Consider the following 288,358-nt stretch of genomic DNA (forward strand, 5'->3'; position numbering starts at 1 on the left):
CTTAATCTTTATCATTGACTCTTGCATGGCCCTGTAAGAAGTCAACTGCTGTTTGTTTAACTTTGTTTCATCTTTTCTCTACCAAGTAAACACTTCTTGGTTAAACTGCATTTTGTGTGGAGCCTTATCTATTACCATTTGGACAGGTGGTCAGTACAAGGTAATAACATTTAATTGTATCTTTATTACTGTATGATATCATTGTGGTTTCCAACTGTCAGTGGGTTCCACAATAGTTGTGTTGTCCAGTTGTGCCAAGGGAGGGTCCGAGCCAAACTTCTGTGGTTGATCGGCAGAGCGCAGACCCAAAATCTAAACCAGCAGCTCCTTCTGGGGTAGTGCTACACATAGAGAGTTCACAGCTGCTATTTAGGGATTTTTAGAGAACTGGGACATGGGTTAGGGGATAGAGATGAGCTGGGTTCTGTCCAGACCAATCTTCAGGACATTCCCCACCCTGCAGCTGGGGCTCATGACATCACCGATCTAATATTGCCACATGTCATTTGTGTATGTCCAACTGTGGGTAGAGCAATGCCCCAGTCACAGTTGATTGGGCTGGCTGGGATGCAAGCATGTGGCAGCTTCCAATGAGGTGTGCTTAGACATGTGTGGTTTGTTTCGTTCCGAATTTAAATTCAAACAAATTTGTATCTGAATTTCTGAATTACAATAGTAACATATTTAAACAGATCTGAAATAACAAATCAATATTTCGGACTAAATCCGAATTGAATTTGAATAGTTTTTGAATCGAATTTGAATTTTTGAAGATAATAAAATAGAATAGAAAATAAAGGAATAAAATTGAAAATAAAAGAATAGATTAGAAAACCAAAAGAATAGAATAAAAAACTAACTAGAATAAAAAATAGAATAGAATAAAATAGAAAGAATATAACTATCTTCGGAAATTTGAATTTCAAACAGAATAAATTTCAATTAGAATCGAATAGCAAAAAAAAATAATAGTGTAGACTTTAAAGAACACGATAGAATATAAAGAATATAAGCATTTCCAGCAATTCAAATGAAATACATTTGAATTTGAATAGAATAGAAAATAATAGATTAGACTAGAATAGAAAATAAATGAATAGAATTGACTAGAATAGAAAAGAAAATTAAAAAAAATAGGAAAAACAATTGAATACAAAGAATGTAACCATATTCCAAAATTTGAATAGACTAAATTCGAATAGAAAAGAAAATAATAAAATAGAAAAAACAATAGAATACAAAGAATATAACCATATTCCAAAATTTGAATAGAATAAATTTGAATAGAAAAGAATAGTATAGAATAGAAAATAATAGAATAGAAAAGAAAATAATAGAACAAATATAACCATCTGTAGTAATTGGAAAAAAATAGATTAGACTAGAATAGAAAATAAACAAATAGAATTGACTAGAATAGAAAAGAAAAAAAGAAAATAGAAAAAACAATAGAATACAAAGAATATAAGCATATTCTAAAATTTGAATAGAATAAATTTGAATTCAAATATAAAAGAATAGCATATTACATAAAATAATAGAAACAATATAACCATCTTCCAAAATTTGTAGAAAAGAATAGAATAGAACATAAAATAATAGAAACAACATAACCATCTTCCAAAATTTGAATAAAATCAATTTGAATAGAAAAGAATAGGATAGAATAGAAAAGAATAGGATAGAATAGAAAAGAATAGAATAGGATATGATAGAAAATTAAATAATAGAATAGAATAAACAATAGAAAAGAATACAACAGAAATTATATAACCGTTTTCCAAAATTCAAATTTCACATAAAATAAATTTGAATCGAATAGAAAAGAATAAAACATAATAGAAACAAATAAAATTGAAAATAAAAGTATAGAATAGAAAAAACAATAGAATAAATGGAATAGAAATTATATAACCTTCTTCCAAATTTTGATACAGAATGGAATTCAATTTGAAAGGAATCTGAAAGGAATTTGGTTTGAATGCAATTCGAATGGAATTTGGAAAATTTGAATAGGTTCGAATGTGAATAAACAAAACAAATTCCAAAAACAAATGAAACAAATAAAACTAAACAAATTTATGTAAACAACTTAAAGAAACAATGCTATTTTTTTCGTTCTGCACATGTCTAGGTCTGCTGAACTGGATTCAGACTGAACCCAGCTCATTCCTGTAACGCCTTGTACACACGGTCGGAATTTCCGATGGAAAAAGTCAGACAGAGTTTTTTCATTGGATATTCCGACCGTGTGTGTGCCCCATCAGAGTTTTTCCATTGGAAACTCCGACGGACTTAGAAAGGGAACATGTTTTCCATCGGAAATTGGACGGTCGGAATTTGGTGTGACAATGGGGTAGATTCAAGGAGCAATTGTGCCTGTGTAACCATAGGTTACACAGCGCAATTGCTTACTTGCCCCGGCGTAACGAGTGCTCCTGATTCAGGAACCTCGTTACGCCGACTGCAGCCTAAGATCTGCGCGGCCTAGGTGGCGTTCCCGTTGTGCTCAGTGTATAGTATGCAAATTGCATACTAACACCGATTCACAACATTGCGCGAGCCCTGCGTACGCAATTTACGTCGTTTACGTACGGCGGTTTTCGCGCAAGGCTGCCCCTGCTATTAGCAGGGGCAGTCCATGTTACATATACCCGTCGTTCCGACGAAATTTTAATTTTACGTAGTTTGCGTAAGTGAATCGTGAATGGCGCTGGACGCCATTCACGTTCACTTTGAAGCAAATGACGTCCTTGCGACGTCATTTGCCGCAATGCAGGTCGGGAAAGTTTCCCGACGGAGCATGCGCTCTACGATCGGCGCGGGAACGCGCCTAATTTAAATGATTCCCATTCATTTAAATTGCGTGCTCTTGCGCCGGGCATTTTGCCGGCGCGCCCGCGCAATTTCCGGAGCTTCTGCCCCGTGAATCAAGGGCAGCAGAGCAAGTTTGCGGGGGCGCAGGGCAAGAACGTTGCCCTGCGCCTCCGTAAATAATGCACAATTCTACCTGAATCCGGGCCAATGTGTATGCAAGACAGCTTGAGCGGAATTCGAAGTTTATCCCAACGGAAATTCCGATCCTGTGTACAGGGCATTAGAGAGCAACAAAGAGCTTACAACAGCCTCAATATACAAGTGCTCTTAAATGGGATAGTAAGCGGAATGGCAATGGGTCACTTCCTTATTTTGCCATAATGATTGGATCCCTGGAAATATTGCTCACCCAGCATTTGTTTAAAATACCTTTTTAAATCCTCCTCTGTGAGCTTGGTGTCGTTATTTACCAGTGAATTCCTGTTGGTAATCTCTTTCCTTTTCTACGGCTGCCCCTCTTTCTCTGTAGCTCAGGATTTCTTGATGTAGTCAGTGGGATACAGAAAAAGAAGCTGCAGAAACATGGAAATTGGGGGGAGGAAAATCCTGGCAGAAATTCATGAAGGAAGAACTGAATAAATAAAAAAATACATTACATTTTATAAAATTGCTATAGAAAATTGACTGCTTACTGTATTAGCAGTCTTCAGAAATACTCTCCTATTGTTAAACTGTTTACTCCAGCTGTCAGATAGTCCTTTATTTTCTTCTGTTTCCCATTCAGTTCCTCATTCAAGGCTTGTTTTCTTTTATCCTGAATATTGGAGGGGGCGTAGGAACATGTCACTTGCACAGTTTAGACTCTTTATCACACTTTGTTTCATAAAAAACATGAAGCGGAAGCACAGCTACCTGAATGTTCACATCTAATTAGCGCTTCTAATTAGTATCACAATGTTTAAAGCCCAAATTACAAAACACTACCCCTGCAGTGGGTCTCAGCCACAATGATGGGGTTAAATGGAGAATACACAAAACTTCTCTTGATGGGCACCCAAACGTAGCCACTTCAATACAGGGCACATATACACCTTCCTGCACATTTTGAATGACAATTGCGCAGTCATGCGACGCTGTACCCAAATAACATTTTTATCATTTTTTTTCCTACAAAAAGAGCCTTCTTTTGGTGGTACAGGCATACCCCGCTTTAAGTACATTCACTTTACATACACTTGCAAGTAAGGACATAGGCCCAGATTCACAGCGGAGATACGACGGAGTATCTCAGATACTCCGTCGTATCTCTCAGAGTATCTATGCGACTGATTCATAGAATCAGTTACGCATAGATAGCCCTTAGATCCGACAGGTGTAATTGTTTTACACTGTCGGATCTTAGGATGCAATACCGCGGCCGCCGCTGGGGGGAGTTTGCGTCGTAAACCAGCGTCGGGTATGCAAATTAGAAGTTACGGCGATCCACAACGGTTTTTCGCGTTCGCTACGTCGCTGCTAGTCTAGTTTCCCGTCGCAAAGTTAGTCGTCGTTTTTGGTGCCTTAACTTTACACAGCACACATATGTGCTGTATAAAGTATGGCCGTCGTTCCCGCGTCAAAATTTTAAAATGTTTCCTTCTTGCGTACGACGTCCGGGAATACAGAAGTACGCTATGCACGTCGCCGTTCGAAAAAAAGACGTCACTTCGCGCAAAGCACGGCGGGAAATTCAAAAGGGAGCATGCGCAGTAGGTCCGGCGCGGGAGCGCGGCTTATTTAAATAGCACATGCCCCTTTGAATTACGCCGGCTTACGCCGGAGGCCGCCGGCGTAGGTTTTCATTGCAAGTGCTTTGTGAATCAGGCACTTGCGATGAAAACTTGCGGCGGTGTAACGTATCTACGATACGTTACGCCGCCGCACTTCTACATAAATCTGGCCCATAGCCGTGAGTGTATGTAAAGTGCCTTACAAGTACTGAACAGACATTTTGCAGCCGCAGTAGAAGGAGCTAAAGCTCCGAGAGCATAGCCCGCCCTGTTCCAGTGTGCCCCTGACACCCCCACTACAGCCCCTGAGACCTCAATTACAGCTCCTGACACCCCCACTACAGCCCCTGACACCCCACTACACCCTAGAAGTGAAAAAAGGTATTGTTTCACTTTAAGTACATTTTCATTTTACATACATGCTCTGGTCCCATTGTGTACTTAAAAGTGAGGTATGCCTGTATTTGATCACCACTGGCGTTTTTTATTTTCTGTTACAGAACATTGTAAAAAAAAAGTAAATTTTCTCCTTCACTAATGGGCACTGATGAAGCAGCACTGACGGACAATGATGAGGCAGTACTGATTGGCACTGATGAGGTGGCACTGATGATGAGGCACTTATATGCAGCACTGATAGGCACTGATAGGTAGCACTGATAAGCAACACTCATGGCACTGATAAGTTGCACTGATATACAGAACTGATAGGCACAAATAGGCAGTGCTAATGGGCACTGATAGGCAATGGTGGGCACTGATAAATGGCACTGATCAAAAGGCACTGGCAGGCATCATTAATGGGCACAGAGTGCCATCCCTAATGGGAAATGATTGACGTTCCTGGTGGGCTCTAGTGGGCTTACCTGGTGGTCATGTGTGGGCATCCCTAGTGGCCATGGGAGGGCATTCCTGGTGGTCCTGGGTGGGTATCCTCAGGGGGGCTGCACTGATAATCAATCAGCGCAGATCCCCCCTGTCACGAGAGCAGCCGATCGTCTCTCCTCTACTCGTGTCTGTCAGTGCACAGCTTTTCCTGATTGGACACAGCTGATTACATGGTAAAGAGCCTACGTTAGAGGCTCTTTATCTCAATCGGAGATGCGGTGAGTGAGACTGACACACCACAACACTAATTGCCATGCTGCGTGCCCCCGCGGGCAGGTGTGCGATCGCGGCTTATCCTGCTGGATGTCATATGATGCCCAGTCAGGATAACAGAACCGCTTTCTGGCCATCATTTTGCTATATGGCAGGCAGGAAGTGGTTAAACCATAGAAATAAGCAAAGAAGCACCAGGGCAAAATTCAATAAAAGAGTCAAAGGTGATTGTAATTGTCGCAGGGGACACAACGCACGATTGCGGGCACGAGTGCCAGAACGGGAATGTGTGTGTGTAAGCACACAAATCCTCACCCTGTCAGGAGAGAAGAGACAGATTGTCTGTTCCTACTAAGTAGTTAGTCCTATCCCCACATACAGTTAGAAACACACAGGAGGGAACACATTTAACCCCTTGATCGCCCCTTAGTGTCAACCCCTTCCCTACCAGTGACATTTACACATCAGTGTATTTTTATAGAACTGATCGCTGTATAAATGTCAATTGTCCCAAAAATGTGTAAAAAGTGTCCGATCTGTCTGCCGCAATGTCGCAGTCCCGCTAAAAATCGCAGATCGCCGCCATTACTAGTAAAAATAAAATAAATAATAAAAATGCCATCAATCTTTTCCCTAATTTGTAGACGCTATAACTTTTTGCGCAAACCAATCAATATACGCTTATTGCAATTTTTTTACCAAAAATATGAAGAAGAATATATATCGGCCTAAACTGATGAAGACATTTTTTTTGACATTTTTTGAGAGATGATCAAATACCATCAAAAGAAAGGACATCAATTTTGTTTGGGTACAGCATTGCATGAGCAATTGTCAATTAAAGCAGCGCAGTGCTGTATTGCAAAAAATGGCCTGGTCATCGAGGGGGAAATTCTTCGGTCCTTAACCTCCCTGGCGGTATGATTATGTCAGATTTTAGGTGCTGAAAGCAGGACCAGTATTTTGCAAGGAAATTTGACATTTACATTGTAGGCATGTAATTCTTAGGAATAACTCACTTAACCACTTAAGGACCGCCTCCTGCAGATATACGTCAGCAGAATGGCACGGCTGGGCACAAGCACGTACCTGTACGTCCTATTTACGTGCCCAGCCGTGGGTCGCGGGCGCGGCTGGGCGCTTAAAGAGGACTGACAGGTACATGCTCCATTACCGAAGACTGAAGAACGGGGAGAGCTGTGTGTAAACACAGCTTCCCCGTTCTTCACTGTGGCACTGTCATCGATCGTGTGTTCCCTGATATAGGGAAACACGATCAATGATGTCACACGTCCAGCCCCGCCCCCCTACAGTTAGAAACACAGATGAGGTCACACTTAACCCCGTCAGTGCCCCCTAGTGGTTAACTCCCGATGTGCAATTGTCATTTTCACAGTAAACAATGCATTTTTAATGCATTTTTTGCTGTGAAAATGACAATGGTCCCAAAAATGTGTCAAAATTGTCCGATGTGTCTGCCATAATGTCACAGTCATGATCGCCGCCATTATTAGTAATAAAAAAAAAATAATAAAAATGCAATAAAACTATCCCCTATTTTGTAAACACTATAAATTTGGCGCAAACCAATCGATAAACGCTTATTGCGATTTTTTTACCAAAAATAGGTAAAAGAATACGTATCGGCCTAAAGTGAGGAAAAACATGTTTTATATATTTTTGGGGGATATTTATTATAGCAAAAAGTAAAAAAATATTGCATTTTTTTCAATATTGTCGCTATATTTTTGTTTATAGCGCAAAAAATAAAAACCGCAGAGGTGATCAAATACCACCAAAAGAAAGATCTATTTGTGGAAAAAAAGGACGCCAATTTTGTTTGGGAGCCACATTGCACGACCACGCAATTGTCAGTTAAAGCGACACAGTGCCAAATCGCAAAAACTGGCCAGGTCCTTTACCTGCCTAAAGGTCCGGGCAGTGGCATCTTAAGAGCATTATAGGCCCCCGGGCAATACAGTGCACTGGGGCCCTGTCTACACAATCGTGCAGGACAATTTACTGACAAAAATCATGAAATTTACTGGCAGAACCGCATTTATTTTACTGGCACTGCAAAAAAATGTACCTAAAATTACAGTTTTACAAATTTCTTCATTGACATGAAGGTTAGGTTACTATAACCCAGCCTTTTCAGAGTTTCCTCTTACATCAGAGTCTGCAGGATTCCCCCTTACAGTGAAAGGGAACTCTTATGTAAAGGGGAACGCTGCAGATCATGATGTAAGGGGGAACTCTGATGTGGAGGGGGGCTCTGGTGACCAGAGACTACCTTATATCAGAGTTCACTGCTTTCTCTTTACACCAGAGTTCCCACTTACATCAGGGTCCTTGCACTGTGAGGGGGAATCCTGCAGACTCTGATGTAAAGGGGAACACCAGGAACTCTGATGTGTGGGGCACTCTGGTGACCAGAGACCACCTTCCGTAGAGTAAATACACTAAGGTAAGGGGGGGTCACTAATATTTTTGTATTCACTCCCCCCTTACATCAGCAACCACCTGCCCCTTAGACTGGCCTGGCGCTATTACTGACCTCCTCTCAGGTGCAACATGCACGGCTCAGTCAGATGGCTCCAGCTTGGCTGCTCTGGTTTTATCCTACTGTCTCCTCATGTCTGACTTCTCCCGTGACCCCCATCCCGGAGGCGCTCCCACTCTTGACTCCTCTTCAGACTCTTCCTCAGAGACTGTAGTACAGTTCTACAGTTCTGACCCACTGCTCTCCACCATTTTTTACTGGGGTTGCTGGGCAGCCGATGGGGGCCCCCCAGGCAAGTGGGGCCCCCGGGCAACTGCCCAGCGTGCCCAATGGAAAAGACAGCCCTGGGTCCGGGTCTTAAGTGGTTAAATCTGTCCAAACAAGAGTCTAGTAGACATCTCAGGTATGAAAAAGTTTGAAAAACAAAATCATAAATTATAATATAATAAAAAATTATAAATAATTATAACAAATAATAATATAATTATAATAAAAATTATTCAATAATGTAATCAACTCAACATCACTGAAATTTTCTCAGTTGCAGAATTGTCGCTGTCATTACTTTTATTTTTTATGACGAATTTCCCCACAAATCGCTATCGCTCAATTCTGCAAGTGATTATAATTTATTATCGCTGTTTTCTAGCTGCTCTAAAGGCACTTTTGACATAAAGGGACACTTTTGGTTGCTATGGACAATCTACAGTTTGCAGGCAGAAAGAACTATTTTTATTATATAAAGTACATGTAGGGCACTGGGCAGACCACTAGGGACAAAGGGGGTGTGTATTTTTTACATACAGTACTATAATCTATAAGATTACAGTATACTGTATGTAAAGTTTTTATTCACTTTTTTGAATTTGGTGCCGTTCTCCGCCCCCATGAGTTGTAATGTCGCAAGGAACGGAGATCGGCGGCACACGGGCACTGTGTGAATCAAGCGAGGACGCCGCTCGCTCACACAGCGGGGAGGCATCGCAGGATCCAGGGACAAGGTAAGTAACTTGTGCCTGTGGATGCTGCGAGGCGATCCCGAGTCTGGCTCGGGGATACCGCTTTTGGTATTGAAATATTACCCCGAGCCAAACTCGGGAATACCGCCAGGGGGGTTAATGCATAGGATGCATTAAGGTGAAAAAACATTTACCTTTACAACACCTTTAAGGGATAAGGTAATTTTAAAAAAATAAAAAGATTTGCAGGTAAAATAAATGTGCATTTCTTATTTTTTGTTGCAGAAGCCTGTAAAGCATTGCACCAGTGATCAGCAGATGGCTGGTGCCATGAAGATCTCCTTCATACCTGTCAGTGTATAGTCTTGCTCATACCCCGTACAAAGAAGACTCAATTAACTACCACAGCAATCACTGCGCCAAGGTAGTTCATTGAAAACTGCTGTAAAGGCTGCCGGACTTTGTCGTTTTCCATTTACAGAGTACTGTGAATAAATGACACGGCCGGGTAGTCCTGAATGGCTGCGTGCTTTTTGAATTCCCTGGTCTGCTGTCACAGTGGTGATCGGGGGAGTGGGTGCCATTGCATTCATAAGGGGAATGTATCCTTTAATTGAACAAGCTGAAATGAGAAGCTGATTGGCTACCATGCACAGCTGCACCAGGTTTTGCACTTTTGCACCAGGTTTTAGTAAATCAACCCAGTGGGCTAGATTCAGATAGGTTAGCGGATCTTTCTGATTTACGTTACGCCGCCGCTATTTTTTGAAGCAAGTACTTTATTCAGAAAGCACTTGCCTCTAAAGTTGCGGCAGCGTATCGTAATTCCCCCGGCGGAATTCAAATTCCGCGGCTAGGGGGAGTGTACTATTTAAATCAGACGCGTCCCCGCGCCGATCGAACAGCGCATGCGCCGTCCGCAAATTTTCCCAGCGTGCATTGCTCCAAATGACGTCGCAAGGACATCATTGATCTCGACGTTAACGTAAATTATGTCCGGCCGTATTCACGAACGACTTCCGCAAACAACGTAAAAAATTCAAAACTCGGCGCGGGAACGACGGCCATACTTAACATAGGATATGCCGCACTTACCCCTGCTATAGCAGGGGTAACTTTCCGCCGGAAAAAGCCGAACGCAAAAGACGTAAAAAAAAAGCGCCGGGCGGTCGTTTGTTTCTGAATCGGCGTAAATGCTCATTTGCATATTCGACGCGTAAAAGATATGGAAGCGCCACCTAGCGGCCGGCCTGGAATTGCAGCCAAAGATCCGACGGTCTAAGTCACTTACACCTGTTGGATCCTAGGCATATCTATGCGTAACCTGATTCTATGAATCAGGCGCATAGATACGACGGCCGGACTCAGAGATACAACGGTGTATCAGGAGATACGCCGTCGTATCTTCTTTCTGAATCCGGCCCAGTGTCTCTTTTCACCCCCAAACCAGTAACAGTGTCCAAAAATGTGATAGTCAGAAAATTAGATGCATAATTTGTGCCTAGGCTGTGAAAAAAAGTCTCATGCATGTGGTATCACAATACTCAGGAGGAGTAGTAGAAGAGATTGTAATTTTAAGTATGCCTATGCTGTGTGTTAGAAATATCAAATTAATTAATAACTTTGTTTAAAACGATACATTTTCATTTTCTTTCCTGCTTTTTCCAAAAACTTGCAGCAAAAAAAAATACATTTTCAAAAGGCTTGTGCCTTTCAGAAAATACCTTGGGGTGTTTGCTTTCCAAAATGTGGTAATTTTGCAGGTGTTTCTCCTGTCTTGGCACTTCAGGGACAAAAGAAATATGATAGGTAGTAAGGAAATTAGATGCCTAATTTATGCTCCTTGATAGCCCAAAGGATATGCTCTATGGATTTTAGGCTCCTCTATGAATCTAGGCTGTGAAAAAGTCATACACATGTGGTATGCCCACACTCGGGAGGGGTAGCAAAATATGTATTGGGATGTAATTGTAAGTATGCTTATGCTGTGTGTGAGAAAAAAACTTGTTAAAATTATAACTTTGTGGGAAACTAAAATGATTTAATTGCTTAATTTTCCAAAAAAACTATGACGAAGAAAAAGGACAACTTCAAAAAATGCAGCATGCCTCTTACTAAATACCCTGGACTTTGTACTTTCCAAAAAGGGTTCATTTGGGGGGTATTTGTACTGTTCTGGTATTTTATGCCAATTAAGGGCCTCAAGAAATTACATTGGTCGTCAGTACAGTGATTGTAAAGCTACATTTTTTATTTATTTTTTAAATAACAAACATGTCATACTTACCTCCACTGTGCAGTTCATGTTACACACAGTGGCCCCGATCATCCTCTTCTGAGGTCCCTCATCGTCTCTCGTGGCTCCTCCCCGCATCGTATAACCCCCTAGAATAAGAGTTCTCTTGGGGGGTTACCCCCAAGTCCTGCAAAGGCCAACTAAAGGATGAACCCCATGGACTAAGACTGGGATGAAATTAAAGTTCATGCACGTATAAAGGCAGGCGCCCCAATACTTTTGGTAATATAGTGTGTGTATATAACCTATTTCAAAGTATAAATTATTTTACAAAATTAAACAGAAATAAAAGCAATATATATATATATATATATATATATATATATATATATATATATATATATATACATACAGTATATATATATATATATATATATATATATATATATATATATACACACACATACATATACATTAAAACCTTGGTTTGAGAGTGTTTTGCAAGACAAGCAGAATTTTTTAATAATTTTTAACTTGATATACAAGCAATGTCTTGATATAAGAGTAGTGTCATGTCACAACAGAGTATAAAAGAGAAGAGAGGTGCCTCTAAGTGTACCAATATGGTTGATGAAGTTACAACATTTAGAAAACCCACATGGTTGATGATTAATACAGGCACATCTAAGGATACAGGCATCCGAGGTAAAGCTGGCCACATAAACCATCCTCTTCACTGCCATTAACATCATCTCTTCCACTCTGCGCTCCACGAGTGCTTCAAGCCTTGCTTTCAGATTGCTCTACTGCAGGGTAGTCTTTACACTCACGATTGCAGACTGACAGCGGAGAGACAGCGTTGCAGAAGATGGTCTATGTGGACAGCTTTACTCCAGATGCCTGTATACTTAGATGTGCCATGTGAATTGCGAAATGTTGTACTTTCATTAAATTTAAAGTGGAGGTTCACCCTAAAAAAATTATCTACCATCCCATCCAGCATACTTGCGTCAGCTACAGTATGCTTTTTTTTCCCGCTGTACTTAACGTTTAATCGTTGATTTTCTTTTCCTCTTCAACGGGGGAATAGGCGTTCCTATGAAGGGGCGTAGATGATTGACGTGCGGCTACTGGACTCGGCTATATACAGGCGCCTGCGCAGTCAGCTTCTAGTCTGTGCGCAGGCGCCGTATAGCGCCGTGAAGAGCCGAGTCCTAGTCTGGCTATTTTCGGAAAGCGTGACGCGCTGTAGCCGCACGTCAATCATCCCTTCATAGGAACGCCTATTCCCCCGCGGGAAGAAGAAAATAAAATCAAAGATTAAACGGTAAGTACAGCGAAAAAATAAAAAACATACTGTAGCCGACGCAAGTATGCTGGATGGGATGGTAGATCATTTTTTTAGGGTGAACCTCCACTTTAACCATATTGCTACACTTAGGCCCCGTACTCACGACCAAACATGTCTGCTGAAACTGGTCCGCGGACCAGTTTCAGCGGACATGTTCGTTCGTGTGTAGGCAGTAACGTACAGAATTCCAGCAAACAATCGTCGGCCAGACCGTTTTCCAACGAACAACTGTTTCCTGGTCTTGCTTTAAAACAGTCTGCTGGAATCGTGTCCGTCAGACATGTTCGGTCGTCTGTACACAAAAGCAGCGTACAAAAACCCCGCGCATGCTCAGTCCAAATGAGGAGACGGGAGCGCTCGTTCAGGTAAAACTCGCGTTTGTTTGGGATATGGCACATTCGTCATTAGAAACCTTTTATTCTAGCAAGAGAACAATGTCTTAAAAAGGCGCACTAAACCACATTTTCAAGCCTCGTTTTATTAATTCTTCTCTTGCTAGAATAACCCAGTTCTCTTGCTGATGCAATTTCAATAGAGTTGTCCCATACTGAAATGTCACATTTCTTGCTTGTGATGTAATCCTTTAATAATGTTTTCTATGCCAGACGTGTGTTTTGGTTGGTGGTCCTCCATAATTTATAGTAGTCATTTTTGTAAAGGAATGTGCATATATTTTTTTTTTTTTGTTGTTTCTAGTTATGTCACCATTTAAAATATTTTTTTTTTACATGTTTTTTTCAATTTTTTTTTTTATTTTTTTTTTTTGGTGTTTCATTAGAGAATATTAAACCATGTTGGCACACCAAATGTCCCCCCCCCCCCAAGGAGTGTGTCCTTTGTAAATTACCCATTGTATATTTATTAAAGGTTTGCTGCCTAATAATCCCCACAGTATAACAAACAATAGACATGTTTTCAAATGAAAGCAAAAAGCCTTTTATTCAGGCAAATGTCATCACAAAAAATAAAAAGAACGGCAGCACTAGAATAGATAGCAAACTATATGCAAACTTGCATTTCCAACATGGTGAAGGATAAACTTCCAAGCCTCAGGAGCCAAACACAAAAATATGAAGCAGCAGCACACAAACAAAGGAACCCAAACTGTGGTAGTACAAACAAGATGTCCTTTATGTGGAAGGAAATGGAAGGCAGAAAATCAACGTTTCCTCCTCTTTCCAGCCTTCCCTCCAGGCAGCCTTCCAGCGGATCGAACACGGGGTCTTGCAGGTGGGGTTGATGTGGCAGCAGGAGGATGGTGTTCCGCAAGCCGGGCCGGGTCACATAGCCCAGTGTCTGGGGTCAGCAGGCCCCTCTGCATCCACCAAAGGACCTGGTTCATCAGGGCCTTTGCCAGTCTTCTCTGGTCCTCCTCCCCTTCATTTAAATCATGGGCCAATGAGGCACTGAAGGCCTCTGTGGGGTTGAGGGGGGCCCTCATGATGGCGCTTGCCTCCTGGATCATGCGGAGGCTTGCCTCCTCCACAGGCCTCAACTGCCTCCTTCGGCCTGATGGCCTCACCTGGGGGGGAGAAGACTGGCTGGTGGTGGTTCTCCTGGCCGGGTGGACCTGCTGCAGGCCACTGGGCCCAGCCTCCTCCTGGCTGCCACTGACCCCGGCCTCCTCCTGGCTGCCACTGACCCCGGCCTCCTCCTGGCTGCCACTGACCCCGGCCTCCTCCTGGCTGCCACTGACCCCGGCCTCCTCCTGGCTGACAGACACCTGAGGATCTGCCACCTCCTGGCTGATCTCTTCTTCCTGTGTGGAAAAAAAAGGACATTTTTTACAATTTCGCTTAATAAAACCACACTCATTTTCATGTTTTTCGTTTTGTATTTTCTGTTCATTATTACTTGAATACACTCTACTTCTGACCCCTGCAGTTGTCATCTCTGACACCTATTTGTCTGAACACCTTTTTTTTTGCTTTTTCCCAGCTTGGTTTTTTTTTTACAATATCTAATCATTAATCCACCAAGAATTATTTACGCCAGAAATATAGAGGAAACTACTATACCTCCTCATCGAAGGGTGGCAGATCTGCATCTCTGTCAGCCAGGCCCTCTTCCTCCGACTCTGCAGGGCTGTGGTCATCTGGGGAAGGTCCGCTGGAAGGTAGCATGGAGGAAAGGTTGGAAGAAAGACTGGACATCGTTTTCCTGCCTTCCATTTCGTCCCGCAAAAAAGCCATCTGTTTATAATACCACAGTTTGGGTTCCTTTGCTTGTCTTGCTGCTGCTCCCGATTTTTTGCTTTTATTAGCTTTGTATGCTCTCCTGTATGTGCTTCTGAGGTTGGCAAGTTTATCCTTCACCATGTTGGCAGTGCATCCTGGCACCCAAGTTTGCATATAATTTGCTAGCTCTTCTAGTGCTGCCGCTCGTACCTCTTTATTGCAATATAAAGAGTGCTTGGAATTCCACAGGATGGGCGTCTCCTGATATTTTTGGAGTAAGGCCTCTATAGATTCCTTGCTTTGTAGGAGGTCCATTGTAATTTTTCAAAAATTATATTTCTTTTTGAGTCTAGATTACAAAAACATAAACCACAGAAAAATAAATATTCCAAAGGATCAGCGTTGACCTTGATCTAATATGTGTCTTCAAATTTATTACCTATATCTAATTACAAACACAGTCTCTCTTGTTTAAACAATGATTGGCAGCTCGGCCGCATTGCTTGTACCAAACATTGATTTGCTAGATGCAGAGCCATTGTTCACATTGCAGTAAATATTTTAAATATATAAAAATAAACAATGCTTACAAATGACAGTTTTCATCTAGGCACTCTTTCATGTGTAGATCTCCTGCCCCTGACAATGGATGACATAAAAGACACTTCCTAATGACCTCTGTACAACCAACACTTGAACAATACTTTGCCTGATCTGAATACACCATTCAAAAACTTGTCAATGAGGTACAGCATTGTTCACATCTCTATTTTGTGAGGTGTCCAAAAGCATTTGGAAACCAAAATAACATTGTGGTACCCCATAGACAGAATAGCTTAAAAAGGGTGCAACCAACAGCCCAAACCCCCATCCCATGTGTCTACATTTTCAAGGCCTCTGCTGATCACATTTTTAATTTCCTTACCTTCCTGTCTCTCGCTCCTCGTTTCTCACGCTCGCCTAATTACCGCGTAAGATGCGTAATCACGGCGTAAACCTTTTAAACACTCCGCGTATTTATTAAACCCCGCCCTCGTCACCTTTGCGAGGCCCCTAATCAATGAGTTTAGGAAATATGGCGTTAACTGTGTATGTTCTGGATGCGCTCGAAGATTCTCCGCGTAACCGACGTAAACACGTTGTTTGCATTCTCTACACTCCGCGTATGTATTAAACGCCGCCCTCTTCTCCGCCCATGGCGTAAGAATTCATCTTTTCCACGCCCATAATCTCTGTGGGAAAGGAAAGATGGCGATGTCACACGAGCGGGCACGATGCTCTCATGCCACAAGTGAAGGGACAGAGGCAGGGACGTCCCGATCAAGGCAAAGAAGATATAAAGCCACTAATATGCGGTTCCAGGAAATGGTGGAGTTAGTTTACATCATGCGAAAGAAGGACTATGATGGTGAATTAGGGCCATACAAGACCCCTAACCGCCGAAAGGCACATATTATGGACAAGGTGGCGAGGAGAATGCAGAGGATGTTTGGGATCACCAGGTCCAAGGAACAGCTGAGGAAACGATGGTCAGACTTAAAATTGAGGGAGCCACATAAGATGAAGAAAATACTTAAAATTCTGCGTAAAAGTAAGTAAATATATATTGGGGTTGGGGGGGGGGGGGGTGATTGTCTGCAATAATGTGTTGCCATGTATATTTCACCATCTGCCTCCTTGGCCTGCTTGTAATTTTAAAGACATGTTGTCATTTATTTTTTAGGACATAAATAACTACATATTTACAAATAGTGTTCTTAGTAAACAACGTAACATCACATAGTTTCTCAGAAAGGCTCGGTTATTCCAGGAACAACACACCTGGACATGGCTCACTGGCCAAAAACTTTGTTTGTAAACATTGTGTAAAAGCTAGTTCTAGAAAAAAAAAGTATGAGAATGGGAAAGGCAAACAGGATTCATTCTAAAAACAGTGGTAATAAAGCAGATGTTTTCACATCTGCAATGCAGAGCACCTGTGTCTCCCCAAATCAAAAATGGGTTTTGGTAGGGTCTCCCAGAAATACAGTTTAGGGGGGACATCCATGTGTGTCACTTTGCTAAAAAGGGGCAGGATCAGAGCTTGCCATATAGAAGTAATTGCAAAATGTAGGTTTGGTGAAAGATAAAAGTAACTAAATGAAAGCATCTTCTAAGCAATGTGTGCGATTTATGCTCTCCAATATCTGTGTGCTGATGAGTCTACATTTTTTTTGGTTTATTTCAGGGGAAAGAAGTCGCCAGCATTTGGAGGAGGCAGAGAGGGCCAGACAAGGCCAAAATCTGCCATCTCAACATGTGGAGGAGGAGGAGGATGTGGAAGGAGAAGAGGATGTGGAAGGAGAAGAGGATGTGGAAGGAGAAGAGGATGTGGAAGGAGAAGAGGATGTGGAAGGAGAGGAGGATGTGGAAGGAGAGGAGGAAGGAAGAAAGGAGGAAGGAAGAGAGGAGGAAGAAGTAATTTTGGACTTAGAAGTTATAGCAGATGAAGGGCAAGTGGCGGAAGAACAATTTGGCGAATTGAAAGAAGGTGGATTGATGGATGAAGGAGGAGTCCAAGATGATGGGGAAGTGGTGGAAGAAGGAGGAGTTATAGAAGATGATGGGGAGGTGGTGGAAGAAGGAGGAGTGATAGAAGATGTCGAAGAGGTGGAAAGGAGAAGCCCATCAGGTCAGTGTCACCCTAGCTTGCTTCAAAAAAACATATGTAGATAGGCCTCATCGAAAAATAATGTTGTAAATGCCATTTTTTTTATTTTTTTTAGGGGAGGAGGATGGTGTGCCAATATTTTCACGTGCAAGTGCTGCTATAATTATTCAGCAGGTAATGGAGTGCAGCACTGAAATGCACAATATGCGTGAAAGGATGTTTCTCATGGAACAGAATGTAACAAATGTCCTTTTGGAATGCAGCACGGAAATGGACAATATGCGGCAAAGAATGATGGTGATCGAATCTAATTTTAAAAACATTATTGACATGATGGGCCGTGTCAAAGACTGAAACACCCCCCGCCCATCCCCCGCCCCCACAAACATTTTTACAGTTTGAATAATGAATACGCCAAAATTTGAAGATACACACACAGTGTGCCAACATGTGCTATCTGCCATCACAGAATATCTAATGTCTGTGCTTTGTGGGTCCAACCCCCTCCTCCATCCTCAAGTAGTTGAGAGGAAGGGTTTGCTCCCACAGAACACAGACATTGATCACCCATGATGTCAGATAGCACATGTGGCCATTTGTCTGTTGAACCAATGACATTTGGCGAGTTTGCACTGAATGTGTGTATCTTCCAATTTTGGCGTGTTCCAGTGTGAAAGCACACCATGACTGACTGCTGTTGTGAGTTTTTATATTTTTGGAATTGGATTTTGTTACTTTTTGACCATGTTGAACATTTTGGGATACTATAAAGTTTAGACCATAAAGAATAAACAACGCCAAAAAATTTAAAATATATATATATAGAATTATAAATCTCTCTAATCACTGAATTTAGTGAAGTAGAGATTTGACTCCAAAATCTCACCGAAAAATTTACTTTTAGAAAAACACACCAAAAACAAAAAAAATGGTCAAAAAATTATTGTTTTTTGTGCATAAAAAATATGCCCAAAAAAAAAAAATAAGGCGGTAAACACCCCACCAAAAATAATCTATATATATATATATATATATGTAAACAATAAATCTAACTATATTTGCTAAAAAAAAAAGTGAACTTGTTAATAAATGTATAATCTGCATAATATTTTTGGTTGAATTACCTGAAAAAAAAAAAAAATTCTAAAAAAATTTTGTAGACTCCTAAGTACAAAAGCAGGGAGTAATGAAAAAACTATAAAATAATTTTTGGGGTCATGAACAAGCAAAAATTAAAATACTTGACCTCAAAATTTACAAATGGAGTTGCTTCTTATTTCTAGACTCAATACCCTGTTTGTAGATGAGTGAATACTGTGCAAAATGTGGTTAGTTACTAAAAGTGGAGAAATCAATTATGCATTACAATTGAAGAAGTTAGTTAGAGAACCAGGAAGACAGAAAAAGAGAAAAAGCATTAATGACAAACAACTGTATAAAGTCCAATGGTCTAATTATTTATTATTTTTTAGAATATTCCTTTCTTTGGGGGCCGAATTAGAAAGAAATATGATCTGGCATAGCAATGGCCCCCCGACCCATGAAGTACTCAACATATTTGTCGCGTACCTCACAAGCTGATTGGGGGGCCAAGCCAGCGCGACCAGTGTCCAGCCCGGGAAGGGGATCTGAGGGTAGTCTTGCCTCAGAACCGATGTCGGGTAGGTACGTCTGGGAGTGCCTGCGTAAAAAGTTGTGCAAAATGCAGCAGGCAAATACAACGGTGTCCAATTTATATTCCGCCAGATGTATCGATGTCCTGAACAGGCGGAACCGGTTGGTGAGTATCCCAAAGGCATTCTCGACTACCCTCCGAGCCCTGCCCAACCGAAAATTAAACACACTCCTCTCTGAGGTGAGGGTCCTCTGGGGAAAAGGCCGCATGAGGTGAGGACCAAGCCCGAAAGCCTCGTCCGCTAGGAACACAAACGGAAGTCCTTCCACATTATCTTCATCTGGTGGCAATGCCAGACCACCAGCTTGGAGACGATCATAGAAATCAGTCCGTGCGAACACTCCCCCATCAGACATCCGGCCGTTCTTCCCCACGTCCACATATAGAAACTCATACTGTGCCGATACCACCGCCATCAACACAATACTATGATAACCCTTGTAATTATAATAGTAGGACCCCGAGCGGGGTGGGGGCACAATGCGGACGTGTTTCCCATCTATTGCTCCACCGCAGTTTGGAAAATCCCACCGCTGGGCAAATTGGGAAGCCACAGACTGCCATTCCTGTGGTGTGGAGGGTAGCTGTGGGGACAAACAAAAATAGAGATTTAGTACTTTGTAACAAAAACATCCTACAAGCATCCTTGTGACAGTTCACAGTATTAAAATTGCATTAGAAAAATGTGCATGGAGAATTTGGGAAATGAAATATATAGGGCCACTTCATTAAGAGACTCCACAGCCCTCTGATGGGGACAATAAAAGTTTGAAGGGGGGGGGGGGGACACAAAAAACAAAAAGTCCTGTTTGAAAAAATGGCAAGGTGGGTTTGTCCCTAGGATAGCATGCTGGACAGGTTAATATTGGGTAAGGGACAAATATGCAGGTAGGCCAAGAATAAAACATGTAAAGCTTATATCAACATGCATAGGGAGAAAAGGTAACGTTAGTTAAACACACAGCATATCTGGGAAATTAAAAATAAAGTTAGTTAGCAACATTATTACAGCCAGGAAACTTACCTTAATATACTCCTCATGCATAACTTTGATGATGGCAGCACACGTGTCCGGTATGATGACCCCAAGCGCCTGCGGAGAGATGCCTGTCGAGAACTTGAGGTCCTGCAGGCTCCTCCCAGTCGCCAGGTACCGCAACGTGGCAATAAGCCTCTGCTCGGCCGTGATGGCTTGGCGCATCACAGTGTCCTGCCTCGTGATATAGGGGGACAGAAGTTCCAGCAGACTGTTGAATACGGGGTCCGTCATGCGGAGAAAATTCCTAAAGTCATTAGGATTATTCTCCTGGAGTTCCCTAAGCAGAGGCATATGTGAGAACTGGTCACGCTGGCGCAACCAATTCTTGGTCCAGAAACGCCTCCGCCCCCTGTTTCTGGCCAAAGTACTGGACAAATGAACATATCCAGCAGCCATCCCATAAACAGCACCAACTCGCGAAAATTGACGCTGCTGCTCCATCATGGCTTCAAACCGGCCGGCTGGTCAGTCAAGAACACACTGAAACAGAAAGCACTCGCAAATCCAGCACTACCTGCGACAAACGCGTGACAAACAGATACGAGCGCACAGGATGCAACTGCTAAAGCAGAAACAACCTGCTTGCCTATAGCCGAATGACAACTACGTTACCGCAAGCACACGCACTGAACCCGTGAATACACGCTGTCAAAGCCTGGAGACCGAGAAGCGCGAATCAGCTCTAACCAAACCTTCACTAACACGAGCAAACCCGTAACTAGCAAAAGAGGAACAGAGGGCGGCGCCATTAACTTTGGTCTTCCCCTTTATAGTGACGTCGTACGTAGTTTACGTGCACGCGTTCCGGTACGACGGGAATTTGGTCCGCTGGTGTGTACACGCCAGCGGAACAAAACACAAATCAGCCTTGTACGCCGGAAACTGTCGGGCAGACAGTTTCCAGCGCACAGATCCGGTCGTGAGTACAAGGCCTTAGAGGTGCCTCTCTCCTCTTTTATACTCTGTAGCTCCTGCTGGATTTTGGTTCTAATCCCCTTATGGAGGCTTCTGTTTATGGATGGACATTTTATGGTTACACAAAATTCACATTGCTATAATCTTTTTTATATGGACTATGGACGATAAAGTGAAGGACCTATGAATAAATGGTTGTGGAACGAATCATCTGAGTTTCCATTATTTCTTATGGGGAAATTTGCTTTGATATAAGAGTGCTTTGGATTACAAGCATGTTTCCGGAATGAATTATGCTCGCAATCCAAGGTTTTACTGTATATATATATATGTAGTCAGAGTCTTCAAGTGGAAATGCGATACTCCTAAGAACCAAGGCCTGAGGTGTGCCTTGTCCTAGCTAGGCAGTATGCCTGAAAAGAGGGCATACCCTGAATGTAAGAAAGTATTATAAGTATGTATGAAGGCTGGGGGAAACGGGTGGGTGGGAACCCAGAAATGCCGACAACACCAGCCCCAACAGAGGAGGAGGATTAAATAGCCTTCGGCCAGCCTTACACACACATATATATATAGATTTATATATATATATATATATATATATATATATATATATATATATATAGATATATAGATATATATATATATATATATATAGATAGATAGATAGATAGCTATATATCTATCTACATATATATCTATCTATATATCTATATCCTTATATCTATCTATATCGCGATAGATAGATAGATAGATAGATAGATAGATAGATAGATAGATAGATAGATAGATAGATAGATAGATAGATAGATAGATAGATAGATATCTAGCTATCCATCTATGTATCTATATACATATATATAGAAAAATATATATAGATATTTATATATCTATATATATAGATATATATCTATCTCTCTCTATCCATATATATTATATGCAGGGGTCAAGTCCTGGGGAAAAAAGTGTGGGAACTCCCACCCAAGATCCACTTCCCCACCAAAAAAAAAAGATACGCTCATATGCATAATTACTAAACCGCATGTTTTTTTTTTTTTGATCCACTGTACCTTAGTAATCCTTTGTTACTGTCCACTTCCTGTATATGGATTCACCGGGTAGTGTGCGGGTATTCCATTACTTCCTCGATGCTGTAATGTCTCCTGGGAGCTTTTGTCATTGTTCCCAGGAGACATTGCGGAGGTCTGCCGCGAGTTATCGCGGGATTTAGAAAGAACTTCTTTCTGGCTCCCAGGAGACATTGCGGCATCGAGGAAGTGACTGAATACGCGCACACTACCCGATGAATCCATATACAGGAAGCGGCCAGGGATTACTAGGGTTCGCCTGCCCCTGACAGTGACTCGAGCTGGGCATCGCCGCTTAGTGAAGGATTGGCTCGGGCGGCTCGGCTGCTCTAGTCCTGCAAAGGGAACTGCGTTCCTGCTGTGAAAAAAGTGCAGGGACTCCGTTCCCACGCGTTCCCGCAGGACTTGAACCCTGATTATATGTATATATATATATATATATATATATATATATATATATATATATATATGTGTGTGTGTCTGTGTGTGGTGTGTGTAGGTTTGTCTATTTAACACACTGTGTAAATTGATGGTGCTATTTAAGTACCCGAAATAAACAAATGTATAAATAAATAAATATATACCTATATATATATATATATATATATATAGATAGATATATATATATAGCTATATATATATATATATATATATATATATATATATATATATATATATATATATATATATATATATATATATATATATATATATATATATATATATATATATATATATATATATATATATATATATATATATATATATATATATATATATATTTTTGTATATATATATATATATATATATATATATATACATTTTTATATATATATAAATAGATATATATTTATATATGTATTTATTTATTTTAACTGCACCAGCTCAGCCCCATGCATTGTTGCCTCTATGTAAGTGCCGACTGTGGAATATGATGAAGAGTAATTAATAATTCGTGTGGTCCAGTATACTCCCCTCTGCTCCCTATACCCATATTAGAGGGAAGGTATATTAACATGGGTGCATTTTGTTTGTTAATTAGCGGATATTGACGTGTCATAAGCAGCCTCCCCATGATAAATAATCCATGAGCCGGATTAATATTCATGAGGTGGTGGATGGTGTGTAGTGATGTGCGGTGATGCGGAGGTAGACAGGCGGAGTGTAGACAAGGAGTACAGCGATGTCAGCTACTTAGAGGAGAGGAGAGGAGAGGAGAGGAGAGGAGGACGCTGCTCATAGCCTGGCTGTCCGCTCACACTGCTGTGCCTGTGTAGTGTAGAGGAGTCGGAGTGACTGATGAACAGCAGCAGTCCAGTCGGGAGGGTGATCCCCTATCACAGCATCTTCTGCTCACACAACAGGGAATCCGGCGCCTTGTACCTTTCCTCCAGCTTACAATGGGTTGCAATCTGTGTACTTTTCAGAAGCGAGAGGAGCATTACAAACTGCTGTATGAAGTTTCCCAGGTGAGTGCCTGCTCTATAGATGGACACAGCTCAGCAGGGTGCTGAACAAGGTGCTGAACAAGGTGCTGAGGATCGCACATGGAAAGCCACAGTGCACTTGTGTTAGATTTGCTTTGTGAGCGGCAGGCTTATTTACTAAGTCAAGTAGCCATGTGCAAAGTGTTGTTATCCATAGCAGCCAATCAAACTGTATATTTTATTGTCATCCGCTACTCCTGATGGGCTTCTGTACTTGTGCATTGCTTTTTATATTCTAGATTGCTGTTTATTATATGTATTTTTGGTGTTTGTAGCTTTGCCGGATAATGTGACAAATGAATGAATTCTAAATGTTGCCTTCGAAGTTGTACAATGAATGCCTAGAATTGTTGTCATATGTTTTTGCTGCTAAGCAGAATTGTGTGGATTTTCATAAAATTGGAGCAGATAGAGAGGAATTTATCAAAACTGGAGCAGATGGGAATGTATAAAAACTGGATCAGATAGAAGGGAATGTATAAAAACTGGATCAGATAGAAGGGAATGTATAACAACTGGATCAGATTGATGGGAATGTATAAAAACTGGAGCAGATAGAAGCAAATTTATCAAAACTGGAGCAGATAGATGGGAATTTATCAAAACTGGAGCAGATAGATGGGAATTTATCAAAACTGGAGCAGATAGAAGGGAATTTATCAAAACTGGAGCAGATTGATGGGAATTTTTCAAAACTGGAGCAGATAGAAGGGAATTTATCAAAACTGGAGCAGATAGAAGGGAATTTATCAAAACTGGAGCAGATTGATGGGAATTTATCAAAACTGGAGCAGATTGATGGGAATTTATCAAAACTGGGGCAGATAGAAGGGAATTTATCAAAACTGGAGCAGATTGATGGGAATTTATCAAAACGGGAGCAGATAGAAAGGGACTTTATCAAAACTGGAGCAGATTAATGGGAATTTATCAAAACTGGAGCAGATTGATGGGAATTTATCAAAACTGGAGCAGATAGATGGGAATTTATCAAAACGGTAGCAGATAGAAGGGACTTTATCAAAACTGGAGCAGATTGATGGGAATTTATCAAAACTGGAGCAGATTGATGGGAATTTATCAAAACTGGAGCAGCCAGAATCAGCAGCAACCAGTCAGCTTCCAGATTCTAATCCAAAGCTAAACTGAACAAGCTGAAGCTTTAAATCTATTGGTTGCTATGCACAGCTGCTCCAGATTCCAATGGGGCGATTTATGAAAAATGTAGCAGTTGTGCATGGCAACCAATGAGGTTCTATCTTTCATTTGCAAAGATTAACTGAACAAGCTGAAGTTAGAAGCCTATTGGCTCCAGGTCCTATGGAGGAAATGTATTAAAACTGGAGCAGTTGTGCATGGCGACCAATATAATTTTCAAAGCTTACCTGAACAAGCTAATTGAGTGCTATGCACAGCTGCTCCAGATTATATATATATATATATATATATATATATATATATATATATATATATATATATATATATATATATATATATATATATATATATATATATATATATATAAAACTGGAGCAGTTGTGCATGGTGACTAGTAAGGTTCCAACTTTTATTTTCAAAGCATGACTGCGCAAGCTGATGCTATGCACAGCTGCTCCAAACTTTATGGGGGAATTTATTACAATTAGAGCAGCTGTCCATGGCAACCAATAAGGTTCTATCTTTCATTTGCAAAGTTTAAGTCAACAAGCTAAAGCTAGAAGCTGATTGGTTACCATCCACAGCTGCTTCATATCCTAGCTGCTCCAGTTTTGATAAACTCCCCACAATGTGGTGCAGCTGTGCATAGTAACCAATCAGCTTCCAGCTTCAACTTGTTCAGTTTTGGAAATGAAAGCTAGAAGCTGATTGGTTACCAGGCGCTGTCTTAGTAAATTCCCCTTAATGTATGTATTATTGTATATTCCAAGAATGGAAAGTGACAGTGAGCAGTGGATGTAATAACTAATCAGTAACAAGCCTGCTGTCCTTTCTCTGGTGCGTTGTAAATTGTGTATGCTTGTTAGCATGAGCGTCGGAGCCAGGGATTGTGCCTTTTTAAGCTCTGGTTGTTCTTGTATTAGATTGTTCAGTCCATGACAAATTGTTGCTGACAGCAACTGAGCTCCAGCACTTTAAGCAGTATTGGTGATGGCACACTGCACTGAGAAGCGTTGGTGGTCTTATTGGCACAGAAGCAGCTAGGTGGGAAGCACACAGGCAGCAAACTGGCTTTCTGATGCCATTCATTTCACAGCGGGCTAATGAAAGAGTGGACTGGCTACCTGGAGTGGCCTTAATGTATATTAGCATGGTAATCAGTTCAAAATCTCATTACCCTCTTTCCTAAATGATCTGGAGTATTAATTAAATATAAAAACGGCACTATGTCATTGTTGAAAGGTAATGCCAGATTAACATTATTAATGACTGCTGGGGGCAAAGTTGAAGGGTCACCACACACGTTACAATCTGACCTAACAATCTTTGTGCAAGCTTTACTAAAATATGGAATATAAAGAACTTCCTAGCCAATCAGGCAGATAGCCATAGTTGTTAAATAAGATCGGACAATCGGATCTTAATGTGTATGGTCAGATTTAGTTTAATGTTGACCCAGTTGGTTTAGAAACCAAAAAAGGTAATTCATACGTATGCAGCTTGATGTAGGAGCGATAATTTCCCTCTACATTTAAAACTTGATATACCTCTTGCCCAGGGTTTCTCAACCAGGGTTCCGTGGTTCCTCCAGAAGTTGTTAGGGGTTCCTTGAATAGTGACCGGTTTTGGCCTCTCAGATAAGTTTCCAGTGACACCATTGGTCTTTTTAGCTATCTGTAAGGGGGTTCCTCTTTTCAATGACAAGTGTAATGCCCTGTACACACGATCGGTTTGTCTGATGAAAACGAACCGATGGATTTTTTCATCCGATATCCGATGAAGCTGACTTTCATCAGTCTTGCCTACACACCATCGGTTGAAAATCCGATCGTGTCCAACGCGGTGACGTAAAACACTACGACGTGCAGAGAAAAATGAAGTTCAATGCTTCCGAGCATGCGTCGACTTGATTCTGAGCATGCATGGATTTTTGACCGATGGATTTCCCCACAGACGAATTTAAAACAGGTTCTATTTTTTTTTCACCGATGGGGAAAAAACTGATGGGGCCCACACACGATCGGTTCGTCCGATGAAAACGGTCCATTGGTCTGTTTTCATCAGACAAACCGATCGTGTGTACAGAGCATAAGGAGCAGGGCCGGCCCTACCATTGGACCCAATGGTACCATTGTACCAGGTAGCACTTTCAGGGGGGCGGCAAATTGCCGCCCGCCCGCCATCCCATTGCGCCAGCTCCGCTCTCCACTCCACTCTGGGGCTAATTGCCGCCCGACCGTTCCTCCTGTTCTGCTCTCTGCTCCTCTGTGGGGCTCATTGCATGAATAGAGCCATAACAGGTCCTTTTTATACTCCTATATACATGTATAGAGCCATGATAGGTCCACTTTAGTTATCATGATATAAAATAATGGATGTGGGGGCATTTTGGTGGGTGTAATTTGTTTTGGGGGGGGGAGGGGGGCAGCATTTCATTCTTGGTACCAGGTAGCGCAATGTCTTGGGCCGGCACTGATTAGGAGCATTCTTTCCACTGACTATCACACTAATGTATCAGGAGTATTAGATATGGTCACTTTTAGCAGGGGTTCCCTGAGACCAGAAAGTTATTTCAAGGGTTCCTCCATGCTGAAAAGGTTGAGAAAGCTGCTCTAGTCTGTGCAAAGAACCTGTCTAATGTTTGTCTGTGTCTCTAGTCTTTCTGTATTTTATATATTACAGGTATCTATATAGCTCTGACAATATGCACAGCGCTTTACATGTACATTCACATCAAGGAGCTTACAATCTAAGATCCCTATCTCACATAGAGTAGGGTCAATTTAACACAGGATCCAAACAACTTACTGTCACGTCATGCTCTCCTTGTACTTGCGCGGGAGGCAACCCACGCAAGCACAGGGAGGGCATGCAAACGCCATGCAGATAGTGTCCTGACTTTGAGTCAACCCAGGGACCCCAGCACTGCAAGGCTGAAGTGCTAACCACTAAGCCACTGTATTATTATATATAATTTTATTATATTGTTTAGCATGATTAGATAAGGTTTGGCCATATGGGTGATGCTGTAGAACTGAGCTCAAGATCCGTTAAAAAAAAGGCATTCAATAATTAATTGGCTCCTGTCTAAATGGCAGTAGTATGCATGTGAGGAAGGGACCTTAGATTGTAAGCTTCTTGAGAGCAGGAACCGATGTGATGTAAAGCACTGCTTAAAATGTTGGCACTATATAATACCCATTCAGAAAACTTTAGACTTTATTGATCCCAAAGGGAGATGATTATTTATTTTTTTGTTTCATACATTTTTATTGAGTAAACATGAGAAATATTAGCATATAACATCCATTGTAACATTAGAACAATAGGATATTCTTGGATTGAGTAATGAAAGGCATTTTACATCTAGGAAATGTGATCTTGGTATGAGTAAAATGTAGTTTTTGTACATTTCAAAGTTTTACACATCATTTGTATTGTCATACTATAGGTGGAGGGTGTGATTCTCACGTTATTTTATTGCTTAGTCTATAGTAGAATGATTATAGAATGTTCCAATTTACAACTGTTTGAGTTGTATACGAAAATAATATTGAAATTAAAGAGGAAAATTAAGGGGGAAAAAGGGGGGGGGGTGTTGGGGTAGGTAAAGGGTGGGGTGCTGATGGCATCATTTTATATTTACCTTTTTGAGATTATTAAATAAATTAATTAAATAAAAAAATTCTTCTGCAACTATCCTTTGATCTTTCTAGGGGCCAGTTCACACCACTTGCAGTCCAGTTTTATTTTTTTTTTCGGCCTCAAAAACGCATGGAAAGTAGGTTAAATGATTTTTAATGACATATAGGTAGATTCAGTAAGAGTTAGGCCGGCTTATCAGTAGATAAGCCGACCTAACTCAGAATCTACGCCGACTTATGTTTGAGCGTATGCTCAAACAGAGATATGCGTAAACATATGTAAGATAAGACGGCTTGCGCCGTCCTATCTTAGGTTGCAATTTTTCGGATGCCGCTAGGTGGCGCTTCCATTGCGGTCAGCGTAGAATATGTAAATTAGTTGATACGCCGATTCACGAACGTACGCCCGGCCGCCGCAGTCGATTTACGTTGTTTCCGTAAGGCATTAGCAGGCCTAAAGTTATTCCATTTATTAGGTGGAATAACAATGTTGAAGTATAGCCGCCGTTCCCGCCGCGAGATTCTAATTTTTTACGTCGTTTGCGTAAGTCGTCCACGAATCGGGATTTACGTCGTTTACGTCCACGTCTAAATCAATAGGCCCGTGCGGCGTACTTAGCCGCAATGCACACTGTGAAATGTAGGCGCCTGGCGCATGCGCAGTAAAAAAAGCCTCATTACCATAAAACACGCCCCCCTCCAACACATTTGAATTAGGCGCCCTTACGCCCGCCGCATTTACGCTACGCCGCCCTAAGTAAGGAGGCAAGTACTTTGAGAATACAGTACTTGCCTCTCTTACTTAAGGCGGCGTAGTGTAAACACGCTAGGCTACGCCGCCTTAGATTTGCGCGCCCCTACCTGAATCTACCTAATAGTTCACACCAGTGCTTGCAGTTCCAGTGCGTTCCAGAAAAAAAAGTAGAACATGCATTTTTTTTTGCACTGGAAACGCTGTGAAACGCATAAAAAACACATTGGAACCCACATGTCTTTATTTAAGGTTAAGAAAAAAGAGGTGGGGGGGGGGGGATGCACTGGACTGCATCAAAAACGCACCGGACGCATGAAAAACGTGCATGCATCTGGAACGCATCCGGACTGCATTTCTATGGTGTGAACTGGCCCTATATCCTACAAACTGAACATGTTAAAAGTTGCGTTAGGCCCCGTACACACGACCGAGTTTCTCGGCAGAATTCAGCCAGAAACTCGATCGGAGCCGTATTCTGCCGAGAAACCCGGCCGTGTGTACACTTTCAGCCAAGGAAACCGGCGAGGATCTCGTCGGGCCAAATAGAGAACATGTTCTCTATTTCCTCGTTAGTCAACAGGGAAACTTGGCTCGCCAAGATCCTCGGCGGCTTCACAAGGAACACGACGAGCAAAACGTTGTGTTTTGCTCGTCGAGTTTCTCGGCCGTGTGTACGGGGCCTATTTCCTCTTTAGTCAACGGGGAAACTTGGCTCGCCGAGATCCTCAGCGGCTTCACAAGTAACTCGACGAGCAAAACGATGTGTTTTGCTCGTCAAGTTTCTCGGCCGTGTGTACGGGGCCTGAGTCAGGCGCGTTGATCAGGCTGGGTAAGAACCTTTGGCAATTAGTTTTAGAATAGGCAGGTTTGATTAGCGAGACAGTTGGACTGGTGTCACTTGTCTAGGTGTAGAGAAATTGCTCCAAGCAATACAGGTATTGGTGAGTGACATTTAAATATGGCTCATTAGAACACTGTTATATTCCTCCTGAAAAGTAATCGCTGTAACCAGGATGAGATGGTGCTTCACCTTTCCTCTGCTGTATTTCTGATCAGGTTTAATCCCTTGAAAAATGTGAGCAATTTTCTCCTGTAATATGCACTCTGCCTCCAGTCCCAGCTGACTGTATTGTTGGTTTAATGTCACTGATAAGGGATCAAAGGGGAGCAGTAATGTGCGTGTGACACCTTCCACTCTACTATGTCTTTTTATAGCCAAGATCTTTTTGCTTTGGATGTTCAGACAACATAGGGCAATGCATTCCTGCTGGGCGCAGGAAGGGGTTAACGTCAAGCACCTGTCAGTGGGAAACCCTTACCGTGATCTAAACCCAAAACAACAGTTAGTAACCAAATCAGATGAAGGAAAATGAATTAGCCTGCTCAAACACTAGTACTTGACTGGATCAAATCCTTTTAATTTTACGGTCCCCTAATTCAGAGCTTGCAGCCTCCTTTGAACCGTTTTAATGCTGCTGATTTAAAGGGCACACATCATCACATCCTCAGTCTAAGGAGGACTATCATTTGTCATTTCCTTGTAGGTGGGTACAGCAAAGCAGAACTGCAATTTAAAGCTCATTATTATATGTTGGTTTTAAAAATAGTAAGCTTACATTAAATATTTGTAAAAATAAAAATAGACATTATTTACAAATAAAAAATTACATAAAAAAAATTTAAATAAAACACGTAACTCAGTAATTAACTAAAAAAAAGAGAGAAAACCCATATAACATAAATAAAGCATATAACATTGTATTTATATTAAAAATAGTAAATAAACCATGTAACATTGTATCTACTCAGCTAGTATCAAGCAAAGTGTAACATATATTAAAGCGGATGTGCCAGTATAAAAAAATATTAAAAGCCAGCAGCTACAAATACTGCAGCTGCTGACTTTTAATATTAGGACACTTACCTGTGCTGGAGTCCAGCGCCGTCCGCAGCAGAGGACGAGCGATCGCTCGTCTCTCTGCTGCTCCCCCCGCCATCCTCAGTGAGGGAACCAGGAAGTGAAGCGCTCCGGCTTCACTACCCGGTTCCCTACGGCGCATGCGCGAGTCGCGCTGCGCCCGCCGATTGGCTCACACGCTGTGTGCTGGGTGCCGAGTATTCCCAGCACACAACGGGCGACAGACGGGAAGTCAGAAAAACCCGTATTTTGCCCCGTCGCGTGTGGCCGGAAGTGGGTGCAAATACCTGTCTTTAGACAGGTATCTGCACCCCCCTCCCCCCTGAAAGGTGTCAAATGTGACACCGGAGGGGGGGGCGGGTGCCGATCAGCGTGAGTTCCACTTTAGGGTGGAGCTCCGCTTTAAGCAGATATTTCAGGCTAAGGCCCCTTTCACACTGGGGCGGGAGGTGCGCTGGCGGTTATAGCGCCGCCATTTTTAGCGCCGCTATACCATCGGCAGTATTGGGCCGATAGCAGTGCGGTTTTAACCCCCGCTAGCGGTCGAAAAAGGGTTAACACCGCTGGCAATGTGCCTCTGCAGAGGCGCATTGCCGGCGGTATAGCCGCGGTTTCCCATTGCTTTCAATGGGAAGGAGTGGTGGAGGAGTGGTAAACACACCGCTCCTCTTACTGCTCCAAAGATGCTGCTAGCAGGACTTTTGGAGCGGTCCTGCTAGCGCACCGCTCCAGTGGGAAAGCCCTCAGGCTTTAACATTGGAGAAACAGCAGCCACTGTTTAGGGTCGGTTTGCAGGCGCTATTTTTAGCGCAATAGCGCCTGCAAACCGCCCCAGTGTGAAAGGGGTCTAAGGCTCCATGCACACTGGCTTAAAGAGGAAGTAAACCCTCATGGGTTTTACTTCCTCTTTGTTCCCTGCAAAGTAAAAGCATAATTAGCTAGTATGCATGGCATACTAACCCATTATGTGCCACTTACCTGCAGAAGAAGCTTCCGATGTCAGCACTGTCCCCACTGTCTAATCGTGTCCATCTTCAATCCCTCTTTCTTTCGGGGCCGTGAACTCCGGCTCTGTTATTGGCTGAAGTCGCGTGACGTCACAAGCATGCGATTGGGAGCCGATGGTCATGGCACAGGCACTATAGAAATGACAAGGATCGTGCCCTTTCTTTAGTGCGCATGCGCCGATAATATTGGCGCCGGCATATATGGTGAATATCTTTTAAGCCGTAGGGAAAAGTGGTTGTACAACCACTTTAAAAAAATTGCTGCTTCTAGAGCAGTTTTATGTTTTTTCTGTAGAAGCAGCTCAATGTTATCCTAAGTGTCCATGCACATGAGGCATATTTTAAGCTCAAAGTTTAGAGGCAGGAAAAAAATCCTCTCCTTGATTGAGTTTGTGATTGGAGCTTCCTGGCATAAAAACCCGCAAAACTCTCCTAAACTCACCTAAATTGTGAACAAAAACACTCTATATTAGCATTGTTTCGGCCAAGGTAACTGATGTTTTTTTTTTAAGTCCAGTGGACGTGGAGCCTGACCCCTTTCACAATGGGGCCACATTAGCGATAAGCACTGCTCATTTTAGCGGCGCTTTAGCGCTGTTTAAGCAGCGTTTTTTGGGGGTTAAAAACTTCCTTGTCATGGCGCTTCATTCGTTCCAATGTGCAAAGCATTTTGGGAGCGCTATATACAGCGCTCCCAAACCACCCCAAAGATGCTGCTTACAGGACTTTTCGTAACGTCCTGCACGCGCACCGCTCCAGTGTGAAAAGTCACACTTGAATGAATGGGAGGAGATTTTTCAGGCACTTGGCAGAGGCCATTTCAAGCGCCTGAAAACCACCCCAGTGTGAAAGGGGTCTAAGGCTGATGACACACAGGCAATTCTGCCACTAGCAACAAATCACCAGTGGCAGGACCATAGAAGGGCTGCCTGTGTGTCTATATGAAATCATTGCCACACACAGCTAGCAATGGGAGTGACATCTTTCTGCCTCCGCTACAGAGGGAGAGAATTCATAGGAACAAAACTGGCAGCCTCTTAGTGATCCTGCCACTGTCAATTGTGAAGGATTGGCAGTGGCAAGATCACTAGTGGCAGAGGCACCTAGGAGTGATGATACATGGGCGATTTTCTCACAGCGACCCCCCCCCCCTTTTCGTTACAACAATTTGCCGCTAAGAAAACAATAATTACTTTCTAAGGGATCACTAACAGTAAAATTTTGAAAGCAATTTGTGGCTCTGTTGCTCGATGATCAAAATTCATCAGCATTTGGGCTTGGCCACAAAATTGCTCTTGATATTCACTCTCAATGCTTTTCTATGAAATGTTGCAGAAATCGCTATGCGCAGCTACAAATCACTGCAGAAAAGTGATTTGTAGCAGAGAACAAACCAAAGCTGTTGAAAAGTGACAGCAACCCTAAGCCATTAAATCACTAGCTACAAAACACTGTTAAATGGACACTAAACTATAAATATATATATATATATATATATATATCTTCAAGTATGGATTCTTAACTCAAAAAAAGTACCATCAATTGCTCTCAGCATTCTACAACTTTCCAAATTCCTAGTTTTGCTGCTGTGATTTGACTTTACCATGGCTCCAATCTATGTAGTAACATAGCCACACTCACTTCCTCCTGAGGTGGGCTATGGACTATAGCAGTGGTCTCCAAACTGTGGCCCAGAGACTGGATGTGGCCCATTGCTTGCCATTATTTGGCCCTTCGAGCACTATTCCACCAACTGACACCAATGGTGGGGCACCATTCCCCCCACTGATACTATCAATGGGGCACTATTTCTGCCTTTAAAACCAACGATGGGGCACTGATGCCGGAACATTTCCTACACCCTCTAGACACAGTCTGGCCTGCCTAAAGCCTTAAGTATAGTAAATTGACCATTTGCTTAGAAAGTTTGGAGACCCCTGGACTACAGGATCTATAGGCTACATTCACACTGGCGATTTAGGCTGGTACTGGCAGGAAAAAGACATTCCTGCTGTGGCTCTGAGTGCAGAAGGCCATAGCTATTTGCGACTCTCTGCGATTACTTGCTGGAGTGCTGCACAGTTTGTCTGTGCCCAGCAGTGAAAAGCTGTAGCCGCTAGCGACCTGTCATTATAATGAACATTATAATGATTATAAGAGCCTCTGATTCCTCCCGGTACAAATCACACCAGCCTAAATCGCCAGTGTGAAAGTAGCTTTAGTGTGTATAGTGCACATGACTAGAACTAACGTGCAATGCTCGTACCAAACAAAGAGAAGTGAGGAGGCAAAAGAAGAAATTCTGGAGGTCACAGAGGATGTTATAAACAGACAGAAAACACAGTAAGGCCGCGTACACACGATTGGTTAAACCGATGAGAACGGTCTGATGGACCATTTTCATTGGTCAAAACCGATCGTGTGTGGGCGCCATCAGTTATTTATCCATCGGTTAAAAAAAGCCAACTTGTTTTAAATTTAACCGATTGGATTCCTAACCAATAGAAAAAAAGCGATCTTTAGTAGGCACGACCATCGGTTAAAAATCCACGCATGCTCAGAATCAAGTCGACGCATGCTTGGAAGCATTGAACTTCATTTTTTTCAGCATGTCGTTGTGTTTTACGTCACCGTGTTCTGACATGATCGATTTTTTAACCAATGGTGTGTAGGCATAAATCCATCAGACCGTTTCCATCGGATAGACCGATCTTGTGTACATGGCATTAGACTAGGTTCACACTTATGCGGTTCAGGAAATGCCACAATTTGTGAACGTTTCCTGCACCGCATTCAAATCGCACTGCGACTGTGATTCGCTGCCGGTGTCATTCATAGTGTGAACCGAGGCCTAAAGCGACACTAAAGGTTGTTTTTTAAAAAAAAAAATAACAAACATGTCATACTTACCTCCACTGTGCAGCTCGTTTTGCACAGAGTGGCCCCGAACGCCATTTTCTAGAGTCCTTCGACGGCTCTCTCGGCTCCTCCCCGGATCAGATAACCCCCTCTTGGGAGCACTCTCCCAATGGGGTTACCTTGTGGGCGCGCTCCCAAGGTCAGCATTTGGCGTCCATAGCCGCCGAACGCGGGACTCTGCCCCCACCCCCCGGTGCCTGCGTCATGGTATTTGATTGACAGCAGTGGGAGCCAATGGCTGTGCTGCTATCAATCTATCCAATCAAGAGCTGAGAACCCTGGGCAAAGATGCAGCGCGTCATCATCGTGGGACGTTTCAGGGCTCAGATAGGTAAAACGGGGGGCCGGGGGGCCGGTAATTGTCAGATGTTTTTTCTCCTTAATGCATAGGATGCCTTAAGTTGAAAAAACAGGAGGGTTTACAACCCCTTTAAACAATTTCATAAAAAAATAGAAAAGTAGGGGTTATATTTAGAGAATAAGGGTATGCTGTAGCTTTGTGTCACTTTAATCGATGTCATTAGCGATTCTTTGCGAAAACATTGCCCCTGTGTCATCAGCCTTAAGGAAAGGCTGCCTATCATTCTTCTTCCTTGGAACACTAACTTCAGGGCGATCACTAGCCTTGGTCCAGGGTCAGATCTGTGCAAAGAATAGCTTTCTTCTGGGGAATTCATAAAACCACTTAAAGTAGATGTATCATCCACAGCAATATATCTTATTCATGGGTCAAAAAAGCAGCTTTGTCTTTGTGGCCTTATGAAATGTAAAAATAAAAACTGTAGAGGATTTTGGATGTGTGAAGAACAGAAGGTGATCTTCTGGAGTATGGTACACATAGCAGCAATCAGGCTATCCTCCAGTGCTGGAAGCAGACAGATGCTCATTTATGAGTTTGCATCCTCCTTTGTGCTCAGCTGTAGAAAAGACACGTTAAGAAGGGAATCGGTAGGTATGAGTCAGTTGTAGAAATGGCACAGGTAATTATATCTTTATTGAATAAAAAAAAAAAACACTTCTGGAAGGGAGGCAAAGAAAACAAAGCGTGATGTTATTTAATTACAAATCATGAAAAGAACTGTCATTATATAGAAAACTTAAAAGCATTGTATGTTACAATTACGTTGTCTTTACACATGGATTCATTTTCTCCCTGTGTTTACTATATTTGCCATAATGAGGGTCAAACTAGTATCTTTTCTTCCTCTTTCAAGCTTTTATTATACCCAACCGAGGCTGAAGGTATTGGCAGCGCTGGTGACCCGTGCTTTGTTCCTCCAGGACAGCATTTCACATCAGTCAGTCTCTTTATTTAGAAGCACAGCTGGATCTGCTAGAGCAGCCTGGAATAAGACTGGAAGATTACAGGAGTCACGCTAGTGAAGAGATACCTTCTAGGGCTAAAAGACCTTCTGTGAGATTGTGATGGGGCAATGCAAAGATGGATTCTGTATACCATAGTAAAATAATTACACACTGCGAGAAAACATATTAAAGTGTTTTCGGGGCATGTCAAAATACACTTTGATTTTACCAACGGCAAAATCATAAAAGAAAGACTTTAGACAGTGAGAGTTAAACCTGGGAGCTATTTACATAGTGATCAATGGATGGATGTTATACATATCTGTACAGATTATATGCGCCCTGTGCAATTACAAAGACATTATTTATTTAAAATCTAATTTTGGCTGAAAACAATCTTGAACATGTGCACTATAAAAATAAATTGGTGTGTGCCATGTATATAGGCATTTTATAAAGCTCTTAGGGCTCATTTACTCATACAGTTGGGGTGCTGTAAAAAATAACTGGTTGAGTCACAGTTTTACTGCCCCTTGACAACTGAGGCCCCGTACACAGGGCCGAGAAACTCGACGAGCAAAACACATAGTTTTGCTCGTCGAGTTCCTTGTGAAGCCGCCGAGGATCTCGGCGAGCCAAGTTTTCCCATTGACTAGCGAGGAAATAGAGAACATGTTCTCTATTTGGCCCGACGAGATCCTCGTCGGTTTCCTCGGCCGAAAGTGTACACACGGCCGGGTTTCTCGGCAGAATACTGCTCCGATCGAGTTTCTGGCTGAATTCTGCCGAGAAACTCGGTCGTGTGTACGGGGCCTCACTTTAGCTTAACATGGTGGCCAGAGAGGATGACACACATTCCGCAAAATTTATGCTACATAGTTGCGGTGCTGTCCTGCATGCATTTAAGGGTTTAAGGAAATTAAAGTAGGCGATGAGGAGTGCCATATCGCCTACCAGTAGCCTATCTAATGCCCTCTGTAAAGCAATCATCCATGAATTGCTTGTCAGAATGGTGAAAATGACACTCTAATATAGTGTAGAATTACCCCCATATGAGCCACTGGATAAGATGGGTCCTCTGTTCTTTGCCTCAAACTTGTCAATAACCTCTGACCTTCTGACACACCAGGTTAAGTGTACAGACATGCAATATCACAGGAAATCACTGAAAGTCAAATTTTGTACCCAGTAGTTGTGCTTTATCAAAGAAAAAAGGGAGCATATCAGATAGTTAATTAAACGTAATATATTGTCGCCCATTATGGTTGGTAAGTAGGCAAGCATAAAATGTATTAACAAATGAACACATTTTAACATATAAAGTGATTACCACTAAAGACTAATCATAAGATAACATTTGGCATCCAGATTAGCACAAACAGTAGCAAGGCCACCTCAAGTGCAGCAGTGGGCTGTAAGTAAAGTTTAATCTACGAGTGCTGGAACTATACTGCCAGAGCACATATATGGCAGCAATGCTAGTCCTAGATTGACTGGGTATGCAGCGTCCAAAAGAAAAGGAGTATGGTAGCAGAGGGGGCAAGGGATTAAAGGGGGCTAGCAGAATAATTATTAAGAGTGGGGCTTTGAGATGTTCTTCTGCCGGCTGTCATTGGGGCTCTTTAAGAGCCTTGTGCACTTAATTACAGTCCCAGTTAACCTACATGTAGTAGAGGTACAGTATTGGGATGGTATAATCTCAGCATAGGTGCAAGGTAGATCTGTTTCAGATGTGGTTAAGGTTCAGTATAATGTGGAATAGAGTTGTTAAAGGTGCAAGCTAGGTTTGCAATAAGTGCGCTATAGAGTACAGAATGGGTGCGGTATGGATTTGGTACAATTAGTGCCTTCTCTCAGTGGCTCAGTCCCTGCTAACAGTATCAGCAATAGGTGAATAGTCCTCTCACCAGTCCCTGGGAAGCTGCGACCTTTCACTTTAGAAGGGGGACTCCCTCAGTATCTCCCCAAAAGCCTCTGGTGATCACTAGTGGGAGGCAGAGGGGTCTCCAGTCTCCCTACAGCAGCAGTGCAAGTGTTGTGATGTGACCAGTGCTGCACTGCCCAAGTGTGTCCTTACTCCCAATCTCATGCTCGGATCTCCGCTGGTATGGTCTTCCACTGGCTGGTGAATTTTTTTTCTTCCTACTGCACAGTGCCTATGGGGATCTGTTGTATAGAGAGTCGATTTTTCCCATTTTATGGCTGCTGTTTCAAACTACAACTCCCAGGATTCTCAGCACCCTGTATAGAAGTCTATGGGCTTGTTTGACTTTAGCTCTCACCCTGCTGGCTGCTGAGGATGATGGTGCAGCATAACATCAGTATCTCAGTAGAGGATGGTGCAGCATAACATCAGTATCTCAGTAGAGGGAGAGAAGTGTTTCCATATTGCAGTAACCCAGCACCTGGCTACAAAAGTAAGCTCTAAATGTCCAGCACTAAAACATATGCTTGCAGCTACTGAGCTACAGTACAGTTCTCACAGCAGGTCACTCGATCAGCAACCCGTCCATTCAGTAAACGTCTTGCATTCTTTTCACTGGATGAAGGATGTGCGGGTCAATGTCATGATATCTCCTACTCCAATCACTTATGACCTTGCATTCTGTGAAAGGAACGCAAAATGCTTACTAAATGGAAGAAGTTACAAGCGAATAAACCACTGTGAGAACTTTACTCCAGCCAAAAAAAAATGGTCTCAGCACCAAGCATTTGGTGCTTACTATAATGTACGGGGTGAATGAAAGTAAGAGTTTTACAGAACACTGCAGCCTATACACATTGCATACACTTCATTAGGGCTCATTTAACTAATCAGCCATAACATTATGACCACTGACAGGTAAAGTGAATAACACCGATTATCTCATTACAATGGCATTCAAAAGTGGAATATAATAGGCAGCAAGTGAACATGTTGTCCCTGAGCTTAACGTGTTGAATGCAGAAGAAAATAAGCAAGCATAAGGATTTGAGCACCTTTCACTAGGGAAGGAAAACCGGTGAACGGGCAACATGGTCATGGGCAGACAAAGCTTATTGATGCACATGAGGCCTCGTACACACGGCCAAGTTTCTCGGCAAAAACCAGCAAGAAGCTTGCCAGCTGCAGGTCAGTCAAGATGTCCATACTGACCAATATCCACAGCCAAAAGCACCTACACTGGACCACAGGAGCAATGGAAGAAGGTGACCTGGTCTGATGAATTCAAGAAAGGCTTCAGGAACACAAGTTTGAAGTGTTGACCTGGCTTCCAAATTCTGCAGATCTCAATTCACTGGAGCAACTGTGTGATGTGCTGGTCCTATTCATGAATGCTCCACCTCACAAATTACAGGACTTGCAGGAGATCTGCTACTGATGGCTTGGTGCCAAATACCACAGAATATCTTCTGAGGTCTAGTGGAGTTCATGCCTCTATGGGTTATGGTGGATGGTCATAATGTTATGGCTGATCTGTGTATTTTTACAGTGCACATGTCCAAATATTGTTTTTGGCCAGAGTTAAGCTTTTAAAGTTGTGTGTGCGCGTGTATATAAGGTAATTCCAACTCCAGCCAAAAATGTTTTGTTATTTCATTTTTGATATAAGAGGGAAATGTTATATTCTTTGCTAGGTTTTTTGCTATCTGTGGTTTATTGAGGAGACTTCATTTCAGGACAGAAAGTGATGAAACGTCTCTCCAACAGGGAAACAGACATGAACACATTTTTAGTAGAGTAAGAAGGGTTATTATTTCTGATAATGTTTTTATTGCTGTCTGTGACTTGCTGTCCCTTGACGCCCATACTTTCTATTTCTTGTACAAGTGTCACAGGGACAAGAAGTGAGAAGAAATTTCCCCAGATGAAGTCACAGACAAAAAGTTTAATACTCTCCTACTCTATCCTAAGCTAAAAATAAAAGACTTGAGTTGGGCTTTACATTTCTAGTCCTGTTCTTCAGACCCATTACTGCTATTAATGCAAATACTTAAGTATAATCATTGAATTGCCAATGGTAGCACCTTTTTTCAAATTACAGGCAGTCCCCTACTTACAAACGACTCCTACTTACAAACCTAGGGAGACAACAGGAAGTGAGAGAAAATCTACCCCTAGGAAGGGAAATTCTCTTCTGTGAGGCCGCGTACACACCATCGGTCCAAACCGATGAAAACGGACCGAAGTTCTGTTTCATCGGTCTAAACCGACGGTGTGTTTTTTCAGCACGTCGTGTGTTTTACGTCACCGCGTTCTGACCCGATCGGTTTTTGAACTGATGGTGTGTAGGCACATCAGAACATCAGTCTGCTTCAGCGGTGAACCGATGAAAATGGTCCGTCGGACCATTCTCATCGGATGGACCGGTCGTGTGTACGCGGCCTAAGAGTTAATATGGGAAAAAGGTGTCTCCACTGATGCTTTATCACCAATCCTTGTTTCCACAACATTTTCAAAATCCAATTGTCATTGGGACATAAAGTGAGGTGAAATCTTCTGAACAGAGGCACAGACAGCAAAACACATGTTACAGGGGTGATAACCCTTCCCTATGCTATCCAAAAAGCTTAGAAATTGATTTTTTGGCTGGAGCTACACTTTATCTGTTCCAACTTACAAACAGATTCCACTTAAGAACAAGCCCACAGTCCCTATCTTGTTTGTAACCCGGAGACCACCTATACCAGTACACATATTAGTTTTACTACCATATAACAACTATGGCTGCTTTCACGGGAAATTTCTATCAGAGTTTTAATTACAAGTTTAAAGTTCTCCTGGCAACCTGCAGCCCTCACTACTTTGCTGTCCTCTTCTATTCAAATTTGGCTCAAGTCCCATTAACCTCAGTGGAGGATCCCATAATATTCATACTTGTAGACAGGGAGGGGGGGGGGGGTGGCCTTAGCCAGGTGAGATACAGGATGGGGATTGCTGATACCTGGAATTTATTTTCTGGACAAGAACATTTTTCAAATTTTTAAGGTAACTTCTGAAACAAGGGGCCTCCAAACCTTTCATTATGAGGGCCATATAATTTATTTTAGAAATAGTCATGGGTCAAAAATAAAATCAATTTTTAAATCAATGAACAAAATATTTATCAATGAATAAACATGCTCCTAGAAAATCATTCATATTACAACTCCTCCAATCACATCAGAAGTCCAAAAGAGTATAGAAGCATCTGTGAAAGTCTTTATTTCCTACAGAGAGATAACAGGTAAAAACAGCTTACATGTCTTGGTGAGTAGCCGAATCATAAGGTTTAATTGAAACTATGATTAAGGCTACTGGCCGAAACACGTAAACTGTTTTACCTGTTACAACTCTGTAGCAAATAAAGATTTTCATGGATTATTTGATTTGCTGGCTCCCTATACTTGTTTATACTTGATGTGAGTGACTAAGAGGACACTTGGAGCCCGAGAACCGACATTGCAGACTCTTGATTTGATCACACTGAATCCCTAATGTGAATATTGCTTCTTTCTCATTTATGTGGATTGCATGAGTAGTCCCCCCCTTCATACCAGTAGCTTCCCCATCACATCAGAGCCCCTCTTAACATCAGAGTCCCCCGTTCACGTCAGAAGTCCCCTTCCCCACACATTAAGGTCCCCATCAGAGTTAACCCCCTACATCAGAGTCCCCATCAATGTCCCCCTAACATCAGGATCCCTATCGGAAAGCGTAGACCTGATCTGAATCCCCAGTCTGTGCACCAAGTAAGCATGTGCCACTGACCCTGGCTAAGGGTCAAATAAAATCTCTAACTGGCCTATGGGCTGTAGTTTAGGGACCCTGTACTAGAACAACCTATTCTTGCAAGAAAAGAACTTATGGAAATATAGGTGATATTCAGTATATGAACTATATGTTGAGTTATTAGGATCTGCATTTTCAACTTTGTAATGCTCCCAGCAAAATCCTGCCTCTGCTACTAGGGAGGACATCACCAGAGGACATTTATGGGCTGAAACTGAAAGAGTGTTTCTGTTATATTTTGCCTTCTCTCGTTATCCTTTATTTATACAGTGAAAACAGAAATGATGTGCAGTAGCTCATGACAACCATCAGAAAACAGCTTAGAAGGGCACACTTATGAAAGGGGATTTTGATTAGTTGCTATGGGTCGCTGATCACCAAGTGCTAGGTGATTAGATGAGCCCAATAATAGTATTTTATAGCATGTGACTGCATCATTTTATGAGCTTTATCTGCCAAAACAAAAAAAAGCGTGCCAGTCATTAGTCAGTTAATTTTTTTCTGTGTTGATTAAAGCGCCACTTCTTTTGGCATGATGGTTAGGCTGGCATAGACTGTAAAGGTCTGTGAAAGGAAGAAATATCACCCAGGCAGGAAAGCTCAACCATAATCCAACTGCCAGGATTCAAACCTCACTGCCAGGCTAGGTTTATCATCCAAGCCGTATACACTGTATGTGGTCTGTCTGGGTACTTCATAAAAAGTTGCATTATCTGAAATATGAGGGAGAACTGAAGGGGGTTATGGATGCGTGCAGCCTTTAATTGGATACATTAATTAGCAAATGATTACTGATGAGGAGAACATTTCTTGGCAGGTAATGTTTTGATTAGAAGGGTTCACCTTGGGCTTTTAACAAAGGTAATTGTAGAGAGCAATCACCAGTTGTATGTAATTTATTTCTTTTTGTAATATGTTTTCTCTGTTTTCTGCTGGGAATGGTGCAGAATATACACTCAAAGCTTTGTTTATTTCCATGTCTGTCTGGGTGTAATGTTTAGTAGTATGAACTGCATGTATAAGCTGATGTGCTTGCTACAGGCTCAGATGTTTCCTTAAATATTATACTATTATTATATTATACAATGCATTTATTATAGGTTGTGATGGATAGAAATTTTTATATTCGCTTGCTGTAATTCAATGTAATACATCTCCTATCCCCAATCTGCCAACACAGCAGGGAGCTCCTATGTCTCATAGTAAGACAAATTTCACCCTGACCATCCTCAGTCTTCTTAAAGATTATAGTACAATATAATTTTATCCTGATAGATATCCCATTATATTATATACCTGTCTTTGCCCCAGTATAGTGTTCACCCTCCCCTATACTTTCTTAATTGGCAATCATACACATGTAGCTGGATTCAGGTAGTTGAGCCTAACGTTAGGCAGGCATAGCGTATCGCATACACGCTACGCCGCCGTAAGTTAGAGAGGCAAGTGCTGTATTCACAAAGCACTTGCGTCCTAAGTTATGGTGGCGTAGCATAAATGTGCTGGCCTATGCGCACCTTATTCAAATTGTGAAGAGGTGGACGTGTTTTATGCAAATGAATCATGACCCGACGTGATTGACGTTTTTTTTTATGAACGGCGCATGCGCCGTCCATGGACATATCCCAGTGCGCATGCTCCAAATTACGCCGCAAAGACTTATTGGTTTCGACGTGAACGTAAATTACGCCCAGCCCCATTCACGGACAACTTACGCAAACAATGTAAAAATTATAAAATTTGACGCGGGTCCGACGTCCATACTTAACATTGGCTGCGCCATCTTTTTGGTGGAATATCTTTAGGCCTGAAAACGGCTTTGTGAATAGGCGTATCTCGCTATTTTACATATTCTAGGCGTAAATCAGCGTACACGCCCCTAGCGGCCAGCGTAAATATGCAGTTAAGATACGACGGCGTAGGATACTTATGCCGGTTGTATCTTAGCAACATTTAAGCGTATCTCAGTTTGAGCATACGCTTAATGTTACGACGGCGCGGATTCAGAGTTACGACGGCGTATCTACTGATACGCCTGTCGTAAGTTTCCTGAATCTGGCTATTGGTCATGTTTGGGTCCACATGCCTTAACATGTTTTTTTTCTATAATGTAACTTCAACTCATTGGAATGAAGAACATTACATTAGTCCACTGTAAAACAATGTACACATACCTATTTCCCATAAGTAAAGTGCTGTCTATTCAAAACTGACTTATAATATTTAAGTTTTCTAATTATAAACTTGCTAAATAACGAATTATATGTTTACATTGTGTGATCTCTTCCTCGTTCGTTACTAGACACATAATTCCAAAAATAGAAAACTTTTATGGCTTTGATGGACGTTGGTGAATAGTGAATGGATGAATAGGAGGAGCTTGTGAAATAAGATTGCATCAGGATCTGGCCTGCGAGGTTGGGGTTGATTTACTTTGGGAAGTATGATGCTGATCTTTTCTCCAGTGGTATGACATGCCTCCTGCCTTGTCACAACTAACCTTCTTCAATCAGTGACACTCAAGCTTGTTTCTGATTGACACTGTAAAATAGCAGGGGCATATCAGGCTGCTGGAGAAAGACCGCTATACCAACTGAGTGCAACAGCCTTTATCATCAACCTGCTGTAGGGAAGACACTTGAAAACTTTTTTGTTTGTCTGATTCCCTTTAGTTAACCCTACAATAGGCTTTTAATTAAAATAAAATGTATTTTAAGTTATTTATAAGAATATATGTAAGTCACAGACCTACAGTATTATTTTAAAGGTTTGAAAAGGAACGCATATATTTACCTGCCAAAAGATCTGTAATTCTGTTTAGCCACTTTTGTGATTTATGCTTCCCTTACTATTCACAGCCACTGTTTTATATCATTTTTGGATAGGGGGGCCTTCTGTCAGGGCAGCCCAGGGCAATTTCCCCTTTTACCCCTTATAAATCTGGCCCTGCCTACCACATCATCCTATAGCAAGGTGCATTAGCACTGAAGGTCGGTTCACACCAGAATGCAGTGCGGGAAAGTTGCATTCAGTGCCCGTTTCCTGCGCTCCATTAAAATGTACTACCTTTGTGATCCGCATGTGCGTGCCAATGTAATGTTCATGACACCCCAAACACAAATCACACAAACGAGTGCGTTTATTTTCACCAAATCCCAGTGTAGCATGTACTATGCAATTTGGTGCAGTGTGTTTTTAAAAGTAGAACATGCATACTTTTTCTGCTTTCTGGTGCGATTAGCTGCTCATTCAAATGAGTGGGCCGCAAAATCTCACCGGACAGGAATGCGCAGGAATCCCAAGTAAATGCGCAAGTATGCAAGTGCAGTATGCAATGTGCTTTTAAATGGTAAATCTCTCAAGAACTCATAAATGTGAAAACATTGGGAAAGCACTTCAACATGGCTATGTAAGGGGCAATATGCTGTCATTGTAGGTGCTTTAAAAAAAAATTTGTATGTACACTGAATAATGTTTTACATGTATTTTTCAAACATTTTTTTTTTATTTTAACCCACCCTTTCTTAACCACTTGCTTACTGGGCACCTAAACCCCCTTCCTGCCCAGACCAATTTTCAGCTTTCAGCACTCTCACACTTGGAATGACAATTGCGCGGTCATGCAAGGCTGCACCCAAATGACATTTTTTTAATTTTTTCCACACAAATAGAGCTTTCTTTTGGTGCTATTTAATCACTGATTTTTTTTCTTTTTTTTTTGCTAAAAAAACAAAAAAAGACCGAAAATGTTGGAAAAACGTTCATAGTTTGTTATAACAAATTTAAAACAGGTAATTTTTTCTCCTTCATTGATGTGCGCTGATGAGGCTGCACTGATGGGCACTGATAGGCTGCACTGATAGGCACTGATAAGGCGGCACTGATGGACACTGATAGGTGGCACTGATGGGCACTGATGGTTGGCACTAATGGGCAGCACTGAAGGGCACTGATAGGTGGCACTGATGATCACTGATGGGTGGCACTGATGGGCACTGGCAGGTGACACTAATAGACAGCACTGATGATGAGGCACTGATGGGCATTAATTTGGCAGCACTGGTGGGTATTGATAGGTTGCACAGTTGGACAAAGGTAGGTGACACTGTGGGCACTGATAGGCGGTACTGTGGGCACTGGTGGGTACTGATAGGTGACATTGGCAGGTGGCTTTGGTGGGCACAGATGAGGCAGCCACGGCTCTCTCTGTGAGGGACTGATGTTCCTCTGACAGAAGCCAGTAACTGCCTTTTTTTCCCTCAAGCTTTAAAAAAAAATATTACTGATCTTCTGTTTACATCACGTGATCAGCTGTCATTGACTAACAGCTGATCACTTGATAGGGGCCTGGAGGTGGTTAACTTACATTGTTTGGATAAATACATATGGACAATTGTCAATTTTATGTGAACACGCAAAGTGTACGTGAATACAGAGAACATACAAACAATGCTGTTAAACTGGCGTTCACTGGCTAGTATTTGTACAACTATTTGAACATTCGTATGAAAATTCTTGTTGACTTGAATGTTATTCAAATGTACTTCAAAAAAAGTTTTCTTTTAACATTCAATTTTAGAGTGAATGGACTTTCCAAAACAAAAACCATGTTCACCATTACAAATATGTTCGGTTGAGAAATTTTCTTTCCTGTTTTTGAAATATTCCTGTCACTGCGATCAAAAATGTACATCAGTTTGACGCCACTAAGGCCTCGTACACACGATAGGTTAAACAGAGGACAACGATCTGATGGACCGTTTTCATCATGGGTTATTTAACCATCGGTTAAAAAAAGCCAACTTGCTTTAAATTTAACCGATGGATTCCTAACCGATGGGAAAAAAATGATCGTTAGTAGGCACAACCATCGGTTAAAAATCCACGCATGCTCAGAATCAAGTCGACGCATGCTTGGAAGCATTGAACTTCGTTTTTTTCAGCACGTCGTTGTGTTTTACGTCACCGCGTTCTGACACGAACGTTTTTTTAACCGATGGTGTGTAGGCACAACTGACCATCAGTCAGCTTCATAGGTTAACCGATGACAACGGTCCATCAGACCGTTCTCATCGGATGGACTGATCGTGTGTACGCGACTTAACAATTACAAAATAAATGGATGTTCTTGAATGAAATTTTTTGGAATGAAATTCCATTAGTCTATGGTCAGTTTTACTATTCCATTACTCACTCAGAAAAAGTTACCCTATATACCCTTTAAGGAAATAGGAACAATATATTTGAAGTCATGTTTTCGAGGACTGATCTTTAAGGAAATTCGATTTTTGAGATCCATCTGCTATTTGTGACTGTTTTAGGATCCATCTGCTGTTAGTGGTCAGAAAGAATTGCTGTCCTAGTGTAACTTTAAAAGGCATAAGCCATTTTGTTTTAGTACAAGATCAATATTTACTACATATGTAATAACTAAACATTACCGGGGAAAGGTCATAAACCGTTTCATGTACAGTATGTACTGATTTTCGGATCATGAGTATTGCTTGGCTTGTGACAAATAATAGAAACCTACAAAACATAAGTTTAAAAAAAAAACATAAATGTGATACTATTTAATGGAGTGTGATGTAGGGATGGTCCTCTGCACAGGAATATTGAGTGCTTTATGTAACTACCACTATATCCATGTGCTGAATAATAGATGTTTCTGTAGAACACATAAAATCCAATGTTACAGTTAAAAAAAGAAGAAGCTTTTTAAACAGGAATTGATAAAGCACTATAATGGTGGATATTGGATGCACAACTGGCGGTGGGTAAAAATACTAGCTCTCAGCCATAATTGGAAGAAGTGATTTTAAAAGGCCATAGAAAGCTGTAATTGTGTCTATTAAATTTGTGTGGCATATGGTTTTAAAGTCTGCTCTGCTTTTCCACAATTGGCGCGTCCTTGTAGGTCTAAAACACGGAGAGTCTACAATGTATGTATTGCATGGAGAGCCTAATAACAGTCAGTTTCAAATGTCAGTTATTCTTTTTGGGTTAGGAAATAAGAATAAGATTAGGAATCGGGCTGCAATGGGCAATGGAAACAAAACCGTTCAGACATCTGAATTTATTTTTTATTTTTAACTAAAATCTATTCACGCAACATTTGTCAGCTGTGGTTTATTTGCTTTTACAACTCATATGTAGTTGGCCTAGATACAGTATTATTGGTCTTATTAGTTTAGTTATTATTTGACCTTTATTTTTTTCTGTTTGTCCTGCTTTTTTTACATAAGTACAGCAAATCTTTATATTTTTCATAGACGAGATGAGCAGATGGTTTCATTGTCACCCATTGTTATATATCCAAAAAGTTTCAAGCTGTTCCCAAAAAAAGGTCAGTCTGAAAGTTCACATTTCACATCTTTGCCAGTTGATAGAATTTTTTTTTTTAAGGATTCAAACCTTAGTCATTTAGAAGTTGTGCTTTGGTAAACCTTTGGTCATTTTGTGCTTATGGTTAGAAATAGTGTGTTTTGTATTGGAATAGAAAATAAAGTAACATGTTCGTGAGAAAAGAAAACTTGAAATATGTTACTGGAAGTTGGTGTACTTCCATCCAGCGAGTGTATATTTTGGACTGTCCTCAGAGCATTTCCAGCCTCAGATGTATCCAGACTGTAAGGGGTTGATTTACTAAAGACAAATTGACTGTTTACTTTGCAAGGGAATTGGTCCCAGGGCTTAGTGGTTATGTTGAAGTACACCTACTATGTACAGTATATCACAAAAGTGAGTACACCCCTCAGTATTTTGTAAATATTTTATTACCGTATATACTCAGGTATAAGCCGAGGTACCTAATTTTACCCCAAAAAACTGGGAAAACCTATTGACTCACATATAGGCCTAGGATGATAATGCAGCAGCCACTGTAAGTGGAAAAGAGGCTCAACAATGCCCATTTCCACACCTCACTGAGCCCATTGCAGCCTCACTGTGCCCAACCTCACTGTGCCCAGGGCCATCTTAATGCAAGTTCACTCCTGGGCAGTGCCCAGGGGCCCCAGGTACATGGGGGGGCCCACAATAATCTTCATTACATCATACTTGCCAACTGTCCCGGATTTGCTGGGAGAGTCATGCTTTTTACTAAACTGTCCCGATAGGGTCGTGTCCCGGGAAGCATCCCAGAACCTATACTGTGCGCTCCTGATACCAGTGTTGTGCCCTTCTGACCCCACCCCCTGTACTGTGCCCTTATGCATGCCCCCATGTACTATGCCCTTTGTGTTGGCTAGTCTTTGATTCATGGAATGTTTTTCTTTTGTAAAATCGCTTTTATTGAAAGTACCAATGAATATATGTTTAATTTTATCAACTATTTATACTTTATTTCTTGAAAATATGTGTGCAAATTGGGTAAAGCTGGTAAAGTGCATTACTTTGCCCAGGGGCCCATGCGGCTATTAAGACGGCCCTGACTGTGCCCATTCCAACCTCACTATAAAGGGGAAGTTCGATTCCACTGGCGACACCCTTGGGGCTGCTTTTGCTAATCTCATGTTACTGCATGTTAGTAAAAGTTTGGTGACAGACGATTCGTGCTTTTTAGTCTGTTACAGCGTGACGAATGTGCTATCTCCATTATGAACACTACTTTTACCGAAGGTGCGCTCCCGTCTCATACTTTATTCTGAGCATGTGCGCATTTCTAAGCATACACACGAACGTGTTTCTCGTCGTAAACCAGCCCGACGAGAAAAACGATGAGGAAATTGAGACTCCCGATGGAACATGTTCTCTTTTTTTCTCGTCGAGATCCACGACAGTTTTCTCGACGAAAAACATACACACGCCCGTTTTCCTCGGCAAAAAAGCTCTGCCAGCATTTTTCTTGATGGATTTTGTCGAGGAAAACGGTTGTGTGTACGAGGCCTCACTGTTACCTATTCAAAACATTACATACTTACCACATTGAAACGTTTTATACTCATCCTTGAAGTGAGCAGGAATTTTAGCAGGTGGTGGTGTGTTATTTTTCACATATTGTTTTATGGAATCTGTGGTTTGAGTACACCGTTGAACACCGTTTTCATATGTGGGTGTGACTTACGTATACGTTCGCTTCTGTGTGCGAGCACACAAAATGTTATTGTTAATTTTACTTACTTTTTTTTATTTTGACACTTTAAAAGAAAAATGTGATCACTTTTATTCCAATTACAAGGAATGTAAACATCCCTTCTAATAGGAATATGACATGACAGGACCTCTTTATAGTGAGATATGGGGTCAATAAGACCCCACATCTCACCACTAGGCTGGGAAGCCTAAAATACAATAAAAATGTAAAAAACGATCACCGCCTTCCCAGCCGAAGTGGCACAATTTTTTTGAATGCAGAGGCCGGGCGTGATGTCATAACATCGCACCCAGACTCGAATGATCAAAGAGACTCTGGCAACCATCTGGTCCACCGGAAATCTCTATGGTAGGAATCCGGGGCAGGCGGATCTGTTCTCCGACTCACCGATCGCATCGGTGAGTCGTTAGAAGCACCAGAGGGCGGCGGGAGTGGGGACATCCCCTCTCACCACCTGTAAGAATGATCAAGCGGGCAGGCATCATTCAGATATACCACCACAAAGTGATTAATATTGAGATTTCTTCCGATATTTAGGGAGCAGGAGCACATTCTTGTGGAGTTTGGGATCCCCAGTGTTCTCAGGATTCCATGTGATGTCACCTTTCCCTAGGTAAATGTGCCAGGATATATAGTGAAGATTTTTTCATTTCTTTCTTTCAGTTGTTTCTCTTTTTTTTTGCTTTAGTGCAGCGTTTTCTTGTTTGAGGATGGGGACTAGCTGATAAGCAAATAGGCATTTTTGTGCAAGGTCCTTTTTAATGTTGTGTTAACTTCAAAAGGAAAAAAACCACAGTGTAACCTTTCTCCAATCCATCTGTTGAGATTGCTTCTCTGTATGATGGCATTCTAGATCTTGACTTGATCCATTGCTTTCACTTGCGTCTATCTGTAATTATACAGTGTGCTTTATGCATGCTGTCAGCCACAGGGAAATAAATAGTATGAACATTACTGAATGGTGTTTTCACATAGCTTGTAATGCAGATAGAGTTCTGTTTTCTAAATATTATTTGAGTTTTGCGGCTGAACCCTCCAGTGCTGATATTCACCTCATCAAGATGTTTTCTGTCCCGTGACTGGTAGTTTCAAATGTACTCATCCATCTTCTTGTCCCATTACATTTTGTTTGAATGATGCTCTATACCCATTAAAATTGATGGAAAAGAACAAAGGGAAGAAAAATGTGTCCTTCAATTGATTGTGTCTTTCAGGGAGCAAATGAGGCTACTGAGGGAAAGAAAAAAAAAAGTGAGATTATTTTTGGTGTTCCTATTACTGTCTTGTTAAGATCTCCTATGAACTGATTGCAATTACAGACATTTTACATAAATCAGGAGAAATCAATATGTGGACATATGTGCTTCATATGCAGAATAAATGTACCTACAGTATGTGTATGTGTACCCGTCTGTGCATTGTTTTTTTTTCACAGTAATGTACAAACTTAAGGGAAAAAGGGGGAAGTGGGACTTTATATGAAGTACATGGTTGCAAAATAATAAGTTGGTAAAAAATTATATTTATTGGTACATAAAATATACATATATAATCCTTACATAGGTCTGCCTCAAGGTATATTTGTACATAATGCAATATCTAAGTTTGTACATTAAATAAAAAAGAAAAGTTTGGGACTTTATATGAGGCCTAGTCATATGCCTCCATCCCTGTCAATATGAACAAAAGGGAAAAAGGGGAAAGTGGGACTTTATATGAAGTATGTGGTTGCAAAATAATAAGTTAGTAAAAAAAAAATATTTAGGTACATATAATATATATATATATATATATATATATGTATATATAATCCTTACATAGGTCTGCATCAAGGTACATTTGTACATAATAGTGATAATATTAAATAAAATAAAATTCATACACATATTACAAAATGATACCTAGGTGACCTGTATTCTCTCTAATTCCTGACATTGTTGTTGGATTAAAATCATAAAATTATAAATTGCATGATTGTATGGAATTCATGTAAAAATCCTGGAACACATGATACATGTAGAAGAGTTCCATAAAACACCTGTAAAAAGTATGATAATATTGAACACGGCATCTGATAGTTTCGATGCGTTTTGTGGCTTATAGCCACTCTTAAGAAGCAAGCATGTGGTAGGTATAAAATGTATCGGTCTGCTTTTGGTAAGGTGCTAAGAGTTGTATGCCCACTGAAAGGAATAATTTCTGGGAACTGAGGTAGTGTGTATAAAATAAATGTTATACTTACCACGTGCTTTCTCTTGAAGAGTAGCTACAAGCCACTAAACGTGTTGGTATATCAGATACCATGTTCAATATTATCATACTTTTTACAGGTGTTTTATGGAACTTTTCTACATGTATCATGTGTTCCAGAATATTTACATGAATTCCATACAATCATGCAATTTATAATTGTATCATCTTTATCCAACAACAATGTCAGGAATTAGAGAGAATACAGGTCACCTAGATATTATTTTGTAATATTTGCATGAATTGTATTTTATTTAATACTATTACTATTATGTACAAATGTACCATGATGCAGATCTATGTAAGGATTAGATAGATAGATAGATAGATAGATAGATAGATAGATAGATAGATAGATAGATAGATAGATAGATAGATAGATAGATAGATTATATTATATTTTATATTTTATGTACCAAAAAATATTATTTTTTACCAACTTATTATTTTGCAAACACGTTCATCATATATAGTCCCACTTTCCCATTTTTTTTTCTTTTTGTTCATATTGACAGGGATGGAGGCAAATGACCAGGACATTGCCTCATATAAAGTCCCAAACTTTATTTTTTTTATTTAATGTACAATCTTAGATATTGCATTATATACCATGGGTTCTCATTTATACTTGTTCATGTTTCTGCTTTATTTCATATATATATAGCTATATATATATATATAGATATATAGCTATATATATATATATATATATATATATATATATATATATATATATAGATAGATAGATAGATAGATAGATAGATAGATAGATAGCTATATCTATATATAGATTTAGATCTATATATAGATATAGCTATAGATATATAGTTATATAGATGTATATTACACACATATTCTGTAGCTACTCACAAAATACAAAATACTACTGGGCCATGGGCAATTGGTGGTCAGTGACAGTAGAAAAAAGTCCCCCCTACCTTCAGTTATTGGTGGTTAGCAGCAGAAAACCTCCCCCCAAGCATTGGTGGCCAGTGGTATTCAAAATAATTCCTCTTCTCCCTGCACTGAAAATAGTACTACCCCTGCCCCCACCACCCAGCCTTAGTGGTCAGTGGTATTAAAAACAGTTGCTCCAACACTGGTTGTCAGTGGTAATAAAAAAATAATAACCCACCCTGCTCAGAGGACACTTACCTTGGTGAACAGTAGCAGTAAACATATGTACCCCCCCCCCCCATATCTAGAATTAGTGGCCACAGTGGCAAACATTGTTCCCCCTGAACTGTTGATCAGTGGCAGTAAAAAGAGTACCCCCCCCCCCAGCGTCTGTGGTCAGTGGTAACTTAATAGTACATCATACTTGGCTCCAGAATACAGCCCAGATCCACAGGATCTTAGAATTAAATTTCAATCTTTGGACAGTCCAGTGGAATATGGGGTGGTTGGGGGTGTATGTGTATATACAGCATATGTATAGACACACAGTAAAGTTAGTTGAGGTCATCAATGCTTCATGTACTTACAAGCTCTCACCTATAGTTGTAAAAGACCAACACTAAACAAGAGCAAACATGCCTTACTAAGTGTGTCAACCATTCGTCTAGAGGCAGACCACCTGTTTTCAGAAGCCCCTTAGGCCCCATTCACACCTGAGCGTTTTGTAGCTCAAAGCTCTAAATTGCTCAGGGAGAAAAATGTAATTATTATCTGTGCTGGTGGTTCACATCTCCACTCCAAAATGCCTGAAGCTAAAAAACGTTTTGAATCTACTTTTGTGGCTTAATTCAGGCAGATTGGCGCATTTTTCAAGCAGCTGAAAGCAAAAACACATAGAAACAAATTATGTAAGATTATAGTTTTTCTCCATTGGCTAATACACAAGTGCCAAAGCTCCAAAACACCTGCAAACCACTGTACAAAAACATGCATGTAAACACGTGACAAAAAGCCTGAAAGAAATATGCAAAAACGCAAACTCAAATGTAACTGCAGTCTATTAGAAGCTGAATTTTCTAACTCATGAAGAAAATACTAGTTCCAGAGAACTTACTTCACTCATAGTGAAGCTAACCAAGCTTAGCTTCATTGATATGTAACTGACAGGTGCCCCATTAGCTGGAGAATGCCTCTTTCCATCAAATGCCTTAGAGAAGTCGTTGAACTTTGTGCCAAGGGCCTTTGTACCTATCTGTAGTTTTGGTAGGCATCATGTGAGCAGTAGGTCAATTTAATTATATTTCATGCTTTAAGTGCTGTTCACACCATCTGCACTTGTTGGAGCATGCTTTAGCACATGTTGTAAAATGTGTATTTCCATGAATTTTCAGACACATTGCATTACAATTTAGAAGGATCCTATTCAATTGACCTAAATGAAGGTTGGCACATTAAAAATACAACCCACTGTTTTTTTTTTATCATACCCCAGTACAGCCTATGTGTCACGATCAGGCATCAGGCTTGAGGACCAGTTGCTCTAGCAGTTGCAGAACTACCACAGACCAGCGGGAAAAGTGCATAGGCAGTCACCCTGGCAGATGACGCAGGCTCACCTGAGGTGCGGAGTCTAAGTACTATCCGGTGTTCACCAGAGCTCCTGATGGTGGAGATGGATTTAGCTGCGTGCTAGTACCAGTATCAGGTTTTCCCCACAAGGATGTGAGCAAGCTGGTGTCTAGGAGCCGATGAGCAGATATGGATCAAATGGCAGTGTGGTCAATAAACAAGCCAAAAGGTCGGTAACGAGTAGTTGCAGATTGGGATCAGGCAGCAGAGTGGTCAAGGAACAAGCCAAGGGTCAATCACAAGTGGTAGCAAAATACAGACGGCAGCAGGGAAGACAAGAGCAAGGCACTAGCTAAAAAGGCACAATAACCTGGCAAAGAGGAAGTGCTGAGACAAATAGGAAGTTCATGGTAGGAGCACGGAGTTCAAGGTTCAACAGCAATCAAGACCCAAGGTTGGGTTGTCCAATGGATCAGATAGGATTGTCCAATAGATCAGGCAGGGCACTGCCCAGCATCCCAGATAGCTCAGTGGGGAGAGTCAACACTGGGCAAAGAAGAGGTTTCAGGTTCAAGCCCAGGTCCTGACACTATGGGAGAGGATAGTTCCTGCTCAAAAATAATAGTTGTATTTTTAACAATAGTCCTAAATAATATAAAATCACTGTACATCCAGCTACCTATCAAATGGTATAATTTGTTAAAAAAAAAAGGTGGCCATATGCAATTTTGTAAATTGCATAACTGTTACAGCTAAAGTAAAGTTCTCTGGGTGATATTATCTCTTCTTAGGGCTACTATACTCTCTTTTAGAACACACTATTCACAAAAACACAAGTTTTTCCTGAATATATTAAAAATGACTGAAATCACACATATAATTTCCCCTGTGTAGCACACTCTAGTCTAGAGTACCAGCCCTCGACCTTCAGGTCATGATCTGTCTTGAGGCCGTAGTGAGACCAGCAACCCTCTATATTTATTGTCTCAGGGGACATGACCTTTAATGAAAAAAGTGAAATTATCTGGATGTTATATTGTATATTTCTTGGACGTGTTTGCGCTGTATTACCTTGCTACGTATAAGCCATGATGTTGTATATTCCTGCTGCAATTTCTCATAATAAAACAACAAAACCTTTTTGTGCTGTGTGGACATGGTTTGATGAACATAGTTTATTGATAAGAGTACTGTGAACTAGTGACCTAGAAAGTCTTAATCTCCTTTCCTTGATGTAGTATCTAATATAAGAAACCATCATTTTCTTACAGTACACATAACAGTAAAATGACAAAAAGGAGCGTAAACACAAAAAGAACATTAAGTAAGGCAAAATAATATGTTGGGAGTCATATATATGCTCTGTGCTTTTGTTTATCATTTTACAATTTAAGAGAGGAAAAAAGCAAAAAAGGTGTGTGTGTCTATATATATATATATATATATATATGTCTATATATATATATATATATATATATATATATATATATATATATATATATAATATATATATATATAAAATATAAAATATATATATATATATATATGTCTTTATATATTTGTGTGTATATACATATATAAAACCAACAGTATTGGGGTGCCTGCCTTTACACACACATTAACTTTAATAGCATCCTAGCCTTAGTCCATAGGGTTCAATATTGAGTTGGCCCACCCTCTACAGCACAAGTGTCAAACTGGCAGCCCTGCAGCGAAACTACAAGTGCCAGCATGCCTCTGCCTGTGGGAGTCATACTTGTAACTGTCAGCCTTGCAATGCCTCATGGGACTTGTAGTTCCGTAACAGCTGGAGGGCCACCAGTTTGTCACAACTGCTCTACAACTATAACAGTTTCAACTCTTCTGGGAAGGCTGTCCACAAGGTTTAGGAATGTGTCTATGGGAATGTCAGACCATTCTTTCAGACGTGCATTTGTAAGGTCAGGCACTGATGTGGACGAGAAGGCCTGGTTCCCAGTCTCTGTCATCCAAAAGGTGTTCTATCGGGTTCAGGTTAGGACTCTGTGCATGCCAGTCAAGTTCTTCTAACCCAAACTCACTCATCCATGTCTTTATGGACCTTGCTTTATGAACTGGTGCACAGTCATGTTGGAACAGGAAGGGGCCATCCCCAAACTGTTCCCACAAAGTTGAGAGCATGAAATTGTCCAAAATGTCTTGGTATGCTGACGCCTTAAGAGTTCCCTTCACTGTGAACTAAGGAGCCAAGCCCAACTCCTGAAAAACAATCCCACATCATAATCCCTCTTCCACCAAATGATTTGGATCAGTGCACAAAGCAAGGTTCATAAAGACATGTTTAGGGTGGAGGAACTTGACTGGCCTGCAGAGAGTCCTGACCTCAACCCGATAGAACACCTTTGGGATGAATTTGAGTGGAGACTGCGAACCAGGCCTTCTTGTCCATATCAGTGCCTGACCTCACAAATGCGCTTCTATAAGAAAGGCCAATCAATCCTATAGACACACTCCTAAATCTTGTGGACAGTCTCCCCAGAAGAGTTGAACCTGTTATAGCTGCAAAGGGTGGGCCAACTTAATATTTAACCCTACAGACTAAAGCCTCATACACACAATCGGACTTCCAACTGACTTTTCTGTGGGTTTTGCTCCGAAGGGCATTGTCCGTGAACTTGGTATGCATACACGCAGTCAAACTTTTTCAGCTAACAAACATGAACGTAGTGACGTAATAGACTCACTACGTGTTTTTTCTGCTCTTTACCGCCACCCTTTGGGCAACTTCTGCTATTGTTGTCTGACCTTTAGCATTGGTTCTGAGCATGCATGTTTGTACTTTGGACTTTAGTCCGATGGACTTGTGTACACATGATAAGATTAGCCGATGTAGGACTTTTGTTGCCGGAAAGTTTGTCTGTTCACACAGCGAACATTTGTCCGATGAAAAAGCTTTGTCCGATGGAGCGTACACACGTCGGATTGTCTGCAAAAACAGGTCCGTCGGAGGTTTGTTGTCAAAAAGTCCTATCGTGTGTGCGGTACTTTAGACTGGGATGCCATTAAAGTTCATATGTGTGTAAATGCAGGTGTCCCAATACTTTTGGGAATATAGTATATATACAATACATACATACATATATACATATACACGCACACATACATGCACATGCCCAGGCACAGGCACAAACACACATTTGTTAACATTGTGGTCCTGGAGCCCTGGACACTGTTAACCCTGCTTACAGTTTGCATGTAGTCCATCCACTTACCAGGTTTGTCCTGCCAGACCCTAAATATGCAGGGATCTCCTAACATACCCACTTAATGGGTTGGATGCACTCAGAACCTCATTTAAATATGCAGGGACTGCTCACCCATACCCTTGATCCCTGCAATTAATGTTTTTTTTGTTTGTATTACTGTGCAGGAGCAGTAACAGCAGGAAAGATTGATGCTAGACCAGTGTTTCTCAACTCCAGTCCTCAAGGCGCCCCAACAGGTCATGTTTTCAGGCTTTCCATTATTTTGCACAGGTGATTTGATCAGTTTCACTGCCTAGGTAATTACCACAGCCGTTTCATCTGAGGGAAATCCTGAAAACATGACCTGTTGGGGCGCCTTGAGGACTGGAGTTGAGAAACACTGTGCTAGACAGTCCGTCATAAAGCTTGACTGTCCTGGAAAATCCATCCAGAACAGTTGGCATATACTGTATATATAGATATACGTAGGGTTTATGTACAATCTTAGTCGTTGTAGTCATGGAATCTGAGCAAAGCACATACATCTGCAGTGTTTAATTATCTCTCTCCAAAGCTCTAAGTGTGGTTTCTCTCTGATGCTTCCTTCCTCTGTTATCAGAATGAATTACTTCTGAGAAGGCTTCCTTACACATAAGATACAGCTATGAGTAAGTACTGATTGATAGTGCGAAACGTCAGCTGTATGCCCCTGTCTTTGCTGTGATGTGTGGTGTTTGAATACTTTTACCAATAAAAGGCAACCGAGAAGGTTTTTCCAGAGTGCGGCTGTCCAAACATTTCTTTCTACATAAGATACATTTGTGTCGGGAGGAAGGAGCTCAGAACAGGAGCTTGGCCATTGAGAAAACAGTTATTCTGTTATGTGAAGGGAGGGGGGTGTTCCTTTCCGCCAATGAGTTCTCACATACTGTTACTGCAGTCTCTCTGCCCCCTCCTCTGTGCTCCTGACAGGCAAGTGTCGCGCTCACGTCCTGTACGTCCAGGACGTGAGCTCGGGAGGAGCCGAGACTGCCTGACTATACACGAGTGTACTGCGCTCGGTATATGTCGGCGCAGTATTCAAACTCGGCGCGGGAAAGCGGGTATCGGCGTATATCGCGCACCCACGATTTTCAGGGCAAAAAAGTGCGCGGTATACGCCGATAAATACGGTATGTAGGAGGATTCGTTTCATCTCTGCGTATCATCTGAGGCTGTTCACTTCACTGGGTATATGTGAGGGTTTACAACCACTTTAAAGCTAAACCAAAGTTGTGCTGTGACAAACATCGAACAAGTGTTTTTTTTTTTTCTATTGCAGAAGAGGCATGCAGATTCTGTTCTGCAGTAAAATGCACCAACCTGCCTTTTTGCGTTCTTCTGCCACAATGTAAATGCTTACAATGCCAGCACTGTCCTCAGAGTGCTGGCAAGGGATGGGTACTGTTGAGGGAAAGGTGGGTACTGATCGCTTTAATTCCGCTTTAAGCAGGACTATTATTCTTATGCAAATATTCCCACTTATCAAATGGTTTTGGACAATAAATAAATATTTTGTTTTCTTTTTGGCAGCATTTATTTGTTCATAATAGCCAAGAAATCAAATAATGCATCAACATATTGCTACATTCTCCAACAATCTTATGGAGTGGCAAATGGTTGTTAATACATTCATTAAAAAGGCTTTGTGTAATTTAATAAGTAGATATAAAAATTAAGTCTGCTACACTTCCCCTAATGTAGGCAACTGATTAATTCCAGAGTATGAAAAAAGAGTGCCCTTCATCACCTATGCTTAAAATGTGCATTCAGTTCTCATTAAAGGAACATTAGTTTTAGAAAAATGAAACTTATAGAACAATTACAGCGTGCTGCTTGTGGAGAGGCCATTTCCATATCCACCCACTCTCCATAATTACCTTTGTCTCTAGTTATATGATATGTAGAAGGCCTTTTCTGTGTGTGACATCAAGAAGTTGTAAATGACTTGCACTTGAGTGATGGCATGCGTGTGATTTTTTAGTTCTGCTTCATTACCCGTTTATGAATGAGTGGTAATCTGCTCCTGTTTATACATCTCTTGTCACAGAAACATACACATAGGCCAAGTTGGGCATGTTCTCTAAAGCAGTTCCCCACGCGTTTGTTGTGCTTTGATGAATAGTTTATGCGCTTTTCGGAAAAATATTTTTTACATCTATGAATTTGCATTAGCGTTGGTTAATTATGCATTTAGTGTTGTGTCTAAAGATACAGCACGGTCTCATGGTATCAGTCTCTACAGGATGCGTAGGAAGTGTACTTATCTTTGAAAATAAAAGAAAACCTCAGAATGTGACTTTTTAGTAAAATCACAAATACTGTAACTGTTCTTGTTTCCCCTAAGTAAAATTCTAATAGTTCTCCAGTTCATGTATTTTCAGTAGGTACGTATTCTTATTTACAATTTTATAATTTAGGAAAATTATTTTCAGGAAGCAAAATTTAGATATTAATACCCACGTTAATAAATATTATTTTGATTTTATTTGATGTAATCATTAATTTACACATTCATTTATTCCCCTTTAGAAGCTGCATATAACAGTCCGAAAAGCTCCTGAGATAATGTCAGTTATAGAATAAGTCACCTAGAGATGGTATTGTATACAGTCAGCCATTAATCGGGAATCAGTTGGGGGGGCGGGGGCATTTACCGTATATACTCAAGTATAAACCAACCCGAGTATAAGCCGAGGTACCTAATTTTACCACAAAAAAATGGGGAAACTTATTGACTTGAGCCTAGGGTGAGAAATGCAGCAGCTACTGTAAGCGGAAAAGAGGGTCAACAATGCCCATTTGTAGCTTCACTTTGCCCTATGCAACTCACTGTGCCCAACCTCACTGTGTCCATTGCAACCTCACTGTGCCCAACCTCACTGTGCCCGTTGCAACCTCACTGTGCCCAACCTCACTGTGCCCATTGCAACCTCACTGTGCCCAACATCACTGTGCCCATTGCAACCTCACTGTGCCCAACCTCACTGTGCCCATCCTCACTGTGCTCATTGCAGTCTCACTGTGCCCGAGTCGGTGTACCTGAAATTATTGACAGGCTGCAGGCTTCTATTTATTGTTTAAAAGTCGCGGTCTCCTCCTGGTCCCGTTTCTCAGACACAGTTACGCCTATCATGGATGTTTTCTCATCCTCAGACTCAGCAGACACTGTGTTCAGTATTCCGCCAATCACGCACGGATGTCCTCTTGTCCGAAGATGAAAGGACACCCGTGATTGGCGAGACACTGAACACGGTGTCTGCTGGGAAACTGAGTCCGAGGATGAGAGAACGTCCATGATAGGCCGAACTGTGTCTGCTGAGAAACGCCTATCAAGGGACCAGGAGGAGACCGCGATTTTTAAACAATAGACGCCCGAAAGCCTGTCAATAATTTTAGGTACACTGACTTGAGTATAAGCTGAGGGGGGGATTTTCAGCCTTAAAAAAAGGGCTGAAAAACTCGGCTTATACTCGAGTGTATACGGTACTAAAACTGGAGCGTACAAAATCTGGTGCAGCTCTGCATAGAAACCAATCAGCTTCCAGGTATTTTTTGTCAAATCTTAAAGCTTCATGCACACTGGAGCTCATAAACAGCTGTTTTTTGAAGTTTGGGTGTTTTTTTTAAAAGCCCATAAACTCCCCTCTATGTCATCCTATGTGTCCATGCACACATGGAAGTTTTTGGTAGTTTATCAGCAGTGGAGTTTATGGGCTGTTTTCTGAACGCATTCAGGAGTCGTTTTTCTGACCAAAAAAAAAACGGCAAGCACTCGTAAACGCTCATAAATGCTGATAAACGTAGATAAACGCCAAAAACATGGCTCATCAGCATTTTTTAACATTTTTGATCAATTGAAAATAAAAATAAATAAAATCCTGCTAAAAACCGCTAACGCAGAAAAATGCTAATAAACGCTATTGAAAAAACATTAAAAAACGTTGAAAGACTCACTGCAAAGCTACTGGCGTTTTTATAACATTATTTTAGCGCCCAGTGTGCATGGAGCCTAATTAAACAAGCTGAAGTTAGAAGCTTATTGGCCACCATGCACAGCTGCACCAGGTTGTAAGTGCACCAATTTTAGTAAATCTCCCCCAGAGTCTGCATATGTCATGAGCACAAATGACTACTACATTTACCTACTAATATAAGTAACACTAAGAATGATATCATCATTATAATAAAATTATTTCTTATGTAAGACAAACTTATTTCTAGGATCTTTTCATTGTAACACAAAAATACAAATGTAGCATGTAACTTCTTTTTGTAGTGTACAAAAGATTTAGCCACACAAAATGCTGGCCTTTCTTCATGCTTCCGTAGTAGTCACAGCAAGAAACCCAAAGTGTATACACACATTCATTATTAAAATATTTCTCCCTAATATTTCTGCCCCAACATAATCCTATTGAATATATTATATTACAATTTTAAACTATGCTCAAAAATAAATGAATGCATCTATTACCTAGAATGAAACCCTACATTGTATTACTGTTAGCCAAAAAATATGACCATTCCTGCTGGCTTGTCCTCTCTGTGAAGATTCTCTTTCATCCAAGTCATGTCTAGTAGTAGTTAGTCGCATTTAAAAAGAAAATGTAATCTTTATTTTTATTATACATAGAATACATGTTAGGACCGAGTTCACCTGCTGGTGGCACTGTGGTGCTCTGGGTGTAAAGCTGCAGTTTTAGGCCCAGATTCACGTAGATTCGCCTATCTTCAGGCGGGCGTAGCGCATCTCAGATACACTACGCCGCCGTAACTTAGAGCGGCAGGTCCCGTATTCTCAAAGAACTTGCGTCTAATTCAAATGTGGAAGTGGGGGGCGTGTTTTATGGAAATTAATGTGGACCCCACGTTATTGACGCTTTTAACGAACGGCGCATGCGCCGTCCGTGGACGTATCCCAGTGCGCATGCTCCAAATTACGCCACAAAGACTCAATGCTTTCGACTTGAACGTAACTTACGCATAGCCCCATTCACGGACGACGTAAAACGTGAAAAATTTGACGCTGTTCCGACGTCCATACCTAACATTGGTAGCCTTATCTACGCCTCATAGAGCAGGGGTAACTTTACGCCCAAAAAAGCCTTACGTAAACGGTGTAAAAAAAATGTGTCAGGCGCACGTACGTTTGATGTTTGGCGTATCTAGCTCATTACCATATTCGACGCGTAAATCGACGGAAGCGCCACCTAGCGGCCAGCGTAAATATGCAACTTAGATACGACGGCGTAAGAGACTTACGCCGGTCGGATCTAAGACAAATCTATGCTTAATTGATTCTAAGAATCAGGCGCATAGATATGACGCCTCACACTCAGAGTTACAACGGCGTATCTAGAGATACGCCGGCGTAACTCCTTTGAGAATCTGGGCCTTAGTGTCCATAAGCAGGTGTCTCCCAGCAGCCAGCAGGTTCCAGCCATCAGCTTCACCTGGCCACATCTGCTGGAGATTTTTTAGGCCCCTATCACACTGGGGCGGGAGGTGCATTGGCGGTAAAGCACCGCTATATTTCGCAGCGATATATGGCCACTAGCGGGGGGGTTTTACCCCCCGCTAGAACCTCAGAAGGGGCTAAAAACTGCCGCAAAGCGCCTCTGCAGAGGCGCATTGCCGGCGGTATAGCCACGGTGTCCCATTGATTTTAATGGGCAGGAACGGTGGAGGAGCGGTATACACACCGCTCCTTCACCACTCCAAAGATGCGGATAGCAGGACTCTCCAGTGTGTGGCCTTTAGGCTTTCACACTGGAGACACAGCAGCGGCTGTTTTGCAGGCGCTATTTTTAGCGCAATAGCGCCTGTGAAATGGGTCTTAAGTTCCACTTTTGCTACTGCTCCTTGCCTCAGTGTTTTGGCTTCTCCTGCTTGTACCCTGTTTGTTGTGCTGCTGCCTGACTCCGTTGCCAATTACTCATGCTCTTGCTCTTGCCCTGCATCCAGTATCCTGCTGCCTTGTTCCCATCCCAGTTTTGTTTCCCCCTTCCCATCTGCTCCCTGCTCTCCCCTGCCTTATGTGTTTCTCTCTTGTACATTTGTACTGTATATATATTGTTACGTGTGGTAAGGATTACTGGTTAGGCATTTTGTTATTTAGTTTTGCTTTTCAAGCGTTCTCATGCTTATTGTTTGCCGGTGTGTGATTATCTTTCATTCACTATAAATAAATCTGATTTTGAAGCTATACATACATGGTCTGGTCCCAGTTTCTTTGTGTAGCTACATTTATCTTATTATCCCAGCTGCTGATTCCTGACAATACAGTAGAAAACATGGTCATATAAGACAGTATAGACTTATAGCAGTGGTCTCCAAACTGATATACTAATCAACATAGACTATTTTAATTTCCCTATGCTGCAAGCTTTAGTAAATAGATAGGAAGGTATATTAGATTTACTAGTTTTAAACAGTTTTTCATTTCTTCCGTTACTTCCTGCTTTCCAGGCATAGGCAAATGATGTCATAATCTCAGAAATCTTCAGGAGGGGAGGAGGGGCTTTCTCAGATAAGCACACCCTCCTATTTTCATGCCTGAGCTAGGGGCAGATGGAGTCCAGGAAGTAAATGATACATTTATTTTAAAAAAATGGAAAAATCATTACGGAGAGCGTTTCAAGAGTGTTTGGTAAAATTATTTCATACTTTTTGTGTAAGTACACTTTTCCACTACTACTAGGCCTTATGCACACTGGGTGTTTTTAGAGCTGCGCTTTGGATTTTTTTTTTAACTGCCTCTAAACTCCCCTGCATTTTATCCTATGTGTTCATGCACACATAGACTTTTATCAGCATTTTTTGGCAGGAGAGTTTAGTAGCAGGGAAAAAAAACTCTCTGCCAGAGCATTCTGGAGCAGCAGCGTTTTGACAGAAAAAACATTGGCAGCTCCTAAACTCTACTAAATTCTTCTAAAATCTGCTAAACACTGGTGTCCATGCTTAGCAGTTTATTTTTTTATAGATTTTTTTAAGCGGAGGCCGCCGTTGTCCCTAACAACCAGTGATTAGCTGGTTGCTAGGGAGTGGGCCGTTAATCTGGCTGCTGTATCCTCAACAATAGGTTCCCCGCTGACAGCTGAATGTAAAAAAAAAAAAAAAAGCATTGTGGTGGTACCCCCCAATCCATACCAGGTTGTCTGAGTCTGGTATGGATTCTAGGGGAACCCCATGCCAAAATGCCTGCACGTTCTGAAGCATCAGTGTTTTTGCAGAAAAAATGCTGACAGCTCTTAAACTCTACTAAACTCTGCTAAACACTATCTAGTGTTTTTTGTTCTCTCAGAAGATTGTTTGCCCCCCCAAATCCATACCAGACCCTCAGGTTTGGTATGGATTTTGAGAGGAACCCCAAAACCAAAATGTAAAACAATGACATGGGGCCCCCCTGCAAAATCTATACCAGATTCTTATCTGAGTATGCAGCCTGGCAGGCCAGGACAGGGGTGGGATGAGTGAGCACCCCACTTTCTGAACCATACACATGATCTCAACCTGGGGGGGTGCTTTGGGTCGGGGGGGGGGGGCTACATAGTAAGTGTTAAAAAAAAGTAAATAAAAACACCACACACGTTTTTGAAAAATCCTTTGTTAATTTTTTTTTGTCAATCACAACGCTTGCCACCACAGCCAACCCGAAAGAAGAAAGAAAAAAAAAACCTCCAGTTGGAAGGCTCCAACTGTCTGCCAGCTCCACCATCTGACAGCTCTTAAATCAGTATAGGGGCAAGCCCCACCCAGTGATGTTGCTGGGTGTCACCTTGTGATATCACTGACTCAGTGTGCCCTCAGTGCCTGGTATGGATTGGGGGGGACCCCCATGTCATTTTTTTCCACATTTTTGCATTTCCGGCATTGTTTTTGTTTTTCATTCAGCTGTCCGTGGGGAACCCTGCTGACAGCTGATGACTCATCCGTTGTTCAGGATATTAGGAAAATTAGGAAAGCTGGTGGCCCTGCTTCCTAATACTAAAGCTACTAAACATAACTTACACACTGCTAAACACTGGCGAAAAAAGCAAAAACATTAGCGCTTTTTCTCCAGCATAGTTTTTAGCTTTACAGTGTGACAAATGTAATCACCTTCTAACAGGAAGTCAGATTACAGCAGCAGCAGCAATAAAACATTGACATTTGGAGATTTGGATTAGGTTGAGAGTAAAATAAGGCACTTTTTTTTAGATGAGAATGAATACATATTTAAATTGTTTTTTTTTTTAAACAAGAGTTTAGAGTCACTCTAATTAACAAGAATTTCTATAAATTAAAAAAACATTAAATGGTTGATACACATATAATGGTTAGTATCCAAGGTAACCAGGATTTATTTATTAGAAATAATTGCATGATCGGTTTGTTTACTTCTGTTCTAATTACTGTACAGTTTACTCATTGATACCTGTTTTTTCCATAGCTGTATCACCTTGATGTACAACTTAAATATAACCTAGAAATTGAACTTACTGTAATATTACCTCTGTTAGAAGGCAGATGGAAAATGAATCTCTTAGTGCAGTCTGCACAACAACGTGTCTCTAGAGGAGAGGGGAATATACTGGTTTGTGTTAAGAAGTATGAAGGATCCCTCGTGTCTGCCTAGATTCCCGGCTCTGTTTGTTCCTTACCAACATTGTCAACATTATTTTCAATCTTTCGTGTTCCGCTGTGAGTTCCGCGAGAATGCTGATTTACAAGCATTATAAAGAGTTTGAAAAATAAAAAAAGTCCTTTAGGGCTTTGACAAAGTTGTCATAAGAGTAAATAGTTGGTGAGGTGACAAGGAAATAAGACTTGCAATGTTCCTGAGAGCATTTTAGTCCTGACTGAGATTACTCTACTAAATGTAGGAGTTTGCAGCAGCAGAACGGAAAGAGACAGATCACATAATGAGGACAAAGAATCAGGCTTTCCACAAAAGGATTGTGAAGACAAGAGAGGATGGTTGCATCTTGGCAGGTCATTCCCACTGCACCCTGCTACGACTGATAAGCATGTGCTTGACAGTGGCTGATACTGATGTTAGCACACCTCTCTGCTCACTGCAAAGGCATGAGGGTTTGGGAATGGATTGATAAGAAACACAATGAATAAATAAATAACAAAGCCCACTCAGTGAATTTAGTCATTTGCATTGCATTACTAAATAACTATGCTCCCACTGGCACAGTCACATCTGATTGGAAACCGTAAATTTAAAGGGCCAAAATGATTTATCGAGTGCATTGCAAATCGTGTAAAAAGGTGTTAAGTGCCAAATTGAATATTTCAGGGTCCTACAACTAGCATGTATTGTTCTACACATTTTATTACAAAATAAATCAATGTATTAAAGTGCTGTACCTTATCTTCTGCTCAGTATAGATTACTTATTACAAAGTCTAGTCAGTGTGTGTATATGTATATTTGTGTATAATATATATATATATATATATATATATATATATATATATATATATATATATATATATATATATATATATATATATATATATATATATATATACGGTATATAGAAAGAGAGAGAGAAAGACAATATATATATATATATATATATATATATATATATATATACAATTTGCAAAAGGCTCGTATTGGCATACTATCCAATGCACCTGCTTGGGTGCTCCATGCTGAGACATAGTATGTCTTGAGAACAACCCTGCTTATTGGTGTAATATTTTGGAAAATCACAACCTGTCTTTCTTTATCTTTCTCTCTCTCTATCTTTTTATACTGTGTATACCAGGGGTGCCCAACCTTTTGAAGGGTAAGGGCCACTCAAGCGACTTAGTAACCAGTCACGAGGCCACAATGAGCGAAGTGGGTGGATGACAGGTCCGTGTCCACTTTGCATACAGTACCTGCCGCCGATATTGTGTCAATCTCGCCTCTGCTAGCGGCGAGATTGACACCCGCGAGCCCCGTCGCGGGAGCCAGCGCCAAGCTATTTTGCTCCTCCTGCTCGCCGCCCCCAATGGATTCCTATGAATGAGCGGCATCTCGTGGGGGTGGAGAACGTGAGAAGCACAGCCTTGCATCGCCGGTTTCCAGCGCGATCCCATCGTGCTGGAAACGCAAAATCGGCGGCACCTACTGTATACAGAGTGGACACAGACACAGCCCACTCTACTCTATGGGCCCTCTGATCTGATCAAATAGAAGGGGACGGATCCACTTCTGTTTTTTTAGCAGATCTGATTGGAGGTACTCGGGTGTAAATGGACACAAGTCTGCTTACATCTGCCGCTCCATAGAGGTGAATGGAGGGTCCAATTGGGTCAGACCAATTATGTGAAAGGGGCCCAAGGCTGCTTTTACACTGAAAATCTGTGGTTTACCCATGCCACAGGTGCAGCGCAGTGCACCCGTGGTTTTCCTGCGAGTTAGCTGCACTTTGACATAGAATTCTATTATATCCTGCAGGTGTGGTGCACTTTCTGAAAGTGCCCCAACCTGCAGATAAAATCGGAAGTCTGTGGCTCACTGCAAGTAACCCGCAGGTGCACCTGCGGATCAGTTTAAAACAGCCCAGTAACCACTGCAGAACAGATATGCCCATATATACACTGTGATTTTAGTAATAAACTTACCATTGATAACAGTTTTCCATTCAGGTATCACCAGGGATGCCATTAACCACATAAGGCCCGAAAGAATTTTCCCCTTTAATGACCAGGCCATTTTTTGCTATACGGCTTTCTTTTGATCACCTCTGCGGTTTTTATTTTTTGCGCTATAAACAAAAAAAGAGCGAAAATGTATTTTTTAAAACGATATTTTTTACTTTTTGCTATAATAAATATATTTATAAAAAATGTATTTCCTCAGTTTAGGCCGATATGTATTCTTCTACATATTTTTGGTAAAAGAAATCGCAATAAGCGGATATCGATTGGTTTGCGCAAAAGTTATAGCAGCTACAAAATAGGGGAAAGATTTATGGCATTTTTATTATTAATACATTTTTTACTAGTAATGGTGGTGACGAGCAATTTTTAGCAGGGCTGCGACATTGTGGTGGACAGATTGGACACTTTTGACATATTTTTGGGACCATTGTTTAGAGCTAAAAATAGTCACTGATTAATGTAAAAATGTCATTGGCAGAGAAGGGGTTAACACTATGATCAAGGGGTTAAATGTGTGTGCTAGGGAGTATTTCTAACTGTGGGGGGATGGGACTGCCTGGAGGAGGAGACTGACCACTATTACTAATCAGTAGGAACAACCAATCTGTCTCCTCTCTCCTGAAAAACGAATATCTGTCTGTTTACATTGACAGATTTTCGTTCTGTCAATCTCAAGAGCAATCGCAGGTGCCCGGTGGACATCGCGGCTGCCGGGCACGCACATCAGCTCCGTCGTTGTGCCGCAGGTGCGAGCCCCCTAGAGCTCTTAAAGTGCCTAACTGAGGGCAATTTGCGCAGGGGAGCCAACCTGCCGCTTTATAACTGCGGCAGTTAGTCCTTAAGTGGTTAAAGTTAATGTGTGTGTAAAGGCAGGTGTCCCAATACTTTTGGTAATATAGTGAGTGTGTGTGTGTATATATATATATATATATATATATATATATATATATTCATGTTTACATAATAATAATTTGTCCTCTTTACATGCTATTGTACACTAATGTCTTTTGCCGCCATCATTAAAATGTATATGATTGTCAATTGTTTTTTTTCTACACATTTTGCCCTTCAGCAACTTTGCTTGCCCTTGCTTCTTTATGTTGAACATAATTTCTATTTTATTCTTTCCCTGCTATGCCAAGGGAGTTTATAATCTTCCTATAAGTTAGGTTTATTAGGAGGATATAGATAGTGTGCTTATGTACCATTTGGGTCGATGTGCATGTATTTTGGAACATTAACAAGTTATTTTAAAATCCTAGAGAGACTAGTTTTCTTTCTGCCAACATCTGTTACATGAGAAAGTAAAAACACGGATGGGAAATAAGTTATTTTACAGCAACATTTTCCTTTTTAAAAAGATCATTTGTAGGGTAATCTGCAGAACATATTTTTTAGATGTTGCATTTCTCTGTCAAACAGAGAAAATAAAATGTTTAAGACAATAACATCTTCAAGCTTCACCAGAGATGAGAAATCACTGAGGTACGTAGGGATTTGTATTGTTAGTAATGGTTATTGTTAGGATGGCAGTTTAGTTATTTACTTCTTATGCCGCGTACACACGATCGAGCCTTTGCCCGGCCAAAAGCACATTGGAATTTCGATGGAATTGCATCGGAGTAAAAAAGAACATGTTCTATATTTAAACTCCGATGGAATTCATCGGAATTTCCGATTCAATTTCTCCGATGGGGCATACACACAGTCAGAATTTCCGATGGAAAAAGTGAGTCTGACTTTTTCCATCAGAAATTCTGATTGTGTGTATGGGGCTTAAGTGTAGAGGAAGTCCTTTAAACCTAGTATCCAAGCTTTTAATGTCAGGGACCATTACCATTACCATTTTTATTAAATTAAACAGAATTGCCTTGTTAAACAATATGCTTATTGGTCAGCACAGTGGCTAGATTAAGATTTTTTTTGTCTTCTTCTTCTTCTTCTTCTTCTTCTTCTTCTTCTTCTTCTTCTTCTTGTGAACTATATAATTAGTTGATCGGAATTGGGTAGTACATTTTTGTAGGTTTCGATTTAGAGCTAATGAGGAAACAAGGATCCTGGTAACCCTGCTAATTATGGGCAGCACAGTGGTGTAGGTTAGCACATCCGCCTAGCAGCACTAAGGTCATCGTTTCGAATCCCAACCCACGACACTATCTGCCTGGAGTTTGCATGTTCTCCCTGTGCCTGCATGGGGTTCCTCCCTCTCTCCAGAGACATGCTGGTAGGCTTATTGACTTCTGTCTAAATTGGCTCTAAAATGTGTATGTATGAATGTAAGGGACAGATGTGAATGTGCAATATATATGTAAAGCGCTGCGTAAATTGACAGTGTTATATAGTACCTGTAATAAATAGTAAAACAATCAAATGCAATTTACTTGTATAACAGAAATGCCAAGTAAAGAGCAGCCCCTTATTTTTTGACCAGCGTATAATGCAGCAGATCCATACATCCTCAAAGCTCTGTATTCCTGAAGTTAGAAAACTAGTGTTTTCTGCATATTACAGTAAATTATGTATGTGTGCTCTTTCTTCAGTACTAAAAATTATATTCTTATCCATATTGATGTAGCTAAGCAAGCCAGAGGGCAGTAGACCAAAGGACACACAGTGGTAATACTTAGCTAGCAGTAGTTGCATACATTTAACTGGATTTGATCTCTAATCTTGAAGACTTTTGCAGCTTAAATATGCTGCTTCTTCAGTCCAAGTTATAGCATTATACCCCAGCATTTAGAGCCACACAGGTAATGCAAACTCAATTATCCAGTCACTGTTGAATGTGTCAGGGCAGATGGTGAATTCCCAAGAACAGGAATGGCATACATCCCCTGATTTCGAGGGGCTGTCCCTGATTTGGAGCAATGTCCCTCTGTCCCTCATTCCTCCTCATTTGTCCCTCATTTTGGTCTGATCTATACAGCTTTATATAAAATACACTTTTTATCTATCAAAAAGTATTTCCCAGTGCTAAACCTTTCATCTGATGTCTAAATTGCTGCATTTGTAAATTCCAAAAGCCAATATAAAGGAATAGTAGTGGTAAAAAAAAAGCACTTGTGGGTATAACCAATCTTATTTTTTTGTACAATTCTCCTTTAAGGGGGCGTGGCAAGGGGTGTGTCCTATGCCTGCATACTTTTGCTGATAGGTGTCCCTCATTCCAATCTCAGAAAGTTGGGAGGTAAGAGAAAGGGAGGTGTGAAAGTCTGTGAAAACATCCTGTTCTAATTGCACTAATCTTCCTAAATAGTTGTGGGGTCTTTAATACTACCTGTCACCCATATTTAACATAATTGTAACATCTCTACTCCAGAGATATGACAGCAGCTCACAACTTAAAACAATTTAAATTGAAGGATTAACACATGTATACTTCCTGGCACCAAACATTGGATTGTGAAATCTTTGTGCCAAAAAGAGACTCTATTGGTTGCTTGAACTTATTTAACTTATTTATTTAGTAAGTTTAAGCTCTGTGCCAACACTACCAGAGCTTATACAATACCCTAACTTCCAGGAGAAAGGGTACAAATCCATCCTGTATAATCCAGCATTTAGGGTTTAAGTGACCTATAACTAGGTTCAGTCATTGTCAGGTGGAGTGGTAAGACACATCTAGGCTTTAGAAGGCAAATCTGCATTTGCATAGCTACTTCTGTAGGTTCTGGCTTTGCTGTTGGAGTTTTTTTTTTTCTTAAAACAGAGTTACATTTTGTAAGCTAAAGATGCTTGTTATTAGTGGTAAGACCATTTACTTTTTTTTTATAGACTCTAAAGGCAAAATAACAATGCTAGTGTCCCTCACATCGGGTGATAAGATGGGATAAGTAGTGATCTTCACTTTTTTATGTTGGGGGATGTATGGTAAAAACCTGTGACAGCAGAGTGGGGTCATGAGGCTTTGCAATGAGACCTTGCAGTAGTTTCATAATTTTCAGGGGAACCCCTTAATAAACTGAAGGGATTGGGCACAATAGAAGGGGGGCTGCACTCCGAAACTCGGATTGCTTCTACTGTACTGATGATGAGGCTAAACAGCAGGGACACTGTCTGGGCATTTTGCCAGGATGGGGGTGTTTCAACACCCCTGACCCCCCCCTCCTTACCTATGCCCCTGTCCTATCCATTGACTGACCCACTTCAAAATTATAGTTTTTTTTAGAAACAGGAAATAGGTAATTGAATACACCTCCTATAAAGAATGACATAAACACTTTAAAAACAAGTAAATAACATTATACGGCTTCTGTATGAGAGTGAAAATAAAGTAAGTACTTTATAAAAAGGCTCCTTTCTTCAGCAAGTATGTACCTAAAAATAGGTTATATGGCATTAGATAAGATTTCATGGATAAAGATAAATATATTGAATGGTACTGTGTTCTGACGTAGGGTAGGTAATGTTGAATAGGACAGAGAAAAGAGCAGAACATAGAATATGTGAAAAAAGTTGGGGAGGATAAGACCTTCATCCTTTATCTATTCCACCTAAAACCTGTTTTCACATCTATAAATCTGTATGACTAATTTCCGTTAATTTCTTTGGTTACTCACAGAGACATGTTGGTCTGTGTGGAGCTTAACATGAGTAAGATTAATTTATACTGACCTTTAAATTCTTTTTAGGCTTTCTATTATTGCTTTATTTTGGATCTTCATGCTAGATGTAACACATAACAGGCTTTTCTGGCTTTTCTACAAAGAAATAAAAGTAGTCAACATGAAAAGCCCATCAATAAATGGCAAACACGGTCCTGGAAACATCCCAGCTGCACTACAATCACTTAGACTACTTTTATCTAAATGTGTGTTTAGATGATCCATTGGAAATAGATTAAGAATTATTTTGTCTACTTCTGTGAACTATATAATTAGTTGATCGGATTGGGTAGTATATTTTTGTAGGTTTAGATTTAGAGCTAATGAGGAAACAAGGATTCTGGTAGCCCTGCTAATTATGGGTGGCACAGTGGTGTAGGTCAGCACTTTCGCCTAGCAGCAAAAGGGTCGCTGGTTCGAATCCCAACCAAGACACTAGCTGCCTGGAGTTTGCATGTCCTCCCTGTGTCTGCGTGGGTTTCCTCCTACACTCAAAAGACATGCTGATAGGTTAATTGAACCCGGTCTAAATTGGCCCTGGTATGTGTATGAATGTGAGTTAGGGACCTTAGATGTTAGCTCCTTGAGGGTAGGGACTGATGTGAATGTACAATGTATATGTAAAGCGTGGCGTAAATTGATGGCACTATATAAATACCTGAATAAATAAATAAATTATTATGTAAATAGAACTGCCTGGTATACAAGATGAATAAAAAGTAGTTGTAACCCTTAAGCCAAAGCTAAATGTTCCTGTTTGACCATAGTGTACCTTTATCTATGGATTGTCAGACAGCACAGCCAGCCTGATGACCTGATATTTTCTCTACTGCTATTAAAGTGGATCTCCCCCTTTGTGTTTTTTTTTATCCCCTTACCCTTTTCACTGGGTTAGCATGAATGAACCTGCTCACACACCCAACAAATCCATTTTTGTTCTCTGGTAATTCACCACTGCCCACCTAGTTCCTCTCCTCCATGTTTCTTCCTTTTGTGATCAGGTATCCAGCTGTCTCTTCTGGGTTCTTGCAGCTGATCTCCTTCCATGTGTATTATGGAAGTTGATGACACCTGGGATATGTGATGTGCAAATATACAAGAAGGCTTCAGATGGAGAGACATATATTTCACTTATTTTTTGGAGTAAATGTTATACTTTTCCTATGTTTTCCTCCCAGCCTTTGATGGAGAGGAAGCAACAGACTGAAGAGGTAATCGGGCTGCTCTGTCTGCTTCCTAGTCCTGTAAGGATGTTCCTTGTCCGCACATGCCCCATTACTGCCACTTCATCTTCTATTGTGAAGTTCAAGTTGAATACCATTGCTACTACTTTTTCCTGGATGTATAGTGATACCTTGGTTCACGAACACTTCTGTTAACAAACAACTCACAAATAGAAGACTTCACAAAAATCTTTGGTACGCAAACCCTGCTTTAGTTCAGGAACACAAGCCATGGCCATTTTAGTGTCTCTGACATTATATTGAGAAGCTTTCTGATGTGCTTTTTAGCACATACTGTACAGTACTGTACTGTACATCCCTGTGCACACTTGTTGTAAAACTTTTTTGTGTGCTTTTTATCACATACTGTACTGTACTGTACCGTACATCCAGTATGGCTCCAAACAAAATTCAGAGCAAGCAGATATTCGGGAGCTGATTACAGTCATGTATAACAGACATAAATGTAAACAAAATATAAACATACAATAGTCAAATATGAGTGCTCACATACAAACAATAGGAGACACCAAGCATTTTGTCCAAATTGTCAGATCCAGGTCCACCCAGCAATTAGGGGCAACACACCAGAAGTACTATAGCTGTTAGAGGAGCCCAGAAGGGCAGCCCATCACCTAACAACCATAATTATGGATAAAAAAGTATATATGTTTCTCATAATAGGTATAACATGCAGAAATATATCCATTCAGTACTAAAGAGAAAGAGGAAGGGGGCATCATTGCATATAGTCATGAGGGCGCCAAGGACTCACTTGAATGAATAAAGTTGGTTGAAAATGGCTGATTCAGGGAAGGTAACAATAATATTTTTCCCATCTGTGTAATATGAAAAGACATATATAGTAGAACGATTCTGGTGGAAAAGAGAATCACCATTTTTTTGCTTAGACTAAAAATCACCATTCTTGTGGCGTAACATCATCTTTCACATTATACAAAAAAAAATGGGCAAACTTTACTTTTAGCTTTACTTTAGTTTCTTTTTTATTATTATTAAATCCCCCCCCCCCCCCAAAAAAAACTCTGCGCAAATACCGTGTGACATAAAATACTGAAACAACCACCATTTTATTCTCTAGGGTCTCTGCGAAAAGTGTCAGAAAAAGGTTTAGTCTTTAAGTGGTTAAACAGATCTTATTTACAGACCAAAGTTCTTCCCTTTGATCTAAAAGAGGCAAACATTACATTGTTTATAGTTATCTCAGTGCTGAGAAATGTTGTGAAACTTTGCAGGCTACCATTTTTTTTTTTGACAGCTGTGAGCAGAGAACTGTCTGCACTGAATCGAGGAAATGCTGTTTTAAGATGGAGGGGGGTTGAATCAAGATTGTTTTTTTTTTTTTTCGATTAATTGTGCAGCTCTAATATATAGTAAATATATAGTAACTCATCAGGCTCCAAAAATATATATATAACTTTCCCTGGATCTTTATTAAGTTGATATTGGAAATAAAGTCTTAACATTTGCAATGCTATTTACCTTTCCAAAACAGCTTGCTTGGATTTTTTTAGAGCTTTTTAATAAAACTGAAAATGAGACTGTATTATTTGGGCCAGATCCTAAACAGATGTGCATTGTTCACCTACTGTCAGGGCCATTTGTTCCTCTCCCAATGTCAATCCCGCTGCCCCAGTCCATATGTTTTTTTGCAGGATCTTTGCTGCTTATTGCTAAAACTTGGGAACACTGAGAAAATAATTTTTTAAACTAATATTAGTGTTTGCGTTTAAGAATCTCATCTTCTGTATGTATCTTTCATCTTGTATTTCCTATGTTCTGAACATCTGCTGTATTGTTATGGTAAGCTGTCACTGTGTTATGACCATGTTGTACAAAAAGAAATTGACAAATACAGCACTTTAATGGCTTCAAACTACCTGTTAATCATCATGGCAGAGGAACCTGCCTTGCAGTCTGAGGCTCCAATTAAGCATCTGCCTGAGCTGGGAACAGGCCCTCTAATTGGAGAGAAGCAATCTCCCAGCAGGTTGCACAAGGTTGATTCGCTTATGCCTTTACTTATATTTTGTTATTTCTGTTGTGGTATTATTTACAGTTTGTCACTGCTATTATTATTTCAATTGATTGTCTATTTCCAGCACTGTCTAATTGTTTTAAATGAGAATTAATGCCCAGTTATAACTGACAACCCTATTCTGTTTCACTGGCACATGTTTAACAAAAAAGCACTCAGCAGTGCTGCATTTGGCCTCTTCGTGACTCTTATTTTGGTCGTCTAGCCAGTCCTTATTTTTGTCAGCTGTCCCAGCCATTGCCATGTTAAACTCTCATGAACAGTCATGAAACAGAGTGAAAGGGTAATGAGGCGTTAAAATTAATCTACATTCTGCCTGATTATATGTGTAATTACCAAAAGATGGTGCTAAAGACACCTCCTTTGACATCTGCATTGTCATCCCACAATGACTTTGCAACATATGGCAGCAAATTCCTCTTGCCCCGGCTATTAAAGTCTTTAAAAATGAGTTGGCATTAACAATGGAGGCCTGACCTTTAATTCATCACAGTGCCTTTTAATTGATTTCAGTCTTATTACATAACCATTTTTTCATAAACATTTTAGTCAGGTTTATACAAGCAGAAAATGTGATATTATTGTATATCCCCCAAAACAGAACAATTCATTTAATTTCATGCCTTTGCTTTCTGCTCTTATTTTATGGACATTCTCAAGATTTTCAGGGTAATTGTAGTCTTTCCCATTTTCCGGTACAATGATATTGTCATGAGTTATCCTGTGTTCTTCTAATGTCTGGGTTAATTACTTTTCTGGGGGTGTAATCTATTATGGCATACAAAACTATAACACTCATCATTTTCCTTATTTTTGAAATAAAAATTGCTGGTTTTCCACCATAGCAATCCATCAGATTCTAGCTTTTGTTCCGGTGAAGGTTTGACAAAGAGTTGGCTGCTCTAAGCATCACAGACTGTTCTAAATTTTTAATCATTATTTAATAGCCTATTCATTCTTAGCCACATTCATAAGTTTAAAGATCACAACTACTGAATATGTTAAAGCAGAACAGTGATAGCGGGAGTGTTTTTGTGGAAATAATAACTTTTTTGGTCACACCAAGGTGATTCTCTGCTACACCTTTTTTTTAGGGTATGAGTACTAAAGAACTGTACTGCCAGATTGTGCCTGTCAGGAGACTATTATATTTAGGCATATCAAAAGATATGCAAATTGTAAAGAAATAGGGTTTTAAGATATGCTGTAACAAGCTACATGACTGTTTTCGGGAAACTGGACACAAGGGAGCACTATTCAAGTAACCCAGTGTGCAGTTTTTACATTTCTAATTAGCCACCATAAGGCCATGTCTATAGCCCCCTGGAGAACACTTATAAAAGCATTAATCTGAATATGTGATTTTATCACATTTACAGTCAAAAGATAAGCATATCACTGACATATAAGATTAAACATATAACTTATTATGCCTACATAAAATCACAAAAAAGGTATTTTTTTTTTGGCCTAATATAATTTTTTTATGAAGGGCAAACAATTTGATGTACAAATAGATCAACCTGTTATTCTCCTATTAAATTCTTGATTCTTGTATTGTGATATTAACTCCGGATATCTTTAGTCACTGTATATCAGCAATATGGGTCTGTACCATTTTCAATGGGTGAAATGCATAATAGTGTGTGTAGAATAGACATGTGCACACTGAAATATTTCATTTCGGAAATTTATTTAGTTACTCCCGAAATTGTTTTTTATTTATTTTGTTTTTCGTTAAAAAATGCATTCGTCCGAAAATCAGAATTAACCACTTGACCACCGGGCCTATTTTGGCACTTCTCTCCTTCATGTAAAAATCTCAATTTTTGTTGCTAGGAAATTAATCAGAACCCCCAAACATTATATATATATTTTTTTTAGCATACATCCTAGGGAATAAAATGAAAGTCATTGAAACTTTTTTTCTCGCACGGTATTTGCGCAATAATTTTTTAAACACTTTTTTTGGGGAAAAAAACGGTTTCATGAATTAAAAAATAGCAAAACAGTAAAGTTAGCCCAATTTTTGTTGTATTATGTGAAAGATGATGTTACGCCGAGTAAATAGATACCTAACATGTCATGCTTTAAAATTGCGCACACTCATGGAATGGCGCCAAACTTCGGTACTTCAAAATCTCCATAGGCGACGCTTAATTTTTTTTACAGGTTACTATTTTCGAGTTACAGAGGAGGTCTAGTGCTAGAATTGTTGCACACGCTCTAACGCACGCGACGATACCTCACATGTGGGGTTTGATCAGCGTTTACATATGTGGGCGGGACGTGCATGCGTGTTCGCTTCTGCGCACGAGCTACCGGGCATAGGGGGCGTTTAAAAAAAAATATATTTTTATTTTACTTATTTTTTTTATTTTTACACTTTTATTTTTTAGTTTTATTTTTTTGATCACTTTTATTCCTATTACAAGGAATGTAAACATCCCTTGTTATAGGAATCAGTGTGACAGGTCCTCTTTATGGAGAGATGTGGGGTCAATAAAATGGTTCTTCAGCGAGAGCCGGCCGAACCCCCGATGGCACGGGAGAGCCCGGAGAAGCACCGCATGGCGGCGAGAGGGGGGGCGTCCCCTCCCGCTGCCTATAAGAACGATCAAGCAGCGGAACCGCCACTTTGATCATTCTTATGGTGCAGAGAATCGGCGGCTGAAGACGGCGATATCTGAATGATGCCTGTAGCTGCAGGCATCATTCAGATATCACCGCACAAAGACTAAACGTATATTCTCGTACTGCGGTGGGCAAGTGGTTAATTAAGGTCGAATCTGTCATTGAAGGCTTATGGTGTCCGTTGAATGTTCTAGGAAGAATGTTCCGCCTACAAGCTATAGAAGAATTCTAATGTTGTATGAAACTAGTAATAATTATATTTATAAATTATTATTATTACTAGTCAACTAACATTCAAATTCTTCTATAGCCTATGGGCCAAGCATTTGACCGTAAATGTACGACTGCAGCGTCGTACAGTTTAGCTGCTTGTCGAATGTGACAGATTTGACGTTTGTATGTTTTTCTCTGCTTCGACAAATCTACATCGTTCATGTCAAATGGTCTACACCAGTGATGGGGAACCTTAGCCCTCCAGATGTTTTGGAACTACATTTCCCATGATCCTCTTGCACTCTGCAGTGTAGTTGAGCATCATGGGAAATGTAGTTCCAAAACATCTGGAGGGCCGAGGTTCCCCATCACTGGTCTACACCAACACTGTCTCTATAATGTCGAATCTTTCCTCTCTATGTAGAATAATCTTGGACTACTAGAGTTAAGGTTAGGCACATTCGACCGCTGATTCGATAGACACAGATTGCTATTGTCAGCGTCATGTCGAATCTCCTATCTAATTCGAACTGTTGCAGCAACGAAAATGAAAATAAAGATTTTATTTCATGTTGGATCTTTTGGATTCTGCACGTTCATTTTCGTTTGTTAAAACGATAACGAAAATACCTGAATTTTTGACGAAAATGCATTTGAACGAAAATGAATGCACATGTCTAGTGTAGAACTGGAATACTGTTTCCTTCATATATAAGTAGGTGAAGCTGTGAAAAGCTAGTACTGTTTCTAATCCTGAGCTAAAAGTGTATGATCAGGCATTACCCCAAATTATCCCCAATCCTCTCTCTCCCGCTTGGGGGCACGTCTGTCACAAACTATGGTGAACGGGAGTGAACCACAACTGCGGTTAAGAAAAGATTTCAATGCACCTCTCTATGTCATGTGAAATTTCAGTACTGGACTCCAGGCGTCACTCCAATCTAAGAACAGGAGTTTGGGGGTTCACTATCATCATCTCTCTCACATATGGGAATGCGTTGAGCTACTAAGGGAGGAGGTATTACATCATGCCTCCAACTCCTAGCGTTGAAAGTTTACAATGAACGTGAAGATTCCAATGCACTTGTCTATGTAAGTGATTATCAGTACCGGACCCCAGGCGTCACTCCAATCTGAGAACAGGAGTTTGGGGGTTCTCTACATCATAACACTTTAAATGAAGCAATGCATTAGGCCACTAAGGGAACAGGTATAAAATACCTTCAACCCTTAGCATAAAAAAGTTAAAGCGAACATGTTCAATATTTTAGTGCAGAAGCCCGTATACTTTTAACAACACAAGTCAAGCACGTAGCATATGAGAATACTGTATGCAAGTAGTATTTGCGTTGGAGAGGCAAGTATAACTCAGTTGGTTTGAGAGTGTATATCCCTTTAAAATATTGCAGAGTTGTCAGCTGAAGGCATACTAAGTAAACTTAAACGGCAGCATACTATTAATTACACCAGATCCAAATACAGCACTTTGTAAAGGGTATAATAATTGAGTAATTCTAGAACAGTATTAGTACTTATCCCTTTGTAGGGATGAGTGTCTCCAGAAGGCTACTAACAGTGCTGGGAATCTGTAGTGCAGGGTCTCCTGAAGGAAGATCTGTTTAGGGTTTCCCAGCAATGGCAATCTGCATTAGCTTCATTAAGGCAGGCATCCAGAGTGGCATGGTTTGTAGGCTTAGGGATTGATGGTCCCATAGTGATGTAGCCACGGCTGACAATAATAGAACAGTGTGCAGTCTGCACGCTGTTCTGTTTATAGGTACGAGGCAGGTGTAGTGCATAAGGCACTGATTCGACTGGCGCTTCCGCGTTCCATGCTGGAACGCACGCGGCGCCGGGCGATGATGTCATCATGTGGTCACCGTATGCGTTCCAGCGTAGAACTCAATACGGCGACGAGCGCCGTTTACAACATCAGAGCATATACATTTTATTTCCTGAAGCAAGAAACAGCTATTTTATTCCTTGTGAGTCTGTGGCATCATCACCAGGCTTGCATGGGCAGCTGGCAGAAGCATTGGAGTAGAGATAGCTGGTGTTGTGTAATCCAAAAAGGAAGGTCAACAGTGCTGTTTGTGATTTCAATACAGAAAAGGCATTCTGTTGTCAGTTATGGAAGTTATGTGCGCATTTAACATTTTTGCTAGACCAACTGAGTTTTTTTTTTATCTGTACAGCATTTTTTAAGGAATGAAAACACAGAGACATGTTTTTTTTTTTTTTTTTCCTGAGGTACAATTTAGTACATTTCACTGAACTAGAAGGGGGATTTATACAGGGAAAATAACAGGGAAAATAACCACTACATGCACATGCCACTTACATTACAGTACATTACAGTATCAGAAAATGGTGTCCGTTTTGCAGTGTCCATGGGTGGGCATGCATTTCCTTATAAACCTACAGTACTTTGCTAATTCAGTGCTGTCCTATATTCCTTCTGAGAATAGCACCATGATTTGCACTTGACTGGGACAACATTAGAAAGTGGTACATTTTTTACAGTATTGAATATACAATAATGCATGTATAAAAAAAACAATTCCTTGCACATTTCTTGTCAACATTTGCAGGTTCATTGCTTTTTTTTATATATATAATTCTTTATTTATACTGCCTAGCAGAGTACTTACAGTTCTTACCTATCCAAAGTCTGCCATACATGGATCGAAATTTTTGTCTGGTTCAATAGGGACTGACCAAATTTCAATCCATGTATGGGTAGGGAGGTTACACAAAAGTTGATTTAGCAATCAAATTCTTTACAACTGCTCTGTGTGATTTTCCCTGCTCGATCATCAATCCTGCAATACTGGTCAGTGTATTCTGACGGTGGGGAAGTCTCCACCAGTGCCGGGATAAGGTCATCCAGGGCAAAGATGACAAACTGCGCCCCCCCTCCTATGGGATTTATTATGCAGGAAAGGTAAAGAGAGAGGTGTAGATGGGGGTGAAGCTAAGATGAGCAGGACCAAGTGAGAGTAACAGGGAAGAAGGTAAGGTGTCCTGGAAAGGTAAGCAAGCTAAAGGCAGGCGTGCAGCTTGCTGGAGGGGGAGTGTTTGATATAAAAGATAAGGCAGAGTTGAATGGAAGGGAAGAGTTGGGCAATCAGTACATTGTGCGGTAAATATAAGGCACAGTCACCTCTGTCATTTAGGCAGGAGCAGCGGCCAAAGCTCCCAGTGTGCCCCCCCTCACCACAGATTAAGGCAGAGCCCAGGGCAAGTATCCCTACTGCCCACCCCTTCTCCTAGCTCTGATCTCCCCTACTGTCAGAATACAATAGCTCAGTTGGAAAGATGACACCATATTCTAAAAACTGACCTGATTCCCCCATCCACACACTCAATGTGGATGGGGGAATCAGGTCAGTTTTTAGAATATGGTGTCATCTTTCCATCTATATCCTGCTCTGCCTTTTGTATTATCTTCACCTTTAGCAACTGTTTAGTTTTGCATACTAAAATACGTTTTTGTGTTTTAATGGGTTATGATCCAATGACAGAGCAGAGGCAACCAACAAAATGAAATAAAAAATCACTAGAATTTACACATACAGTACCCTAAATAGGATGTTTGCAAGATTGCAATACATGCCATGTGTAGCCTAGTGGTAATGTTCCCAGTTTTAAGACTGAAGAACAGATTTTTCAAACTGAACATGTGCATAAGCAACTTATATTAATGATCCCATCAATTTAAAAGATTATAGTTTCTTAGTTGTGTAACATCCTAGTAACAGCAACCTCTTTCCTCAGCAAGGGAGCTTTTCTTTTCCTAAATTACCTTTCATTAATCTGGTGTCCAGTGATGAATTGTAACGCAATTACCAGAAGCCCTTCCCACGCCTCTTACAGTACATTGTTTAGTGCTTTTTGAGGAGATGTTTGGAGCTATCTTTTACATGGAAGTGATTGTTTAATTGCAGATTAAAGATTAATGCAAATCTAATGATTCCATAAGGGCACTTCAGACAATAGCATCCTGCATCACATTGCATGCATTCATTTTTCAATCCGGCCATAAATTTGGCTGGCAATGAAATAGTAAGTAGCTGTGATTGCAGCACTGGTCTCTGAAGGCACTGTCTGCAATGAAAATAAATGAACAGGCTCTCACACAAAGAATGCTTCATTGTGGTCATTAGAGGCTAGATGTGCACTAGGTGAAATTGACTACTGGAAACCTTGTCACATGTCTGTTAACTTGCCAGCTGAGTGAATTACAGTAAATGGAAAAGGCTGAAAACAAATATAGCCCACTCGTAATTCCATTCATTAGAGTTTTCTCTTTGTTATGCCATTGTTTTTATTTATTTTAAAGAACACATTCTAGCTATTGAACATTAGCTTACTGAAACGCCTAAATTCATTCATTTCATTTTATTGTGTTCTATGCACTATAAATGTAGATGAAAAGTAATTTGAAAGGGTGTTTGCCATTAGGTACCACATTTAAAAATTATTTTAAAAATGGGCACATTTTTGGCAACTGTTTTATAACAATTGTGCTGGCTGTGATTAAAACCTAGGAGTTCCAAAACATTATATATATATATATATATATATATATATATATATATATATATATATATATATATATATATATATATATATATATATATATATACATATACACACACACACTTACCGACCACTTTATTAGGTACACCTTGCTAGTACCAGGTTGGACACCCTTTTGCCTTCAAAGCTGCCTTAATTCTTTGTGGCATAGATTCAACAAGGTGTTGGAATCATTCCTCAGAATTTGGTTCATATTAAATTATAGCATAATGCAGTTGCTGCAGATTTGTCAGCTGCACTTCCATGATGTGAATCTCCAATTTTACCACTTCCCAAAGGTGCTCTGTTGGCTTGAGATCTGGTGACTGTGGAGGCCTTTGGAGTACAGAGAGAGAACTCATTGTCATGTTCAAGAAACCAGTGGTGAGATGATTTGATGTTTGTGACCTGGTTCATTATCCTGCTGGAAGTAGCCAACAGAAGATGGGTACACTGTAGTCATAAAAGGATGGACATGATCAGCAACAATACTCAGGTAGGCAGTGGCATTTAAACGATGCTCAATTGGTACTAAGGGGCTCAAAGTGTGCCAAGAAAATATTCCCCACACCATTGCACCACCACCAGCCTGAACCATTAATACAAGGCAGGGTGGATCCATGCTTTTTATGTTGTTTACTCTGAATTCTGACCCTACAATCTGAATGTCGCAGCTGAAATCGAGACTTATCAGACCAGGTACCATTTCCCCAATCTTCTATTGTCCAATTTTGGGTAGCCTGTGCAAATTGTAGCCTCGGTTTCCTGTTCTTAGCTGACAGGAGTGACACCCAGTGTGGTCTTCTGCTGACGTAAACCATCTGCTTCAAGGTTTGATATGTTGTGCGTTCAGAGATGGTATTCTGCATACCTTGGTTGTAATGAGTGGTTATTTGAGTTAGTATTTCTCTTCTATCATTTCAATCACTCTGCCCATTCTCTGCTATCCTCTGACATCAACCAATCATTTTCGCCCACACAACTGTTGCTCACTGGATATTTTCTCTTTTTCTGACCATTCTCTGTAAACCATAGAGATGATGTGCGTATATTTATCATAACTAATTGTAACTAATATAGTTTATGCAAACACATAATGCACTTGTAAGAGCCGGTTCACACTGGGGCGACTTGGGATCCGACTTGAAGTCGCCTCAAGTCGTCCCAAGTCGCGCTGTCGAGAAAAACAATGCAAGTGAATGGGAGTGGTTTTAATACACACGACTCGAGTCGCTCCGACTTCAAAAGAAGTTCCTGTACTACTTCAATCCGACTTGTAGGCGATTTGTACCCATTGATTTCAATGGAAGTCTGATCCAAGTCTGATCCAAGTCTTATCTGAAGCAACTTTCCAGGAAGATAACATATATTTCTCAGGCAAACCTCTCCCTCCCCTAGAGCTGATTGTTGTTTGATTGGCCACTGGAAAGTCTCCTGTCCTGGAGACGACTTCAAGTCGTGTTGTAAATCGCCCCAGATCGCCCTGTGGTTCATACTCAAGTCATGTCGGAGTCGCCTCTGAAAGTCGCGCTGGAAGTCGTGTCGCCCTAGTGTGAACCGACTCTAAAAGGAATGTTTGCCTTGTTGGTATAAATGACTATTTGTTGTGGATCCATTGCTGTAATCTCCTAGTGTTCCTGTTTAATAATAAATGAGTGTAATGTAATCATGTAGCTTGCGATAGGTATTGGCTTTGATAAGTATGTGGGTACAGCTCCTACCCAGATGTGACAACATCCTTAAATTCATTTGAGAAAGTGAGACAGAAAATTGTAAGATAAAACAACTTTATTTAGCAGTGACAACTCACTGAAATAACGTTGATTAGTGCAAAACAGATCAACAATTAAACAATTAAAGATGAAATCACAGTACTGACATTACAGCATCAGCAGATGTGCTAAATAAATTCACTTTAACCCTTTCTAGATAAGCTGATTCCCATATGAGTTTTGAACATTTCTTTATGTGAGTTATCAAGTCTGCATTGGGGTCCTGTACAATTGCACAATAATAAATCCTTTCTCAAGGTGTTAAAGTAGCAACATACATAAGACACTTCACACTGAAAAAGCAACAGGTGTCCTGTCCCTTTAGGATACTCAACTCTAAAGAAAGTGTCTTCTCAGTCAGCTCATTTTATCCAGCAGATATTATTGCAGTAACTCTCTGTGATTATCCTCTGAATTTGGCGGCAAGTTTCCCCTGTACCTGTACCTGTATGAAAAAAGAGAAATGTCATAAATCTGATAGACAGACAATAGTGTGACACGCTTATTGTTTCTGTGGAGACCATGTGGCACTTACAATGTAGAAGTCATTTGTTTCAAAGTACTCTAAGGCAGACAGGAAAATTGTGTGGAATCAGTTCAAGCTTCCCTGCACTGTCTTATAGGCATGTGCAAACAGCAATCTGACCAAATTAAAAAAGTAATTCAGCAGGATGTTCCTCTTATTTCTTTATTTATTTTCCAATATGGCACTTCCTCAGTCTATCTTTCCTAGACTGCCCTGCAGTACCATCTTCCCTCTGTGGTTACTCTCTCTGGAGCTTGGCACGTGTCTCTCTTTTAGTAGCTGTCCTGTACAGGTAAAATGTGGTGGCCATATTGTTTAACTAGATTGATGGTGAGCTAGGAGCAGATTGGCCTCTAATAGTATATATACGGTCTGTGATGATAAATAACATTTGCGGCACCGCACTGATTCCCAAAAGTAGTTTCTGTACTACTTTTGGCGAATTTGGGGTGTGATTTCAATAGAAATATGTGCAGAATCCCACACAGATGTTTCTGAAATCGCCCCTGAAATCGGGACTGACATGCAGGAATGAAATCGTGCGAGTTCAACTGAACGTGCATGATTTCATTCCCGCTGTCAGTGTGAACCTGAGCGGAAGGGCAGAAATACAAATCCTTTGACAGGTAAAACAGTTCTCTTATATGTATTTAGCTGTTTGCTTGGAGTTCAGCTTTAGCTGTATGGAAAATATGCATTTTATCCAACACTCAGCCCCACTCTCCACAAAAGAAAACCTGTTTAAGTGCTAGTTCACACCAGATGCAGTTCCGTTCAGTTCTGTGTGCTTTTTTTCTGCACAAAATGCATGCACAGTGTTTTTTGCATGTTTTCCAATGCCTATAGTTCACACCATGCAGTCAGTTTACAGTCAGTTTCTTCACCGGAAACTGACTGCATGGTGTGAACTAGATCCATTGGAATACATGGAAAACACTGTGGATGCATTTTTAGTGCAGAAAAAAAAACGCACGGAACTGAACGGAACTGTATCTGGTCTGAACTAGCACTTAAACCCATTTGAATTATTAGAAAAAAAAAGAGGTCTAAAGAAACCTTTGCAAATACAACACATATAAGGGAAAATCACACTCCAATGTCAAGATGCCTATATAAAGTGTGGTCCGTGCTCTAATCAATAACAACACCCACAGTTACATGGCACAAAGATGCAGGGGAAAGCACCTATTGAAATACACAGGGGTTGATTTATTGAAGAGAGTGAAAATTCTAGTGCAGCTCTGCATATAAACCAATCAGCTTCCAGGTTTTTTGTCAAAGTTTTATTGAACAAGCTGAAGTTAGAAGCTGATTGGCTATCTGGTTGCACCAGATTTTGCACTCTCCAGTTTTATTCAACCAGAGAGGGGTATTTAATGTATAGAATATGTTATATGCAGTGATGTAATGGGGTTATGTGAGGCTGGTGGATGCAGGTTTTATTTATTAGTAAAAGTAAAGATAAAAGTACTCCATAGACTGTTTATTGTACCACATTGGAGCACCTTACATGGTCTTGGTTGCTCTTTACTAGGGATGAGCTTCGTGTTCGAGTCGAACGTACGTTCGACTCAAACATCGTATGTCCAATCGTTCGTCGAAATACGAACAAAACGGGTCATTCGCGCCAAATTCGAGTGACGTGCCACGGCCCATAATTCACTGCAGCATTGCGCACTGATGATTGGCCAAGCATACACTATGACCCGCATGCTTGGCCAGTCACAGCGCCATCAGTACAGAGAGCCGTAATTATGGCTCAGAGCTTTAGTACACGCCCCACACTATAAAAGGCCGCCTGCAGGGCGGCCTCGTGTAGTGTGTTGCGGCGCTAGTTATAGATCAGTCAGAGAAAGAGAGAGTGTTTTTTTTTTCTAGCTAGATAGAGCAGGCAGTGTGTAGAGGATATACAAACATCCCAGGTGTTGTACATATATTTATACACTGTATAGTTTAGCTAGATCAGTTCTTGCTAATTTGTCAGGCAGTTGATTGTGCTAGCTGCAGTGTTCTCACGTGTTGTATTGCCCGTGTGCTCTTTAGTTTGCACCTAAAGCTACTTGGTGTGTACTTCACTTGTGCTATGTAGTTTGCACCTAAAGTTACTAGGTGTGTACTGCACGTGTGCTCTGTCGTTTTCACCTAAACCTACTTGGTGTTTACTGCACTTGTGCTCTATAGTTTGCACCTAAACCTACTTGGTGTATACTGCAAGTGTGCTCTGTCGTTTGCACCTAAACTACTTGGTGTGTACTGCACTTGTGCTCTGTATTTTGCACCTAAAGATTCAAGAGCAGTGATTTTAATGATGCTTAAATTAAAAAAAAAATGAAAAATTCCTTTAAATAGTGTACCTGCTGGGTGTCTATAGTATGCCTGTGAAAACGTCTTTGAGAACCCGGGTCTTGCCCGAGGGAACATGTATCAATGGAAAAAAAGGAGTCCTGAAGTAGATACCAATGATACCAATGATACCAATGATGAAAAAAACGACCGTTCTTTTTTTTATTTAAGCATCATTAAAATCACTGCTCCTGAAAAAAACGACAGTTTTTAAAACTTTTTTCCATTGATTCCATTGATGTTCCCTGGGGCAAGACCCGGGTTCTCAAAGACGTTTTACGACCATAACTTGCATATTAGGCTTTAAAATGAGCACTTTTGAATTCGAACGTTCGAGTCCCATAGACGTCAATGGGGTTCTAAATGTTTGCGCGAAGGTCCGTTCGAAGGTTCTGGTGCGAACCGAACGGGGGGGTGTTCGGCTTATCCCTACTCTTTACCCAGTTGACTTGACTGAAAATGCTATGAATAGCATCTGAAGTTTGTGTTTTGAATAAACCTAAACATTAGGATATCAAAGTGCAGACATATTTGAATGACAGCGTGAAAGGACACACTTTCTTCCCGCTATCAGAGAAGATACAGACCTGGATGTGTTTTCAGTTAGAATGAAGCAATCAATAAGTGAGCAGGCACTTCTGGATTTCTTATCAGAAATCCCAGATTGCTTTGCAAACACAGTATCATGGATATGCACTAAAGTGCATGTTTATTTGTACAATAAGGAATGGATACAAATAATACAAACGTATATAAAATACTAGTTCATAGGCCTAAAAATATTGTAAAAAAAACTAAAGCAAAGGTACTTGTTTTTCAAAAAAGCAAACAAAATAATATAAATGTATTTTTTGTTTTGTTTTAAATAGACTACAATGAAATTAGAATGCTTGTTAATTTGTATTGTTGTATGTGCCCCGGTAAGGAGATTCACCCTATATTTGTCCTGTTTACTATTACCCTTAAAGTGATTGTAAAGTCTTGTTTTTTTTCTTTTTTAAATAACAAGCATGTTATACTTACCTCCTCTGTGCAGTTGGTTTTGCACAGAGCAGCTCCTCTTCTTAGGTCCCTCTTTGCTGCTATTAGCCCCTCCCACCTGTTGAGTGCCCCCCGCAGCAAGCAGCTTGCAATGGGGGGCGCTCGAGCCGAGCTGCAGCTCTGTGCGTCCATTCTGACATGGAGCTGCAGTTTGACCCCGCCAATCAGGACGAGAGTCTCGGACAGCTGAGGGAATCTTGGATATCGATGGAGAGAGATGGGACTCAGTTAAGTATTAGGGGGTGCTGCGGAGGCTGCTATATACAGAAAGATTTTTTTTTATCTTAATGCATAGAATGCATTAAAGAGGAAGTAAACCCTGATGGGTGTTACTTCCTCTTTGTTTCCCTGTAAAGGTAAAGCATTGCATAGTAGCCAATTATGTGACACTTACCTGCAGGAGAAGCCAGCAATGTCACTATCTTCCTCGCTAGTAGCGAGCGGCCATTCTTCACCCCTCTTCTTCCAGGGGCCGCAAACTCCGGCTCTGTGACTGGCTAGAGTCGCGTGACGTCGTGCGGGAGCTGCCTTTTACGGCATGACCCGAGATAGAAATGGCACAGCGTGCTCTTTGTAACTCTGGCGCATGTGCAGGAGAAATCGGCGTACGCCGATTTGCAAATATCTCCTAGACCGTGCAGGTCTGGGAGATTTTTCAAGCACCTACAGGTGAGCCTTAATCTAGGCTTACCTGTAGGCTAAAGTAGTTGTAAAGGGCTTACAACCACTATAAGATAAAAAAATAAATAATAATTTGCCTTTACAATTTCTTTCATTGGCAGGGATTTCCTTCCACTTCCTGCTTGGCTATGGTACAGGAAGTTAAATGAAATCTCCGCAATATGACACAGATGTCAATAAAAAATCTGACAGGGGTTATAACTTTTCCTTTCTCTATCCAAAATAAAAATACATTTTGCTTATAGTTGTACTTTAATTTGTACAAGCACTCTACAGGAGAATGTTTGGTTTTGGTTTCTTTGGAGGATCAAATTACAATGATTGTCATTATGTATAATAATAGTTATTATTATACCACTTTCATAACTTTACAATACTGTTATTATACATTTTAAAAATACGAATGGTCATTATTCTCTGTTTGCAGAGCATATAGGGCATTGAGCGAGGGCACAGTGTACTTAGCTCTTATGTTCTTGCAGTTTCATTTGACATATTACATTCTAGATTTTTAAATAAAAGTTGTATAAGAAACAATAAGTACAATCTTTCTAGCTCAAGTTATCAGATCTCTAATATTTTTCACCAAGATTACCCCCCCCCCCGACAGGGCAGTTAAAAAAATAACGTAATAATAATAATAATAATAATAATAATAATGATAAATAAAATACAAAATAAATAAAACATTTTTAGAATTCTAAAAACAAATGAAAAAATAAATATATACTGTATTTATTGGCGTATAACACTCACTTTTTTACCCTGAAAATAGAGGGTAAACTGTGCCTGCGCGTTATACGCAGGGGACTGTGGAAAGTTTTTTTCCTGAAACTTCCCTCTTAAAGTTAGGGTGCGTGTAATACGCCTGTGCGTGTTATACGCCGATAAATACGGTACTTGTTCAAATGTTTTATATTGCTTTCTCACTTCCTGTTTTAACCCCACACTAGCACTTCACAACTTCATGCTTTGCACGTGGTTGCGGGGCACTTGCAGAGCAGCGCAATTTAATTAAATGGGTATTTATCGATAAGGGTATGGCTTCTGCCATGGCTGTATATTTTCGGAGGTGGGGAGTCCCTGTCAGGTAGGCTGTATGGGGCACCGTGATTTTCTAACAGCAGCTCTGGTTAAAACCATAGCTGAAATGCCTCTTTTTGCCACCCCCCAACCACAACCACAAGTATAAACTAGGTCACTGATTCATAAGTATGCAGACCGGATTTTTAACTTCACTGGGATTTTCTAATCTGCATGCTTTTTCTAGACAAGTATCTCAAAGTACTGAAGCCAGAAAGAGACAGGCAACAAGTATTTTCAATAAGAGGTCTTCAATGTCAGCCACTTCTTTTATCTCAGTACAGGCTTTAAAAAATCACATCTCCAGCCATAATGTTTTGACTTGGCAATCTCCTGAGAGCATTTATATGCTTTGTCTACCTTGTTCCCTTAGAGGGGTTCCCAATATGTTGATGGAAACTGTAACTCTGGTTTGCTGCTTGAGCATTTTGCAGCTGAGAAATTTATGTTTATCTTTTATTTTTCCATGTAACTCTGGATATTCTGTGTATCCAATTACTGGATGTTTAGCCTGTGTTTATTTGCTATTTTTGCTTGTGTCATGAGAAGCAGAGTTTTCATACAGAGTTACATGTGCCCCCTGAGATGGTGCAGAGTGTAAAATACTTGATTTGATGTAGCAATTCTCTGTTAGCACGCTATGATAAAAACGTAATAAAATGAACATGCTTATTCAAGTAATGAATTATTTACTGCTTGTTCTATAATTTAGAATGTAATTAACTGCTTTCCAAATTTAGTCCCCAAAAGCTATTCACCAAATAACTTGGTGGCACATTCAGAGTCACCCGCAATTTTACTAAGATTTGTTAGGTGATTTAATAGAGCTTATTTTGTTAAATTGCATTGTAGTTATGTCACTATATCTGTAAACTCTTAAGAAATAAACGGCACAAGCAATATAATAATCTTCTATTTTATTTATGTGGCAAATTTTATCACTCGAGTCTCCCAGACTATCTAATAAATCTAGGTGGCATTAATTACATAGCTGCTTAGTTAGCAATGTTACAAGCACGATAATAGTCCATCATTTTCAACTTATGATAAATATTCTTAGCAATAATGAGGGCCCATTTACTTCTTTGCAATAATTTGCATTGTGTTAAGGCAACCCATGGAAACAAGCGAGCTGCCAGGACACCTTAATATGCTAAAAAAAAGATACCTGCCCATTTTTGGTAACACACTGCACCCTATCCCACAACTGTGCATTGCCATGTGTTGTAGGGTGCTACAAAATGGATGGCCTTGGAACACAATAACACAATTTGTGCGCATTGATGTGCTTTACTGTAATGCAAAAAGTCTAAATGGGCACCAAAACCAGATACAATTTCCTATTTTTAAATGATCAGTCCACTTTATAGTGATATTTCTTGAGGACTTGAGGACCCACGCTGGAGAAGTCCCGCCCATGGATGTAACACGTACGGGGGAGGAGACACGTCTGACGTCACCTGCGGCCATTGTTTTGGTTGGAAACTATTACACGCCTTGATGCTGGCACTCACTATAGAGTGCTATGGATTGTAAGTAGCTTTCTTGCCTTTCTATTATTAAATTTACATACAGAGAGCACTAGATCGCTTCCTTTGTGTTTTTTTATGTGCGGTGGAGTTCAACTTAAAGTGCAGGATTTTGCTTTATACCCTGATTGTGGGTTTACTGCTGCATACTGGTCGATTGGATGAGTTCAGCATAAGTATAGGATTTCTATTCATACCCCAAGGGTGGGTTCACTGCTTTGTGACCTGTTCTAGGTCGAGTTGATCAGGTGAGAGGCCAATTTGTGTGTGGTGGAGGGATCTTTGTCACCTGTCAAAATGTCTTCACTACATGCTAGGATTTGTGCTTTTTTCACATGCACTATGGACTCCTATGATTCTATCTAATGTATGGACATTCTATTTTAATAAAATTTATGGACCCACAAATGGGTACTCACAATTTTGTTGAAATGACAGAGCATTACTTTAGCATGCAGAAAACGGAAGTGTTGTGGCGTTCTGTCGGATCGCTCGACAGGTTTCGTCGACCTGACTTCATCTGGAGTACGCTATAGTGCTATTTTCCATCGTATTCTTATTCTCTAGTTACAGCAGTTGATCCTGCCATAAAATTAATTATTGGCAACTTCTTGCCAAAGAATGCCAGTGCTCTAATGTCACTAGAGAAACGTCCACAGCTTTGTCACCCTTTCCTCCTTGCTGCAGCTGGATGGTTTACAGACTTGCACTGTGATGCCTCTTTACCTACCGGCTCAGCATTGTTACCAGGTTCATTGACTATCTTCAGTGACAAACAGCAAAGCTCTGAGGACACAGCACTATTAATGCACCAGAGGGGTCCCAGGAAATATAATTCTAGTCGCCGGAAATATTGGCAGTTATGCTCATCCAATGTTACTGCCATGAAGTAAGAAACTTAAAAGTGATTGTAAAGTTTTTTTGTTTTTTAAATAATAAACATCTCTTTACTTAACTGCTCTGCACAGAGCACCCCAAACTGCCTCTTCTGGGGTCTCTGGCTGGTGCACTTGGCACCCCCTTTCTATCCAAGTGCCCCTATATAGCAAGCCACTTCCTATGGGGGCACTTGTACAGGCTCGATCTTCAGACACACGCAGCGCACCTCTGCCCCATCCCCTGCTCCGTCTTCACAGTATTTGATTGACGGCAACAAGAGCCACACCTTGGCAAGTGTTTTTGGGGCAGCAAGATATTCATTTACATTACTTCTTTAAAGGAAGATTGTGTCTGTTGTTGTATATTTAAAGGGACCCTTTTAACCACAGTACACATACCAAGCTGATCGTATCAAGTAAAAGTGGACATTGTGCACTTACTGTAGGTGTGGTATCAAGTCATTTATACATTTTTGCAGTAATCAACTTTCCACTTCTGAGTCACATATGGGCTGCGTAGGTATGAAAATCGGAAACGTACAGCTAAAGTAAAGGCTTGGTAATGGTTATAACCTGAAAGTGGTTAAAACATGCTCATTGCTGCATAAGCAGGTGTGAGCTTGGTATCATGTAAAAGTGATCCAATCACTTTCACAATACTTTGAAGTGCAGCCTACGAAGCAGAGTCCTATTCTTGATCAACTGCAGTGAAAGGCAGGGGAGACATTAGGAGTCCAATAGACCCCTGATGTCTCCATAAAGAGAACCTGTCACCTGTCACTGCTATCACATAGGGAGATTGTTAGCCCCTTTGTGATTACAATAAGATTAAATTAAAAAATAAATAAATAAAAAAGGTGTCTAAAATGTGATACATAAAATAAATACAAATAATAATAAAAAAATGCAATAGCAACCCCATCAACCTGAATGCACAAATTAATGTATATCGCTATGAAAGTCTGAGAAAGTCTGAGAGCAAAAATTATAGGACCATCTATCACTATTAACGCTAACGCTTATATATATTTTGAGTTTTATTGAAGATTTTTTTTTTAAGTACAGATAGTACAGAGTTGTATAGTAAGGTAAAGACTAAGGCCTCGTACACACGATATGTTAAACCGTTTTCATCGGTCAAAACCGATCGTGTGTGGGCCCCATAGGTTATTTAACCATCGGTTTAAAAAAAGCCAACTTGCTTTAAATTTAACCGATGGATTCCTAACCGATGGGAAAAAAACAATCGTTAGTAGGCACAACCATCGGTTTAAAATCCACGCATGCTCAGAATCAAGTCGACGCATGCTTAGAAGCATTGAACTTTGTTTTTTTCAGCATGTCGTTGTGTTTTACGTCACCGCGTTCTGACACAATCGTTTTTTTAACCGATGGTGTGTAGGCACGACTGACCATCAGTCAGCTTCATCTGTTAACCGATGAAAACAGTCCATCAGACCGTTTTCATCGGATGGACCGATCGTGTGTACAGGGCATAAGAGATTACTTAACATCAAATAACAGGTAGTCACAGAGTGTGTTGTAACTTAACGTCAATGAAATAGTGCAAACAATAACATAAGGGGGGAGATAAGGTGTACGGATGAGGGGTAATTGACATTTTCAAGTAAGAGTTACTAGCACATAGTTCTGAAATGCCAAGTTAAAAGAGTAGTGGTGTGGTTGTATCAATAAGGGGGGGGTTTAGCTTGGTATATGGGAACATTGCTTATTGACAATATTGGGTAACATAGTTTTTTGTCCATTTCACTTGATTTTGAGACTTGAAATGTTTGGTATCTTTTTTTTTCTTAGCACGACCACTTTTATATTTTACCAGAAAATATTTGTGTGTATTAAATTAATTTTAGTGTATTTCTTTGTGAAAATATACATTTGATAAACAGTTGCTCAAACATTGTGAAACATAAATAATTGCAGTTACCCTTATATGAAGTCAAAAGCCTTTTTTATATCAATGGATAGGAAACAAAAGGGTATTCGACAGGTTTTAGCTATTTGAGCTAGCAATACTGCCCTGCGGACATTGTCACCCGCCTGGCGCATTGGCATGAAACCTACCTGGTCTTTGTGTATAAGCGTGCCTATTACATCATTTAGTCTTTTGGCTAATATTTTGGCTAAAATTTTGATAGCTAAGTTCAGGAGTGAGATTGGGTGGAAATTTGTACATAAGGTATCGTCAGTGAGAGGTTTGGGGATCATGCAAACAATGGCCGTCAAAGTTTCTTGTCTAAAGGATTTTCCTTCTAATAATACATTAAAAGCTTCCGCTAAGATTGGTGATAACGTGTCTGTATAAGTTTTGTAATATAAGGCCGAGTAGCCATCTGGGCCTGGTGTCTTGTTTAACTCTAGGTCTTTGATAGCCTCGGAGACATCATCAGGTGTAATGTTGATTTCTAATAAATTATTTTGGTCAAGGGAAAGTTCTGGTAAGTTTATATCGGAGAAAAATGTATCTGCTGTTTTTGGGTTGAAATTATTAGATGATGTATATAATGAGGTCAGATGGGAATGAAATTTCTGAACTATTTTGGTAGGGTTGCTTGTGTAAACATCTTTTGCCAGTTTTAAGCGGATTGGTTTAAAGGGTTTGTTCAAGGAATTAAGTGTACATGCAAGGTAGGTACCCGATTTATTGGATTTCATTAAATAGTTATGTCTTGATCGTTTGTAGGATTTTTCCACTGCTTCAGTTAGAAATAAGTCATATGCAACACAAGTTTTGTCTAAACAGGATTTTGTTAATGGTGATGGATTGTCCTGATGGGATATAAAGGCAGTATTAAACTCCATTTACAGTTTACGTGCAAGGGTTTTCCGTTTGCGTTTGAATATGGCTGATTGTTTCTGAATTGTATTACGTATAACTGGTTTATGGGCTTCCCAAAGAGTTAATGTACTCATTTCTGGACTAGTATTGAGTGAGATATAATCTTTAATGGCTTGTTTAATGGTTTGCTGATAAGATGGGTGTTTGAGTAGGATGTCTGGGAGGTTCCAAGTTGGGTCGTGGCCTTTGGGTAATGCTGATTTAATAGACATGATTACTGCATTATGGTCAGACCATGGGATAGGGATTATATCTGCTGTAATACTTTCAGGGAGCATACCCATAGTTAGGAATATGTGATCAATCCTTAAATATTTTTTATGAGGGTGGGAATAGTATATATATCTACGTTTAGTGGGATTACCTTCTCTCCATGAATCTTCCAAATTATATTTGGATAAAAGTTGTGAAAAATACATTTTAAATTTATCTTGAGATGGTGTGTACGGGGATTTATCCAGAAATGGGAGGAGGACCTGGTTAGAATCTCCACACAGTATAACTGTACCTGTTTTATGGTCATTCACGACTTGTAGTAAATGTGACATAAATGGATTTGGTTGCTTATTTGGTGCATAGTATGAAACTACAGTTATTGCAATGTTCATAATATGGCCTGTGAGAATCAAGTAGCATCCTTCAGGATCTTTTATTTGGGATTGGAGAGTAAATGGGGTAGAACGATGAAAGGCTATGAGGGTGCCCCGATGCTTGGAGGTAGCCGAAGCCGTGTAGGTTTGCGTATAAAAATGGGACATAAATTTGGGTGTGGAAGTACTCGTGAAGTGGGTCTCTTGTAGGCAAACTATGTGCGCCTTTCTGGCATGAAATGCACGGAAGGCCTTGGTACGTTTCTGGGGAATGTTTAGTCCCGGAACATTCAGGGACAGAATGTTTAATGGTGCCATGGTAGCTGATTAGACAAAGGGGACTTACCCATTACCAAGTTATTCAGGTCAATCGATACGATCCAAGTGGACTCAGAGAGAGAAGAAGAGAGAGGAATGGAGATGAATACTAGAGTAAGAAAAAGGAATATAATACTAAGTGTTTCCCGCGAGTGGGAGCAAAGATCACCCACTGGGGAAAAGGTGCTTCCGTCAGACTTTCACATATTATGTGTGGCCGAATGAGGGAGGCAGAGCAGGTGCACGGATCTCCCGTTCAAGGGGGGAGAGCCATCTGAAAAAAAACATCACATTGATGTGTAATACTGTAAACCTTGCAATATATTACAAGAACTATTAGTGTTAGAGTTAACTATATTAAGGGAGGGACGGTACGGGTAATAATGAGATAAAGAGCTAGTATCTGATTTACCCAAGATATCCTGGTGGGGAGGTAACATAAACTAAAGGAGTGGTAAGAAGGCATGAGGGTAGAGCAGGGTCGGGAAAACCCCCAATGTTAATATTGAGGGAATATCTAAAGTTCTAACAGGGAGAGGTAATGCTAAAAAAATCTCCTAGAAAGTATAATACTGTTGCTATATAAAACTTCTTATTGGCGGTCTAGGGTCAGCCGAGTTTTAACAATTGGTACATATAGAACAAGTAGGACCTATGTCCTTAACAATTCTAATGAATGCCAAGAGGCCTTTTACATATGCCCTTTATGTAGGTAAAGGAAGGTTAGAATAAATAGCACTTTTTGCATGGAAAGGACTTTGAATTCTAACTGTAGAAATAGTAAACAATCCTGGAATTTTAGCTAAAATAAAGAAAAAAATAAGAAAACATTGAGCATGCAAAACTGGAAAACAAAAAGGAAACTGTTTATAAAACAGAACTAAATATTATGTATCAGAGAACTAGTAGGTGCAGTGCATTGCATAACAAGTCTTTATAAAGACTAATAGCAGGGTAAGGAATGAGCCAAATGTTCAGTTTTAGAATTTCTTTCAATCCATTGAATCCTTTCTTTCCTGAGGAGGTGATGCGTAGCGACCTCTCTTGTGGATGGTTTCCATTTCTCAGGTTGGATTGAGAATGATTTACTTTGGATGAGAGAGGTGTTGATCTACTGCGCGATGGCGTATTTTGTGGATTTGGTTCCATTAAATTTAGGTCTATGAGTGTTTGTTGAAGTTCATCAAAAGCTCTGCAAGTATATCTTTTCCCTTTGTAAGCAAAACGTAGGGGAAATGGGAACCCCCATTGGTAGGTGATGTCTTGGCGTTGTAATTCCAGAAGAAGGGGTTTTAATGCTCTCCTTTTAGCAATTGTTATTTGGGACAAATCAGCAAACAATTGGTAGTAATTTCCTTGGAAATTCAGCTGCTTTTTGTCCCTGGCTGATGACAGGAGCTGCTCTTTTGTACGATAGTAGTGTAATTTCACTATGATATCACGTGGAGGACCATCAGGTTTTTTTGCAACAAGGGCTCGATGGATTCTGTCGAATTCCAATCTTTCAATGGAAATGGCTGGTTGCAATTCCTGAAACAGAGCAGTTATGGTGGATTGCAGGTCAATGATTGTTTCGGGAATACCCCTGATACGTAAGTTGAACCTCCTGTCTCTGTTCTCATGGTCCTCAATTTCAGTATGGAGCAATAGGTTTTCCTCTTTAAGGTTTTCTATTTCCATAGTGTTTTCCAGAGAAATATTTTCTAAATCATCTGCTTTAACCTGTAAATCTGCTGTGCGTTTTCCAAGTTCTCCTATCTCTCTTGTGAGGTTAGAAGTGATTTGATCAGATGTTTGTTTTAGTGCTTTATGGAGCATATGTTCAAATTGTTTTAAAATGGCTGGGGCTACCTGAGGGGTCCGAGGAGAGTCTTGTGAGGTGAATAAATCACTGTCAGAATGAGCTGGAGACACAGGTTCTGTCAGGCTTTGCCTGTGGGAGCGCATAGAGGCTGTGAATGAAGAGGGGGGAGGTGCCATTTTAGTCACAGCTTTCCCCTTTGAAGCCTTCATGAGTGAATTCTTTATTTTGACACGGCGGCCTCCCTGTGCCATCATTTTGCTCACAAATTGGTCAGCTAAATCCCGGGTACTAGTTCCACCCCGAGGATATGTCAAAATACTTGCGGGATTTGGTTAAATACCCGCTCTCCTCCCAAACGGTATGGAGCTCTAGCACTGTATTTCCACATAGAACTCCACGCATGCACCTTATAGAATTCATTTTCAAACTTTAGCTCAGATGCAGTGATATCTTAAGGGCATTACACAATCTTTGATTGATTTAACTTGTTGCCTTTAACTGGTGTTTAATTACTATCCAAGTCATATCCCTTTAATTTGAGCACACACGTTTTGTACATGTGCAAGTATATACATGGTTATAGACCTGCACTATTAATGCAAAAGGATTATGTTGTCATAAGAAATAAGCAGGCCCCTACTTTCACTTTTTTAACCTGCATAAGGAATACTATTGCACACTATTGCACTGCAGAAACACCCAAGTTAATGTAATTCACGACAATACGTGTTGGTGCGATGTGATGCAATTCATTCTAAATTACACACCATTGCACCTTACTACTTGTGTTGCCATGCATTGCACTGATAAAAATCTTAAAGGTACCTTTTTTGGTGCATGTTGGTGTGTTAGGCAGTCCATTCAAATGAATGAACTATCGATGTACACACCGCAACAGAGTTAACCTCTGGTTATGAGATCCTTCATTCCATCTTTTTGCAGTAACAATAACTTTTGTGTACATGGAATTTGGTATATGATGACATGTTTTTGAAATTTGAGATGTTAAATGTATCTTGCCAGAGCAAACTACTCCCCTGAAGAAGACTGTGACTTTATGGATCAAAATGCGTTGGCTTTAATATAGCAGACGTTATGTAATGTGATACTGTGTAATTGTTGTGTTTGCATTGCTGTACCGTGGAATATGTCCCTCAACCAGAGCTCATATTTTATTTGCCACATGATATTGATTTTTTCTTAATAAAGACTTTTATACATACTCCCATTTTTGATTCTGTTACACTGCTGAAAAAAAAAAACCTTTGGGGAACATTCCCATATTATTTGTTCTGGGGTGTGCAGCCCAATTATTTCTCCCATATGTGTCTTTCCTATGCTAAAGGGATACTTTTTATATCCATTGTGGCAGAGTGAGGCTCTGTCCCAATGAAGATTGGATTAAAGTGGACACTTTGGGCCAGATTCACATAGATCTGCGGCGGCGTAACGTATCGCATTTACGTTATGCTGCCGCAATTTTTAACAGGCAAGTGCTTGATTCACAAAGAACTTGCCTGTAAAGTTGCGGCGGCGTAGCGTAAATCCCCCCGACGCAAGCCCGCCTAATTCAAATGATCTGGGTAGGGGGCGTGGATAATTTAAATTAGGCGCGTTCCCGCGCCGAACGTACTGCGCATGCGCCATCCCTAAATTTTCCCGACTTGCATTGCGCTAAATGACGTCGCAAGGACGTCATTGGTTTCAACGTGAACGTAAATGGCGTCCAGTCCCATTCACGGACGAGTTACGCAAATGACGTAAAATTTTAAATTTTTTACGCGGGAACGACGGCCATACTTAACATTGGCTACGCCACCTAGATATTTATCTTTACGCCGCGTATCTCTTACGGAAACAACGTGAATTTACTGCGACGGGCAAGCGTACGTTCGTGAATCGGCGTAACGACTCACTTGCATATTCTACGACGACCGCAATGGAAGCACCACCTAGCGGCCAGCGTAAATATTGCACCCTAAGATACGACGGCGCAGGCCATCGTATCTTAGGCATGTTTAAGTGTATCTCAGTTTGAGAATACACTTAAACATACGACGGGCTTAGATTCGGAGTTACGTCGGCGTATCTGCTGTTCCCCTCCATGCTCTGCTCCTGTACCCAGCCGGCGTAACTCTTTGAGAATCTGGCCCAGAGTCTGCATATCAGCTGAGTGCAGAGCTGCGGAGCTTAAAGCGGAGGTTCACCCTAAAACAATTATATACCATTACATCCAGCATACTTCGGACATCTACAGTATGCTGTTTTTTTTTGCCGTACATACCGTTTTATTGTTATTTTTCCCCCCAGCTTCCAGGTTCTGGCTCCCGCGGGACTGGGCGTTCCTATACAGAGGTTAGATGATTGACGTCTGGTGAAAAACTTCCCCTGGCGCATAAGGCGAGTCACCAGTTTTCCGTAACTAGCCGACCTGCGAGTCGACTCTATATGGCGCCTGCGCAGTCAGCTCTACACGGCGGGCGCAGGCGCCGTATAGCGCGGTATAGAGCTGACTGGCAGTTTTCTCAGATTTATTTATCTCTACAAGGGGCTCTGTGGCTTGGAGATTCCTCAGTGATATGGGTGGGACGGGATCTCCAACCCTGTGTCCAGATCTTATAGATAGCCTGCAGGGTGTGTGCCCAGGTGCACACAGCTCATATAATGAAGGGCTGGTGAGAGTTAGAAGTGAGAGGAAGGTGGAGTTGGAGCAGTGGCTGCTTGTAAGCGTCTCTGTGTGGAGATAGATGCTGTGTACGTTGAAGGGCTTGAAGCTGTGTGCGACCAAAAAGCCAGAAGCTGTGTGCATTGAGGGGCTTGAAGCTGTGTGTGTTTAAGGAGCACAAAGACTGTACGCATCCAAGACTGTTGGACTGGAAGATCTGGTGGTTTAAGGTACCAGTGCTGTTGAAGAGTAGCCAGGTGGGCTAGTATTTTCAGTTACTTTCTGTACAAAGTTTAAACCCCTGCGTGGGACTCCTGAGTGGATTTTTTCCGTATTTAATAAACGTGGGCTACCAGGCTCTTAACAATATATGCCTGTTTGGTGTGGACTCACTACACAAAAATGCATCTACCACGAGAGCTAACAGCCCCCAATGTCACACCATATAGTTCCTTTAAACTTTAAAACATAGGGCAAATTTACAGGTTTGGAGAAGTGCCATCATTAAAAACAATAAAATGATGCATCTATATTACTCATAAGGTGGGGCTCTTCTGCAAGAATCATTGGGTCCTTGTGCATCATAGACTTGGCTTGTAACACCATGCAGCAGCTAACAAACTAATATAATACTCTCATGCTTTAAAAAAGGGTATATATTGAAGAGATATATCAATAATTCTACCTCTTTACAAAACACTGGATCAGCCTCATCTTGAATATGCTGTTCAGTTTTGGTCACCAATCCACGTGAAGAATGTCCTTGAACTAGAACAAGTTCAGTGAAGGGCAACAAAATTAATAAGCGGGCTGGAGGACCTCGGCTATGAAGAGTAATTAGATGACTTACTCTAGAGAAGAGGCGCTTAATAGGTGATATGATCACAATGTACAGATATATCAAAGGTAATTATAGTGACTGTAAATAAACAGTTTACTCTGAGGTCTCTGAAGAAGACATGTGGCCACAATATGAGACTGGATGAAAGAAGCTTTAACCAATTAAGTACTAACTTGTGCATATGCATTTATTACAAGGTCATTTTCCAGTTTTCAGTGCTGTGATATTTTAACTGGTGAAATTGGGGTTTGCATACATTTAGTATGCACAGGATGCTTCTAATCAAATTAATATAAAATGCCATCTAGTTTTTTTTTTTTTTAACATATTCAAGGTCCAGTTTCCCTAGTGTTTTGTTGACCCACTAGCTTTTTGGGTTACTGACCTGGAACAAGTATGCAGATCAGGAAAGGCAGCAGAAAGTAGTTCATAGTCCTTATCTGCTTATTGGTTCTAGGTCACTGATTCTTAGTATTGAAGCCAAAGGGGCAGCATGACAGTAGGGCAGATTCAGCATTTTCAGGAGGAAAGCCCAGAAGTGGTAGTCTGTGTTTTTTTCCCATGGAAGGTTTCCTTGATGTTTGCTAGTCCTCATATAGGGATTTCCGGAAAGAGAGGACAGAAATGGCTAAATGCATGTCATCTAGTAGATATATGTGATTATCCTTTGGACATGGGAAAACCCAGCTTCAATTTTATGAAGTTATATGTGTGACAACTGCATGAAACATTGACAAGAAGCTATTAATTGCTGATAAATAGCAGTGATATGAAGTGATTTAGTCAATTTAGTGCCATTTTCTTCCAAGATCTGTTATTACACGTTTATTAAATCAAGCCAGGGGCAAAAGACGTACTATAATGTGAGTATTTTAATATTCTCCAAGCACTTTCAAGAGAACTGCATGAAATATATGCTGCATATAAGCTATAATCTTTGATTTAATTTTTGAGACTTTTTAAAATATAGATCACTCTTTCTAGCTTGTAACTAGATATGAAGCATCACAAAGTATGGCCAAATCATCTTCCACTATGTTGTATACTGTATGTTCTTACTTTGACTTTTTTTTTTGGTCTGATGACAAACTAGCAATATTTCTCTTCAGGAACAGTTACCATTATTTTCGTCCGATAAAACAAGATGTGTATCTGTATAAAATAAAGCAGTTGCTAAACAACAAAAGGGGAAGGAAGTTCTAATGCAGGGGTCCTCAAACTACGGCCCGCGGGCCACATACGTCCCGCCAAGGCGATTTACCCGGCCCACGGCACGGACTGCCCCTTTTATAGTCCCCTCTGCAGCACTTCCCCCTGCTACATTAGTCACACAAGGCACAAAGCGTGACAGGTCCAAACAAAGGGCGGGACTTTTCGAGTTAAGAAGCGGGTAATTGGTTACTAGGCAGTGGGGCGGTCCCAGTAATCAATCATCTGCCTTTCACTTGAAAAGTCCTGCGCTTTGTCCGATCCTGTCAGGCTTCGCGTCGTGTGTGTATAAGGTAGGGGGGCTGTGCTGTGCGGGAGGGAGTACTGCTCTGTGATATGCGGGGGGAGTGCTGCTCTGTGATATGTGGGGGGGGGAGTGCTGCTCTGTGATGTGCGGGGGTAGTGCTGCTCTGTGATATGCGGGGGGGAGTGCTGCTCTGTGATATGCGGGGGGAGTGCTGCTCTGTGATATGTGGGGGGGGGAGTGCTGCTCTGTGATGTGCGGGGGTAGTGCTGCTCTGTGATATGCGGGGGGAGTGCTGCTCTGTGATATGCGGGGGGGAGTGCTGCTCTGTGATATGCAGGGGGGAGTGCTGCTCTGTGATGTGCGGGGGGGAGTGCTGCTCTGTGATATGCAGGGGGGAGTGCTGCTCTGTGATGTGCGGGGGGAGTGCTGCTCTGTGATATGCCAGGGGAGTGCTTCTCTGTGATATGCACAGGGGGGCTCTATGATATGATGGGGGGACTCTGTGATATGCGGGGGGGAGTGCTGCTCTGTGATATGATGGGGGGACTCTGTGATATGATGGGGGGGACTCTGTGATATGATGGATGGGACTCTGTGATATGATGGGGGGACTCTGTGATATGATGGGGGGGACTCTGTGATATAATGGGGGGGACTCTGTGATATGATGGGGGGCTCTGTGATATGGGGGGAGTCTGTGCTTGGGGGGATCTGTGGTGGAGCTTTATGATTGGTGGATCTGTGATTCTTTGATTAAACAAGGTGAGGATTGTGACATCACTGCATCTCTTGACTAATCAGAGAGCACCTTGTATTCATTAAAAAAAATACAAGGCATTCTATAAATGGTGGCAGTGCCGAGCACTAAACTCAGTGTGGTCACTGTACAGGGTGGAAACCACTCACACAGAACCTGGAAGATAATGACTATCACTGTGGTAGCACTGACTACTACAGTGGCTTTCAGTTCCCCCAGCATCTCATCAGACATGAGGATACAGATCATCCCCCCCCAACAAAAAAAACCTGCAAGACAAAGGCATAATGAGCTAGTATGCATCAAAGACCCCGCAGCAAAGCCCCGCAGCAGTCCCAGTACACAGCTCCGATGATGTCACTCCCACGAATGCGTGCTGGAGCTGTCGGAACGGCACACTAGCTGAAGCAGCTGCACGAACGAGCCACTGCTTCAGTGTGAATGTGCCGATGATGTCGGCACATGCTGATACAGGGGTTATCTCCTAAACCGTGTAGGTTTAGCTAGGAGATATCATGGGTAGCTACAGGTAAGCCTTTTTAAAGGCTTACCTGTAGCAAAAAGTGGATTGTAATGCCACGTACACACGACCGTTTTTCGCGATGTGAAAAATAACTTTTTTTTTATGTCATTAAAAACGATCGTGTGTGGGTTCCAGAGCATTTTTCGCAACGTAAAATATAAGCATTAAAAATTTAGAACATGCTCTACCTTTTGGCGTCGTTTTTAAAGTTAACATTTTTAATGTTGTAAAAAATGGTCGTGTGTGGGCTTTAACGACGTGAAAATAACACGCATGTTCAGAAGATCGTTCTGGTAAAACTAGCGTTCGTAATGGAGATAGCACATTAATCACGATGTAACAGACTGAAAAGCGCGAATCGTCTCTCACCAAACTTTTACTAACACGAAATCAGCAAAAGCAGCCCCAAGGGTGGCGCCATCCGAATGGAACTTCCCCTTTATAGTGCCGTCGTACGTGTTGTACATCAACGCGCTTTTCTAGAGCATTTTTTTTCACGATCGTGTGTAGGCAAGGCTGGTCTAACAATAATCGGGTTGAAAAAAAACGTTGTTTTTTCTAGACCATTAAAAATGGTCGTGTGTACGTGGCATAAGGGTTTACAACCACTTTAAGTGGCTCTAAAGGCAGTTCTAAAGGTATCTTAAATTAATTAAGATAAAAAATAACTGTGCAGCAGCCCCCCTACTACTTACCTGAGCCCCATCTTGATCCAGCGTTGTTGCACAAGAGCCTCAGCTGTCCAGAACTCTCCCTCCTCATTGGCAGCAACATCTTGTGCAACATCAATCAATGTCAGTGAACTAATAAGGAGAGAGAGAGGCCGCAGCTCCTTGTCTGAATGGACACGCAGAGCAGCAGCTCAACTCAGGTGCCCCTATAGCCAGCTACTTGCTGTGGGGTCACTCGGCAGGAGGGAGGGGCCAGGAGTGCTGGGGAGGGACCCAAGAAGAGGGGGCTCTGAGCTTTAATATCACTTATTTATTACAATATAAACAAGACTTTAATATCACTTTAAACTGTGCACAGTGATGACAATTAGAAGCCCTTTATATTTGGGGTATGTTCCATGCATGTGTTTCATGACTTAGAGCAGTATTAAACCTAAATACAATCATTTATTATATTGCAGCTTGTCAATTCTTAGATGTAATGTCTTCATTAGTTTTCTTCTTTAGACTTTCTTTCAATTATTTTCTCCTGATCTGGCCAGTGTCTGTCTTTTCAACAAAACAATCTGCCCTACAGATGAAGCAGTTAGAGGGTTGAGATAAACAATTTAACACTGACAGGGTTGCTTACTATGGTCAGTTTTAATTCATTTATATTGAACCTTTATCCCAAAAGAAAAAAAAATGTTGCTGTAACTTGCTTAAAAAGTGTTAGCTGGGGATAGGCTTTAATTTGTTATTTTATCTAAATCTGCCAGTATATCTAACACTCCCCTCTCCCCAGGCTGACAATGCTGCTGTCCATATGTGCCCCCTGTGCTTCTTCATCAAGAGTGGGGGCACTCTAATACAGGAGATGTGTCACTTGCTAGATCGCCAGGTGAAGACAGAGGGAAAAAAGTCTAAAAAAGAAAAACTAATGCAGCCACCACATCTAGTGATTGGTAAGCTGCAATATATTACATGTTTGGTTTTGGGTTTTACATTGATTTAAGTTTTAGTTTTGTCCAGAGTATACTTTTAAATACTAAGCTGACATTGCACAAACCATTTATTCTAATGAAAAACTTCAAGGTTAGCCTGATTCTATGTGGAAGCCATATATCCTTATATGTTTACAATACCTGTTATGTCACTCAACTATATATCAACAATGTTATTTACACCTGTTAGTTATGGTGCGTTGTGGTATTTGTTGTGTTACTACAATGTACAGGGTGGGCCATTTATATGGATGCACATTAATAAAATGGGAATGGTTGGTGATATTAACTTCCTGTTTGTGGCACATTAGTATATGTGAGGGGGGAAACTTTTCAAGATGGGTGGTGGCCATGGCGGCCATTTTGAAGTCGGTCATTTTGAATCCAACTTTTGTTTTTTTAATAGGAAGAGGGTCATGTGACACATCAAACGTATTGGGAATTTCACAAGAAAAACAATAGTGTGCTTATCTTTTTTCTTTCTTTCTTTCTTTTTTTATTTACAAGTTTCCGACCACTTATAAAATGTGTTCAATGTGCTCTCCAGTGACATGCCGCGAGTGCTACGCTGTGGGCTCTTGTTGAATGAAGCTAGGACAGCCACTGATGTTTCTTCATTAGACCCCTTTCACACTGGATACGCCTATAATGGAGCGTTAAAATCGCGGTAAATTTGCGGTAAAATAGCGGTGTTTTACCGCAAATTTACCGCGATTTTAACGCTCCGTTATAGGCGTATCCAGTGTGAAAGGGGTCTAATGAAGAAACATCAGTGGCTGTCCTAGCTTCATTCAACAAGAGCCCACAGCGTAGCACTCGCGGCATGTCACTGGAGAGCACATTGAACTTGTAAATAACTCAAGAAAAAAGATTAAAACCAAGCACACCATTGTTTTTCTTGTTAAATTCCCAAAATGTTTGATGTGTCACATGACCATCTTCCTATTGAAAAAACAAAAGTTGGATTCAAAATGGCCGACTTCAAAATGGCCACCACCCATCTTGAAAAGTTTCCCCCCTCACATATACTAATGTGCCACAAACAGGAAGTTAATATTACCAACCATTCCCATTTTATTAAGGTGTATCCATATAAATGGCCCACCCTGTATATTTATTTCTTCAGGCAGGTTTGCATCACCATTAATTTTCAATCAATGGCATCCCAGTGCTCAAAGGCAACACGCCCATGATACACATGCATTGCAGCAGACCACAATACAATTCAAAAATAAGTGTATGTTTGTTTTTTGTTTTTGTCTGTGATGTCCAAATGCATCACACAGAGCAGACAAGTGTGAATTGGCCTTTATTGTTGTATTGCTGTATCATTTGCAGGAGCTGCCTGTACGAGGGGACATTCGTTTTTTTTTTTTATTATTATTATTGGAATGACAACCATACATTCCACTGAGCTTTACAAAAAAAGATACAGTTATACACTGGCAACAGAACATAATAAAAGAAGAGATAGCAGGTAGAATGCAATATCAGGACTACCACTGTGGGGCCAGATGGCAAGGACATTCCAATTCAGGATTCCCATGGTTAATGATCTGAGAGACAAGGCTAATGTAGATGTATTATTGATACTGCCTGCAGTTAGTCTATTTAGAACTCAAACATGTAATAGAATTGATACTCCAATAAAAAAAATACTTTATGGGGTTTCTAGCTAAAATATGGGGAATAAACTGTATTCAATAATACATAATGTTTGTTATTTTTATAATTATTAATCTAAATGAACTTTAGCTTTATTATTGCATAAGGCTTTGATACTATAATATTAGGGATGAGCCCAACACCCCCTGGTGCATTTGTATTCAGCCCCCCTGAGTCAATACTTTGTAGAACCACCTTTTACTGTAATTACAACTGCAAGTCTTTTTGAATTTAATCTAGAGAGTGAAATGTTTGCCCATTCTTCTTGGCAAAATAGCTCAAGCTCTATCAGATTGAATGGATGGCATCTGTGAACAGCAATTTTCAAGACTTGCCACAGATTCTGAATTGGATTTAGATCTGGATTTTGACTGGGCCATTCTAACACATGAATATGCTTTCATTTAAACCATTCCATTGTAGCTCTGGCTGTATGTTTAGGGTCGTTGTCCTGTTGGAAGGCGAACCTCTGCCCCAGTCTCAAGTCTTTTGCAGTGTAAATGTATTTTATTGGAATTTTATGTGATAGACCAACACAAAGTGGCACATAATTGTGAAGTAGAAGGAAAATGATAAATGTTTTTCAAAATTTTTGTCAAATATGTGAAAAGTATTGCGTGTATTTGTGTTCAGCCCCCCCCGAGTCAATACTTTGTAGAACCACCTTTTGCTGCAATTACAGCTGCAAGTCTTTTTGGGAATGTCTCTACCAGCTTTGCACATCTAGAGAGGGAAATGTTTGCTAATTCTTCTTTGCAAAATAGCTGAAGCTCTGTCAGATTGGACAAAGAGCGTCTGTGAACAGCAATTTCCAAGTTTTTCCACAGATTCTAAATTGGATTTTGATCTGGACTTTGACTGGGTCTTTCCAACAGTTTAATATGCTCAGATCTAAACAGGGCTTTTTTCAGGGGGAACTTGAGGGAACTCAGTTCCACCACCTCTGGCTCAGACCCTTTGGTGCCCGCTCACCACAATCACTTGTAAACACAGAAGTCTGGCTGTATGTTTAGGGTCATTGTCCTGTTGGAAGGTGAACCTCTGCCCCATCCCAAGTCTTTTGCAGACTCTAATGACCCGTACACACGATTGGGCTTTAGCCCGACCAAACTCACATCGGAATTCCGAAGGAGGAGGAAAAGAGAACATGTTCTCTATGTAAACTCCGACGGAATTCCTCGAAATATCCGATGGAAAAACTTTGATGGGGCATACACACGGTCGGCATTTCTGATGGAAAAAGTCCGTCTGCCTTTTTCCATCAGAAATTCCGATCGTGTGTACGAGGCATAACAGGTTCTCTTTTAAGATTGCCCTGTATTTGGCTCCATCCATCTTCCCATCAACTCTGCTAAAGAAAAGTGTCCTCACAACATGATACTACCAGCACCACGTTTCACAGTGGGGATGGTGTGTTCAGGGTGATGTTTAGTGTTAGTTTTTGACACACATAGCGTTTTGCTTTTAGGCCAAACAGTTACATTTTTTTAATACTCCAATGTGACTGGCATGCATGCTCCACCATTTTTGGCTATGGCTGGTCCAGTATTGTTCATAATCAGAGTAAGGACACCCACAGAAGCACAAAATACACAGCAGAAAGGTCCCACAATGCCACTTAGTACTTTTGGGTCCTCGTGAAACCTGATTGGTATATCTGGAGCTGCGCAGTGATACTAAGACAAGTGGGTGGCTGCTGAGAGTGGGGACCCCTAAGCTCACACATTGTGGGGGACGTTGCAGTTTGGCATCTTTGTCCTGGACGCTGATTTGTTGTTGGGAAACTGACTTTATTTGATGCTACAAAGTGGAAGCTCAAGAATGTATTTTTTTTTTTTTGTAAAAATTATAACTAGGAATAAGTCAAAACCTTTTCTTATTTATTGCTGAATGGTGTTTGCCAGCAGATAGCCTAATATAAAAGAGCTAAGAGCCTTTAAAGGAATGTAACTAGAGAATTCCTTTTTACGTCAGAGTGTGTAATTCAAATAGCTCTGAATTTTTTCTGAATCTCTTTTCCTTATTGAGCTTTAAGCTGGATTATTTTATACAATATCTTCATACCTTTTTTCAGTTAAACAGACCATTAATTACAAGCACAACATCTTTGATTAAACATATACTTAATTAGTTATGCTAAGCTCTTCTAAGAGCTTCTAATATTTATTTACAGTTGAATAATTCCTTTAGTGTTTTTAATTAAAATAGTTTTTAAACATCTACAGGTTATCCACGTGTGCACTTTGCATAAAAGTTTGAGCTCTACAGTCTCATTGGCTCACACTGCTATCTAATTAATCCGTACTGATTGAATGTTTTTTAATTTCTCGGTAATGCAAAGCTATCAGCAGACACACTGGGGGAACACAAACTGCTTTTCAGTGTGGTCCTTTTATCTGCTCAAAGTCATTTCTAAAGGCTACAAATGTTAATTGTTTTGATAAAGCATGTTGATAACAACATAGGGGCCTGTTTACAAATGGAACAACATTGATTTTTTTTATGTTTTTTTTCCTAAGATAAGTATACTTTGTGGTAATTTTGTCTAAGGCCTCGTACACACGATAGGATAGCCAGAGGACAACGGTCTGAAGGACCGTTTTCATCAGTCCAAACCGATCGTGTTAACCTTAGGTTAAAAAAATTAGAACTTGCTTTAAAATTTAACTGATGGTCAGGTCAAAACCGATCGTATGCAAAAGCATCGGTTAAAAACACACGCATGCTCAGAATCAAGTCGACGCATGCTTGGAAGCATTGAGTTTCGTTTTTTTCAGCACGTCGTTGTGTTTTACATATAAAATATAGATGCGCTAATATTAACTTAAAAGGTGATAAAACGTACAAAGAAAACTAATCAGGGAGAACACTCCATAAACTGTGAATTACTAATATGTCCTTAATTAGTGCACAGTGATTAGCAGGATTCCATGCAAGGAAAAATCACTCTCTTCAATCTGAATGCTAATCCAGCCCTCCACCGCTGTGATCAGATGATACAGGAACTCACAGACAGGGATTGCATAAAAGAAAAGAGAAAAACCTCATTGCGCAATATTCGATGACAGATCAAAAATGTAATCAGAGCATTGACATATGCACTCACGAATCCCCGCTTTCAGTAAAGCATGAAAACGCCACTCAGTATGCTGTTTCCTCAGCTCGATCCGATGCACTCGGATTCGATCGCAGGCTCCTCCCTACGCGTTACGTCACAGGCACGCGACTTTCTCATGGGTTCCTACGTTATGAGAATGGCTTGGGGTTTAGATAGCCTTCTCATTGACAGCGTTTACATTAGTGTGAGCAACCAAGGGGAAAGACAAACATCATTGCGGCAAAACTTTACTCACATAGCTGAATTCTAGTGAGATCAAATGTCGATGCATAGACACACATAATTTTAATAAACAAATTTAAAAAAAATTAAAAAAATGTAATTAATATAAAACTTTAAAAACATTCTATGTTGTTTGCTATGCGGATGGTGCATTTGCATTTGCATTTGCATTTGCAATCTACTGCCCTCTTGTGGCCAGATATACAACAAGCATAGAATAAGTAGATGAACATTTAAAAATACAATTAAATAGATGCATCAACACTATTCAATATTATCAATAAAACATATAAAACCATCAAAAATATGTAATAAAAATTGTACTAACGGGTTAAAAGATTATTACTATAATAACAGTAATAAAAACCATCATAATGAATAAAAATCAATATATATTAATAAAATTAATTATTAATACAAAACCATGAGTATGTTTACGAATTGGAAATTAAACAATTTAAATCAAATTCGATATTAAGGCCATTGGGAGATAGAGTCTGCATCTCATGTATCCAGCGAGACTCAGTTTTACTTAATTCCCTTACTTTATGACTGCCCCTCCAGTGTGGAGTGTATTTGAAAATGGCCCAAAATTTAATTTCCTTGGGATTGTTGTGGTGGCATAGATCAAAGTGCCGAGACACATTGTGTTTGGGGAAGGCTTTTTGGATATTTTGGACATGTTCTCTGATGCGCTTCCACATTGGGCGCTTCGTACGTCCAACATATTGGAGTGAACAAGAGCACTCCAATACATATACTACCCCTTCAGTCCTACACGTGATCAGTTGTGTTTTACGTCACCGCGTTCTGACACGATCGTTTTTTTTGTTTTCAAAAAGTTTTTATTGAAATATGAACCGGTGAAACACCGAAAGGCACAGATAAAGCTAATACAGCAATAGGTTCGTGTAGTAAAAATCATACATACAGGATAAGAAAAACACATCCATAATGACAGATAAAGAAACCTATTCATGGTCCATCCCAGGTCCCTGGGAGGAGATTAGCATTTAAGAGCATCATATATCAAACCTATACAACATATGTGGCTAAAGCCGAAGTAAAAATGAATATGAAAATACACATATAATAGTAAAGAAAAGCAAAAAAGTCAATTAAAGAAAATAAAAGGGCAAGACATAGAACATTTCAGGATCACTTATGTCTGGAGTCTATAAAGAAACCAAGGGTTCCATTTGGCGTCATAGATTGGGATTGTATCGTGCAGTGTGTGGAATATTTTTTCTGAGAGCATCATCTGATCTAATCGAGCTACTATGGGCGAAAAGGGGACTATTGGCTTTTTCCAGTGAAGAGCAATTGCCCAGTGAACAGCGATACAAATGGAGTGAATCAACCTAACCATATGCTTGGGAGTGTCCTCAATGTCCTGGAACAACAAACAGTGCTTAAATGTTAATACAACATGTTCCCCCACCAGCTTATCAATCATTTCAAGTACGGCCTTCCATGTAGGCAACAGCCGTTCGCACTCCCAAAATAGGTGGAAAAAAGAACCCTGCTGAGGGCAGCCCCTGAAGCAAGCCGATGAGGCTTGAGGAAAGACACGATCGTTTTTTTAACTGATGGTGTGTACGCACGACGGACCATCAGTCAGCTTCATAGGTTAACCTAAGACAACGGTCCTTCAGACCGTTGTCCTCTGGCTATCCTATCGTGTGTACGTGGCCTAATGCTGTGTGAGGAAATCTGTCAATTTCTGACTATTTTGAATACAATTTATTTTGCACATAATTTTCAAAATTTGTAACAACTTCTCAGTCATTTTTTAAGGAGGGAGATTAAGGAAGAAAGGGAAAATAATATATATATATATATATATATATATATATATATATATATATATATATATATATATATATATATATATATATATATATAGGCCCGAATTCACAAAGCACTTACGCCGACGTATCTCGAGATACGCCGCGTAAGTTTAACTATGCGCCATCGTATCTGTGCACCGTGCCCACAATCTGAGATACGCCTAAAAATAGGCTTCCTACGACCGACGTAACTTGCCTACGCCGTCGTATCATGGGCGCATATTTACGCTGGGCGCATTTTCCATTCCCATTGATTTTCTATGCACATATACAAATGAGGGAGATACGCCGATTCACGAACGTAGTTGCGCCTGGCGCATAATATACGCGGTTTGAGTAAATCGTATGTCTGGCGTAAAGTTATTCCCCATATAGGAGGCGCAATTAATGCAAAGGTATGGACCAGGGAACACAAGCCGTCGTATCTTTTGTCGTTTACGTTGTACGTGAATATGACTAGGCGTAGGTTACGTTCACGTCATAGGCAGTGATTCGACGTATCTTAGGCAGTTGTTTCGACGTGATTCTGAGCATGCGCACTGGGATGCGGCCACAGGACGGCGCATGCGCCGTTCATTTTAAGTACTTCTATGGCGCTTGGCCCATCATTTGCTTGGGGTCACGCCTCATTAGCATGGCTCACGCCCACTTCCACCTACGCTAGCTTACGCCGAGGAAACCCAGCGTATATTTAAGAGCGAGTGGGAGCAAGTGCTTTGTGAATCCAGTGCTTGCCTCTGTGTGCTGTGCCGGCGTAGCGTAAAAGAGATACGCTACAGCGACATAAATATGTGCCAATGTATGTGAATCTGGGCCATATTTGTTTTTTTGGGCAATTTACCAGTTTCTATTGCCCACCCTTTGCTATATTTTACCCCAAAACACAGCAAATTGTCAGTGAAGAAAAAGGTACATTGCAAAAATACAACATGGTGGGACATCATGCCTTATGTATATATGTTTCCACGATAGTAACTATGGGCAAATGAGGCAAAACATGTATCTTACCTGTAAAACCTTATTGATATTGTATTTTCTTATTGTTTACATTTCTTTCATGGTTTTAAAGGGTAACTTCACTTAAAGCGGAGTTCCAGCCTTTTTATGTTTATTAAAAGTCAGCAGCTACAAAAAGTGTAGCTGCTGACTTTTAATAAACAGACACTTACCTGCTCAACGGTCCAGCGATGCGGCCGCCTGGAGCATCGCTCCTCTCCCCCTCTCCGCCAACGCCTCCATTCACACTGTGGGCACCCGGCCATGACAGCTTTCGGCTTCACAGTCGGGCGCTCACTGCACATGCGCGGGACGAGCTGTGCTCTAGGAGTGGACAGGCGATCTCCTGGGACCTATCACGTGTCCCAGGAGATCGCCTAGAGGGAGGGGCTGCCTAATGTGACAGGAGTCGCCTAGGCGACCCGTATGCAGAAGTAGGAAGTGGGACAGGAAGCCCCACTCCTACCGAAGCCCCACTCCCCCCCAAATAAATTATACACCAAATGTGGCATGTAAGGGGGTGAGGGGTGCTTAAAGCGGAAGTTCCACTTTTGGGTGGAACTCCTCTTTAAGTGGGAACAAAAATATATAGACCAAGTAATACAAACATGTAGTGTATACAATTGCTGCACAAGCCATATTGTAATTTGATGTTATTAAAAAATACCTCTTCTTTTCAATCTGCAGTTGCTGTAATTTCTTGTAAATTTCTATAAGGCCTTGTACTCACGAGCAGACATGTCCGATGAAACCGGTCCGCGGACCGTTTTCATCGGACATGTCTGCCTGGGGACTTCTGTTCGATGGCTGTACACACCATCGAACAGAACTCCGCGCGTAAACAATACGCGGGGCGTGTCCGCGGTGTCGCCGCGTCGATGACGCGGTGTCGCCGCGACAATGACGCGGTGACGTGGGCGGGCCTGCCTTTAAATGCTTCCACGCATGCGTCGAAGTCATTCGACGCATGCGAGGGATGGCGGGCGGCCGGACATGTACGGTAGGTCTGTACAGACGACCGTACATGTCGGGGGGACAGGTTTCCTGTCCGATCCGCCCGAAAATGGTCCGCTCGTGCCTACACACGGCCAAACATGTCTGCTGAAACTGGTCCGCGGACCAGTTTCAGCAGACATGTTTGGTCGTGAGTACGGGGCCTTAAATATGACAACCTGGATGCCTTCTGAACACAGTCAGTTTGTGATTGGCTCACTGATTTTCCCAAAAGTCTGCACTAAGAAATTTTTTAGGTATCCTCTGCAATAGAAATGAAATTAGTGGTGATATACTCTCTAAGGCAGGGGTCTTAGACTGGCGGCCCTCCAGCTGCTGCAAAACTACAACTCCCATGAGGCAATGCAAGGCTGACAGTTACAAGCATGACTCCCACAGGCAGAGGCTTGATGGGGCTTATAGTTTTGCAACAGCTGGAGGGCTTCCGGTTTGAGACCCCTGCTCTAAGGTATAATTACTTCTAAAGGGATGAAATCATTGCACCTTTCCTCGGCATCAGCTGATTAGATTGAAAACAGACACCCCCATTTAGTCCATATATGATCAAAAAATAAGAGTCCAAATAAATGTATTGATGTTGTGCTAAAAGACAGTCAATGGGCCAGATCCACAGACATTTACACTTGCGCTGCGTATCAGACATACGCCGCCGTACCTTACCTGGCGTACTTTCAAATCCTCAAAGATTTTGCGCCGTAAGTTACGGCGACGTAGTGTATTTCTGGCGGCGGAATTCAAATCGGCGGGTAGAGGGCGTGATTCATTTAAATGAAACGCGTCCCCGCGCTGATTGAACTGCGCATGCTCAGTTTAGAAATTTCCCGCCGTGCTTTGCGCGAAATGACGTCGCAATGACGTAATTTTTTTAACTTAGACGTGCCTTACGTTCATCCCTATTCACGGACGACTTACGCAAAAAAAAAATTCAAATTTCGACGCGGGAACGACGGCAATACTTTAACATGGCAAGTCTATCTATACGCCGCAAAATAGCAGCTTTAACTATACGCCGGAAAAAGCCGACTAGAGACGACGTAAGAGAATGCGACGACCGCGCGTACGTTCGTGGATCGTCGGAAAAAGCTAATTTGCATACCCGACGCGGAAAACGAAGCGAACTCCACCCAGCGGGCGCCGAAGTATTGCACCTACGATCCGAAGGCGTACAAAGCCGTACGCCTGTCGGATCGAACTCAGAAGCCGTCGTATCTTGGTTTGAGGATTCAAACTAAAGATACGACGCGGGTAATTTGAAAGTAAGCCGGCGTATCAGTAGATACGCCGGCGTACTCGCTATGTGGATCTGGCCCAATGTCTTTGAGTGGTAACCTGCTGGAGTACCCACAGTAGGGTAGCCTTGCCTTTTCTGAGCAGCCTAACCTAAGCCAAGTGGGCTCTTCAAATTGTACCTTTCACTACCTTATTTAACCTTATATCAAAGTCTCAGCACCTCTTGGATGCCCCTTTTTTTATCGGAGTTTACTCTTTAACAAATCACATTGCATGTACCAATGGGTAATACCTAATATGTTTTGTATAAGAAGTTTTAGGTTTCGCTAAACCAAGCACTTCAAATGGATTGTTTTTACTACTGGAACATAAGAAGAAAAACATGACACAAACTTTTTATTTGGTTTTATTGATTTACAGTATCTAGCCTTGAGATAAATTATATTTAAAGCATAGCAATGAAAGCATACACACATACCATACATCTTAAAATATTTGGGATATGACAGCTTCCTCTGTCCTCTTCAAGGATACATAATTCACTCATCCACATGAAAGCTACCATTTGTTTTTAAAAGCTGGGGGAAAAAAAACTGTTACTCTCTCCAATATGGAAAAGTGGCATAGCCCATGCAGAAACAATTTAAGAAAACCTTGACCTGTCTACTGTAGTGCATGTATTTTGTTTTCTGCAGTGGATTGAAATTGTAAATCATTCTAGGAGTGGACAAGTTATTGATGCAGATCGTTTTTTTGTGAAGAGGGTCAAAAGAAATGGGTCACTAGCTCTCTTTTAATAGCAGTAGGAGGGTTCAATGACTTAAGGATGGGTTAGCAATACATAATATTGTCCCCTAGAGAGAGACTTATGTTTGCCTATTTTTCAATGTGTTTTGTGACCTCAGCGTAACAGTGCTCCTATTGTTTTCTTTATGTTTGACTTATTAGATAACAAAATATCATTGCAACTTTCTGGAATAAAAAAAATGAATTAGCATCTTAAATTGTTTGCAGCCACATAGTGTAGCACATTCTAGGTTTATTACGTGCAATAACACTTTTCCTCAAAAACAAAACAAAAAAACAGCTACCCCTCCTTAGCTTCCTGGTTTAATCTAAGCTATGCCCCCCCCTGCCCCCCCCCCTATGCCAGTGTATACTTACCTCTCTATGATGGTGGGGGCTTTTAAATTCTTGGTCCATAAAGTTCATACAATGCTGCCTGCACAGTAACTGAATAGAGCTTTGCACCCAGGATGTGAGGGTAAGTAAGAGGGGAGGGGGGTCTTCTTGTAGATTAGTAGTAATTCTGTGGAGATTAATCACATTGTGAGCTAGGACAGCGTAGTGGACAAACGTACATAGTTTAACCACTTAACCCCCCGAACCATATTGCTGCCCAAAGACCAGAGCACTTTTTGCGATTCGGGACTGCGTCGCTTTAACTGACAATTGCGCGGACGTGCGACGTGGCCCCCAAACAAAATTGGCGTCCTTTTTTCCCACAAATAGAGCTTTCTTTTGGTGGTATTTGATCACCTCTGCGGTTTTTATTTTTTTCGCTATAAACAAAAATAGAGCGTCAATTTTGAAAAAAATGAATATTTTTTACTTTTTGCTATAATAAATATCCCCCAAAAATATATAAAAAAACTTTTTATTTCCTCAGTTTAGGCCGATACGTATTCTTCTACATATTTTTACAAAATAGGGAGTATTGTTATGGCATTTTTATTAATATTTTTTTTTTACTAGTAATGGCCACGATCAGCGTTTTTTTTTCGGTACTGCGACATTATGTCGGACACTTCGGACACGTTTGACACATTTTTGAGACCATTAGCATTTTAATAGCGATCAGTGCTATAAAAATGCATTGGATTACTATAAAAATGGGGGTTAGCACTAGGGGGCGGGGAAGGGGTTAAGTATGTTCCCTGGGTGTGTTCTTACTGTGGGAGGGGTGGCCTCACTAGGGGAAATCACTGATCTTATGTTCATATGTTGTATGAACAGAGGATCAGCATTTCCCCCCCTGACAGGACCGGGAGCTGTGTGTTTACAGCTCCCGGTCCCCGCTCTGTAACGAGCAATCGCGGGTGCCCGGCGCCAATCACGCCCGCCGGGCACGCGCACGGGACTCAGGGGCGAGCGAGCCCCTAGTGGCCTGCGAGAGAGCTGACGTAGAGCTACGGGCTCTCGCGCAGGGGAGCCAACCTGCCGCCGTAAAACGACGGTGGCAGGTCGGCAAGTAGTTAAACATCAGCTGTTGGAAACAATAAATATAAAGTATTTCTGGGAGTTTTTCTTAATTTGTTTAATTTTTTAATTTTGGTATTGTGGTTGTTGCTGGGTAGTTGTCATTGGGGATCACGTACTAGGCTTTATCAGTACAGGGGTACTAGAATATAGCTACGCTTTGGGAGTATTGGGTGTGTTCCACTTACCATATGTAAGGGTAAGTTATTCCAATCAATGCAGTATTTAAGTGTTTTAGTAGTAACTCGGTGGAGTTACTTTTTATAGTCTGCTCATTGTGAGTATATCAAGACAGAAATGCAGTGAACAAAAATGCATAGTTTTAACATAAGTAGTTTAAAAACAGCAGGATTTTGAAAGCAGCAGAAAGTCCTTGGTAAGTACCTTTGATTAGAAAATTTTGAAGATCTCTGACTTGGTTCAGTGTAATACAGTACATGCTTGGCAGTTGTTTTTTGTGTAATATGCAAGTTGGGCTGCTTCTCTGTCTGTATGCAGATTTTTAGGCTATGTGGTGACATACGCACCTGAGGATGCCCTAATAAAGAAATGTGTAGGGTAAGGATTGCTGACGTCACCACTAATTTAGGAGGAAGGTACGGGCACTTTGTATCTTCATGAGAGTTATTGCTCAAGCATTTTTTCCTTTGCTATTCATTGGGTAGTGCAGCTTATGCACTCGTCTATTGTGGGTTTTATTATTTGATTTGCTTTTATTATTGCTACTGATTAACACTGTGCAACTTTCTGTTTTGTTTTAATGTTTGGGGCTGCATGAGATGTTTATTGTTAAGGTGGGTACAATGGCTCAGTCTGGAGATTATATGAAGCCTTAAATAACCTACCTATAACTTGGAGATGTATTGCTCTGTAGAGATGGGCCAAACACCCCCCTGTTCACAGCAGAACTCCCGAACAGGGGAAATGTTCTAACCCAAACAGCGAACCCCATTGAAGTCTATGGGAGCTTAACAGGGAAAATCAAAAGTGACCATTTTTAAGGCTTATATGCAAGTAATTGGCCATAAAAGGGGTATGGGGGTCTGGGTACTGCCCTGGGGGACATGTAGCAATAAAAACAAACAAAGAAATTATTGTTTTTTAGGAGCAGTGATTTTAATTATGCTCACAGTCATACAATAAAAATGAAAAATTCATATAAATATAGGGCCAGATTCACAGAAGAGATACGACGGCGTATCTCTGATACGCCGTCGTATCTCTCAGAGTATCTATGCGACTGATTCATAGAATCAGTTCCGCATAGATAGCCCTAAGATCCGACAGGTGTAATTGACTTACACCGTCGGATCTTAGGATGCAGTACCTCGGCCGCCGCTGGGTGGAGTTTGCGTCGCTTTCCTGCGTCGGTTATGCTAATGAGCATTTACGGCGATCCACGACGCTTTTCACGTTCGTTACGTCATCGCTAGTAATTTTTTCCCATCGCAAATTTACACCTGCTTTAACATGGCTTAACTTTAGTCGAGCCATGTTAAAGTATGGCCGTCGTTCCCGGGTCGAATTTCCATTTTTTTTTGTTTTGGCGTAAGACGTCCGGGAATACGAATGGACGCTACGCACGTCGCGTTCTAAAAAATTACGTCACATCACGCAAAGCACGGCGGGAATTTCTAAACTGAGCATGCGCAGTACGTCTGGCGCGGGAGTGCACCTAATTTAAATGGTACACGCCCCATTTGAATTGGGCAGGCTTGCGCCGGGCGTGTTTACGATACACCGCTGCAAGTTTACAGGTAAGTGCTTTGTGGATCAGGCACTTACACTGAAAACTTTCGGCGGTGTAAAGTAAACGGGTTACGTTGCGCCGCCGCAATTGTACGAGAATCTGGCCCATAGTGCCTGGGGGTCCTCCTATGGTGCCTGTAAAGTGGTGCATCAAATGACATTTCTAAAGTAAAAAAAAAGACTTAAATCCCATTGAAAATGACTCGCAGTTACAATTGCTTGTACCCGGTTATTGAAAAAATAAAGAAAAAAATGGTGTGGGGTCCCCCCCAGGCTATACCCGGCCCTTCGGGTCTGGTATGAGTTTGGAGGGGAACCCCACACCAAAATGTAAAACAAAATTGGCCATATCAGACCCTTATCTGAGCATGCAGCCTGGCAGGTCAGGCAAAGGGGGGGGGGGTTGAGCAAACACCCCCTCCTAAACAATCATCAGCAGGGGGCGGTGCTACTGATTGACGTAGCCAGATGCCCTGCCTGGCCTGCTATGGACTGTTTTTTTTTCATACCTTTTAATTGTCAGCTTTTTTTGTACACTCAGCTGTAAGCAGGGAAGTCTGCTGACAGCTGATGAGTCGTCGTTTGTTAAGGACACGGTGGCCGGATTCCCAGCCCGCTCTTTTGCAACCAGCTCAATGCGGCAAATTACGGCATCAACTAATGCAGTCATTACCGCTAATTCGAACAAATACTGCATTCGGTATTTAACTCCAAATTCTTACTGAATTGAACACTTTCACAATTGTTACCACATGCAGTATTTTACCACATAATTTTTGCCGTTATTTAACTCTTATGCCGCGTACACACGATCGGTTCGTCTGATGAAAACGGTCTGATGGACCTTTTCAGTGTTAATTAAAATCCAGCTCTATTTTACATGGTATCCATGACTAAACCATGACTATTGAGCCATACCGATTTTTTGCTGTTGATCATATAGAATGCCTCTCACAGATTCTCATTGTCGACAGCCCTATTATATCTATAGTATTCACTATTACATATTTTTTTTTATCCCAGTCTCAAGACTTTGACCACGACATGTTTGTAAACTGATGATGGTAATGGTCTCATGCAGTATACTGTACCTGTATGTGATTTAGAACATATTTGGAACTGTAAATTGTGTAATAAACATAGGCCTATTATCTACAACACCCTGCACATTAGCTTATAAAAAAGAAGCACACATCTTTTCATTGTTATTTGTGTTTGAATGGGACAAATGTCAAAATGTAGGATGCTTACAAACAAAGCATACCATCTGTTGATCGGTAAGACAGAAACTTTCAGATGCCAAAAAAGGATTCTGAATCTGCAAAATATGTCACCTGTATGAGACTTATAGTATATTTTTTGATGCTTCCTAATGCAGAAAAACATTATGGGTCCTGTAGTTAATTGTTGAGGAATTGCAGCAGGGGTCAAAGAGGTCATAATTGGGAATAGACCTTTGTTCTGGGTGGGGGTGCCTTAAAGTGAAACAAATGTCTGATCAAAAGATACATCTTCATTATCTTTCTTCCAACATGATTTTTGTTCTGGGTGGGGGTGCCTTAAAGTGAAACAAATGTCCGATCAAAAGATGCATCTTCATTATCTTTCTTCCAACATGATTTTTTTTGTATGTCACATAGTAACATATCATGTAATATTGTTTGCATAAAGATTGCAATGACCATTGGGATTATCTCATCACTCACATCTGAATATTGATTACTAGCAGTCATATTGATGTTACTCACTACTCACTACCCAGTAGTTCAGGGGCCTTTAAACATTAACCACTTGCCACCCTGGAATTTCTCTCCTACATATTAAAATCATAATGTTTTTGCTAGAAAATCACACAGAACCCCCGAACATTATATATGTTTTGTTTTTAATCAGACAACCTAGAGAATAAGATGGTGGTTGTTTTTATTGCACTTTTTATCACATGGTATTTGTGCAGCAATTTTTCAAACTTATTTTATGCATTAAAAAAAAAAAAACAGTAAAGTTAGCCCAATTTTTTTTGTATAATATGAAAGATGATGTTACGCTGAGTAAATAGATATCTAACATGTCACACTTCAAAATTGCACACGCTTGTGGAATGGCTCCAAACTTTGGTACTTAAAAATCCCCATAGGTGACGTTTTATTTTTATTTATTTTACAAGTTACATGTTTTGAGTTACAGAGGGGTTCTGGTGCTAGAATTATTGATCTCGCTCTAACGTTCATGGCGATACCTCACATGTGTGGTTTGAATGCCGTTTACATACGTAAACTTGACTTACGTATTTGTTCGCTTCGGCGAGTGAGCATGCAGTGACAGGAGCACTTTACATTTTTCTTTGTTTTTTTATTGTTAATTTTACTTTTATTAATTTTTTTATCATTTTTATTCCTATTACAAGGAATGTATACATCCCTTGTAATAGGAATAGTGCTTGACAGGTCCTCTTTACAGTGAGATCTTTCAAATGCAGAGGCCAGGCGTGATGTCATAAGATCGCGCCCGGGCTCTGAACATTCATAGAGACTCCAGGGGACCATCTGGCCCACTGGTTAGCTCTATGGTCAGCATTCAGGGCCGGATGCTTCCTTCTCCGGTGCGCAGAGCCGAGCTGGGAGAAGCACTGGAGGGTGGCGGAAGGGGGGCGCGAAATTGTCGAACAGCCTCTATGATTGTTATTTTGGTGAAGGGAATCGCCAGCTCTAAAAGACGATATCTGAATGATGCCTGTAGCTCAAAGTCTGCAAAGTCATATGACGGGCGACATAAAGGCTAAGTTCAAGTTTCATTTTGTAACTTTAAAGGCTAAGCCTAAGTTACAGAATTTTTTTTTTTACATTTATAATTTTTTCCTGCAGGAGCCTGGAAAGCATTGCAGTGGATGACAGGTGCAATGTGGCCTCCTGCAGACATATCCTTCAGCTTTCAGCATGCAACTCTGTATGGGTTTTGTGTTTGAAAGCTGTTAGTTGACTACGAGAGCACTCATCAGTGCCCCTGCAGCCCATTGCAACTACAATGTACAAGTCCGTACAAGTCTGCCTCCTGTGGTGACAGGAGGTACATAGAGTTTATTCATTCACTGAATCCTGTGAATGATAGACGCGGCTGTGTGGATGGAGCCCTGCAGAACAGCACTGTTTTTAAGAAGTAACAGTGGGTGCAGAGAGAGGTACCCACCAGCTGTCAGAGGGAGGGTGTTTCGGGGGGAGAGGAGGCAGGAGCTTGAACGTGTTACGTGTTCCACCCTAAATATTGGTGGAACATGTAACATGTTCCAAAGGTGAACTTATCCTTTAAATTAGAACTAGTGAAAAAAATATGCCCAGCAGTACTTAAAGGGGTTGTAAAGGTTTGTTTTTATTTTCTAAATAGGTTCCTTTAAGCTAGTGCATTGATGGTTCACTTACCTTTTCCTTCGATTTCCCTTCTAATTTTTTTTTCTTTGTCTGAATTTCTCACTTCCTGTTTCTCCTCAGTAAGCTTGCCCCCATCATCCGAGCTGTTCTGGCTGGGGGTTAGTCAGACAGAACAGCTTACTACGGAGGAACATGAAGTGAGAAATTCAGACAAAGAAAACAAAGAAAAAAAAACATTTAGAAGGGAAATTGAAGGAAAAGGTAAGTGAACCAACAATGCACTAGCTTAAAGGAACCTATTTAGAAAATAAAAAAACAAACCTTTACAATATAAGTGTATCTGCATTTACAGTTTTCTCCAATTCCCCATGCAAAGTCCCACAGATACCTTGGATGTCCACCTAATGCCATGGTAGTGATGCAATTATCCTTCACGGTTACTTAATTCAAAAAACAGTTGTGATGCTCATGTCACTTGCTTTCCCACTGCTTTCTGGACTGGGACTTGTTTAGACTGTCATACAGGAGCCTTTACTTATACTTTAAGTATATGTTTCTGTGTGTTATGCTGTGTATGTCTATTTCTATAACTGTTTCCTGTCAATATCAAAGCCAACCAAATCCGTGAGCACATTTTGTTAGCACTATCGATTTCTGAGAGTGATTCATACAGCTGTCTCTTCTCTTAGATGTATGTGTGTTCAAACAAGTGGATAAATGTCATTGCCTATGTTTCTTCTTTTTTATTTTGTTTAGACCCTGTTCAACTGAAGTTTTCACTGAAATCATCCTAGTTCTATGATGTGTGGAGTTATTGTTCAATTGAAAGAATTGTTGAAGACCCTTTACTCTATGCTTTTTGGTAGAGTCATTCCAAAATATTGCCAGGGACTACATACATTGACATAAGATATGACTTCAAATGTTATAGCATAGGGATAACCTTCATAATAAACTCTTTTAATTTAATGTGAATCGTTCAGGTATAGAGTGTTGATCTTAAGGAGAATAGAGAATGTAAGACCAAGTGATCTATTTATAACACATTCTCTGGATGAACATCACCAACATTTGTGCAGGCTGAACGAGTTTTCCATGTATTTTCCCTGTTACTATAACTTCCTATGATCGTCAGCTCCATCTAGTTGTCAAAATGCAGTATATTTAAAAAAAAATAACTCAGTCAGAACATATACAACATGTTGACCAATAGATGGAGCGAATGATCATAGACAGTGATAGCATTAGAGAAAATATGGGGAAAATGTATGCAGACTGGATGAATGCTTTTGACATTCATCCAGGAATGAATAGACCCCCAGGTTTTGAATGTTATGTTTTTTATTTCGATATGTTTTTATTGATTTTAGAAAATTACAATATAAAAAGTACATTATAAACAGCAAAAGAAAGTAATAACATCACTTTTTTCAGTTAGTGTTGTACAGTAATGCCGCGTACACACGATCGGTTAAACCGATGAGAACGGTCTGATGGACCGTTTTCATCGGTCCAAACCGGTCGTGTGTGGGCGCCATCGGTTATTTATCCATCGGTTAAAGAAAAGCCAACTTGTTTTAAATTTAACCGATGGATTCCTAACCGATAGAAAAAAAAACGACCATCTGTTAAAAATCCACGCATGCTCAGAATCAAGTCGACGCATGCTTGGAAGCATTGAACTTCATTTTTTTCAGCACGTCATTGTGTTTTACATCACCGTGTTCTGACACGATAATTTTTTTAACCGATGGTGTGTAGGCACGACTGACCATCAGTCAGCTCCATCGGTTAACCGATGAAAACGGTCCTTCAGACCGTTCTCATTGGATGGACCGATCGTGTGTACAGGGCTGAAAACCTTGATTTGAGAGCAGGGTCCTCCCCACCACCATTGACATCATCCTTTCCACGCTGAGCTTGACGAGCGCTTCAAGCCTCACTTTCAAATCACTCTACTGCAGGGTAGGCTTCCTGGTTACGATTGCAGACTCAGGCCCCATACACACCATAGAATCTATCCGCAGATAAATCCCATCAAATGGGTTTCTGCGGATAGATCCTATGGTGTGTACACTCCGTCGAATATTTATCCGCGGATAAATCTCCCCTGGGATGGATTTCCAGCAGATGGATATTTGCTGACATGCTCAACAAATCCATCTGCTGGAATCCATCCCAACGGATGGATCCGCTCGTCTGTACAGACTCACCGGATCCATCCGTCCAAAGGGATTCCCCGCACGCGTTGTAATGATTTGACGCATGCGTGGAATTCCTTATATGACAGCGTCGCGCCCGTCGCCGCGTCATAATCGCGGCGACGGCGCGACGCGTCATCGCCAGAGGATTTCCGCGCGGATTTCAATGCGATGGTGTGTACACGCCATCGCATAGAAATCTGCGGAAATCTTTGAGAGGATTTATCCGTGGAAACGGTCCGCTGGACCGTATCCGCGGATAAATCCTCTCGTGTGTATGGGGCCTTAGATGTGCCTGTTTTAATCATCAATCATGTGAGTTGCTAAATGTTGTACCTTCATTAAATGTAACCATATTGCTACACTTAGAGGCGCCTCTCTTCTCTTTTATACTTTCTAGCTCCTGCTGGATTTTGGTTCTAATCCCCTTGTGAAGGCTTCCATTTGAGAAAATACATTTTATGGTTACACAACCTATCACATTGCTATAATATTTTTATATGGACTATAAACTGAAGGACTTATGAATAAATGGTTGTGGAACGAATCATCTGAGTTTCCATTATTTCTTATGTGGAAATTTGCTTTGATATACAAGTGCTTTGGATTACAAGCATGTTTGCGGAACAAATTATGCTCGCAATCCAAGCTTTTACCAGGTTTGTGCCAGGGAGATTAGTAAATATAATATATAATATTTCACAGGCAATTTTTCAACAGGTATTTTCTCACAAATCTCCATGAAAGAAATTTAAATATAATTTGAGACCAATTAGGCTATGTTAAACACACGGTCATGTGACCACCCATCTCAAACATTTCTGAAACCCAAATTGGGTCCTAAACCATAGTTTAAGAGGTACTAGTATAGTAAAAATCTAGCATATGTGTATAATAATATATACACAATTTATTTCAGGACAATCTACCATGGACTCTAACAAAGAAAAAAGATTTCTGTGAAATGCTTGTGTCTTGCTGTTCTTTTAATATTTCAGCTCTATTTAGACCATATTTCTGTTGTAATACAATACCGATGTTTTAATACATGAAACAGACGATAACTAATTGGACAGATTTTCAAATAGTTCGTATAAATTTGATGTTTTCAAACTGTGAGGTGCTTCTTACTGGAGAAGCCCAGTATTTATTTGAAGAATAGGTATACTTTTAAATGACCCCTCTCACCTTCGATACAAAGAAGTGGAACATATTTAAAGATATCAGCTATAGATAAATGGAAATACTGTTGCTGCACTGAATAGTGTTTACAATCTGTAGCGCTGTGCTTCCCTTCTCGATATGATATAATAGGCTATCACAGGTGGAATTCTGAAGACTACCCAAAATATGTTGTGGCCATCATCGGAGCCTTGTTGCATAATAACAAAAAATTGCATATTTGGACACAAAGGCAAACACAGTGAAAGAGAGAACAAGGGAAGTAGCATGTGTTTCAGGTACTACATCCTAAAAAATGAATATATGTAAACACCCTAACAAAAAAAAGAAACAAAATGACTTTAAAAGTACCACTTCATAATGCACTACATAAAATCAAGTATCTTTATTTTTACCATTAAAAGTATTCAAGATAAAATATATCTTACTTGCTGTTCCGATACAATCAAATTATATATACAGTATATAGCAATTCATCCCAACATCCCAATACAAGAAATATCACTACATATAGTAATTTCAGAATCCATTATTCCATTGTTGGTTCAGGTGAGTGTCGGGATAGCAAAGAACACAGGGCCAGATTCACAAAAGAGATACGACGGCTTATCTCCTGATACGCCGTCGTATCTCTGTTTCTAACTATGCGACTGATTCATAGAATCAGTTGCGCATAGATAGGCAGAAGATCCGACAGGTGTAATGGACTTACACTGTCGGATCTTAGGATGCAGTACCGCGGCCGCCGCTGGGGGGAGTTTGCGTCGTAAACCAGCGTCGGGTATGCAAATTAGGAGTTACCGCGATCCACAAAGCTTTTTCCCGTTGTTACGTCGTCGCGAGTGTTAGATTTCCGTCGCAAAGATAGTGCACCTTTAACATGGTGTAAAAGTACTCCACCATGTTAAAGTATGCCTGTCTTTCCCGCGTCGCTTTTGAATTATTTTAAAAAAAAATCATTTTCCCGGCGCAACTCTTTTTTCACGTCGCGATTCACAAAACGTTGGCGCGTCGTAATTTCGTGCAAAGCACGTCGGGAAATTTGCGACGGGAGCATGTGCAGTACGTCCGGCGTGGGTGCGCGCCTAATTTAAATGGTACCCGCCCCATTTGAATTGGACCGCCTTGCGCCGGACCTGTTTACGATACACCGCCGCAAATTTCCAGGTAAGTGCTTTGTGGATCGGGCACTAAATCGGAAAAATTGCGGCGGTGTAACGTAAACTGGTTACGTAAAATTGCGCCCACTCTACGTGAATCTGGCCCACAATGCCTTTCTTGGGTCAACGCCCACTTGCTCAGGACAAATTGGGGGTTAAATGTGTGCCTAACTATGTGTAATGTGTGTAGAGTTTGCTGCTTTTACTAACTGATCTCTGAGATTCTCATCCCTGCTTTGCAGGAATGAGAAACTGTCGGATTTCCCCCAATTTGCATAGAGCTCTGTGTTGTTTACCAACACAAGACCTCTGGGCTATGTATGCACACAGCCAATCAGCAGGTTCTGGCCATAAATGATTGTACACAGTGGGAGCTGGACGGGGGACAGGCATGCGCGTGCCCTAATCCTGGTAATTAGGCAGCAGCTTACGGGTACGTCACTTCGTCTACAGAGGCCACTTGTCCACAGTACAGTGTGGGTGGGTGCTAAGTGGTTAAAATAAGCAATTCATTCTTATAGTTTACAAAAAAAATATTTAAGTCATTAAAGTTGTTTTTCACAGATGCTCATCTCACCCTGCTCCAACTCCCAGTAAAGACTCAGCAGCCTTTTACTCTCTACAAGAAAGTATGTTTCTAGGGGTGCTAGTAACATCTAACTACTGCAACTCCCTCCTCATTGGATTACCTTTACATAGACTATCCCCCTTCAGTCCATCATGAATGCCGCTGCAAGACTCATCCACCTTACCAACCATTCAGTGTCCTCCACTCCTCTCTGCCAATCTCTCCACTGGCTCCCACTCACCCAACGAATAAAATTCAAAGTACTAACAATAATTTACAAAGCCATCCACAACTCGGCCCCCAGCTACATCACTAACCTAGTCCCAAAATACCAACCAAGTCGCTCTCTTCGGTCCTCCCAAGACCTCCTGCTCTCTAGCTCCCTTTTCACCACCTCCCATGCTCGCCTCCAGGATTTCTCCAGAGCTTCTCCCATCCTTTGGAACTCCCTACCCCAATCTGTCTGACTGTCCCCTAATCTATCCATATTTAGATGATCCCTGAAAACTCTTCTCTTTAAAGAAGCCTATCCTGCTTCTAACTAACACTGTTTTACGTCCTCCATCAGCTTATCCCCCACAGCTATTATCCTCTGTATCAATTGACCCTCTTTTTTTATATTGTAAGCTCTAATGAGCAGGGCCCTCTGATTCCTCTTGTACCAATTTGTAATATAACTGCAATGTCTGTCTTTATTTTGTTAAGCGCTGCGCAAACTGTTGGCGCTATATAAAACCTGTATAATAATAATAATAATAAAATAATAAGTCTAATGAGGGGGCATTTTTGGCACAATTAAAGGTCTGGGATAGTTAGAAAGAGCTTCTATAATCCTACAGAGCACACTGTACTCTTAAAAAACATGAAATGTTCATAGCTTGACCATAGATTCACTTTAGATGGGGTCATGCCATACTTCCCTAAAAGCAGGGGTGTTTATCTTTAAGAAAGTGACAGAGTTGTCATGGTCTTTAGGTGAACGATAGAGACAACAATATACCACAATTAAATCTAACCATTGGAGTCTTGGAGATTTAAAAAAAAAAAGGGGCAATAAAAGGAAATCAGTTAGGTTCATTAACTGAACATTACCCACCACTTTATTTGCCTTTGACCTTATATGAGCAAAAGTGTCAGCCTATTGGAAGGGCAGATAGGATATATATGTTAGTGTATGACATTCAGAATGGCAGAATTGTCAGTTTAAATATATTATTTTGCTTTTTACCGCATTTAAACTTGGTCGAGAACATTAAACTAGTGCTAGCTTGAGAGTAATTTGTTTCTTATTTCTAGGCTTTAATGAGCAAAGAAAATGCTACTTGTTAAGGGATGACGAGCTATTTCAAGGACATAAAATATTCGCAATTAGAAAATAAAGAAATAAAACCGTACAGCTGGCAGAAGTAAGCACACTTACCGATACTAATTGTATTTGTCAAGTATACTTGTATGATCTACAGAGTTATACTTTGTGGGGCATATTTATAAAGCAGTGAATGTGACTTTCATCAAACATTCACTGGTATTAGATCAATGCTCCTGAAGAATTGACCTGCAGTGAATGTTTGGTGATTGTCGGATTCAGTGCTTCATAAATATGTCCCTATGTCATATACTTGTATGACCTGCAGATTTGGACTTCAAGCTACAATAAGTGATATCCTTATTTCCCAAAAATAATTCATACACACTCACTACTTAAAGAGGAACTGCAGTCTGCTCACATAATTTGTAATTAAAACATCTTTGCCATTCTGAAGCTTCCCTCAAACCACTTTGCATATTATTTTATATATACTGTGATTCTGTACTTGCCAAATATGCTGCAGCCATTTTAACTGTGGGCAGCTGAAGATGCTGCCTGTTCACTTCCTGGATTTGCACAGAGGCACACCTCCAGTTCTGCAGCTCTCATTGGCCCTCTTATGACTCATCCCCCCTTCCTTTCCTGGCAAACTCTCACAAGAGTTAGAGAGAGAGCTGTGCATGATGTCATAAGCCTAGGCTAATGACCAGACAAGAAACAGGAAGTGGGCTATATAAGGTATTTACGGGCAGAAAAAAAATACTATCCAATGTTAAAACAACAAGGGCAAAAGATTTCCTAGAAAAAATGACTGAAGGTCTGCTTTAATGACCTTGTAATCTATTTTTCATGTAATTGCTTCTTGCTGTAAGATACTAAACCTCTCATTTCCCCCCTCACTTCTGTTTCTTTGGAACAAGCAATGCATGTTAGTTCTGTGCACTGTTCTATGCACACTACACATCCCATAATTCATAGTCCATTTTGGGGGAATATAAGAGAAGCTGGCTACTTTCCTACATACAGTGGGACATTCGAGAACAACGGCAGAAACCTCCTAACAGAGGTCAGATCACAGCAGCAGAAAAACAAAAACAAAAAGAATTTAGAGTACCGTATATACTCGAGTATAAGCCAACCCGATATATAAGCCGAGGCACCTAATTTTGCCACAAAAAACTAGGAAAACCTTTTGACTCAAGTACTGTATGAGCCTAGGGTGTTCACCTGCATGCCTCACTGTGCCTCACTTTGCCTCACTGTGTTCATGTGCATACCTCACTGTGCTCATGCCTCACTGTGCTCATGCCTCACTGTGCCTATGCCACACTGTGTCCATGCCTTACTGTGCCCATGCCTCACTGTGCCCATTCCTCACTGTGTCCATGCCTCACTGTGCCCATGCCTCACTGTGCCCATGCCTCACTGTTTCTATGACTAGACTTACGTTTAACATGGGAGTATATAGAAGGGGTGCCCGGCTTTGAAAAATCGGTGCTCCCCGGCCGTAGGTCCCCCAGACAGAAAACTTTGCACACTTGTAGAGAGGAGAACTGGGGCTACATGTGTGCCAAGTTTCGGGTCCAGAGAACCTATGGCCGGCCAGTACCGGATACCCAAATTTACCAGCGAAATTACCGTTTAACATGGGAGTCTATGGAAGGGGTACCCAACTTTGAAAAAACGGTACTTCCCAACCGTAGGTCCCCCAGACAACTTTGCACACTTGTAGAGGAAGAGTGGGGCTATATGTGTGCCAAGTCCCCAAAGTCCGGGAGATCAGGTGCAAAAAGGTGACTCGAGTATAACCCGGGGGGGGGGGGGGGGGGGCATTTTCAGCACAAAAAAATGTGCTGAAAAACTCAGCTTATACATGAGTATATACGGTAATTCCTTTGCATTGCACTCTGATGCGCTAAAATGCAAGCCCAGATCAAGATCTACCAGTCACCTGTCTGTGATCTACTGGTAGCTCTCAATCTACAGGTTGCTGACCCCCGGTGTAGTTGATACAGTATGGCTATACACAGAAGGTGATATCTGCAATAATCATTCATTGCAGTACTGGAAAAATCTAAACAAGCTCTAAGGCTAATCCTAATTTGTAAAGCCCAGTTAAAGACTCTATATTTATTACTTGAATGCAGTCAAACTACCTATAAAGTAAAAATATGCTCTTCTTTCTGTGTTTTTGTTGCAAAAGGGGTTAAAATATCCTGTTCTAGCAGTAGGCTGGAGAACTGGACCACCTGTCTTACACCCAATGCAGCAGCTCAGGTCTCTAGTATCCAAAAAGCACCCTGCTCAGGAAGCGCAAGAGTTGTTGATTGGAGTACTGTGCAGGAGGAGTGTGGGACCACTGGAGACACAGGGCGCTGCACTGTGCGTGGGAGCACTGGCTATTTTAGCTCTTCTTGCAACACTTACTATGTAAAACTACATTGCATATTTATTGCCCCATATATATTTATTATCACATATGCAGGCTGACTGCAACATATTCCTAAATACCGTAGCTTGAATAGGACTTAAAGTACAATTTTGTCCCATATGGCAATGTGTGCCCATCTGTGCACTTACCTGCTGCATGAAGCACGTTTGTGTTTGCTGCAGATAAACATAGGAAATGTAAAACATGAATTAAAAGTGAACCACATGAAGATATAATCCAGTTATGGATCAATACAAAATAACGAATTTTCGTTAGACAGCTGGCATAAGTATTTGAATCTGTCTTTAAATCTGCCACCTGTAATCCCCTGTACAGAAGGACTCAGGCTCTGACAGGGAGGGCCAGCTCTTTAATTCAGTCGTGGCTCTAATGCACAGCATTGCCTATCTAACATCAAGAGGTTTATCACAGATAGACAGAGCAGCAGATACACCAGATCAATAGGTATGACTGAATTTGGAAATTCACTACGCTACACTTTAATTTTCCTAAATACTTACATCCAGTCCAATCTAATAAATGATGAATCACATAATTTATGAAGTCAGGTAACGATAATTTTATGTTTTTCTGTAGATTGCCCAAATGCACATGCGTTTATGCAGGAGACTCATGAAACATGCAGATTTGAATGGTTTTCGTACCTATTTACTCATCACTATTCATCAGCATTTTGCTTCTACTTTATTGTATAGTCATAGTCTGGGGCAGATCCTGAACTTCAATGTACGCAGTTCATCAGGCAGAGAGGTCCTGGGAGGACGCAATCTTCACCTCCTACCGTTTCGGACTGGTTTATTAAAATTGGACACATAGCCGAAATGGAAGAATTAATTTCTCAATCAAAGATTCACCTAAAAGCTTTTATGACAAATGGGCATGCTGGCTATATTTCAAAGGTTCCACTGAATTTCATTCATTAAAGACTGCTTCGTTATAAAACTATTCTATTTCACCCTCTCCCGACTCTCCTTCTAATGTAATCTCGTTAGGGATTTTTATCCATTGATATGTATATATTTTCCCTCTCTCCTATTTTCTTTTTCCCTTCCTCTTCCTTCTTCCGCCCCTTTCCCTCCTCCTCTCTTTACCTTTGTCCTCTTTAGACTTAGTGAATATCTGTATGACATTTGTATTTTCCTTTTGAGGAATGTTTTATATGGTCTGCATATTCTACAATCTGTACATATTTAATATTCTGTATTTATTTCTGAAAATTTCAATAAAATATTTGAAAACAAAAAAACTGGCCAAACAGGATAACAAATCCTTTAGTAGGTAAAACAGTTCACATATACTGTACAGTACGTGTGTTTTTAGCTGTTTGCCCAAACCAACAAGTGTTTTTCTCAACACTCGTTCTACAGTACTTTGGCTTGTTTTGCAAAATAACAAATGCCTTAGTACAGGGGTTGGATGAAATGTTTAATGCAGTTTAAGTGGGGACGGTTGGGGGCACTAAAAACATAGTTCGACTGCTTGTTTTTAATGTCCCAAAATGCGAGTCTAAATAAGCCCTTAGTATGCTACACTCTATTGCCAACCCTAGTGCCATACAGTTCTGCATGTTAAATATATGTTAAAAATAAATACATTAAAGCACAAATAAGATAACATACCTTCCTAATATTTTTTCTGCAGACCTTCATAAGTATGATGTAAGAAGTATATTAACAAAAATAAAAAATAAATGGTTAGCAATGTCTACATAAACAATGTAGTAGCAATAAAAGGGACTGATTTAATTGTCTTTCTTAATGAAAGGGCAACTTTTCAGTCCAAGAGAATTATTATGAAATCATGGCCTGATTCCCTTTTGATGAAAATTGCCCTTTAACTATACTAGTTTAAACTGGTTCCCAGAACTGCTTTGTTTGATCATGATAAGGAATATTCCTGTCTAAATTAATCGTATGACATATCCCCAAATCAGTTTAACTTATGCTAGCCATACAATTGACAAAATTAGAGATGCTAACTATCTTTTATTCACAGAAATCTGCCACCCACCTTCACAAGTTCGGCACCCAAAAATTTTAAATGGTGGTAAAATTCAATTGATAGCATAACAATACAAATCAAAAGGAAATTTTCAATTATTTCCATTCTAAATTCGATCACACAAAACTGAGAAATGATTTAAAGCAGAGTTCCACCCAAAAGTGGAACTTCCGTTCATCTTATTCCTTACACCTGTCTATGACAATTATCCTTTTCTACTTCCGTGAGTCCCCTGCCACGGAGCTGTGACGTCACCGCGGGGCTCCCTCTTTCTCCCCTGGCCAATAGGAGAGAGGAGCGGGGCCTCACGAATACACAGTAGGGTTCCCGGCATGAAGTCGAAATGCTACACTGCCAGGTTACCCTACCCACAATGGCGGCGGAGCACCCGACAGCTGATGTAAAAATCAGCTGCGGGTGCCGACATCGCTAGACTCCAGGATAGGTAAGTGTCCATTTATTAAAGGCCGAAACACCACTTTAAACCTTTTGGGTGAAAAATGCTTGCAACTATGAACTGTTGAAAATTCTTACAAAAAAAAAAGAAAAACTATTTGACAATAAAATTGGCAAATATTTGGACAGCATTACAGCTTACAAAGTTTATTTTAGTTGTATAGTTGTAGCAGACATAGATGTGTTGATGAGTAAAAATAAACCAATTGTAATTTCCGGTGATGCCCATCTCCATGCTTAATTTGTCATAGTTAAAAATTAAAACAATAAAAAAGGTTTTGATCCAATACACTAGAAGATTTTTTTTCTAGTTGCACCAGTTATAAGGATGAAATTGCAGTGTTGAGCACAGATACAATAGAGTTTCCATTGACTCCCTGTGTACAGACAACAAATTGCTCTAGGCATCTGGTTTTGAAGATCAGCTGGTTTGCAAATCATTCTTTTAGAACTGTGATATTTTTATTAGGTTATTTGACCTAAACAGCTTTTTGAGCAGATGCCAGATACTTTAGAATAGTTTTTGTAAAGTGTAGCCTTATTCTTTAACTAGGAAACGATGTACAATCCTCCGCTGTAGGCCCCACCGATCACTAATTCTCCAACTCAGGGAGTTGGCTTCCCAGCGGTCACTGGCCGCTTCACACTCAGTCTCCACAAGAAAAGAAAGCCACTCACCATATAAAGTTCAATTTATTCAAACTCTTCATGATACAGACAATTCCACATTGCATTTCACTCCTAATGGAGCTTACTCGTAGGGAAAGAGTCATTATGAAAAAACGACCCTTATATCAAAACTCTACTGCCAGCACCTGAGATCAATTAATAAAAAGAATGAACCTGCTGGGTAAATGGCTAGCTAACTCGAACTCTTCACCAGTGCACAATGTATATAGCAGCGGCAGCCCGTCCATATGGAACGCAGGGGCCCCTAATCCATGAGCCCTGCCCCTATTAATATGCAGGGGGCTGGACGCATGGATTTAATTGACTTACAAAAAGGATGGACTCCACCCAGCTGTGTAACAATAGCGAATTAATATTCGCTATTGTCTTCCTGATTCTCCTCCCTGGCCAATCAGGAAGCCAGTCCTAAGACCCGATTGGCCAGGGAGTCTTAGGACTCCCTGGCCAATCAAGTCTCAGTCAGGACACACTTCCTGTTCAGTTGGGTGGAGAAGCAACGGCCCAGACTTTCCTTCCCCCTGCCTCTTAAGGTCAGTCTGTCTAACGCCGGGGGGCGGGTGGGTAATTAATTTTCACTATTGTCTTCCTGCTTCCCCTCCCCACCAATCCTGGGTCAGGAAGCGTGTCCTGAGACCCGATTGGCCGAGAGGGAGTTCCTAGTACCACCACTTACTCGGCACCAACACATCCTTAAATAATTACCACCAGTTCTCAGATTAGGAATCTGGTGGTAATTTAAGACCAACTTCGAGATGGCATACAGAAGTACACCAGTACTCAAAGCAGGCAGTGCCTGCGTTGTGAAACTGCCATGTATGTGACAGCTTTCCACACAGAACTGTATCCCCAACCTCATTTAGTTGTCGGCTGGTAGATTATCTGCCTGAAGTCTCAATGTAAACAGAGTTACAGGTAAGGTCTTTACCTGAATATGGGCAATGTCTACATTTAGTAAATTACATGTTACTGGGTGGACAGAGCTTGACGGGAAACTAAGAGACTATTCAGGTTCTTTTTGCTTTTGATTGACAGCAGTGTGCAGATTCAAAAGCCGCTTTTAGACTGAATGTACTCTGTTCTCCATCAGGCTCCACTCACCAATGTACAAAAATTCTTGGCCAATGCGCTGTTAGTATGATGGGCACTTCTCGGAGAGGCAGGGAGTGAGTGTGCTGAGAAAGGAATGTCCAATATGGACACTCATTCCTCACTGCAGATATGGACAGAGTAATGTACCTGTTAGTGATAGGTACATGAATCTGGTGCAAGCACTGACATTTTTGGCACTCCCTTTTAGGACAAGACTGATTCACATATTAACCAATACAAATACAAATATAAAAAATCCCTTTCCATATTGATCCCCAAATCCCAACCATTTCACTGGATGCTCTGGAAGACATTTGCATTTACTGCATTAGCATTAACCTCTCTGGCGGTATGATTCTGTCTGGAATTACGTACCAAAAGCGGTACAATTATTTTGCAAGGAAATTTGGCGTTTTATACTGTAGGCCTGTAATTTTTAGAAATAACTCACTTAAATCTGACCAAGCAAGAGTCTTGTAGGCATCCCGGGTATGATTTTTTTTTTAAAACAAAATTATAAATTATAATATAATAAATAATTATAAATAATTATAACAAATAATAATATAATTATAATAAAAAATATTCAATAATGTAATGAACTCAAAATCACTGAAATTTGCTCAGTTGCAGAATTGTCGCTGTCATTATTTTTTTTTTTATGACAAATTTCCCCACAAATCGCTATCGCACATTTCTGCAAGTGATTGTAATTTATTATCGCTGTTTTCTAGCTGATCTAAAACCATTTTTGACATAAAGGGACACTTTTGGACAATCTACAGTTTTTAGGCAGAAAGAACATTTTTTATTATATAAAAGTACATGTAGGGTACTGGGCAGACCACTAGGGACAAGGGGGGTGTGTATTTTTTACATACAGTACTGTAATCTATAAGATTACAGTATACTGTATGTAAAGTGTTTGTTTACTTTTTTGAATTTGGCGCCGTTCTCCGCTCCCGTGCGTCGTAACGTCGCAGGGAACGGAGATCGGCGGCACACGGGGAGACTGTGAATCGAGCGAGGAGGTCCCGCTCGCTCACACAGTGGGGTGGCATCGCTGGATCCAGGGACAAGGTAAGTAACTTGCCTGTGGATCCAGCGAAAGGTAAGCCGTGCCGCTGCACACTCTGCACGTCCAGCCCGAGCGTGACTCGGGGTTACCGATCCTAGCATAAAAAATCAACCCCGAGTCACGCTCGGGTTTACCGCCAGGGGGGTTAAAGGGGTTGTAAAGACAAAAATATTTTCCTCTTAAATTAAAGTTTGACAGTAGCTGATAAAGTAAAAAGTAATGTTTTGCATTATAACTAGTTTGATACCTGTTGAAATCGAGCTGTTTTATTCACCTCCATCACTCCTGAATCATTATTCTCACTGACTTCCTGGTTTGCGGTGCGCATTCATTCTTGCTACATCATGGCCTAATGGGAACTACAGTTCCCATTAGGCTTAGCCTCCATGCCTGTGAGGGATAAGAGAGCATCTTCACGCAGGGCTGTAGTCATAGGGAGGGGGTGAGCACATCCTGCTTTCCACCATGCAAAACGGCTCAGATGCTGGTGGAAAGCAAGAAGAGGAGAGACAGGAAATGGCATTTTCAAACCTGGATTACTTTATTTTGGAGGTCAAAAGGAAAAATTAGGTAAGTGATATTTAAATGCTCTTGCTTACAGCAATTAATTGATCTAATAAAAAACGAACCTTTAGTGTTCCTTTAAGAGCCAACATAAAGTGATTGTAAAATTTTGTTTAAAAATAAAATATAACAAACAAGTTATAATAACCTGCTCTGTGCATTGGTTTTGCACAGGAAAGCCTGGAACCTCCTCTTCTCGGGTCCCTGTTTGCTGCTCTGGGGCTTGCTATGGGGCACCCATGCCGAGCTGAAGCTCCGTGTCCCCATTCAGACACGAAGCTGTGGTTCAGCCCCGCCCCCTCTCTCTCCTGATTGGCAAACTGACTTTGATCACACTTTATAATACGAAAAAAAATCACATTTATGCAATATCCTTTCAATAAGAAGATTTTGATTATATTTTTGGGAAAATATCGGGGAATGCATGAATTGCATAAAGTTACACTTGGAGAAATTACCTTAAAAGTCTTCAGTATGTGATTCATGAATCAGGATAGTAAGAATTCTTGAATTGCATCATTTCTTGCACATTAAAATAAATCTTCATAGATATCTATTAAGTTAAACTGAACATTCACTGAATTTGCTCATCTATAATCATAATATTCAGCAGTGACAGTCTTACACTTTACACTCTAACTATCACAGACAGATGGCTTTAGGTTACATGCAATTAAGTCTATTTTAATAGTATAAAGTGTGATTTATGCACTCTTGACCTTTATTTCTAACTGGCGGTATGTTGGCGAACTTCTACCAGTGTCATAACTGCTTGTATCAGATACAGAATGTACAAGGCTGATCTGTTTAAAGGTCAAAAAGTTAAACGCGTTACCAATAAAGAAGGCATATTTATGAGAAAGGTATTGAACTTGTTCATGTATAGTATGAAGCTGTATGAATAGAAGAACGTTTTAGGTGGTTTGGGTATCCTAACAAAGCAGTATTATAACAAAAGGACAGGATCATATGTCTTATTCATAAATTCATGTTATGAACTGCTCTGATTATATTATATACTGTACAATGAAGTGCATAAGTATTTGTTGCCCTTGCACTTTCTGAGTATGTATAGCCTGAAATTAAAGCGGCAATTAACGCAAAGCCAAAAATTGAATATACTCCCTCTGTTTTCACCTGGAGATCTGGCCAGTAACACACCTTCTGTATTAAAGTGCCTCCCCTCTGGATGAAGGAGAACAGGGGCACTTTTAGACAGAAGCATTGTCAGTCTGGGGGAGGGGAGTGTTAGATGGACTACCAGATTTACCAGATTTACCAGAACAAATTGAAGCTGAACTCCAGCTCACACTGCAGTTGTAGTAGAAAAAAATACTGCGCTCATCCAACAGATAAATTAAAAATTAAAAATAAACAGCAAGCAACAATAAGTGTTATACTACACTAGAAAACAGAAATGGATACAAAAAAAGCTGCGCTGTGACAAGTGACTATATAAAAATATCTCTCCAATGAAGAAAATTAAATGATATAAATGAATGCAATAACCCAAGTGATGAGTATAAATGCTAATTAAGCCCAGATTTTAACAATCCAGATCAGTGAAAACAAATGGCTAAATTCAAGCTAGTTGATATATGCAAACAAAAATAAATGTAAATACAATATAAAGAGACACAACAACCCAGTGACATGTGTATCAATAAAGTCCTAAAAACAACAAAATCCATCTCAAGACTGAGTGAATTCAATGTAGAAGAAAATCTCCCAAATTCCTGAAGAGCGTGAAAATAGGAAAGCCACCACCTTAGATAATGCTACCTCTTACCAGCTAGATTGATCTCTGATCACAAGCGCATAAGACAGATGACTCTCAACAGCTCTCCACCATGGGGATCCTTTTAGTGACTTTCACATGTGAAGATGAACCATGGAAAAAAGGACTCGCATCGTGTAAAATCCAAGGTGACTTTAATGTTAAATATAAAAATGCGCACTTACAATTATCCAATTGTTATGGAGCATAGAAATAAAATCGAGCCGGCCGGCTCCTCGATATGCCTGCCCGTATCTTCCGGGTTCAGCTGGTGTCGCGGTGACGTCAGAACATCGCCTGCCCAACGTTTCGTCGCAATGTGTCACGGACACTGCAGTTGTACAAGCAAATACAGTAACAGTTTTTTTTTTCTTTTGGGATAAAGGTTTTGCACGAATAAATAAAAGCTGATAATTGTAAGCACCCCTGTCAGTGGTAAAGGGTTTGACTCAACACTTAACTTATACATTTGCAAGGAGAGCTTGTTCTGTTGAAAAACAGATCAACAGGTGAATATAAAGGAACAAATGCTAAAAAAAAAGAAAAATGGTGCAGCCAGCACAGCTAAGAATTGGTAAGCTTCAATACAATAAATGTTCTCTTTTTGGTTTAATACCACTTTAATATAGGTTTGATTTACGCAACTTACTTAACAATTTTTAGGTGGAACATAGTTTTATTGTGTTATTTTTTTTTAAAGCAGACCATTGATGGTTGCATAATTATTTACCTAAGGTAACTAATTGGTACTTTGGCTTTAGTAATAGCTGTGAGTCTTTTGCAGTGAAGCTTTGCACATTTGAATTGTTCTTTCTTTTTGGTAAATGACCAAATTAGCCAAGTTGGATCAGAAACAAAAATAATAAAGACTCCGTACAAATTCCCAATTGCATTTATGTTTGGGCTTTGACTGGGTTATTTAGGTTTCTGGTTTAGGTTTCTGGTTTTAAATCACTAATATACAGTATCTCACAAAAGTGAGTACACCCCTCACATTTTTGTACAAATTGTGTTATATCTTTTCATGTGACAATACTAAGGAAATTACACTTTGAAACAATGTAAAGTAGTGAGCGTACAGCTTGTATAACAGTGTAAATTTGCTGTCCCCTCAAAATAACTCAACACACAGCCATTAATGTCTAAACCACTGGCAACAAAAGTGAGTACACCCCTAAGTGAAAATGTCCAAATTGGGCCCAATTAGCCATTTTCCCTCCGGTGTCATGTGACACGTTAGTGTTACAAGGTCTTAGGTGTGAATGGGGAACAGGTGTGTGAAATTTTGTGTTATCGCTCTTGCACTCTCATGCTGGTCACTAGAAGTTCAACATGGCACCTCATGGCAAAGAACTCTCTGAGGATCTAAAAAAAAGAATTGTTGCTCTACATAAAGATGGCCAAGTCCCTGAAACTGAGCTAGATGATGGACTAGCCAAGCATGTCTCCAGACCTAAACCCTATTGAGCATCTGTGGGGCATCCTAAAACGGAAGGTGGAGGAGCGCAAGGTCTCTATTATCCACCAGCTCTGTGATGTCATCATGGAGGAATGGAAGAGGACTGCAGTGGCAACCTGTGAAGCTCTGTTGAACTCCATGCCCAAGAGAGTTAAGGCAGTGCTGGAAAATAATAGTGGCCACACAAAATATTGACTCTTTGGGCCCAATTTGGGCATTTTCACTTAAAGGAGTTGTAAAGACAGAAGATTTTTTATCTTAAAGCATTTTATTAAAATAAAAAGCCTTACCTGAGGTCCCTCTCTGTCCAGTGATGTTTACGATTGTGTCAACTGACAGATTCTCCTTCCTAATTGACTGAGACACAGCAGCAGCTGTCAATCAAAGTCATCTAGCCAATTAAGAGGCCTTTACAATCACTTTAAGAGTGTACTCACTTTTGTTGCCAGCGGTTTAGACATTAATGACTGTGTGTGGAGTTATTTTGAGGAGACAGCAAATTTATACTGTTATTCAAGCTGTACACTACTTTACATTTATTTTAGCAAAGTATAATTTCTTCAGTGTTGTCACATGAAAATATATAATAAAATATTTACAAAGATGTGAGGGGTGTACTCACTTTTGTGAGATACTGTATACTGTATATGCTTATGTTTTTAGGGTAACTGCCTTGCTGGAATGAGAAACTATAGCCAAGTCACAGTTCTTTTGCAGACAGATTTTCCTCTAGAACTCCCCTGCATTTAGTTCCATCCGTCTTGTTCTCAGTGCTGACCAGTTTCCCATCCGTCTTGCTCTCAGTGCTGACCAGCTTCCCATGCCCAGACAAAAACACCCCCCCACAGTATTATTCTACCACGATGCTTAATTTTTGATGCTGTTCTCAGGGTCATAGTGATTTGTGCTAATACCAAAAAGTTTAATTTTGGTCACATCATTGTTTCATGTGTTTTCACATGTTTTTTTTATCTCAATATAGGATTTTTTAAGCACTGGCTTTCTTTGTATCGTAATTCTATAAAACAGTGCTTAACAGTGTATAGATATTTCATCTCACGTGAATCTATGCAGTTGTTTCAGAGTTACATTAAACCTGGCTACTTCTTTGATCCTAAATTCCCTCCTCAATCACTGGGTTTTAGTGGATTTTTTTCTGGCACAGTCTGGGTCATGCCATATTATTTCAATGTATTAATTTTTAATGACCTGTGTATATGGGTTTTGGCTTGTGTCGATGGGCAAAAACAACTTATTCTTAGGCGTATTAAGATTACATTTGAAATCAGTTAAAGGCATTCTGAGATCTTTCAGAGTTATCTTGATGGATACATTTATTTTTCAGTTGACCTCATTCTAACCTACATTGACCCTCTTTTAATTCACATCAACCTGCTTCAAGCTGTTTTTGAATTTCTATCCACTTACATGGGTAGAGAAGCAGTCCTGACATGAGGAAAAGCCTATCAATCCTGAGCTTATTGGCAATTGTCGCTTCTGCAGAATTTTATTTTCAAACTATATGATGCTGTTTTAGATACACTATGTTCTTCAACAAAAAATAGACACAGGTGTATTTTTCTTCATTTACAAGTGAGGGGACCCCTAGTTGTCATCACGGTCATCAGAACTAGCATCCCCATTGGAAGATTTCCCCTCTATTACTGTAACCCAAACTGTGGGATTTTCTCCTAATTTTACTCTCGATGATAATGGTAAATAGTCTAAATAGAGAGGGTGAATCGCCCTAATAGAGGCACAGACAGCAATAAAAGGTTACAAGGTAGTGTAATCTCTCTTCATTCTATCTTAAACAGAAACAAAAAAAGTTTTGCCTTTACTTACACCTTATTTTCAACTTATTAATTTCCCTTAGCAAAGCCACCTCCTCTAAATTAAAAATCTTTAATCAAACCCATGTTCACTTTTAAGTTACTTGATAATGTAATTTGGGAACTGGAAATTTTTAACTCAAGAAACTGACTAACTCTTTCTAAGGAAAAAAGCAGCTGGTGAAAATAGCAGTTTTAGGCAAAACATCACTTAGAAAATTCACATAAATCTAATTTATTGATATAAAACGTCAAAAGGGAAAATATCTCTTTACAGACATCTATATTTTATCAAAAGAGAACACACATAAGAAATGAATTCACTATAAATTCAAAACTGGCCGCAATTTCAAAAATAGTGATACAAAATTATAAATTCAAAACTGCCTGAAGTATCAGCTTGTAATGAATGAAGCCCAGATACAATGGAACAGGGAGACAAAGAGCTTGTGTTTGCAAGCATAAAAAACAGTTTGTATTATAAAAGAAAATGATCATTTGACACTCTGTAGGCTAGAAACACTGTTTCATTGCCTATTTAGGGCAGGGTGACAGTTTGTTTATAGGGTGATCCACCTTAATATCACTTATTAGACTGATGCCAGCCACTAACCCTGGATTTACATGCTGGCTCCAGCAGAGACCATGTGTGGACAGGTGAGTATAACTGGGATGGGTTAAATAGGTGTTTAAAGACAAATTGGCACATTACCCACCATGATGAAAGTGACAGAGTTTTTTAAATCTAGCTCCAGGCAAATAGCTAGACACAAAAATGTCCAAAAACCAAAGGGATGATGCACAGATCTTCTTGCTTAGATGATGATTTTTGACATTATTGCCCTTTCTCAAGTTCCAAAGGACAGTGAAGCCTGAAACGATTGTTCTTTGTTCCTTTTAAAGCGGGGGTTCACCGTAAAAATGATTTTCTAACATTACATTGACATGACTCTCGACAATGACAGTATGCCGTTTTTTTTCTTTTGCTGTACATACCTCGTACAGCTATTTTCTTCCCTGGCTTCCGGGTAGTGAATCCCGTGGGAGTGGGCGTTCCTATCCAGCAGGTGATTGACGTGATGACAAAAACTACCTCCCCCCGTCGCATAAGGAGCTTCACGAGTTGCCGAAAGAAGCCGAACGGCGAGTCGGCGCTATACGGCGCCTGCGCACCGACGTTTGGCTTCTTTCGGCAACTCGTGACGCTCCTTATGCGACGGGGAGAGGTCGTTTTTGTCATCACGTCAATCACCTGCTGGATAGGAACGCCCACTCCCGCGGGATTCACTACCTGGAAGCCAGGGAAGAAAATAGCTGTACGAAGGTATGTACAGCAAAAAAAAAAAAAACGACATACTGTCATTGTCGAGAGTCATGTCAATGTAATGTTAGAAAATAGTTTTTAGGGTTAACCCCCGCTTTAACATGTACATTTGAATAAAGACAGAGAAAGAAGATCTAGGCTTCACTCCTTTCATTTTTGAATGTCTAAGATTATGGACATCTGAGAGACCTGCCCCCTCAGCCTTCTACCATTAGGCCCAGATGGGTGAAAAACCTTACAGGGACAGGTCTTTTAGGCCAGAATTTGGATGCTAAATATTATCATTTCAATAAATACTTTGAAAGATGAGACGTCTTCAGAGTGTGACCTTTTTTCACAATCTTCTTGGAATGTACACTGAGCTATACATGTGCAGTTTAGTGTACATTCTTGACACAACTTGATGCCAGATTGAATGAACTCTTGTGCACATGCCCAAGAGTTAAGTCATCTTCCTCTAGCCAATCAAGACAGCAGAAAACTTGTCACCTGGGAGAATATGTCAGCTCTGGCGAGGAAGCACACATATGTTGCATCGTTGGAGCAGAGGTGAGTAGGGTAATTTTGGACTTTGAATAAACACTTTCTAGAATGAAAATGACATCATAGTAAATTAACTTAAATTGATTTGATTGTGTCTGTATAATAAAAATCTGACTTTTAATGTTATAACTTTTGTATTTTTTACAGGTTAATGGAAAAGATCTTTCAAAAGCAACTCATGAAGAAGCAGTCCAAGCCTTTCGCAATGCTAAAGATCCAATAGTCGTCCAGGTTTTAAGAAGAGGGCCCCATAACAAAGGCCATGGAAGTTTACAGGAAACACACCTTGTGAATGTGAGCACCCAAACAGACATCACATTTGAGCATATCATGGCTGAAGCCAAACTCAGACCATCTACTCCACCAGTTCCTGATGTTTGTCCATTTCTTCTTTCAGACAGGTATGCTTTTTTTTTTCTTTTTTTTGCTGTAAAATATCTTTAGTCAAGACCTAGTTAAAGTGTATACCTAATGGGGTAAAAAACATAATGAATAAAATAATAAGAACCTTGATCCTTACTCTGTTAATAGCATCTTTGAACTTTTCCTTCTTAAAGTCTAATAAGCACTAACAGCTACATGTGGCCACACAATCCAGCCAACATCTTGGTTCCGGATACACTTAATCTTATTTGACTTCATGCAGCTTTTCCCCATCAATAGAGCCATGTTGAAGGGTATATGACACATCCTGTGTTCCTAAAATCTATCTTGAAAATGAAAAGAAAGATGATATTCTTTTCCTAATCAATCTTTGCCTCCTGGACACCATGTAGAGATTAGACAGATAACACAAACTTGTAAAAGAATTGAGAACGCAAGCACCACATCAAGCCATTTACTTCCACTCATTGTACAAGAAAGTATTTTCAATTTATTGCAAAGTGTACTTCTGTATTTATTGAAGTTATTGTGTCCACTATTTCCCGAATATAAAATGTGGACATGGCTTCATTAGGAGACAGGCTGAGTTTCAAAAAGACAGATTGGAATCCTGCAGCTGCGGAACACTGCCAGCCCTTTGTTATGAATGTACTGCTGTATTTCTTTTGATTTGGTGCACAGATCATTGCCTGGAATCCAATTTAAGCTATGAAAATGACTACTCTAAGTGTGCAGTAAATGAAAAGAAACATATCTTTTTGTTCAGTGTTTCTTTAGATTAGCAACCCATCCTAACCTCTTGAAATGAGAAAACCGCAGATAAGTTTGTCATATTTTAATTAAAAAGAAGAACATTGTCTCATCTGGCCTTCTTGCACCAATTTTTCCCCATATAGCTGCCATTCTCTTCATCCAATGGAGCATGAATTTTATGAAGGTAATGAGTATCTTTCCAGCCTGCCTGGTGATGGTGATAGAACAGAAGACTTTGAGTACGAGGTGAGATCATTTTTCATTATGGCCGATGGTTCACATTTCTCTGCTGGCTTAAGAGATCTCATTAATAATTATGTTTACATGTTTTATTTGCTGTGTCTAATCACGAAGCGCCCAGTGTATATCTGCTTTGTGTCAAAACAAACAAAATTGCCTTTGCCATTTTTTATAATGGCCTACTTATAGTCTTGGGTTTCAATACCTAAAGCCTCTTTTGTTGATCTGTTTTGCAGTAATTATGGATAGCGGTGTGACTAGTATAATTTCCAAAGCTTGTTTATTTGGGTGCTAATAATGAAATAGACTTTTACAAAATAAAAAAGATAACTCATTGCAAAAGAGAAAATTACCTCTGTGCAATACATTTTCCTAAGTTTATTCACTTAAAGGCCTTGCAAGGACAGTAAAATACCTGTTGACCTGCCAAAAATGCACTCAGTTACTGTGGAGAGATATTGTAAAATGCCATGCCCAGTTTCCTTTGCTAAACTAAAACATATCCCTCATCAGCTTCACAACATAGTCAGACCTTTTCTGTAGTCCAGGATAATGCTGACTGGACTCCTTGAGATAAGAAAGACAGTCTGAACAGGACACAGGACAACTCTCAATTTCTGAAGTGGCCAACAGGTATTTCTTTTTAGCTGGACAGATATAATACAGTTATTTTCAGGCAACATTTGAGGCCGCGTACACACGACCGGTCCATCCGATAAGAATGGTCCGACGGACCGTTTTCATCGGTTCACCGTTGAAGCAGACTGATGGTCTGATGTGCGTACACACCATAAGTTCAAAAACCGATCGGGTCAGAACGCGGTGACGTAAAACACACAACATGTTGAAAAAAACGAAGTTCAATGCTTCCAAGCTTGCATCGACTTGGTTCTGAGCATGCGCGGGTTTTGAACCAATGCTTTTCTGTACTAACCATCGGTTTGGACCTATCGGTCAGCGGTCCATCAGTTCGATTTTTAAAGCAAGTTCTCCAATTTTTGTCCGAAGGACAAAAGACCAATGGGGCGTACACACGGAGGGTTTGGACCGATGAAACTGAACTTCTGTCCGCTTTCATCAGTTTGGACTGATGGTGTGTACGCGGCCTCACAGACCAAAATGGATCATCCACAGCCTTTGACTCTCTGGGGGTGATTTACTACAACTGGAGAGTGCAAAATCTGGTGCAATTCTGCATAGAAACCAATCAGCTTCTAACTTAAGTTTGTTCAATTAAAGCTTTGACAAAAAAAAATGGAAGCTGATTGGTTTCTTTGCAGAGCTGCACTAGATTTTGCACTCTACAATTTTAGTAAATAAACGCCTCTATGTACAACTATGCACATTTAAAAAGTCGGAATTCCTTATCTGCATACTTGTTCTGGTCAGTAATTCAAACCATTGACACAAGATGGTCATAATGACAGTCAGAATACATTGTCAGCAATGGCAACCAGAAAATGACCCAATGACTTTGATGATTTTTACTTTTTTAGTTATCAAAGTTGAGTGCCCAACACCATTATATCAGTTCCATTATGATTATGTTGTTGCTGATTACTGTGTTTCCCCGAAAATAAGACCTACCCCGAAAATAATACCTAGCGTTATTTTACAGGAGGGTTGCATTATAAGCGCTACCCCGAAAATAAGCCCTAGTTTAAAATGCTTGTAGAATCCTATAATCCACTCTATTAGGCCTTGTACACACGATAGGTTAACCAGAGGACAATGGTCTGATGGACCGTTTTCATCGGTCAAAACCGATCGTGTGTGGGACCCATAGGTTATTTAACCATTGGTTAAAAAAAAGCCAACTTGCTTTAAATTTAACCGATGGATTCCTAACCGATAGGTCAAAACCGATCGTTAGTAGGCACAACCATCGGTTAAAAATCCACGCATGCTCAGAATCAAGTCGACGCATGCTTGGAAGCATTGAACTTCATTTTTTTCAGCACGTCATTGTGTTTTACGTCACCGCGTTCTGACACGATCGTTTTATTAACCGATGGTGTGTGGGCGCGACGGACCGTCAGTCAGCTTCATCGGTTAACCGATGACAATGGTCCTTCAGACCGTTCTCATCGGATGGACTGATCGTGTGTACGAGGCTTTACAGTAGTATATAATGTACAATATATGTGTTTCTGTAAGATAATTGCGGGGAAGAGCAGCTCTATAATGAAGGTATTTGGCACAATTATATTACAGAAACAAACACATTGTACATTATATACTACTGTAATAGAGTGGATTATAGGATTTTACAAGCATTTTAACTCAGTTCACGCTGGGGATTCCTGACAGGCAGGGAGAGAGAGGGGGAGAGAATACAGCACATTACATGGTAAGACCTACCCTCAAAATAAGCCCTACTGTGTCTTTTGTTGCCAAAATTAATGTAAGACCCGGGCTTATTTTCAGGGAAACACAGTAAAACAGTTATCCTATTTTAGCCTATGGTGAAAAGAAGATACTTAATGGAATCTTTTTCAGAATAGGTTTCCATACACCAAATTGTGAGTTAACATGAGTTGTTTTTCTTCTGAACATTTCACTACATGCTCACCAAACTCATTTTAGCCTTATGCCTAGTACACACGAGAGGATTTTGATCTCATGGTTGTACTAACCATGAGATCAAAATCCCCGCGGAATTCCGTCCGCGGTGACGTGTCGCGCCGTCGCCGCGATGATGACGCGGTGACGTGCGCGACGCTGTCATATAAGGAATTCCACGCATGCGTCAAATCATTACGACACATGCGGGGGATGGATTCGGACGGATTGATCTGGATCTGGTCTGTACAGACCAGCGGATCAATCCGTTGGAATGGATTCCAGCGGATAGATTTCTTAGCATGTCAAGAAATTTTTATCTGCTGGAAATCCATCCCCGGGGACAAAAATCCGCGGAAACAGATAGCATCACACAGTTGCTGCAGATTTGTCGTCTGCACATCCATGATGCAAATCTCTCATTCCACCACATCACAAAGGTGCTTTATTGGATTGAGATCTGGTGACTATGGAGGCCATTGGAGTATAGTGACCTCATTCTCATGTTCAAGAAACCAGTGGTGAGATGATTTGAGCTTTGTGACATGGTGCATTATCTTGCTGGAAGTAACCATCAGAAGATGGGTACACTGTAATCATAAAAGGATGGACATGGTCAGCAACAGTACTCAGGTAGGCTGTGGCATTTAAACTATGCAAAATTGGTACTAAGAGGCTCAAAGTGTGCCAAGAAAATATCCCCCACACCATTACACCACCACCAGCCTGAATTATTGATAAAAGATAGAATGGATTCATGCTTACAGGTTGTTTATGCCAAATTATGACCCCACCATCTGAATGTCGCAGCTGAAATCGAGACTTATCAAACCAGGCAATTTGATTCTCACCTAGGTGAGTTCCACATTTCAGCCTCCGCTTGCAGCCTCTTAGAATACCAATGTCACATATCCAAGGAAGCAGCAGCTTCCACACAGAATGGAGGTCTCATGTCATCAGAAGGAGGGTTTGCAAGAACTAGGAAAAGACAGCTGGTTCCTGTTGACATACAAGAGAACATATGTGGTGTGTGGAGGGGTGTGCAATAGTGGAGGGGGAATTAGAAGAGGACAACACTGGATTGGATGGGGTTGTACGTATGTTTTTTCTTAGTTAAACTAGCAAAATGTAAAAGACTTAAAGATCCACTTTAGGAATTTGTTTGAGCTGTACGTGCACCAGGCTGTGCTTGTCTAAAGGAATTCAATAGGATTCAGAACTGATGATGTGCTGTGTACTACATTCAGCAAAACCCTATACCCAGCTGGTAAGAGAGACTCACTGGCAGGGCCTATCCACCCTATACGCTCACTATGCAAGCCGCTTAGGGCCCCGCAAAGCTGCGGAGGGCCCCCCAAATTACTAGTGGCCCCCGTCTGGTGAGAAGTCATTTTCAGCCCCTCACCCCGCTTCTCAACTCGCTGGCTGCATTGGAGAAGAGGTAAGAAATCAGCACCCCCCCACTTCTCACTTTAATGTAAGATGTAATTTCCGACAGCAGAACACCCCCTCCCCCCGCTTCTCAACTTTAATCTTTAATGTGACATGTCACTGTCGGCAGCGCCCACCCCCCCCCCCCCTGCTTCTCAACTTTAATGTGACCTGCAATTTTGCTTAGGGCCCCAGGGAGGTCAGGATCGGTACTGCTCACTGCAGTAGCACAAGTCTCATTCTGTGTAAATTACTTTACAATCACGGGGGGTCGTTTGAACCTTGTACTATATACACTGTGGTGAATAATAAGTGACACCCACAACAGGTTTATATAATAGTGTTATGCTGAGATTTCTTTTGTTGATGGCTCAGCTGGTGTCATTTCAGTTAGTTACAGTGTTACTAAATCCAGGACCCTGCATCACTATATCTGGTCTCCCACAGTACACAATGCAATTATTTTTGTAAATATAAACTGCTAAATACCTTTTCTCATCACCTTTATATATCAGTCTTGTGACTTCTATTAGTGTCTGGTTAAAACTTATATGAGGAGTTTTCATTCTGCTCTGACTGTTCTATAAGCTTGCAGGACCCCTGACCCCCTATCTGGACAGTGCTGTGTGGATCACATGCACTCTTCCAAGAAAAAAAAAACCTCTACAATTGCATACCAAACTGAGCATGTGAAGAGTGCCTCCAAAGGCTCTGCCTTATCCGGAGATAGATTGGGGACAGTGGAAGAAGGGGGGATCAGAGAAGACAGGATCATACAGCCTTTTTTACATAATGCAGAGTATTACCCCTTTAGGTTCCACAGTGAGTATAACAAGCATACTTTTCTGCATATAAATGCTGATTTTACTGTTGTAGGTTTAGTAACATTTTAATGGTGAATATGCAGAGTGACACTGCAGTTAACCTTTGACACACACACAAACTCACACATCATAGCTGCCACCCTGTGTTTAACAGAGACACTCACAGTTCACAGCATTTGCTTTTGCATTTCTGACCTTTTAAAATAAATGTCTGTATTACTCACTGCCATGCAATGACAGGAATGTAACACAGTTTACAATGCAGTATCACCCTACAGAGGCAAAAACTCTTTTAATTTCTTATTAGATCATTAAGAAAATCAGCTTAAAATGATTGTAAAACAATAAAATAATAACTTTGTTAAACTTACTTGCTCTGTGCACTGATAATGCACAAAGCGGCCGGAAACCTTCTTACAGGTCCAAGCCAGACTGTGTGCATCTGTTGATATACACAGCTCGGCTCAGACCGACCTCCTTCCTCCTAACAGGATTTGATTGACAGCAGCATGAGCCAATGACCCCTATTCTCTCACAGATTACTGTAATTAGAGGAAGAGAGAGCAGTGCTCCTGCACTCGACACAGCACTGGATCAAAATAGGACTCAGGTAAGTATTAGGGGAAGTAAGGGTGCAATTTACCCAAGGGGCACATTTTTAAAAATTGGCCCGCCTTTAAAACCACTGTAACAAGACACACATGGTGTAGTGTGAAGACTCTATCACCCTTTGGATGATTCTTTTATGGACATTCTCTAGCATTTGCATCGTATGGATTTGGGGCACTGAATTTCTATTTCATCCTTTGCACTTTATTTGCTGTTATTTAAGCGTCTAACTTATTGGTATCTTTTTGTTTTTTCCCAACCATTCCCCAGACTGTTTTACAACCTGACCATTTACCACAGGGCTGCATTAAGAGCCTTTTGAGGACTTTTTCTAATGGAGTTTACAGCATCTCCACTTTTAGCATGGACTGTTTTAATTGTAGTTTATGGTACTTCTGTTTCTTTCATTAAATGTGTCTTAAAGACATGGTGGCATTGTGTTCAGTATGACTCCCATATTTTCCCAATACAGTTTGGGGTCCATCAGACCTCATTATCACATTTTGACACTTTAAATGGAAGCTGCCTCCTGATAATTTGTGATTTAAAGACTAATGGAGGAATAATTAGTCGACTAAGCCCTAAGGGTGAAACGCATTAGGGGGCGGTCCTAGACAAGGGCTGTCCACATCAAGTTTGTGAATAATCAAGTTCCTTCCCAGTAAATAAATCAAATCACTCTTCATTGGGACTTTGACAGGCGGTGAAGAAGGAATCATGTCACACAACTTCATAGCCTAAATTTAACCCTGTAAATGCCACACCTTGAATCAATTGCATGTGTTGGACATGACCACAGGGTGGTTGTGGTGCAGCTATATAGATTTGCATTAGTCGTGTTTGGCTGGGGAAATGCCCCTTAAATCTCACAGGCTGTTTAATTGTAGCCACTGCCATGAAACACAGGGTTGCAGATGCTGTATGTGTACAGCCCTGAACAGCTGCATGCACAGGTTCAGGTGGGCAGTTGAAGGGGGGTAAGTAAAAATGTGACTCAACCACCTGGTTTTACTGCCCTTTAGCCACATGAGTGAACAAAGCTTGAAAACGTTCCCTATGACATATCAACGATTCACTTTTTTGAGTTTAGGTCACTTTTAACTAGGCAAGGTATTCATTGCTCACTGACACCTTAAAAGTTCTATTGTTTTTATCTTTTAGGGATTTGATGTATTTTTTAGAGTCTTGCAGTCAAGGATGTGGTACCTGTAAAACCTTTGGAGCATGTAGAGTCTACTTAGTGTAGCCTCCTTCCCAGTTTTTCGGACGTACCATAAGTGATTGAAGGTGCTGATATATTGGAATACATTTTACCTGAATACTGTATAGCATAATAAGACTACTGTTATAAAAAAATAATATCATGTGATTGTACTTAATACAGCAAAATAATTTATATAAGATTGTTGTTTGGGTAGCACCTTTACAGTCTCATATTGGGTGTAAAGTATTTGTTATACTTCTTCTATTAAAAAACTCTGACAAAGGTTTAATCCAAAGTTACCGCTTTCCGCCATGTTTTACATGGGCTGTGAGATTTCATTTTGCCATTGTTAATCAGTTCATTGCTTTGCTATTACAAAGAAAACAGTGGCTCTCACTGAATCAATTAAGAACTAATAATACATCTTTGAAGACCATTTAGTTTTGTTTATTATTATAGTCCTACTATCTTGAAGATCTAAAGCCAGCTATAGACAGTTAAAATCTTGGCCGGTTGAGCAGGCACCAGCTGAGATTTGAACCATGTATGGGCAGTCTATCAACTTTGGTACAACCAGCCTGTCAGATTTTACATGCGATTATTAGCTAGCAGCTATTATAGCCACTAGCAGTAATCACTGTGTTCACCTAGCAGGGATGGATCCCTGCACCGCCGCTAGGAGAACACAATGGCTGTGCGGGAGGGATTCTCCATCCAACAATGATGTGGTTGCAGGAAAGAAAATCAATGGCTGGCTTAAAGCTTACAGTTTTATTGGACATATTGTTATCAGTAAGATGACATGCAAACTACTGACAGTAGTCCACATTTCATCTTCAAATATATCTGAAACTAAATGCATCCCGCTCCTAAAATAGCATACATAACAATTAGTGTTAATACTGTAACATGCTTGGATATTTTAAATGAAGGTATATTTTCCATGTAAAATATATTATTCAAAGATAAAAATTGATCAGATTAGGGCTTATAAAAATCGAATTATCTTGTTAACTGGACCATAAAATATGTGATGATTTCACTTCATTTAACATTTAGTAAGCTTTTAATGACAGATTTATATTGATTGATAGTAAAAATATAATTGACTCTTTTAATCTGATATGAACCCATGCTATCAGTAGATATACATATTATGGCTCTAGCATTTCCCAGGCAGATTTCCAGTGACCCCTATTGTCTGCTAATTGCTCTTCAGCGATCATTAATTTGCTGTCAGATGTCAGTATCCTGTAGCAAATTCACTGACTGACAGTAGCCGACACAGAGATACAGCTGTATAATAGAATCACAGTAAGCCTTTTACAGCACTTTGTTTGGGTTCCAAATATGCCATTATCGGCTAATTAAAAATGATTTAATTCTGCATAGTCTGTATCAGTAAATCAACATTACTTTGTATGGTACATGTCATGTTGTTTAACATGTTGTCAAATATTTGCCTCTTTGCTATCTTAAAGTTTATGCCCTTCCCTAATCCTTTTTGGCAAATTCTTTGCAAAGAAATAAACGTCAATGTAACGATCCTGCTGTAAAGTAAGAATGCTTTCAAAATGACAGGTATTATCAATTTACAAAATGCACAGTGAGCAAACAAAAGAAACCACCGTTTGGCTTCAAACCAGCATCAATTATTCTAGGTACACTTGCACACAGTTTTTGAAGGAAGTCGGTTGTTCCAAACATCTTGGAGAACTAACCACAGATCTTCTCTGGATGTAGGCTGCCTCAAATCTATCTGTCTCTTTATGTAATTCCAGACAGACTAGATGACGTTAAGATCAGGACTCTGTGGGGGTCAAACCATCACTTCCGAAAAGTCTTGTTCTTCTTTACTCTGAAGATAGCTCCTAATGACATAGACAGTATGTTTGGGGTCATTGTTCTGCTACAGAATAAATATGGGGTCAATCACACATCTCCCTTCCCTTTGCCTAATTTGATTTGGATTTCTCTTCTGTTCGTTTACTTTCTATTTTGTTGATTGCTAAAAAATAAACTATTAACACTTCTATTTCTGAAAGCACTCCTAATTTACAGCATTTTTCACATCTGTCTAAAACTTTTGCACAGTGCTGTACAGCCAAATATACAGCCACACGTTAATTACTTTAAGAGAGTGAAGTGAGGCCCTGTACACACGAGGAGACATGTCCGATGAAATCGGTCCGCGGACCGTTTTCATCGGACATGACTCCTGGGATATTTTGGTCTGATGTGTGTATACACCATCAGACCAAAAACCCCTGCGGACAGAGAACACGGTGACGTGGCGATGACGGTGACGCGGCGACGTGCGCAAACCAGGAAGTTCAATTGTTTCACGCATGCGTCAAATCAATTCGACGCATGAGCGGGATTTCGGTCCACTGGTTAGACGTACTAACCAGCGGACATGTCCGCGGACCAGTTTCAGCGGACATGTTCGACCGTGTGTACGCCGCCTAAGGCAAATTAATCAGCTCACTTTAGCCCCCCCCCCCCAGTAGCACATAGTCATCTTCTCATTTCCCATCCACTGCTCCATTACACTATCAAGAGCAAGTAGTATTTCCCTACACTTTGGGGTATGGTGAGGATGTCAATCACTCCTTTCCTTTAACTTGACAACACTGGTGCATGATGATATGCCCAGTGCTATCACATGTGAACAAATAGTGAGTCCTCCATGACTTGGGGCTTATACAGAGATTCCTCTCAAGGCTCCCACTGGTTGAATGAAGCATCAGTAGATTAAGGAGAGATGACTATGAGCTTCTATGGAGAGGGGAATTTAAAGGGGTTATATACTCACCCTGGTTCCACTGATGCAACAACCTGACAACTAGCATTTTCTGAAGAGGGCAACAATGGCAACATCCTTGTTTTAAAAGTACAAGGATTCCTTTCATTTAAACAGCTTGCACTGGGGCACTCTTGTTTACATATATTTAGACCCTAATTTATGGAGATTTCCTCAAGGATCACAATTATTAACATAAAATTGTTTGTGAATATATTATTGGTGACACTGAATGCAGCTCAAAGCAGCGGATGCCAGGGCCTCTAATCAATGCAATTTCAGGCAAGAGTTTAAAGTGGTTCTAAAGCCAAAAGTTTTTTTTATCATAATGCATTACCCTCCAACCCCCCCCCCAAATACTTACCTGAGTTCTGCATCGATCCAGCACTGTCTACAGTAGCGCTGGTTCTCTCTCTTCCCTCTCGCAGGCCCAAAGACAGCAGAGGGATCTATTTGCTCCTGCTGCTCTCAATCAAATGCTGTGAGGAGGGAGCAGCGATGGGGCCAAGCTGTGCTTTAGACACACACAACCTGGCTTGGGAGTGAGCTCACTGTTGCACCAGGAAGTGACTTCCTATAGGGGTGCACAGAAAAGAGGAGGAGCTAAAAGTGCCAACAGAGGACCCAAGAAGAGGAGTTTTGGGGCTGCTTTGTGCATGTTTGGTATTAAAAAATATATATATGGCCTTTACAACCGCTCTAAGTTGTATTACTCTGTTGCTCTTGGATTGAAAAATGGGGCTCAATCCAAGCACATTCTTGTAATCAAAAACATTTGCCTTAGTTTTATGTCAGGTATGTAAACCTTCCTGGTGTGGATTCAAGGAGACTAGTTTTGCTGGTTGGAATATGTAGCATTGAGGAAGCAGGAGCCTGCAAGGCAGGTCTTCCTTAGGCTAAATCCATGTCAAAATTATTGATTTACCATTTGACAATAAGGGCCAGTAAAAAATAAAATTTGCTGTAATAATTATATTAAGACCTGGATTGCAAATTGAAAATGGCAAATGATGAATGGCTTTTAGAATAGACATTCTGATGAGTGTTCTGATGAGCAGTGAGAAAGCAGTGAACACCATCTGCTTTTTATGTATGCTACCACGTTTTACAGAACATGCTGATAACCCATAAGGTTCTTATGGACATTATGAGTAAGCAATTTGAAATATGAAATAGAATATAGATCTCACTCATTCCTTCATTTATATATTTTTAGTTTAATATAAAGTAATGTATTTTCCCCAGTGAACATACCTGCCATGTGATATGCCAATGCTGGGATTGAAAAATAATACATGTTCCAGTTCCGTGGCCAGAGCATTAACTTCATCTAGCACACAGAATTGATAAACACAACATCTTTTTACTGCTCTGTGAGCCATAACTACTGGTTGTAGGTTGACATCAATTCTGATTTGTCCCTTCTCTCTTCATTCAAAAAGTCGTGCCATTCTCAGCCTGTCATCACTGATAAGTGATGAGACACAAGGCAATGCAATTTTATTTGAGATTGAAAAGCTTTCAACACATTGAACCAATTTACTGTTTTGCAGTCTTGTTTGGGCATTATGTTGAGCTGTTTCAAATGTGCACTTCTTATCTTTAATTAATAAGATTTAATGTGATAATAAACAAACAAATGCTTTAACATGAAGTAAAGCTGCATCTCTGATGTATGAAGACCAGTTCTAAATGCAGGCATAGTTTTAATAAATTAACGAGAAGCCATGCTGATGTCACAAGGTTTCTCCATCAAAGTCTGTGAGACAGGCCATACAAACAGGAGAATGGTGAAACTGGAGGTAACAATGTTAAACATAGGATTTTTATTTTAGAGTGTGTGTATCTGAATTTTTCTAGTTACTATGTTCTACAGCCAGGAATTTTGTCTTGTTGACATCTGCAGTTACAGTATATTGTTTACATGGCTATCTGGCGGTTCTAGGTGTGTTTGCTACATACTGTTTTTTGTAGTTTTTTACTGCAGCTCTATGAGAATATTTAAGATGACATTTGGCCTGAGAATGCCAAATGGGTTGCTTCTAATGATATCTGGTGTGTGGACTTGCTGGTTTAAGTATGAGCTCAGAGGTAGGGCAAGACTACTGAAATTCAGCAAAGTATTGCCAACTCGTCTTACTTGCCAATATCTGGTGCCGATGTTATTGCCTACCTGTCTGGCAAAGAGAACTACCATACCAAAGAATGAAGAGTGAGAAAAACACTGGATGCAGCTGTTCTCTGTGGCTACTGCCTTGCAGTGCTGAGCTTGTTAACATGTTTATCAGCAAGAGGAGGGAGCTGTTGAGCAGAAAGTGTTTAATAGACTGATTAAGGTGGCACTCCACTGTAGGAACTTTAGTCCAGAGGAGAGAGACTCCACTGTAATCAAGAGCAATTTAACTGTGTTTGCCAGAGGGATATTGCCAGGAGGAGGGAAAAGAGGTGCATTTTCTTAAGCTGTACAGCTCTCCACTTGCCATGAGGGAGACTAGAGAGGGCACATGGCTGTCTAATGTGCACAATCACTGCTGAATATCAGTGACCTGAGCGGGATCTGGAGCACTGAGTTCAGGGGTGCTGACAACCAGAGTCGCAGGGCTGAGAATGGACTAATCACTGTGTGTGACTTGATGGAGAGCTGCAATATTGCTGGGACTGGTTTACTGCTGCTGTGGGAATTTACTATCTGCTGCTAGAGAGACTGAGCACTTTAGGAACTGCCCATACAGTGATCTAGTAGCCCTATTGCTGCCAGCATTCTTGACTGGGTCTATTCTCATGTGCACCAATGGTACAATTAGGTCCCAACGCTAGTCGGCTGAAGAGTTAGGGCTAAAGACTGCCTCTTTACAGCTGCTACACAGAGATCTTTGCTTATTTCCTATGCTAAAAGGTACTTCTCAGGTACTTTGTACCATATCCTAGCCATCCTCCTAGAGTGACTAGTTATAGTATTATTATTCACATTGCAGTTAATGCTTATATGCATTGTTTATTGCCAACTTTGCTGATTCATGATTTGCTCTCTTTGAACAAATATACACTTTGTTACTCATCTTTTATCCTGAGCTCTGTTAAAATTGTTTGTTACAGTCGTTTCATTTTAGTGTGTGGTTATAATTTTTTAGATATTCCTCCCTGCCCCAAGTGACAGTGTTAGAGCCTGGTGATTGGCCACATGGGCACCCATTGCTAAATAATAGGCACATGGGGGAGTGTCAGGTGTTCCCCCATACCTACAAGTGTTGGTTATTCCTTAAGGCTCTAGTGTGTGTATGTATGAATGTGAGATAGGGACCTTAGATTGTTAACTCCTTGAGGCCAGGGATTGATGTGAATGTAAAATTCACAGTGCTATATAAGTACCTGAAATAAATAAAGGGGGCAGACTGGGGGGTATTGGTCTTTTTCTGCAGTCACCTTTCCATATTCCTATTTCCAGTCAGGCCCTACATCCCCAACAATTGTGCTCTGTAACTCCTTTCCAACAAACAAGTTGGGAATCTTCTACACTTCCCATCTAGAATCATCCTTCAATTCCCCTCTGATGGTTTTGCCTACATGATTTTTTAAGTTTATTTAATTTTTTTATACCTATTTAGTTACATTTATTTTGAACTAGAAAGAAAATGTTGTAGTATTTAATTATTAAGTAAATAATATGGAGATTGTCTGCACTTTGACTAGCCTGAATGCTTCAACCATAAGTCAGTCTTGACAATGGAAAACAATGTTTGTCTTTGTTATAGATAGTAGCAAACTACAGTATGTTATATTACTCTCACATGTGTAAGAACTTAATTTACAGTATTCATTTACATTACACTGGTGCTTTTTGAATCATTGAGCCTTTCAGATCACTCTTTTTGATCTAACAATATATAGTTGCACATAGACACTGGGGAGAATTTTAGGTTCCTGTTTCTTACACGCAAATCAAATATCTGTACTGCAAAGGGTTTGTTTGGTAATCTTTTATAAAATCTATGCATGGTTTACTTGTCAAAAGTGTGATATTTACATTTACAAAGACAATTATTCCCTCGGATTTTTCAAGTGTGCTATATTTTGGCTGAGATAACAACCACTTTACAGTGGAGACTGACACAATTTAATAGACAGAACTAAGGTGTCTGATATAATTACGCCTTTGTATGAAATTATGTTTTAATGCTTTATGTAATCTGAATATAGTTGACTCTAAAAATGTAGAGTATAACGAAAATGAGCTTTTTAAGGATACATGCCTCAAAAAGTAAACATTTTATATAAAAAATGCAATAAAAATATATAAAAAGACAAAATATCTATCATGATCCAATGACTTAAAGTGCTTTGAAGAACATAGAAGGTTCACTGCTTAATAAGGATTTTTTTGTTATACCTTTTTTTACAGGAGGTGGAACTGTGCCGCCTGAATAGCCAGGATAGACTGGGCTTAACTGTCTGCTACCGGACAGATGATGAGGAAGATACAGCAATATATGTCAGCGAGGTAAAGAGAAAATGAGTGACGGTAATAAGGAAAGGTGGGAAAAGGGTGTGGGAGAGATCATCTATTATGCCTAGATCACAGAGACTAGGCATAATAAAGTATGTTATAAAGTACAACAATAGCCTGAGTGAAAAATGTATGAAGTGTTAATAGAAGAGTGCAGTTGTATGAAGATATGCATTGGTGCAAGGAATGAAAATAACTAAAAAGCCTTTATAGGAACAAATTCTGCATTTTGTTCATCCATGTAGTAGGTGTTATGGTGCACCTTTATGAGATCAAAATATATGCAGTAAGCATATTAGATGATTATATGACAATAAACCTAAACATTACTGGCTGATAACGTTTACTGCCATTTTCATATTGTCGTTAAATTCTTTTATTTATTAACCTCCCTTGCAGTATGATTGTGTCAGATTTTTGATGCTGAATGCGGTACAATTTTTTTGCATGGAAATTTGGCATTTTATATTTTAGGCCTGCAATTCTTAGGAATAACTCACTAAAATCTGCCCAAACAAGAGTCTAGTAGACATCCCGGGTATGATAAAGTTTGAAACACAAAATCATAAATTATAATATAATCAATAACTATAAATAATTATAACAAATAATATAATAATAATAATAAAAATTAATCAATAATGTAATCAAATCAAAAACACTGAAATTTGCTCAGTTGCAGAATTGTCGCTGTCATTACTTTTATTGTTTGATGACGAATTTCCCCACAAATCGCTATCGCTCAATTCTGCAAGTGATTCTAATTTATTATCGCTGTTTTCTATCTGCTCTAAAAGCACTTTTGACATAAAGGGACTTTTTGGTTGCTATGGACTAGGGTTGTCCCGATACCACTTTTTTAGGACCGAGTACAAGTACCGATACTTTTTTTCAAGTAGTCGCCGATACCGAATACCGATACTTTTTTTAAATGTGTCCCCAAATGCAGCCATGTCCCCCCACATATTGCAGCCATGTCCCCCCACAGATGCAGCCATGTATCCCCCCATCCAGCCATGTCTCCCCCCCATCCAGCCATGTCTCCCCCCCATCCAGCCATGTCTCCCCCCCATCCAGCCATGTCTCCCCCCCCATCCAGCCATGTCTCCCCCCCATCCAGCCATGTATCCCCCCATCCATTCATGTATCCCCCATCCATTCATGTCTCCCCCCATCCAGCCATGTCTCCCCCCATGCAGTCATGTATCCCCCCATGCAGTCATGTATCCCCCCATGCAGCCATGTATCCCCCCCATGCAGCCATGTCTCCCCCCCATCCAGCCATGTATCCCCCCATGCAGCCATGTCTCCCCCCATGCAGCCATGTAACCCCCCATCCAGCCATCGTCTCCCCCCATGCAGCCATTGTCTCCCCCCTCCAGCCATGTCTCCCCCCATGCAGCCATCGTCTCCCCCCCATGCAGCCATCGTCTCCCCCCCATGCAGCCATCGTCTCCCCCCATGCAGCCATTGTCTCCCCCCATCCAACCATGTCTCCCCCCATGCAGCCATCGTCTCCTCCCATCCAGCCATGTATCCCCCCATGCAGCCATTGTCTCCCCCCATCCAGCCATGTCTCCCCCCCATGCATATATATATTTTTTACATTAATCATTATGCGTGTGAGATTGTCACCAGTGAAGGCCGATTAGATTACTAATGTAAGACTTTGTATAATGCAGCGCAATATATGAAATGCAATCCCAGCATTGGAAATCTGCAGATCCATCGTAGGCTCACAAGACAGCTCTGAGTAACCTAATGGGACATAACACACAGCAACATACTGTACGTAGGCAGCAGAAACAATCAGCGCGACGTCATGCGCGCTGTCTGACAAAGATGCACAATTTACTTAGCATCAAGTTGGGATTCCAAATCTACATCACTTTGTAGGTTCCAAGACAGACAAGACAGCCCATCAGCATCATTACCCCACAAGACCCAGAGGCAAGTCTAAGTCCCCCCATGCAACCATGTTCCACTTACCTGCATCCCCGCTGCCGCCGACTGTGTAATACGCCGGGAACGTTACAGCTTTGAATCACTGTAATGATTGGCCCCGCGCTGCGTATAGACACTCCCCCTTGCTCGGGATTGGACAGTTCACCCGAGCAAGGGGGAGTGTCTATGCGCAAATCATTACAGCGATTCAAAGCTGTAATGTTCCCGCCCGTAGTACACAGTCGGCGGTAGCGGGGATGCGTCGTAACGGCGGCGGATTGCGGCGGTCGGCGGCGGCGGCGGGGGGGGAGAGGCAAGTATTCTATTTGTGTATCGGGGCGGGGTATCGGCGTCTGAGTACCGCCGAAAAAACTCGGAATCGGTCCCGATACCGATACTAGTATCGGTATCAGGACAACCCTACTATGGACAATCTCCAGTTTCCAGGCAGAAAAAAAATGTATTTATAATATAAAAGTGCATGCAGGAAACTGGGCAGACCACTAGGGACAAAGGGGTGTGAAATTATTTTATACAGTACTGTAATCTGTAAGATTACAGTATACTGTATGTGTACTGTGTTTTTACTTTTTTGAATTTGGCGCCAATCTCCGCCCCCCGTGCGTCGTAAAGTCGCAGGGAACGGAGCTCGGCGCACTCGGGGCACTGTGTGAATAGAGCGAGGGGACAGCTCGATCACACAGCGGGGAGACATCGCAGGATCCAGGGACAAGGTAAGTTACTCTGCCTGGATACTGTGATGCGATCCCGAGTCTGGCTCGGGGATACCGCTAATGGTACTGGAATTCCACCCCAAACCAGACTCGGGATTACCGCCAGGGAGGTTAAGCCTGCTTTTATTTGATTAATGTTATTCAGTTCAGCCCATCCTTGTCACTCACATTTCAGTTGTAGACTAAGCTTAGGTTGAAGGGTTTCTGAAATCCATAATTATACAAACATTCATCCATTAAAATCTCCCTAAACTCACCTAATTAAAAACTATCTCTAAATGGTGTACTAAAAAGCTATTCATACTCACTCATTCACAATGGGATTTGTTTTCTGTATTCTGCAAAAAAAACTGGTGGATCCTGCTGTTCTCTGCCTTCCTGTACATGTGCCACTTGTAGTTAGGGATTTTACAGAGCATTGTTGGCAGCTAGTGCACATAATAGGCATGCGTAGGGGGTTTGCCAGGTGTGCCAGGGCACAATCAAATTACTCTGTGGGGTGCCGATTTCACCTACTTCCTGGGCTTCCCCCCTGTGTTGCCCCTCACCTTAGTGCTGCTGGCTTGCCTCCACTCCCCCCCCCCGACTGCTGCGGTGGATATTTCATGATGACGAGTGGGGGAAGGGCCTAATCAATATGTAGTTTACCGGCCCCTTCATTTTCCAAATGAACCCTCTCACTGTGTTCAATCATAACTGAAGCATAGTACGCTTTGTTTACTATGCTTCGGTTTGTGAATGAACAGGAAGCTGCTCAGCACAGAGCACTTCCCATTCATTCACTGTCCAGTGCAGCTGAGGCTGCAGAGAAAGTTATGTGTGTTTGAGTTTTGGGGTGCACACCCTAATGCAATAGGCTGTGCACACTTATGGTGCACATGCTCAGTTTTAAGCATATTTGTACCCTGAGCATTTCCCTATTACATCAGAGCAGCCCATGTAACCATAGAGTCACACATGTGGGTGTATACACAGTGGTAAATGATAGCCCACTCTCTCCCTCCTCCATGCCCACTAACTATCTAAACACAAGTTGGGTGGGATATAACATATTAATTGGTAGAGGCGTCATCTCCATGTTATTCTAAGATATGGGCTGGAGGAGTGTGACACAGCCTGTGATAGGCAGAAATCCACCCAAACCATGTTATTGTCAGCAAATAATAAATATTTGATTTCAAATCTGTATTTGTATGACAATTTAAAACAGTTTATTTGAAATGAATTATTAAATGTTATTATGTATTTCAAAGGCTGTTTTTTTTTTATGTGACTAGTAGCAGAGGACTAGAAGCTCCTCCTGCCACTGTATCCCTGTAGACAGGCTGGGAAAGAGCTGGGTCATGTGACAGCTGTATATTGATTAGGAAAGAAGACACTTTTTTAATTAAAATAATTACAGTGCCATCATCTGCATACCGAAAAAGATGGGTAATGTAAATTAAACAGTATGTTTTGGTTTATTTTTAACCACTTGCTTACTGGGCACATATACCCCCTTCCTGCCCAGGCAAAATTTCAGCTTCCGGCACTGCGTCGCTTTAACTGACAATTGCGCGGTCGTGTGACGTGGCTCCCAAACAAAATGTACGTCCTTTTTTCCCCACAAATAGAGCTTTCTTTTGGTGGTATTTGATCACCCCTGCGGTTTTTATTTTTTGTGCTATAAACAAAAAAAGAGCGTAAATTTTGGAAAAAAAAACACAATATTTTGCGCAAAAGTTATAGCACCTACAAAATAGGGGACAGAATTATGATTTTTTTTTATTAGTAATGGCGGCGATCTGCAATTTTTATTGGGACTGCAACATTATGGCGGACACATCGGACACTTTTGACACATTTTTGGGACCATTCACATTTATACAGCGAACAGTGCTATAAATATGCACTGTTACTGTATAAATGTGACAGGCAGCGAAGGGGTTAAACCTAGGGGGTGAGGAAGGGGTTAAATGTGTGCCCTGCATAGTGTTTCTAACTGTGGGGGGAGGGGACTGACTGGGGGAGGTGATCGATCTGTGTCCCTATGTACAAGGAACACAGGGAACTGGGTTTGGGACTTTGAATGAGGCATGTGGATGACACATGCCTCCATCCCTGAAAATTGAAAGAAAGAAAGGGTTGGGACTTTAAATGAGATGCGTGTTGATGCAAACAGTATGTATAAGTAAATAAATAAAGTAGTATAGCGTAATAACCAGGCTCAAACTTACCAACCAAATTGCAAGCCGAATTCAACTGTCTAACTTAGTATGTTAAAAGCAGAGGATTGGTTGCACACATTTGCAAATATATGGATAAGCCACAGGCCGCTTACAAGGCTCTCTGCATTCCTGTGGTCCTAACTAAACTTTTCTAGTTTCTTCAGGTGACTAGGGGTGTGTGTCACCAGCCAGCCTCCATCTAAAATAGGTGTAGCAATAAAAAGCACTGGAAAAAACGCATAAGGGTAAATGTATAAGCATCAAAATCGCATCTCCATCCCTATTGATAAACATGGAACTGGGTTTGGGACTTTGAATGAGGCATGTGGATGACACATGCCTCCATCCCTGAAAATTGAAAGAAAGAAAGGGTTGGGACTTTAAATGAGATGCGTGTTGATGCAAACAGTATGTATAAGTAAAAAAATAAAGTAGTGGTATAACTTTTCTAGTTTCCTCAGTAGAGGAACACAGCATCGGTCTCCTTTCCCTGACACGACGTGGATCTGTGTGTTTACACACACAGATCCACATCCTTGTCTGTGTAACCGCCGATTGCGGGTACCTGGCAGACATCGTGGCCGCCAGGCACGCGCATCGGCACTGCAGTGATGCGGCGGGCGCTCGTGCACCCCCCAGTGGCCGGAGGAGGTAAGGACATCTATAGATGTCCTCCCGGCAATTGAGAGCCACCTTGTGGCCGTCTTTTAACTATAGTCGGGATGCCAAGTGGTTAAGTACAAATGTAAACCTACCAGATGCAATAGATTAACTTTGATAATTAAAACATCCTTGTTGTCAGCAGTGTAAACTACCACTAAGGTGGTATAGCAGGAACATAGCCTCAGTTATATTTTACACCCTGGAATGGTTTAGATACCAAAAAAAACACTAACAGCTCAAAAATGAAAATACTGACTAAAATTATGATGTTAAAGATGAAGTATGAGCAAACATTATGTTGGGGCTTTAGCTAGGCACCAATAATAAACCTCTAATGATATATAACCCCACTGGTAGCTGCTGCTTCTTTAAATCTCCCTGTGCCTAACCACAAAATGCCTTATATTTTACCACTGCAGTGGTGTAGTGGTTAGCACTTTCACCAGCAGTAAAAGGGTCACCTGTTCGAATCCCGACCATGGCACCATCTGTCTGGAGTTTGCATGTTCTCCCTGTGTCTGCATGGATTTCCTCCAGGTACTCCAGTTTCCTCCCACACGCCAAAGACATACTGGTAGGTTAATTGGATTTGTCCAAATTGACCCAATGACTGCACCAGCCAGCAAGACACTGGCTGCAAAAAGCGCCTTGAGGCAATTCAGTTCGCATCTGTAGCGCTATGCAAGTCATTCACTACATCGTGGCCAGTAAAAGGAGCTAGATTAAGAACATCAGAATCTCCCTGCTCACTATGGTCACACGCATCGAGGCCCATGGGTAAGACTGCGTTTATAAGCATTGTTTAAAGAAAATCTATATTTTCTGGAGGAGTTTCATAGTGAGAAACCAGCTATGATCATTGTGCTTGGCTGAAGTCTGTATTTGTATATTAGTGTGTACTGGTTTTGGTATTGGAGTGGTTAATAAGTTGAAAAACTGGAGAAGATTTACTAAAATTGGAGCGCACAGAATATAGTGCCCCTGTGCATAGTAATCAATCAGCTTCCAGGTTTTAGGCTGGTTTACACTGGTGCGACATACGCTCCAAGTTTGGGATCACATGTCACATGATGTGTATAAATCAATGGTTCCCTTTGAGAGCCATCTTAACTGGTCCAACTTGGGCAGGATTTCATCCCATTGATTTGAATGTAAGGTGCATCCAAGTTGGATCATCATCTTAACTGATACGACTTGTGGCATGCAACTTGTTCTCTGGGGATTTTGAAGGGGAACCCCATGCCAAAATGAAAACAATGGTGTGGGGTCCCCCCTCAAGACCATACTAGACCTGGTATGAATTTTAATGGAACCCCAACACCCCATGCAGCCCAGCAGGTCAGGAAAGGGGGGGCAAGCAGGCTCCCCCACCCGTCCTGGACCATACATGCCACATGTCCTCAAAATGGCAGGGTGGATGCCTTGGGGCAGGGGGGGCTCTGTGCCCCTTCCCAAAAACCCTGGGCGGTGGTTGTGGGGGTGGTTGTACCCCTACTCATTCACCCAAAAAAGTGCCAAACATAAATAAAAACAGCACACAGGTTTGTCACAAACTCCTCTATTAAAAATGAAGAATGTCCCCCGTTGTAGCTACAATGTGCCTTCTTTCTCCGGGGATGTCTTATCCTCCCTCCAGTTCTTCTCTATCTGCTGATGTCTTCTTCCTCTGGTTCTTCTGCCTGTTCTTCTCCCCCCACTGATCTTCTCTCAATGCTGGCCCTCGCAGTTGTGCCAGCTCCGTTCTCTGCCAGTTCTTATATAGCCATGGGACGTGGCCATCCAGAGACCCCACTGCCCTTTAATGTCACCTGCCCGGGCTTGAGGAAGAAGACATCAGCAGCAGAGGAAGAATAACTGGAGGAATATCAGTGTCCATCAGTGCCCACCAATTCAGCCCACCAGTGCAGCCCACCAGTGCAGCCTATCAGTGTCCATCAGTGCCACTGCTGACCAGTGCAGCCTATCGGTGTCCATCAGTGCCACCTCATTAGTGCCCACCAGTTCAGCCTGTCAGTGCAACCTTATCGGTGCCTACCAGTTCAGCCCATCAGTGCCACCTTATCAGTGCCCATCAGTGCCACCTCATCAGTGCTCACCAGTGCAGCCTATCAGTGTCCATTAGTGCCACCTCATAATTATTAAAAAAGAAAAAAAATACTATCTTAGTCATTTTGGAGGAGGGGGGTACAGCAACCTCTCTGTACTCCTCTACAGCAACCTCTCTGTACCCCCCTCCTCTACAGCAACTTCTCTGTACCCCCCCTGCTCCACAGCCACCTCTATATACTGAGCTGGGTGGGGATGCATTGTGGAGAGAGATGGATGGTGCTGGCAGCTGGGCGTGGGTGGGGATGCATTGTGGAGAGGGATAGATGGTGCTGGGTGTGGGTGGGGATGCGTTGTGGAGAGGGATGGATGGTGCTGGGCGTGGGTGGGGATGCGTTGTGGAGAGGGGTGGCTGGGGATGCGTTGTGGAGAGAGATGGATGGTGCTGGGCGTGGGTGGGGATGTGTTGTGGAGATGGATGGATGGTGCTGGGCATCGGTGGGGATGCGTTGTGGAGAGGGATGGATGGTGCTAGGCGTGGCTGGGGATGCGTTGTGGAGAGGGATGGATGGTGCTGGGTGTGGGTGGGAATGCGATGTGGAGAGGGATGGATGGTGTTGGGTGTGGCTGAGGATGCGTTGTGGAGAGGGATGGATGATGCTGGGCGTGGCTGGGGATGCATTGTGGAGAGGGATGGATGGTGCTGGGCATGGGTGGGGATGCGTTGTGGAGGGATGGTGCTGGGGATGCGTTCGAGAGGGATGGATGGTGCTGGGCGTGGGTGGGGATGGATTGTGGAGAGGGGTGGGTGGGGATGCGTTGTGGAGAGGGATGGATGGTGCTGGGCATGGGTGGGGATGCGTTGTGGAGATATGGTGCTGGGGATGCGTTGGAGAGGGGTGGATGGTGCTAGGTGGGAATGAAGATGATTGTCTTGCATTGTATTGTGAAAATGGATGAGGATGACTCTGTGTGGGGATGAGCATTACATTGTGAAGAGGATCTCAACAATGTAACTCTCATATCCACCCAGAGTCATCCTCATCCATTTTTTCAATGCCAGCCTCAGCCAGGTTTCCCTTTAAAAGGAGTTTAAATAGAGTCTGCAGGGGGGCACATTAACACACACTCAATTTTTATGACTTACCCTCCATCCATGCTGCTTTCTGGTATCTATCTGCATGCACCTGATAGGGCTAGGTGCATTCAGATTGGCTGGTCAGCTCATCAGCATCTATCACATAACAAAATACAAGCAGGCTCCACCTCGCCAGGGAAGGAAGAGGAGCTTAGCTAGTGCTGGCCACGATCTCCTTCTATAGTGGCCAGCTGCTGAGCAGGTGAAGAATTAATTTTACATGCTGCAGGAGCAGCCCTGGTCAGTACTGCTGGCAGCCCTGCGGGTCAGGTATAGCGTAGCAGCCGCGAATCGGCCTGGCTTCCTCAATAATCGGCCGATGCCAATTACTTAAAAACTGCCAAATATCGGCCGATATATCGGCGGGCCGATATATCGTCGACCTCTTAATGTGTTACCTAAGTGACATGATCGATGTCTGGAGGGAAATCTCTATGCCGCTTCCACTGCCATATGTTTTCCTAGATGATGGTGGCATTTAAAAAAAAAATGTATATCTGCTTTCCAACATAATAAAAAGGTTGTGATGATGGCTAGATAATCACTTTTTGTTACAGTAACCTGGAAAAAATGTGTGGAGTGGAGTGCTTTGCATCTGTGTTACAACCTATGGCATTGTAGACTGGGCAACAGCAAGTGTAATAGCCCTTCTAGATATATTTATATATTTTTTTATTATTATTATTTTACCTGAGAATGTGCATGACATTTTAACTGTTGGATTAGACACTTTTGCCCCCTTCAGAATAAAAAAGCGACAGAAATATATTTTTGTCACTATGGCCCGAAAGTTGAACGATATACAGGACATACAGATGGAATAGGCTGCCTGGGCTAGCCAGTTTTTCAAAAAACATGCTAGTTCTAAAGCTCCTAAGTCTGCTCCTATACGCCTATTTGTTCTCTCTTTCTCTCTCTATTTTATCTCTTCAATCCAGTGAAACTGTATATGATTACAGTTTTTTTGAACATTTTCAAGCTTACAATAATTTTTTCATCTTAATCAGCCTGGAGCAGTCCTGCAAGACTAGTTCCCCGATATAAAATTCCTCTGTAATTACGCTGGCCTTTGCCATTAAATAACCCTACGTGGTTTATTATTTTTTGTGACAGGCTATTACTAAAAAGGAATATTGAACCTTTTATATAAGATGTAACCTAAAAGCAAATGCTACACTTGAGGTGCTTCTGTTTGAAAAATAGCTTTTGGCATGACAGGGCCTAATGAATGGTTTAGGATAACCATCAACAGAAGGTGATAGATAGTGTTCCCACTCTGGACACTGGATCATTATTCATTACAGAAATATTAAACATCTGAACGGCTCAAGAGCCCTCTATGGCTGTCAAGTTTTAACTCAATATATCAACAGTCACAATGGCAGGATATTTGATAATACTTACTTACAGTAGAATGAAAGAACATTCAGACCTGATACAATTGATAATTGAAATATATACATTTGCTTTATAAAAACAGAAAATGTACTTGTGCAAATCTTCTTTATTTGATCTGAAAAAGATGCATTAATATAATGATCTATAGTTCAAATGATTTTATGTTCTTCTTTTACATTTTTTTTTATTTACAATATCTTCAAATTAAAATAGATTTACAATGTAATACTTTACTTATATGAATACCATGTTACCTTTTTCTTTTTGTGTGAAGTATGTATGAACCAAATAACTTGAGCTTTGCTTCAGTTGGGTCAAGTAATGGCCACTTTCTAAGCTAATAGGCAAGGGATTGTCAAACAAGTGTAATACGGAGCTGGGCAGTGCTCACGGGAACATGTGTCAAAGCAAAAATGTAGTTTAGACATTAAAGTTTGTCAGAAAGCAGAAATTGTAATAATGCTTTAAGTGAAACATTACCTTCCCTCCTGAACCTTACCAAGGCTTTATGCCGCAACATAAAGGGGGACCTTGCCCCCATGCTGATAAGGACAAGGTCCTTTTACCCACAATCCTGGCCCTGTGGTTGTGGGGATCTGCAGGTGGGGTGGTTATCAGAATCTAGAAGCCCCTTTTAAGATAAGGGGTACCTAGATACTGGCATCCCCATGTGAGCGAATACATTGAATCTCTATTCCTGAAAAAAAAAGTCAACATTAAATATTGACACCACCATTAACGACAACCCATTAATAAAAAAAAAAATGCCCTACAATGTGCATGCATCATCAATCATGTCATACAGTGATGCAGGTCCACATAAATCACGATGAATGACGCCCACCAACAAGCTGCAAGACAAAAATCCTGCAGACCAATGACACGATCCACCCTCGCCACTCACTAGCACTGAATGACATCTGCCATTAACAATATATATAAGGCTTATCTTTTTTTACCTTTTGAATGAACAGGTTTCACCAGTTTGTATATGGCAGGAACTTTGACTTCCCCCAATAGTGTTTTCTCCCCCTCTCTGTCAGTTGCGCAGAACTTTCCTCCTGCTTTCTATTACACTATTGAGCAGACTCTTTTTCTCCCAGTTCCTCCTATGATGGTGTCAGAACAACTTCCTCTTTGTCTCTCTATTTTAATACCTTATGACCTTTAAACCCCCAACATTTTGATTTATTTTCCCATTTTCTTCCTCTTTAACACCTACTTATTTACATATGTCATCTAAGTGCTCCCAATACTATCACATGGCATAAGAAAACTGGGACATGGTCATCCGCTGACTCCCGCAATCACATAGGGACCAATGAATGTCCTGTTTTCATCCGCAACTGATAGATGAAAATGCGGACATACGGCACATGTGAAAGGGGCCTTATTGTCAAAGCTTAATTGAACAAGCTGAAGAAAGAAACCGATTACTGTATTTATCGTGGTATAACGCGCTCCCGCGTATACCGCGCACCCCTAAAGTTGCCCCGAATCCTGTGGAAAAAATTTTTTTTTTGTACTTACAGTTTTGGTGTCTTGCGCGGTGTCCATCGGCGGCCTCTTCGGGTCCGGCATCTGTCTGCGGCTTCGGGTGTCCTCTTCGTCGGGTCCGGCGTCCTTCTGCGGCTTCAGGTGTCCTCTTCGTCGGGTCCGGTGTCCGTCTGCGGCTTCGGGTGTCCTCTTCGTCGGGTCCGGCATCCTTCTGCGGCGTCCTCGCGTCCTCCCTGCTCGTTTCCCGCGCAGAGTTTGAATACTGCGCCGACATATACAGAGCACAGTACACTCGTGTATTGTCGGGCAGGCTCGGCAACTCTCGCGCTGACGTCCTGTACGTCCAGGACGTGAGCGCGGAAGGAGCCGAGACTGCCCGACTATACCCGAGTGTACTGCGCTCGGTATATGTCGGCGCAGTATTCAAACTCGGCGCGGGAAAGCGGGTATCGGCGTATACCGCACACCCACAATTTTGCCCTGATTTTCAGGGCAAAAAAGTGCGCGGTATACGCCGATAAATACGATAGTTACTATGCATAGTTGCACTAGATTCTGTGAAGATTCTCTTTAGTAAATACCACCCCCCCCCCCCCGTAGTATCAAAAACAACAAAATTAAATGGTTATGAGTATGTAGCCCTCTTTTGGAGGGTTATGAGAACTGGCTATCCTTAGACAAGATATTGTACTAAACATTTTGGTAAATAAGAAAACCAGAACCATCAGTAAGTAAAAGAACAGGTTTAATAATAAAGGCAGCAGTGCCTCCACCCAGGAGACAGGGCCTCTGTGAACAGAGGAAAAAAAGTACTTTTTAGATTAGATTAAAGTCAGATTACTTTTTTCCTTCCAGGGGAAAAACAGAGTCTAAACAAAGTAATGGGGAGCAGAAAAACTACTGCAACCAGCATATAACATTAACAATAAGTAGAAACATGCACACCAGTTAGATTAAAGCAGTACATCTATCCAATGTACAAACAAATATTATAAGTAAAGTGTCCAATAGGAATCTTGATGGAATTGTGCACATATACCTGGGTATACTGCATATATATATATATATATATATATATATATATATATATATATATATATATATATAATTACTGGTATATGTGTAGTATATTAATTTTCTATCAAATATGAATTATTATGAGACAAATGTCCTACTCTTTTACATATATTATAGATATGTTAATTATAATGCCACATAACACTTGACCCTCCGCGTACTTAATTTAAAGTCTCGCTTCCTTGTTCTCTTTTCTACATAAGTGTTCCACTTTCATCTATTATATGTGTCAGTAAGAAGAGTGAGTTGGGTCACAGAGAAATGCAGTGCATTGAGGATGGGCAGACATTTTATTACTTGTTCTTGCCAGGAAATTTCCCTATTTATGGACACTCTTTACCTACATAAGAGGACCAAAGTAGTTTCCCGCTAAAGATCACTAAAAATGTTATAGCATCAAATCTAGCATCCACTTGACAGTTGTTTATACTTGTATAATAGTGGATAATTTATCAATAAGCTAAAAGATTCATTCTCATTCCCTTCATTTCTCATTTTCATTTAGGTCGCTCCAGAAAGTATTGCAGCAAGAGATGGTCGCATTCGAGAAGGAGACAGGATTTTGCAGGTCAGTGTCAGAGGCTTCTTCTTTATTTGCTACTCTATTTTTAGAACTTGTGATGCATTAAAGTAATCCATGCTGCAAAAAAAATACATAATCTCAGGAGTCATAATTAAAGGGGTTGAAAAGGATTTTTTTTTAAATAACAAACAAGTCATACTTACCTCCTCTGTGCAGTTCGTTTTGCACAGAGTGGCCCTGATCCTGCTGCTCTGGGGTCCCACGGCGGCTCTCACGGCTCCTCCCCACAATAGCTAACCCCCTCTGGGAAGCTCTCTCCTGAGGATATTACCCTGTGGGTGTGCTCCCGTGTCATACAGTCGGCGTCCATAGCCACCGAGTGTATGACCCAACCCCGCCCTCCAGCGGCCGCGTTATTGGATATGATTGACATGGGATATGGGAGCCAATGGCTGCGCTGCTATCAATCTATCCAATCAACGCCGAGACTCTGTGGAGAAGAGGACACGGTGGACGCGCAGAGCAGATGAACGGGCTCAGGTAAGTAAAACAGGGGGGGGAGCTGGGGGGCCCGTGACATGTTTTTTCACCTTAATGCATAGGATGCATTAAGGTGAAAAACACAAACCTTTACAACCCCTTTAAAGTAGATATTTTAGAAGCTAAGGTTAAAAAAATGTGCATTTAATATTTTAGAGTGGCCTTTTATTGTGGCCACCCTAAGGCAAACATGTGCAATTATCATGCTGTCTAATAAGCATCTTGATATGCCACACCTGTGAGGTGGGTGGATTGTCTTGGCAAAGAAGAAGTACTCACTAACACAGATTTAGACAGATTTGTGAAAAATATTTGAGAGAAATAGACCTTTTGTGTACATAGATCAGTTCAACTCAGGATAAAGAGGAGCAAACACAAAAGTGTTGCGTTTATAGTTTTGCTCAGTGTACATACAGTCGTGCTCATAAGTTTACATACAATTTATGATTTCTTGGCCATTTTTCAGAGAATATGGCGGAGCGCAAGGTCTCTAACATCCACCAGCTCTGTGATGTCATCATGGAGGAGTGGAAGAGGACTCCAGTGGCAACCTGTGAAGCTCTGGTGAACTCCATTCCCAAAAGGATTAGGCAGTGCTGGAAAATAATGGCGGCCACACAAAATATTGACACTTTGGTCCCAATTTGGACATTTTCACTTAGGGTGTACTCACTTTTGTTGCCAGCAGTTTAGACTGTGTGTTGAGTTATTTTGAGGGGACAGCAAACTTACACTGATATACAATCTGTACACTCACTACTTTACATTGTAGCAAAGTGCCATTTCTTCAGTGTTGTCACATGAAAGGATAGAATAAAATATTTCCAAAAATGTGAGGGCTGTACTCACTTTTGTGAGATACTGTAAGTCAGATATTTGTAACTCAGGGACTGCCTGTATTTATTTATTTATTTATTTATATATATATATATATATATATATATATATATATATATATATATATATATATATATATATATTGTGAGGGGTTAGCTCGGTAGCGGGGTGTGTGACCCCTTGGATGGGTTCACCACACACTGAATTTATACAGACTGGCAGTCGAAGACGGTTGAAAACAAAGTTTTTGGTTTATTTTTCCATCTTGCTGGAAAACAATTGCAAGCATCCAAACAGCATAAACAAAATCAAACATAAAATAAACTCTAGCCACTCTGGGCATCTACCTTCCACACAGGAACCTATCTATGGAGTCTGACTCAGCCTAGTGCTGGGCAGACAGTGCTGGTCATACAGCACAAACAATAGTCTTTTGATTTTTATCACACAGAAAAATCAATGGTCTCCTCACCTCCTCAGGAGACTTTCAGTACGCTGCTCTCCTACTCTCAAAGCCTTAGGAATTATGCAGCAAATTAGTGGTAATCCTTTGGACTACTTGTAGAGGCCTTAATTGCCTCATTCTGAACAGCTGAAGTTTTTCAACAGCCTTTAGCCTTTCTCTAACTACGTTTGTAGCCGACGCCCGATAACCATCTGTGTATCGTCTAAACAAGGCAGGAATGTATGTCCCATCAGTGACAACACCCACAGATTTACCTGACTTCCTGTCACAATATATATATATATGTATATATATATATACATACATATACATATTGTATATATATATATACACCGTATATACTCTATAGTCTATTAAAGGATTATTAATTTCATGTTTAATTTTGGACAACAGAAAACAGAAAATACAGCAGTAAACAAAACTCAAAGTTTTGTCTACTTCAACAATTATTTAAAGCAGGGCTCCTCCCAAAAATGGAACATTCGCTTATATGCTTCCTCCCCCCCTCCGGTGCCACATTTGGCCCCTTTTAGGGGGAGCATTTTTTTGACAGGTCCCCTTCCCCACTTCCGGAAGCTGCAGTAGTGGACCAGTTCACTGCCGGGTTCCCTTACCAGGAATGGCTGTGGAAACAAGTCGATCCCAAGATCGGCTGGGGTGCCAACATTGCAAGCTCTCTGGACAGGTGAGCTGCTGACTTTAATTTTTTTCACCCAGGCTGGAACACCTCTTTAAAGTCAATGTAGTAGAGTTTTGCTTGGTACCTTTTAAACAAGCCAGGTATCCTGGCATGTGGATTTGTGGACTGGCGCAGCCAGAATGCAGACATACTAAAAGTTTTCCACAGCTCAGACATGAGGCTCAACAGAGGAATTTTACAGTCAGCTTTTTTGGCAATTGCTTTTTTCTGATGCAATGTTATTTAAAGTGCTTGTAAACCCACATTTTTTACTTTTTCCTATAATAAGGCTTACCTGTAGGTATAAAGAATATCTCCTAAACCTGTACGGTTTAGGAGATATTCCCCTCAAAATGCGCCGCTGATTGCAGTGGCGCATGCGCAGGGGGATCCTCGGCTGACCCATGCCGGATTGAAATCTCCCGCGCGCATGCGCGGGAGTGACGTAATCGCCGCTCCAGCCAATCACAGCGCTGGAGCGGCGATACCCGGAAGACACGCTCGGCTCGGCGTGGACCAGGTAAGTTCCCTACCTCGTACCGAGGTAAGTATTTCATAATGAGCTAATATGCGGTGCATACTAGCTCATTATGGCTTTTGCCAAAAAATGTATATGCGGGTTTACAAACGCTTTAAGATTGCATGTTGTGAGTGTATATACATTTAAAAAAAATTGCACACTATTGAAAAGATTTCCATACTTTGTATTTAAGTTTGACTAATTGATTGGTGAGCAACACAGAACCACTTGCAAAACAGGCCTAGCTGAAGAACCTTTTTTGTTGCTATTAGCGTTAAATTTAATTTAGTTATCATGCTGTTTTAAAAAGTAGAATCTTCCTGGTATTCATGGGAAAAGGAAAAGTTTGTCCGTCAAACCCTAATATGAATGAAATCCATGGTTGTCACCTAGTACATAAAACACATTTTCACAAATCATAATGTTAATAGCGGTACAACAGTGCCAAATATGGGGCCAATAAAGCTAATTGGAAATGTGTGTAAATATTGCTTCAACAAATGAACACACTTGGTTGAAAATTTAGTTTAGAACTTCCAGGCTTTTAGCCACTTCAGCTTTCACACCTTTTTAGCCCATATGGACCAGAACTAATATTACATTTTTACTATGGGCCTGCTTTCTGGCAATGACAAAATATATAAAGTTTTATTTTTGTTCTTTTGATGATATTACCTTGCAAAAAGGGGAAGTGCCTACTCTCCCTGCACATGGAGGTACCTCTTTCATGTAAGCTCTCAATAATGCCAAGCAGAACCACGGTCCTGTGAACTCAACATTAGGGAAGAAACACCAGCTTAGAAACACACATGTGACACATTCATATCTTCCCGTGAACCACACCTTGTCTTCTGAATGTAGCATTTAGAGGGGGACACTGTTGAGCTTGTTTCCTGCACTACCAGTTCAGCACTTCTCTGCCACCTCACTCCCAGTGACAGAATGGGATCCCTCCATGCACTAAGCACTAACCATATGTTTTCACCTAATTAACTACCGTACTTAATCTTCTGTACCCGCAGCAATGTATATCAAGTCTCCAGAGTGTTCTGGTGGGGGGCGCCCCCTGTCAGAACACAAAAGAGAAGCAGGGGAGATCGCTGCACTAACATTGGATCAGTAGTACAGCGGCTCCAACCAGAGCTGTCAAAAAAAAAAAAGATTAGGCTTAAAGGGGTTGTAAAGGTTTTTTTTTCTAAATAGGTTCCTTTAAGCTAGTGTATTGTTGGTTCACTTACCTTTTCCTTTGATTTCCCTTCTAAATGTTTTTTTTCTTTGTTTTCTTTGTCTGAATTTGTCACTTCCTGTTCCTCCTCAGTAAGCTGTTCAGTAAGCTGTTCTGGCTGACTAACCACCGCTTGGATGATGGTGTGAAGTTTACTGAGGAGAAACAGGAAGTGAGAAATTCAGACAAAGAAAAAAAAACATTTAGAAGGGAAAGCGAAGGAAAAGGTAAGTGAACCAACAATGCACTAGCTTAACTGCTTCCCGACCGCCCACCGTCGTTTTACGGCGGCAAGTCGGCTCCCCTGCGCGAGAGCACGTAATATAACATCGGCTCTCGCGCAGGCCACTAGTCGCCCCCGACTCCCGTGCGCGTGCCCTGCGGGCACGATCGCCGCCGGGCACACGCGATCGTTCGTTACAGAGCAGGGACCGGGAGCTGTGTGTGTAAACTGGGGGAGAAATGCTGATCTTCTGTTCATACAATGTATGAACAGAAGATCGGTCATTTCCCCTAGTGAGGCCCCCCCTACAGTTAGAACACACCCAGGGACATACTTTACCCCTTCCCCGCCCCCTAGTGTTAACCCCTTCACTGCCAGTGACATTTTTATAGTAATCCAATGCATTTTTATAGCACTGATCGCTATAAAAATGCAAATGGTCCCAAAAATGTGTCAAAAGTGTCCGAAGTGTCCGCCATAATGTCGCAGTACCGAAAAAAATCGCTGATCGCCGCCATTACTAGTAAAACAAAAAATATTAATAAAATGCCATAAAAATACCCCCTATTTTGTAAACGCTATAACTTTTGCGCAAACCCATCAATAAACGCGATTTTTTTTTACGAAAAATAGGTAGAAGAATACGTATCAACCTAAACTAAGGAAAAAAAACGTTTTTTTATATATTTTTGGGGGATATTTATTATAGCAAAAAGTAAAAAATATTCATTTTTTTCAAAATTGTCGCTCTATTTTTGTTTATAGCGCAAAAACTAAAAACCGCAGAGGTGATCAAATACCACCAAAAAAAAGCTCTATTTGTGGGGAAAAAAAGGACACCAATTTTGTTTGGGAGCCACGTTGCACGACCGCGCAATTGTCAGTTAAATCGACGCAGCGCCGAATCACAAAAAGTGCTCTGGTCTTTGGGAAGCAATATGGTCCGGGGGTTAAGTGGTTAAAGGAACCTATTTAGAAAATAAAAAACAAACCTTTACAACCCCTTTAACTCCCCACAAACAAGCCTATAGAGCAATATAAGCAGTTCTTCCACCAGACATCCACAGCCATTCTTGATAATTCTTATAGATAAGTATTTATTTAGGTTTCTAAAACAAGAGCTTATTTACCATATTATTTTAATCTGCTATACTACATAGCAGTCAGATGTTTGCTATTACTATAATGAGTAAAAATATTTCTGAAAATAATTTAAGATCCATTCACAGTCTGTTTCACAACCAGCCAAAAGCTATTTTATCTAAATTAGCCAAAAATAGTAAAAGTAAATCTTTAAGCACACATCAATATTATTTGTATGCAGGTGTGATTATTACCTGAAACAAATGATACAGTCAACAGCAGCAGCCGAATGTGACCACTAAATATGCAACTTTTATAACATATGGAATCTAAAAATATCCTCTACTATGTGTGTAATTTGTTTTTTGAAGCACTTTACTGTATGGTAGAAAAGCTAATGATCCACATCTGATAGCCCCAAAAGCCTTTGCTATGACACAAGGATTACTGTATATTTTTATGATCATACTAGCTATTAAAGAAATGTATGATCTGGGCAAACTGAAGAGCCACCACATTCAATTATCATAATTAGCTGTGCAGTTGTGAACTGGAAAGACTGAAAAAAGCAGAGTTTGGCTGCAATAAACACATTGTAATTGAAAAGAAACCACTGCGTTTTGATCACCATTTTTTCGTTATGTGTATTATAAGAGATTGGGCCATGGAGATGAACTGTACTAGGACACTAGGGTGCTGATGTAGCAAAATCAAGAAAATATCTTGTTGCCCATAGCAACTGATCAGCTTATCCTTATTTTAGTTGACATTTTGGAATGCAGAAAATCGATAGTTAAATACTGATTTCTTTCCACAGTCTTGTATACATGATCAGATTATTGGTAGATTTGTCATCATTTATTTGTTGCATGCTAGTCTCAAATCGCCATCAGAAAATTTTCGTATCACAGAATTCAACGTCAGAAGTGACGTAATGTGTTGAATTGTTTTGTATGTGCTCTTTCATTTCTAAGCATGCCTAGTCTTGCTCTTCAGATTTTTTGGGTCCGAAAATCGTACTAATGAAAAGAAAATTTAGACATTGTGATCACATCTTGTAACAGGCGCCTGGCGCCGTAATGCGTTCCACACTGGAGCGCAGCGCGGCGACCGCACAATGACATCATCGCCCGGCGCAGCGTGCGTTCCAGCCTGGAACGCGGAAGTGCCGAATGCAATCACTTGCATTCGGCACACATGCTGCCTTACTATAAACAGAACGGCCTGTTTGACACACACCGTTCTATTATTGTCAGCCGTAGCTCGGCCATGCTACATTCTTGCTGCCAGCCCCTCCACGCTACAGATCAACTATACTAAGAATCTCCACATCTACATAGCTATTATACTATCCACTTCCAGACAACCATTATTGCTGGCACTCTAAGAGAAATTCCTGGTAGACATCCTACACTACGGAATCCCTTGTCTCAAGCCCTACAACCGGATAAGTAGCACATGTTTTACTTGTAGTACTTTAGGAAGATCTGCTGCAGATATTGTTGCTTAACAAATACTATCTAATGTTGGCTTGTAAACTATCATCTTAACTTGGGACTTGCTGTTGGGCTATGGTTGCTTGCTGAGGAACATCTTAAAGGAACATACTTCCAATAACCTGAGCTATAAATGCCTCTCTTACGCTGTTGCTATTAGTTACCACTATTCTTACTAACTATGTGCTTGACATAAGTTTCTATTTGTTAAAGGGGCCTTGCCCTAAGTTACAGAACATGTCCGCTCTAACTTTTCTATGCTAAGGGTTGAAGGTATTCTATACCTACTCCCTTAGTGGCCTAATGCACTACAGTATGTTTAAGGGATATGATGTAGAGAACCCCCAAACTCCTGTTCTCAGATTGGAGTGACACCTGGGGTCCAATACTGATAATCCCTTGCATACAGTTGTGCATTGGAATCTCCTAGTGTATTGTATCTTTTTAAGTCTAGGGTATGGTCGCATGTTGTAATGCGCTCACCCCTAGTAGCTCAACGCATCCCTTTATGTGAGAGAAAGAGATGATGTAGAGAACCCCCAAACTCCTGTTTGTGTGGAGTGACGCCTGGGGTGCAATACTGAATTCTCACATAGAGAGGTGCATTGAAATTCCTTGCTAGCCACAGTTGTGGTTCACTCACGTTCACCAGAGCTGTTACACATTGAAATAGAATGTGCCTCAGACACTTTTTGTTAAGTCCCCCAATAAATATGCTAATCTATAAATCCCTATAATTATTAAATAACTTGGAAAAGCAAGTTTATGAACTGTAAAGGCAATGTTATGAATTATTAGGTTAAAGGAAATCTAAGGTCACAGCATATACATTCATTTTAACTTCAGCATTGTAATAGAAATACAAACAATAGTTGCTAATAACATCTTTTCAGCTTCTCATATGCTATTTACTTTCAATTTCTAAGGACTACATATCCCATGGCACCTTACTGCCTGCAAGCATTGGTTCTTGGACTGACTCTGCCTTCTGAAATTCCTCCTCTCAGCCCCTTGGTAATTGATAGGACATGCTTTGAGAAATGTGTAACACAGCAGCGCCTACTCACAGGGCATAGTGAATAGGTATCACCGATTTAAAATAAGTAAATGTGTGGGGTGCATCACAAAGTACATTTTAAATTTAAAGATTATTCAGATTAATTATTAGTAGACTAGAAATAATTGAGATACAATGTGAAAATCAATATATGATTTTACATTATGACCACAGGTACACTTTAACCACAAGCCTACTGAGCACATTCACCCCCTTCCTGCTCAGGCAAATTTTCAGCTTTTAGTGCTGTCACACTTTAAATGACAATTGCGCGGTCATGCAACACTGTACTTTTTCACCCAAATAGAGCTTTCTTTGGTGGTATTTATTCACTACTCGATTGTTTTGTTTTGCTAAGCAAACGAAAAAAGACTGAAAATGTTAAAAAAAAAAAAAATTCTTAGCTTATTTTTGCAAATAAGTAATTTTTCTCCTTCAATGATGTGCACTGAAGAGGCTGCACTGATGGACACTGATAGGCTGCACTGATGGGCACTAATGAGGCCGCACTGATGGGCACTGATAAGGCTGCACTGATAGGCACTGATGAGGAGGCACTGATGAAGCTGCACTGATGAGCACTAATAGGTGGCACTGATAGGTGGCACTGATAGGTGGCACTGATGAGGAGGAACTGATAGGCAGCAGTGATGGGCACTAATTGGCAGCACTGATGTGTACCGGTGCCCATACTGAGCAGAGGACCTTCTGTGTTCACAATGCAGGAAAGCAGCCACTGGACCCAGAAGCAAGTGAAGATCGCTGAAGTAGCAGTGTCAGCTTCAGTGATTTTCAGTTTTCAGTGGCATCGGCCAGGAATGTCATATACATAGTTACAGTGGCCAAGCTGGCCCAATGTAACTATCTATAACATGATGATGCCTACTTGTCTAGAATCATTCTTTAACTTGTAGGAGCTTGCATACAGTAGAAATCTTGACATTTTTTACAGAAAAAATAAGGGTGATAAGGGTGAAGGGTTTCTTCTGAAGAAATTAGTTGCTTGGCTGTAATCCTGACACTGGCTTCAAAGACTTCTGGGTCACAGAATTGGAATAAGTATTCAAACAAATAAAGTCAAAGAAATGTCATAACTTATTCTGAGTTTATGATTCAAAGCACTCAAGTAACAGGATCAGCTGATAACCAAGTGACAAGCATTTGTAGAACCAAAAGTCAGCAATCCCAACCTACATTTTGTTTACAGGAAAGGTTATCTGTAGAACTTGTGCTACTCAGTTTTACCAAATGTTATATGTACTGAGTTGACTATAAAACTAGTGGCAGGAGCATATTAAAATGTCACTGGGTGCTTGTTTTCCATCCACAGTTTTTTTGTTTCTTTCAAATCTCCTACCTTATCTCTTGCCCTCCCTTTTTGGTCACCTTAAATCCTCTGTTTTCCCTGCAGTTTCTGTTTAACCACTTGCCTACTGGGCACTTTCACCCCCTTCCTGCCCAGGCCATTTTTCAGCTTTTAGCCCTGTCACAATTTGAATCACAATTGTGCGGTCGTACAACACTGTACCCAAATGAAATTTTTATCATTTTTTCCCCACAAATAGAGCTTTCTTTTGGTGGTATTTGATAACCTCTGCAGTTTTTATTTCTTGCGCTATAAACAAATGAAAAGGGACAAGTTTGAAAAAAAAAACACAATATTTTTAACTTTTTGCTATAATAAATATAATTTTTTTTTTAAACAAAATTTTTCTCAGTTTAGGATCTATACATATTCTTCTACATATTTTTGGTAAAAAAATCGCAATACACGATTGGTTTGCGCAAAAGTTATAGGGTCTACAAAATAGGGGATAGATTTATATCATTTTTATTTTATTTTGATTTTTTTACTAGTAATGGCGGCGAATGGCGATCAACGATTTTTATCATGACTGCGATATTTTGCGGCGGACACATCGGACACTTTTGACAAATTTTTGGGACCATTCACATCTATACAGCGATCCCTGCTATAAAAATGCATTGATTACTGTATAAATGTGACTGGCAGGGACGGCGGGCGGTGGATAAGAGGTTAAGAATAATTCAACATCAGTTTTAAAAAGTCATGGTGATATCTGATGTATCTGAGCTACTATGTTGAAGATATCTACTGTCAGTAGAGACTGTCATTAGACAGTTGCAGTTATAGTCTAACCTCATCGGCCTTACTGGCAATTCAGTATCCAGTATTGTTGATCACGAAATTCAGCCTTAGAAGTTAAGTGTGTTTTTCAGTACACAGGGTAAAAATGAACTAATGTGAAATGACATACTGCCCTTTTATGGGAACCTCAGATATCAATTCAGTTAAGTGAAAAGTATACTTCCTAAACAATTTCCACTACCTTTACAGTAATGTAAGTCAAACATATCCCTGAGAATCAAAGGAACCATATGTTGTTTGAATACGTTGTCTCCACTTGGGCTAATCTTAAATTATACACATTATTTTGAGCGTTAGATATATTCATCCATAAGCCTGTAGGGCTAACAAAATGAAAAATAGACTGCACTGAAAAGATAGCATCACCTAAAACATGTATACTAGTAGACAGGGCTGTGATGGGGTGATAGGAGCTTAGGCAATATCATTATTCATTTCAGCAGAAGTTAACAGCATGAAGATCACATATCACATTCATTTACTGTTTGTTTTGAAACAAAAATTATCATCCTCTGCATCAACTGTGTATTTTCTTATGGCCAGATGGTTTGCGTAGTAACTTAAATAAATTATCAAAATTCTGCTACAATTATACCTGTGGCTTAAATAAATGATAAACAATCAAAAAAGTCAGTGCTACTAACCATACATCACATAGAATGCAGAGCTCCCAGGTGCTCGATCCTCAGTCGCTGGCTGAGTAGAATAATGTGGAAAAGATGATCCGCACTCCGCTCATTGCTCTTTAAAAGATCGTTGTATTTATTAACAAGCCACAGTGAACAAATGAGAACAGTTGACGCGTTTCAGCCTATAAGGCCTTAGTCATACCCTTAGGACTAAGACCGTATAGCCTGAAACACATCAACTGTTCTCATTTGTTCACTGTGGCTTATTAATAAATTCAACATTTTTTTAAAGAGCAAGGACCGGAGTGTGGATCATCTTTTCCTCATTAAATAAATGATTCCTTTTCAAAAACAGAATATTTTTCTAAATATCTATCCACATTGAAGTATTTTTCTTGATATTCAGAATTGCGGATGAGCTAATCTTCCCAGGATTCGATTTGCGGGGGGTTCCTACCTAAATTCTATGAAACCCAAACTGTATGAAGCTGTATGCTTCATTGAAGTCCTAAGGGGATGCATCTTGATACAAATTTTTTGCAATTTCTAGAGAAAATAAAAAACACTTTGAAAATCGAATTCTCCTTATGATTCCTTGATTACACATCAGGACTCTACTATATGACACAGAGTATCATAGGAGGTAGGTATACTCCTTAGTGATCATAACACAGTATTTTCCCCATTCACAATGAATAGCAATACATTTGCAGAGAATATAGCCAGAGAACAATTCATTTTGCTCATTTGCATAGAAGCAATTTACCTGCAATTTTGATGGACCTATGTGCTTTATTTTGTTTTTAAATACACCCCATTAGTGTAATATTGTATGGCCCACAAACTATTGAAGAGTATATATACATATACTTCCCTCAGTATTTCACTGGCTTTGTTTAATTAAAGTGGTACTAAAGACAAAATCAAAAATGACATAGTTGATACAGTCGACTTGAACATCGTATGTTCGATCGTAATACGAACAAAACGGGTCGTTCGCGCCAAATTCGAGTTACGTTTCACAGACCATAATTCACTGCGGCATCGCTGAATGATGATTGGCCAAGCATGCACTATGACCCGCATGCTTGGCCAATCACAGCCTGCAAAAAATGGAGAGCCATAATTGGCCAAAGCCAGGGTGGCTTTGGCCAATTATGGCTCAGGGGATTTAGTACACGCCCCACACTATAAAAGGCCGCCTGCAGGTCGACCTTGTGTAGTGTGTTGCGGTGGTTAAGAGAGGACAGAGAAAGTGTCATTTATTCCAGGTAGATAGAGCAGGCAGGCTAGTCAGTTAATGTTATAGTGTGTAGAGGATATATATGCATCCCAGGTGTTGTACATATATTTATACACTGTATAGTTTAGCTAGATCAGTTCTTCCGAATTTACTGGCAGGCAGGTGATTGTGCTAACTGCAGTATTCTTACGTGGTTTATTGCCTGTGTCCTCTGTAGTTTGCACCTAAAGCTACTTGGTGTGTACTGGCCTTGTGCTCTGTAGTTTGCACCTAAAGATTCAGGAGTAGTGATTTTAATGATGCTTAAATTAAAAATAAAAATAAATGAAAAATTCCTTTAAATATTGTACCTGCTGGGTGTCTATAGTATGCCTGTGAAAACGTCTTTGAGAACCCGGGTCTTGCCCGAGGGAAAATGTATCAATGGAAAAAAAGTTTTAAAACTTTTTTTCCATTGATACATGTTCCCTGGGGCAAGACCTGGGTTCTCAAATACGTTTTACAACAATAACTTGCATATTAGGCTTTAAAATTAGCACTTTTGAATTCGAACGTTCGAGTCCCATAGACATCAATGGGGTTCTAAATGTTCGAGCGAACGTTCGGTCCATTCGAAGGTTCTGGTGTGAACCGAAAGGGGGGGGTGTTCAGCTCATTCCTACTGACTAATTATCTCAATCAGTATTTGAATCAGTCACACCAATCAGTGCATAAATGCCTTAAAAAGTGGACCTGTCACAGATTTACCCAAGAGCCAGCTAGACCACCCAAGTTAAAGAAAGCCGATCTGTTCAAAGCTAAGGAGGTCTCCCTATCCAAGACAATGCAGTGACTGATAAATCAGGCACCCAGATCTTTAAAAATGAAATGGACATGAGTCAACAGGAAGTCTTGGGTATTTAGCCATGCTTGTGGGTGAGAGAGTAGAAGGTAAGTATGACAGTGAGGGATGGACTATAAACTATTATATGAACGTGTTATTAGTGTCTTAGATTAAGAAAATACAGGTTAATAGTTACATAGTTAGTCAGGTTGAAAAAAGACACAAGTCCATTTAGTTTAATCAAACTAAATAAATAAATAAATACAATCCCATATACACAATCCTATACCCATAGTTGATCCAGAGGAAGTTGAAAACCCCCAGCAGAACATGATCCAATTTGCTACAGCAGGGGAAACAATTCCTTCTTGATCCCCCGAGAGGCAATCAGATTTTCCCTGGATCAACTTTAGGATTTTAATCAGATTTTAGCTATTCCTCTGATCTAAAAATATTATATGAAGGTTGACATTCTACAGAAATGATCTTTTTATATTTATTGCAATCTAATGATAACAATCTATAATCATAGCTTTGTGTTCATTACAAGATATAAATGCATCACTATAGAGTATTGACATATGATTTACAGTGACACCAATTCTTATTTAAATCTGAGAATAAGCAGAAAGCCTGCATGGCAGAGGAGCTTTCAAAATGAATTGTCCCTACACAAAATTAGTTGTAATTATGAAAACTTGTGCTTGTAGAGCATTTTATTTTCCCACAGAGATCATTTTTTACCTAAACTCCTGGGATGTTCATTATTATAATTGGGTCTCTTTCTCTGTGATGCAAAGCCCTGCTATTTCATCACGTATGTGCTTGATCTACTGCCTCTTTGGTCATGAATCATGATACAGATGTTCGAGGTCATGCACCATATGTATAGAAGAGGCTCAGCCATCTCTTTAGTAACCACAGAAATATCCATTCTTTTTAAATTTATTTTATATGAAATATATTAAAATAACGAACCTCTTTAATGATTGGTATTCATTTTGTATATTTCTGCACAACAGGCAGAGCTGACAACACAGCCATCCAATTATTTCTAGGTTATGTATGTACCTAGTTATATGTTGCACTGCTAAAACCTAAATTAAATGCAGAAAAAAATATATAATTTTTATAAAATTAATTGTCTATTTATCATTTCTGGTTTGCTCTGCACTGGAGTGGTTTTACAGGATTTTCCAATGATAAATATGAATTACAATCAACATTGTCTTTTAAGCACTGCCCCATGAGAGATAATAGTGTAGCTTTCTAATTGGCTTTGCGCAAGCCTGCAGTATGACTGATTTTAGCTGTAGCACTGCCATCCTTCCTTCCACCAGCACTATTATCTCAGAGTGACACTTCCATTACTCTGAACGGAGAAAGATGAACGTCACCTGTCAGAGGCTGGTTAATTGTGTTGCTAGATGTATGTTACTGGGGTGCAGCTTGGACATTTATGAACATAACTGCTTCCTCTGATGTTTGCCATCCTTCACCGATCAATACCGTTCGTATGGTAAGCGCATAATTGAGTGCAGGTATTTACCACCGATGTCTGACAATGAGCCCACTGCTTGATTCCTGCTGTCCATATGCTTGGCACAAATGAACAAATATTTTCTTTTTGGTTGCATGCTACTTTGTGAAAATAGCACCTCATTTACAAGTTTCATTTGTTTTTGCAGATTAATGGCCAGGATATCCAGAACAGAGAGGAGGCAGTGATTTTACTTTCCAGTGACGAATGTAGGAAAATTGTCCTTCTGGTAGCAAGGCCAGACATACCGGTTAGTAGAGATTCATGACTAAATAAAATAAGGAAAGCTCTGAAGTTCTTTGTAAAAAAATATTATTTATTTTGTGTTCACCTTTTTGTTCAGATGATGTTTTACTTATGTTTTTATGGTTTGGAATTTCATTGTTAGCACTAATAGTTGTGGCACCAAAGACCACATATTAGATCATTTTAATGGCTTGTCCAAAAAAAGCAATATAATAAAAGGATGTTCTATACTTAATATAAAAGACATAAGTTAGAACAAAAATGAAAACCGTTCTATAGCATATGAGAACTGGATGTGTTTGATCTACTAAGGCTGAAAATATGTGATCTACAGTAAATGCTTGCCCTTTGCTTTACCAACAACCCAGAGTGATCCTGATCAGAAGGATAACAGGCATAAAAAATAATAGGAAAAACACTGAATAGTGTAATATTTGTAAATCATGAAATTATCCCTCTGCTACAGTAAGAAACATTCTTCCTTAATAAGAATAAGCTACAGTTTACATAGCTATCTTTTAGGATTCATATACCGCAGCATTAAAGAGGTTGCAACCCTAAAAAAAAGCAATCCTGTTTCTCTAAAGCAGGTTAAACAGCATAGCGCCTGTGCTGTCTAATTTGCCCCTTTCTATGCTGTAAAAAAAACTGGTTGATCATGCCTGTTTCTATGTTCCCCTATGTAAACTGACCATGATAATCATAGCTGCTGATCCATGATTACCATCGTCAGGTTACGTGACTCCATTATCCCGCAGTTTCTCCCCTCTCCCCCTCCCTCCCTGCCTGTCAGCTTTTGTGTGTGAGTGATCTCCTCCCCACCCATCCTGCTGATATTAGTAGCTGGCAGTGAAGTCAGAGTAGGATTACTGCTAGCCCCTCTGTTATACCAAGGTTTACTACACAGTGTAAATGTTTGTTTAAAACTATGGCGCTAAATACCTACTTTTAGATTGCCTCTGTGTAGTCTTGTGACCTTCTGCAGGGCTCCTTCCCTGATCTAAGGGATGCAGTGGGAGGGGCTGAGCAGACAACACAGTGGTCACGTGACCTGCCGTCTTATGTCAGAGGGGGATTACAGCCCTTAGATCAGGGAAGGAGAGCGACCGGAGATCACATGACCGCACAGAGGGGATAGGAAATAAGGTATTTATCAGCATCATTTTAAATAAACATTTAATCTGTGTCGTAGATCTTGGTATAACAGAGGGGCTGACAGTAATCTCACTCTGACTTTATAACCACTTTAAGTAAATAGACTACACCAACCATTCCAGTTTGTATTTTTTAAGCTAAACTACCAAAATTTCAGTGGGAAGGAATTTCATTGTGCATACTACATCTTTACATTTTCCTATGGTCTTTTTTATAATTGTTTTTATATATTCCACCATATGTTGATGACACTGTATTCTGTATAAAAACAGCACTGTAGCTAAACCTAACACAAACAAGAAAACTTTCAATAAAACACAAGATTTATTAATATGAAAAGATGATAAATAAGGATCTCCCCTAATGCATATAACCATTGCAAATAGTGTTTAATAAATTGTAATCTGAGTTAAACAATGCTTCACAGCATTTGTGATTCTCTTGAACATAAGCATGCAGATTTGTTAAGTCTACAAAAATCTTACAATTCATTGAATGCCTTTGATAAGTATGGGAATCATGGATCAACAAGTGATGTGTCCAGCACCTGTGACTTACTGCCTAGCTCTCTTACATTTATCCAATACTTGTACTACTGCTGTGCACTAATGCCCCGTACACACGATCGGAATTTCCGATGGAAAAAGTCTGACGTGTGTATGCCCCATCTGACTTTTTTCATCGGAAATTCCGAGGAATTCCGTCGGAGTTTAGATAGAGAACATGTTCTCTTTTACTCCGATGTAATTCCATCGGAAATCCGATGTGATTTTGGCAGGTCAAAAGTACGACCGTGTGTACGGGGCATAAGTGTCTTTGCAGTGGTCTGTAGCCATTTGCCATATTTGCAGCTCTGTAACCCTGTAGTACTATGTTTTTTTATTCCACATATCTCCACATTCGCATCCGACGATGGTGGTTTTCTTTGAATTTGTATTTGCTTTCAAGATTCAATAAAAATGTATTGACAAAAAAAAATCTTACAATTCATAAGTCATTATAAATTCATAAGTCATAAGCCTAGTCTCCTAAATTGTGTGATTCTCTGCAGATCAGACAAATCCACATGCAGACATTCAGGAGGTCCAAAATGTCCAGCTGTTTTCCTGATTTAGTCATCCCTAACTGTACTTGTATTCTGGTTACAATCTATCTTAAAATACTTGCATTTGATGAGTATAATTTTTTATGTCAATAAAATAATCAATACTGTTAAAATAAATCTCAGTGCAGCCAGTAAATATAGACAGATCATGTGATAAACAATAATGTTTAATTTAATCACTTTGTTAAACTATGTACAAGCCATATATTGATAAGTATGTCATATACTGCACGTAGATACTGATATTTACTAACAGAATAGTTTTTTATGTCTTATTGATAAATAAGAGACATGTACGCAGTTTAAAATGTCTGGGGTACAGATACATGTTTGACAAATTGCTAAATGCAATATGCAATTTGCACATATACATTAGGAAACGTATACCCAGTTTATTTTCAGTTTAAGTCCATAAGAATAGTTATTGGTTCATTTTGAATATATATACAGAAAGGGATTTGGACTATCAATGTCTTTTTATGGCAGCAATTTGCAGATTCTACTTTCAGCACATAACAGCTACATCAAAACTTTTGAGAAATATTTTTTAAATGACCTTATGCCCTGTCCACACAATAGGAATTTCCTATGGGCTAAAATCTGAGGGAATTTTCTGTCAGAATTTCATTCAAGCTGTCTTCCATCAGTCTTGCATACATACTGTCAGACTAAATTCCGACTTTTCAAAACGCGCTGACATAAAACATAACGATGAGCAGAGAAAAATGAAGTTCAATGCTTCCAAGCATGTGTCGACTTGATTCTGAGCATGCATGTTTTTTTCTCCATCGGAGTTCCACAGAGACGATCGGAATTTCCCATAGGATTTTTTTCATCAGAAAAAAATAAAACATGTTCTATTTCCAAAATCCGACGGAAGAGAATCCTATGAGGCCCACACACGATAGGAATTTCTGATGAATAAATTCCATCAGATTTTTTTCAGAAATTCCTATTGTGTGTACAAGGCATTAGAGTGTCATTTGTACCCTTTGTGTTGCCAGGCAAATGTAGGCTCTAAAGAGGGCTGATCGATATAAGGATGATTAAAATCAAGGATGATGGGCTTTGCTGTGGACCACTCCTGGGTTGCAAGCCACATTTACACTTGGAGTGACTACAGCTGGTATCAGGTAGAAATAAAGCATGGTATAAAAATGTAAGTCAAATTAAAATAGGCAAAGAGTCAGGACAGAGGCATAATAAGGATTGTTGAGAAATAGGCAGAAGGTCAGGGCAGGCAGGTAACAAAGATTACGTGTAAATATATTGCGCTAATCCGAAAATAGCAAGATTTAGGCAGCCAACACAACAAAGGATAAATTGTGAAAAAAATAGGAAAAATAAGTGCAGCGCCAATTTGAAACCCGCTTTGATGGCGGAGTCAAAGTGTAAACTCAGGAATAAACCAAATGTAAAAATAAATAGTCAAAAAAGTGAGTGATCAAAGCAAGAACACCTCTCCAAATAAATATCACAAAAAGTTCATAATCTGTGAATGTTTGCATCAAAATTGGTGAATGTTCATGTGAGGTTCAAAGGTGAAACCCCCAATATCAATCCAATACAAATGGATAAATGTCCATACAATGTAAAAAGTGACACTGAAACAATCCCATGCCGATCTTATGGGGATTGTTTCAGTGTCACTTTTTACAGTGTATGGACATTTATCCATTTGTATTGGATTGATATTGGGGGTTTCACCTTTGATCCTCACATGAACATTTACCAATTTTGATGCAAACATATTCACAGATTATGAACTTTTTGTGATATTTATTTGGAGAGGTGTTCTTGCTTTGATCACTCACTTTTTTGACTATTTATTTTTACATCTGGTTTATTCCTGATTTTACACTTTGACTCCGCCATCAAGGCGGGTTTCAAATTGGCGCTGAACTTATTTTTCCTAGGTAACAAAGATTGACAAGAAATATGCAGAGATCATAAACAAGCTTTAGAAATGTAGCAGAGATGACCAGTACAGGAACCTTAGAGCAGATATTCAAAGAGGTCACCCAAGTACACTGAGTGGGGTTAAATAGCTTTCCCAGACATAACCTCAGAGGGAGTGTCTAGCAGCCCTTCTTGCAAAGAACAAAGAGGGGGAATGGGACACAATGTAAACACTGGACTGGAAAAGACCTAGGGCAGGTTCAAAAACAGTTGCACAGTGTAACAGGTATCAAGCATGGGACCCAGGTACAAAACATCAGACTGGTCCTAAAGCTGTAACAACCTTTTTGTGCAGACACAGGTTGGCCTTGGAGACTGTGTCATGGATCATGAGCATGTAAAAGCCAAAATGGCTCCTCAACCTCTGATCAGTCAGTCCTCTGGACTTAGGTCTGTCAGTGCTCCCATATGTGTGCGAATAGGCTGTGACATATTCAACTATGTATTTCTCTGTGCCTATGACTGCCATGCAGGTCTACAATTTTTTCAGCGGTGGTGTAATTTCTAAGCTTTTTGTGATATCCAGGGAGGAACAGAACAACGCACTGATTCCAGGCCAAATTTGTTTTACTGGCATTAGAGTTGAAGTAATTTCAGCATTTTCCAGCACATTTAGCTTTGATGTTAAGATTAAAATGAATACAGCATATGAGTGGTTTTGTCGCTAACCACTTTCTACCCTGCAGTAGAGCTGACACTAGCAGGATCACAGAGCAGTTACACATTTACTACTGTTTATTGATACTTTAATATCATTCAATGTGTTATGGGATCCAAACATTATCAACAATTGAGTCTTATTGTTTATGTGAGGGATGAAAGGCAGTGGAGATGAATATGTTATCAGTCTTATTTTGGTGCAAAGCAGAGTGTTTCAAAAGAGTCATTATGATGAAAGGAAGTGGTCAGGCATTTCTATTAGTGCCTACGCCACATTACCATGTGTTAGTACTAATGTGATGTACTAATGTATTCTTTACAGCTGGATGAAGGGTGGCTTGATGATGAAAGGAATGAATTCTTGGAAGAGTTAAACATGCAGATACTGGAGGAACAACATAATGAAACAATACAGCACTCTACTAATGAAGTGCAACAGGTACAAATGATTAAACTTCTAATGTAACACACATTATTAAACATGCAATATAATAATTATATTAATTTTGTTTTTCTTTTATATAGTGGGAAATGGAATTTCTAGCTCTTATAAAAGTTTCCCTTCACTAAACGGCTATACTTGCAAATATGTTTTGCTATAGCAACTCCTAATAGCCTAGAGCATTCTGTGGATTAATACGTTTTTCACATTTTCACAGGATTTGTCTGTCTTTCTGCATTAAAAACCACTAGTGAAATTATCTACATTGCTCATAATCGGGACCCAAATCTAAATTTAGTTTTTAAAAGTATTCATGTAATAAAAAAAGGAAGAAATAGCTAAACTAAGCTATAGCAGATATAAGCAATAGAAGATTTAAAAATCCAGTGTAGTGTACATTTCTTACCCAATTATTTTGATATGATCATTTGGCACTGGAATAAAACCACTTCAATACAATGACAATTGCGCGGTCATGCAACATTGTACCCAAACAAAATTGTTATAATTTTTTTCCACAAATGGAGCTTTCATTTGGTGGTATTTGATCACCACTGAGATGTTTATTTTTTGCGCTCCAAATAAAAAAAGATGTTTCTGTTACAAAACTTTGTAAATAAGTATTTTTTATCCTTCACTGATGAGCACTGATGAGCCTGCACTGACAGATACTGATGAGGCAGTACTAATTGGCACTAATCAGCGCAGAAATGCACAATGACACAATTGATGGGTGGCAATATATGTCAGCAAGTCCCAATGACGGTATAAGGAACTAAAGCAAATGCATCCTTCAAGATGAATGATGTGTGGAAAACAGTAACAAGGTGTTTAAGTGTCCTCCTCTTGTGAATACCACAATCATATATACAGACAATTGTGAATTCACCACATATACAGACAATTGTGAATCCACCACCACACAGAGTGCATGCTTACCAGCTTGCACAAGCTGACTCGCTTGTGGCTAATTCCCAGCCAGGGCCTTTTCCTCTAGGGCACAGCAGCCTCTGGACACTACTAAGGGGTGGATGGACTTGGATGGTCACAGGAACTCGACAATCATGTTGATATAGACCCAACAAAGGAATGGTTTTCCATAGGTAAAAACGGCTCGGTGATGTCAGCATGCCGCTCCTACTGATGTGTTTCATCACAAGTCTGACATCGTCCTGGGGCACACGTCTGTCTGTATGAGTGGAGGAAAAGCTGATAAATGTCTCTTCCTGGTTACCATATGATCAGCTGTGATTGGACACAGCTGATCACATGGTAAAGAGCCTACGTGTGTCAGAATGACATACCACACCACTGATTGCCATGATGTGTTCCCCCCGTGGGTTCACAATCATGGCTAATCCTGCTGGATGTCATATGACTTCCAGATAGGATAACTTAACCACTTTGTGGCCATCATTTTGTTATATTGTGGGCGGGAAGTGATTAATAGTGCTGTCATTAAATAGTACTATTGAGGTATTAGTTTAAGTCTAAATAAATAATTCAGTAACATGGTTCGTATTTTCAGTAGTTCTAAATGAAAAACTCTTTATGTCAGACATGGGGTATTCCTCTCTTCAGCAAAATCACTAAAAAGGAACAAAAGAAAAAGGATAATTTTTCAAATCACCTTTCTTCTGCAGACACAAATAAACTTAATTCTGAGGCACAAGTCAGAACTCTTTTTCATACAATTCCTTTATACAACTTTTTTTTCACTATAAACAAGGCCTTTCTTTCAGGATCTTTAACCATACAGAACTATCAAGTGGCCATGGTTTACACCATGGGTCTTCAAACTACGGCCCTCCAGGTGTTCAGGAACTACAATTCCCATCATGCCTAGTCATGTCTGTGAATGTCAGTGTGTTACAATGCCTCATGGGAAGTGTAGTTCTACAACAGCTGGAGGGCCGTAGTTTGAAGATCCCTGGTTTACACTGTCAATATCAGTCACTCATTCACAAATCCAACTTTCATTTTTTCTTCTTCAAATTTTCATACTCTTTCTTCATTACACTTTTCCAAATTATCTTCACACACTGCCCGAACCAAACAGTAATGTATCTAATTATTACATATACTGTGTATATTTGTGAGTGCCAAGCCAGATTTGTGCCTCTATATCTGGTCTGAGCAGCCAGAAAGGGAAAATCAGGCTGTGGATTGCTCAAGTTTGCCAACCAACCTGAAGGAGCCTCTGTGGCTTCCATACATATAGATTTATAGCACTCAGGTTCACATTAGGCAATGCACCACTACCACTTAAAAGATGGTGGAAAGAATAAAATGTATCTAATCATGTAAAAATCTTTATTTTTGGCAAAAAAATTACTTAAACCCCCAGAACTTAATATATTTTCTGAAAGCAGAGTTCCTGTAAGATAAAAAAGATGATAGTTGCAAATTTTTATGTCACATATTTGCGCAAATGTTTATTAACCGCTGCCGACCGCCTCACATATATATTTACGTTGACAGAATGGCACGTGCAGGCAAAGCAACGTATATATACATTGCTTTGGACCTGCCCCCTAGTGCGACGCGGCCTCTGTGCCTGTGGTAAACCGGGGACTCGATGTCCGCCGGGGTCCCGCGATCGGGTAACGGAACGGCAGAATGGGGGGATGTCTTTGTAAACAAGACATCTCCCTATTCTGCCTAGTGACACAGCACTGATTGTCTGCTCCTCTTATCACTCACTAACAGTTAGAATCACTCCCTAGGACACACTTAACCCTTTCAGTGCCTCCTACTGGATAACCCCTTCACTGCCAGTCACATTTACACAGTAATCAGTGCATTTTTATAGCACTGATCACTGTATAAATGTGAGTGGTCCCTAAATAGTATCAAAACTGTGCGATGTGTCCGCCATAATAACGCAGTCACAATAAAAATTGCAGATCGCCACCATAACAAGTAAAAAAAAATAATAATAATAAAAATGCCATAAAACTACCCCTATTTTGTAGACGCTATAACTTGTGCAAACCAATCAATATGCGCTTATTACGATTTGTTTTAACAAAAATTTGTTGAAGAATACGTATTGGCCTAAACTGAGAAAAAATAAGCTTTTTCTTTTAAATAAAATTGGGGATATTTATTATAGCAAAAAGTACAAAATATAGTATTTTTTTTCAAAATTTCGCACTTTTTTATACAGATTTCTATAATAAATATCTATAGATTTTTATATTCATTACTCGTGTGCCGCAAAAATATTTTTTTTTTCTAGTTTAGATTAGTCTCCATTTTCACCCTACAAGTAAAGGTGGAGCCTCGGGCTTATGTTACACCCAAATATTTAGGCTTCATTTCCACTGACGTTTTTACAGCCACTTTTCTGAGCGTTTTTTACAGCTTAAAAACGCCTGTCCATGTTATTCTATGGCATCATGCCCACATAGGCGTTTTTGAGCTTCAAATGGCATAGGCGTTTTTGAGCTGTAAAAAAAACGCAGGACCAGGGCGTTCTGAAGCTCCAGAGTAGAGCTGTAAAAATGCCAGACGTTAAAAAACGCTCAAAAAACGCTCAAAAACGTTCAAAAACGCTACCACAGCGTTTTTGAGCTTTTTTTTTTACAAAATAAACATGGACAGGCGTTTTTAAGCTGTAAAAAAGGCTAACACAAGTGGCTGTAAAAACACCAGTGGAAATGAAGCCTTACAGTGATATGATATCCTCATGCCACCTGGCCGCTAGGGGGCGTGCGCTTTCCTTGGTGGCCGTGATGTCCGAGGTGTGCCCGTGACCGGCAGTTACAGAGCCAGGGACATGGATCTCTGTGTGTAAACACAGAGATCCACGTCCTGTCAGGGAAAGGAGACCGATGGTGTGTCCCTTGTACATAGGGACACTGATTGTTCACCTCTCCCAGTCAGTCCTCTCCACCTAAAGTTAGAATCACTCCCTAGAGAACACATTTAACCCATTGTTCGCCCCCTAGTGTTAACCCCTTCCCTGCCAGTCACATTTATACTGTACAATAATCAGTGCATATTTATAGCACTGTTCGCTGTATAAATGTGAATGGTCCTAAAATAGTTTCAAAAAGTGTCCACCACAATATCGCAGCCCTGACAAAAACCAATAAAATGTCATAAATCTATCCCCTATTTTGTAGGCGCTATAACTCGATTTTTTTTTTAACAAAAATATGTAGAAGAATACAGTACATAAACTAAACTTAGAATTTTTTTTTTTAAATTGGATATTAATTATAGCAAAAAGTAAAAAAATATTGTGTTTTTTTCAAAATTGTCAGTCAGTATTTATTTGTTTATAGCACAAAAAATTTAAACCGCAGAGATGATCAAATACCACCAAAAGAAAGCTCTCTTTGTGGGGAAAAAAAGGAAATCAATTTTAATTGGGAGCCACGTCACACGACTGTGCAATTGTCATTCAAAGCATGACAGTGCTGAAGGCTGAAAATTGGCCTGGGCAGGAAGAGCGGAAAATGCCCGGTATTGAAGTGGTTAATAAATGTTAGCATTGGGCAGGTACTCTTTTTGAAGACACTAGAGGTCTAATAGACCCCAATGTCTCTCCTTCTCTTCACAGATCTGCTTGGTTAGATGTGCCCCCTTACTGTACTGACCAGGAATTGGTGGATCTGAAACTGGAAGTCATGAAATCATCGTCACTTCTGGTTTCATTGTTTGTAAGATCGAGGCATAGATTTGCCTCGCTCTCACAACGCTTTCCCTCCTGAAGCTGGTGGTTCTGATCCTGGGCTCCCGGTAAAAGCAGGAGAGCCTGCTTCTGTGAAAGTGATCAGTGGCTAGAGAGCCACCGCAACACTTTCATTTTCAAGACTGGATCCAGCTGAATAAAGCCCACACAAACTGATGGCTGCAGTAGAAGTAGCAGAAGTGATTAAAGGTTTACTCTTTGACTAGTTCAGCTCTTGTGATATACTACATATGCCCAAAGTGTTTTTACTGCTTGTCCAGAATATGTAAATGTTTTAATGTGCAAAGTCTGGGCACAACTTAACATTAAGAGGGCATTGTATTTGCTAAATAAACTAGGACGGCTGAAGGTGTACCAAAGCCTGGACTGTCATTTAGTTGAACTGACTTAAATGGCAAAATGAGGTAGGGTCAGGGTTGGGGTTTTCTTAAAACTGGAAAATAAAGTATTTTTGTATATTTTATTGGGGCCTGAACAGGCTATTTGACTGTGATTGAAATATTAAATGTACTTTATACCTAATAAAAAAATAAAATAAAATAAATGAATGGCAAAATGAAGCATGACATGACTTTTCAATTCAAACTGCAGCATAATATAAAAGTGAAAAGGTCCTGTTGAAAACAAGGTACTTTAAAGATAATGTATCCAGTGTGAACAGTCCAAAATGAATGGTCAGGATAAATTACCTTGTACAGTTTAATACTCTTCAGTTAACATGTAAGTATATGTAACTGACTTTCATACAAAATGTACCTACTGCCATAATAATCCAAATCCCCACAGGAAACCAGTCATGTAGCCAATGATCTCATAAAAAAGCTATTTTCAGGCCTGCTCTGCCTGAACATAATTTCCCTAAGCCCCAAGTCCCTTCAGCAGAGGCCACATGACCAGGGCCTTGGGCATCCATGAGAGATGAAAACTGGTGATTATTGCATTAGATACATTTCAAGCATATTCTGACATCTGAGTGAATATTACAATATACACCTGATTGAGTATTCAAATATGAAGAAGATGTTTTAAAGTGTAAGTCATCAGGTTCACATAAACAACAAGGTAAATGAATTGCTGCCCTCCCCAGCTTCACATACTCACCTTGCCTTAGCTGTCTGGTAAATACCCAATACTCCTCCCAGAATGCAACCAACCACCAGGCCCAAAAATTGTCAAGTCATGACAAGGGAATAATGAATTAACCTGGTGTAAATTCCAACACTATCTGACACTGAACGCATATAGAAACAGGGCTGCTAGATTTGATGAATGAACAAGGGAGCATCGTAAATAAGATGGTTGTCAGGTCCTTTAACAAAAAACTTTCACTTTGCCTTGAATAACTATTTTAAAGTTCCATTAAAAAAAAAAAACTTTTAAATACTCAGAATTCTTATTTAAAGTGGATCTAAAATTATTTTTTTTAATTAAGACTTCTACCTGGTACAGTAGAGGATGTCATATAATCTATGCCCAATCTTGCCATGAAGAGTTGATCCAGCTCTGAGCAATCCTCATATCTTCTTTCAGTAAGAAAAAAAACCACACAGATAATTGTGTGCTGTTTTTCCCCCGTGCTGTGAGTGACATATAATTTCCTTAACTCATGCATAAGCTGTCCCAAATTCACATCCCCTCTCCTTTCTTTGCACCCTCCTCCAAATCCTCCACTACAGCCGGCTAACAGTGTATAGCACATGCGCAGGAGTGACGGGGCTGTGAGCATGCTCTGCTTTTTCCCAGAACGCACTCTGTTTCTATTGTGCGTGTGCTTTCACTGAACAAGTGCAGGGTTCGTTTTTGAGATGCTGTCTGGCCAAAGGGAGTGTAGAGGTGGGTAGGGAGTCTGGTGACATCACGACTCCGCACACCGAGCACCGAAAAATAGACACACCCATCCATTCCGGAGATTTGCGGGCTCATTGTGCAGAAGGGGATGACATTTCACAGGTAGGAAAACATGCAGGAGACATGCATACACGTGTAGAGTAGTACTATGGCAATGGTTTGTAATGATGAGTGGTGGGTTTACATCCACTTTAATAATTATTAGTAAAAATAACTGTTAAATTGTAAACAGATTTGGTATTCCCAAAATCCTGGAGGCTTTATATGTATATATACATCTTAGCGCTTATTGTCCAGAGTCATTCTACATCTGTCCTAATTTTTCATCTTTCCGCTTATATTAAATGTGATAGGCAGCGTAATTCACCAATAAGCAGCGGAAGGTGAAGGAGATGGGGACAGGAAGAGGCAGTCCAAATCATAACAAAGTTGTGGTTGAATTTTTACATAACAGAGCACCCCAGTTTGTGATACCTGGGCACTCTAAAGATACAGCAAGCATGCAGAGAGACAAATTAAAATTCATGTTCTATGTACATGGGGCCACCCTACAAGTACATTTTTAAAGGAACTTGCTTAGATGTGCATCATCACAGGGTGACTAATTACTGTGAACGCATCAGTATAAGTGTGCCAACGTCCCGGTATAGTGAAAATGGAGACTAATCTAAACTAGAAAAAATTGACTTTTAGCGGCACACGAGTAATGAATATAAAAATCTATAGATATTTATTATAGAAATCTGTATATAAAAAATTATCTAGACTTATAATACAATATACATCAGCATAGGAACCCAACACATATTCCAATAACACTTCCAAAACTGCAGTACACAGGAAAGGCTTTACGGAGGACGCTCTCCTTTCTCCCTCCCCGGTTGCTTGCAAACTGGACGAATTTAGCTACTCAAGCTGGACGACTCATTGGGCAGAGATTGCTATTCTTTTTCATGCCCAGTTAGTGCATTTGATCTACATTTTGCCATTTGGGGTGCTACGAGACCTGATTACATTGGAGGAATCCTCCCCCTTCCCCTCTCTTTCTGCTTACCAGCAGACTGTGTCTGGTTTAACCCTCTACTGCTTTTCAAAATGAGTACTAAAGACCCAGCTGGCTGTTTGGGTCAGCGCTATATATACACAGCCATAATGGCGATATTCGGGCCCGTGTTCATCTCTTAAATGCGACCTGATTTTTTCCACGCTCCTGATGAAGCGTTTTCACGCGAAACATGTTGAGCAAAGCAAGAATTAATATCCTGCATAACGGACCCGTGTTCAAGGACACAAACCTTACATTTATTTTTACCATTTTGATGTCTATGTATTCTCATGGTGTGAGCGTACTCGCATTAGTATAAGGTTTTGGAAGTGTTATTGAAATATGTGTTGGGTTCCTATGCTGATGTATATTGTATTATAAGCCTAGATACTTTTTTATACAGATTTCTATAATAAATATCTATAGATTTTTATATTCATTACTCGTGTGCCGCAAAAATATTTTTTTTTTCTAGTTTAGATTAGTCTCCATTTTCACCCTACAAGTAAAGGTGGAGCCTCGGGCTTATGTTACACCCAAATATTTAGGCTTCATTTCCACTGACGTTTTTACAGCCACTTTTCTGAGCGTTTTTTACAGCTTAAAAACGCCTGTCCATGTTATTCTATGGCATCATGCCCACATAGGCGTTTTTGAGCTTCAAATGGCATAGGCGTTTTTGAGCTGTAAAAAAAACGCAGGACCAGGGCGTTCTGAAGCTCCAGAGTAGAGCTGTAAAAATGCCAGACGTTAAAAAACGCTCAAAAAACGCTCAAAAACGTTCAAAAACGATACCACAGCGTTTTTGAGCTTTTTTTTTTTACAAAATAAACATGGACAGGCGTTTTTAAGCTGTAAAAAAGGCTAACACAAGTGGCTGTAAAAACACCAGTGGAAATGAAGCCTTACAGTGATCAACAATTTCCACATAAGCCATAATCTTTCATTTATATTAAGGCACCGAAAAAAATTGGATTCCTAAACATACAATAAGCTGTATATATTGGTATTATTTTTGTTAAATATGAGCCTGACATTCATAACAGTGTGTAAAAATAGGTAAATAAATCTTCCACATACTTATTATAACAGTTTTACTCTTATCTCCCAACATAAGACACTTTACAGCATGTTTCCAAATGATTTCCCTACTATATATTGGCCTGTAAAATGTTCCTCATTTAAAGTGACCTCTTTCTATATTTTTCTCTGTATGTACAATAGAGCCATTCATCTACAAGTACAGTATTTCTTCATTGTTTACAAACAGTAAAGGAAATCATGAGAATGGCTTTTGTAAGCACTTTTACTAATAGTGAAATTGTTAATTCTGTATTTGTTTTAAGGCACAATTCCATGCTCTAGTTAGTATTGCTGAGGTTGCAATACTCTAAACTTACTTAATGAAATATTTTTCTCTCCTCAGCAGAAAAAGCCAGAAGAGGAAGATGGTACAACTGACACAGCAACTTCGTCGTCCAATAACCATGAAAAAGACAGTGGTGTAGGGCGCACAGATGAAAGTCAGCACCATGATGAGAGCTCAGAAATGGAAAATATAATCAAAGATCACAGAATCACTTGTCTTCAGAAAAACCAAAAGCTAAGACAAAGTCAGGATACGTTAGGAAGTATTGAACTCCAGTTTAATGACAGTATGGTTTCTGGGGAATATATGGATTCTGATCCTGCCATCAGTCAAGAAGAGGAGTGTGAAAGGTTTCGACAGTTGTTAGAGCTGAAGTGCCAAATCCGAAACCGAGGAGAGTATGACCTGTACTATTCCAGCAGTACAATTGAATGTAGCACAACAGAGCCTTGTGGAGTAGAACATGAGTTACAGCTTTTGAATGAAGAGCTGAGAAGCATTGAACTTGAGTGCCAAAGTATAATGCAGGCGCACCGGCTCCAAAATGTTAGGAATCAAACTAGCGATATTTTGGAAATTCACAGTGATGAGATGTGCAATTATAATACTAGCACAGAATTACGGAGAGACAAAGTGGGGAATATCAGAGAGCGTACAGAGCGATCTGATAAGGACAGTTCTAGTGCATATAACACAGCAGAAAGTTGTAGGAGCACACCACTAACTGTAGACAGGTCTCCAGACAGCTCCTTACAAAGGATAATTAGCATCACAAACCGGAAAAATCTCAGTAGCACCATTGTAACAAACCATCTATCATCTGGACTAAGCAGTATTGAGTATACTCCAACCAAATCTTTAACCAGTGTGCAGAGCCTTCCAGCAGAATGTCAAGATACTGTGTTAGAGTGTAGTACGTTCTCAGATTGTAGGAAACCAATCCCAGATGAAATCCCATACCTTTCACCATACCACAGTTCATCATATAGATATGGAAATGTACCAGTCCATGCAAGACATTATCAAAGTTACATGCAACTCGTTCAACAGAAAACTGCAGTAGAATATGCACAAAGCCAACTAAATCTAGTAACTATGTGCAGAGATTCTCCAAGGTCATTAGAGCCAAGAATGGAATGGAAAGTAAAAATAAGGAGTGATGGGACAAGATATGTCACTAAAAGGCCAGTAAGAGACAAACTTTTGAAAGAGCGTGCCTTAAAAATCAAAGAAGAGAGGAGTGGCATGACAACAGATGATGATACAATGAGTGAGATGAAAATGGGAAGATACTGGAGTAAAGAGGAAAGGAAACAGCACCTTATGAGGGCAAAGGAGCAGAGGAGACGTAGAGAATTCATGATGCGCAGTAGACTGGAGTGTCTTAAAGAGAGCCCACAAAGTGGTAGTGAAAGTAAAAAGGAAATCAGTATAATTGAACTAAGTCACAGAAAAATGATGAAAAAACGAAACAAAAAGATCTTAGACAACTGGATGACAATTCAAGAACTTATGACGCACGGTGAAAGGTCTCCTGATAGTTCTGGACTACATAATGCCTTTTTATCAGTCACTACTGTTTGAGTAGGACTGTAAAAGAATAGGCTATCTTTATGATAGAGTACGATTGCCTCGTTCAATGTGGCATTTTTATATACAGTATTTTGTGACTGTTTATAGTTTCAATTTTGTAAAATCTATTTGGCAATTTTACATTTTTTTCATATACAACTACTTTGCTTATTAATATTAAATAATTTGTGAATATATTAAAATGCTCTTTTTTTGTAAAGAAAATTTTACTTGAAAGAAAGCCATTTGATTTCTTACTATTGTAGTTGAAATTTTTGATTTATTTCTCTAGTTTTTTTTTTTTCTACTTTCATGACAACTTACAATAAATGCCAAATTAAACAGTTTTATATACATGATATTTGAAGTACATACAGATAAAGTGCAATGTACCAGATCTCATCCTATGCTTCAGAAATGTTTTTGATTGAGAATGTATACATGGAATATGTAATTTACAACTGTATTTGTCCAAGTCAAATGTCAGTGGCAAACCTGTCACTATATGTGCAGGCCTCAGTCATGTAGCTAGATATAACTGTGGAGATGGAAGCAAATAAATTATTATTCAGCATTGTTCATAAAGATTGTATTTTTTATTTTTTCACTTTAACCTCGGGTACACTAATCAGGCAAATGTAATGAATTTGCCCCTTACCCTAGGGGTAAAATTATGAAACAGTGAAAGTGACTTTCACCGTTTACCGGTAGTGAATCAATCACTGACATTTAAAACATGTGCACTAGGAAGATTTATCTGCAGTCAGTGTTTTATTAATGTCAGATTAAGTGATTTAAAAATATGTCCTATGTTGTTTGTATAATGATTATAGAGTAAAAAAATAAATAAATTCTTTAGTCAGTCATAATGTCATGCTGCACTGAATGGAGTGGGCATTTGGCTGGTACAAGAATGAAGGAGTTGTCGCAGCATTACTCCCATACTACTTTTCAGGAGAGCACCTGCTCAGTTGCAGGCACCAATCAGAAAACATCAATATTTGCAGCATGATGTCATCACAATCCTTTTGGCAAATTCATATTAGCTTATGTGTATCAGGGGTGCCTAACTCCGTACTGCCTATCTCTGCACTAACTATCACCAGACAGCTTTTGCGTGATATTTCAGACTTACTGGCCCGGATTCAGAAAAGAGATACAATGGCGTATCTCCTGATACGCCATCGTATCTCTGAGTGGGGTCGGTTGTATCTATACACCGTCGTATCTTAGGCTGCAATTTCAGGCTGGCCGCTAGGTGGCGCTTCCGTATGTTTACGCAAGGAATATGCTAATTAGGTAGATACGGCGATTCAGAAACGTACGTCCCGCTGGTGCATTTTTTACGTCGTTTACGTTCGGCTTTTTATAGTTACCCCTGCTATATGAGGCATAGCTAATGTTAAGTATGGCCGTCGTTCCCGCGCCGAGTTTTGAAATTTTTACGTCGTTTGCGTAAGTCGTTCGCGAATACGGCTTTACGTCATTTACGTTCACGTCGAATCCAATACGTCCTTGCGGCGTAATTTGGAGCAATGCACACTGGGATATTTTGCGCCCAAAGTTACAGCGGCGTAATGTATCTCAGATACGTTACGCCGGGCGGATAGATACAAAAATGTATCTGAATCCAGCCCACTGTCTCCTTCACCTTTTGGCGCAGGTCCCAGTCTAGTGTTCAAGGCAGCTATTTATCTGAGGTTCTTTGGATTCCTCAGACCAGGGGAGGTGTCCCAGGTTAGCTGTCATGCACCTGTTCTGCTCAGAGGCAGTCTCACCAGGTTCATTGATCATTACGAGTTATAACTTCCCAATAAGAAGAATAGACAGACAATACTACAGAACCAACAGTAATTGGTGCCCGGTTGGAGTGTTTAACTCTCTCTGCAATCTTTTCACAGCAACTCCTCTGGACAGCCATCTGCTCCCCTTTCCCACACATCCTGTCACTTCAAGACAGTTTGTTTCTTATGTCAGGATTCTACTCGCAAAATTTGGCTTAAATCCTAAACCGTTTTCTGGACATTCGTTTAGGAGTTGGGCAGCATCCGCAGCTTCCAAACAGGAGGTCCCTTCTTATATAATCAAGTACATGGGGCGCTGGAGGTCCTCTTGTTATAGCAGATATATTCAGGACCCCCATATTGGAGTCAGCCAGGCATTCGCTATTTTACTGGACTAATTGTTGTTACCTGTCTTTCATTAAAGCATTTCATTACACCTATTTTCGTGTCTTTGCTCTCTTTTAGGTGTACTGACCAGCTTGACCAGGGCACACCTGAGTTCATAGTAGTTAGGGTAATCACATTTCCAAGTGAAGACTCTGACTAAAAATTAGAAGGCTGGCTGGAGGCCAGCCAGGATTTATAGGAGGAGTCTGGAGAGGTATAAATCCTTCTTTCTCTGTCAGGTCCCGCATCGGCTCATATTCCTGGTTCCCACTCTCCTGTTTCCCCCACACTTTCTTTATTTCATTCACATCTCACACATTTCATATACATTTATGCAGGGTATGCCCTCTTTTAGGCGTACTGACCAGCTTGACCAGGGCACACATCAGGTCTCACATTTCCAAGTGATGACTCTAACAACAATTTGAATATGTAGCATTTGTTCCAAAAATGTGTGCCTTATTTGTAATTGCATTTCCACGTGAAGACACTGACTACAATTTGAATATGTTGCATTTGTTCCAAAAATGTGTGCTTTATTTGTTAATAGCGCTAACTTTATTTTTTCAGTTAAACAGAAAAAGCAGATAGTTCAAAATGACATTGATGTGTACACATTACTTCCTGTAGAGGACTGAAGTTTTAGATTACTCGTGCACATATATCAATATGAAAAAATCCATGCATGCTATGAATCAAGTCGACGCATGCTCGGAAGCATTGAACTTCATTTTTTCGGCTTGTCGTAGTGTTTTACGTCACCGCGTTTTGGCACGGTCGGAATTTAGTCTGATAGTGTGTATGCAAGACTGATGAAAGTCAGCTTCATCGGATGTCCGACGAAAAAATCCATCGGATTAGATTCCATCAGTTTTCCGATCGTGTGTACAGGGCTTAAGGGTTTCTAATCTTCAGTCCTCAAGTGACCATAACATAATTTTCAGAATTTCTTTAATAATTACTGATCAAGTAAAATTAAATAAAATATGTGTGAAAAAAGAAGGAAATTACACTGCTGCTCCAATTACACCCCTTATCCACCCCCTGATCGATTTTGAGATGGATACAAATCTGTTATAATCCCTACATTTTGGAATTTTCTCTCTATGGGCACTCCAATTACATTCCTGATACACCCCCTTTGATCGATTCCAGGATGGATAAAAATCTGTTATAATCTCCACATTTTCCCTTTATGGGTACTTGGAAAATTAAAAGCCTTAACGTGTTGAAATGTGTTGAAACGTGTTGAAATCCACATGGTCAAATATGTCTAGTAAACATAATATACTAGAATTTCATTTGAATCTAATTCAAATTTTGATTCAATTAAATATCAAAAATTTTGTACATTCATATAGTAAATAAAAATTAGACAGACAGTGTTCCATATTAAATTATAGAGGATAAATGTTGATTGGGAGAAGGGATTAAAGCTGTGCCTAACTCAGAAGCTAGCTGCTGAGAACCTAATTTACTCTCTTGGAGATACACAGACTTTCAGCTCCAAGACCAGACCATCCCCAGTTGAACAAATCTTTTTTTGCCTCTCCTGTCCCTCCCTCCATTATCGTTTCAGAAGTTATGCACTATTCTAACTACTCATAGTAGAGACTGGTGTTCCTTTTCCATTTATAAATGGTTGTGTCCAAGATGTGTCCAGGATGTGAATTATGCATGTCCCAGATTTCCACAGTTTGCTGAATGTTTTCTTCATTTTTATTAAGTGAGGGAGCTAAGGTTGTTTGGGCAGGCTGATACGGCATTAACCCAGCGGAAACAGGCCTGAAGTTGTGGACTCTATATATACTCTTAGCCTGCTCAGGGACTTTGATCCACCAGACCCAGTTTCTCTAAATTTCAGGCTAGGGCAGGAGTACCTGTGTGGTAAAATCCAGCCAAAGTTTGGTGAGACATAGACTATGTGGAGAGGATTTTTTTTTTGTTTTTGCAGAGAGTTAGGCACCTGCTCAGCAGTAGATTACTTCATCTTTTAGCCAGGGGTATTTATGTACATCGCCTCATTCTTCTTAAAACAGAGTTCCCCCCATTTTTTTTAAAATTCCCCTCTTTTCAACGACTGTTGTCTTCGGGCAGCAATCCCTTTCCCGGCCACCTAGGTGATTACGTCAATAGGTGAGTCCCATTGACTCCTGGGATATCGGTGTCATCTATTCCAGGAGACTTTGGGAAACCCAATAATCAAATCTTGCGGTACTTGCAGCTTTCCCAACCGCACTTCTTCTCGTTTGATTGATAGGCTGCCATAATAATGGGGTGGGAACTTCCACCGCCGCCATTGCTTTGGCAACCTGCAAACAACAACCTTCACTGTGCAGTGTCATTACTGCACAGGCACAAAGTTCTGAGGTGTATGCTGGGTAGCCAACTGCACCTAATCCCAAACAATTAACAGAATCGTGCTTCATATGCCCATATACGAGATGGACCGTGAATGCTTCCGAGATCATGTAAGAGATTAGTAATTTAAAATGTACTAGCATGAAGACATATTAAAAACAGCATGCAAATATTATTATGTGAGAACTGACAATTATGGGGGAGCTTTTAAAAAAAATTGATTGGGGGCGACAGGAGCTCCGCTTTAAATTTGAAGAAAGCCCTGCACTACAAATTTTCATTCCATATTTGCTTACACATGCTGCACATTTAGGGAGTAGTGGAAGTGAAAACAGACTTTTAGTGACTAGAACAGGTAAGGAGGATTTAGGGGTTCATAATTACACTTTCAGATTTACCAAACTGCAACAACTGCAAAAAGCTCAGGATCTGCAATACTTTCTGGATGCTATGAGTGGCACTTTTGCTACTGCCTTTCAATATTGGTATCATGGAATGTACTGACTCTGAAATGTCAAGAATAATATTTTATAGAGGCCTAATACCTGCTAAGCAAATTTATATATATATTTTTTGATAGATGGACTTTCAGATATATTAATGCAAAACAGAGTATTTCTGGTTGAACAAGAACCCCAACATTCATCATATTTGTAATTTAGTATATAAAATGTGTGCATTCCAGATCACATGGTTGATTGACGGTGACCAATTTTTTTTATAGCGACCTAATATAATTGAACTTTATTTTGTAAGTAAAAAGTACTTATAAAATATTTTGCAGCAAATTTTTCCTTACACTTATTTTTCTTTCAGAGCCCCTTCTCACTCTTGCATGGATGGTATAATGATGCACTGTGTATGAATGTTGTGCAGTTTTCCCATTCATTTTCAGTGACATCCCAATGCATATACATGATCAAAACAAATGAACCTGTCTCTAAACTTTCTATAATGCATGTATTAAAAAACATATGCTCTATCTTGCGGGACACTGGAAAACATAAGGCAAGTGTGTTTTTCGGCCAATTATCACTTGTTGAGGGGCCAAGTGAGCAGGCACGATTAATGCAATGTGTGTTGATGAGCTAAAGTATGCACATCAATGTGTGTCAGAAAATGCATGCATACTTTGAAGGGTCGCCTAGTTTTAGAAAAACATTTTTTTTAATGTGACAGGACAGACACACTGTAAGAATAATCGGTTGTTTGTAAACGCATCTAATTGTTTTATATAGATAAAAGATATATAGATAAGATATATAGATAATATAAAAAGAACAATCCACTTTATTTATGTATAGGAAGGTGTCCAGTAAATGTAACCTGTCACAAATGGTAGTTATTTTGTTCCAGAGAACAACAAACCCCCCTGTCCCATAGTTGGACAATTATGGCAAAGGTTGCATCACAGGAGAAATGAAAATCAGCCCAGAAAAGACATCCCTGAAATGCTGCGCACACACGGTCGGAATTTTCAGATTGTAAAAGTCCAATGGGAGCTTTTCATCGGATATTCCGACTGTGTGAGCAGGTTCTTAATTTTTTCAATGGAAAAAAATTCTATCGGAAAATCCATTCGTCTGTATGGAATTTACGACGGGAAAAGAACACCCATCCTCGGAAACAATTCGACGCATGGTCGGAAGCATTGAACTTCTTTTTCTCGCCTCATTGTAGTGTTGTACATCCCTGCGTTCTTAACACTCGAAAGTTCAGAGAACTTTTGTGTGACCGTGTGTATGCAAGCCAAGCTTAAGCGGAATTCCGTCGGAAAACCCATCCAACTTTTTTCCGACAGAAATTCCGCTCATGTGTACACGGCATAATACATTCGTAATAAATCGATGGATCAAACTATTACAATGGTAGCCTCAGTAATTATTACAGGAGATGCCATTATCTGTAAGAATTATTTTTTTATTACTTTTTAAGTCTATGACATGACTACTTCCTGTGATAGGGCATTTCACAGTTTAATCACCCTTATCATAAAGAGCACTTCTATATAGTTTGAAAATATCCAGTTCTCTACATATAACATATGTGCCCTTGTCTACAGCTACTGGTATAAAAACAAAAATCTTTATTTTTTATTTGAATACTATTATACACATACTTATTAAAGAGATCTTTAAATCATCTTTTTTCTTAACTAAACAAATACAAGTTCCCTAAACTTTAATTTCATGTAACACTTCCAATGCCTTTATATCGATTTAGCTTCCTTCTATTATACTCTCTCCAAATTTCCTACAGTGGATATAACAAGTCTACACACCCCTATTAACCACTTCAGCCCTGGAAGAATTTACCCCCTTCCTGACCAGAGCACTTTTTGTGATACGGCACTGCGTTGCTTTAACTGACAATTGCGCTGTCGTGCACAAAATTGACATCCTTTTTTCCCCACAAATAGAGCTTTCTTTTGGTGGTATTTGATCACCTCTGCAGTTTTTATTAAACTTTAAAAAACAAAAAAAGAGCGACAATTTTTTAAAAAAAGCAATGTTATAGCGTCTACAAAATAGGGGATAGATTTATGGCATTTTTTAATTATTTTTTTATTAGTAATGGCGGCGATCTGCAATTTTTATCGTGACTGTGACATTATGGCGGACACATCAGACACTATTTTGGGACCATTGTCATTTATCAGTGCTATAAAAATGCACTGATTACTGTGTAAATGATGCTGGCAGGGAAGGGGTTAAACACTAGGGGGGGATCAAGGGGTTACGTGTGTCCTAGGGAGTGATTTTAACTGTGGGGGGGTGGTCTCACTAGAACATGACAGAGATCACTGCTCCCAATGGCAGAACAGGGAAATGCCTTGTTTACAGTAGGTGCCTCCGATTTTGTATATCCAGCGCGATGGGATCGCGCTGGATATCGCCGCTGGAGGCTGTGCTTCTTGCGCTCGCTGCCCCCACGAGATGCCGCGCATCCATAGGAATCCATTGGGGGCGGCGAGCGGGAAAAGCGACATAGCTCGGCGCTGGCTCCCGCGACGGGGATCGCGGGTGGTCAATTTGGCCGCTAGCAGAGGCGAGATTGACACAAAATTGGGGGCACCTACAGTACATAGGCATCTCCCCATTCTGCAGCTCCATATTACGAACGCGGGCCCCCGGTGGACATCGAGTCCACGGGACCCGTGGGCGCGGTCACGGAGTATGCGGCATGTGCCCGCACGTTCCGCCAGCAGCGCTCACATCCACTATGCCGCAATTTAAAGGGGACGTACGTGTACGCCCATTTGCACAGCCGTGCCATTGTGCCGACATACATCGCTGTGCGCTGGTTGGCAAGTAGTTAAAGGGGTTGTAAAGGTTTGTTTTTTATTTTCTAAATAGGTTCCTTTAATCTAGTGCATTGTTGGTTCACTTACCTTTTCCTTAAATTTCCCTTCTAAATGTTTTTTTCTTTGTTTTCTTTGTCTGAATTTCTCACTTCCTGTTTCTCCTCAGTAAGGTGTTCAGTAAGCTGTTCTAAATGACTTTCCACCGCTCAGATGATAGTGGAAAGCTTACTGAGGACAAACAGGAAGTGAGACATTTAAACAAAGAAAAAAAAACATTTAGAAGGGAAATGGAACGAAAAGGTTAGTGAACCAACAATGCACTAGCTTAAAGGAACCTATTTATAAAATAAAAGACAAACCTTTACAACCCCTTTAAAATGTCAGGTTTCTGTGATGTAAAAAAAATGAGACAAGGATAAATAATTTCAGAACTTTTTCCACCCTTAATGTGACCTATAAAATGTACAACTCAATTGAAAAACAAACTAAAATCTTTTAGGGGGGTAAAAAAATAAAAAAATGTGGTTGTATAAGTATGCACACCCTCTTATAACTGGGGTAGTAGCTGTGTTCAAAATTAAGCAATCACATTCAAACTCATGTTAAATAGGAGTCAGTGCACACCTGCCATCATTTAAAGTGCCTCTGATTAACCCCAAATAAAGTTCAGCTGTTCTAGTAGGTCTTTCTTGACATTTTCTTAGTAAAAAAAAATGGCACAGTGACATTACCAAGAACTACACATCCCTCCAAAATTGATGAAAAGACAATAAGAAAACTGGTCAGGGATCCTACCAAGAGGCCTACAGGAAACATTAAAGGAGCAGCAGGAATATCTGGCAAGTACTGGCTGTGTGGTAAACGTGACAAAAATCTCCCATATTCTTCATATGTCTGGGCTATGGGGTAGAGTGGCAAGACAGAAGCCTTTTCTTACGAAGAAAAACATCCAAGATCGGCAAAACTTTGCAAAAACACATATGAAGTCTCCCAACAGTAGTTATAGTCTGATGAAACCAAGGTTGAATTTTTAGGCCATAATTCCAAAAGATATGTTTGGCACAAAAACAACACCAAAAGAACACAAAGTGGACCTGCTGACATCGGCTCAGAACGCACATAGAGCACCTAAGTACATAAAAACATAAAAAGCATATTCCATAGCCATATGGAATCACCAAAAAATATTAAAGCGTGTGCCCAGTGGCAAAAAGAAAAAACATAACACAATACAATACACAACAAAGAACTGTAACATCAAATACACTCTCCAATTGGTAGATAATGCCCAACGCGTTTCTGGTTCTTATCAAACCATCATCAGGGGCTTCAGGAGTGAGTGTTATGCGAGATTTGGCATTCTGGGTGGAAATAAAAGACAATATAGAAAAAATGACAGGAAACACAATGAGACATTATACACATGAAGAAGGCACTCAGAATACAAAATGGTACATGCTCATGAATGCTGTGACACCTGGTGATAAGGTAGGTGTCGGTCTCCCCAATGTTGTTCATGTGCATAGATTAAATGCACGAGAAGGTAAATAGTGGTAGCTTCACGTGGAACACTCCTGGTGATGAACAAGAGTAGAAGGAAATATGAGAAAACTAGACTTAAAAAAAAAAGAAGGAGACTGTGGGTGGAAAGGAAAATGAAGAGGGTGGGACCTATGCTCTTGATACAAGGCAATAAGGAGGGCAGAGGTGGCCCAGTGGGGTAGTAGTGTAATTGGCCTAAATGGCCTATTTATTTGCTTAGTGTATTGCTTACCAGCACAATTCAGTTCCATGTTAGCCCCCATTTAGGCGCTTACACTACTACCCCGCTGGGCCACCTCTGCCCTCTTCATTGCCCTGTATCAAGAGCATAGGTCCCACCCTCTTCATTTTCTTTTTCACCCACAGTCTCATTTTTTTTTAGAAAGTCTAGTTTTCTCATATTTCCTTCTACTCTTGTTCATCACCAGGAGTGTTCCATGTGAAGCTACCACTATTTACCTTCTCGTGCATTTAATCTATGCACATGAACAACATTGAGGAGACCTACACCTACCTTATCAGCGGTATGTCGCCCACTCACCAGGTGTCACAGCATTCGTGAGCATGTACCATTTTGTATTCTGAGTGCCTTCTTCATGTGTATAATGTCTCATTGTGTTTCCTGTAATTTTTTCTATATTGTCTTTTATTTCCACACAGAATGCCAAATCTCGCATAACACCCACTCCTGAAGCCCCTGATGATGGTTTGATAAGAACCAGAAACGCGTCGGGCATTATCTACCATTTGGAGAGTGTATTTGATGTTACAGTACTTTGTTGTGTATTGTATTGTGTTATGTTTTTCCTTTTTGCCACTCGGCACACGCTTTAATATTTTTTGGTGATTCCCTTATGGCTATGGAATATGCTTTTTATGTTTTTATGTACTTAGGTGCTCTATGTGCGTTCTGAGCCAATGTCAACAGGTCCACTTTGTCCAAATAAAACATAGAGGGGCAGATCCACAGAGAGAGTACGCCGGCGTATCTACTGATACGCCGGCGTACTTTCAAATTTCCCGCGTCGTATATTTAGTTTGAATCCTCAAACCAAGATTCGACGGCATCTGGGTTAGATCTGACAGGCGTACGGCTTCGTATGCCTTCGGATCTTAGATGCAATACTTTGGCGTCCGCTGGGTGGAGTTCGCGTCGTTTTCCGCGTCAGGTATGCAAATTAGCTATTTCCAACAATCCACGAACGTACGCGCGGCCGTCGCATTCTTTTACGTCGTCTCTAGTCGGCTTTTTCCGGCGTATAGTTAAAGCTGGTGTTTTGCGGCGTATAGTTAGACTTGCCATATTAAGTATGTCCGTCGTTCCCGCGTTTAATTAGAATTTTTTTTTTTGCGTAAGTCGTCCGTGAATTGGGATGGACGTAATTGACATCTATGTTAAAAAAAATGACGTCCTAGCGACGTCATTTAGCGCAATGCACGGCGGAAAATTTAGGGACGGCGCATGCGCAGTTCATTCGGCACGGGGACGCGCTTCATTTAAATGAAACACGCCCCCCTAATCGCCGATTTGAATTCCGCCGCCAGAGATAGACTACGCCGCCGTAACTTACGGCGCAAAATCTTTAAGGATTCGAAGATAACACAAGTAAGTTACGGAGGCGTAGCGTATCTCTGATACGCTGCGCCGGGGCAGATCTTTGTGGATCTGCCCCATATTTTTTATACCTATACTGTGGTTTGGCCTTTAAAGTCCCATCTGGGGGGTATCTCTCTTTTTCCTATACACCAGGGATGCGGCCAACACCACTATTATTGGATTCAGCAGCACCTCCTCCTATAGCTAATAAAAATCAAAAGGTTGCACAGTTTATAGGTCACATTAAAGGTGAAAAAAGTTCTGAAATTATTTATCTTTGTCTCATTTCTTTACATCACAGAAACCTGACATTTTAAAAGGTGTATGTAGACTTTTTTATCTCCACTGTATGTCTGTCTTATGCCCTGTACACACGATCGGTTCAACCAATAAAAACAGTCTGATGGATTTTTTCATCAGATATCCGATGAAGCTGACTTTCATCAGTCTTGCCTACACACCATCAGTTAAAAAAACGATCGTGTCAGAACGCGGTGACGTAAAACACAAAAGTTCAATGCTTCCAAGCATGCGTCAACTTGATTCTGAGCATGCATGGATTTTTATCCGATGGACATGCCCACAGACGATCGTTTTTTTCTATCGTTTTTTTAAACCATCAGATAATTTTAAAACAAGTTCCTAGTTTTTTCAACGATGGATAAAAAAACGATGGGGTCCACACACGATCGGTTCGTCTGATCAAAACGGTCCATCAGACCGTTTTCATCAGACGAACCGATCGTGTGTACGCGGCATTACAGACCAATATCCAAAACTGTATTCCAAGATGTGTCCTTACAATGAATTAATATGAAGGCAGTGCAATGCCATGAATCACATGTTTTTATGTCCAAAACCTTTACATGCTAATACTTGATTCTTCAGCTGCTGCATAACAATGAGCACCAGTGCTTAATTTAACAGTATTAAAGTGAACCTTACAATGAATCTCTTAAATGACTTGCCATCAATCCCCCCCCCTCTTCCCTCCTTACCAGCCAGGAGGCTTTTGAAAATCTCTGCTCATACTCCAGTCATTTTATCTACCACACTGAGCCTTTGCACATCATCAGGGGCCAGCTGCAGGAACCAGAAAGAGACATCCAGCTCCCTAATGACATCAGGAGGGAAGGTAACGGCACAGGGCCTTGCATGCTATGATGGAACAGAGGCTAACAAAAGAAAATTCTGGATTTGACTGGAGTGGGGATATGAAAAAAAGAGATCCAGGAATGTAAGATACCAGGTAACAGGGAAAATTGCCCCCAAACAATGTATAAAAATTACAAATTTGTATTTAATATTCAAACAGTAAAAAGCTCTTACTCCTCTTACACACAATAGGTTAACCAGAGGACAACGGTCTGATGGACCGTTTTTATCGGTCAAAACCGATCGTGTGTGGGCCCCATAGGTTATTTAACCATCGGTTAAAAAAAGCCAACTTGCTTTAAATTTAACTGATGGATTCCTAACCGATGAGAAAAAAACGATCGTTAGTAGGCACAACCATCAGTTAAAAATCCACGCATGCTCAGAATCAAGTCGACGCATGTTTGGAAGCATTGAACTTCGTTTTTTTCAGCAGGTTGTTGTGTTTTACATCACCGCGTTCTGACACGATCGGTTTATTAACCGATGGTGTGTAGGTGCGACGGACCATCAGTCAGCTTCATCGGTTAACCACCGACAACGGTCCATCAGACCGTTCTCATCGGATGGACCGGACGTAAGTACGAGGCTTTAGAGCTACATAGCTCATACAAATAGTCAAAAAACGTCATAAAAACATACAGGAATAATGCTGTATATGTAATATGGGAACTGTAAATTACATTTTTCACATCAGAGATACACACGAGAACTCCAACGCGTTTCAACTTGCAAAAAGTGTGCGTGTTCCTCAGGGATTTTTTTTCCCTATGATGATTTATGCAATAAATACATATATCAAGATATCGCACATATATAACATATATAACACAATAGTATAAAAGACACTGAAAAATCCCTCAAAGAGGCACATAATTAGGCATATATAACTCGCATCCAATATTAAACAACACAACAGTCATAAGGCCTAAAAGAGAGAGGCTGAATGTCTTAAATGACTCCCCTTCTGACGCATTGCGCCTGGATTGGCTTTCCCAAAGGCTAGGGATAGTCTCCAGCATCACGCTCAATATATCTCTCCTGCGGGTCGGTTACCATAGCAGCCCAACAAAGCACAGTGCAGCCGCAATGATACTGAAGACCAACAGGATGCTAAGAGGCTGGCTTTCATCTTTAAAGTTAAGCAAGCCTACAGAGTGGCATTTTAAAAATATACAACCCCCAGACATTTGCAATACTGACATTGGACTCCCACAGCCCTTGTAATATTAAAACATGCATAAAAATATACAAAGCAAAGATAAAAAGACAGCTCTACGGAATGTATCTTCTTGCCTTATACATATGAAATAATCTCTTATATAAGATGTTAAAAACTTATAAAAATATCTTCCCAAAAGAGTAAAAATTATGGGCCAGATTCACAGTGAAAGTACGCCGGCGTATCTACTGATACACCGGCGTACTTTCAAATTTGCCGCGTTGTATCTTTAGTTTGAATCCTCAAACCAAGATACGACGGCTTCTGGCTTCGATCCGACAGGCGTACGGCTTCGTACGCCTTCGGATCATAGGTGCAATACTTCGGCGCCCGCTGGGTGGAGTTTGCGTTGTTTTCCGCGTCGGGTATGCTAATTAGCTTTTTCCGTCGATCCACGAAGGTACGCGCGGCCGTCGCATTCTCTTACGTCGTAGCTAGTCGGCTTTTCCCGGGGGTATAGTTAAAGCTGCTATTTCGTGACGTATAGATAGACTTGCCATGTTAAAGTATGGCTTTCGTTCCCGCGTCGAATCTTGAATTTTTTTTATGCGTAAGTCGTCCGTGAATAGGAAAGGACGTAACTCATGTCTACGTTCAAAAAATGACGTCGGTGCGACGTCATTTCGCGCAAAGCACGGCGGGAAATTTCGATACGGAGCATGTGCATTTCAATCGGCGCGGGGACACGCTTCATTTAAATGAATCACGCCCCCTACCCGCCCAATTTGAAATACGCGCCGAGAAATACACTACGCCACCGTAACTTACGGCGCAAAATCTTCCTGGATTTGAAATTCCGCCAGGTAAGATACAGCGGCATAGCGTATCTCTGAAACGCTGCGCCAGGGCAATTCTTTGTGAATCTGGCCCTATATATGTATATATGGTATATATATATATATATATATATATATATATATATATATATATATATATATATATATATATATATCAAAAATATATAAAAAAATGCTCTCTCAAGGGCTCCAAAAATTTGAAAAAAGTTAACTAAATATCCCCAAACAACTTCAGTCAGCTAATTGTATCCAACAAAATAATACAATAGACTCCTAAAGAAAAAGTAGAGATGAAAAAAGGAGGAGATAAAAAGGCAATTAAAGTCAAAATCTATTTTAGGTCCCCTTGGATGTAAAACCTTAGTATTATGAATCTACCAGGATTCTCGTTGACTTAACTTTCTAATGAAATTGCCCCCTCTCCAATGTTTCTTGACCTTCTCCAATCCGGAAAATGCCATTTGGTTGGGATCACAAAATATGCATTAATTTAAAATGTTTACGAATACTGTACTGTGTTTACAGTAGCCTTTCTTAATGTTTTGAACATGTTTCTGAATTCTTGTGCCAAACTTCTTGAAGTTCAACCTACATCTTGCAAATCACAGTTACATTTGATAATGTAAACTACCCTCTCCGAGGCACAACATATAAAAGCCCTAATTTTAATGTCTTCATCGGTGGTCATAAGTTTTAAATGTTTTCTTTTTCTTGCATTGACCTGGAATTCTCAGAATGCATACAATTTCCAACATGCTGTAAAGCCTTCAATCCCTTTGGAATTAGAAGTTATCGGTTTAAGAAGATCTAAGACTGACTTCACTATTTAATTCCTTAACATAGGAGCTCTTTTATATCAAAATTTTGGATTGTCAGGGAGCAAGACAGTTAATATTTGATCTCTTTTCAGAATATGCCAATGCTTTCTTAAAACGTTTTCAATTTTCTAATGTTGTGAATTGATCTAAAAAATAATGGCTGTATTCATATTCATTTTTTTTTCCTCTGATTTTTTATTATCCTTAATGAGGTCCTTTCTTTTTTTTATATTTTTCACCTTTTCTATTTCTTTTTCAATAAATATCCTGTCATAACCTTTAACAGTAAATCTTTTTGCAATCAACTTTGCTTGTTGCTCAAATGTTTCTTCCTCTGTACGGTTTCTCTTTATTCAAATGAACTGTCCTCTAGGTATATTCAACAGCCACGATTAATGGTGACAGCTCCCTTTTCGTTATATAGCCATTCAAATCACACGTTTTTTTTTAAAGTGTCTTTTTTATAAATGAATCATTGTATTTTTCAATCAGAAGTTTCAATCCGTCGTTTTTCTATCTTCCAGTCAAGTATTATGTTTTTATCATTAGTATCAAGATGGTGCTTAAAATTATTCAGACAAACTATATGTCCTTTCCAGATCAACATAATATCATCTATGAAGCGCCAATATCACTTCAATTTGGGCGGTTGATCCATGAATATTTTTTCAAATTCCCATTTGGAAATATAAAATGTTAGCAACGCTGGGAGTAAACTTACTGTAGCTCTTATTGCTATACCTATCATTTTTTGGTAGTAAATAATTGTGTGTTAGTCCAAACTTCAAATATTTAATAATACATTTTTCTGTTTCCTTTTCAGGTATGAAAAAAGATTGAAAGTCCACCTCACTGTTACTATGCTTGCTCGTGATTAATGATAATTAACATCAGCTGTTACCAACTTACATGCATCATTGACAGCTATATCTTCGAGAATCTCTATCAGATGCTTTGAGTCCTTCAATAATGGTTCAGGTTACTCAACCAAAGGTTAGATATAATAATCTATATATTCCCCCAAATTTTAAGATAGCATTAGCATATTCTGAAGCGAGATCAAATATTAACATTAGTACTCCCTGACAATCCAAACTGTATATATAAAAGAGCTTCTTTGTTGAGCAATAAAATAATGAAGTCAGTCTTACATCCTCCTAAACCGATAACCTTCAATTGCAAAGGGATTGAAGGCTTTATGGCATGTTGAGAATGTTATGCAGAGCATCCAAGGTCAATCCAAGAAAAGAAAAAGTTTTAAAGTTCTGACCATGATGAAGAAATTAAAATTAGGTATTTTTTATGTTGTGCCTCGGGTAGTTTACATGATCGAATGTAACTGTGGATTACAATATATAGGTTGAACTCCAAGAAGTTTGGCTTTAAGAATTCGAGAACATGTACAAAAACATTTAAAAAGGCTATGATAAACACAGTGGGCCAGATCCACATAGCGTGGCGCTTCTTTACGTCCGGCGTAGTGTATCTCAGATACACTACGCTGCCGTAACTTACAGCGTATTTCCCGTATCCAAAAAGAATTTGTGCCGTAAGTTACGGCGGCGTAGTGTAACTGTGTCGGCGTAAGGGCGCGCAATTCAAATGGATGAGATGGGGGCGTGTTTTATGTCAATATGTCTTGACCCAACGTAAATTAAGTTTTTTCTGAACCGCGCATGCGCCGTCCGTGGGGGTATCCCAGTGCGCATGCTCCAAATTAACCCGCAACAAGTCAATGCTTTTAACGTGAACGTCATTCTACGCAAAGCCCTATTCACGAGCGTTTTACGCAAACGACGTACACAACGGAAAATTCAACGCTGGCACGACGTCCATACTTAACATTGGCTACGCCTCATATAGCAGGGGTAATGTTACGCCGGAGAAAGCCTTACAGAAACGACGTAAAAAAATGCGCCGGTCGGACGTACATTTGTGGATTTGCGTATCTAGCTAATTTGCATACTCGACGCGGAAATCCACAGAAGTGCCACCTAGCGGCCAGCGTAAATATGCACCTTAGATCCGACGGCGTACTAAGACGTACACCAGTCGGATCTAGCCCAGCTTCAGGCGTATCTTGTTTTGTGGATACAAAACAAAGATACGCCGGAGCAACCTAGCAGTTACGCGGCGTATCAATAGATACGCCAGCGTAACTGCTTCGTGGATCTGGCCCAGTGTTTCTAAACATTTTAAAATAATGTATACTTGTGATCCCAGCCAAATGGCATTTTAGGGATCCGAAAAGGTTAAGAAACATTGGGGAGGGGGCAATTCCATTAGAAAATTAAGTCAAAGAGAATCCTGGTAATTAATAAGACTAAGGTTTTACATCTAATGCCACGTACACACGATCGGTTCATCCAATGAAAACGGACTGATGGATTTTTTCATCAGATATCCGATGAAGCTGACTTTCATCAGTCGTGCCTACACACCATCGGTTAAAAAAACGATCGTGTCAGAACGTGGTGACGTACACCACGTACAACGGCACTATAAAGGGGAAGTTCAAATCCAATGGCGCCATCCTTGGGGCTGCTTTTGCTGATTTTGTGTTACCGCGTGTTAGTAAAAGTTTGGTTAGAGCCGATTCGCGCTTTTCAGTCTCCGTGCTTTTCAGATCGTTTTCTGGTGTTCAGTTCATGCTTGTGGGTTCGGATCTGTCTTTCAGTGCATGCAGTCAGGTCGTATCTGTTTTGCAGTGCGTTCCTGTCCGCTCGTTTTCTGTTTTTCAGGTCGTTCTTTATAGGCCTTGCTGTTCCTAGGTGCGTTCTGTTTAAAGTTTGTTCTGACCAGCCGACCGGTTTGAAGCCATGTTGGAAGTACGTTCTCATTCTCGAGTTCGTGCTGCGTATGGGCTTGCTTCTGCAGTTCGTACTGTTACCCGATCTGAGGCCGTGAACAGGGAGAGGAGGAGTTCATGGGCCAAGAATTGGTTGCGCCAGCGTGACCAATTCTCTCATATGCCTCTGCTGTGGGAAATCCAGGAGAATAATCCTGATGATTTCAGGAACTTTCTCCGTATGACGGTTGGATTTGCTGTCCCCCTATATCACGAGGCAGGACACTGTGATGCGCCAAGCCATCACTGCCGAGAAGAGACTCATTGCCATGTTGAGGTACCTGGCGACTGGGAGAAGCCTGCAGGACCTCAAGTTCTCGACAGGCATCTTCCCCCAGGCGTTTGGGAGCATCATCCCCGAGACGTGTTCTGCCATCATCCAAGTAATGCAGAAGGACTATCTTAAGGTAAGTTTTCTCCTTTAACATCACATTCTATGTCATTAATGTATGTTCATGTCTTGGATTTCTTTCATCCTTCCCTAATTACCATGATTGTAATATGCTGTGAATGTCCCCTTTGTCCCCATGCATGCTGTAAGCTTTTAATGCTCCTTTTTTGGCCTACATGCATATTTCCCTTCACTAAGCTCTCCAGCATGCTATCCTTGGCCCAAACACACCTAGCCTAGTCTGTTTGAAAATATGTTTTTGTCTTCTCCATTGTAGTTCTGCCCCCCCTCCCTTAAAATGTGTCCCAATGTATTGTTTCTCATTCAATTTAGGCAGAGTGCTAGAGTTTTTCTTTGGAGGGCCCAAACTCAGCTAGAATAAATACTCATTCAAATAAATGTTATACTGATGTTGGACAATAATGTCTTTTTGTGATCTGATTGCAATGTTTATGTGCAAAAGTACTATTTTTGTTTGTTTGACTCCACAGTTTCCTTCAACGCCACAGGAATGGCAGACTGTGGTATCCCATTTTGCCCAGCGGTGGGACTTCCCTAACTACGGAGGGGCAATTTAATGGGAAACACGTCCGCATAGTGCCGACACCCTGTTTGGGGTCATACTATTATAACTATAAAGGTTTTAATAGTATTGTGTTCATGGCGGTGGTGTCGGCACAGTACGAGTTTCTGTATGTGGTCGTAGGGAAGAATGGCTGGATGTCCGATGGCGGAGTATTCGCTCAAACGGAGTTTCCCCGACTTTTCCAGACTGGTGGCCTGGCACTGCCACAGGATGAAGATAATGTGGAGGGATTGCTGTGTGTTTGTTGCGGATGAAGCTTTCAGGCTGGAAACACACCTGATGAGGCCGTTTCCCCAGAGAGCCCTCACCCCAGAGAGGAGGGTTTTTAATTACCGGCTGGCCAGAGCCCGGAGGGTTGTCGAGAATGCCTTTGGGATAATGGCCAGCCAGTTCTGCCTGTTCCTGACAGCCATCCACATGGCGAAATATAAACTTAACTCCATTGTTTTTTGCTGCTGCATACTGCACAATTTTCTGCGCAGACATTCAGTTTCGTATCTTTCTAACCTTGAGCCTGAGGCCGGACAATCCGAAACCCTGACTGGCCTGGACACTGGCCGTACTGGCTTGGCCCCCCAAACTGCCCGTGATGTACGTCAGAAATACATTGAGTACTTCACGGGTAGGGGGGCCATCGCTATGCCAGACCATATTTAATGTTTTTACAAAAATAAATAAACACCAAATTTGATCTTTGAAAAAACAGTTTCGTCATTCTTGCTTGTGTTCCTTTTATCTATCTCCCTGGTTCTCCTAGTGCACTTGTATTGCCAAATGGATTTCTCTGTTTTAGTAAATAACCACAATTGTCACAGTAATCACTCACTTTAAATGTAAAAACTGGTATTGAGCATAGAAAGAAGAAGCCACACATTGTTGTATTTTTTGGGGGATTTTATCCTGTGCACAACTTGTGCATTTTTCAAATTTTCTAGTAGAAAAAAAATATATATATATTTTATTTTTTTTTCCTAAAACCAGGCATGGTTAAAAGAAGCAAATATCTACAAACAATGGAACTTACAAAGTTCAACCGTATTAGAAACACATGAGATGGGGTGATGTCACCCCTGAACAAGCCAAAATTTGAAGATGCTCACAGTTTGTGTGGCAAAATTTAGATTTCGATCCTGATCCCATGCCAAATGTCAACATGTGCTATCTGCCATCATGGGGGATCAATGGATGTGTTTTAGGGGTGCAAACCCTCCCTCTCACCTACTTGGGTAGCGAAGAAGGGGTTGCACCTACAAAGCACAGACATAGATATCCTGTGATGGCAGATAGCACATGTTGACACACTGTGCATCTTCATATTTTGGCTTGTGGATTATCCAATACAAATGTGGGAACAGAACACAACATATAAAAATGGTGGGGGGGGGGGGTTCAGTCTACTATTCGCCCCAACAAGTCAATGATGGTTTTATATTTTTGTTCAATGACATTCATCATATTCCTCATAATGTCCCTACTATTTCACTACTACATTCCATTATTTCTTGTATCATGATTTTTGCATTAGCACTTGAGAAAGGAGTAGTAGTAGTTGCTGTGACATCACTATGTTCATCCCCTAAAATTAAAAAAAAGGGTTTATTAGAAATATGCAGGCCTACATCCCTTTACCTGAAGCTGTGGTGACAGACACTGACCTGTTGTGCTGATAATCTCCACCTCTCCTTCTTCCACCTCTCCTTCTTCCACCTCTCCTTCTTCCACACCTCCTTCTTCCACACCTCCTTCTTCAACCTCTCCTTCTTCAACCTCTCCTTCTTCCACATCTACCTCCTCCACATGCTGATGTTGGTGTTGTTTAGCATGTTTGTGCTTCCTAGCCTCCTCCGAATGGTGTCCTCCCAGTCTTCGATCCCCTAAGAAAATGAAACAAAAGGTATACTCAGCACACAGATATTTGAGGGCAGAAATAGAAAACATTGCTTGGAAGTGGGCTACAATTGTCTGTTTTGGATCATTCCTAAAATCATCAAGTTTTTTATTCAGAGTTTCCCAAAGCTGGAATACTGACGCTTTTTGTCAAAGTGACACACATGGAGGCACCCCAAAGTATCCTTTGTGTGAGACCCTAAAAATGTTGTATTGGTGGGCCACACAGGTGCTCCAGAGTACATATGTGTAACCAGCTGCTTTAGTATCCTCTCCTTTACACTGAATGAATCAGGTTTGCATTTCACATTCTAGTAAGTTGGAACAAACACATCATCTTGACAACAATGTTTATAAACGTTGTTTTACGCCAAATAGGCATGACCACGTGTGGTTTTCCTGGATCTGCGGAAAACCTCAGATTTTTGTTGAGGAACGATGTTTACTACAAACGTAAAAATAATACACTTTGGCCACTAACCTGAAAGTTGCCATGTTCAAAAGTATAACCAGGCCAACTAAGCACATGGAGAAAAATAAGCAAAAATATAATAAACAAATTTGCAATAAACACATGAAAAATACGTACTTTTGTTAATAATTTTCTTGATCTTCCTATACTGCTCCGGCAATTTCAGGTCAGACCTCCTTTTACAGAACTGCTCCATGGATCTCCTGACCCCAAATTTATGGTAAAGACTCCTCGTCACTTTGTCCATTATTTGGGCCTTCCTCAGATTAGGGGTGTGGTATGGCCCATGATCGCTATCATAATCTTTCCTCCGCAGTATGTCCACTCTCTCCACCATCTCTTCAAGTGACATATTCGTGGCCTTGTATTGTCTGGGCCTGGATCGGGATGTTCCCACCTCGGTATGGGGTATACCACGCACATGTGACATTGCCATATTGTCATTTCACACTAAAGGGGCGTGGAATAGAGGAAAAAGTCCGTCATGGGCGGGCGAAGAGGGCGGCATTTCACGCATGCGCTGGATCTATAATGAGAACGACGTGACTACGTTGGGTACGCGGAGTAAGGATGAGCTGAAGTGCCGAACGACTGAAACAAAGGTAAAAATGAAACTGGGGCCAGCAGTGGCTTATATATACTTGAGTCATGATATCAAGGCAGGGATGTCGGGTTTATGTTGATTGGACCCTTGACCAAATTAATCTTGGGGCCCCCCATGCAATTTTTCTTTCCATCTGCTCTGAAACATATACAATATATATCTGTGAGACTCAAAAACAGATTATTTTACTGTGTATCAGATCAGGCAATGATTGTGATTCTTGGACAGAGGTTATTAAACAGTGTATCATCTCATCGATGCAGAGGAGCATGATATACACATAAATGGTGCCTTCATGAATGCTCTCATTACTTTTGCATATGAATGGCGCTTATTTATTAGATGTAAACACAGGGTCTGCAGGTAAATCATCATTACACAACAATGGTGCAGAGATGGGCAGCATTAGTGGCAGCAGTACACAGAGGCCCGGATCCACAAACCACTTACGCCAGTGTATCTCGAGATGCGCGGCGTAAGTGTATATATACGCCAGCGTAACTATGCACTGTATCCACAGAACTAGATACGCCTGAAAATAGGCTTCTTCCGACCGACGTAACTTTCTTACGCCGGCATATCATCATAGGCACATACTTACGCCGAATGCATCTGGCGCACCCATTGATTTCCTATTCAAATATGCAAATGAGGGAGATACGGCGATCCACGAACGTACGTGCGCCCGACGCTGGCTATGCGCGCCGCGCGTAAGTTGTACGTCAGGCCTAAAGTTACCCCTCATAAAGCAGGGGTAAGTCAGCAGCAGACATGCACAGGTCAGCCGGAGAGCAGCTGCAGCAGCACCGTTACGGACGAGCTGAGCATCCACACTTGCAGGACAACAATCTGTATGCCAACATGCCAGGGGCATCCATGGTCATAGCTATACTACTGGCTTCACAGGCGCGTAGGAGGAGGGCACGGGAGAGGATATACCGACCACGCCTAAACGTCTTTGGCATGGGGGAATCGAAGGTGTATCGCATCTTCAGATTCAGCCCTGATGCCATCCTGGAAATAGCCACAACCCTGCAAGATGACATCACCAGCAAGACAGATCGCTCACAAGCAGTGGAGCCACTGGTCAAGGTACTGGCAACACTCCATTTCCTTGCCAGTGGCTCGTTCCAGCGTACAAGTGGAGTTGTGTCTGGGATGGCACAATCCTCCATGAGCAGATGTGTGCACCAGGTTGTCCCCGCAATCCTCAGATGCATGTCCCACCACATCATCAGACCCACCCAGGAGCATCTGCGGCAGAAGGCAATGGGGGATTTCTTCAGAATTGCAGGATTTCCACGCACTGTGGGGGCCATTGATTGCACACATGTGGCACTACGGCCCCCTCATGACACAGAGCACATATACCGCAATCGTAAGCATTGGCATTCCATCAACGTATGGCACGTCCATGCCAAACACCCCGGGTCCACCCACCACAGCTACATATACCGTCAAAGCAACATCCCAACAGAATTCGAACAGAACGTGTACGGGAACAGCTGGCTGGTTGGTGATTGACATGGGAGTCAGGCATGACTGTCTGACCCCATGATGCAGACATCACAAGGGGCACATGCACAACTAACATCCTCCTGTCTTTTGCCTTCCAGGTGACTCTGCCTATGCACTTGGGCCCCATCTCATGACTCCATTCCGGAATCCCCAAGCCAGAGGAGAGAAAAAATACAATGATGCACACATACGTACCTGTGCAGTGGTGGAACGCACATTTGGCATCCTGAAGTCCCGTTTCCGATGCCTGGATAAGTCCGGGGGGACCATGTTGTATTCCCCAAACTTTGTGTGTCAGATCATCGGTGCATGTTGCATGCTACACAACTTCGCCATGAGAAAGGGCCTGGAGATTTACATACGTGAGGACCTGACCCCCGAGCCACACAGTCCCCCCCTGCCCGAGGCTACCCCGTCTGCTGAGGGAACTGCAGTCAGGAGATGCCTCGTGAAACGCATCTTTGCACGTTAAACACATACATTCATCATGGCACAAGGAGAATGCATGCATGCACACCACTGTGGTCCCTAGCTCACACAGACCACATCCACATCACATTGGATTAGCCCAAGTCCACCATGCAGGACTTGGGAGCAGCAACGCCATGCTAAGGCTCCAATTATGTCGCTGTCCATTCATACCACATTCACATGGCCATGAGGATAAATTCTCCCCAACTAGCCAGGGTGACACCCCTTACTGGCAGGAGTGTCACCCCCACATTTACACACCAGTCACACTGTAGCCAGCATTCCTCACCGTGTGCTGGGTCTACAAACTAAAAAACTCATAACCTGAGTAAACCCTCAAAAAAACAGCACTCATCTGCGCTGTCATGGCCCACGTCTGGTGCCATGGCCACGGCCACGGCCCCGGGTCCTCATGGGTGCCTCATGGGGGGGGGGAATCAGGAGGAGGAGGAGCATCCCCTGGTCTCTCCATGGCTGGCTGCCTGCCTTCCAACGCCAGGGCGATGTGGGTGAGGACCGCATTGGTCTTGGCCTGCAGCAGCCTTGACTGCCTCCCCTCCGCCTGGATGGCAACAGTGTTTTCCCAGATGGCCTCTGCCAGGGTGTGGACCTCTTCCATGAGGCCTGCTGTGGTGGCCTGCAGATCCCCCAGGCAGGTGACCACAGCAGCACAGTTGGCGTTCACATCCTGGACACTCTTATTAATGTCGGCAGAGGAGGCCATGCTGTCTGCCACTCGCCGCATCTGGACGGCAACCTCACCCAGATGGCGGGTCTTTCGGGCCTGTTCCCTCTTGAGATCTTTCGGGAGGAACTCAGACACCCCCCTAGTCTTCCTGCTAGCCTTCCTGGGGCCAGGAGAGGCTTGGGGCCATCTAGAAGGGGAGACCCTTGAGTGGGAAGACCTGTTGGGGGAGGACCCTGAGGGGCTACCCCTGATGGAGGTGGAGGTCTGACTGGTCCCGGCCAAAGGGGGAGACTCCTCCAAGTAGAGGGTAACCACATTGTCACTGGTCACCGTCTCCTCCTCAACCTCCTCCTGAGGAGAGGTGTGGCCACTCCCCTCCACCGATGACTCACGGCTTTCCAGGGGGTCAGACTCAGACTGATGTTCGGGGGATGGTGTGGAATGGCCACCGGCATCAGATGGCCCAGCTCCCTCCTGCACATCTGTGGATGACACAAAACATTCACATGTTGGTGGAGCCACACACTTGTCACATGTTCCCTTCCACACCCACACATGCTACACACCAGATAGGAGATAAAACACACTTACCTGTCCTCAAGGCATCCTCAATGGAGTCAAAGCCCTCCACTCCCTCCACTTGATGCCTGTGGAGACACTGGGAAACCACCTGCTCATCAGGAGTGAGCGAGAGAGGAGTGGCTGGTCCCCCTCCAGTGCCACTGGCATGACTCCTTATCCTGGCCAGCTTACCTCGGACCAGGCGACGCAGGTCATTGATCTTTTTAAGGATATCATTGGAGGACCTGACCTCATGTCCCAGGGCATTGACCTCTGTCGCAATCTCCAGCAGGATCTCCGCCTTCCTGGCCTTAGTGGTGTTGCCACTCTCTGCACCATGGAGGTACACATCATACCGGGACATGGCCCGGATGATCACATCCTTCTCCTGGTCAGAAAAGTTTAGCTTCCTCCTCTTCTTCCCAGAAGCTGGAGAAGACATGGCTAAAAACCAAAGAGCAAAAAGTACCTTGCTTCAGGGGGGGAAACAAGCGGATGTACTTTTGCGCTCGACGGGCGCATGTCTGGGCGTATTTATGCCCTGGGTGTATCTCAGGTGTTATGCCGGGCCTAGTTCTGAGCATGCGCAGAGGGGCGTGGGACATAGTCAGCGTCACGGCGCATGCGCCGTTCATTCGGCCCTTCATTTGCATGGGGTCACAGTTCATTTAAATGGAACACGCCCACTTCCTTCCTACTTAGAATTACGCCGGCTTACGCCTATGAATTTACGTTGCGCCGGCGCATCGTTGGAAGAAAATGCTCTGAGGATACAGTGTTTGCCTCTCTGAGTTGAGCCGGCGTAGCGGAAATGAGATGCGCTACGCCGGCCTATATATGCACCAATGTATGTGGAACTGGCCCACTGTGTTTAAAGGTCTAGATTGTGATAATATTAGAACAATTTAAGCTGACCTAGTGTTTATATGTCTTTTGTTTGATCTTCTAGCAAATATGGATAAATTGAGAGAGCCGGAGATCCTGATGAGGTTCATTGACAAATATAGAGAACTACGCAACCTCTGGGAGATAAAGAACAACCAGTATCACAACAGTGTTGTAAGAAGGGCAACACTTAACAATTAGCCATTTATATGCAGACATGGATCCCAGAGGCTGATTGCACCATGATAAACAGCAAAATAAATAATCTGAGGATTGCTTATAAGAAGCAGTATAAAGAGGTCCGCACTTCGTTGAGATCAGGAGCAGCAGCAGACAAAGTTCATGTACCCAAGCTGTGGTACTTCAAACACCTCCGTTTTCTGGATGATCAAATTGAAGCCATGGAATCACTTTCAAGTCTTCCCTCTACCCTTCCCTCCACCGTTCCCTCCAGCGTTCCTTCCACCATTCCCCCCACCCCTGCAGAGGGTGCCGAGGAGCAGGCTGAGATCAAAGAGCCGGATCTGAACATCTTCAGTGAGGTATAGTAGTTTACAACATATTTCTTGGCCTCAAATTATTGTTGGTTTAACAAGATGTTTTTTTAAGAAAAATGAAAGATTTAAACTTAAAAAAAAAAAAAGTCGTGGTCAGAAATTATTGTGACAGGGATGCCAACTGCAAGGGTCAGATTGAGAGTCTATTCAATTTCGATAATAACATTCTAATTGCAACAGTCATGAGCTTAAAAATGTGTGTGATTGATGAAGCAAAAAATAAAACCATATCCCTTTTTTATACACAGGAAGAGCTCAGCCAGGCGGAGGAGGCTCCAGAATCTGGCAGCCAGGAGGAGGAAGGGGTGAGCGGCAGACAGGAGGAGGCTGGGCCAAGTGGCAGTCAGCAGGTGCCCAGGCCCAGTGGGAGCACACAATCACAGGTGCCTCCCCTCCAGATGAGAGCGAAGAGACCGAAGCCCATGTCCCAGTTGGAGGAGGAGTCTCTGCAGGTTATCAGGGACGCAGCTGCCATAATGAAAGCCCCCCTTAACCCTGTAGAGGGCTACAGCTGCTACCTGGTATATCAACTGCAGAGAATGGAGGAGGGACAACGGGCCCTGGCTGAAGAACTATTCGCCTCTGTGATTCACAGGGGAAGAAGGGGCCAGCTGACTGAGACCACACACCTCAGTGACCTTGCCCATCCTTCTCCTCCTCCTGCTGCCACATTCTCACCACCAGCGCTACAGCCTGCAAGGGGGCGTGGAGGGAGCCGTGGAAGGAATGCTGCAGGGAGCCGTGGAAGGAAGGCTACAAGGAAGACCATGAAGTGATTCCCTGGCTTCAAGCTGATCTGCCAGAAAACGGAGGTTGTTGTTGGAGTACCACAGCTTGGGGACATGTATGACATCTGCTGCTGCTCCTGATTTCAGTGATTTGGGGACCAGATTGTGATCCCAATTAGAGGGACTCCTCAGATTATTTATTTTGCTGTTTATTCATGTTGTCTGCCTTTGAGGTCCAAAGTCTGCATATATTTGGCAGATTGTTCAATTGTCGCCCTTCATCTTTAATTTTTAACAGAATAAATGGAGATTTAATTTAAGTTAAATACTTGTCTATGTGTTTTTCTGGTGAATAACCATAAAACATTTCAGAAATACAATGTGTAATTAACAAAGGTCACCAACCTCCTCGAGGGGGGGGGGGGGGGTGTTGTTGTGATAACTTGATTTAAAAAAATTAATATCACCTTAAAAAAAAACACATTATTCATGAGATCACAAGCAAAATTTAAAAGAAGTCAGTATGTGAGAACTGTCTAAATACATACCATCAGCAAAACAACTTCTTTATTCTAGCATTAGAACAAAGAAAACAATGCGCTGCATTAAAACGATGCAATAATTAAAATTTTTTAGAATGTGCCATCTTCATAATGAACGCTAGTTTTATCAGAACTAGCGCTCCCATCTCCTAATTCAGTCTGAGAATGCATGGATTTTTAACCAATGGACTTGCCCACAGACGATCATTTTTTTCTAACGTTTTTTTAACCATCAGATAATTTTAAAACAGGTTCTAAGTTTTTTCACTGATGGGAAAAAAAACGATGGGGCCCACACACAGACCAGACCGCTTTCATCAGACGAACTGATCGTGTGTACGCGGCACAAGAGTACTGAATATAGAATTTGACTTGAATTGCTTTATTATTAACTCTATGAACTTATGCTTCTCTATTCCATCCTTTTATATATTTTTAGCTACTGATAGATTATTCTTTTTTGGATACACTTAGCTGACTGAATTTATTGAGGATATTTAATTAACGTTAAGCTTTTAAGCCCTTGCAAGGCATTTTTATAAATTTCCTTTTGTATTTAAAAAGTAAACAGTTTTAAATTGACATATACTTTTTACTCATGATTTGTTATAAACTTTGTGTATATATTGTATAAGATATTTTTATTATGTCAATTACAGGGATATTCTTGAGCAAAACCTATACCATTCTGTGTGTGATTTGAGGCTAAGATGGAGGTTCACCTTCCAGCAGGACAATGACCCCAAACACACTGCTAAAGCAACACTTGAGTGGTTTAAGGGGAAACATGTAAATGTGTCAGAATTGCCTAGTCAAAGCCCAGACCTCAATCCAATAGAAAATCTGTGGTCAGACTTAAAAATTGTTGTTCACAAGCGCAAACCATCCAACTTGAAGGAGCTGGAGCAGTTTTTCATGGAGGAATGGACAAAAATCCCAGTGGTGAGATGTGGCAAGCTCATAGAGACTTATCCAAAGCGACTTGGAGCTGTGATAGCCGCAAAATGTGGCTGTCTCTACAATGTATTGACTTTAGGGGGGTGGATAGTTATGCACATTGGCCCAGATTCAAGAAGCAATTGCGCCCGTGTAACCATGAGTTACACGGCGCAATTGCTTACTTGCTCCGGTGTAACGAGTGCTCCTGATTCAGGAACCTCATTACACCGGCTGCAGCCTAAAATCTGCGCGGCATAAGGCTCTTATGCCTTGCAGATTTTAGGCTGCATTCTTGCGGGGGCCGCTAGGGGGCGCTCCCATTGTGTATCAGCGTGTAGTATGCAAATTGCATACTACCACTGATTCACAATCTTGCGCGGGCCCCGCGCAAGCCAGGTACAGAGTTTCTGTACGGCTACTTTAGTGCAAGGCTGCCCTTTCTAATAGCAGGGGCAGCCTGTGCTAAAGTATACCGCCGCTCCCGCGTTGCGACATTCAAATGTTACGTCGTTTGCGTAAGTGCTTCGTGAATGGTGCTGGACGCCATTCACGTTCACTTTGAAGCAAATGACGTCCTTGCGACGTCATTTGCCGCAATGCACGTCGGGAAAGTTTCCCGACGGAGCATGCGCTGTACGCTCGGCGCGGGAGCGTGCCTAATTTAAATGATTCCCGCCCCCCGCTTATGCCGGGCAAATTTTCCGGTGCGCACTCGCAAGTCACGGAGCTACTGCTCCGTGAATCGAGGGCAGCGCAAAATATTTGCGTGGGCGCAGGGCAAAATTGTTGCCCTGCTCCCACGCAAATATCGCGCAAATCTTATTGAATCTGGGCCATTAACTTCTTCTGTTATTCTGTCCTATTTGTTGTTTGCTTCACAATAAAAAAAAAAATCTTCAAAGTTGTGGAGGTGTTCTGTAAATAAAATGATGCAAATCCTCAAACAATCCAAGTTAATTCCAGGTTATGAGGCAACAAAACAGGAAAAATGCCAAGGGGGTGAATACTTTTGCAGGGCACTGTAAGTCTATTTTGATCAAATCTCAACCATTGCAAGCCCAGTGCTTTTTAAAGTGTGTTTGCATAAAATCAGAATGTTGATGTTCCTTTAAGGGCTAAATTTGGCTGTTAGATTTTGAGGTTAACTAATTAGAGCAGGCAGAAGAAGGATTAAATATGGTCCCGGTGACTTAAACAAGATTTTAGCAGAATACATGCACTTCATTAAATCAGGAACAATATGTATATTTTTTTTCCTTTGTTCTTAATTCGCCTTTATCTGTTCAGTCAGCCCTAGCTCCTCCAGAGATTTACAAGTTATCATTCACATTAAAATTCAATGTAAACTCTTAGTGAAATCTATTCTACACTCTTAGTGAATCAATGCATGACACTGGGTCTGAGAAATTATTTTACTTTTTGCTTTTAAACATGTCTATTGAATGTTGAAAAGAAATCTCAAGATGGCAATTTAATGAAAGCAGACATAAAAGATGATTCCAGTATATACAAAAATGATAATATATGTTAAAAATGTTTATTGCTAAATCTTGGGTGTGTTTTGTGTATCATTAAATAAGGACATGCCTAGCAATACTTAAAGTGATTGAAAAGTCTCTGTTTTTTTTTCTTTCTATTAAAATAACAAAGACGTTATACTTACCTGCTCTGTGCAGTTGATTTGCACAAGGCAGCCCAAATCCTCCTTTTCCCGGGTCCTTCTTTGCTGCTCCTGGCCCCTCCCTCCTGTTAAGTGCCCCCACAGCAAGCAGCTTGCTATGGGGGCAACTGAGCCGAGCTGCAGCTCCGTGTATCCATTCAGCAGGGCCGGACTGGGAATAAAATTCAGCCCTGGAAATAATTTCATACCAGCCCCACAGCAATATTATACCAGCCCAACATCATAAAGGCATTATTTTCTTGTTCCTAAAAGGGAAAACCATGCATTTTAAATCACAATTGAGGAGTGTATTATATATAGATAAGAGAGACTGGATTTACAAACAGCACCAATTAACTGGCAAAAATCATGTCATTTACTGGCACAGACACATTTTTTACTGACACTACAAAAAAAGTGCCTAGAGTTGCATTTTTTAGTGCAAATATCAATATTTACGCTATAAACACATAGCTAAAGCTATTAGCTATGTGTTTACGTTAAACAAAAGTAAAAAAACAAATTTCTCCATTTACATGAAGGTCAGATTAATATAACCCAGCCAGCACAGAGTTTACCCATATATCAGGAGTCTGCAGGATGCCCCTTTACAGTGCAAGGGAACTCTGACATAAAGGGGAACGTTATAGATCATGATCTAAGTGGGAACTCTGATATAAAGGGGGGCACTAGTGACCAGAGACCCCACTTATATCAGAGTGCACTGCATTCCCCTTTACATCAGAGATCCCCCTTGCACTGTAAGGTGGAATCCTGCAGACTATGATGTAAAGGGGAACTCTGGGAATGTGGGGAAAACTCTGCTGACCAGAGACCACCTTCTGCAGAAAGAAAACACTAAAGTAAGGGGGTTTACTAATATTAAATAAGTGTCCCCTTACATCAGTGACCCCCCCCCCTAAGACTGGCCTGGTAGCGCTGTCACTGACCTCCTCTCAGGTGCACTGTGCAGGGATCAGTCAGTCAGCTCCAGCTTAGTGGCTCTGGTTTTCATATAGTCTCCTTTCCACAGTCCATACATGTCTGACTTCTCCCATGACCCCCATCCCGGGGGGCGCTCCCATTCTTGACTCCTCTCCAGACTGCAGACATGATATAAGACAAGAGATGGACAGAGGCTGCGGATGGTACAGGAGAGGTCAGAGGCTGCGGATGGTACAGGGGAGGTCAGAGGCTGCGGATGGTACAGGAGAGGTCAGAGGCTGCGGATGGTACAGGAGAGGTCAGAGGCTGCGGATGGTACAGGGGATGTCAGAGGCTGCGGATGGAACAGGGGAGGTCAGAGGCTGCGGATGGTACAGGGGAGGTCAGAGGCTGCGGATGGTACAGGGGAGGTCAGAGGCTGTGGATGGTACAGGGGACTTCAGAGGCTGCTGATGGTACAGGGGAGGTCAGAGGCTGTGGATGGTACAAGGGAGGTCAGAGGCTGCGTATGGTACAGGAGAGTTCAGAGGCTGCGTATGGTACAGGAGAGGTCAGAGGCTGTGGATGGTACAGGGGAGGTCAGAGGCTGCAGAGGGGGGACAGGAGAGGTCAGAGGCTGCAGAGGGGCGGACAGGAGAGGTCAAAGACTGCAGAGGGGGGGACAGGAGAGGTCAGAGGCTGCAGAGGGGGGACAGGAGAGGTCAGAGGCTGCAGAGGGGGGTAAACAGGAGGTCAGAGGCTGCAGAGGGGGGTGGACAGGAGGTCAGAGGCTGCCTGGGGGTGGACAGGAGGTAGGAGGCTGTGTGGTGGGTGGACAGGAGGTCCGAGGCTGCGTGGGGGGGGGACAGGAGGTCAAAGGCTACGGGGGGGTGGACAGGAGGTCAGAGGCTGCAGGGGGGACAGGAGGTCAGAGACTGCAGGGGGGTGGACAGGAGGTCAGAGGCTGCAGGGGGAGACAAGAGGTCAGTGGCTGCAGGGGGGGGGAAGGAGGTCAGAGGCTGCATGGGGGGTGGACAGGAGGTCAGAGGATGCGTTGGGTGGGGCGGACAGGAGGTCAGAGGCTGCATGGGGGGTGGACAGGAGGTCAGGGGCTGCAGGGGGTGGACAGGAGGTCAGATTCTGCAGGGGGGGTGGACAGGAGGTCAGAGGCTTCAGGGGGGACAGGAGGTCATAGGCTGCAGCGGGGGACAGGAGGTCAGAGGCTGCATGGGGGATGGACAGGACGTCAGATGGTGTGTGGGAAGTGGACAGGAGGTCAGAGACTGTGGGGGGGTGGACAGGAGGTCAGAGGCTGCAGAGGGTGGACAGGAGGTCAGAGGCTGCGTGGGGGGTGGACACATGTCAGAGGCTGTGGTGTAGGGGGTGGACAGGAGGTCAGAGGCTGCGTGAGGGGTGGACACAGGTCAGAGGATGTGGGGGGGTGAACAGGAGGTCAGAGCCTGCGGAGGGGGGGACATAGAAAGAGGCACATGTGCGCCAGGCGAGAACTCACTGAGCAGCGCGGTACTGCTTTATTTTTAAAAATGGCGCCGCTCTGCACCATCGTGTCACTACGCATGCGCCCGCCTTTCCGGAAATTGCAGAGCGTGTACGGGCTTTCCTGAGTACGGCTAGCTTCAGAACTGAGCTGGCGCATGTGCAGTTGTATGTCGGCCCGGCCACAGCCATATTTTTTTCATGTGCAAAAACAATAAGGATATGGACAGCCGTACTCCAGTAACTTGAAAAAGACGTGCCCTTTATTGGGTACAGGAAAAAATGCACTACAGGTATCAGCACACAGTGGGATAAACAGCTGACGCGTTTCGCATTGAGTGTAGCTATGATTAAGCATTGACACTTTATCCCACTGTGTGCTGATACCTGTAGTGCATTTTTTCCTGTACCCAATAAAGGGCACGTCTTTTTCAAGTTACTGGAGTGCGGCTGTCCATATCCTTATTGTTTTTGCACATCCTGTGCATTGCCAGCACCCATCTGCTTCTGAGTGGACATCAATTACCCTAGTGAGCTCACCTGGAGCGGCAGCTCTCTTACCTGTTTGTCATATTTTTTTCATGCGCCGCTGCCCTCAGAGCGGCCTCTGGCACAGCCAGGCTGCCAGCCTACCAGGAATTTTCCCGGTATCCCTGGTAGGCCAGTCCGGCCCTGCCATTCAGACATGGAGCTGCTATTCGGCCCCACTCCCTCTCTCTCCTGATTGGCTAACTGACTTTGATTGACAACCGTGGGAGCCAATAGCGCCACGTCTGTGGCTCAGCCAATCAGGAGGGAGAGTCTCGGACAGCCGAGGGACTAGTGGACATCACTGGACAGAGATGAGGCTCAGGTAAGTCATAGGGGGGCTGAAGGGGGCTGCTGCACACAGAAGGCTTTTTATCTTAATGCATAGAATGCATTAAGATAAAAAAACATTCTTCCTTTACAACTCCATTAACCAGTGAACACATTTTGGTAAGCCTTCATTGGATATCACTCTTTCTAAATATAACTATTTAAACTATTTTTTAATATAAATTATTTATTTTCAATTTTTCAAAGTGCAACTACAAACCAGTAGCCACCGGAGAAAGTCCAAATTTATGAGAGATACATAGAGCGTTCAGCAGATCATACATGCATCAGAATATGAAATATTATTTTAAAAGTGATTATTAGGAAGATGTTTACACAAGACACACTGGGGTTAGTCTTATTAAAGAAATCCTTTTACTATCATAACAAGTATAAAAATACTAAATAAATGTAAAAAAAAGTATTTAATACTTAGCCTTTCCTGTGGGTGGTATGTTAAATTTTCACTCTCTTGAAGAACTATAGGCACCACTTAGGCTGCATTCACACCTAAGCGACAGCCGCGTTCGCGTGTAGTGGCAGATTTGCCGCGAGTACAAATGTTTCATTTTTTTTTTTTTTTTTCTAAAAGTATTCCCATTGCTGTCTATGGGAAAACGCGCCTGTCGCGTGAAAAAAAGGGTCCGGGACTTTTTTTCAGGCGACAGGCGTTGCGCGTCTATGAGATGTGAACCATCTCCATAGACAGCAATGGGAATTCTCCCCTCTAGCGGCAGAAGCGTCCCGAGTCGGGCGTTTTGTCGCTTAGGTGTGAATGCAGCCTTAGAGGTGTGTTGGATATTAGATATGTGCACACTGAAATATTTCGTTTTCGATAATAAATAGAAATAAATTTGTTTAGTTACTCCCGAAATTTGTTTTTATTTATTTCATTTAGTTAATAAATACATTCATCGTAAAATCCGAATTAAGGTCGAATCTGTCAATTGAAGGCTTATGGGGCCAGATTCACATAGAAATGCGTTACGCTGCGGCGGCGTAACGTATCCCATTTACGTTACACCGCCGCAAGTTTACAGCGTAAGTGCTTGATTCACAAAGCACTTACCTGTAAACTTGCGGCGGCGTAACGTAAATCTGCCCGGCGCATGCCCGCCTAATTCAAATGGGGCGGAGACCATTTAAATTAGGCGCGTTCCCGCGCTGAACGTACTGCGCATGCTCCGTCCCTAAAATTACCCGACGTGCATTGCACTATGTGACGTTGCAAGGACGTCATTGGTTTCGACGTTAACGTAAATGGCGTCCAGCGCCATTCACGGACGACTTACGCAAACGACGTGAAATTTTAAAATTCGGCGCGGGAACGACGGCCATACTAACATTGGTTAGACCACCTAGAGGGCATGCTTAGTTTTACGCGACGCGTCTCTACGGAAACGACGTAAATTTAGATCGACGGGCAAATCGGACGTTCATGAATCGCCGTAATTAGTCATTTGCATATTCTATGCCGACCGCAATGGAATCGCCACCTAGCGGCCGGCCTAGAATTGCAGCCTAAAATCCAACGGTGTAACACAGTTACACCTGTCGGATCTTAGGGCTATCTATGCGTAACCTGATTCTATGAATCAGGCGCATAGATACGACAATCGTATCTCAGAGATACAACGACGTATCAGGAGATACGCCCTCGTATCTCTTTTGTGAATCTGGCCCATGGTGTCTGTCGGAAGATCTCTTTTGTGAATCTGGCCCATGGTGTCTGTCGGAAGATTTGACGAAGCAGCTAAACTGTACGACGCCGCAATCGTACATTTCCGGATGAATGCTCCGCCCACAAGCTATAGAATAATTCTAATGTTATATGATTAGTAATAATTATATTTATTAATTATTATTACTAGTCAACCAACATTAGAATTCTTCTATAGCCTATGGGCGGAGCATTTGACCATAAATGCCTGCTCACGGTGATCGTATGTTTTTAGCTGCTTCATCGAATCTTCATGTCTCTATAATGTCAGATCTTTTCTCTCCATGTCGAATAATATTGGACTAATAGAGTTAGGTTAGGCAGATTCAACCCCAGGTTCGATAGACACAGATCACTATTGTCACCGCCATGTCGAATCTTCTATCCATATCGAACTGTTGTTGCAACAAAATGAATAAATCATTTTTTATTTGATATCTTTCAGATTTCAGGTTTCTGTGCGTTCATTATCGTTTGTTAAAATTAATGCGAAAATCCCTGAAATTCAGAGAAAAATGCATTCGGACGAAAACAAATGCACGTCTATTGGATATCTGATCTGCATTATGCACTGTGGTTCCTTCAGCCAGCCTTATGCCTCTACAGGACACAGTCGAGTTGTAGTGGCCCATGGAATGAACCTCAGCATCATAGATTAGCTCTTCAAGAGGCCAGGGATTTACCAAACTGACCACCAGAAAATAAAGTATTACAAATTTTCCTTTATAGGGTGTCGGTGGTTTTATTATTTTGTCAGTGACCAAGAATTATATTTCAAGTTTTCATTGCTTTCTGTTGTAGTTGACAGTGGGACAGTAATGAGGGGTATACAGTTAAAAATAATATATAAATCCCACTGCTAGCTCTGTGATGGAGTGCAATGCTGTCCTCTCTTAGGTGCTTTCCACCTTAGAAAGTCCTCTCTATAGTCGACCATGGTAGTCTTTTGGGTTGAATGACACCCAGCAATATTTCAATCCACTTCCTGTAAGCTCAGGCTGTCAATGACATGCTCCCTGTGGGTACATCATCCAGCCAGCCAGCTTGGGCTCAAAGGAAAATGATGAATATACTAGCACTAATGTCACTACATAAGCTCTGTTCTTTGCCTCAACATGGACCACCAACTAGTAAAGAATAAATAAAGAGGAAGAGACATTATTTATCACATGACTAGCTAGAAGAAAGCTGAAACAAATATGTATGCCAATTTTTTTTTAAACAAAACAATGGGGAGAGTCATTCCTGGAGGTGCAGCACTTCAGATTGTTAATGTAATTTTACAACCTAGTTTTTTTTTTTTTTTTCAAATCTTCAGTTTCACACTTCCTGTTATGAGGTGATCACATTCTGTCCCAGTTTCATATGCAGTCAGTCACATGCAGTTCTAGTGGAGAATTAATTGCACGTGTGTGTTTCATTGACATCCCCATCAAAGAGCCAATCCTGAGCAATGACATTCAGCTGGTTGCAGAGAGAGTACATGTAGCCAGAAAGAGGCTGCAAAATTGCCTGAGAGGTTATGAATGATGAGGTGTTAAAAAAGGATTTCTAAAAAGGGGGGGAGCTTGACAATTGTTTATTATACAATTAGAAAACGACATTTTATGTAGTCAGAGTTTTTATATACTTTATTAATAACAATACCGAGATATTATTTCCATTGAGTATTTAGTATTCATGCTATTATGGATGTTTTAAGTTTTGAACCTAAACATAACCACTTATGAGGGGGATAGTAGGGCACTGCTGCTGTATATATTTTAGTATAGCCAGATTAGAAATTGCCAAACACAAGAGACAATTAGGTAGATTCACAAAGAGTTAGGCCGGCTTATCAGTAGATAAGCCGACCTAACTCTGAATCTACGCCGCCATATGTTTTAGCGTATGCTCAAACAGAGATACGCTTAAACAAAGCTAAGATAGGACGGCTTGCGCCGTTCTATCTTAGCTTGTAATTTTTCGGATGGCCGCTAGGTGGCGCTTCCATTGCGGCCGGCGTAGATTATGTAAATGAGCTTGTACGCCGATTCCCAAACGTACGCCAGCCCACCGCAGTCGAATTACGTTGTTTCCGTAAGGCCTTAGGAGGCCTAAAGTTATTCCACCTATGAGGTGGAATAACAATGTTAAAGTATGGCCGCCGTTCCCGCCGCGAGGTTCGAATTTTTGACGTCATTTACGTAAGTCGTCCGCGAATTGGGAGTTACGTCGTTTACGTCCACGTCTAAATCAATAGGCCCATACGGCGTACTTAGCCGCAATGCGCACTGGGAAATGTAGGCGCCCGGCGCATGCGCAGTAGCAAAAAACGTCAAAAAAAGTGAGGTCAAGCCTCATTTCCATACAACACGCCCCCCTCCAACCAATTTGAATTAGGCGCCCTTACGCCCGCTCGTTTTAGGCTACGCCGCCGTAGATTAGCAGGTAAGTAGATTGAAAATCACTACTAGCCTAGCTAATTTACGGCGGTGTAGCCTAAACAGGCTAGGCTACGCCGCCCTAAAGTTATTCCAATGTACCTAAATCTACCTAAATGTGTGAATAATGACTTGAAAGATGTGTACAAGTACTATATGAATATTACATTAATAAATGACTGATAGTCGCTAAGTAAGTGTCCAGATATAACACAAATATGAGAAGCTTGTAAAAAATAATTTATAACCCTACCCCTTAGTAAAAGAAGGAAAAATGTTGTATACTTTCCACTGTCTTGTAAGTTTTTCAAATTCTTACATCTTTTTTTTTGTGCTGGACAAATATTCAAATTACTTGGTAACTGATAAAAAGTGTGCTAGAAAATTACTCACCACTTCACAAACGGTGCAGCAGGTCTCCCAACAGTGGGCCCAAGCTTCAAGGAACTGCAGACATCCTATTCCCCTGTTGGGATCCAATGGAAATTCAGCCTTTAAGTGCCCATTTACGCCATTGGATTGCAGGAACAGGTGCGTTACTATGCATGTTACTGCAACACGTGCTGGTGTGATATGGTGCCATTCATTCTAAATGGCACCACAACTAACCTTCTCAGCACATCAGTGTTGCAGCAGAGTATAATATGCGGCAACCCCTTGCATTGGGCAGCTTATTTAATGAATAGGCTGCCCAAACACAATGCACATTAACCACTTCAGTCCCGGAAGATTTGTCTGCTCAATGACCATGAATTTTTTTGTGATTCGGCACTGCGTTATTTTAACTGACAATTGCACAGTCATGCAATGCTGTACACAAACAAAGTCCTTTTTTCCCCCACAAATAGAGCTTTCTATTGGTGGGATTTTATCACCTGTACGGTTTTTATTCTTTGCGCCAATTTTGAAAAACAACGTACTTTTTGTTATAATAAATATCCCCCCCAAAAAATACCAATAAGCGTATATTGATTGGTTTTTGCAAAATTTATAGCATCTACAAAATAGGGGATAGATTTATGGCATTTTTATTATAATTTTTTTTTTACTAGTAATGGTGGTGATCAGCGATTTTTATCAAGACAGCAATAATGTGGCAGGCAGATCGGAAACTTTTGACACTGTTTGGGACCAGTGACAATTATACAGTGATCAGTGCTATAAAAATGCACTGATGACTGTATAAATGTCACTGGCAGGGAAGGGGTTAACACTAGGAGGAGATCAAGGTGTTAACTGCGTGTGTTCTAACTGTGAGGGGATGGGATTTACTAGGAGGAGAGAGAGATCGGTGTTCATACTCAGTATGAACACACGATCAGTCTCCTCTCCCCTGAGAGAACACAAATCCCTGTTCTCGCTCTGTCACAAGCGGTCATCGCGGGCACCGAACACTCGCATCGGCTCTGGCAGCGAGCCACGGGCGCGTGCATGCCCCCTAGTGGCCAAAAGGCAAAGCGACATAAGGTAACGTTGTTTCGCCCAGGGGAGCCAACCTTCCACCGTAAAACTGCGAAGCGGTTAAGGTGCAAACCAACGGTAATGCACTGCAGTGGACTTTTTTTGAAGGGGCTTTAAAGTGGTTCTAAGGGTTAAAGTTTTTTTTTACCATTATGCATTCTATGCATGAAGGTTAAAAAACCTTAAGTATGCAGCCCTCCCCGCTGCCCCCCAATAGTCTGATCACGATCCAGCGATGTGCACAAGAACAGCTGCTTTACCAGGTCTTTGTCTCCTCATTGGCTAGTAAGGAAGGAGAGGGGGCACTCGGGGAAGAGGAGGAGATGGAGTGCCATCAGAGGACCTGAGAAGAGGAGAATCAGAGCTGCTATGTGCAAAATCGTTGCGCAGCACATGTAAGTAAAAGATGTTTGTTGTAAAAAAAATTTTTTTTCAAAAGCTTTAATATCACAGCAGGCTTCAGCTTGTAAAATCCCACCCCACCCACCACATCATCAGCAGCCAAAGACGTTGTATACGTATTGTGTTCATTGACATCTCAGCTAATCCTATCCCAGAGTGTACCTGCTGGATTCACTGGATTCCAATGAGCTCATTTTGAATAATTAAATATATATTATTAGATATACACCTCACTACATATAGGTTTCTGTGCATGTGTGTGTATACATATACAGACGCCTGTCTGCATGGTGTCAGACTTGCTGCTGGAGGACATTGTGAAGGCAGGTGTAGTTAATGAATATAAATGTAACAATAATGATATCTGGTGTTGTGACACCAGCCATATCAATCTGTCAGTTTTGGAATTAGGAAGATATGTTAGTCCCTCTAGGCAAATTTTGAAACATCATTAATTGGGTTTTGGTAAGTCTTACTACACACCATCAGATATGTTTGGCTGATGCCAAAGAGCTTGAATATGTTTTCTCTTCATTCATATGCAATGAATTATATATACAGCTAGGCCATCAGATCATAGCAAATGATAGAAAAAGAGCAACTGAATAGGTATTCCAAATACACTGACATTTTTGTACCTTAATAATGTCTTTATTTCTGAACTACAGCACCCTTAAAACTGAGGCATGTAATCTATTACAAAATAAGTAAAACAAATGCAGTTTCTATTAAAATCATCCTTATATCCCTGTCCTATACAAAACAATATAAAGTAATTCTAAAGAAAATGTTTCTTCACATCACAAAGAGCAAATGGTTACCGTACATTTTGCAAATAAGTCCAGTCAAAGATCTGAATTGTTATTATTATTCAGGATTTAAATATTTTCAACAGTTTGCGCACACTTTACAACATTAGGACTGACAGTACAGGTACAATACAGTTCAGTGCAGGAGGAATCAGAGATCCCAGCTCATTAGAAGCTACAATTAGAACCTACAAGCTAAAAGGGAGGGTCAAGTAAACCAAAAGGCGATGGGCTGATGGAGAAAATAAAAGTACAGTTGTTAGGTGGAGGCAGGATAAGCTTCTCTGAAGGGATTCCAGGAATCGCCTAAAATTGGACAGAGTAGGAGATAGTCAGACAGATTGGGGTAGGGAGTTTGAGAGGATGGGAGAAGCATGGGAGAAGTCCTGGAGGGGAGCATGAAAGGAGGTGTCAAGGGAGTGAGAGAGCTGCTGCTCCAGGTGAGCACACTGAAATAATCAATGTCCACTCAGGAACCAGTGGGTGCCGGCAATGCACGGGATGTGCAAAAGAAGGAAAACATGGACAGGCGCACTCCAAATTCTTAAGAAAGACGTGCCCTTTATTGGGTGAAGGAAAAATGCACTACAGGTATCAGCACACAGTGGGAAAAACAGCTGACGCGTTTCGCATTGGATATCAATGCTTAGTCATAGCTATTTTTCCTTCACCCAATAAAGGCCACGTCTTTTTTAAGAATTTGGAGTGCGGCTGTCCATGTTTTCCTTCTTTTGCACGAGGTGTCAAGGGAGCTAGAGAGCAGGAGGTCTTGGGAGGAATAAAGAGATAATTTTGGATGGTATTTTGGGACTAGGTTAGAGTGATGTAGTTGGGGGCAGAGTTGTGGATGGCTTTGCGAGTTGTTAGTATTTTGAATTTAATTTGTTTGGTGAGTGAGAGCCAGTGGAGAGATTGGAAGAGAGGGGCAGCAGACAGGGAATGGTCGGTAAGGTGGATGAGTCTGGCAGCTGCAATCATAAAATCATAATGGACTGAAAAAAGAAAAATTGCGCATAGAGACTGTTAAGCTACCAACACTACATTAGACATGTGCAAAAAACATGTAAAACAAAAATGTGGTGAACAATTGTGAACAAATAAAATCATATAGAAAATTAAACCTGGAATGCTCAAAATGTGGATATATGGTGAATGAACAACCCATAATTAAATGAAAGTTCTAAATAGGTGAATAAAAAATAAGCATTCAAAATTGCTCAAATATTAAAATACATAAATGAACGTTGTGTCCATCTTGAAGCCTGTGTAAATGTAATCCATTGAGGAGGGAGTTCCAGAAGTCAAGGTGAGAGATAACCGGGGAGTGAATTAGAAGATTTGTGGCATCATTGGTTAGAGAGGTTGAGTATTTTGGGGAGGTTGAGGCAGCAAGCTTTGGAAAGTGATTGGATGTGGGCCCAAAAGGGGAGTTCAGAGTCCTGGATTACTCCTAGCACCCTGGCATGCGGGATGGGTTGATAGTTGTGCCATTGTTCTTGACAGAGAAGTCAGGGTAAGTGGCACAAAGGGGGGGGAAATATTATGAGTTTGGTTTTGGATAGATTGATTTTAAGGAAGTGGCGTAACATCCAGACTGAAATGTCAGTTATGAAATTATACATGATAGAGTGAGCTGAGAGGACATCAGCATAGAAATGGTACTGAAAGCTATGGGAGGCTATCAGCTGACCCAGGGAGGAGGTGTAGCTTAAGAATAGGAGAGGTCCAAAGACAGAGGGGCAGATCCACGAAAGAATTACGCCGGCGTATCTCTTGATACGCAGCGTAATTTCAAATTTTGCGCGTCGTATCTTTGTTTTGTATCTACAAAACAAGATACAACAGCATCTCGGATCGATCCGACAGGCGTACGTCTTAGTACGCCGTCGGATCTTAGATGCAATTTTCCGGCGGCCGCTAGGTGGCTTTTCCGTCAAATTCCGCGTCGAGTACGCAAATTAGCTAGTTACGGTGATCAACGAGCGTATGTCCGGCCGGCGCTTTTTTTAAATTGTTTGTGTTCGGCTTTTTCCGGCGTATAGTTAAACCTGCTATATGGTGGCGTACTCAATGTTAGGAATGGCCGTCGTTCCCGCCTCGCATTTTGAATTTTTTACGTGGTTTGCGTAAGTCGTTCGCGAATAGGGATTTGCGTAGAATGACGTCACCGTCGTGAGCATTGGCTTGTTCCGGGTTAATTTCGAGCATGCGCACTGGGATACCCCCACGGACGGCGCATGCGCAGTTAAAAAAAAAAAACATTGTTTACATCGGGTCACGACGTATTTACATAAAACACGCCCCCATCACAGAGATTTGAATGCCGCGCCATGAAGTAGAGTTTTTTGAGAAGAAAGGGTTGGTCAACCATATCAAAGGCAGCAGAGGGGTCCAGGAGTAGGAGTACAGAATAGTGACCATTGGTTTTAGCCATTAGTAAATCATTAGTGAGTTTTAGAAGAACAGTTTCTGTGGAGTGTTGAGGGCAAAAACAGACAGAAGGACATGTGGGGGTCAGCACAAAACACATCTATGAGCAGTTTAAAAGTAACATCTGATTTCAGAAGACACTATCTGATGCTGCTTGTAAAGTCTATTACCAGGGTTTGATCTTGCAGACGTATTGTTCCTCTGTTGCTGCCTACACATTTATAAGACATGTTTGGTGCATGTCATATACATGCATTTTCACCTGACAAGCAGATGAGACACTGCTGTACCTCCAACTACCTGTATTATTTACATTTTCCCTCTGGATGGCATAGTCAAAACATATGACAAAACAGCTTTGGTTACCAGTTCTTAAGGAATAAATCCTTTATGAATTGGCTTACAAATGTTGTTACTTCCCGTTCACACCTATACACATTTATTATGGTTCAAAATTTTAAAAACAGATGTAACCGCATAAAAAGCAACACTAATGGCGCGTACACATGATCGGTTAAACCGATGAGAATGGTCTGATGGACCGTTTTTATCGGTCAAAACCAATCGTGTGTGGGCGCCATCGGTTATTTAACCATTGGTTAAAAAAAGCCAACTTGTTTTAAATTTAACCGATGGATTCCTAACCGATGGGAGAAAAACGATCGTTAGTAGGCATAATCATCGGTTGAAAATCCACGCATTCTCAGAATCAAGTCGACGCATGCTTGGAAGCATCAAACTTCCGCGTTCTGACACGATCGTTTTTTAAACCGATGGTGTGTAGGCGCGACGGACCATTAGTCAGCTTCATCGGTTAACCGATGAAAACGGTCCATCGGTCCGTTCTCATCGGATGGACCGATCGTGTGTACGCGGCATAAGAGACATTAGGACATAATTCATGAAATGCTTCAAAAGATCATCAAAGACACATCAGGTTCACAAAGACACATCAGGTTTTTTAACTTTTTTATACTAACACCACAATTTGTGCTTTTGCTTTTATGTCAAAGACTTAATCGTACTTATAGTTTATAACCTTTAACAATAATAATAATAATACAGTTCACTTACAAACCATACTATGTTTAGTGTTAACATAATTCGACAACATGCAGAATTGTACAATAAAATAAGATTGTTACAGTATAAAGAGATTAATGCTTAAAGTTAGAGTTAAAAACGTGCTATGTTAAACTTAAGACAGAACTAGTAGATTTATTTTCAAGTCATTAACATAAAAACCTTGTTTGAATTTCAAGTGGAGCTTTTATTTATTTATTTTTCAATTTAACTCAGGTGGTAAATTTTGCAGCCGAAAAATACTTTTTAAGATTGGGGTGGCTGAACAGCCCTAACGGTATTCATTGTTGTACTGAGAGCAAGATGAATACCATCAATATTTATGTCAGCAGTCGTTCTGTCAGCTCTTGTCAAAAAGGGGTATCAAAAATAAATAGATGCATTTTTTTTTTCAGCTCCTTCTTGTGCATTCTACCAAAGTGTGTCATTGTTTTCTAGAAAGCCATTTACAAAACAAAGGTTTGGATCCAACATTCAGGTGCAGCATATTAAAGAGCTCTATTCAATCATTCAATATACTTTAGCAAAAATCTTGAATACCTAAGTTATCAGTGCTCTTTGCCAGGCATTAACTTGTTAAATGAGTCTTAATTATACATAAGCAGATGGAGATTTGAATTAAAATTACCTTACACTCGAGTGGCTTTAGTTCATTATAACATATCTTCCTCTTAATCATTTAGGCAGTCTCATCATCGTTCATATAGGAAGTTATTAAAGTATTATAATTTCCATATTTCATCTGATAGTTCCACTATTAAATGGCAAGAAATGCACATTATGACCCAACTTATACCATTGAAAAGTGAATTATTCATGCTAGCTAGAGATTTTTGTGTTTTGTCTTTCTGCACAAAGGCTTCATTTTAGCTTATTCTAGATATTATCACCTAATAATTACATCTTCTAATGTCACCCTCATAAATGTTTCCAAAATGTGCATATGGCTTGAAAACTGTAACTGAATTAAATACTTTTGACACCTGACATTGCTAAGTATCATGCACAATGCAGGAGATCCACACATATATATATATATATATATATATATACTATGGGCCAGATTCACATAGAACTGCGGCGGCGTAACGTATCGTAGATACGTTACACCGCCGCAAGTTTTCATCGCAAGTGCCTGATTCACCAAGCACTTGCATGAAAACTTACGCCGGTGGCCTCCGGCGTAAGCCCGCTTAATTCAAAGGGGTGTGTGCCATTTAAATTAGGCGTGCTCCCGCACTGGACTTACTGTGCATGCTCCGTTTTGAAATTCCCGCCGTGCTTTGCGCAAAGTGACATCATTTTTTCGAACGGCGACGTGCGTAGCGTACTTTCGTATTCCTGGACGTCTTACGCAAGAGCAAAAAAAATGTACATTTCGACGCGGGAACGGCGGCCATACATTATACAGCACATATGTGGGCTGTGTAAAGATAGGGCAGGGAAAACGACGACTAAAATTGCGACGGGAAACTAGACTAGCGACGACGTACCGAACGTGAAAAACCGTCGTGGATCGGCGTAAAACCTCATTTGCATACCCGACGCTGGAATACGACGCGAACTCCACCCAGCGGCGGCCGCGGTATTGCATCCTAAGATCCGACAGTGTAAAACAATTACACCTGTCGGATCTAAGGGCTATCTATGCGTAACTGATTCTATGAATCAGTCGCATAGATACTCTGAGAGATACGACGGAGTATCTGAGATACTCCGTCGTATCTCTGCTGTGAATCTGGGCCTAAATTACCAAAAATAGTGAAAATACTGCCTTTATACACTCATGAACATTAATGGAATCCCAGTCTTAGTCCCCTACGGATATTGAGTTGGCCCACCGTTTGCAGCTATAACAGCTTCAACTCTTCTGGGAAGGCTGTCCACAAGTACTGATCCCAACCCGATAGAACACCTTTGGAATGAATTAAAGCAGAGACTGCGAGTCAGGCCTTCTCATCCACATCAGTGCCTGACCTCACAAATGCGCTTCGGGAAGAATGGTCAAACATTCCCAAAGACACACTAAACCTTTCGAGAACCTTCCCAGAAGAGTTGAAGCTGTTATAGCTGGAAAGGGTGGACCAACTCAATATTGAACCCTACAAATTAAGACTGGGTTGCCATTAAAGTTCATGTGTGTGTAAAGGCAAGTGTTCCAATACTTTTGGTAATATAGTGTGTATGTATATATATATATATATATATATATATATATATATATATATACACACAGTATTTTACAAAAGTGAGTACACCCCTCGCATTTTTGTAAGCATTTTACAAAAAAAATTATGTGACAGCACTGAGGAAATTACACTTTGCTACAATGTAAAGTAGTGAGTGTACATCTTGTATAACCGTGTAAATTTGCTGTCCCCTTAAAAATAACTCAACACAGCCATTAATGTCTAAACCACTGGCAACAAAAGTGAGTACACCCTGAAGTGAAAATATCCACATTTGGCCCAATTATCTATTTTTCCTCTCTGGTGTCATGTGACTCGTTAGTGTTACAGTGTTCCAGGTTTGAATGGGGAGCAGGTGTGTTAAATTTGTTGTTATCGCTCCCACTCTCTCATACTGGTCACTAGAAGTTTAACATGGCACCTAATGGCAAAGAACTCTCTGAGGATCTGAAAAAAATAATTGTTGCTCTACATAAAGATGGCCTAGGCTATAAGAAGATTGCCAAGACCCTGAAACAGAGCTGCAACACGGTGGCCGAGAATATACAGCGGTGTAACGGGACAGCTTCCACTCAGAACAGACCTCCCCATGGTCAACCAAAGTAGTTGAATGCATGTCCTCAGTCTTTGGGAAATAGACGTATGAGTGTAAACACACATATCCCGGTTCTCTCAGGGGCGAGGAGACTGATTGTGTGTTCATACAACGCATGAACACCGATCAATCTCCCCCTTCAGTTAGAACACACAAATGGGAAAACAGGTAACCCCTTGATCGCCCCCTTGTGTTAACCCCTTCCCTGCCAGTAGCATTTTTACAGTAATCAGTGCATTTTTATAGCACTGTTCGCTGTATAAATGCCAATGGTCCCAAAAATGTGTCAAAAGTGTCGGACATGCCTGCCATATTGTCGCAGTCCAGATAAAAATCGCAAATCGCCGCCATTACTAGTAAAAAAAAATAATAATAAAAAAATGCCATAAAACGACCCCCTATTTAGTATGCGATTATAGACGTCAGCACGCCGTTTCCCCAGGACGAAGTCTTCTAAGACGAAACGGCGTAGGGTAGCGGCGTGCTGACTTCTATAACCGCATACTGTGTCCCGGAGTGAACGGGTTGTGCTAGCCGGCCAGCTATACTATTCACAAGCGAATTTTATCTACATTTCTGTAAGTGTGATTTTAATTTTTTATAATAAATTGCTATATGGGTTCACACTATGTCAGCTCTTTTACTTCTCCATATTGGTTTTAAACTACACTGATCATCGGTCCACTTTGGGAGAAATTTCGGCTCTCGGATATCCTGCCACACAAGCCCTTGGCTGGGGAGCAAGCCATCTGCCGTCAGAAGGTCTCTAGTTGGGATCTTCCCTTATGGTAAGGGAAAGTGTGATTGAAAGGTGGAGGTGTCTTGTCTATCCGTGCACTATTCTGAGGTTTTTCTTGCATTTGATGTCACCATTTGCTTGAAGGAGAACGATATTCAACTACTATCAATTACATCAGATGCACTTATAGTGTTTTGCATAAGAGACTTTTTTTCACTTTTCGTTTTCCTAATTGTTATTTTGTAATTAGCTGGACATTTTTCATCTCACCTATGGGGCAAATCATTTGTTCCATGCGAATTCAATTTGTATTATATCTCTTTGTGTCTAGCACATTAGAGTGTTCATATTAGTTGCGCAGCTAGTGTCTATACTGGGTCATGCCTGCTAACTGCCACTGTCTGAACTCTGTGTTACTTACTCCTCACCTGTGAACTCTGCATAACTTACTCCTAACCTCTGAAGTCTGCTTTGCTTACTCCTGACCTGTGAACTCTGTGTTACTTACGGACCTATGAACTCTGCAATACTTATTTATGACCTCTGAAGTCTGCATTACTTACTTCTGACCACTGCACTTTGCATTTTTTTTATAATGGACTATTTTACTTACTCCTCACCCCTTCACTACTAACAAAAATGTATACTGCTCTGGTAGACCAATCCCAGCCCAGCTAGCTGAGTAGGACCCAGCCAGACAATCCAAATCTCAGCCAAGGCAGAGACCAGAATTTAGTCCAGCCAGCCGGGCCAAAATTCAGACCAGCCAACCGGACAGATTTCAGGCTAGCCAGCCAGCCCAGAACTCCAGCCAACCAGGCTGAAACTCAGACCAGTCAGCCTGGCCAGAAGCCAGACCAGTCAGCCAGGCCAGAACTCAGTCCAGCCAACAAGGCTGAACCTCAAACCAGCCAGCCAGGCCAGAAGTCAGACCAGCCAGGCCAAAACTCGGGCCGACCAGCCAGCCAGGCCAAAACTCAGGCCGACCAGCCAGCCAGGCCGGAACTCAGACCAGCCAGCCAGGCCAGAACTCAGACCAGCCAGGCCTGGTACTTGGACCAGCCAGCCAGGCCGGAAATCGGACCAGCCAGGCCAGAACTCAGACCAGCCAGCCAGACCGAAACTTGTATCAGCTAGCCAGGCCGGAACTCAGACCAGCCAGGCAGGCCTGAACACGGACCAGTCGGGCCAATCAGGACAGAACTATGATCAGTCAGCTGGGACAGAACCCAGAGCAGCCCATCAGCACAGACCTCAGAACAACCAGGAGAGAATTCAGGTAGCGAACCAGGCCAGAACGCAGACCATCCAGTCACACCTGAACACAGACCAACCAGCTAAGCCAGAGCAAAGACCAGCCAGCCAGGCCAGCAGTAGCAGTTCAGCCTTTGATACAATGGCAATAAAAGCAAAAAAGATATACTTTTTATGGGAACACGATTACTTTTTTACTGAAGTGAATGGGAAGTGTGTTTGTTTGCTGTGCAAAGCTTCCGTTGATTTAGCAAGGAAAGGAAATGTTGAGAGACACTTCAGAACACTCTATTCTAAAATCAATAATGAATTTCAATCTAAATCCAAATTACGAAACCAAAAAGTGCAACATTTAAAAACTTTGCTTACTACACAGCAATGGATGTTCATTAGACCTGCAGAGAAAACATAGCCTCAACTATGGCCTCTTATGTGTCTCATAGCCAAGAAGAAAAAAACATTTGAGGATGCTGAGATGGTTAAAAAGGCTTTTTGGAAGTTCATGATTCTCTCTTTGATGGCTTTAAAAACAAAACGGAAAAAAATATCTGCAATCAATTATTTTCAACTTTCTGCTAAAACAGTTACAAGAAGAGTTGAAGTCATGGCAGGTGACATCTTTTAACAACTGGAAAAAGTCTTGGATGACTGCAGCTGATTCTCCCTTCAACTTAATGAATCAGTTGATTAGTTTTAGGTGGATCAGTTGATTTTACAGATACCTCACAACTAGCTATATGTGTTGGTTTTCAGTAATTGAAGTAAAGGAAGACATTTTCAAAGTGAAAGAATATTTCATGAAAATATTCAGATACAAAAGCGTGTCAGTATTACTACAGATGGAAGAAGGGAGTTCCCGCTCCAGGTGGGTATGCTTAGCAATCAATGTCTTCTCAGGAGATCAAGGGTTCCGGCAATGCACAAGGAAAATAGTAGAGACTTTTGAATGAACAGCTGCACTCCAAAAAACCTTGAAGTTTGTCTTTATTGTAAAACAAAATAGAAAATGCACTACAAAACACAGCAAAAATTAGGGATGGCAGCCTACGCATTTCACACTATCAATTATTGCTTAATCATGGCTACAATGATTAAGGCTAGCCATGATTAAGCACTAATTGATAGTGTGAAATGCGTAGGCTGCCATCCCTAATTTTTGCTGTGTTTTGTAGTGCATTTTCTATTTTGTTTTACAATAAAGACAACCTTCAAGGTTTTTTGGAGTGCGGATGTCCATTCAAAAGTCTCTACCATTACTACAGATGGAGCTCCCGCTTTCACTGGCAGAACCAATGGATTTATAGCTCTTTGCCAAAGGGATGCAAGTTTACCCAGGTTTTTTTTCCTACCATTGCATCCTGCACCAGCAAGCACTCTGTGGGAAGTTTTTGAACATGAATGACGTTATGAAAACTGGTATTAAGATTGTTAACAAAATTCAGTACCACTCCCTTCAAAGAAGGTTGTTCATGGAGTAGATTGGAGAGCTTGAAATTGAATACGGTGAACTTCTCTTCCACACTGCGGTGCTTTGGCTCAGCAAAGGAGAAGTCTTGCATCGCTTCAAGTAGCTTCTACCAGCCATAGCAACATTTCTAAAAGAATGTAATGAAGAAGAATTTCTAGTGATGCTGGAAGATGCTAATTGGCTTCAAGACTTTGCCTTTTTGGTAAATGTCACTGAAAAACTTAATGATTTGAATCTGAAACTTCAAGGCAAAGATAAACATATTCTGGACATGGTTTCTGAGGTAAAAACATTTTCAAACAAACTTGGCCCTTAGGAGAATAATTTGAGAAAGGGAGAATTGAAGCACTTTCCAAATTTAAAAGAGCAGATTGAGAAATATGCAGTACCCTATGAGGGGGAGAAATTTCTGAATGTCATTTCTCCACTTAACTGCTTCTAGACCACCCTATGTACATTTACTGCAGCGGGGTGGCCTCTTTGTGTGAAATCACGTACCTGCACGTGATTCTGCTATTCCGGGTCTGGGGCGTGCATGCGAGCCGCTGGTGACCAGCTCCCTCTGTGACTGGACATAGTGGGAGCAAATTAGTGGGTCCAGCGGATGTCTACCGAGACCCACCAATCGTTCCAGAGGCAGACAGAAAGTCGGTCTGCCTATGTAAACAAGGCAGATTGCTGTTCAGTAACTGGAAAAGACAGAGATCTTGTGCTTCTGCTAAGCAAGAACATGGGGCCAGATTCACAGAAGAGATACGATGGCGTATCTCCTGATACGCCGTCGTATCTCTGTGTTACGGCCGTCCTAACTATGCGACTGATTCATAGAATCAGTTACGCATAGCTAGCCCTAAGATCCAACAGGTGTAATTAAATTACACTGTCGGATCTTAAGAATGCAATTCTAGGCCGGCCGCTAGGTGGCGAGGCCATTGCGGTCGGCGTAGAATATGCAAATGACTAGTTACGGCGATCCACGAAGATCCGCGCGTTCGTCGCAATCCCGTACGTCGTCGCTAGTCATTTTTACCCGTCGCAAAGTTACACCTGCTTTAACATGGCTTATCTTTACATCTTAACAGACCTGGGCCGTTGGCCCCTACGCAAGATATTGTGCAGGAGAGGACAGAACTGGGGGGTGGCCCGTTTTCCCGACAGTGGGGTCGGACTGTGCATTTTTGCCCACAAGTATATTGCTTTCTGATGTTAAAGGAAGACACCCATGGCTAAGGTACCCATTGTGTCATGGAACGTGAGGGGTATGCTTTCTCCATTGAAACGCACGATGATATTTATGTGTTTAAAAAAATTTCTGCCTGGGGTGATATGTTTTCAGGAAACACACCTGACTGCGGATACTGTGGGCTTTTTGAAATATGTGTGGGCGGGCAGGGCATATCACTCTACACACACCTCCTTCTCTAGGGGGGTGAGTGTACTAGTGCACAATGCCCTGGATTTCCAGGAATTTGACAGTGCGGTAGACTCTGAAGGTCGCTATGTATTCATCCATTGCAAAATTGGTACATTGATTTGTGTATTGGCGTGTGTTTACATCCCCCCGCCGTTCACGGCAGCGGTGCTCAGGCTCCTCCTTTCCTTTTTAGGGGGCAGGCCGGAGGTTCCGTTGCTCGTGATCGGCGACTTTAATTGCTGTCTGGACCAGGTGGCGGATAGACATCCGTGCCCTAGACCCTCTGCCCTCGCTAGGAGTACTCCCCTAGCGCGGTTGTTGCAAGAGGTGGGCTGGACTGATATCTGGAGGCACCGTAATCCAGGGGGCAGGCAGTTCACGTGCTTCTCGAAGACGCATGGCTGCCTGTCCAGGATAGACCTGGGGGTGGGTAACGCAAGCATGCTTCCACTGATAGCAGACCTGTCGCATAGGCCCCGTAGTGTGTCGGATCACTCGGCCCTGGTGGTGCAACTCTGCGTGGCACCGCAGGGGAACCTGGTTAAGGCACCATGGAAGCTGAATGCATTTTGGTTGAAATTGATTAGATCCCATACCGAAATAGAGGAAAGTATACGGAGGTATTTTGTTGCGGAGGAGGGGGTGGAACGAAATGTGCTACAGTGGGATGCCTTTAAGGCCTATCTTAGAGGCCTCCTCATACGGGAAGTGACTGGGGTGAAGAGGGCCTCTGCTGCATTACTGATAGAAGTGGAGAACAGGGTCCAGGAAATGGAGCGGGCTTACATTACAGATCCTTCTGATTTGGCCAGGGAGTCCTGGCGGGCGGCTCAGTCCGCCTACCAGCAGTTGCTCTCCTCGTCAGCAGAAAAGAAGAGATTCTTTGCCAAACAGGCGTTTTTTGAGGAGGGTGAGAAAACCGGCCGTATACTGGCACGGATTGCGAACTCTCATCAACGGTCACCTGAGATAGGGGCTATTAGAGCTAGGTCAGGAGTGGTAGTCTCTCAGCCAGACCAGATTATGCAGGAACTGGCGGGTTTCTATGAAGCCCTGTACAGTTCCGGCGCGGCATATACCCAGGAGGATCTGGAGCTATATTTGGCCCAATTGACCTTCCCGGGACTGTTAGCTAATCAGCGTATTTCGCTGGAGAAACCAGTTACTGTTGAGGAACTGCAAGAGGCAGTCAGTGCCTTCCCTAATTGTAAAGCCCCGGGGGAGGATGGGCTGCCCATGGAGGTATACAAACAGTATTCGGGGGTGTTGCTGCCACAGCTTTTGCAGGTTTTTAACAGCGCCAGGGAGGGAGGGACTTTGCCCCCTTCCATGTCCAAAGCAAATATAGTACTGTTACTTAAGCCAGGCAAGGATCCCGTGGACCCGGGGGCCTACCGTCCCATTTCCTTATTACAGAGTGACGTTAAGATCCTGGCCAAGGTGCTCGCCATCCGGCTAAATGGGGTGGTGACTTCCATAGTACATGGAGACCAAGCCGGGTTCATGCCTAACAAATCAACGGCGGTTAATTTGAGAAGGTTGTTCCTTAATATACAAGCGCGGGCAGACAACATGGGCAGTAGGGCTCTACTATCCTTAGACGCAACAAAAGCCTTCGATAGTATCGATTGGAATTATCTTTGGACCGTTTTGCGGAAATTCGGATTTGGCCCTATCTACATTTCCTGGGTGCGGCTGCTGTACAGCCAGCCGCAGGCAGCGATACGGACATTTGGCTCGTTGTCGGCGGGCTTTGCACTGAGGAGGGGGACTCGGCAGGGTTGCCCCCTGTCCCCCCTCCTCTTTGCCCTGGCTATTGAGCCGCTGGCCATGAGTATCAGGGCTAACCCCCGCATCACCGGTTTTTGTTATGGCGACATGCAGGAAAAGGTGATGTTGTATGCTGATGATACGCTTCTTCTGCTGGGAGACACGGACTCCTCCCTTAGAGAGGCTATGATGGCAATCACAGAGTTTGGAAAATTCTCTGGCCTGCTCATAAACTGGACAAAGTCAGCACTGCTTCTGTTGGATGGTGATGACACACAAGTAATTAACGCTGTTTGCCCCTTATCTATTACTTCATCCTTTAAATATCTAGGGGTACAGGTAACGGCCCGGCCACGAGATTTCATACATCTAAATATTTCCCCCCTGTTGCTGAGGTTTAGGGATAAGGTTAAAACTTGGAAGGCCCTGCTTCTGTCGGTTGCTGGGAGGGTGAATCTAATCAAGATGATACTCATGCCTCAACTGCTGTACTTTCTACACAACACCCCCATGGTCATCCCCCTGAAAGTCTTTCACACCGTGAACAGTATTTTTCGGGGACTTATCTGGAAGGATAAGAACCCTAGGATAAAGTTGGAACACCTGCAGAGACCTAAAGATAGCGGGGGATTGGCGCTGCCAAACCCCTGGCTATACTATTTGGCGGCTCAGATGCAGCAGCTGGTTGGCATGTTTCGGCCGACGGTGCGGTCCTCGGCTCAGAGGCTTATGGAGCACACCGTGGGCGGAGGTCCGATCCCTGAGGCGTTGGAGGCGCAGGCATTTGCTAGACCGCACAAGAAGCTCCCCACATTTAGTCTGATTCAGAAGGTATGGAATAAGGTTAAATATGTCCAAGGCGCAGAGGGTTACACGAAGTACAGTCCCATATGGCTAAATGACACGTACACTGAACTGGCTAAACTACAGTCCGGTGCCAGGTGGAAACACTATGGGATTACACACCTTACCCAAATATTCCGAAACGGGGTACTTCGCACGTTTCCGGAATTGCGGGAGGCGTTTGGCCTGCCACAGTCCATGTACTTCTCATACATACAGTTGAGACACGCAGTGGCGGCACAGGGTCGCTCCTCTGAGTGGTGCCTGTCGCCGACCCCTGCTTTTGATCTTCTGGGGGAGGCTGGGACGTCTAAGGGCTTTATCTCCCAATGCTATGCCATCCTGTTGCAGTATGTGATGAAGCAGCATCCCCTGAAGATACGGGAAAGGTGGGAAGCTGATGCAGGGGACTTGGACGGGGAACAATGGGAGGAAATTTTTCAGGCAGTAGGCAAGTGCTCACTGAATGTCTCACAGAGGCTCACGCAACTGTACATTTTGTTACGAATATATTATACCCCACACAGACTCCATAGAATGAACTCACAGCTCGACCCTACCTGCACCAGGTGCAAGAGAGACCATGGAGACCTGATACATATGCTGTGGAGATGCCCAAAACTCCACACATATTGGGCGGGAGTCGTGAGTACCATCAACTCAGCATTTGGAGTGTCTCTTCCGCAGGACCCGAGGGCTTGTCTCTTGGGGGCTCTGGAGGAGTACGAATGGGAGGAGATGGACAGGGAGGCGGTGCAAAGGGTCTTATTCCAAGCTAGGAAGCTTATTATGGTTCACTGGAAGGCCGAGGCTCCTCCGACGCTGGCTGAATGGATCAATAACATTGGGACAGTGCTGAGGATGGAGAAGGTGATATATCAACACAAAATTTGAGAAGTTATGGGCAAAGTGGCTGGATGTGCCGGGTCTGGCCCCTGTGGACCTGGTGATGGACAGGCTTCTGGGCATTAATATTGGGTGAGGTGGGCATTGAGCCAATTGTCGGGAGGGAAATGTTTGACTTGCTTGGGGGGGGGGGTTTACCTCCTGTTCATAGATGTATTCTGAGTATGTGGCTGTCTCGCTGCAGATCTTTATTTTCCCCGCACTGTTAAGGGGACTTTGTATACCTTGTACCTCTGTAAACTAAACTAAATAAAATTTTGTTGGATTAAAAAAAACATGGCTTATCTTTAGATCAGCCATGTTAAAGTATGGCCGTCGTTCCCGCGTCGAATTTCGAAACATTTTTTTTTTGTAAGACGTCCGGGAATACGAAACGCCGTAACGCACGTCGCATTTAAAAAAATGTCGGGGTGCCGTAATTTCGCGCAATGCACGTCGGGAAATTTCCTAACGGAGCATGCGCAGAACGTTCGGTGCGGGAACGCACCTAATTTAAATGGTGCCTGCCCCATTTGAATTGGGCGGGCTTGCGCCGAGCGCATTTACGTTACACCGCCGCAAGTTTACAGGTAAGAGTTTTGAGAATCAGGCACTTACGCTGTAAACCTGTGGCGGTGTAACGTAAATCAGATACGTTACGCTGCCATGGAGCAACGTAATTGTATCTGAATCTGTCTTCTTACAGTAAAAGCACCCCCCCCCGCAGTTAGAAAGCACTCCCTACGGACACATTTAACCCTTTGATTGCCCCTGATAATAACGGCTTCCCTGCCTGTATCATTAGTACAGTTACAGTGCATATTATTTAGCACTGATCACTGTGTCGGTGTCACTGGTCCCCAAAAAACTGTCAAACGTGTCACTTAGTTTTGTCCACCGCAATGTCGCAGTCCCGCTATAAGTCGCTGATTGCCGCCATTACACCTAGAAGAAATAAATAAATAAAAAATCCCTAAAAATATCCCATAGTTTGTAGACGCTTACATTTTTTATGAAAACTCATCAATATATGCTTATTGATATTTTTTACCAATACCATTTTTTTTTTTTGGATGTGTTTTATTGCAGAAAGTAAAAAATATTGTTTTTTTTTCAAAATTGTTGGTCTTTTTTTAGTTTATAGTGCAAAAAATAAATAAAATTGCTGTTAAAATAACGCAGTGCCGTATTGCAAAAAAGGACCTGGTCATGAAGGGGGTAAAACCTTCCAGAGCTGAAGTGGTTGAGGAGAAATTTGAAACCATTTGAAAACATTTCCGTTTCTGCTGCAATACAAAAATCATTTCACAAAGATCAGTCTACTGTTCAGCTGAAACTTATTTCACTGAAAAATGACTTAGCAGTGAAAATTGTTACCGACCCAATAAATGTCTGGCCTACAATTCCACAGGAAAAGCATCCTGCTTTTTGCTCTGCAAGTAAAGGCCTTCTATGCCTCCACATAACTCTGCGAGTCAACATTCTGAAGCATGAACTTTATTAAAAACAAATACAGGAGCAGAATGACAGATGACCATCTGGACTCGCATCAGACTTGAAGTGACAAATTACTCGCCCAACATAAAAAAAATGTGAATCAAAGTGAAGGCCAAGTTTCACACTGAAACTACAAAGCTAGTATAAGTTCATATTTTTATATTATTTGTATTATATTTTTCTATGTTTTCTTCAAACCTGCCTTACTTTTGACTACTAATGTTATTTTATTTTGTCAATATGTTTATTTCATTTTTATTAGATGCTAGATGATTCCTGTTAATTTTCTTTTAATGTTAACTCTCACTTTCATCTTGTAAGAAACTGTGTATGACTACAAAATCTAATATTAAGAATAACAAAAAAACTGCCTTACTTTCTAAAGGCCTTGCTAGGTTATCTTGCTAACAACAGGACACGGTGATCTTTCATTTCTCCCATGTTGTTCTGGTAGATCTCCACCTCTCTAAAATTGCCTACCCCTGATTTAGATGAAGGAAAATTTGAGTCTTGCATGTTTTTATGTCACAGATAATGATGGATAGGAGAGAAATAGCCAAATTCCAATCAGGTATGGATGTACAGTATATTGGATATCATCAGCATATAAGTGCTCAGCACTACAGTTGTCAAAGTCAGATTGGGTGGATACAAGGAGGTTATTTAAAGTCAGATGGTTATGGTTAGTTCTTTTCAACACAATTTAAAATGCCAAAAAAATAAATACACTTTAATGCTTTAATGAATTGTAAAAATTTCCATAGGTGATGCTTTACATTTTTTAAAGGGTACCAGTATAGAGTTACAAAGGAAGAGACTTATTGCACTCACTATAACGTTTATGACATGATACATGTTTTAGATATGCGTGTGCTCGCAACATATGTATGCATTCACCTCTGCGTGTAAGCACAGGGGGGGGGGGGTGGGGGTTGGTGGAGACGCTTTTAAACTTTTTTTAATATTTATTTTATTAACCTTTTTGTTTGAATGGTGTGGGAGAGGTAGGTGGGTCTAGCAGCCTCACTTTTACCCTTATATTCACACAATATTTCTAAGCCTGATAATGAACAGGCAGGCCAAAAATAGTGCACCTTATTCCAAAATATCTCTCTTTGTGGATTTGACACCAGCCAAGATGGAGCTTTGGAAGAGTCACTTCAATCCTACAGGAGCATAAAATTACCTACCGTTTGGTATTCCCCACCAAGCTACTGGTTACTTGCCAGCAAAACAATCATCTCAAACTTATCTCCTAAAGATGGCTACAATAAACTAACTGATTGGGGCCTATTACCCATCTCTGCTGCCTCTCATCCATCACAAAATCACCCCATCTCCTCCACAACCTCAACCGAATCAGACAGACAAAAGCGAACCGTTATCTCAAGGTTACTTGTCCCCAGCATGGAAATATCCTGCTTGGGCGAACTGTTGGAATTCCACCTTACCCACAGTTGAGTAGTGTTCCTCTGCTTTCGTTTTTAATACAGCAGTTTAATAATCTATTTTTACAGTACTAAGTTGGTTACAGTACTATAGTCTCACTCAACTTCAACAAACCAGCTACAGAACCTAAAATTATGTCCCTCAGTATTACTTATATTAATGCCAAAGGGCTTAATTCTCCTTTTAAGAGAAATCTCCTGTGGAAAAAAGCATGTTCCCAAAACGCGGACATACGATGTGTACAATAAACTCATTTTTCTAGCAACAAACCTCCCTCTTACTCACACAAAAAGTATGCCCACTACTTCCTCGCCAGTACCACACAGATGACGAAGGCAGATTTATAATTTTATCGGCCACTATTGATAATCATCCTATGACTCTAGTGAACGTTTATACCGTCCAATGAAAATTTTACGAAAAGCTTAGGGAATAAACTGGGCGCCTGCAAGAACACAGCATTAGTGATATGTGGTGACTTAATGACATTTTAGATCTTACTCTGGACTCCACCAACCCTGACAAATGCAGATCATCAGCCCTTTCATCATTTATTGACAATGACGACTTATACAATCCCTGGAGGTTCATGCACGACTATAGCTTCTATTTTCATTCTAATGGTCCCTACTCTCGGATTGAACTTTTTTATCACAAACAAAAAACCTTGTTGGCTACCTCAAAATCTCATATAGGCCTAATTACCTGGTCAGACCTTGCCCCTATATCTCTTAAAGCGGATGTGCCACTAAAAAAATATATTAAAAGCCAGCAGCTACAAATACTGCAGCTGCTGACTTTTAATATAAGGACACTTACCTGTCCTGGAGTCCAGCGCCTATCGCAGCAGATGACGAGCGATCGCTCGTCACCCTGCTGCTCCCCCCTCCATCCTCGGTGAGGGAACCAGGAAGTGAAGCGCTCCGGCTTCACTGCCCGGTTCCCTACGGCGCATGCGCGAGTCGCGCTGCGCCCGCCGATTGGCTCCCGCTGTGTGCTGGGAGCCGAGTGTTCCCAGCATACAACGGGGGACGGACGGGAAGCAGAGAAAAAACCCGTCTTTTGCCCGTATCGTAGGGCCGGAAGTGGGTGCAGATATCTGTCTGTAGACAGGTATCTGCACCCCCCTCCCCCCTGAAAGGTGTCAAATGTGACACCGGAGGGGGGAGGGTGCCGATCAGCGTGACTTCACTTTAGAGTGGAGATCCGCTTTAAACTGTTTCCCTAACAAACCATTCTCTCTGGAGGCTGAATTCATCCCTTTTAACTAACCCATAATATGAAAACCAAAATAAATCCGAGCTTGGGAACTTTTTAAGAATAATTGTGAATCTATTAGTGATCAATCTGTGGTATGGTTAGCCCATAAAGCTTTTCTATGAGGTCGTCTCTGTAATTTTGGTGCTCAGGAGCGTAAAAGACAGTCAGCTGAGATAAACCCATTGCTACAACAGCTCAAAACTCTAGAGCAAACAAATAAAACTTTACCCAATCAGGCAACCTCTAATGCAATCAGAGATCACTGATGTAACTTCTACACCAAAGATTTGACTATTATGTCAAACGCTTAAAACGAAACTCCTAGGGCCAGATTCTGGTACATCGTGCGTATCTCTGTGGTGGCGTAACGTATGTCATTTACGTTACGCTGCCGCAAGTTTTTCAGGCAAGTGCTTTATTCACAAAGCACTTGCCTGTAAAGTTGCGGCGGTGTAGCGTAAAACACCCGGCGGAATTCAAATTCAGCGGGTAGGGGGCGTGTTTCATTTAAATGAAGCGCGTCCCCGTGCCGAACGAACTGCGCATGCACCGTCCCTAAAATTTCCCAGTGTGCATTGCTCCAAATGATGTCGCAAGGACGTCATTGGTTTCGACCTGAACGTAAATGACGTCCAGCCCCATTCACGGACGACTTACGCAAACGACATAAGTTTTTAAATTTTCGACGCGGGAACGACGGCCATACTTAACATTGGCTGCGCCTCATATAGCAGGGGCAACTTTACACCGGGAAAAGCCAAACGTAAACGTCATAACTTTACTGCGTCGGCCGCGCGTACGTTCGGGAATTTGCGTATCTAGCTAATTTGCATACTCAACGCGGAAATCGATGGAAGCGCCAACTAGCGGGGGAAAAAAAATTGCAGTTACGATCCAACGGTGTAAGAGACTTACGCCTGTCGGATCTAATGGATATCTATGCGTAACTGATTCTAAGAATCAGTCGCATAGATACGACGGCCCAGATTAGGACTTACGACAGCGTACATGGCGCTGCGCCGTCGTAAGTCCTTTGAGAATCTGGGCCACACTCTTTAAGAAAAAATACTGGAGCATTTAAATGCTTGACTAATCCTCTGGACATAGCCAATATCTTTGCATATTTCTATACTCAACTATACAACTTAAAAGAATCAGAAGCCTTTCTCTCATCCATACAACTCCCCTCACTATCCTCTTCACAACTAGCATTTCTATCTACCCCGTTCACACAGGATTAAGTCCATAGGGCTATCAAATCCCTTCCATTGCACAAAGCCTGAGGGAGGAGTCTCGGAGAAGACTCATCCCTCACATGCACCGCAGCGAAGGAATTCAAGAGAGGAGAGAAAGGATTAAAGGAACAGCTGGACTGTGCAGCTGAACTGTGTTTCCCTCCATGGACCGGGGGCATAGAGAAGGTCAGTGTGTACACCGCAGCAAGTAATGGAACCGGAGGAAGCTATTGAGGATAGTGTAGACTGTTGTGGCCGGGGAACGCAGCAGTTCAGGAAAACACTTTAAGCATAGTGTGGATTGCTGTGAGTGGGGGAACTCAGCATCTGCAAGATTCGACTATCTGGGCCTAGTAGTCCATTGGTCGCCATGTGCTGCTAAAGTACTTGACCCTCAGGGGGAGGTGTGGCTGCACCTCTGGCTCAGTGCCAGCATTTGAGTGACTTTGAGCAAGCTGAGGAGTGATTCAGAGTGACTTCTCATAGTGACAGTGAAATATAAAACTAACGGTTTTGCAGCAAAGGATTTACACAGGAGAAGTGATACTCTGCAGGAGGAGGAGCAATAGTCTGCAGTGAAGGAAAGCAGAGAAATAGACTGTGAACGTTAGCTGTGCCTCTTTATCAGGACTGAATCTTTCAATTAAAGTCCTACCAATGTGCTAAGTGCTATGGGCATCTCATATCATCCCTATCCAAGTTGTGTCCTGCAATTAAAATCCAGCAAAGCAATGCAAATGACTGTTCATTGTCTCAAGATGGATGAATGGATCTTTTGAAACTCGTGGCAGTGCACCGCTACACACAGAAGTCAAAATCACAGTGCTATCAATACACCAAGGGGGCAAGTCCAAACAAACAGGCACTGAGTAACAGGAAGTGCTGCTATTTATGGGCTGCTTGATTGTACATTGTCCGCAGCTGGCACATTGCAATAACTCCAGAGCTCCTCCGTGGCACAACAGGTAGGACTGCAGCTGGGGGACCAGGAACATCCCGGTTCGAAGACACACAGGTACATGACATGTGATGTGCACAAGAACAGTGGCTCCCCTGGCTCTTTCTCTCCTCATTGGTCAGAGAGGCAGCAGCAATTTGATCCTGCTGCTGTCAATCACAGCCAGTGAGGAGGAAGCAGGGGCGGGACAAACCCACTCTATGGACACACAGAAACAAGATAATACAGCGCTACTAACTTGACCTGTGAGAAAATTGTGTTTGAAACAAATAATAAATAACCAATATCAATTGTGATCCTGATAAGTGAACTATAAAATTAAATTAAAAGTTCAAAATGTATGACCCATCCAAATGAATGAATGAGTGTAGTATATAGGATAATACAATTTATAGTCCATAAAAAAACAGTGAGTTGAGTCTATCTAAGTGTCCACAAGTGTCTGTGTTTAAAAAGATCCTCCACCGGAGATATAGAAGAAAGACACCCAATGTGTGGGAAATGAAATCTCCTTACCAGAGAAAAAGACCGGGCTTTCAACGGTCTTATAGGATGTAAGGATGTTTAAAGTCTTCCCTGAAAAGACTACTCCGGATACTGCTACTATACCAGCACAAGAACTCCAAGGGACAAGATCCTAATCAAATCCACTCCAGTGAGCAATTGGCGTTGATGAAATTCATAAAATAGAGAATGATGGGAAACCACATAGTGCGTTACTGTATAAGAGGTTGATTTAATAAAAACAGGTGTCCACTTACAATTAAAACTTGATACAATCGCATGTGGGATATGGCGTGGAGAGGATGGCGTTTCCTCGAATCCTCCGTCTGCTTCGTGCGCTAGACGGAGAGACACGTGACGAACGAAGGCACGAAGCAGACGGAGGACTCGAGGAAACGCCATCCTCTCCACGCCATATCCCACATGCGATTGTATCAAGTTTTAATTGTAAGTGCACACCTGTTTTTATTAAATCAACCTCTTATACAGTAACGCACTATGTGGTTTCCCATCATTCTCTATTTTATGAATTTCATCAACGCCAATTGCTCACTGGAGTGGATTTGATTAGGATCTTGTCCCTTGGAGTTCTTGTGCTGGTATAGTAGCAGTATCCGGAGTAGTCTTTTCAGGGAAGACTTTAAACATCCTTACATCCTATAATAGGAGAGGTAACTGTCAGCGCAGATACAAAGTACATATATGGGTAGGAGTATGGTGATTAGTCCATTGGAAATAGTAGTAACAGGCAGTTCAATGGTTAAAAATGCAGGTGATGTGGCTGTTCAATGGCGGCTGCTGTCCTCAGAGAGCTGACTCTGTGGTAAACAAAAAAGGGGTAGAGAAAGGAAGCGCCACCTAAGTGCAGTATTAAAGAGGTTCTTTTAATGACACATTGTAAAAAACACACTTACAAGAAGGTAAGGAAAGAAGGCTCATCTGTAACATCCTGTAGTCCTCATCCCGGATCCATGGGCTGCTTTAGAAGTGAAGAAAGCAGATTGTGTGGAGTCTTCAGGCCTGTCCTGTGGCCTTCAGGATGTAGTCTGTTCCAGCCTCACAGGTCACGTGACAGGTCACGTGATTACTTCCCAGGAACACTTCCGGGAGGAGGGTCAAACAGGGAGAACAAAGGCTGATTGGGCTACGCGCTCGGAGCCACTGCTCCTTCTATTGGCCAATAGAAGGAGCAGTGGCTCCGAGCGTGTAGCCCAATCAGCCTTTGTTCTCCCTGTTTGACCCTCCTCCCGGAAGTGTTCCTGGGAAGTAATCACGTGACCTGTCACGTGACCTGTGAGGCTGGAACAGACTACATCCTGAAGGCCACAGGACAGGCCTGAAGACTCCACACAATCTGCTTTCTTCACTTCTAAAGCAGCCCATGGATCCGGGATGAGGACTACAGGATGTTACAGATGAGCCTTCTTTCCTTACCTTCTTGTAAGTGTGTTTTTTACAATGTGTCATTAAAAGAACCTCTTTAACCTCTTGACCACTGGGCACTTAAACCCCCTTCCTGACCAGACCAATTTTCAGCTTTCGGTGCTCTCACAATTTGAATGACAATTACTCCGTCATACAACATTGTACCCATTTGAAATTTTTGTCCTTTTTTTCACACAAATAGAGCTTTCTTTTGGTGGTATTAGATCACCTCTGGGTTTTTTATTTTTTGCGCTATAAAAGAAAAACGACCGAAAATTCTGTAAAAAAAAAAAAAATAACTTGTTTCTGTCATATTCGCAGGTTATTTCTCACACACAGCATATGCATACCACGAATGACACCCCAAAACACATTCTGCTATTCCTCCCGAGTATGGCGATACCCCATGTGTGCAACTTTTACACAGCGTGGCCACATACAGAGGCCCAACATGCAGGGAGCGCCATCAGGCGTTCTGGAGCACCCAGGCCAATTCTGACATTTCTCTCCTACATGGAAAAATCACAATTTATTTGCTAGAAAATTACATAGAACCCCAAAACATTATATATGCGGAGTATTGGGGTATTGCGGAGTATTTGGGTATTGCAGAGTATTGGGGTATTGCGGAGTATTTGGGTATTGGGGGTATTGCAGAGTATTGGGGTATTGCAGAGTATCGCGCAGGGTATTGGGGTATTGCAGAGTATTGCGCAGAGTATTGGTGGTATTGCAGAGTATCGGGGTATTGCAGAGTATCGGGGTATTGCAGAGTATCGGGGTATTGCAGAGTATCGGGGTATTGCAGAGTAACGGGGTATTGCAGAGTATCATGGTATTGCAGAGTAACGGGGTATTGCAGAGTATCGGGGTATTGCAGAGTATCGGGGTATTGCAGAGTAACGGGGTATTGCAGAGTAACGGGGTATTGCAGAGTAACGGGGTATGGCAGAGTAACGGGGTATGGCAGAGTATGGGGTATGGCAGAGTATGGGGTATGGCAGAGTATGGGGTATGGCAGAGTATGGGGTATGGCAGAGTATTGCGCAGGGAGGGATGGCAGAGTATGGGGTATGGCAGAGTATTGCGCAGGGAGGGATGGCAGAGTATGGGGTATGGCAGAGTATTGCGCAGGGAGGGATGGCAGAGTATGGGGTATGGCAGAGTATTGCGCAGGGAGGGATGGCAGAGTATTGATGGTACTGCAGAGTATTGCGCAGGGAGGGATGGCAGAGTATGGGGTATGGCAGAGTATTGCGCAGGGAGGGATGGCAGAGTATGGGGTATGGCAGAGTATTGCGCAGGGAGGGATGGCAGAGTATGGGGTATGGCAGAGTATTGCGCAGGGAGGGATGGCAGAGTATGGGGTATGGCAGAGTATTGCGCAGGGAGGGATGGCAGAGTATGGGGTATGGCAGAGTATTGCGCAGGGAGGGATGGCAGAGTATGGGGTATGGCAGAGTATTGCGCAGGGAGGGATGGCAGAGTATGGGGTATGGCAGAGTATTGCGCAGGGAGGGATGGCAGAGTATGGGGTATGGCAGAGTATTGCGCAGGGAGGGATGGCAGAGTATGGTGTATGGCAGAGTATTGCGCAGGGAGGGATGGCAGAGTATTGATGGTACTGCAGAGTATTGCGCAGGGAGGGATGGCAGAGTATGGGGTATTGCAGAGTATTGATGGTACTGCAGAGTATTGCACAGGGAGGGATGGCTGGATCTGTGACTGCAGTTGTCACAGATCCAGCCCACAGCAGCTGCTGACACCCCGCGCTCCCCCCCCTCCTCTCCTCTCCTCTCGCACTGTACCGAACGGTACAGAGAGGAGAGGGAGGAACCGGCGTCATCAAATGACGCCGGTTTGTTTACAAGTGATCGCTCCGTCATTTGACGGAGCGATCACGTGGTAAACAGCCGCGATTCGCGGCAATTTACCGTGATCCGTGATGCGCCGGGTCTTCTAGACCCGGCGAGCACGGACACTTCCGCGAGCGCGCCCCAGGGGACGCGCAAACGCGGAAGTGCACGAGGACGTCCCAGGGACGTCCTGTCACAGTAACTCGACCGCGCTGTAGCAGTATTTTTGCTATAGCGCGGTCGGCAAGAGGTTAATACTGCACTTAGGTGGCGCTTCCTTACATCCTATAAGACCGCTGAAAGCCCGGTCTTTTTCTCTGGTAAGGAGATTTAATTTACCACACATTGGGTGTCTTTCTTCTATATCTCCGGTGGAGGATCTTTTTAAACGCAGACACTTGTGGACACTTAGATGGACTCAACTCACTGGTTTTTTTATGGACTATAAATTGTATTATCCTATATACTACACTCATTCATTCATTTGGATGGGTCATACATTTTGAACTTTTAATTTAATTTTATAGTTCACTTATCAGGATCACAATTGATATTGGTTATTTATTATTTGTTTCAAACACAATTTTCTCACAGGTCAAGTTAGTAGCGCTGTATTATCTTGTTTCTTTTGCTTTCTTGTTTACTATGGTATTTAGTAATTAATACTGGCAGCTTCTTATTTCATTTCACATGGTTTGACACATATTAGATTTCACACGTTAGCGCAGTGTTTTTTCTGTTTATACAGAGAAATCTTTTTCTATGGACACACAGAGCCAGCTTAGAAGTGAAAACACTCAAGTGGCTTGCTATGGAGGCACTTGGCAGGTGGGAGGAGCCGGAAGCACCAACATTGGACCTGAGAAGAAGAGAATCTGGGCTGCTCTGTGCAAAACCTTTTTACAGGGCAGGTAAGTATAACATGTTTGTTTTCTGTTAGTTTTTTTACATTTATAATCACTTTTAGGGACAAATCCTACAAGCATTGGGGTAGATTCAGGTACAGCTGCGCGCTCCTTACGGAGGCGCAGTGTACCCTTTTTACCCTGCGCCTATGCAAATTATCTGCGCTACGCTTCATTCATGAAGCAGTAGCCACGTAATTTGCGTGGGTACTCCTCAAAAATGCCCGGCGTAAGGGCGCCTAATGTAAATGATCCCGTAGGGGGCGGGAATCATTTAAATTTGGCGTGTTCCCCCGACGAGCGTAGGGCGCATGCTCCGTCGGGAAACTTTCCCGACGTGCATTGCCGCAAATGACGTCGCAAGGACGTCATTTGCTTCAAAGTGAACGTGAATGGCGTCCAGCGCCATTCACGATTCACTTACGCAAACGACGTAAAATGTAAACCTTGCGACGCGGGAACGATGGGTATACGTAACATTGTCTGTCCCTTCTATTAACAGGAGCAGCCTTATGCGAAACCCGACGGACGGAAACGACGTAAAGTGCTCAAGCAGGGCTCGCGTAACGTTGTGAATCGGCGTTAGTATGCAATTTGCATACTATACGCTGACCACTACGGGAACGCCCCCTAGCGGCCATCGTAAGAATGCAGCCTATGATACGATGGCATAAGAAGCCTTATGCCATTCATATCTTAGGCTGCAGTCGGCGTATCGAGGTTCCTGAATCAGGAGCATTCGATACGCCGGGGCAAGTAAGCAATTGCGCTGCGTAACTATGGTTACGCAGATGCAATTGCTTCTTGAATCTAGGCCCTGGTCTTTTTGGGATGCAGCTTGACCTGCACAGAAAAAAAAGCTACAAACAACCAACCAAAGAACAGCTATTATTTTTTTAAACAATATTTTTTTTAATACCTCTTGACTTATAACAGTACTTTGATTTCCATCATAAAGCATACAGGACCTATGCATGAGTTTCCATTTCCACAGTCATTACTATTTCCGCTTAATTTTAATATTGTATTATTGAATGATAACACTTGACTAGAAGTAAAATGATATGTACATCAGTTGCCCTTAAGATGTGTGTGGTGATATTAAACGGGTCCAGAAAAAGTGAAGGCCCAAGCTAATTTTAATTACTTCTTTGACTGGAAAGGGTACAGAGTTTTAATGACTTCATAAACAAGAAGATTTTCTGGTTCACATTTAATAAGAGAAATTATCACAAGCACAATATAATCGTTCTAATAAAGCCTGCACTTCTTTGCTTATCTATGAAGATTCAGACAGCAGGTATTAATGTTTATGGGACTGCAATCTGGCTCATTAACAAATGACTTGCCAATAAATTAGCCAGGTCGTAAAAACAATGTGTACGCTCCTTGCATTTTAGCAGTAGGTAGCATTTTTGCAATGACTCATTTTTCATTCGCATCTATGTCATCACAACCTAATTTGCACATCTTGCAATGAAAAAAAAAACAACATTGCAGTAATATTGTTTGTACTTTGCTAAGCAGGAACTTCCCAAAAACATCAGCTTTTAAACCAACCAATTAATTGTTTTTTTTTTCTTTTTTTCCTCAATGTCATTGAAAACTTCAGGCAGGTATAATTAAAACTGAACAGATGATAGCAGTGGCATTTAAAGGAATCATCCAGTGGTTCAAATACCAGTTCTGACAGAAATGTCAACCTGATAGCACTGTCATCCTCCCAGTGCATGGTAGGGAGAATAGAGAGGGGGGTTTTATTATAAATGCCTTGCTGATAACCTTTATCAATCCTGGAATACCAAATACTGCACATGAAATTTCATTATCCTAGGATGGCTCACAGATGCTTACTTTGCATTACGCTGGTAAGAGGATTTACCACTTTATATTTTCCTGAAGCAATGAGCAACTTAAATAGAAGTGATAGATATCTTCGTGCGCCTCACCTCTTGAGAAGGATATTTCATACAACTACAGTGCTCTATTAATATTACCAGCTTACAACTCCACTTTAATCTGACTCAGCAGTAAATAACAGAAAATTCATGGTTCATAGTCAACTAACATGTAAAACAGCTCCTGGAAGGATATTATGCTTCCAGTGTTTACTATAGTATTTTGTTCATTTTCGATTAAATGTCACTAGCCAATCCATGCTGTAAACCTATATTTACATTTTTCTTTTACATCAAGGGAGCTGGGAAAGCAATAAAAACAACATGTAAATAGGGGGGTGATCTTGTGCAGTAATAAATGATCACAAACGATATATATGCGCAATAATAGTGCACCAAATAAAGTCCAAGAAACATAAAATCAACACAATTCTTCGTGATAGAGATGTCTCTAATAAATATACATTCCGTGCCTTCACACAACTGTTATGTGCTACCAGAACTCTTACCTTAAAGTTGTTAATATCCAGCATCAAGGTTATGGGAACATCCATCCTTTAGGCCTCGTACACACGACCGGATCTGTCCGATGAAAACGGTCCGCGGACCGTTTTCATCGGACATGTCCGCTGGGATCATTTGGTCTGATGGCTGTACACACCATCAGACCAAATTTCCCGCGGACAGGATACGCAGTGACGTGGCCGCACCGTACCTGCGCCGATGACGCGGCGACGTGCGCGACCCTGGAAGGTCAATGCTTCCACGCATGCGCTGAATCACTTCGACGCATGCGAGGGCTTTCGGCCGAGCGGACATGTCCAGTGAGTTGTACAGACGACCGAACATGTCCGACGGACAGGCTTCCAGCGGACATGTTTCTTAGCATGCTAAGAAACATTTGTCCGCTGGAAACCTGTCCGATCCACTGGAAAATTGTCCGGTCGGCCGTACACACGACCGAACATGTCCGCGGAAACTGGTCCGACGGACCAGTTTCAACAGACATGTTCGGTCGTGTGTACGAGGCCTCAGGCTCCAAGTTACAGAATCCAAATTTCAGGGATAAACAGCCATGCTCCTTGTTGCCCCTAACATGGAGAGTCTCCACGTAAGGAAGCAACAAGGAGCATGGCTGCTTATCCCTGAAATTTGGATACAATTACTTGCCTGAAAAAGGACACTTACCTTAAACCCAAGACTTTGTTGGACTACAGACACATGATATGGTAGAAGTTTGAAGCCTGGCATTTTGGACCCTAGATATCTGTACTACTCTATGTGTCTCAGGAAGCTGTTAACACATCATATAGAGGAACAGGGGGTGATACATTGTATCCTGTAACTTTGAGCCTGAAGGCTGGATGTTCCCATATCTTTGAGGCTGGATATTAACTACTTTAAAGAGGAGTTCCAACCTAAAGTGAAACTTCCGCTTTAAGCACTCCTCGTCCCCTGACATGCCACATTTGGCATGTCATTTTATTGGGGGGGGTGTACCTTCCTTGTCTAAACTGCCTAGGTGACTCCTCCTCTCGCCCTAGGCGGCCCTCCCTGACAGCGATCTTCTGGGACACATCGCAAGTCCCAGAATATTGGCTGGCCAATAGCAGAGCGCAACTCGCCATAAGCTGTCACGGCTGAGTGCCCACAGTTGCTATGATGGCACCGAAGGAGAGGAGGGGGAGAGGAACAATGTCTCTGGGCGCCCGCTGGACTGTGGGACAGGTAAGTGTCTGTTTATTAAAAGTCAGCAGCTATGCTTTTTGTAGCTGCTGACTTTTAATAAACTAAAAAACATGTGGAACTATGCTTTAAGGTGAGAGTTCTGGGAGCACATAACAGTTGTGCTAAGGCACGGAATGAATATTTATTAGAGACATCTTTATCATGAAGAATTGTGTTGATTTTCGTTTCTTGGACTTTATTTGGGGCACTATTATTGCGCATATATATTGTTTGTGATAATTTATTACTGAGCAAGATCACCCCCCTATTTACATTATATGTGTGTATTGTGAACACTATAGCCCTGTACACACGATCAGTCCATCCGATGAAAACGGTCCGAAGGACCGTTCTCATCGGTTAACCAATGAAGCTGACTGATGGTCTAATGCGCCTACACACCATCAGTTAAAAAAACAATCGAGTCCAACGCGGTGACGTAAAACACAACGACGTGCAGAGAAAAATGAAGTTCAATGCTTCCAAGAATGCGTCGACTTGATTCTGAGCATGTGCGGGTTTTGACCTATCGGTTAGGCGTCCATCGGTCGAATTTTGAAGCAAGTTCTAAATTTTTGGACCAAAGGATAACTGACTGATGGGGCCCACACACGGTCGGTTTGGACCGATGAAACGATCCTTCAGTCTGTTTTCATCGGTTTAGACTGATCGTGTGTACGCGGCCTAATGGTTTTGCAGATAGTTTGAGTTATTGATTATCACAGTTTTACAGGTATCATTTCACTTGTTCACTTGGTGGCGCAAAGGGCTTTTACATTTAGATCTAAACCCAACCACTAAAATCTCACTCATTTTTAACATGCCATTTTCAGTCTTTTTTTTTAATATTCAGCTTTCATTAAAGTAATGTTTGGTAATCCTGCAATGGAGATCCCTAATTAAGCCATTTATTTTCTAAGGTGACAATGCTCTGTATCTCTCTGCCAAATGTACTACTACATTGTCATTCTGTCACAAGCTTTTTTCAGTGGTGCTCATTGCTCAAGCATAACAAGCAAGTTCCACCACTGTCATTATCAGAAATGCTAGTTCAATACGATTACACGCAGTGCCACAGAAACACACGGATGTAGACAGAAAGGGCCAGATTCACAAATGAGAAACGACTGCGTTTCTCCTGATACGCCGTCGTATCTCTGTTTCTATCTATGCGACTGATTCATAGAATCAGTTATGCATAGATAGCCAGAAGATCCGACAGGTGTAATTGTTTTACACTGTCGGATCTTAGGATGCAGTGCCGCGGCTGCCGCTGGGGGGAGTTTGCGTCGTAAACCAGCGTCGGGTATGCAAATTAGGAGTTACGGCCGATCCACGACGGTTTTTCGCATTCGCTACGTTGCCGCTAGTATATTTTCCTGTCGCATAGTTACACTTTTTTTTGGTGCCTTAACTTTAGTCAGCAAGTATATTGCTGTCTAAAGTATGGCCTTCGTTCCCGGGTCGAAATTTAAAAATCAACGTCGTTTGCGTAAGCCGTCCGGGAATACGGAAGTACGCTACGCGTGTCGCCGTTCAAAAAAATGACGTCACGGCGCGCAAAGCACGGCAGGAGTTAGGAAACAGAGCATGCGCAGTAGGTCCGGCGCGGAGCGCGCCTAATTTAAACGGCACACGCCCATTTGAATTGGCCCGCCTTGTGCAGGAGGCCGCGGGCGTGGGTTTTCATCGCAAGTGCTTGGTGAATCAGGCACTTGCGATGAAAAATTGCGGCGGTGTAACTTATCTAGGATAAGTTATGCCGCCGCGATTCTACGTGAATCTGGCCCAAAGTGACTGTAAAGAGGCTGGAGCATATTAGACGCACTGAGATGCAAAAAAATAAATAACTGAAAGGTGTTTAAATGTTGTTAGTTAAAGTGATTGTATACAATCACCTTGTAAAACAAACCATTCAGTAAACATATTAAAAAAAACATTACAAATAAATGTTTTATAAGTGAGTTCCTAGTAAATGGCTGTGCATTGGGGGGTTTTCAGGACAAGTCTGACCATTGGAGGACAGCATACTGAGTTTCCAGCATAGCTAGACAACTCATGCTTAGTGTGGTCAGTTTTTAAGAGGAAAGATAGGGGACTGGTAGGAACACCAGGAACTTCACATTAAAGAAGCAATACAAAGAGAAACGGATACTTTCTCATACAAGTACATGGTACAGAAGGCACATATCAAGAATATGAAGTGTTGGGGTAACAAACGCTTTATAGGACTCCTATCCTCTTATGGATTGAGGAATTCCTACTACTCTATAACAAGCCACATTTTCTTCACATTTGATATTGCTAGCAGGTATTGGCAGATCACTCCCAGTCACCAATGTAGAGCAGCCAAAGTGTCATCATGATCTGGGGTCAGACTCTGAGTCTAGAAGCTACAGTGGAAGAGAGGTTCCCACAGACCAGCAGAACAGGTATACAAGCAGGTCACCCTGGTGAATAATGTGGGCTCACCTAAGTACTAATCAGTATTCACCAGAGCCCCGGGTGGTGTGGCGATGTGTTTCGCTGCATGTTAGTACCAGGTCATGGTCCTTACGATTGCCCCTCCAGAAGGTGAGCAAGCTAGGGTCCAGAAATATCAGGTATTGATCAAGCAGAAGCGTAGTCAGTAAACAAGCCAAAGTTCAGTAAGAAGTGGTTGTGGGTTGGGATCAAGCAGAAGAGTAATTGAGGAACAAGCCAAAGGTCAGTAGTGAGTGATAGCGAAGATATGGATGATAGCAGGAATGACAAGAAATAGAAATTGTCTGGAGAGCGCACACTAATCTGGCAAACAGGAACAAGGTTCAAGGCAGGATCGTTCAAGGATTTGTGGCTTAGCGATTTGGGTCCAGGTCATGATACAAAGGCAATGTTCAGTATTCATGTGAATGCCCTTTAGACTGAACAACATGCCCACCAGAGGACAATGGGACAATTCTTGTACAATTTTTAGGGATCTTTGTTCTGACAAAATACACTGTAATATTTGTTTTACAATAAAAACAATGTTCCATTTCGAGTTAATAAAATCACCTACATGATGTGCAGTTTATCTATGAAAAATGTCTGGCTTTTAGCTATGACATGATACACTGTCATTTTTATTTTACAATGAAAACTGCCCCATCTCTCCCTGTTACATTACAGTTATATAAAACTGCTTACATAATGTGCATACCGTTTGCACATGTTTGCATGTTTTTTTGGTTGCTGTCTCTAAATTAAACATTAAAATTTCTGCTTCTTACATTGCTGCTTGATCAAGGAGTTTGCATACTCTGCAGAAACTGTGCTGTATGTCTGGCTATCTCTTATTTCAACATACCAAACTGCCTTGTCTCTTGTCTCTGTGGGGTTTTGGCTTTGTTTTTGGGCACTCTGGGCACTCAGTGTCCGCATTCTACTAAAAATGTACAGTACAAGTGTGGTACTGCACTAAAACTAGATCCCAAGTGATGCTAGAACAAGCTACTGTTTGACAATTGTTAGTTTTATAGCTGTAGTTTTATTTTACTTTTATGTGTAACCCTTCTGATAGCATTTAGGTGTGTTGTGTCTGCTACTTACAATGCTCAACTCTGACTAATTACCAAAAAAAACACAAAAAAAATTAAAACTGGTGTTTCAGCAATACATAACAAAACTTTGTATTTTGTTTTAGTTGTATTATGTTAGGTTACTGTTGCTATATATAAATCAAAGAATAATGTAAATGTAAAGAACAAATAAAATGCATTACAAATGACTGAATATGTCAGAAAACTGTGAAGTCGACCCTGTCTTTGTTATATAGCACTACATATAGTTTTAAGGAAGCTTTGACGTCCCATAAAATGGATAGCCCCACTCTCTACTGAAAATATTTATTTCTTAAAATAGTTTTTGCATTGGTACATGTCCCATGTGGCAGTTACTAGCTTCCCATGGCATTTGTTTGACAATCCCTAGCCTATTAGCCTTGAAGATGTCCACAATTTATTTCCAAGATTTTCCCCCAAGGAATTCAATGTGGTTTGGATCAACGTTCATGTATTCCAGAATTTATGATGAGTTCAACGAACAGTGAATCAATCCGAAGTAAATTTGCTCATTTCTAGTCTGGATACTCTGATAAATCATACACAAAAAAACTTCAATTAACAGGCAGCAATAGCAGATAATTGACAGCAAAATACAATAATAGATGTGCAATTTCTTTAATGTGTGTATTTATATATATCTTTAAATCATGCATGTCAAAGTCTCAGTATACTGAAAGCACTAACCTGTGTAATACCCCATTTAGTAGTTTATGCATCCATTCATAATTTATAAAGGGTTTGATAGCTTTTAAGATTAGACTCAACAGTTACTGCCTGCAAAGCTGCATGGTAAAAATAAAAGTAACGCATGTGTAAAATTCAACAAATATATACCTGTACATATATATATATATACATTTAAACATTAACCAATCATTTTTAAGTGCTAAAGGTATAATATGTGTATGCTGCTATGACTTAATCATCATTTTAATGAGAAAGTAGATTGTGAATGGTCAGGTGTGCCAGATTTAGGTAATTCTTATTACCACCACTTTTAGAATCTTAATGATATGCATGTCCAGTACCTTACACATAAGCGCTTGACTTCTTTACCTACCCACCGAAGCACATATTCCTTTCTTTCACTATAATTCTGAGCTCAGCTGCTGTCGTGTGAAAGAGCAGACTGCACATGCCTGTTTACCTTTGAGATTGTAAAAGTGGTGGTAATAAGAACTACCTGAATCTGGCACACCTGTCAGAAAGCTTTGCAGAACTATTGCAAGGCTTTCCTGAATTAGGCGTAAGCAATTTTAAAGGGACTATAACACCAAAAACTTTCGTAACTGCTTTAATATATTTCTCTTAATATTTGAATCAGGCGCCACAAATCAGACTGAGATAGAAAATGCAGTAAAAATCACACCTTTTAATGTAACGGTAAAAATGGTATGGATCAGTAAACATAGTCAAAACATAAGCCAGAGATCAGAAGCCAAAGCGGATAGTCGAACAAGCCAGTAATCAGGAAACCAGAAATCAGCGTAGTCGAAGGCAGAAAAAAAGTATCAGGAAGCAGAAAGGACAGCAAAGTCTTTCACAGGAACACAGCAGAGAAAATCCAGTTATGTTGATTGGGCTAAGGCACGAAAGGAATGAACAAGGCAGTTTAAACACTTGCCGAACAGCCACAGTAAATATACTGTGGCAGGTCAGCTCTATTGGGCAAAACGATGTACCTGTATGCCATTTTGTGTAATAGATACTGTGGGTGGGCATGGCCCCGGGGGTCCAGCGGACTTGATGTCCACTGGCAACCCGCGATTGCTCCACAGAGAGACAGAACAGGGATATGCCTATGTAAATAAAGGAAATCTCTATTTGTGGGAAAAATAAATTTTGTTTGGGTACAACATCACATGACCGTGCTTGACAATTAAAGCAACGGTATCGCAAAAAATGGCCTGGTCATTAAAGGGGTAAATCCTTCCGTTGCTGAAGTGGTTAAATAGCCAGGCGGTGCTAGCTGTAGGTGGGACTGATGAGCAGGAAATGATCACCTGGTAAGCCACTGTGCAATGATGAGTGCCGACAATTATCCGACAGCTGAGCAGCCTGAGCACAGAGAAGGGAGCCGCTGAGAGCCCAGCCCTGACGATCTGGAGCTATGTTAGCTGACATCCTGATAACATGTGCCCAGTCAAGGGCTGTTTTGACTCAGGCTTGACTCAGGCTGGGTTCACACTTCTATGACAAACGTTATGAGCACACGTCACATGACGTATGCAAATCAAAGTTTCCCTATGAGAGCCCTCTTAACATGTGCCCAGTCAAGGGCTGATTTGACTCAGGCTTGACTTAGGTTGGGTTCACACTTGTATGACAAACGTTGTGAGCACACGTCACATGACATATGCAAATCAAAGTTTCCCTATGAGAGCCCTCTAAACTGGTCCGACACAAGTCGGTCTGACTTTTAAAAAGGTTCCTGCACTACTTTGGTCCAACTTTGATCCTACTTCAGCCCATTGAATATCATTAAAGTCTGATCAAATTCGGATCATCCTCAACTGGTCCGACTTTGGCATGTGACTTGTGCTCTGAAGATCTTGAAGGGGAACGCCGCGCCAAATAAAAAAAAAAAAGCAGCATGGGTTCCCCTTCCAAGACCATACCAGGCCCTTCGGTCTGGTATGGATTTTAAGGGGAACCCCTTACGTCAAAAACAACAACATGGGGTCCCCCCAAAATCCATACCAGACCCTTATCCAACCACGCAGCCCGGAAGGTCAGGAAAGGGGGTGGGGATAAACGAGAACCCTCCTCTTCAACCATACCAGGCCACATTCCCTCAACATGTTGATGAGGACAAGGGCCTCTTCCTGACAAGGGCCTCTTCCCGACAACCCTGGCCGGTGGTTGTTGGGGTCTGTGGGCAGGGGGCTAACCGGAATCTGTAAGCTCTCTTTAAAAAGGGGGCCCCCAGATCCCGGCCCCCACCTTACATTGTACCCCATTCACCTAAAAAAATTTAAAAAATAAACACAGTACACAGGTGTTTAAAGTATTTTATTAAGGCAGCTCTTCCGACTTCTTCTCCCCTCTACAGATCTTTTTCCTCTTCTGGTGATGTCTTCTCCCTCTGCTGGTTCTCCTCCACTCTCCGCTGATGTCTTCTAGCCCTCTCCGGTTCTTCTCCTCTGTCCTCTATGTTCTGCCTCTGCCAGGCCTCCTCTCTCCGCTGTCTTCTCCCACTGTCTCCTCTGTTCTTCCTCTGTTCTTCCTCTGATGTTGACTCAACGCTCTCTCCTGCTCTAATTCTGGGGCCCCGTGCCAATATAAGTATTGGCACACGGTGGTCCTGGCATTAGCGCAGGAGAGAGCATTGATTTAACATCAGAGGAAGAACAGAGGGAGAAGATGGCGGGAGAAGACAGTGGGAGAAGACAAAGTCGCATCCACAGTCATACGACTGTTGTGTCATACCAGTGTGAACCCGGCCTCAGAGTATATTATCTGTCAATAATGCTAGACCTTGTAATACAGTATATCATTATTATTTACCATTGCCCACATTAAAATACTCCATCCTTGTCCCCTGTAGTATGTGACGTTTGCAGTAAGAGGATTTGGTCCAGACACAATGGCTCAGCTTATGACAAATACTTTTGTACTAATACCTGGTGTTTTTACCAAGGTAAAGCTGTATTCATTAAGGCATCCTAAAGTTGTTATTTGAATGCCTGTCCTAACAAGCTTGAGTCTTCTAACTTAGTATTGCAAGGTTGTAAGGTTGTAAAATCCCTAGAATACCATGATTGACACTTCCTTATGGTAGTTGGTGGTAGTTCTCTTTTCTCGGCTTGACCTTCATTAAAAAGTCCTGCTGAGAGTGAAAAGCTTCAGCTGAAAGGAATATTTTCATTGTGAAAAGGTCCTCAAGAATGAGTCTCAGCATTTGTGGAAGTAGTAAGATAAAATTACAGTATTACAAAGTACTGAGTCAGGCTTCAGACTTTTCACATGGGTGAGTAAAAGGTCAGTGCTCATCATCTTGAACTTTAGCTCAAGATCCAGCATTTTTTGTTTTGCCTTCTAATAAAAATCTGAGGTTATCAAACCAGGGCACTTCATTTTTATTTCTTAATCTTTGTTGAAACAAGCAGCAAAACAAGTTCAAGTTATCAAATGGTAAAATGTCATCTTCATATAATGTAAATAAAAAGAACCAATATTTTAGTTGATACTGAATTTTTACCCAGGATAAATTGGATGAAAGTTGGAACATTTCCCTGAAATACAAAGGTAAAATAAACAAGTTTAGTTAGTAAATGAGCCTGTACAAAGCGTTCATGCATTTTTTTTTATGCAGGAACTAAGGATAAGAACAAGTTTTTATTCCTCCATAATTTTGTTGAAAATTGGTTAATTTTAGTCATATTTGCCATGTCAGCTTAGTACATTGAATACAATAGGGATGGTAAAATTAAGGTTATTTTTTAAATGAGTGTGCAGTGGTTTTGCAATGGGCTTTAAAGGGTTAGGGAAGCACCATTAAATTATTTTAGAGCTATTCTTATGGAAAAAAAAGTCCCTCCATTAACTAGGAGCTTTTATTAACTTCGATAATATCACAAATAGCGCATTGTAAAAATTGCTGGTTTATTACCTGTGTACTGTAATGATTTTCTTTTTGTTGACCATATATTGTAAAGTCTGCTTATTTTTTCCTGTTAATGTTATGATTACTTATATTTTGGCCACATATTGTCATGTCATGTAAATTTTTACTTGCATAATGCAAATATTGCTTTTTTGCTACCCGTATATTGTCACAATTGCCCGTTTTTGCCTGCATATTGTCACAATTGCTAGTTTGCTGCCTGTGTATTGTAACAATTGCCTGTTTTTTGCTGACATATAGGGATGAGTCGAACACCCCCCCATTCGGTTCGCTCCAGAACCTTCGAACGGACCAAACGTTCATGCAAACATTTAAACCCCATTGAAGTCTATGGGACTCGAATGTTCAAATTCAAAAGTGCTAATTTTAAAGCCTAATATGCAAGTTATTGTCGTAAAACGGGTTTGAGAACCCGGGTCTTGCCCCAGGGAACATGTATCAATGTAAAAAAAAGTTTTAAAAACGGTCCTTTTCCTGGAGCAGTGATTTTAATGATGCTTAAAGTGAAAAAAAATTGAAAAATTCCTTTAAATATCATACCTGCTGGGTGTCTATAGTATGCATGTGAAGTGGCACATATTTAGAACTGTCCCTGCACAAAATTAGATTACTATAAGAAAAAAGTAATTTAAAACTGCTTGCGGCTTTACTGGAATGTCTGGTCCCTGCAATATGGATGAAAATCATTGAGAAACATAGCATGGGTTTCCCTGTCCCACTCCCCCCCAGGTCATTACCAGCCCCTTTGGCCCTATATACTTTGAACAGCAGTATACAAGCGGTGCAAACAAGACAGGGACTGTAGTTTTGTTGTTAAGTAGAATCTGTTTGTAATTTTGAACTGGTACTTCTGTAAAGTGTAGCTCCATCCATAAAATCTATTTTTAAGCTTTTCTGAAAACATAGAGAAGGGTTATCACCCCTGGAAAATTTGTTTTGCTGTCTGTGTGCATCTGTTCAGAAGATTGCAATTCACTTTTTGTCCCAATGACAAATGATTTTTTGAAAAAAATAAAATATTTGTGAAACAAGGATTGGTGATAAAGCATCAGTGGACAGGAAACACCTCTTACAGAAGATAATTTCCCTCCCTAGGGGTAGATTTTCTCTCAATTCCTGTTGTCTCCTTCCGTTTGCAAGTAGGAGTCGATTGTAAGTTGGATGTTTGAAAGTAGGGGCCTGCCGTATATACTCTGCAGAAATTTGGGCCCTAAGTGTTGGTGTTGCCACAACACTGTAAGCCCTCACAGTTAATCTTGGTGGGTGCTGGAATGCCCTGCTGTGTGAACTATTATATCAAGATGTGTAATTACATGCCATTGTTGAACAGTGGTAGAAAAATTGGGCCTTTGGTGCTGGCTCTGGTGCCACAACACTGTAAGTCCTCACAGTTACTCTTGGTGGGCGCAGGAATGGGCCCTGCTGTGAAATATTAGATCAAGAGTTGTAATTACATGCCCCTGTTGAGGAAAAATTGGGCCTTTGTTGGTGGTGGTGGTGGTGGTGCTTTTGCCACAACACTGCAACCCCTCTTACAGATACTCTAGTTGGAGCGCAAGGAATGAGCCCGCTGCAAAGTATTGCATCAAAAATTGTAATTACACGCCCCTGTTAAACAGGGGCAGAAAAATTGGGCCTTAGCCACTGGTGCTGGTGCCACAACACTGCAACCCCTCACAGATACTCTAGTTGGAGCGCAGGAATGAGCCCACTGCAAAGTATTGCATCACAAATTTTAATTACACGCCCCTGTTAAACAGGGGCAGACAAATTGGGCCTTAGCCACTGGTGGCAGTGCCCAGAACCAAAAATGTTCTTACAAGCTATCAGCATGATCATTGAGGAAGAAAAGGATAGTCACTCAGTATAACAGGATAGTCACTCAGCATCAGCATAGGCAGTCTTGAAGGGATCTGACATTTCAAAAAAAATATTCAGTTACATCAGCATCATGTGCTTGGTAACTGATGGTGATCCAAGCCTGATTAATTTTTATGAAGGTCAGTCGATCGACCGAGTCGGTGGAGAGGCGCACCCTGTGATCGGTTACAAAGCCTCCAGCAGCACTGTATGTGCGTTCTGAAAGAACGCTGGATGCTGGACAAGCCAGTAGCTCAATTGCGTACTGTGCAAGCTCTGGCCAGTGATCCATCATCAATACCCAGTAAGCCAGAGGATTTTCATTGGGAAAGGTGTCCAAGTCTGATCTTGCCCCTAGGTATTCCCGCACCATGTAAAACAGACGCTGGCGATGGTTGCTGGAACCGGTCATACCTTGGGGCTGGGGACTAAAAAATTGTCTGAACGCATCGATCAGACGGTCACCTTCTCCACTGCTCCTTCTGTGATTGACCGAAGCCTCAGCAACACGTTGTCCAGGACCAGGATTTTGTAACCTCCCAGTCTCTGGGAATGCGTTGCACAGACCTTTCTGCAAGGCCTCCCGAAGATGTTTCATCTTCTGCTCCCTCTGTGCCGGCAAGATAAGGTCCGCAACCTTACTCTTGTAACGTGGATCAAGGAGGGTTGCCAGCCAGTAATGATCCCTCTCCTTGATAGCACAAATACGAGGATCCTTCCGCAGGCTTTGCAGGATCAGGGAGGCCATACAATGTAGGATTTCTGAGGCATTCGGTGCAGAGTCCTCTGGGTCACTGAGGACGACATGATCCGCAGCCACCTCGTCCCAGCCACGTACAAGTTCATATGTTTCTTGGGACTGTAATTGATCCCTTGAAGACTGCTGCTGATGCTGAGTGTTAGGCTCCACCTTCATGCTGACACAATCCTCCTCCTCGTCCTCTTCCTGTGTGATAGGCGGGCAAGCAGGAACACTGTCTGGATAAAGGGGGCCTTGAGAGGTAAGGAAGTCCTCCTCTTCCTCCCTCTGTTCTGCCTCAAGGGCCCTGTCCATTATTCCACGCAGCATGTGCTCCAACAGGTGAATAACAGGGACAGTGTCACTGATGCATGCACTGTCACTGCTCACCATCCTCATGGCCTCCTCAAATGGTGACAGGACAGTGCATGCATCCCTGATCATGGCCCACTGGCATGGGGAAAAAAACAAGCTCTCCTGACCCTGTCCTGCTGCCATATTGGCACAGATACTCATTGATGGCCCTCTGCTGCGTGTGCAGCCGCTGCAGCATGGCCAAAGTAGAGTTCCACCTGGTGGGCATGTCACAGATTAGGCGGTTCTTGGGCAGGTTGTTTTCCTTTTGGAGGTCTGCCAGCCGAGCACTGGCATTATATGACCGTCGGAAATGCACACAGACTTTCCTGGCCTGCTTCAGGACATCCTGCAAGCCCGGGTACCTGACCAAGAACCACTGCACCACCAAATTCAGAACATGAGCAAAACAGGTCACATGGGTCAGTTGTCCCTGTCGCAGGGCGGAGAGGAGGTTGGTGCCATTGTCGCAAACCACCATTCCTGGCATAAGCTGGCGTGGCATCAACCACCTCTGAGCCTGCCCCTGCAGAGCTGACAGAACCTCTGGCCCAGTGTGGGTCCTGTCCCCCAAGCACACCAGCTCAAGCACCGCATGGCATCTCTTTGCCTGCGTACCTGCGTAGCCCCTTGACCGCCAACGGAGAACCGCTGGTTCCAAGGACACATCAGCACAGGAAGAGGCTACAGAGGAAGAAGAGGAGGGGTGGAGGAGAGAGGTGTGTCACAACCAGTAGTAGCATTTTGGAGGGGTGGTGGCGGAACAACCTCCAACACTACTGTACCTTGTCATGCGTCCTTCCCAGCTGCCAGCAGAGTCACCCAATGCGCCGTAAAAGATAGGTAACGTCCCTGTCCATGCCTGCTGGACCATGAGTCAGAGGTAATATGCATGGACATTGCCTTCCACATGCCGATAGAGAGCCGAAATCACCTTTCGTGAAAAAAAGTGGGAACTTGCCACTGAGGTACCGCACATTCCACAAACTCACGGAAGGGGGCTGAATCTACCAACTGAAAAGGCAGCAGTTGAAGTGCTAGCAATTTAGCTAAGCTAGCATTCAACCGCTGGGCATGTGGATGGCTGGGAGAGAACTTCTTTCGGCGCTGCAGCAGCTGGGGCAGGGAAATTTGCCTGGTACAATCTGCCATCGATGTACCGATAGTAGATTGCACGCAAGTACTTGGCTGTTACACACCTAACTCTACACCTTCAGTCCTATCAGTGCAGGCTTCAGAGAGGACTGAGGGTATAGTGGGGTTGGAGATCCCAGCTGATGAGGAGCAAGGAGAGGTCCGCTTTGTTCTTTGGTGTGGATCTTTGAGGTACGCTTGCCAACAAACTGCATGGCAGGTCAACATATGTCTGGTCAAGCAAGTGGTGCCCAAGCCGGTGATGTTTTGGCCACACGAGATACGCTTGAGACATATGTTGCAAATAGGGGGGTAGGTAGAACCCGCGCTACGGACCAATTATTTTCAAGTGCTGCAGTGGTGCTAGTAC

The 288,358-nt window shown here is 41.4% G+C and overlaps 1 protein-coding gene across 2 annotated transcripts; it reads left to right on the forward strand.

The window, feature by feature from the left end:
- The first annotated feature begins 23,427 nt into the window (after positions 1–23,427).
- Positions 23,428–206,492, forward strand: PDZRN4 (PDZ domain containing ring finger 4). Of its 2 annotated transcripts, none has more exons than XM_040343868.1 (8): positions 23,428–23,749; positions 146,880–147,133; positions 148,013–148,115; positions 161,942–162,040; positions 175,256–175,318; positions 189,953–190,054; positions 195,252–195,368; positions 204,396–206,492. In XM_040343868.1, the coding sequence occupies exons 1-8, from the start codon at positions 23,681–23,683 to the stop codon at positions 205,917–205,919; spliced, it is 2,331 nt and encodes a 776-aa protein (XP_040199802.1). In that variant the 5' UTR covers positions 23,428–23,680; the 3' UTR covers positions 205,920–206,492. The 2 variants fall into 2 exon arrangements, with proteins under 2 accessions (XP_040199802.1, XP_040199801.1); XM_040343867.1 differs by having other exon boundaries at positions 23,429–23,749; positions 204,393–206,492.
- Positions 206,493–288,358: the final 81,866 nt, after the last annotated feature.

This window comes from Rana temporaria, chromosome 3, assembly GCF_905171775.1.
Source record: "Rana temporaria chromosome 3, aRanTem1.1, whole genome shotgun sequence".
NCBI lineage: Eukaryota > Metazoa > Chordata > Amphibia > Anura > Ranidae > Rana > Rana temporaria.

Coding starts and splice junctions, on each gene's coding strand:
- PDZRN4 (XM_040343867.1), top strand. CDS start 23,681: ATGGGTTGCAATCTGTGTACTTTTCAGAAGCGAGAGGAGCATTACAAA. Junction 162,041..175,255: donor CAGCAATATATGTCAGCGAG/GTAAAGAGAAAA, acceptor ATTTTCATTTAG/GTCGCTCCAGAAAGTATTGC. Junction 195,369..204,392: donor CTACTAATGAAGTGCAACAG/GTACAAATGATT, acceptor TTCTCTCCTCAG/CAGAAAAAGCCAGAAGAGGA.